Source organism: Grampus griseus, assembly GCF_964374135.1.
Source record: "Grampus griseus genome assembly, chromosome: 4".
Lineage (NCBI taxonomy): Eukaryota > Metazoa > Chordata > Mammalia > Artiodactyla > Delphinidae > Grampus > Grampus griseus.
In genome coordinates this window covers 77846882-78135239 of record NC_138997.1, presented here as the reverse complement: position 1 = coordinate 78135239, position 288358 = coordinate 77846882, and the positions used below count along the sequence as shown (strand labels likewise).

General features: G+C 39.4%; 2 protein-coding genes across 3 annotated transcripts; one reads left to right on the top strand and one right to left on the bottom strand.

Annotated features, from left to right (window-relative positions):
• Positions 1-41281: 41281 nt before the first annotated feature.
• On the top strand, positions 41282-44742 carry SHISA3 (shisa family member 3; the record flags this gene model as incomplete). The annotated part of the gene is made up of 2 exons (XM_082653277.1): positions 41282-41558; positions 44180-44742. The coding sequence occupies 2 exons, from the start codon at positions 41282-41284 to the stop codon at positions 44617-44619; spliced, it is 717 nt and encodes a 238-aa protein (XP_082509403.1). The 3' UTR covers positions 44620-44742.
• A 4846-nt stretch (positions 44743-49588) lies between these two features.
• Positions 49589-287485, bottom strand: ATP8A1 (ATPase phospholipid transporting 8A1). 2 transcript variants are annotated; one of them, XM_082653094.1, is made up of 37 exons: positions 287276-287485; positions 250809-250923; positions 249219-249318; positions 248128-248226; positions 241879-241924; positions 226380-226420; positions 217240-217313; positions 214583-214652; positions 212532-212659; positions 208571-208682; positions 207054-207219; positions 205452-205579; positions 203186-203263; positions 202153-202241; positions 197084-197128; positions 189013-189085; positions 186756-186861; positions 185080-185162; positions 180753-180802; positions 176771-176840; positions 171104-171188; positions 166252-166391; positions 151450-151588; positions 148083-148147; positions 129804-129976; positions 105302-105485; positions 105104-105214; positions 98579-98653; positions 98352-98474; positions 94598-94676; positions 89430-89491; positions 87172-87228; positions 86140-86247; positions 64379-64467; positions 63271-63363; positions 55491-55582; positions 49589-54279 (listed from the first exon to the last, which is right to left on the bottom strand). In XM_082653094.1, the coding sequence occupies exons 1-37, from the start codon at positions 287322-287324 to the stop codon at positions 54182-54184; spliced, it is 3495 nt and encodes a 1164-aa protein (XP_082509220.1). In that variant the 5' UTR covers positions 287325-287485; the 3' UTR covers positions 49589-54181. The 2 variants fall into 2 exon arrangements, with proteins under 2 accessions (XP_082509220.1, XP_082509221.1); XM_082653095.1 differs by lacking the exon at positions 197084-197128.
• Positions 287486-288358: the final 873 nt, after the last annotated feature.

Below are 288358 nucleotides of genomic sequence, written 5' to 3'. Positions count from 1 at the left end.
ACCTGAATGTTCAATAATAGGAGAACAGTTACAAATGCTGGGGTATAGACATCTGCTATGACCTGCATGTTCGTGTCTCTCCATTCTTGTGTTGAAACCCTAACCCCCAGTAGGATGGTATTGGGAGGTGGGGCCTTTGGGAGGTAATTAGGTCATGAGGGTGGAGCCTCCATGATATTAGTGCCCTTACAAGGAGAGGAAGAGGGTTAGCTTTTGCCTTTCTACCATGTGAGGATGCAGGAGAAGACAGCAATCTGTGAACCAGGAGGGACTTCACCAGAACCCAACCATACCAGTATAGGTATCCTCTGCTTCTCAAAAGTTCACTTTAGGTCACTTCACTTTTACAAAAGACCTACATTAGTACCTGTTTTTTGCTAACCAAAAGAAATCCTAACAGGCTTTTCACTTTTATGAAAAATATGAAAAAAGTTGATTGCTTCTTCGCTTTACGCCATTTTGGCTTATGAAAAGTTTTCATAGGAATGGTCTACTTTCTGACAGAGGGGGGACCTATATCCTGACCTTGGACTTCCAGCCTCCAGAACTGTGAGAAATAAGTTTGTTGTTTCAGTCATTCAGTCTGTGGTATTCTATTACAGCAGCCCAAATGAACTAAAATACCATCCATATATCACGTGTTATTTTATTATTTTAAATTTTATTATTTTGAAAATATTTTAAATTTTATTATTTTGAAATTTGCTTAATGATGTGGGGAATATTGTTCTATAATGTTAATTATAATAAAGGAGGATGCAAAACTGCACCCAGTGTCTGGGAAATCTATGTATAGAAAAAAAGTGAAAGACAATATAAGAAAATGTTCACAATAGTTACCCCTGTTAGGTAAGGTTATACAAGGCTTCTATTTTCTTTTTTTCTTTTTTTAGTTTTTTTAGTTTTTATTTTTTCGGCTTCTATTTTCTTTTAAAAATATTTTTGTACTTTCCAAAATATAAGTAAGTATTATATATTAATATTTTAACAATAAATAAAAATGTAGTATTAAAAAGAGTAAATATTTGGTATCCTCTCAAAACTTACAGCTGAGACAGCTTGAGCTGACAGTGGAGCCTCCACCTGCCCAACAAGGAGGGTCAGCCTGACCTCTGCTCTTCCTGAGAAGGATTCCAGGAGCAGGAGATGTGTCATCAAAGGGAACACAAAGACCTTTTAGTTCTGTCAACCATCGAAATCCTATTGAGTAAGTACGACAAGAATTAAAGGGGAAGAGGGTGAAAAAAAATCTCCTGGTAATATTTCTGTTATTTTTCTGGTTTTTTCCTTTCCCTTCAGTATAAATTCTGTGAAGTTTTATTGTTACATTCTGCTCAACAGATAATCTGGAAATGGAAATAAAGGAACTGAGATGTTGGGAATTTTCCTGACAAGGTTAATTAAAGTGGCCTGGGAAAGGTATGACTGAGATTTCATTTAGGTTTGAGATGAGGTGATGTGTTTCTAGGGTATAGTGGCACACTTGTGAGTCTAGTTGTTTCTAGTTTTGCGGATTGAGAAAGAGGCTTTCTCCTTTAGACCGAGAAGAAAATGACTCAAACTTGTCTAGTACATCTGAAAAATAGGCTCCAAATCACAATGCACAATCAAGAAGAAAAAAGCTAGTTGTTGGCTTCTGTGCTGGATGTCTTCCATGTGTCCCTCCAGACATTCTTCGCATCTCTCAGCACACTCCCCGTCTGAGAGGACTACCATGAAGGACTGCATCGATGGTCCGCACCCTCTGAATTCCACCTAGGTTTGGCCAATGGGAGTCAGAGGCAAGAGAAGGACAAAGGTCTTAAAGTCCCCTGGGGCAGCAGCTGCATCCCCCGCCCCCCACGTTCCCCCCACCTTCCCTTTCCCTACCCCTGGGACAGCTTATTCCAACAGCTACAGCTCTCTCTGGGTTCCAGTGGCTGATTCCTTGCTTACTCCTTCAAGAAGTAGGTAGTATCAACTTCCTGCTGGTGCTAGCCCCTGGGTGTGGTACCATCTTTGCTGGTTTCCCTTAAACCTGCCCAAGCCTTTTAAACAGTGCCTTCATCAAACTCTTTTAAATCTCCCTTTTTGAATTTGCCATCTCTTTCCTGCCAGGACCCTGAGCTTTAAAACATCTTAGGGGGGCTTCCCGGGTGGCTCAGTGGTTGAGAGTCCACCTGCCGATGCAAGGGACACAGGTTCGTGCCCCAGTCTGGGAAGATCCCACATGCCGCGGAGCGGCTAGACCCGTGAGCCATGACCACTGAGCCTGCACGTTCGGAGGCTGTGCTCCACAACGGGAGAGGCCACAACAGTGAGAGGCCCGCGTACCGCCAAAACAAAAACAAAAACAAACAAACAAACAAAAAACATCTTAGGGGACAGTGCAACTTCATTCTGTGTCATGACTATACATGAGAATATTCTGATGGTACACTGGACAGAGCCCACTTTTCATAATTACTATGATTTGTAGAAGAGTTTGCAAACATCTCACACTGTGACAGTGGTCAGCCTTAAGCCCTCAGGACCTATAATAATGGCCCTTAGCAACTGGGTTTCACAAAATTCTGGTGCGCCAAAACAGATGTATCCCGGAGTAATGTGTTAGTAATAATGAATAACTGAGTTTTGTGCATTAAAAATTAATGAGTGGATGCATTATTTTCATCATTATGCCATTTTATTCATAACATTCCAGTATGCTTTTTTGAGACACAGGGAAAGGAGATAGAGAGTTCCAGCAAATGTATCTGAAATGGCCTGTAATCTGCATGTATCCTTAACTGCATGCCAGTCCATAGGAATGACCCTGGGAATATGTCCCACATGTGATATCACTCAGCTTATGTGTAGTGGTAGAAAAAAAGGGGAGGCGGACTATTCTTGGGTCACATAGCCATTTTTTATGGGAATTCCTTTGACTTAGCAGCTCTATTCCTTGTCCTATGATTTTTCTCATCAGTCTGCAGTATAAAAATTACTAATATTTTACTTAATAGTTCACTAATAAGTATCGTAGATCTATTATCTTACTTAATCCTCATAACAGTTCACATTTTGCCAACTAAAAATTCACCAGTAGGCTGAAAGTGAGCCAGGCTTTGGAGCCCATTGCATACATTCATCAAAGAGCTCTCTCCTGGGTCTCATGGTACAAATGAGAGCTGTGTTATACTCATAGCACTGTTTCCTGCTGAGACTGTAACTAATAGATCTCAAACAGTGAACAGAAAAAATCAGTTAAAATCTCTTCCTCTGGTCAATTTAATTCAATTCAATTGTTAGATCTTGGGGATACTGAGATGAATGAAACACAGTTCTGTCCTCCAGGAATCTAAAGCTTAGTTGGTAGACAGGAGTATAAATAAATAATGAAAGAATTGTAATAAAATGTGATTAAAATGATAATAGAAGCATGTTTAAAATTTATTGGGGAAACAAATGAGGGAGCAATTACATCTTTGAGAGGTGGAGGGGTGTCATGAAAAATTATGTACCAAAGGTGATGGTTAAACTTGACCTTGAAAGGTGTTAAGGAGTTCAACATTTAAACTGATGGAGAAAGAGGTGTTACAGCAAAGGGCCCAGCAGGGGTCTTTCTTCTCATTCCTGCCAAGGCTTAGATTCTCCAGTTGCTTTTTCAACATTGCACTTCCTATGACCTGTCTAGATTTCTCACTTAGTCCTCTTTGGGTCTAAGGGATTAAAGTACCTTTGGAAGAGAGGCACTAGGAGAGAGGAGAACTGGCTGGCCTAGAGTAAAATTGTAAAATCCAACCACTGATCTCGGTCTCAGCAGGAGCATGTACCAACTACTTGAGAAAACAGCTAGAGACCCCTGAGTCTGAAATCTGACAAAAATGTCCAGTCTGAGATGCGTACCACGATTCATGGGGCCTAACTCTGACCTGCTTTTACAGATAGCCCTGGAGACAACGATCTATCAGAGATTCCTCTGGCCACATGGAGTTTGGATTATGAAAGTATTAGGGAAATATTAAGAAAGGAGAATTTATAGTAGGGATTTATCTACTCAATACTATTACTCATAAGTATACTGTATTATATCAGACCAAGAAGAGGAAAGAGGATTTAGAAGACTGTCTAAGACGTCACAAAGATTGATAGAGTTTACCTGACTGAGTAAAACAGACCAGTTAAATCCAATTTAAGATTTTTAAATATGTCCGAGTCCTGAAACTTCTTATCTTTGCCCCCAGACAGATGTGAATTCTTTCTTGCTAAGACCTGAAGACCTTATTCACCACTGTCTTATGTCGTCTTGTCTTAAACCTTAGACCTACTATTGTTTCTTATTCTCCCAACATGGTCGATAGAGAGACCCTCAAGTCATGAGACTAGGGAAAGGGAAAACAAAATGGGGTGCAAAAGAATATATTATCCTTATTTAGAACCCAAGATCAAGTGCCTGGATAAGCTCGGCTTCAAAAAGTAATGGGATGTAGCAACAAAAAAGATACAACACTTCGGAATAAACTAAAAATAAATGTACAGATTTTATATGGAAAAAACCTTTAAAGCACTCTTGAAAGACATAAAAGTAGACTTGGACAAATGGGAAGAAATCCCTGTTCTTGGATAGGATGGTTCAGTATCACAAGTATCACAGAGGTATAAGCTCTTCTTAAGTTAATGTGATTCCCAACAAAAACACCAATAAGCTTTTTTTCTGGAACTAGGCAAGTTGATACTAAAGTCCATAAAGAAAAACAAAACAAGGTATGCAGGAATAATTGCGAAAAACACAGGGGAAGAGCTCTCTACCAGATATAATCATACACTACAAAGCCTCTGATTAAACCAGTGTGATGTCGGCACTTGGATAGACAGCCATACCAATGGAGTAGGATAGAAAGTCAAGAAATAGACCCAAATATATGTGGAAATTTAGTACTTTATAAAGATGGTACCTTGAACTTTTTAATAACTGTTGGGAGGGCCACTGGATAGCCATATACAAGAATAAACTCCAGATGGATCAAGAATTAATACCACCAGTGTTAGGGGAAAATGTGGGTAACTTTCTCTATAACGTAGGTGTGAGGAGATGCTTTGTAAATACAACTCAAAATCCAGATGTAACAACAAAAAGGACTGATAATTAGAACTCCTTAAAAATAAAATATATTTGCATGGGAAATAAAAACAATCATGACAAAGTCCTAAGACAACTGGGAGAAAACATTTGAAACATATATCACAGTTAAGGAGCCAATCTTCCTAATACATGAAAAGTAACTGGATGTGGGAGGTGAGGATGCTTCTCAGGCTTTTCCCTGGCTTATCCTTCCGTCTTCACCCTGGGTTTTCTACAGAGGCCACAGAACTTAGCTTGCTATGGGGTTGGTCTGATTTAACATTTCATGTCCACTTTGTTGTTATTTTTTGCTAACTTGTACTTTCACTCCCTGGGACCTCTTTGATTTATAAGTGTTTTCCCAGATCACATTCTGTGCTGGACTCTGCACCTGGTGTTTTCCCTGGGCCAGCAGCGATGACTGGTTTGCTGGGCTCTCATTTCGCTGAGGGTTCCTAGTGAGATCTGCTCCTTTGTGGGGTGGGAAGAGGCTCAGGGAAGGGAGTGGATTGAGGGTATTCTTTATCAGAGATTTAATACATCCCAAAATACACTTAGTGTACCATCTTGGGGATTTTCAGGTGTTATAGACACAGAGGGTCCTTTATGCTATCCCAACAGGAATGGATTCATTTTCAAAGGAGGGGGGTAAAATAAATGTTTTAGGTTATGGATATCTAAACTTGGTCTTCATTTTCATCTTTGTTACTTGAGGAATCATAGTTGAATGCGCACAGACTAAATCTCATTGTCATCTAATACATTAAAGTGTCATGAATGGACAAGAAAAAGATAATGATGCTTTGGAATGTGAGAATGTTCTGGAAAATTAAAGGAATGATGCCCAAACTGCCCCACCTCCACCCCCTCGTGATGCTGGGGAGCAGCCTTAACCAGAAATTCATGTTCACATCAGGACAGACGAAATCCTTTCCTAGAAGCATATTTTTGGAGATCATTGGTCTGGGTTTTGAGCTAGATTGACCCACAATTGACGTGCTAATACCACTATAGCAGCACTTTGCTTTCTGCTTTTTGAAAGCATGTATTTCACATCATTGACCTCATTTGCTCTCCACACAGCCCTGTGAAACAGGCAGGGGCAGATATTACTGTCCTCATCTGCAGGTGAGATAACTGGGGCTGAGGAAAGCTGAGAGATGTGGGGAGAGCCAATGGAGGAGGACTCTGGATAAGGAATTAGGGCACCTGGGATAGATTCCCATCTGGCCATTTACCACATGTGGTGTCTTGAGTAAGTCAGTTATACAAAGGTCTCTGAGCCTCCACTCCAGCTTTAATTAAGAGAGGTTTGCACAAGATGGTCCTTGAGGGCCCTCCCAGGGTGAATGTTCCAGGATTTTATCACTTGCCAGACTTCACCAGGAATTAGTCAGTGGATGAGAAACGGTATACGAGCCCCCTGAGATGCAAAATTCTCCTCCTCCTTCTACCCCACACAGTGGAGAACCGAGGACTCACTTGGGATAGGGGGGAGAATTTTTCCTTCTGCAGACTACAGATGGATTTCCTGCCTAAATACAGGAAGTTTTTTAAGTTTAGTTTATTTTCTTGTAATTTTTTCTATTTCTCCTATGTCTTCTTCTATTAACATTTTCCAGCTTTACTGAATTTTACTTTGCATACCATAAAATTCACCCACTGCAAGTGTATAATTCATTGCTTTTTAGTAAATTTATAGAGTTCTGCAACCATCACAATCCAGGTTTAGAACTTCTCCTTCACCTTAAAAAATTCCTTTGTGCCCACCTGCTTCAGTCTCCACTCTCCCCTGCAGCCACAAGCAACCACTGCTTTCTGTCTCTATAAATTTGCCTTTTCTGGACATTTCCTGTAAAGAGAATCATATAGTATGTAGTATTTTCCATATGGCTTGTTTAACTTACCATAATGTTTTCCAGGTTCATCTATGTTGCATTATGTATGAGTACTTCATTCCTTTTTAGGGCCAAATAATATTCCATTGTATGGGCTTACCACATTTTGTTTCTCTGTTCATCTGCTGATGGATATTTGGGTTGTTTCCACATTTTAGCTACTATGAGCAATGTTGCTATGAGCATTCATGTACAAGTCTCCATGTAGACATATATTCTTTATTTCTTTTGGGTAAATTCCTGGGAGTAGAAATGCAGGGTTGTTTTCTTTAGTTTTTATATAGTATTTGAATCTCTACTTTTAACCTTTATATCTGAATAAAAGATTCATAGAAAATGTGTGGGAGAGTTAATGGGTAACTTGTTTTAATAAGCTTTCTTAATACCCGGCAACTTGTCTTGAAGTAATGTAATTATACAGAGTAGTGGTTTTTATGGACTGAATTGTGTCTTCCCAAAATACATGTGTTGAAGTCCTAACCCCCAATACTTCAGAATGTGACTGTATATGGATATAGGGCCTTTAAAGAGGTGATTAATGTTTAATGAGGTCATAAGAGTGTGGCCCTAATCGAATATGATTGGCATCCTTATAAGAAGAGGAAGAGACACCAGGGGTGCCCGCACGCAGAGAAAAGACTACCTGAGGGTACAGCAAGAAGGTGGCCAACTGCAAGGCAAAGAGAGAAGCCTCAGGAGAAACCAAGTCTGCCCACACCTTGATCTTGGACTTCCAGCCTCCAGAATTGTGAGAAAAGGAATTTCTGTTATTTAAGCCACCCAGTCTGTAGTATTTTGTTATGGCAGCAACAAATGAATACATGGGTCTATATTTTAAGAAATTTGCTTTTCAATGACACTGGAGGAGTGTTTCTCTCATATTAATTGCCTTCACACATTGTATTCTCTGTTGCCCTTCATGTACCCTGTCACAGCAGGTCTCTCTTCTGTTTCTCCACGTGGTGGGCTCTTCCTTGCATCACTCCACTTCACGATCACATCTCCAGTCACTCCCCATGGCAGCCCAAAAGCCACCTCCTCCATGAACACTTCCTCCCACTAGGAAGCAATTCTCTAAATTCCCCATCTATTTCTCTGTGCATCTCTTATGGCACAGGCTGTATCTACACTGTATGCTGGCTAGTGGGTGTGTTTTCTCTCTCATGCTAGACTAAGAGCTCCCTGTGGACAGGGAAAGTGGTGTTTGCATTTATTGTCCCTCTAACCTAACCTCTGGCTCAATGTCTGACACAAAGTAGGAACTATTTTAATTAATTAAAACTGACAACTCCAGCTACCAAAATATTTATGAAGTTTCAGAACTTTGTGAAGACTCATAAAACACTGGTTAGTGAAGTGTGAGTAGAAAAAGGATGGCTACATATTTGGGAATAGCTAAGTGCATATGTTGGAAAATCACTGCTGGTGACCTCCAGCCAACTCACTTCCCTGCTTCAAACCTCAGCTTCTTTATCCCCGAAAGTGTTGATCTGGCAAAGGTCTGCTCAATAGTGAACATTTTACCTCCCTAAATCTCTTGGTGAGTTTTGCAGGATTCCTCTTTTTGAAGTGCTTCCTTAGTTACGTGGCTGGCTGAGGAAGTTCAAGGTCTAAATTACACTGCAACTCAATTAAAATGAACTTAACATGAATTTTGAGTTTCTGTTTTCCATGGAGAGCTTTTCCAAATACGTAGAATTTAGAAGTGCTAGTCACTGCCTTCTGGGGGCCTAAATCCCTAAGAAGAGGTGAAGGCATAGGAACCTACATCACCATCCTTTTGACAATGAACAATTTTAAAGAAATGCACACACACACAGCCAGCTTGGAACCATAGAGCATCATGTTCAAATCAGACCTCACTAGGAGAATGGTTTGTGTGGGAATTACACCATAAAATAAAACAAAACACAAAATTCCCCAAATGATAAGAAAAAAGAGCCTGTGTGGTAAACAGCCCCAGAAGGGGCTGTTGTACTTCTGTACAAGTGGCCTCTGACTTTCTTGGCCCAACTTTTCACTTCACCCTTGGGTTTCTTTAACGTTTTCCTCCACTCTTCCTACCAGTCTCCAAGGATTTGTAGATCTTTATTTCTTTAGGCAGAGGCACAGACAAAAATTCTTTTTTCCTTCCTTCACTCAGCAAATTAAGAAAACAAACAGCTAAGAGAAATCAAGAGAGAGAAGGGAGGGCAGAGGAAGGAAGTACCACTGGGCTGAGAATGCAGTGTATGGGTCTCTGATCCCGGGGGGGTTAAATCCCTACCCCAAGCTGGCAGGCACTGCTGGCGAGGCCATAGACCCATGATCCTTTTCTCCCTACTCCCGTCAGCCGCTGTTCTACACTGCCATCTCCCTGCTTAAAATGAATCCACTTAATAAACCTGAACCATCAATAGCAAAGTAAGACCAGTTATATGACCTTTAGGAAGTTCCCTAGGCCTCAGGGACCTCGCACCAAATTATTTTTTAGCTTCTATTTATAGCTCTTGTTTCATTGGCTGAGCATTCATAATTGATGCCATTAAAATCCCATCCCTTTCAGTTTTTCCTCAGTTCCACACAACAGTTTAGATGTTCTGGTTTGCAAAAGGTGGGAAAGAACAGATTTCCAGCCATGATCCTATGGCAAGACTTGACTTCCTTTTCCCCTTACCTATCTCGGATGGGAAGGCTCTCTTTGGTAAAGAGTCTGGGACATTGTTCGTAAAATAATGTCTTGAGGTTAAAATAAATAGATGCTCAATATTTGGAGGAAAAAAAACCGTTTGTCTTGCTTAGAAGAAAATGTTAGTAGTTTTTCAAGTTCCCCAAGTGTGTTCCCCAAACCAGCAGCTTTAGCGTCACCTGGGAGCTTGTTAGAAATGCAAATTCTCAGGATCCTCCTCAGGCCTTCTAAATCAGAAACTCCAGGGATACAATGGTCTGTATTTTAATAAGCCATCCAGATGATTCCGACACTTGCTCTGAGCCACTGGGTTAGACAATATCCATTCTCTTCTTTTTCCCCCCATAATAATAGAACAATCAGGGCAGCAGTGTGTTCAGCTAAAAGGTAACATTCCTTATCATCCTTGCTCATAGGGTCGCTCCATGTAATGTAAGCAGAAGTCCTTAGATGAGGCTTCTTGGAAACCTCATTAAAGGGGGCTGCCTCCATGGGCAGAAATAGCCTCGCTGTTTTTTGCTCCCTTCCTTCTACTTTCTGCCCGGAACTAGAAGTCCAGCAGCTGTCTTGGACGATGTGGTGACTTTGAAGATGGAAGTGACAAACTAAGGGAAGTGGAGAAGAGAGATTGAAGGAGCGCTGGCCCCTGATGACGAGATGCTACCGTATCAGCCTGAACTGCCTTTCTTCAACATCTTTAGAAGAGAGAGAGAGAAATCTCTGTCTTGTTTAAGCCATGTGGTTTTCTGCTGTATGCAGTTGAATCCAATCCTGATACATTTTAGATTACAGTTGACCTTTGAACAATGCAGAGGTTTAGGGGTACAGACACTCAGTAATCCAAAATCCACATTTAATTTTAGTTGGCCCTCCTTCTCTGGGTTTCCTCATCCACATGTTCAAACAACCTCAGACCATGTAGTACTGTAATACCTATTTATTGAAAGACATCCGCATGTACGCGGACTCATGCAATTCAAACCTGTGTTCAAGGATCAGCTGTATTTTGAATTGCTTTGGTAGTACTACCCTGAAAAATATTAAGAGCTAAAAGCCTTCTCCAGCAACACATGGTGAAGATGAGATGTTATTCTCTAGGGTGAGGCACAGACCTGAAGGAAGGGATGAGGAGAAAAGATGGAAAGGACGGTGGGGGGATAAAGGAAGGTAAGACCAGAGAAACGGTCATTCTCAGATGCCCACCCAACAGGGGCTCTTCATGGACTGGAAGTTGACTTCATAAGTAAAAGGATTATTTCTCACCATCCTCTGGACTTTATATATGTCAGCTGTTGCCTTGAAACAAATCAGCTGCCAGAAACTTCTCCAGCAGAGATGGGTTTATTTGGGATAAGCAGATAGATGCAAGTTGGGGTCCTTTAATGATTTTTAATTTAAAAAGAGGAAGATAAAGGATGAACAGAAAATTGGAGGTGAGGAGAGAAGGCGGGAAAGAATAGTTGGAAACAGGAATATAGCTTCTTAGAAGAAATCACAAAGCACAGCCCTTTGAAGGAGACTCAAAGTTACAAATCTTTATCTTATTATTTTATTTTCTTAAAGCTAAGAAAATTAAGCAATTGAAATATTCATATTAAAAATCCAAAGTAAATCACAATCATGAGCTCTTAATCTATTGTTTTGTTTTGTCTTGTTTTTCTTCCCTCCACACGTAGAATTACGTTTCATGTCAACTTCCATTGAAATCCCAGCAACAAAATTGTTTTCCATGGAAGGGAGGCTAGGAGGGGGTCTTTTCATATAATGTCCCCTCAGACAGAGTCCTGAGAAGACCGTGTATGGGGCAGTCTGATTATTCACATGGGCATAAGTGTAGAGAGGAGTTTTCAAATTAAATACAACAATAGAAGAAAAGAAAAGCTATCAGGAAAAGGGTATCTCTTTACTCTGACCCGGGCAAGATGTCAATCATGTGGTATGTTGACTCTGTAAACAAACAGCAGGGTCTTCATTGGAGATTGTAATGAGGTAAGCTCAGATTGCCAGAGCAGATGGGAGGCCCGAGCAGGGGAGGGGAGGATTTCACCAATGGTCAGGAGGAAAGGAGAATAGGGCTTTCTTCTCCGGTAATCCTCTCCCAGCTATTCGTCAACCAGATGCATATATAGGAAAGAAATTGCCACAGTCAGTTTCCACTGTGGTTGCAGACATTAGATGGTGGGGCTCAGGAAGGAGCAGTGTGATCAGGGTGAGAATCAGGGCTTCCCCAAGTCCTGTTTTATGTATCTTTTTCACCAGCAACAAACTGGAGTCTGTCTTGCCATCAGAGTCCAGTCACCCAGTACATTTGAAGACCACCTTGACAATTTCCAAATGCCCTTGAATCAAGCCAAATTCTCAAGAAGCTGCCAACGTAGACTTCATTGTCCTCCACTGTTTTAATTAAAGTGTTCTAATTAAATTTCTCACCACCTTAGAGCATGTGGTGTGGGAGTCAGATTTAATTTGATTTATTAAAGTAATGTGCTGCTGAGTGAAATTTATTTCTGTCTCTAGATTTGTGTGTAGATGGTTCACTCTGAAGCCTGACCAGGAGAGGACTTTTCCCTCCAGTCTTTCCTCAGAAGCACAGGCTATGTAGCTCCCTGCTCCAGCTCCCTCAGGGAAACCAGAATGGAAGCCAAAGTAAGAAATGAAGCACCAGCCATAACAGCAAGGCCAGGGATGCAGGAGGAGAGCCCCCAAATCCCAAGGGACTATGGAGAAGGGAGGCCAGAGGGAAACCAGAGAGGAGACACAAGGTTAGACTCGAGGGGAAGAGTTGAGAACTCTTCCACCATCTTCTGGATTTTGTGTTTAGCCTGAGTATCTCACAGTAAGATCTACTGTCTGCTAATGGACTAGATCTTCCCAGCCTTACAGCCATTAGGGTGACACCAGGTCACATGCCCACCCCTAGAGCCGGGCGAGTGGTCTATTGTCAGGCCAACTCATCGCTTCCTTCTATTGGCCTTCTCTCCTCCTTCATTTGGTCCTTTTAGCTCAGCAACTCCAGTGGGAGGAAACGTTACTCTTTTAATGCCCATTTTACAGTCCCAGGAAAGCATTCTGTTTGGCATTCTTTGGGTAATCCAGCAACAATAGCTACCAAAGTTCACTGACCAGTGAGGAAAACAGCACTGTAGTTAACAAGACTGTATTACATACTTCCAAGTTGCTAAGCGAGTAGATCTTAAATGTTCTCACCCTAAAAAAGAAGTGGGAATTATGTGAGGGGATGGAGGTGCTAGCTAATACTGTGGTGGTAATCATTTCACAATATATAATTGTACCAAATCAACATGTTGTACACCTAAAACTTACACAGTTTATATGTCAGTTATATCTCAATATAGGTGGGGGGAAAAGAGGTTTGGCAAGTTTCCACCCACCGTCCTGAAACGTCCATCCCCTGCCACCAGTAGAGCACGCCCCAGGTACCCGTTACTACTTTAGTCCCGTCAAAGAGTGAACAGCAGACCTCAGCCCAAAGTCCAGCCCAGTCCAGCTAAGCCCAGGGGAGATCAGCTGAGCTGCAACTCATTGGCAGACCTCTAATTATGAAATAAATGCTTGTAAGCTGCTGAAATTTGAGGATGTTTCTTACATCGATTATTACAGAAGAGATCTGACTAATGTTCAAAGGGTAGGGCAGAGAATTACAGCTTGAATGACTGGGAGAATGAGGGGCTGGTTGTAAATAGAGACTTGGAAAAGAGAAACAGAGCAGATCTGGGTGACAAGAAGAGCAGCATGATTTTTGTTGTGTTTTGATTTGATTTATAAGTAATTGATAGTGTCCTTACCTGAAGTTCTACTGAACGATCATGTCTTGGAGAACAGAAGTGGTATTTTGATCGTCCCTGTGCTTCAGGGCCTAGCATCGTACTTGACACATCACAGACACATGACATATATTGGTTAAACAAAGGAATAAGTGAAAAGTGGGATGATAACAGGATATCCAAGAGGAAATTCTCTAAACAGAAACGTGAATCAGAACTCAGCTGAGAGGACTGAATTTAATATAACGAATCAATTAGTGTAGAGGTGATAGTTAAGCTGTAAGAGGCTGCACAATCCCGAGGAAGAAGTGTAGGGACAGAGAAGCAAACAGATAGTGACAGGTTCCTGGGGGTCCAGTATTAGAGGATGGGGGGGCTTAGTGGGGGTCTGTGATGAAGACAGAGAAAGAATGATTAAAGAGGGGGGAGGAGGGTGAGGGCCTTGTGGGGTCACTCACACCAAAGGAGGGAAGGGTTTCAAGGGTCAATCATATCTATCCCAGGAGAGAGGTCAAAAAGAATGAGACTGGGGAAGAAACATAGAATTTCTCTGACCAATGACTGACCAAGGCAGTCATCGGTCAACTTAGAGAGAGATGCTTTCTATCATGTGTGAAATTTCTATTAACGTCCAACAGAAAAGATATAAAGATAGCTGAAATCATATAGATATCAATAAACTGTAGAGGCAGAGGTCTATTGATTTAAGGCACCACACATAACTGAGAGCAACTTTGGCTTCTAGGGTCATTATCAAGAAAATGTCGTATGAAACTAGATGCGCAAAAATCATTTTAAAAATAGAAAATCAGACACCGTCACCTCCCTCAAATACACTGTATTTTTTCTTTTTTCATTCTTTTTCCCTTGGAAACAAAGAAAGCAGCTATAGAGAATTCCTGCAGAGAAAACATATATTTTCATCTAAGCCAAGTATTTGGAAAGCAGAGGACAGCTAGGCTCCGTTAACAATGTATTAATTCACGACAGCAACAGGCTTCATAAATAATAGCTAGATGTCAACGGGCCCCTGCCATGAACTAGAACTGAGACGAAAAGCTGAGAGTGCAGTGTGAAGCTCGTTAGTGAAAATGAACTTGGGGTTCCACTTTAAATGGGGATGACTTACTTGGTTAAATGTAGTAATTAACCAAAGAGTGATTATAGGGTCTAAGGGATCCGTTTATTGGGTAGAGAGTAAGAAGCCAATTTCACTGAGCTTTGTGATAGATGCTAAAGAAGCATAAGGATGTCCAATGCCTGCAGGCAAACTGATACCAAACTTTCTTGTGAGCTGTTAACTTCAGATAGACTGCCAGGAGGCTCTGAAGAAATACTCTGTTGAAACAACAGTAAGAAATCCTACAACCTAATAAATACCGTAGGGAGAAAGGAGTTAGAAATAATGATAGTTTAAAGATCAATTATAATGAAATTATTAGTAAGTTAATAGTAATAGAGAAGGAAAGAAAACAGTAACTCCTTAAAAAGGATTGACCAAAATATCCCAGAAGAGCAATATAACATGCTCATTTGTTTTTTGGTTTCTTATCGTTATAAATGATGGACTATCTCAGCAACAGCAAACCCATTAATCAAGACTGTAAACAATTAAAATCTCTTTCCAGATCCGGGAAAGCATCAGAATGATCAAGACAGTGCCAAAAAAAGGAACATAAATTTCAGCCAGCTCTTTGGATCTGGGAAGTGTTTAGGCTACCCAGCCAAAAAGTCAGAGAGCAAAAAGTCTAAACTAAGCTGATAACAACTGATCATTAATTAGAACTGAAGCCAACTATCTCAGTCTACAGAAATGTCTTGGCTACTCAGCTAAGAGCCAGAAAGCCAAAGGTCCAACTTGGTTCATGATGATTAATCACAGGCAAATCCACTGTCCAGAAAAGCCCCTATTAATGAAGGGCCTTTGAGAAGAAGCAGCCCCAAGAGAAGCTGGCAGGGACCCCGCCCCCAGGGAAAGGGAAGAAAAGATAGGGGATATTGTCCACTCTGCTTAGGAGCTCAAAGTAAGGCTGAAGCCCTGGAATTAATAATCATGTATAGCGAATTCCAGCATTAAAAAGCACCCTGAGCATTTGATAACTCATCTTTACTGCAAGGATTTTTTTAAAAAATGAGACTCTGGTCTTTGAATACCATTGAAATAGGAGGAAGGTACAGGTAGGAGAGCAAGGGAGCAATAATGGTTATTTAAATAAAAAGTGTCCAAAAGGAAATTAACCACTGATGGCACCAAAAGTCAGATACCAAATGGAAATATGTAAAAATGACAGGATGTGATGGTGGGAAGTGACTTTGCAGCGGTAATTTAGAGGGGATTTAAGAATTGGATGTCATTTATCAGCTCATGCATACTGACATTTAAATTCATTTTGGCATCTATAAAAAAGCATTTCTCTATCTAATCAGAGAAGGCACAAGGACCTTCTTATGCACACATCCATTTTCCTTCTAATAGTTTCGTATTTCATGGATTCTAGGCTGCACATTATTTTTACACTTATTATCTCTGAAGTCAGTGCGTATCTTACAATCATGACATGTCATGATTTAATTGGAGGTGTTTTTACTTTCTCATTGGTACCCAAACAGTGGCATTTCTTACAATTGATGCCATTTAGATATGATGTAGTCCAGATGGGTGATACGGCTACACAAACACCATTTGGTGCTGCAAAAGAGAACCCCAACCCTTGTCCCGTGAGGTCTGAAATACGGAAAGCTGGGGGCATATCTGAGGGCCACGGATGCATGCAGAGCTAAGCAGTCCAGAGAAGAGTTTGCCTGAGTGTAATATAGAGAGAACAGGGGTGTTCCAACTGTGCCCTGAGATCTTTGCATGCAGTGAGATCTTTGAGCTTGCCAGGTCGTCCTGTACAGAGCACAGGTTCTTCTTGGAAACACGGGGGAGGTGACGGGCTACAGTTGGATCCTTCCCTCACACTATGTGCTCAGGACTTATTCATGCCTCATAACAACGCAGTACATTTGGCACTAGAGTATCCTCCGCATTTCATAGATGAGGAAACCGAGGCTCAAACAAACACGGTGAATAATCTGCCAAGGGTCACACTGCTAATGAGTGTGGAGGTCAGTAACCAAGCATAGGTCCATGTGACCTCAGAGCCCACGCGCTTAACCATTACATCACCCTGACTCTACCAAGACAGCCTTCGGACAATTCCTACTGTTGGTGATTCACAGGACTTGGTAGGAGAGGAGGAGATGGAAGAGAATGGAGAAAATTAATTTTAAGTAAGAGGAGAAAGTAAAGGTAAGGAAAATACTCACCCTCAAGTTTTTTGTTTTGTTTTGTTTTGCGATACGCGGGCCTCTCACTGTTGCGGCCTCTCCCGTTGCGGAGCACAGGCTCCGGATGCGCAGGCTCAGCGGCCATGGCTCACGGGCCCAGCCGCTCAGCGGCATGTGGGATCTTCCCGGACCGGGGCACGAACCCGTGTCCCCTACATCGGCAGGCGGACTCTCAACCACTGCACCACCAGGGAAGCCCCACCCTCAAGTTTTGATACCATCTATAATTGTGGGGTTTTATTGCATGAAGGTGGCTTTGTGAATGGTAGCGCTGCTGACTCTGAGCACACGGCTTCTATATCCTTGTAGAAGGGTCACAGGAACCCGAAAGAGTAAGCTATTTAGTCCTGGGATTCAAGTGATATGTGATAAAACCTGTACCGCTTTTCTACCACCAAAAGATGCAAGTCTTATGCTTGGAAAAGTTGATTAAAATTCTCAGTGTCTTAATTATCCAAAGAAGGAACCAGAAAAACATTATATTCAAATCTGAACTCTGACCTGTGTGTGTGTGTGTGTGTGTGTGTGTGTGTGTTCGTTCAGAGATATATGCCATTTTAAAAGCTGTAAGACATAATTACTTGGGTAAGCACTGAACATGTGTGCTATTTCAGAAATATCACTCTGATATATCTAGGTTATGTTTACACATTTTAAGACATATTAGGGTAATTTCCATGGGAAAAATGTGTGTTTTGCCCCAAATTCTATGTAAATGGTAATTTTGAATACATAAGTACATTTTTGGTTAAAGAGAACATCAGTGTCACTTAATATATTACTGGAGATATACACAGATGTTTATGTTTGCATTTTATGTAAATTGCCTTTCAGTGGAGAAGAAATGTATACATAAGATTTCAACTTGTTATGTTTTACATATTTAGTGTGTGTAGTTTATATTTCACAGAAAGCAAATATAAGAAAGCAATAGAAACCAGCACATTGCATCAAGCTTTCTGATAGTTTTAGTGCCCTGCATTTGTTAATCTTTACAAATGCCGAGGAATTATGAGACACTACAGGAAGGCTGTGTCTTCACTGTACTCCATGCACAGCAGTTTCAGCTGTCAACTGGTCTTTTCACTGTTCCCTGACAGCAGTCATTCCAACCATTATTTCTTTGCTCATGATATCTCTTCAGAACCTATTTCCATCTCACCATGTGCTTCCTGGGGTCTTGTCAAATCTAACCCATATTAGTGTCCTGAAGCTGCTGTGACAAATTACTACAAACATGGTGGCTCAAAACGACAGAAATGTATTCTCTCGAAGTTCTGGAGGCCAGAAATCTGAAATCAGTTTCTTTAGGTTGAATCAAGATGTCAGCACGGCTATGCTCCCTTGGGAGACTCTAGGGGAGAATTCATTCCTTGCTTTTTCAGCTTCTGGGAGGTGCTGGTCGCTTTTCTAAAAAACTTTTTATTGGAGTATAGTTGATTTACAATGTCGTGTTAATTTCTGCTGTACAGCAAAACGAATCAGTTATACATACACACATAGCCACTCTTTTTTAGATTCTTTTCCCATATAGGTCATTACAGAGTACTGAGAAGAGTTCCCTGTGCTACACAGTAAGTCCTTATTAGTTATCTATAGTTGTGTGTGTATGTCAATCCCAATCTCCCAATTTATCTCTCCCCTGCTGGCCATTCTCAACTTGTGGCCATGTCAGTCCCACCTCTGCCCCATGGTCATATTGCCTCCCTTCTGTGTGTTTCATCTCCTTCTGCCTCTCTCTTATAAGGACGCTTGTGAATGGATTTGGGCCTTTTTCCTCAGGTTGACCTCAAAAATAAAATAGCCAGTTTTATTACCAGTTATTTGACCAGCAAAATGGGTTTATTTGGGACTAGCAGAGAATTGCAGTTCTGGACAAGCATGCTATAGCAAAGACTATAGGCAAGTCTGGAGGAATAAAGGAGAGCAACCATTGGGAGGGGCTGTTATAAACAAAGTCCATTGGAAAAAACTGGGAGTTCAAAGCATAGTGGCTTTCCATTGGCTGAGTTGTGACAGTCTCTCATTGGCTGGGCTGTTGCTGGGTGAGCAAATCATCTTCCTTCCTCCTGCTCAGGTAGTAAAGTAGGAACCTTCCTGCTGGGAATGACAGGTACCTCTCTTCCTGTTGGGGTCTGTAACTGACATTGAGAGGTAGTCTGTGAGAGCTCCCCCTTCTGGCCTCCCAACTCCATTTTATTTTATTTATTTATATTTTTTGCGGTACGCGGGCCTCTCACCGCTGTGGCCTCTCCCGCCGCGGAGCACAGGCTACGGACGCGCAGGCCCAGCGGCCATGGCTCACGGGCCCAGCCGCTCCGCGGCACGTGGAATCCTCCCGGACCGGGGCACGAACCCGCGTCCCCTGCATCGGCAGGCGGACTCCCAACCACTGCGCCACCAGGGAAGTCCCCAACTCCATTTTAAATGAGGTTTCCTTTATTCAGTTTTACGGTTATGACGTTTACAGGTTCCAGGGATTAGGACCTGATATCTTTGGGTGGCCATTATCCTGCCTACTGCACTACCCATTCTTCTAACTCATCTCAAATCCCACCTTTTCCATGAAGTAGGAAAGTGGAAAGAGCTCTGAACTGGGAACCAGAAGAGCTAGACTCTAATTTTGACTTAGAACTAACTTGCTGTGTTACCTTGGACACCTCACTTCTTTGGGCCTCAACATGCTTGATTGTAAAAATAGATGAATTAGATGCAATTTTGTCAATAGGAATGCCTTGGCATTTGGGGTGGGATAATTCTTTGTTCCGAAGGACTTTAATGTCCTGGCCCTAATGCCAATACGGATCCCAGTCAATGTGACAATCCCCACCCACATTTCCCAGAGTCCTAGGGTGGGGTGAGGGAACAATATTGTCCCAGTTGAGAGCCATTGTAATAGGATGTCCCTTTTAAAAAGAATAATATATTTATTGATCATATTTCTCCCTGATTTAGAAATCATGTATGCCATGCCAATTTTTAAAAATACTTAAAAAAGGGTTTTAAGTATCAACAAGAAATAATTGCTATAAGCATTTCGACATTGTCCATCCAGTCTATTGTGCCCCTCCTCCCCAGGGACTGCCGCTTACTGCCCCTCACCGAGTTGGTAGTTGGTAGAGTTCTCTGCATATAGCTGCCAGCAATTCATCAATTGCAGTCCCAGTTTTCCTACCTTGGCCCTGGTTTCCATGGTGGTTTCCACTCCTGAGTCTCTGCTCCACTAAGCTGTGACTCCCTGTATTCACCTGTTGGTCTTTCCAGTCTTGGGGACAGTGTTTTACCCTGGGTGCTCCCCTCTCTTATGGGTCCAAGAGGAGTTGTTGATTTTTAGTCTGTTCAGCTTTTTACTTGTTATGACACAATGGCAACTTCTAAGCTCCTTACATGTGGAACCAGAAATCTCCAGAGCAACGAAGGAAACATTTCAGGCTCTGCCCTCAAGGAGCTTGAGGGAAGCCCAGATAATAACCAAACCTAGGCTAGGCTCTCAGGTAGTGACGGCTATTGGGAAGAAAAATAAAGTGGCAGGAAGAGGACCAAGTGGGTTGGGGGTGAGGGATGCAGGAGGGTGGCTACTTGGGTAGGATGGCCAGGGGACAGGTGAGCAGAGCCTGGAATGACGGAGTAAGCCACACAAACAGCAGAGGCAGAGAGTTCCAGGCTCTTGGAACCTCATATGAGCTTGACGTGATCAGGAAAGCCAGTGGGACTGGAAAGTGATGGGCTAGGGGCAGAGGGGCCAGAGGTGAGATTGGAGACGGATTCAGGAGCTAGATCACGCAGGACCTGAATATATTGTTAAAAGAGTGACAGGGAGACAGTGATGGATTTTGAATCAAGAAGAGATTATTTGATTTTCATTTTATACCTTCATTATAGTGCCATGTGGAGGATGGCTTGTAGGAGGACAAGGGTAGTAGAAGCTGGGAGACATTAGGAACGACTGCACTGGTCTAGGAGAGAGATGACATGGCTTGACTGGGGCCCCATGGAAGGAGTGAAAAATGGTCAGATTCTGAATATAATTTAAAAGTAGAATTGATGAACTGACTGCGGCAGTGTGAGAGAAAAAGAGAAATCAAAGATATCCCCTGTCAGGGGTAGGTACAAGTGGGGAGGGATGCCAAAACAAAATCAAATATTAAATTTGGTTTGCCTGTTAGATATCTAAGTAAAATGTTGCATAAGCATTTGGACAGGGGAGAGTTCCATGCTGGAGATCTAATTTGGGGCACGTAGATGTGATTTAAATCCATAAAACAAACATCGTATCTAGAGCTGTGCTTTCCAGTATGCTAGCTACTAGTAGCCACAGTGGCAATTGAGCACTTAGAATGTAGCTAGGGAACCAAGGAACTGAATTTTCTTTTTTGGCGGTACGCAGGCCTCTCACTGTTGTGGCCTCTCCCGTTGCGGAGCACAGGCTCCCGACGCGCAGGCTCAGCGGCCATGGCTCACGGGCCCAGCCGCTCTGCGGCATGTGGGATCTTCCCGGACCGGGGCACGAACCCATGTCCCCTGCGTCGGTAGGCGGACTCTCAACCACTGCACCACCACGGAAGCCCAAGGAACTGAATTTTATTTAGTATTAATTAATTTAAATGTAAAAATAAACACTTGATTCAGTTATTGGAAAACTTTTAAGTATGTTCAGAAAAACTTAGCAATAATTTTTAACTGTAAATTTTATAAAATCGGGCATTTCCTATGAAGTGGAGACCAGACATTTTTTATGAAAGTGTAGCATCTGAATTAAGATGTACTATAAATGTAAAATACATACCATATTTCAAAGACTTGGTACAAAAATATAAAATAACTGAACAGTTTTAATATTGATTACATGCTGAAATGATAATACTGACATAATAAATGTCACGAAAATTAATTTCACCTGTTTCTTTTTGCTTTTTTAACAATGTGGCTACTAGAAAATTAAAAATTACATATGTGCCTTGCATTTGCTTTCTATTGACTAGGAGAGAGTGTAATAAAAAAGAAATGTCCGGGGATTGAACCCTTGGAAATAGTTTATGACTTAGAGGTTCTGGAGAGAGGGATAATCCTTTGAAAAAGCCTCAAAAAGAAGTAGCCTCAAAGGGAGACCAACCAGGAGAGTGAAGTGTTCTACAAACCAAGTGGAAAAAAATGTGTTAGGAAAGAGAGAGCAAGTGACTGTATGAGAGGCTGCTGAGAGGTTGTTAGGTACAATGTAGACTGAGAATTGGCAGTTGGATTTAGCAACATGGAGACTGTTAGTGAACTTGATGGTTTCTGTGTGTGTGTGTGTGTGTGTGTGGGTGGGTGGGTGGGTGGGTGGGTGTAGGGGGGCACAAAAAGCTGACTGGAGTAGATTATTTAAAAATCAACTATAGACTACTCCTTCAAGAAATTTTGATTTGCAGAGAAGCAAAATAATTGAGATGTTGGGGAATGGGGGCTCAAGGAAGGATTTTTTTAATTTAATGGGAAATATATTTTTATAACAGCTATTTGTTTTTTACTCTCTATTGAGCTTTTGACCTAAATAAATCATCTTGTAAATATCTATTAGCTAGCAGGATAATTCTAATTTTATTTAATCAGAGTTGAAGAATGCTAAAAATTTTAAATGAGTACCCGTGTTTTGCTCGGCCCACAGAATCATTGTGAACAAAAAGGTCTAGGGGTTACCAAAATCTGTGTTTAGGGTTACTAAAATGACTAACATAATGGACTGTACACAGTTCCCTAAAATATAATACGTGACATCATCTGTGTTGCAGTAGAAGTGTGTGGAATTCTCTAACTTTGGAATAGAACACAAATGCCGAACTTGTATTAAATTTTGGTCATCATGTCTTATCTTAATTTCCATAGTACTTAGTGTAGGTTCTGGCTCATAGTAAGTGTTAGTATAACTGAATGAATGAGTAAAGATAATCTCAATATCCTGAAATAGTAAAGGGACCAGCAATACCCGAGAATTCACCAACAGATGGCCCCATGCTGTTTCCTATATGAGTTTATGTAGAGACAGTGTTAATACAACATTCAATTCTTAATCTCAAGTGCTGGTTAAGGGGGAAAAATGAAGTCCCTGGGGAATGTATTTTGCTCTTTCAAATTTTATAATTGAATTATTAAAACATGTTCATATGTATTTATTTATTACAAATGTCTATGTTCCTACTCTAACTTAGACACTTTCCTTAGGTCAGACCTTGAAAGAAAAGCAAATAAGATTGATTTGTAGATAAGAGAAAGAAAACATCCACGGGCTATCACTGTTAAAATGTTTGTGAATGCTAAGAAGTCAAGCTGCTAATTTATTCCCCCTCAGAGATGAATATCCTTCAATGGCAGTGAAACCCAGGATGTTTTGTAGACTTTGGGAGCACTGGCATGATGCTTTAGAGAGCAGATGTTGCATTTTGCAGTCCCAGTGTGTTCAGACTGAAAGTGACAAGGACTAAACACACAGTGTGCTTTAAAAACAAAACAGAATGAAACGACTCCTAACCCCATACGGTCTGCACATCCAAAGTGTAAAATATTCATCTGAGTGCCATATGCAAACAGCGCTCCCGTCATGACCCACAATTATTTTGATTTTCTGTAGAATTGCTTGTAATTTTCATAATTCCCTATGCCTATTACTTCTCCTGCAGATCTGAGAAGTGAATGGATGTGTCCTAAGACAATAGTGTTGTGAAAAGCCAAGCCTGGAAGCTTGGGGTCCTGCTCACACACAAGACAGGTGGGACAGCAGCACAGCATGGATGATCTCACAGTGTTAAGTCACTTGCTTAAAATTTGAGAAGAGTGACTACTTCCACAATTACTTTTTCGTCAAGAAATCTCTATCTCAGATGTGCATACATCCTTTCAGATAAATGCGATGGGTCAAAGGTAAGAAAGTGGGTACTTTCAAAGTGACTGGGTTCTGCTGTAAGTGGAGCAGGACAGCAGATGCCCGCAATGCCCAGCACCGCCAGCCCCCTCTACCCCGGGAGCCTGCTGGCTGAGGTTTCAGGAAGGGCCAAGCAGGGCTAGTCTGGGCCTCCCTGGAATATCAGTAAGAACCACCCAGGTGCTGGTATGTCTAAAATGGCCAATACTTTGCCAGGAGGGTTATCACTGTGTTTCTCGGTAACAGCACCACTATGAACTTAAAAATATATGCACATGAATTACTAACTATTTAAATGACACATCAATTATTCTCCCTGTGTTTTCTTCCATCTGAGCATGCTCCTCAGTTGCCTTTGTGGGTTTCTTCCGTCTTTAAATAGAGGCTCATCCCAGGGCTTTGTAACTCACTCTCTGACTCAATTACCACCCAGAGGATGAGGATTCCAGATCTCTCCCAAGCTCCTGATTCCTCTCTCCACCTGCTGAACCTCTCTTCTTGAATGTTCCCTCAGTATCTCAAAGACAACATGTAGGGAAACAAAAAAACCTCATTATTCTCTTCCTAAACCTACTGCCCTTCTGCATTCACCTCTGTGTATGTCTCAGTTTTTCAGTATAATACTTGATACTTTAAAAAAGAACATGCGTTGGGCTTCCCTGGTGGCGCAGTGGTTGAGAGTCTGCCTGCCGATGCAGGGGACACGGGTTCGTGCCCCGGTCCGGGAAGATCCCACATGCCACGGAGCGGCTGGGCCCGTGAGCCATGGCCGCTGAGCCTGCGCGTCTGGAGCCTGTGCTCCGCAACGGGAGAGGCCACAGCAGTGAGAGGCCCGCTTACTGCAAAAAAAAAAAAAAAAAAGAACATGAGTTATGTAAGTTATGAAGCATAATTATAAAATACATATTCATGAAGCTTAACTTAGGAATTAACACATTAACCAATAGTGTTGCATCTGTGTAGGACTTCACGGTCCCAACTTCTTGACTCCTTCTTATAGTGTATTCATTTCCTATTGCTGCCGTAACAAATTACCACAAATTTAGTAGCTCAAAACAACTTAAAAAAAGTCTTGCAGTTGTGAAGATCAGAAGTGTAAAATGGATCAGCAGGGCTGCATTCCTTCTGGGGGCTCTAGGGGAAAAGCTGTTCCCTTGCCTTTTCCAGCTTCCAGAGGCTGCCTGCATTCCTCATCTCATTGCCCCTTCTTGCATCTGCAAAGCCAGCAGGGTAACATCTTCAAATCTTTCTCTCTCTCCCTTCTATATGGTGTCTGAGATAACACAAAGGATCAGATTCTCAAACAGACTCACATGAATCCGAAATCTCATCCACTGTTAAGCTTTACTGATAACTTAAAGGATACAGGTAACTTTGAAGCATAGGTGAAGCAGCGGGAGGTCTGAGACCATTAACATCGTTCTTCACATCCTTTCTTACCACATTGGATGCACCCTGGGCCCAGATTAATATAAGAAGTCTCTAAGCAGTGTGTGAGATTCACATCACTTATACAGGGGGAGGTCATTTTGAAAATAAAATGCCTCCATCTATGCCCCACCAATCCACAGATCTCAAGTTTCTTTACCATGATCAATTCTAGACAACAGATATATCCTGCTAAAAAGCAGGATAAGGACCTTTCCATTCACAAATTCCATTAATTCGTTTGCCAAGGTGTCTGTCATGAGTATGTTTACAAGGAGATTTAGACCCTGATCCTTTTTTCCTGGAGTCATTTCTCCTCATTCCCCAACTGGAGAGACTGAATTACAGACCTGCTGCATAACCATTTATTTCCTGGTGTCTTTGATTAATACGTATGGTGTGAGGTAAAAAATCCAATGTAATTTTTTTCCTATATGGATAATCAGTTGTCCCAGTAACATTTATTGAATTTCATGAAAAAATTTTTATAGACTATAGTCTATATAATATTCAGTCTTTGAAATATGTAATGTTCGGAGATGAGTTTTGAATTAGTATGTGGTCGAGTTTTGAAATATTTTATATGTATTGAGGAAGATGGTGTAATTTTTTTTAATATTGTGTTTTCTTTAACTGTTAAAGATAGGTTTTTTTTAACTGCTTAGTAAATCAAACTGATTGTATGTTTTTCAAGTTGTCACTTTTCAGATTTTCACAAAGATTTATTATATTTTTGACTTCTGAATAATTGAGATAGATGTGTTGAAATCTAATATGTTATATGTCAATATTCTTCTGTGGTCCTATTGATTTTTTTTCTAGGTACATGAAGGTTTCATTATTGAGTGCATACAAGTTTAGAATTATTCTATATCCTTGGTGAATTTATCAAAATAGAGTGACCATCCCATTCCCTATTAATGCCTTCATCTCTAAGTTTACTTTGTCTGCTATTACTATAACCTTACCAGCTTTATAAAGTTAATATTTGCCTCGCCTTTAAAAAAAAATCTTTTTACTTTCAACATTTGTAAGTTCTTGTTTTAAGTGCGTCTCTTGTAAAGAGACTATAATTAGTTGTCTTTTCTTCCAGTCAAAAAAATCTTCAGTTGTTTTATTTAATTTACATTTATTGTGATTACTGACATATAGGAACTCATTTCTATCATTAATTTTTTTCTCCTTTTCTTTTAAAAGTTGATTGTGTTTATCATTGTTTCTTATTTCCTTTCTTCCACCTACTGGATTGAATGTATGGATGCTATTCCTATTCTTCCATCAGTACATTTGAAACATCATTATTCATATTTTAAAAGTATGAATAAGTAAGTAAGTTCATGTCTTGGACCCACCTCCTGAACAAAAAATTACTTTAGAACATTTTAATTTCAGTCACTCAATTTTTCTTTTTCTGGAGATGTTATTTTCCTCAGTTCTTGAAATATAGTTTGTTGGCTATACAACTTTAGACTGATAGTCATTTCTCTCAGTGTCTTTGAGATTTTATGTTACTGTCTTTTGACTTCTATTATTGCTATGAGATGTTGGCTATATTCTAATTGTCATTTCTTTGTAGGTAATTGTCTTTTCTCACTGCCTGCTTTTAAGCTCATCTCTTTTTCTTTGGTGTTCTGCAGCACTATGACTATGTGAGTAGGTGTGAATTTCTTTTTATTATTCTGCTTGGTACAGGTTGTGCTTTCAATATATGTGGACTTGCGTCTTTCATCATCTTTCTGGAAAATTCTCAGCCTTTATATCTTTAAATATTGCCTCTCCTTCATTATTTCTAGGTTTTTTTTTAATTCCAGAACTCAAAATAGGTGCATGTGAGACCTCTTGTTCTATTTTTAATATCTCTTAATCCTTTGTTCATATTATCATTTCATATCCCTCTTCTGCTGCATTCTGGAAAATGTTTTAAAATATATCTTCCAGTTTACCAGTTCTCTCTCTCTTTACCTGTGTCTAATCTATTGTTTCACCCATCTATTATGTTTTATATTATAATAATTTTTACTTTGAAAAAATTATATTTGGTTATTTAAGTTTACCTGTTAATTTTAATATGCTTGTCTCTTCTTGACTGCTTATTTTTAATTCCACCTTTCTTTTTTAAAATCCAACATATACATTTAAAAAATATTCTGTAACAGATAATTCCAAGTTCTGAAGTATTAGGGGGTCTAAATCTATATTTTGTTGTATCTGCTGACTCTCACTTACGGCATTTTCCCTCCTAAGTGTGTTTTTTGTCTTTATGGTGAGGTCATATTTGCTTGAAGATACATTTTTTTTCTGAGAGGATATTCATTTGCCAGGGGATCTAAAATACCTGTGGCAATTTTAGCCTCCATCTAGTTTTTCCCAACCTAATGTGAGGGCTTGCAGTTCAGCTCTCTAGCCTTGCTACTAGTCCAAGGCTTGGACTCACCAAGACAGGACTTGATGGCAAGATTTGCATGTGTTCCTGCTACAGTTTTCTTTCTTTTTTTCTCTCAAAAATTTTCCCTCATCTTGAGATCCCAGTAATGCTTTGAAAATTATGTTTTATGCATGATCTTCTTGGTTTATAGTGTAGGACCTGGCAGAGCATCTAGCACACCAATTACAGTAGAGACCTGCCAGAGCATCTAGACATGGACTTGTATTTGGTTTTTAGTGGAAATGCCACTAAAATAGACCTGGCTGTTACCCTAAATATACTTTCAAACATATCTCCCTCAGTTTTTCCAGGTCTGGCCTGAGTAATTTCTCTTGGATTACTCAGAACCTCCCACCCAGTCGCTGTTTCTCCAACTCCATACCTTCTACTGTAGCCCCTACAGAATCACTAGATTTAGTGCCTAGAGTGACCTGTTAAAAATGTGAATCTCATAGACGCCTTTTCCCTGATAAACATCATTTAATGGCTTCCCAGCATGTTCTGAATAAAATGAAAATTCCTTATCCTTGTACACCTGTCTCCATCTCTCTCTCCAGCTTCTCAGATGCCCCTTTACCCCTTGCTCCTTCATGACCAAGCTCATGGCCTTTCCACAGAATGTTCTCTGCCCTCTTTTGGGGAAAAATCATCTCTAGCTAGACATAAGTTATCAGATCCTTTTATTTGGAAGTCTATTTCTTCTTCTTCCTACATAACAACTCTCCTCTAGAGGCCAATAATTTTTCAACCCACAACATTTAGTGAGAGTTGAATATTACACAAGTGTGAATGAAAGAAGAAATTCCCAAAGTCAACTTTAATATACTATATAACCAATCTATTACTGAAAAAAAAATTGTTTTTAACTGCAGAAAGAAATATCCAAGGATGAAAACTTAATTCAGTTCTGATCCTTGAAATCTGAGCTTTTTAATTAAAAAATGAAACTATGGAAAGACACTTCCTCCAACACTAATACGTTTTAGACTGTCAGCCAACCTAAGGTATGCATAATGTTCAGTGTGAAGGGGCTGTTTGACAAGTCTAATTTCTTAACTTTCTGCAAATTTGCCCTGTGACTTAAGAACTATGCGGGGGCCTGGGCTCCCCAAGTAGAAGCTAATCAATATATTAACTCTCAAACTATGTTGGGTGGATTGAGTAAAAACAAAAGAGGTATTCTATTTATTGGAAGAAAGGAATCAACTTGAATTTTTGTATCCCATAAATAGAACAGCCAATTAATTAAATTATTCCCTATTCTCATTGCAGCAGACTCATAGTGAGTAGACCACCCAGAGGATGAATTTAGACTCTGGAGTAGGTGAGAACATGGCACATTGGGCACCTTACTTAAATTCTGAATCTTCTCATAGGGTTGATGTGACCATTAAACAAGGTAGCACATGGCAAACAGGTACCACAGTACCTAACACAAAATAGGAACTTAAGCATTATTCAGAAAGACCCTCCACACCAAAGAGTGTATTATAAAATTAACTGTCACTTTGTGACCTTTATATTCAAGGGAATTTTAAAAAATCTACAGCAAAAGCTTAATGCAAATAAGTTAATGTTTCATTGACGAAAAGGTGATCACAAAGTTACCCTGAGTGAATCAAAAACCCCAAATTCACTAGTTATCATCAATTTTATATAATCTCCTAAACAGAGTGTTTCTTGTGTGACTATTTTTCCTTATTTCTTTTCTTATTCCTTTTCTTATTTTTCCTTCTTATAATGAAGCCTCTGAGGTCTAGCTATGCCATCAAGATGGTCGAATATTTTCATTCAATTAAATTATGTAATGTGAAAATTAATGATGGCCAGGAGGCTGATGGCCAGTGTAATTCTGGTGAGGAATTATGTTTCACGCATTGGTTTATTTAGTTAGAATTTTCTTTGGGTAATAAAAATAGTGTTATATAAAACTTAGTTGTATCTAACCTCACACACACTGCCATAAATGACTCTGGCAAATCCTACACTCTGAGAGACAGTGACAAGTCTCCCAGAAGGCAATTTTACAGTAAAGTAGGACTATCCCAGACCTGCTCAGAATGACTTCTTTTGGACAGCTGAATATTCCAGACATCTGATTTAAAATAACAAAACAGTGAACATTTCAACTATTTGGATTGGAACATTTTTTAATTGTGTCATACGCTTACTTTTTTTCTTAAACAGGTTGCATAAGGATTATGATGCAAACTTTTCTTCATGACACATTGTGACGTGGATGTTAAGGAATCAGATCCAGATCTTGGCATTTGAATGATTCCTTCCATGTTACTCCTGGATTCACTTTTCTTCTTATGAATTGGCCAAAAGCACAAGATATAATAATTCCAGGGACTTCCCTAGTGGTGCAGTGGTTAAGAATCTGCCTGCTAAGGCAGGGGACGTGGGTTCAAGCCCAGGTCCGGGAAGATCCCACATGCCGTGGAGCAACTAAGCCCGTGCGCCACAGCTACTGAGCCTGTGCTCTAGAGCCCGCATGACACAACTACTGAGCCTGTGTGCCACAACTACTGAAGCCCGCGTGCCTAGAGCCCCTGCTCCACAACAAGAGAAGCCACTGCTATGAGAAACCCGTGCACCGCAACAGAGAGTAGCCTCCGCTCCTGCAACTAGAGAAAAGCCCATGCAGTAACGAAGACCCAAAGCAGCCAAAAATAAATAAATAAATAAATTAAAAAAAAAAAAATTCCAGTGACCAGCCACAGGGACATTGTTTTTGGCAGGGATACTCTCCAGATCAGCAAAGATGAAGGTCTCAGCAGACTCATCTTGCACCACCTTCGCCTCTTGCATTTTTGCAGAGTCCTCTGTGATCTGGCCTCTGTCATTCAGTGTGCAACCAGGAAAGGAACTCAGGGGACCCGTGAGGAGGCATTGAGAACCATGGCCCTTGTCTTTAGCAGTTTCTGTGGGTCAGTTGACTGTAGTTTGCAAATCCAGAAGGATGTCCCTCCAAATGTCCAGGTCACAAACTCATTGTTAGTGAAGGTGTGTAATAGCATTTCTCCTCTACATGCCAAAAGGTAGGGAGGGGGTGGTAAAGTTAGTAAAACTGGCCTTGGTTGTTGCCATTGCTGCATTAACTTGCATCCTAAATGGGAGGAGAGATGAAATGAACAAATCTAAATTTAAAAAGGGGATCTAAGGCAGGGGCTGGCAAACTATGGCTTGGAGGCCAAATCCAGCCTGCTACCGGTTGTATATAACCCACAATTAAAGAATGATTTTTATGTTTTTCATGGTTGAAAAAAGTCAAAAGAAGCATATTTTATAACAATTGAAAACTGCATGAAATTCAAATTCCAGTGTCCATAAATAAAGTTTTATTGGAACACAGCCATGTCCACTCATTTACGTTCATCTATGGCTGTTTTTGTGCTACAACATCAGAGTTGAATCGTTACGACAGAGACCATATGGCCCACAAAGCCTAAAATATTTACTATCAGGCATTTTTTACAGAAAAAGTTTGCTGACCACTGGTCTAGAAGAATAAATTTTCTTTGTCTTCTGCCTAGAAATTTCTTTTATTGGACAGAGAAGTAGGGCTATTTCCATACTCATAAAAGCCCACCCACTCTTGTAAATAATGATGAAGAATTATCCCAAAATCTCAGGGGGGAAATACCAAGAATGTATATGTGTGTTTATGTGTACAGAAACTAAGTATTTAAAATACCTAAGTGTATTTCAAGCTGACCACCACATGTGATGATAATTATGAACATAAATTGTTCTTGTAAAAGGATAATATTTATTAAATTATGTCAGTAATTTAAACAACATATCTCAATTTTTGTAGCCTTTCCCCTAATCAGCCAAGGGCATCCATTTTCCTCAGGGTATTCAGAGTTTGTTAAAACAGGAAAAAAAGAGAAAGCAAAGGTCAATGTCCTGGTTTAGACTACCAATATGGCATTTTTCTTTTTAAGTCCATAGAGAGACAATGGTCTTGAGAATCCTGAGGATTTTAAAAATTCCTTAAGCTCTCCTTTACTCATTAAGAGCTATGTCTGTGTGACTTCAGGCTTATGGTAAGTCATTGGTAGAAATAACTCAGTAAATCATGTAAGGAAAGACCTTGACCCATGGGAAAAAGGGAAAGCATCCCCCATCGGGCCCCAGTGGAGTATGGGTAGGAGCAGGGTACACATTTAAGAAGCAACTGGTGAGACAGGTGTGTTCTGGTTGCTCCTTTCCAAACCCAAGTCCCAGAGAAAACAGAGAGATGGGAAGGTGTCAGAAAATTCAGAGTAAAGTCAAGAGCAGAGTAGGGTTTGCCCCTTTCTCTGTTTGGGACTCTTGGGAGAGACAGCCATGATGTGTGGTTTTGCTGCAATGGGAGGAAGCCAGTTAAAATGGCAGTGAGGGTGAACAGGCAAAGAGAGAGATTGCGCCAGCATCCCGGAAACTCTCTTGGGTGCCTGTGTATTGTGGAGGGATCTAAAAGGTCCCTCATACTGAATGGAGCAACATGGAAAACGGTTGATGATGCTGGCTGGCGGGCTTTCTGTGTTGAGGGTGATTTACCCTGTAGCCAAGGGCCAGGGGTGCACCACGGCCCAAGACAAGCTAGACCTGAGGCAGGGGGTAGCAGGGGTGGGGGCAGGGTGGGGATATTCATAGCCCCGGTGAGAGCCAAGGCCAGGAAAGGGACAATACCTCATGCGCTTGCCAACTACACACTTCTTCAGTGGACCAGCGCCCCGGCGAAAGGTAACGGTGAAGATCTGGAGAACTATGTGCATTCCAGACTCTCTCTCCTGTCCTGGAGAGCTGAGGCAAGCAGCTTCTCTCCTCCACCCCTTACAGTAAGGGGGAGGACGAGGGGCCAAAACAACCCTGAGAAAGAGATGAACTGCAACTGAATAAATAACTCAGAGGAAGCAGTCTTAAACTGGAAGAGCCTGATACCTTTACTTAACTGCTTTAAATCCATGCATGACTCCTACCCATCCTCCCGCCGCCTGCATACCTAGCAAGGTCAGGACTGAAGGAGCAGTTATGGAAAACGGGCAGCCACCTCTACTTAGAACACAGGAATAATAATGTGCTAAATATTTTGATTCTTCTGTTTTATTCAGCGTTGTGATGCAGTTTTGTTCTAAGTGGTGACTTTCAAATGTTTTGATCATACCCCTCTGTAAAAAAAAAAAAATTATATCCCTGTCTAGAACATATATACTTACACAGATGCCTGAAATAAAATGGTGGGAAATCAAACTTACCTTTACTATGGTGACATACTCTCTATTCTTTTATTTATTTATTTATTTATTTATTTGTGGTACGTGGGCCTCTCACTGTTGTGGCCTCTCCCGTTGCGGAGCACAGGCTCCGGGTGCGCAAGCCCAGCGGCCATGGCTCACGGGCCCAGCCGCTCCGCGGCATGTGGGATCTTCCCGGACCGGGGCATGAACCCGTGTCCCCTGCATCGGCAGACAGACTCTCAACCACTGTGCCACCAGGGAAGCCCTCTATTCTATCTTTTAACAAATGCCATTTATGTCCCTGTAAATTGATTTCATGATCCACTCAATATGTTGTGACCGACAGCTTGGAATGTACAGTCCTAAAGGCCTAATGAGGTAAATAAAATATTTGTCCCTTCACGATATAGCCACAGGTGCTGTGCTTTCATATCATTCTATTTTGATAATTTTACCACCCCCCTAATTGCAGGCAGCAGTAATTTATTAAAGCTGTCTCCATAATATTTATTGTAGTAGTCAAGATGCTTTCAATTATATATGATCAAAACCCAACCCAAACTGGCTTAAGCCCAAAGTGAATGTATTGTCTCGTGTTAACAGAGAAGATCAGGATATGGCAAGCTTCAAGCACAGCTGGATCCGGGACTCAAACATTTTAGGTTTCTCCCTTTGATTCTTCTCTTGCCTCTGTGAGTTGGCCTTATTCTCAGTTAGGCCTTCTCTACAAGATAAGGATCATGTCTTCGACTGCCCCAAGCAAACATCTCCAGTGTTCACACTCTACAAATAAGGGAAGCCCTCTGCAAATCTCATGGAACGATTCTGAGTGGCCATGCTTGAGTCAAGTGCACACCCCTGAACCAATCACAGAGTCCAGGAAGACAGGAATTCTTATTGCTTCACTAAGGTCTCATGCCCAACCCTTAGCCAGGAGTGGAGTGCCATGATTGACAGTTCTTCCAGGCTCACGTGGAATGGGGGAAAGTGGGTTACGTTATTAGACTAGGGGGAGGAATTCTACTCAGGCAAAGTGAAAAATCAAGAGGATAGATAGAGTACATATAGGAAGATAGGCCCTGTGTGAGGGTGTAAACCACTCTCATCAATAAAATAAGCTAAATTTAGTACCAGACTCTGTAAATTTTTCTTTTGCGGTACGCGGGCCTCTCACTGTTGTGGTCTCTCCCATTGCGGAGCACAGGCTCCAGACACGCAGGCTCAGCAGCCATGGCTCACAGGCCCAGCCGCTCCGCAGCATGTAGGATCTTCCCAGACCGGGGCACAAACCCATGTCCCCTGCATCGGCAGGCAGACTCTCAACCACTGCGCCACCAGGGAAGCCCTGTAAATTTTTCTGTCATCTTAGGAAGACAAGACTGCTGTGTTACAGGGTGGGAGCAGTGAAGATTATTTCCTGGATTTCCCCTGTCTTCAAGAGGGCTGAGGTTGCCAAATAGCTAAGTTCTAGATAGAAGACGCAGAATGGCACATAAACTAAAGAAATACTGAACCTTAGTTTTTTAAATACTAAACTGGAATAACCATGCAGACTGCTACAAATGTCGTCTCTACTTCAAGCCCAGTTCATGTGGAGAAGCCAAAAAAAGATGCCAAGGATGAGTTTTCTTCTTGTCCTTGATTACAAAAAATATGTTAAAGAAATATAAAGTGGAGGGATTGTACAGAATGAATGGTTGCATAAAATCAGATGGCGGAACAGACAAAGCAGAAAGAATTCCAAAGCACAGTTCTGAGGATAAGATGAAGGGCACATTACAGAGATGACACTGTTGACCCATTTGCTGTAGGAGTGTGTAACACTGAGTTCATTTCCCCTGCTGCATATGGATTGTGTCTGTTACATCCAATTTCTTTGGCTGGTGCCCTCAAACAACTCACAGCAGGTGTTTGCCAGCCAAGGTCAAGTGTGCATTCTGTATTCCTGAGACAGTGGAAACCTAGTTGACCCACAGGGGTGGAAATTAGGACCTTTGCCTCATTGACCCTTATGTTACCCACAGAGCTAACAAACTACAGGCTATTTAAATAAAGGAGAAAACTTAAAAGATACCTTTGACAGCCATTGTATAGCAGCTCTCAAAAGAATTCTGTATGATTTACAAACTTTAAGGGTGACAAAATTTTTCAAAACATTCTGTGTGGCTGGTAAGGATAAGAAGAGGCATAAGAAAAGAAGACAAGCACCCTCTGTGTTTTCTTTCTCCTCTGTAAACCTTCCCCCCACCAAAAGAGCACATGGCCGCCAAGCAGCAACTCACCATTTTTTCCAGGATCAGTTTGCTTTCCGTGCTGCTCTAAACCCTGCTGAAAGCCAGCTCCTTGGGGAGCCCCAGGAATTGGGGCTAGCCTCTCTTCAGTCTGCAAGCACTGGGAAGGAAACGCCCCTTGCTGAGAAAGGGGTCCCGTTGGTGGGGGGAGGAATCCATTTACTGTCAAGTAAGTTTCGGTTAAATACGGACGCCAATTAATTTAATTTATATTTCTGCATGAAAAATATCATTCTATTATACATGCACTGAAAGGATGCCAGGAGCCCAGGTTAATAAATTACATCTCTACTGACATAATATAGAATCACAGACTAATCGGAGACTTATTAAATGCCCACCTGTGCTTGGGGCTACACCTTGTAGAAATCCAGCTGCAATAAGGTCTGTCCAGCAGGGCCTGTCCCTACCCTGTGATCATCTGACACCACCCTTATTCCCTCTTCTCCTAGCTTTAGTGCGTGTCTCAGGAGAACGACTCCAAAAATGAATAATCAATATTCAATTGCCGGTGGTTATGAATGGGCACATTGAATGAATAAGGGAATGGATGATGGAGAACTGTAAATTACCCACTCAAATTAATCAGGGCAGAGGCCTATACTCGTTAGCAGGAAACGTGCCATGATTATTTCACTATAGATTCAAACCAGCTGGTAGTAGGTAATATCTACTGGTTCTGAAGCCCTTACTCTGAGCCAGACTTGCTATATGTTTTATTTTGAATCCTTACAAAAATCCTGCAAGGTAGGGGTTACTCCCTCCCACTCCCCTCATTTTAGAGACAGGGAAGCTGAGGTTTCAGCAGTGGAAATGACCCTGCTGAAGGTCAGGTGATCAAAAAGAGGCACACGCAAGCCCAGACTTGTCTGACTCAAAACTGGAATGTTCTTTCTACTGTGCTGGCTGATTTTCTCTACATCACAGTTCTAGTCTCTTGGACAAGTGTCACCACTGTCTCCATGAGGGACTGGCTGGCGACTGCCCTATTCTAGGCAGTGCTGATACTCTGGACCGTTCTTGATGAGCTATGTTTACAGTTAAATCACCAGGAGTTCACTCTACGAATATCCCCTGCCCTGGAAATTCACCCTGCTCGCCACTGACCCAGCTCCGAGATATTCAACTTGCTGCAGCTTTATACGGTAGTGAGGCGGGTGTCTCGATTGTCACAAGTCCTCAGCCAGTTGTCTATTGTCTACAGTCAGTTACACTCAACATTTACTGAGCACTCACCATGTATCAGGTGTTCCGCTAGGTCCCAGGATACAAGAATGAAAAAGGAGAAGGAGAAACCAATGGAGAAGAAGATAGATGCCCTATCACAGAATTACCATGAGGTATGGTAAGTGCTTAGAATTATTGAAGGAAATTAGTCATTTCATCATTTATGCAACCATTCACTATTCCCTTTATGACTATTTATTTTCTGAGTCCCTGGGATGTGCCAGGCAACAGGTCCACTCTCTCATGCGTGAGCCAGGGCTCTGGTGGAGGCCACCAGCCTGAATCTGCCCACCCCCTCCTTCATCCCATCCCAGACTCCATCTTGCACTGCAGGGGCCTCTCATGTCCATGTCTGGACATCCTAGCCTGCCTTTACAAGTTTTTAACCATCTCCCCCTAGAACCACTTATGACCTGGAACAAGCTTTTGCGAACCCTAGAAGCCAGCTTGGGTCTGTTTGGGTAGGGAGTGCTGGGGTCTTAAGGCCCAGAGAGTGGTAAAGAAAGGGAGGAAACGGGCTTTGGGTGGGCCAGTCCCGTTGGCTGTATTCATTCATTCCCCTGTGGGTAAGGGCAAGGGCAGAGAAGGCCCAGAGGGGTACAGAGGATGGGCCTCAGACCAGCAGCCTCTGCATCACCTGGAAACATGTTGGAAATGCAGAATCTCAGGCCCCTCCCCAGACGCTGGGAATCAAAATCTGCATCTTAACACGCCAGGTGATCCTTGCGTACTTGTGGTTTGAGAAACACTGCTCTAAGGGCCCTATGTCTAATCCCCTCTTCACAAACGAAGAGTCTGGGGCTAAGGAACAGGGCGGAGGGAGGGGCACAGCTTGGGGCTGGGCTGCTGGGGTCTGAGAGTACACATCTGGGCACCTTGTATTCTCTAGTGGTGAATAAGTGCCAACGCAAATTTGAGAAAAAATACCTTTTCAGTAACTCCGATTGACAGGTTCCTGGATTAAGAGATTTCTAGTGAGTGATCCAAGCAAGAGGATTCTATTACGTCACAGGCGAAGTAATTAAAGGAAGGTTAGTGATAATACTTCACTCCAGGAAGAAACTGGAGGGAGGGCTGAGAAACTTTTGTTTTCTATTTTATTTCTGGATCCAGTGCACTTAAGCTGGAGGAGATTTCCATAGCCAAAGTTAATTGTCCTTTTTTTACTTATTTATTCCCTACTGCATTCCATCGGCCTTTTCTCCCCCTTTCCTTAGGGCATTTGAGTTCCCCACCCTTTCTGATGCAACCATTTGGTCCTGTTTTTCTTCACTTCTCTGCATTTGCTTTTCTTAAGTCTTTCACTCTACTCCAAACAACGTAAAACAAAGAGAAGTGAATGGGACAAGGTTGAGAAGTATGGTCCGGTGCCAGTTTTATCCTGCTACCGATTCCCATCTACTAAAAATGGTTTTAAAAATGTAATTTTTATTCCTGTATAAAAATAGAAAGAATTGCATTTCCATTTTGCCAGTACCCTTCACCCAGTGACAATTATCAGCATATTGTCAGTTGTGCTTCAGATTCTCCATCCTATCTTCACATCTCCATTTCTCCCCTCCCTCCCTCCCTCTCTTTCTTCCTCCCTCCACTCTCCTTCTCTGTCTTTTCTTCTCCATATCCTCCTTCCCCCTCCTTCTTGCTCTCCCCCTCTGCCCTCCCCCCACTCTCTCTCTTTTTCTGGTGTTTATTAAAGCAAATCCCAGACATTCATATCATTTAACTCATTTCCTATAGCATTTCCCGGAGGCCGTGAGGGCCACAAGAGAATGTAAGCTGAGGAAATGATCTCTTATGATTGCGTTCTTCACCAAAATATGGAATTTGTGTTACTGAGATAAGGGAAGATATAGAATTTCTTAAAACCTCGGCATAATACCCCAGATGGTGCAGATTGTATTTTCCATCTCCATGTCCTCTCCCTAGAGTCTTTGAGGAGGGTCTATAAGAACTTTTTAATCTTCCTTTACTATGAAAGTAGTAACACAATAACAGCAACCTTGGATGTTTATAAACCTAAAAAGAAGGGTATGTTCTCTTCCTGTTTGCAAACAGCATTCTGAGAGCATCGCTTTTGCAGTATAAATCTGTCAGTGTAGAACTTGAGATCTTCTATGACAATGAACCAAACACACTCCCCGCCCCAACCCCGTGCAAGCCCCCAGAGCTGATTGTTGTGATGGTATAAAGTTGCTTCAGATCAGGACCTAGATAAGAAAGCATGGCGTACAGTTGCTTTAATGTTCACACACATCAGATCTAAGGAGTATCAAGAACTTTGGAGGTTTGGTTATTTTCCATTAGTAAATATCCAACTAAATTTGAGTAAAATGTCTTCTAAATGAGTCAAACAGACAGGACTTTGAATGAGGGAATTAATTATAGCTCGTATCCTAAGGAAAAGAATCCCACTGTGGCAGAGAGAATGTAATTAATGGGAGGTAAGTGCCAACAAATCATTTCCTAAAATATTAATGCTATCAAAGAACAGCTGGATAATGAGAGAAACTTGACCCTTGGGGGACTAGCAGAGGTTGCTGTAGAACTTTAGGTAGTTGTGATGTCATGGAATTCCTCTAAATTTAACAAGAATAATATTAAGAGGTGTGGTTCTGGGAAAGTTATTAGCAGTAAACATGTTTTTGTAGTTTTATCATCTTATTACGATCACTATATCTCATTGTTTCTGTGGCTCTGCATGACTTTCCTCCTTAATTGCTCAGGGTTTATACAATCCAAACAGCACTCCTTAAAAAAAAACAAGAAAAACACACCAAAAAAACCCCTTTACGGTGCTTTGTGACCACCTAGAGGGGTGGGATGGGGAGGGTGGGAGGGAGACGCAAGAGGGAGGAGATATGGGGATATCTGTATATGTATAGCTGATTCACTTTGTTATAAAGCAGAAACTAACACACCATTGTAAAGCAATTATACTCCAATAAAGATGTTAAAAAAAACCCAACAACCTTTAGGGCTGGCAAGGATTTTTTTTTGTACGTAAAAACAGAGTACCTAAGAAATTTCTGCAAAAACAATTTCCCATATGCTTAAGTTCTTTAAGTCAAGAAAAACTGTCTCCTTGTGGATAAAAGTCTGAACTTAATTTGGTTTTACTTAATAACATATTATTGTCCCAAGAAATATCTAAGGAAGCAATAAAATATTTACACAGTTCTATTTAACATCTGAAATGTTGGGCATTATTTTTACATTCTCATAAATAAATGCTAATCCCAATATTTAAAATCAGAAATCAGAAGTGATTATTTACTTGGAATATCCTTGAGCATACATTTTAAAACAGAAACCGTTTCATTCAGAGTTAAAAAAAAAAAAAGAAATATGCTTCTGTGAACGAACTCGGACCCTCGGGAAGCCGCGGGCTTGGTGAACGCTTTTGACCGCACACTTTTATGGCTGGTGCGCGGCAGACTTTGTCTTCTTTCACTCAACTTGCCAACAGCTAAATCAGTGACACGGGCATTCAACGTGTTTGACAAATAGGTGGAGATACGCGGGACATATTCACACGTACGAATAAACGATGACAGGAAGTTCAGGATGCCGTAAAAATAAATTCTTGAGTTGAGCCCAGGTTTCACATAACGCCAGTTTCATAAGGCACTTACGCCGCCAAAGGAGCAGTGCCCCTGAAAATAGCACACGGGGGACACATCATTTAAATAAATGTGTTTCTTTGCCCGAACAGAAGTTCAGATCTGCTCAATTATCATTAATTTTGTTCTTTTATTTCTTTTGCGGGCGCGAATGGAGAAGTCGTGCTCTTTGAGGTTTTGCGAGCTGCCCTCGGCAGGCGGAGGTGACCGGCGATTCTTCGCCCGGTGGCGTTCGGGTTAGGGGGGCGGGGGAGAGTGCGAGTGTGTGTACATTTGTGAAAATGTGCCGTCCCTTCTGGAAAAAGTGGAAACTTAGGTGGAAAACTCAGCGCAGATGTGGGCGGGCCCTAAAAGTATGCTATCCGCCCAGAACCCTCAGAACAGGTGTCCCAGGAACGAGGCCAGATCTGTGCAACAGACGACAGAAGATTCTACAAACCCCAGTTACCGAGTTCGTTTTTGATTACATCCCTAAAAAGCAAAGCCCTGGTCTCCACCCGCGCGCTAACGCGCGTGGATAGATGCAGAGACCCGGCGGCCCTGGCCCTCTGCGGAGTTTGCTGGGCTGTGCGAGAGCTGGAAGGTGTGCGTGGAGAGGGCCTGATGCCCCAGGTTTAGGGTAGAGTCCTGGGGGAGCGTGCTGGGCGGGGGTGGCCCGGAAAGGCGGAGGGGGGCGCGCGAACCAGAGGGCGCACAGGACCGGCGGTCGCGCCGCGCCCGCTGTGATTAGCCCCGGCGGCGCGCCCCGGAGGCGGACTCTTTCTTAACCCTCGCTCTCTCCCCCCCCTCTTCCTTTTTAAAGGACGCCGTGGAGGCAGAGCTGTCAGCAACCGGGAGGCCGTTTGTACTTGGCCGCGGCCAGGCGGACTCCAGCTCCCGTGACAGACAGGGGCGGGGGGCAGGGGGGGCCGCCTGTCCCGGGGCTCCGCACGAGGGCATCTCCCATCCTCCTGCCTTCGGGCTCCGCTCTGGACCCAGCAACGGACGCAAGTCGGGGTACTGCGCGGCCCGGGAGTTGCCAGACCCGGGCGCGATGGCTCCTTTGAGGAGTGGGGCGGTAGGTGGCCGAGGGCTGGGCGCGCCCCTCGCGCCGGGAGCGTTATGAGCCGGGCAAAGGGCCGCTGCAGCAGCCCCAGCCTCAGCCTCGGCCGGCGCCTTCCGCCGGCCCTTGCCCACTCGCCCCCGCGCACCATGCCGACCCCCGGCCTGTGGAGCCCGCCGTGCAGCCCCTTCCTTCTCTCTGGCCCCCGCTAAACCTCGCGGGAGTGGCCTTGGCCGCCGGGGCAGCTGCCCAGGCCGCGCCCCGGGGGGAGGCGGAACCGCGGGGCGCCCGGAGCCCCGGCTCAGCCCTTCGCTCTCCAGCCGCGTGCCCCTCTCGGCCGCCCAGCGCGTCCGCGGCGATGGGGGCGCTGCTGGCGCTCTGCCTCCTCTTGGGCTGGCTGCGCGGGGGTCCGGCGGACGCCCAGCAGTCCGGAGAGTACTGCCACGGCTGGGTGGACGTGCAGGGCAACTACCACGAGGGCTTCCAGTGCCCGGAGGATTTCGACACGCTGGACGCCACCATCTGCTGCGGATCGTGCGCGCTGCGCTACTGCTGCGCCGCGGCCGACGCCAGGCTGGAGCAGGGCGGCTGCACCAATGACCGCGGCGAGCTGGAGCACCCCGGCATCACGGCGCGTGAGTGCGGGCCCACGGGGGGCAGACCCCGCCCGGCCGCCCGGGCTGCCGTGTGTGCCGGCCGGTGTGCGCGCGGACAGGCGCGCCAGGCTTTCCCGGGTCTGAGCAAAGGGGAGGCTAGAGGTGGGAGGATCAAGGGAGGAGTGGGTGGTCGCGTTTCAGGTCGGGCCCTATTCCTTTGCAGTCCCGATTCCCGCCACAAGCGGTTTCCGCGGGTCTGCCCAAGAGAAAAATTTCAAGGGACAGTGAGGACCGCGGAGCTTGCATCCGGTGACCCCGGGGAAGAGAGCGGGAGCCTCGGGCGCTCGCGACATTGCAGACAAGGGCTGTAGGGGCAGCGCAAGGCTGGACTTGGGTTTTAAAGGACGGTGAGGGTGCCTCAGCGCGCGCCCTGGGCGCTCCGGGAGCTTTGAGAAGTGGCCATGGCGCAGGGAACGCAACTCTTGGGGCGCGCTTATCTGTAGCCTCACGGGCGTAAGGAACTTCAGACACTTTTTTTTTTTGGTGGCCTTTTGGTAGCGTTTCTAAGCCGCTGCCCTATTCTCCCGACTTCCTTTCATTTCTCTGCATCGAATTACCCTCTCCGGCCCACCCCCTATTGTCACGCTTTTCAGAAATGCCCAGGTCCTCCAGCTGGAGATTTAGAAACCGGGGTCGCAGGGGTTTCCCCGCCCCCTATTCTCACATCGGAAAACGCGGGTCAAATTTCCACTAACTTCAGAGCGGAACAAATCACGATCCCAGCAGAGAGATTTTACACCTTAAAAAAAAAAAAAGAAAAAAGTTTTCCACCTGAATCGGAACTTCAGGGCAACCCTTTAGAGCTACAGGCGATGGTTTTATGGCCGGGAAACCGGAGGAGCGGGCGGAGCTAAGGGCCGCGACACCCCAGAACTCCGGAGCGGAGGTCTGAGACCGGCAAAAGACGGTCCCTGGGAAAGACGGGGAGAGGCTGGAGAGGTAATTGATGGCGCTGGAGCCCCGGTCCCCCTGAGACTGACAACCCAGAGGAAAGGGGGGCCTGCCCTTCCTTAGAACCCCATTAGACGTCCAAGAAATTTAACTTTGGAGGGCAAAATACCAATCTGCAGGATTGGGGAAGAGGCTTCTGGGAAAAAGATGTTCAGTGGAAAGGAGAGAACTCTAGGCCGGCCTGGCCTGTTAGGAAAATACAAACTCTTTCCGTGGCTTTACTCCACTCACCCTGGGGGGCCCGGTTGCTCTCTGCAGAGCAATCGTGAGTGCCCGGCCTCCAGCAGGGACTCCATCCCGGCCTCCTCGGGCGAGCTCTGCAGCAGATGAGGCAGTCTCCTCTCTCACCAAGGCTGGGTGGGATCTGAGGAAGTCTCAGGACCCGTGGCTCTCTTGCTCGCCAGCTTGTAACCTTGGGCAAGTTACTTAACTTCTCTGGGCCTCTTCTCAACTCTAAAATGGGCATATAGCTCTCAGAGGAGTTAGGTTGCGCATTAAAGGAGTGCATGAATGCTTAGCAAGGTGCCGAGTAAGTAGTTCGTCCCTTTAGACTTGCCTTCCACAGGGCGCTGGTAAATGGGGCAGAGTGGGTGAGCTAACACCCAGGAGCCCACAGATCTCGGGGTGGCTAGTTACCTGTCGCTCATTGCCTGGGTGTCTTTGGGAAAGTCAACAACTCTCCAATGTGCTTCCACATCTGGAAAACAGAGAGTATCACGCCCACCTCACCGGGTCTCCGTGAATCCGACAATAAATACGAAAGAGCCAGGCACACAGTAGGGCCTGTCAGCGCAGGCTTGCTTTCATCTACCTCTAAGCCAGAGGTTTGCATCCAAGCGTGGCTCTATCAGGCAGGGGACACACCTGGAGCAGTGCCCCGGGGGTGCCTCCGGGGTAGGAAATTTTATGTCTGCCTTATGTAGAGAAGGAAACTGGGGTTAACTCTGATTAACTCCGGGTGCTCTCCCGGAAAGTCTGGGCCACTAACACCAAGAACTGCATCACGATCTATCCAAGGTTCGGCCTGACCTTCCCAGAATTTGGGTGGGAATTGGGAGGCAGAAGCATGGCAGCTGGAGGAGGCATCCCAAATTGTTTCTGGAAAGAAGTATCCAGAGGTGACAACTTGTGATGCAGTAGGAGACACAGTTAATTGGGGCCCACTCTGGATTTCTTTATCCTGTGCTTTCTGTAGTCTTGTACATTCCCGGGGGTTTCATTTCACAGGCCCAGCTCTCTTTGCTTAGATTGGAGATTCTTGGATAGGATTTTCAGCCTTAGAGCCCTTAAGAGCCCCACCGTGATAAAACTACTAAAACCCAGATTGAAAACCAGTGTTATAGTAACCCCCCAAACTCATCCTTTCCCTCTCTCCAGTGCGTGAACAGGAGGATAGAGTCTGTTCCGACTTCCAGATGTGCAGTGTGATGGCTAATTGCTAACAGAGTCTACAGTATCAGTTTGCTTCCTCCCTGCTAGGAACAAGAATATTCCATCATCACAGTTTGCACTTCAGAGGTTGCCAGTCACAGGCTCTGAGAAGCTGGGCTGACAAGGGTGGTGATGTGGACCTCCCACCTCCCACCCCCAAGCAGCCCAGAGTTTGGGAGACTCTAGTCCCAGCATCTGTGCCTGTTTTTGCCTTTTAGAGCCTGTGTACGTTCCCTTCCTGATCGTTGGCTCCATCTTCATCGCCTTCATCGTTCTGGGCTCTTTAGTGGCTGTTTATTGCTGCACCTGCTTGAGACCCAAGGAGCCCTCGCAGCAGCCAATCCGCTTCTCGCTCCGCACCTATCAGACGGAGACCCTTCCCATGATCCTGACCTCCACGAACCTCAGGGCACCTTCCAGGCAGTCCAGCACAGCCACCAGCTCCAGCTCCACAGGGGGCTCCATCCGAAGGTTCTCCTTTGCCAGGGCAGAGCCAGGCTGCCTGGTGCCCTCACCACCCCCGCCTTATACCACAGGCCACCCAATCCACCTGACCCAACCGTCCGGTTTCCTGGTGTCACCCCAGTACTTTGCTTACCCACTCCAGCAGGAACCACCACTGCCTGGGAAGAGCTGTCCAGACTTCAGTTCCAGTTGACAGGCCATGCATGGCTACAGATCCACCGCGTAGTGCAACGGCAGACCCACGGACGCTGCTGCCACGGCCACCAGGATTTCTGAGGAAATTTCCCTTGAACCCAGCAATGTCATGGAGAAAAGCGCAAGGAAAATACAGCACCTTCTAATCTTGAGGTTCCTGGCTCCAGTCGCAGAATGGCTGTTAGAGAATCGCTTTCTGTCTTTGAAAACATGGTGACTATTACATTTCAATTTATGTTACTTTTATTCAAAATAGGCAGCAGTCCGACTTTAAAGTTACAAATTGGCTGAAGATGTTTTATTGGACAACTCAGCTATCCTGCTTAGAAAAGGCCTACGTTGTTCTTTTTTCATTATAAGTTGTGTAGTGAGTGATAATACAAATATATATATAAATAAACCAAGAAATATACCTGATTGTAATTATTGAAGGTTCACTTAAAAATTAATTGCTAAGTAAACTGAGGGGACAGTGAACAACCTATTTATAATTTGGGGAGCAACTTAACTGTGAATAATATTAGCATCATGGGAACAGTTACTTTTTAAATTAATAGCTAAATTTTGTTTAAAATATAAGAGCGTCTTGAGAATACAAGATTTCAATAACCACATGAGAAGTTTAACATTTTACATATTTACTTAGATATTCATTGTAACAGAGATCTTTTGTAAAAGCGTTTCCCCCACCCACCCGAGGGAGTATTTATTGCAGACTTTTTGTTCAGCAACATTTAGTGTTTAAATGAAAGTTGGACAGTTCGTTCTTAAAACATTTATTTGTAAAATGACTTATGTACAAATGTAAAGATTTGTAATTTAATGTATTTACCACATTGACGGTACTAATTAGTAGTCGCACTGTAATTTTTTATGTTAATAATAAGTGTGGAGTTCAAAGTCCAGCTTTGGCTATAATCATCTGATATTATGTATCTTAAGTGCCACTGAATTCCATGTCTGATGACTAAATATTTGGGCATATATATATCCTGCTGGATTAGAATAAATAAAATCTTTTATGTTTTCGTGAAATCTCTTTGAAAGTTTAGATCAAAGTGCTTCATTTTATCGTCTTAATGATACTCTTTGCTATTCAATAAAAGGAAATGTCTTTGCCTAACACTTCATAATTTGAAATGAAAAAAATCCTACACTGATTTTGAATTGCGTTAGAAAGCTATTTTCTGCAGCGGGACTCCTGAAAGCAGCCCAGGAAGTGAATTTTTATGGAGGTATCAGCCTGTGGGCTTCAGCCCTCGGATGTGTTATTTGCATAGATTTAAAACTTGGGACATTTCTCATAAGAATCTGAGTTTTGGCTTCTCGTGGCAGGAAAAGGTGCGGCACCAAGGGTCCTGCTCTGGCAGGGGGTCAGGAGGTCCTTTTCAGAGAGGACAGTTGCCTTTTGCCAGCCTCCTGCCCGGTCTCCCCGACCTGGCTCATCTCCTTCAGTTTTGTTGCCTCCTGTCCCTTACGGATGTCCTTTGAAAACCCAGGTTTATATGAATTCATACTATCATATGACATCCTCAACAGCTCTTGTCAAATACAGCTACTTAGAGGTGGAAGTCTGACCTCGGGAAAGTCATCTGGCCTTGCCCTTTGCTTTCTAGTTGAGGAAACAAGTTGGAAGATACTATGCCTTTGCCCACTCTGATGGCAGAGGAGCTCTGACTTCTAGTCCCCTGCTTTCAATTAACAGTGGCCTGACTTCCAGGTATCCCAGGATAGCCCCAATAATCCAGGAATAAAGGGAAGGCAGGAAGGGAGAGCGGGAAGGAGGGAGGGAGGAAGGAGGGAAGGAGGGAGTAAAGGCTGAATGTGAAAGGATAAACATTTGTGAGAAGTTCTGGAACTCACTCCTGTGTTATTAGGCTGGCTTTATTTATGTTTGTTACATTCTGCTCCTTTGATATTTTAAAGTTAATCTTTACTGGGCTTTTATGACCCAAACACTATTCTAAATATTTACATGTACTAACTCATTTTATCTGTAAGCAATGCAACAGGGAGGTATTATAATTCCTATTTTCATAGATTTGGAAACCGAGGCATGCAGGAGTGTAGTAACTAGCCCAAGGTCCCGCAGCTAGTCAGTCCTGGAGCTGTATGCATAACCATATTCAAACAGCAAGGGAACAGGTTTGCTACACTGGCAACTCACACCCCAGAGGCGCTCTGCTGTTAATGTGATGTTTTTTCCAAATGAAGCAAAGTTTGGTCTTCTTTTGATTTGCACAGTTGTTTCATATCTGGAAAATTCAGTGTATGTTAAGGCAGTGGGGAAAACACTCTTTCAGTACGATGGGATTAGGTTTTTCCACCGAAAGGAATGGAGGGACATTTCAAAGTCATGCCCCTGGACGTCAAATCTTTGTTGGGTGGACTGTCCCATGCATTGTAGGATCTCTGAAAAACAGAAGTTCCATATTTTGAAAAGTAGTTATGCAAATAATGGGTAACATTTATTAAGAACCATGTGTGTGCTGTATGGCGTGTATCACTTAATCTTCACAAACCGTAAGTCGGGACTATTATCACACCTATTTTGCAGCTAAAGAAAGCAAAGCAGAAAGGTTGAACACTGTGCCCAAGGTCAACAATAACAGAGCCAGGATCTGAACCCAGGCAGTCTGCTTTGAAACTCTACATTAACTTTATGGCATGTACCTAGAAGGTCTAATTTTCTCAGGAAAAAATTATCCAACCTACTTTTCAGAAAATCTATTTGGGGAGGAGTGATTGACTGTAATATGGTACATACCCTGCAGATAGAGGGGATTGTAACCATCAATAGGATTGGTGCTACATTATAAGAACATAGACTAATACAGAGCACAAGTAGAAACACTAGAGGACAAACATTTCTCCCTTTATACCTGAGACACTTGAGAGAGCAGAGGGTGATTTAGATGGATTTTGGAGTCAGAGTGTCTGGGTTAGTTTCCTGGGTCTGTTTCCCATAAGCTGAGTGACTTTGGGCAACTGACTTTACATCACTGTGTCTCAGTTTTCTCATTTGTGAAATGAAGATGTTGATGGTACCCTATTGCTGAGGGTTGTCTTGACGAATCAGAAGTCAGAAGCACTCTCAAATCACTTGCAATCTAGAGGGTAGGGAGCTGTGTAGTAAGTCCACGATACACAGTAGAAAGCAGATGAAATATCCCAGCATATAAATGCAGGACTGAGTTCTGTGGGAGGGCAGATCCAACGCTGATTGGAGTGCAGGGGACAGAGAAAATGGCCCGACGGTTTGATAGAGTTAGTCCCTGGTAATCCATGGGCTCCTTCGATACCTGGCCAACTTCTCCTTATTAACTGCGACAGAGCACCCTCCCACCCTGCACTCATGGCCTGTGGATTTATTTTATCATCTGCTTTAGAAAAATGTATTTAATAAATTTGCTTTAAAATGGTTATTCACTCCAAACCCAACACATTGTATTTTTAGTTGTCCAAATGCATAGGTGTTCCCTCTTATTTTCCCACCTGCTTCTTTTTCATTGATGTTATTCTTAGCTATTCCTCATGGTGGAGAATTTGCCAGATTGACTTAAATCTATAGGAAATTTTCTCTCTAAAACCAGATAACCAAAAAGTTTCCTGAAAATATATACAATCACAATTAGGAGTATGATACATTTCACTGGGTCCAGATCAGTTTACCTGTGCATAACCTAAAAAGCTTATTTAGGATATGTTCAGGAAAAATAAGGATTTACTTACTTAACTATTAAGGGAACAAACTGTCCCATATTTTTATGTACAACACTTTCAAAATTGCAATTAAACAGTTATTAATGAAATTATTCGGACAGAGAATTTTTTATTTGAATTGCTGGTTATATAGTTTGTACTTGAAATAAAGACTGAACAGTAAAAAAGATTTCATTTTCCAACAATTTTTATTAGCTTTTTAGTGAAATGATCCAGGTTCGGAAGATCTTTCTTCACTAAAATGAGTGGCTCTGTATTACTGAAATGGAAGGTTTAGGTCTGAGATGCCATAAGCACATAAAAACAAACTTTAAATGGGGATGACGCATTGAATTTATGGGAATGTATTTCAAGTTTGCTGTTTCCTTATGGTGGTATTAGATGACAGTGCTTATTTTAAGGGGGGTGGAGTTGGATGTGAAAATATTTGACATAATTCACAGGTAACTTTTCTGAACACTGTTTTGCTGTGGTTTTGCATGGGCGGGGGGGACCCACACTCAATCGTTGCCCTTGGAAAGGCGGTGGGAAAGGAAGTCGGGCCCCAGACAGCAAAGCACACACTGCCCCTCGCTCTTATGAAACCAGAGGCTGCTCACATTGCTTGCCCAGCGCTTGCCTGTGAACTAATCCTGTTCTAGCAGTTTTCCAAATTGCATTTCAGTTCCTTTTACCGAACAATGGTTATTTTTGATTAAGCTCTTGTCCACGTTTCCAATGTTTCCTGTATTTTTGTCTCACGTGGCAATTTTAGTATCTTCTGGTTTTACTTCCTTCAAATTTTATTAGCTAAATGCGGCCACTTTCTCATATACTTAAAAAATTTCGGTGGGTTTAGAAAACTGAAGACATTCATGCTATGTGAAAAGAAGGAGCTGTGAATTAGCTGTTGACTTAGAGGCCGATTTAAATCTGTAATGAGGACAATCCTGGGAGGCTTTTCTGACTGAAGAATCAAAATATGGTAATTTTATTTTAAAAATTGTTTTTTTGATACTTAATTATCAACACTACCAGCTCATACAAAACTAGAGCTAATATACCCCACTTTATGTTGGGTTGAATGGGATTACAATGCAAGGATATTTTGTATATCACTGGGGTTGTAAACAAAATGTTAATATTGTTATTAAACAGATACACCTTCTCAGACTATAGTTAGAGCAGATTTGAGGGTTTTATAAAGCAATATAGTTTCTAAAACTAGCAATTAAATCTTGAACAATTTTCTTAATGTAATGGTAAAGTTTATTTCATTTTTAACAACAATCAGGAACAAAATGTTTAAAATTTGCCGTTTAAAACATGCACATTCACAAAAGGTCAATGACACATAACACTGCATAGAATTGAATATTACTCGACTTTAATAACTATTTATAAAACAGTGCATTGAACATCGAGATAAACACACCTGAGAAAACTACTATAATCACAGATTCAATACTCTCCACTCATGCAGCTTCACAATTTCTACAGCAGTTTCAGCAGGAATGGTTTTTCATGGAGTTGAAAATACTATTTTATCTTTAATGCAAACTGCAATTTTCCATAGTAGCTGCCTTCCAAGGCTGCTTTTTTTAACCTAATAAACTTGAAAATGTGAAAAATGAAGCTTGAAGTAGTAAGACAAACAACAAACAGTATTTACTGCATTTATGGCTTCTAGTCTAGAACCATGAAACATAAAAATATATACTTTTAAATATTCTGCTCACATCTTTGCAAGAGCAGATTTACCTATGGAAAGTTGCTGTTAATTCAAAGTAAGCAAGTATGAAATCTAGCTTTTTTTTTTTCCTACTTAAGGGAGATTTATGTGCTGAGAAGTTTTGTGAGCTTTATTAAGAAAAGTTCTTAGAGGCAAGCTAAACAAAAGTCTCAATTAAATTAGTTCAAATTTGTTTGTAAAATAATTTACTTATTAAAAAAAAGTTGTGTGGAGGACCAATTAATTTGTCCACTGAATATGAAATTCCAGGTAGGCCATGAGAGACTTTTATAAGGCAGAAATAAACATCAAGATTTACAGCAATAGCCATGCACTGGCCTAAGCCACTTTACATATTAATTCATGCAAACCATAAACCTATCAAAAACACAGCTGCTCTCATATAGAAAATAAATCAAGACGAAAAATGGAAAACATTTATTTCCTTTCCTTCAAAATTTAACTTACATTCCATTTTAATAGCTGTTGAAGGCTAATTAAAATGCAGCAAAGTATAACAGTTTCACAAGTGACTTCAATTATTTTAACGTGAGAAAAATCAGACTATGGTCTCTTTAAGAGGCATTATAGAAATGCTGATCATTAAAAAGCATTTATTAGGCACCGAACTGCATGGTGTTACATTAAATAATTTACAAAAAAGAATTCCATAGGTCTGGTTCATATGATGTGAATAGGGTGGGAATTTTCTCAATGAATTTTGTACATAATTATAGACTTATTTGGTAATATAAGTTTTAGAACCAGGAAACATCAAAGGGCAAACTGCACAAAAATAAACACCAATGATTATTTAGCTTTGTAATAACGATGACATTTTTAGAAATAAAAAATTGTGAATATGCAATCTAGTACTTTCAGAATGGCATTCGTTTCCTGAAAGAATATTTAAATGACAGATTATAAGTGCTGTACCGTGCACAAAATGCAGAACTATCATGTGACTTTCATACTGGATATTTAGAATGCAGAATTGCAAAATTAAAATATAAAATGTTATGACCAGAATAAGTGTTGATTTCTTGAATTCATTTTTTCCCCTGGAAATTAAGAGGAATCGCTGAGTCCATTCAATGATCATACAATTCATGTAAATGGCTAAGACTGAATAGAATACACGATCACCTGACTTCATTAGAAAAAGCTTTCAATTAACTTTGCCACGTTGCTGAAGCAGGCTCACGTCAGACAGAGTGGCGTGTGGGAGGGTAGGCAGCACATATGTCATTTAAAATTTACTACATTCCTGAGAGACACCATTTTCCTGCTAATAATTTCTACCATACAGCATCTTTCTGGGTGGGAGATACCAATATATTTTTATATGAGTATGCAAAACATTTAGAAAGTTCATGCTCAATGTCACTGTGTACTAGTTAACACTAAAGAAGCAACCTCTAGCTTTTCAGGGTGAAATGAATGAGGATTTTCTGCAGTAAGTAGTATTTTCCGAATTGTAAACACTGTAAAGCAACGGTGTTAGCGTTTGCCGGAGTTCCAACAAGGGACTTTTTAATCGAAGAGTGTACCTTATTTCAGAAAATACAGGTTAAAAGTCACCTCAACTGTTTATTTTAATCCTGGTAAAACTCTGTTACTTCCCCCACCCAAGGTTAAAGAATCAGAGGGTTTTCTCTAATGAACACTACAAAGTCACTGCAATTGCAATGTTATCTTTTAAGTTGTACCAAGGTGGTCACTCCGTGCTGCCTACTCCCAACTCCCACCCAAGAAGCTAAGAGACTGACTTAATGTTGATAATTCAAAAATAGATCCATGGGACCAAAAGGCATAAATTAGTCATGTTTCAGATCATGATCTTCCACATGATTAACCATGAGTCTTCCACTCATGTTGAAGGGCTCCACAGAAACGATCCAGTTTCAGGATAAAAATAAAGCGTTTCGTTTAAGTCATAAAATTCAGTTCTATGACACTCATCACATTTTGATATTAAAGTTTTGGGGAAGGATGTCACCTATGAGGTGAGGGGAAATGGAAGCAGCCCTTTTCTGGAACTGCTATGAAGTGTTCCTCCAGGGGGATGTACCTCATTCTGCTTCTTTTTAAAAAATCCTTATTCGTTGTACTTGATTTTTGTTTTTCATTTTTTGTGGTTTGACCTCAACTCTCATCATGGAGGCCCAGAAAAGCTGCTCTGAATAGTGATTCAGTAGACAAAGACTGTGAAATCTGAATTTTGAACATGATCTTAGACCCTTACGCCTGTGGTCTTGTTAGATGTTTGAATTTATGATTTTCTTAATCTGATCCCCAAATGGGAAGGGTCTGGGGAGTGAAGTATGTCAACTCCTTGTCCCCTTTAAGTTCAAATTATGTATGTTATAACCTCTCTTATGTGTAGAAAATGTGGGAGGCATACAGGTAACTAAATAGCTAAAAATACAGAGAAGGAAATAATATATAGCTGAATTTTAAATCTAGATTGAGAAAAAGGACGAAAAAGATGGGAATTATTAAACTCAAGGAGTGATTTGAAAATCTCCTGTCTTCTCACTTGTAGTCGACTTATTTTTTTTTAAGAGGAAGTTGTACCAATTTTGCTGGTAAGTCCACTTAAAGGCAAACAGGCTTTTGAATACAAGGCAAAAAGTTTGCTTCAATCTCTGAGGTGTATCTGAAAGCTAGAATTCTTTTTATTTCCACATGAAAGCATTATGTTAAAAATAGTGTAGAAAACTGGTTGTCGTTTTTAAACAGCCCCTTCACCATTGATTGTTGGTGGCAAAATAGGCCTTTTCAGATGTCTTGGAAATGCTGAAAATAATTAAGCTGAACACACATTTTAAAGCATATTAACAAAAATCTACTTTTCTTTGTAAAGTTATAGGCTTGAGTACAATAGATGTGTTTAAAGTGGGTAAAAGGTACTACTTATTTGTCCCAATTAGCAGTGTGTGACTAATTTTGGGAGCTGCTTGACTAGTGAACTGTGAAGTCATTCTCAGTCTTATGTACGGGGCAGTCACCATAACACTGGGCGTGCCATTGAGGACAGCAGGCATCTCGAGTGGGCAGTAATAGGGAAAACCAAAACACAGGACACAAGCTGAGTCTACGGACATTACAAAGGCCCATGCATTTATCCAACATGGTATTCCAAACACCTGGACAGAAGCATTGGGAATCTCACATAAATATGTAAGCGTATTTTTCTTAAAAGAGAAAACTGGAAGACAAAATGACATCAGTCTACAGCAGAAGCCAGGTTGTTAGAAAAATCTAAATGACAATGAAACCTCATTAGAAAGGATGGAGACATAAATACAGTTTTAAAAATCAGTATCATAAAGACAGTCACATACCACGTGTGCACTGCAACTTGAACAAATAGACAAGACGAACGAGAAAGAAGCATTTGTAAGGCTAAAGGTGCAACATCACAGATTTTAGTAGCAAATGCCTTGAAATACTCGTTTTTGCAAATCACTCTTAGATTTGTAAAGTCAGGCATGCAGATCTTACAGCAGAACTAGAGGTAAACCTTCTCTTAAATTTCTGGGCAAATGACTACTGAATGACAAAGACATTTATTAAACTTCTTTGGCAAACATTTATAGTGACAATTTTTGACACAAACACATTATTATTAATGTCTTGTTTAGAAATTTTGCTCAGTGAGTCGCTTCCTTAAGAAGGCTGGTTTTTCTCAGCATATTCTGAAATCTAAAATGGATATCAAGGAGTCCCTTTAACTTACTACCATTTTAGAGATTTGTAAAGGTCGGTCGCTTTGTGGTATATCCAAGACACTGATAGTTAGTGGCAGCCCCAGAGTAACAGCATAAGAATGCTGACCTATTCTCAGTTTAAGAAAACACTCTGGCAAGATACAAGGTCATTTTCCATTTCTGTTTACAAAGACTTAGTAAATACTTTAGAAAATCTGAAAGAGATGGTGTTACAGTGTAGTTGCACAGTGCTTATGTCTATAATATACATGAATCTGAATGTCAGTCAATGAGATGAGTTCAGATCCATTTCCCCTCCTTGGACCAGGCTGGAATTGGTCAGCAGATTCTGGTGAAGACCTGGGAGCTCCCCTTCGAGATGTGTCAGAGCTGGCCTCTCATCCCTCCCCCCGTCACCACTCATCGGGTCTCTGCTTTGTGGTATCATACGCTCTAATCACTTCAGACTGTGAGACGATTCCATTTTCATCTTGAGAGAAAGCATACCCGTCTGTAAGTTAAAGATAATATAGAAATGGTCATCTTGAAGTCGTTGGAAATCTCTGTTATTCTGAGTGTTGAGCGCTCATTTCCTAACTTGGGGAACTAATGCATCCCTCCCACCTTTAAAAGCATGAAGACACTAGTTTTTAATGTCTGTAAAAGGTATAGACTCAACTGCAAAATGAAGAGTGAGATGATGGTAGCTTAGATTCTAGGAGCTGTGTTCCCTAGACGAACAGATGCTCTCGGCCCCCCTCAATTCTCCCTTCAGCATCTCAAGTCCAGCCCCTCTAATGTCTGCTTCCTGACTAGCAGAGGGGTGGCGAGTGCAGTCAAGTGGGTGCGTGTATTCCATATAGATCAGGCGGATGAGAGGGAAGGAAGAATAAAAGCAAGGGAGAGGAGGAGATAAACACACACAACTTCGAATAGTGGAAGCGTGCTCTCCTTCCCTCAGAAGACATTATTCTGGGCGTTCAGCATCTACAAATAAACTCACTCATGCCCCAGCCTGGTCCAAGGGGGCTTGGGGATAAGAAATGACCTCCAAGGGAATCACATCTTTAGAAAAGGCCTCTTGAAGTATAAAGAGCAAAAGCATTAAACATGAGCATATATAAATGAAAATAAATTACATGTGGAAATAACATGAAACAAATGATATATTACTAACACACATACATTTACCACAGGGCTTTATATATTATATTCTTTTTTAGATCCTTGAAATGTTAAGAGGGTGCGATACCTAATAATTTCTTACAACTCTAAATATTCATAAATATTTTTGAAGGGGAAAATACATGTTTCAATTGTGCGATGTTTCACATACATGTCATTGCGTATGAAAGCTGAAAAGGCTCTTGCAAAGTTATTCAAGTAGGAAAGATAACAATACAGAGTGAGCTTTTAAGAGTTAAGATTTATTTCACTGGTTCTTTTTAAGACTTAAGGAAACAAGGGGCATGCCGGAATATTTTTCTTGAAGTGAAAGCAGCAAGATTTTCAAATGCTCTATCTCTTTTGCTGAAAGTGAGATGGCTGTGGTCAAAGGATTCTTTAAACATTTGCTATTTACATAACATGTTGCAAATGTGCAAAACTTGTTTTAGGTGTTAACTGTAAATAGTTAAATATCTCTAAAGTTAAAATACTGCTCTCAGATCCTATGAGGTAATGGCAGAGGATGTGTTTAAAAAATAGAACTCAAATACTTACGGAGCAGGTTTTGTTGCAATGATTCTGAGGGGTACAAGTTCACGTGGTTCTTCTTAAAGACATTCTTGAGCAGTTGCGCCCTCTCCGTGAGGCTGCAGAACAGGTGCAAACGTGTGAAATGAATTATCAACTCGGTGGAGAACCCAGAGAGCCCACAGGACCACCAGAGAGAGTCAGACTGACACAAAAGATTGCTTGAGAAATCCGGAGTCTAGTGATTATTTCAACCCCATTTTCTCAGACAGCAAATGAGGTTTCAAGTACTGGATACTTTTGAGGCCATTTTTTCCCCCCCTGACAGCTAAGGAGAGTTTTGTCCCCAGTAGTCCAGTCAAAAGATTTCCCCACCCCCAGTTATATTTAAGTCAAATACAGACACAGAACCTGTACAATATAATTAATAAAAAATACAAACTCTACCAGTTGTGTTAGTGGCTTCTAAAATCTTGGAATTTAGACTTACTACATATAGCAAGCATGGCATTTTATTTTATTTTTTTTTATTTTTTTATTTTTTTTAAATTTATTTATTCATTTATTTATTTTTGGCTGTGTTGGGTCTTCGTTTCTGTGCGAGGGCTTTCTCTAGTTGTGGCAAGCGGGGGCTACTCTTCATCGCGGTGTGCGGGCCTCTCACTGTCGCGGCTTCTCTTGCTGCGGAGCACAGGCTCCAGACGCACAGAGCTCAGTATCTGTGGCTCACGGGCCCAGTTGCTCCGTGGCACGTGGGATCTTCCCAGACCAGGGCTCGAACCCGTGTCCCCTGCATTCGCAGGCAGACTCTCAACCACTGCGCCACCAGGGAAGCCCGCATGGCATTTTAGAATTAAAAAAATTAACCATTACTATACCTTTTTCCTACTTTGCACATATTCTGGTGTAAAATAATTTTTTTTAGTTATACAGAAAAATCTGAAAAATTATGCAAAGAAGAAATTTCACAGACTTTTTAATCAGAAAAATTCCATTACCACTCTAATATGGTATGAAATGTGTTCCTTAATTTCATTTTAAAATAAAAAAGCTGTTTTCAGAAAATAATTTACTAGGTAAAGTGACAAGAAAAAACACATTTTCCAATAAACGTTTAGAAGAATCTTCTCTGCAGAAACAAACCCATGTAATTATGTAACTTCTAAAAGCAGAATGTAAGAAATAATGCATCTGTTTTTCTCCCCTGCACACAGAACAGTGTTTCACCCAGTAGGGAGTCAAATACTTGTCGGATAGATGAATTTGAGTAATAATTCCAAAGTGCACTTTTAAACATCATCAATCCTCCCAATCATGCCGTTTCTCCATTGGCTGATTTATAAAACTTTGCTTTGATATCAAACACATAACAAGCATGAAGAGCTAATAAATAATCCACATGTGTTGCAGCAAATGTTTATGCAATTTTGTTTTAATCACTGGAATTGACTCAGTGGACAAATTTCCATCTTTTAGTTTCCCCACTTTAAAGCTTTAGTTAACTGCTGTAAGTTATGTTAGTTCTGTATTTTGCCAATTTTTTTAGACCCCGAAAGGGAACAATGTTTATCATATGCAAAAAAAAGGATCATCTGCAAAATGAACTCACTGTAATTACACAAACATTTAGGCTTTTGCTGAAATAAAATATTTAGAAATGTTGACATCTGTAGTAGTCTTACACACATTTTTAAAAGTCTAGGGGTGTTAACTGCTATTTATTAGACATATTTTATTGTCACTGGGAATTAAGGCAAGAAAGCTAATTAATCTTAAAACTCCAGTGGTTTTGCAACAATTTGTAAAGCTTGTTTTTGCTAGTGAAATAAACAGATATGGGGAATGAGAAGGAGCCATTTTTACAGAGTGACTTTTCTTACTCTGCTCTTAAAATGATCTACCGTTACAGACCCGGGGACTCACAGGGACACTAAAATATGTAACCGCTTGGAGGAAGTCGGCAGCTTTAGCAGCAGGTGGTCTGATGTTGTTAGCAGAGCACCGTGGATGGGGTGCTTGGCAAGTCTCTGGTGTTTAAAACTGAAATGACTACAGAAGACTAGAGGACGGCAATGTATCATGCTAGAGCTTCTTCTTCCCAAAATACGTTTTCCAGGTTTCGGGCTGGCCTTCCTGAATGCATGATACTTTAATACTACGACATGATACTTTAATATTACAATTATGGAAGCGATAAGAAGGCAGATGTGAGAATTGCCCCTTTCATATTATGGCAACCTAAATATATGAGATAATGTAATTTTGTTTTGTAACGGTTCATATAAGGCTAGTTTATCACTCAGCTGTTACATCAAGTTAATGTCTAGTGTTAAAAAAAAAAGCAGAAAAGTCTCTTTCTGGGGAAAGAAGCACACTACTGTGGAAAGAGCCTGGGCTTTGCAGTCTTACTTTGGTTTAATTCTGAGTCTGTTACTTATTAGCTGGGTCACCTTAGGCAACCTTTCTTGGACATCTCATGGAGAACAGGACAATTCCTAACCTCGGGCTGACAGGAGGATTCAGGGAGTTGTATAGCTTCAACCACAGTTACTGGTACTCAGGAACCACTCAACACTTAGAAGCACTAGTTCTTCCCACCCTTACCATCCCCCAGATCCCACGGAATTTATTATTTAAAAAACCCCAACTAGAACAGAGATCATCACGAAACAAAAGATACTCTGTGAGGCTCATTTCTGATGCCTTGGTTTATATTCAACATTACCTCAACAAGAAGTCTATTGCTGAACATGAGTTTTAACTTATAATGCCCCTCACTCCACTTCCTTAGGAAAACTACTAGGTTTTTTTTGTGTGTGTTTTGCTTTTTGCCTTGGCTACGCTGGACCTCTTGATAGAACAAAAACTCCCTCCTCAGAATATAAATGCCGTTCATGGGAGGGTGCTTAATAAATAATAACTGATGATGATTTGTATCTCTCTAGTCCTATCCCACTTTTGGAGAACTACTCATCATTTCAAAGTTATGCAGTTTCTGTACCATCAATGTTTATGGGTACTGATATCACTATCAAGCCACGTTATAAAATACACTGGTAACATGTTAACATTAATAGACATGTTAAAAGTGTAGTTTTTGTTGAACAGTTTAACACAGTGTGAGGAGAAAAAAAGACTCTAGGATGCCTTCTAACTAAAACCACATCTTATTCACAACTCTCGTTCAGTAGTTTTACTCAATTTGTAGGGTCTTTCACGTACATACCAAGCTATGTAAATTTTCGATTTATTTAATGCAATCACACAATTACCACTTACGTTATTTCCAAACCTGTTAAAATGCTGCAACTTAGATATCTCATGAGGTGAGGTAGAAATATACCACGTTTTAAAATAAAATTTCATTTAGAAATACTAAAAAAAAAACCCGTAAAAACTCATTTACTGTCCTGGAACATGTTGTCTTAAGGTATTTTCAGTTATCTTTGAAGAGTGGTCAATTTGCATTTGTTGTTTTATTGGGTTGCCAAGCTGTTTTCATTCATTCATGAAATGTTTTAGTGCATAGCATACGACAGCTGTCCTGTAGTAGGCAGTGGTGGTGGGGAGATGAACGATGAATATAAGAAGCCTAAGTAATCTCTGCTCTGGAGGAGGTATTTCATCGTTCTGTCATGTTTCTTTACAAATGTTGGATGGAACCCTTATCACAGGGATGAGAGTAGGCTGGGGGAAAGCATTTGATATGTCCTCCTATCCTAATCACCTCCCCCCACACCCCGCGCCTCTGCCCCAGCCTCAAAGAAATTTATGTAATCCTGATATAAAACCCAGGTGAAAATTGAAAAATATAGTTTCTTTTCTATTAGTTCTGGGGCAATGTCAAAATTGCTTTTCATTAAGATAAACAATACAGAGAAAAGCTGGGAGAGAACACCATCACCACCCCCATGACCAAATGATCTGACATCCATACTTCCCTACTGTCTTTTTTAAAGCTAAGGCTGTGGGCCACACAGTGGTGATGGACAAATTAGTAAGGACTGACCTGAAGATCCTGGGCTAAAATTCTATTTAGTAACGGCTGATGATGATATGCTGGCTAATGTCTACAGTTAGATATAAAAAATTATGAGACTCATTATTCATACTGCCTTACCATAAGATGCATTGCTTCACACACACGTGAAAGGTATCCAGTAATAACTGCCCTGTCTCTAATGAGCCCATTGTCCACAACCCCTTACTTTAAATCTTTGGGATTTTGAATTCACATTTTGTTTTGTTTTGTTTTAGAGAAAGTAATACGTTACACACAATGTGTAGATGTAATACTCCCAAGTGGCATCTTAGAGGCCCATATTCCAAAAATTAATATTCCTGCTATAAAATACAGGAATATTACATTGTAGAAAAATAAACACGATCAATGTCCTTATATTTATAGTACAAATTGTTTTGGTTTTTCCAGCAAATTTTGCTAGAAACCTATGGAAAAAATTGAATTTCAAAGCTTTTTGGACTTTGGGAATGAAGATGCTTCAGCTCCCTAGTGTTGGAGCATGTCCACATAAAGTAAAAGCAAAGAACAGGATTTCACAGCTTAAAGTCATTTTGTTAACACACAAAAATAAGCCATGGCTATACAGTATTAGGAATAAGGTTTGGCTTTATTCTCCCAATTTTTTAGACTTAAACTGATTTCTACCATAACCCATGGCTCAAAAGCAATATACTTAAATGATGAAACATACCTTTTTCCTCAAAATTTCGATGTAAAATGAAAATATATCTAATCTGCTGGAAATTATGATAAGTGGCATACTATTTCTATAAAAAGGACTAATTCTTTTAACCAAGGTGTTCCAATTTTTGAAAATGAGTAGAGATGAGAAATAAATTCTTATAAATACTAATCTGGATACGGTGCTTACAAGTAAGTTATAGTTTCTCTGACACTCTTTCATTTTACATCTAGGTTGACTTCATAGTAGTGCTTAGTGAAGATTAAAAAAATTGGGATGATCAACCCGCAGGATCTTTCTTAAGAATTGCATCATTCTATGACAAAAAAAGTAAACAATCATTAACGCTAGGCGTTACTAGTTTGGGAAGTGTAACCTATATACTTCTATGTTTTTGTTATCACATTTTAATTTAATTACCCACAGGTCAACCCCACTACTCAACTATCCTTTCACCCACCCTTTCATTCGTTCGTTCATTCATTCCTTAGTTAACTCTCTTGGCCATACATTCATCCACTCAACAAATATTGACTGAGTGCTACTACGTTCCTGGCTCTGTGGCCTGTTCTGGGTTGCAGTTAAGACCAGGACAGAGGCCTCTCCTACAAGGAGCTCCGTCTAGTAGGGGAGACGAACAAGCATAGGGTGAACAAATACACTATATCATAATGCAATAAACGTAAAAACAGAAGAACAAACAAGATACAGAGATGGCAGAATAAGAATTGATTTTATCTGTGAAAAGCTGAGGGAATTGCATTTGGACTGTGTTTTGAAAGCTAGGAATTGGATTACCCAGTCTGTAAGGGGTATCAGCTCTAGACAAGGAACAGCATGTGTGGAGACCGGGAGGCGTAAAATAATGTGGTGTTTTGGCACTCAGGGAAGCCTGGTATCACTAGAATACACAGAAATCACTATTTCTTCCTCTTTGAAAAATGCAGATGAAATTAGCTAGTTTTTTGAAATTTGACATGAGTCTTATTCTCCAAGGTTTCTGAAAGAGTTCTATCAATAAAATCTATCTGACAATTTCTAAACTGCCTTAGAATGTAGTTTGGTGTTAAGACTTTTCCAACCAGTTGCTACTTTTCCCCTTTCACAGATCTTTTTCTCCCCCTTCCTCTAGCTACCGTTTAGCAGGGAGACACCATGCCGCACTGACCATCGCCATCCTTCTCTTCACCGATTGGCAGCAACGGCAACACAGGGTCCCTACTGTACTAGGGGTTTTTGTCTGGGGTATTCAGCTAACATCTAACTTAGTCCTGAGTCCTTAAGAAAAGCTGAACAGCTGTTCTAGGCAAATGAGCTGAGCAGCAGCAGGAAATTTATCAGATGCATTTTCTTGGAGAAGCTGGTTGTCAGTTACGGCGGAATTCACTTCTTTCCTTCTAGGTTCTCTGACTTATTTAATGTAAGGGACTACACACATCACAGACTCAGGTCTTTAGGACCCAGAGGTCAGAGGTCATCACAGGGAACCCTCAGCCTGACTTATGAATTGCTGAAGTCACCGATATACTATAAACGATGGAAAACCAGTATCACATGGAGGGGCTTAACGTAGGTTTTATTAACATACAAATAGGAGAAATTTACTAAGGGTAGTAACAATGCTATCAGTAGACTTTCCCTAATAATTGTGAATAAATATTTTGGTTCACAATTTTGTGAGCTAGAACTCTTACCACATCCTTTTTACAGCTAGAGTGAAAGAGGGAAAAAACATTTACTGAGGAACTAGTTATGAAAGGCAATAGAATAGATGTTGACTTGGAGGTGAAGGGAAGAGATGAGGAGAAGGTGGAGGAAGGAGTAGCTACACCTGTAACCGCAAAGGTAGCAGCCCATCAGGTACACAGGGACACCGACTCGGAGAGGCTACGAACTGTCATGTTAGCGGCAGGCTAGTTTTGCTGCCATCCTACGTTCTTGAAAAGCAGCAGCAGGAGGCAGAATAGTGCATGGTTAGCAACAGGGTTTCTAGAATCAACTGACATGGGCTCAAGGCCCAGCGTGGTCATTTCTGACCTTGAGAACCTGGTCTGTCTAAGCCCCGGTTTCCTCATCTGGAAAAACTGGGGATGATGGATTTGTACAGGGTCGTTGCAGGAGTGTAATGCAATAGTACCTGTGAAGTGAGGAGTGCAGCACCCAGCACGTGGTGCACGCCCCACAGATGCCAGTGCTGTTATTTTTAAGAGAGGCACAGACTGGCGTGTGACGTGCTCCTTCGGCCTAATGAGAGCACGAGAGGGCTGGAAGCCAAGGTCTCAGCCTGAGTTCCCAGTCTGACACTCCACTGTGTCAAATTGACTAACAACAATGAACCACGATGAAGGTGACACAGACCAGGGCAAAACGTTTCCTATGGTTGAGACAAAACTTTAGCTCACTTTAGTGTGATGAAAGACAGAAAGAATAAATTCCTCATATTTTCTTCATAATTGTGGTGTATCACAGAGTGCTTTCATATAAGTTTAAATTCTTTTCTATAACGTTTTGTGAAATTTAGTCAATTCAATTAGCTTTCTAACCTTGCTTTTTTGCGGGGCGGGGGGCGGTAAGGAGGACTTGGAAGACATAACTGACTTCATATATGACAGACATATGCCCAGGTCAGTTCCTAACAATGTACTGAACCACAAAGGTAACTGTGGGAGAGCTGACTTTATGTCAAGCTCTGATTTTGACTATATTCTACTGTGTTATTTTTTTTCTTTTTCAGTTTAATAATAAACACTATTTGTACCTACCATTTATTGAGTGCTCATTAAGCACCAGATGGCAAGCCACCTGCTTTATCCACAGTATTTTATGCAATTCTCACAACTGGCCATGAGGGAGGTATTATCACTCCCATTGTATAGATGAGAAAATTGAGGCTCAGCAGCACTAAGCAACTTGGCTAAGGTCACCTGCAGCTTAGTAAAGAAAGATGTGATCTGAATCTGCATCTCTCTGACTGCAAAATTTGTCAGTGACACTGCTAGCTCCACGTTAACAGATAAACACGTTTAACTGCTTATTTCCAACCACTAGCAAAAGACATTTAAAGTTCACTTGGAAAAGAACATATTCAGGGCATATTTTACCTTTTCCCAAGCACAACTGCTCCTGGGTCTTGAGATTTTGCCTCCAGCTCCTGAACTTCATCCACTAATGTTTTAAAAGCAGTCCTCTTGATACTGCAAAAAAAAAAAGGGTAGAAGTATTCGTGTGAAGATTTAAGACTTTATGAAACTAGTTTTGATCATGCTGCTGCTAAGTACAACAGTAACCAGTGTACAAGCAATTTTTCCATAGAATCTAAAAAACTACAGTAGGGACTTCCCTGGTGGCGCAGTGGTTAAGAATCTGCCTGCCAATGCAGGGGACATGGGTTCGAGCCCTGGTCTGGGAAGATCCCACTTGCCGCGCAGCAACTAAGCCCGTGTGCCACAACTGAGCCTGCACACTAGAGCCCGTGTGCCACAACTACTGAAGCCCGCGAACCTAAAGGCTGTGCTCCACAATAAGAGAAGCCAATGCAATGAGAAGCCTGCGCACTGCAACGAAGAGTAGCCCCCGCTCGCTGCAACTAGAGAAAGCCCGCGACCCCAACACAGCCAAAAATAAATAAATAAATTTATTAAAAAAAAAAAGACTACAGTAATTCTGGGCATTAATATAATTATAGAAACAATAGTCATAAAATAAATCGTTTACGTTTACAATATTAAAACTCTCAGTTATTAAATAAGCATCACATTAACTAACATTAATGATATCTTTTTTGTGGGAAGAGAGGACACTTTAAAACTTATAATCCTTGAGAAAGATTAGTAAAGTTGTAGTTTCTTCTATTCTGTTTTATACATGTTTAGAATCAGGCAAGCAAAAATTCCCTTTCACAACTACTGTTCACTAAAAATTTATATATATATGTATTTGGAGGTAAAAGAATTTTTTCTTCTACCTTGAACGGGTTTTTCAGGCTGATTAACAAAAATGTTAATTGAAGCTACCTGCTTTACTTCTGTTCGCTCTTTTAAACTAACTTAGTTTTCTAATTCTTCAATCACTCTTTTCTTCTTTATGTAGAATTAATATTACTAATTCCTATTCTGTAAGCTCTACACTAGAGTTAATGTTACAACGAGAGAAATCTGAGGATTAATATGCATCTGTGTTGTTAATGACATAACTGAGCATTATACTTACACTTTGTACACCACGTCAAGAAGCAAAGATGCCACAGGGATAAATAACAGGCCTGTCCAAAAGACTCCGGAACTGAACAACATGGCTGCCTGAGTAAAAGCATCAGAAACAGTATTACTTTAAAAACCAAGAAACACATCATTCATGTTTAGTTTTCGTATGATTTCAAGTAAAATAATTTTAAGAATCTCATTCTGCAAGAGAGTACACAATAACTCTGAATTCACACTTGTGAAATATTTGGAATTAAAAGCCAAATGTATTAAAACATGCATTTTCTACATTTCTTTTTTTCCTTCAAGTAGCTAATACAACAAAGTTTTATCATGTGGCAAATCTTTTCATAGTTTTATGTGAAATTTTTATTACTGTGATCAAAACAATGGAGTAATAAACTTTGACCTTCTTTTATAACTTAGAATATAAAAATTTATCTTTTTGAGCAAACTTCAAACATACACTGGATTAAATTCTCTTATAATACAACATGGAAAATCAATCCTAATTAAAAGCTACATTTACTATTGCTGGCACATAAAAATTTGCTTTTCTAAAATATTGCATGATACTAAAAGATCATCCAGATAAATCATGAATACAGTATAAACAAATTAATTAAGGAATCTATGAAAAATAACAATTTGATATTAGATAGGAATAATATTAATTTTTGTTCAAAGATTTACATAACTTGTTTCGGTGCATCCTGTTATTGCTAAAGTCAAGCCAAATGTTTAGTATGTAAAACCCAAATAAAAATGTATTAAAATAACTTTAAGCATTCCTTTGTATTAAATCCCAAATTGCTATATCAGAGCCTTTGGGGTTGCAAAGAAAATGATTCTATAATAAAAATCAACAAATTCTATTAGTTATTTGCGATTATAATAAAAAAAAATCCCTTTATAATGTAATTAGATTACTAGAGCTTAAAAGGGATAGTGTCATATAATAAAACCAAAAGTGATATTTTGCTTCACTTCGAGTCTATTTGTTTATCAAGAATAAATTTGCAGTACCTATTTAAATCCATAGACGTATTGTTATAACTCCACTCTGAAGTAGCCAACCAACGCACACACATTTACATCCCATTAAAACTCACGCAAGAAATTTTTTTTTTTAACCAGGTCAGGAATTAAAAATGATTTAGAGTTTAATTCGTATAGGCAGGTTCACAATTACACATAAACAGTCCTAATCAATCAATCCTTATCAAATACAAAGATTACTAATTTTAAGTTGTGTTTCAGATTACCTATTCATTTTGACTCTCAACTGGAGACCAGGAGCTGCTGTTTAAAATTTTTTCTACATTAACACAAGCTTATTGATACGGACTCTTGGTACAAGGATACTCAGGTTTCCCTCTATCTAGGCTGACACAGCTCTGAACACAACGTTAAAATAAGAACATGCTATTACCCAAAATTTCAGAAAGTAAATGTTGCCACGTGGATTCAACGGAATAGCACCCACATTGTAGATACCACCAAGACGAAAGATATTCACATAAAAGTCATTTTATTTTATAAGCAAAACATGATCTTCGACATGCTTGCTGACATCCTCAATAGTGAAAACCAACAATAACTGTGTAATAGGAAATGTCCATCAAGTCAGTGGGTTTTGTTTAGTTGGAAGGAAGCTTTTGAGTTAGGTAATGACTGCAAAATGGCACATTTCTTTTTCCTTCTACGGGAAAAAGGTAAGATGAGATTCTAAGTCATGTAACTGAAAATGCCTCTTTTACTTGGCTTAATTTTATAATCTCTTTTAATTTGGGGGCAAGAGAAGAAAGATTTATTCTCGCCTTTGCCACCCTGTATTAAATGTCCACTGGTGGTGAAGGAGGCCGCTAATTCTGACCATTGTAATGTTAACTATGACGGGGAGACTGGCGCCCACTATTCAGTCCACCAGCCTTTGGCTTTGCAAATGAACGCCATGCATTGAAGGGAAAGAAGTTTTTCTGCGTCATATCTGAAAGCCTGTCAGATTTTTTTTTCTTTTGCAGAGTTAATCCAAACCTAAAAGATTTAAAGCCGACATTCGCATTAAAGACAGAGAGCCTCTTTGTATTTTTTGGATGAAGAAGGGGGGGGAAATAAAATCCCACAGAGGTATTTCCTTCCTTTCTGTACAAGAAAGCTCCCCCTCACTCTGTAGAGACCATTTTTGTCTCTAACTTTTCACATCTCTCCACTCGCAGGCAGGTCGGCTGGGAAAAGACGCCCGATCCCGCAGACAATGGGGGTGGGGGGTCAGGAGCCGCCTGTTCGGGGCCGGGCTCGCGCTCCCTCCGCCAGCGGCTGGCAAGTCGCTCCTAACATGGGAGATTGGGGGGCCACGCCAAGCAGCCCCGATGCCCCTCCTCGAGGCCCTTTGAAACCAAATGGAATCTGCCACAAAAGTGCCTCCCGGGGGACTTGAGAAAGGATCAGCCCAGGGAGCTGCAAAGCCAGTACACTTGAGGGCACAGGTCCCGCTCCGGGAACAAACAATTGCTTGTCTGCAGAGCGATGCTGTCTCAGCATCGGGCCACGCGGGCTTCAAAAATGAACCATCACTGCCTGAAAACGCAAGCTGCGGCAGAGGAATGAGGAATTGTTTTGAAATTTCCCTGTGAACTTGCAGAGAAAGAACGTTTGAGAAATTCCTAGCTCACGTGCAGTTAGCTAAGCCGAGGGGCTTGAGCAGATAAGAGGGCTTACCTTCTGACCCACAGTGAGGTGACCCCTTGGTACCCACGTTCCCACACAGAGAGGAACACTTACTTTTTCACCTGCAGTGTCTCCCATGTTCAGTCTTGGAGGAGAGAATTTCGATGTGCTACCTGCCTACAAACTTTCAGCAATGCACTTTTTAAGTCTGTCCCTCCTTTTACCCTATAAATGTCCAAGTGGGGAACTAGGATGCTGATTCTTCGCTTAAGGCTTAAGTACAGACACTATCTAAATAAGAAGGCTCCCTGGGGAGTCCTAAAACTATATCCGCGGACCCCAACTAGAGCAGGGCTGGTGATAAACAGCCCTGGAAGTGGTGGTGGCTCTGCCTGTCCCAGCTCTCAGAGATGGAGGGAGTAACTTCGGGGTCTCTGCTTCCTCAGCTGTAAAGTGGATTGTAAGAATTAAACCAATAATGTTTATAAAGTGGCTGCTTTTATTACTACCACTGATTATTAACAAACGTTCCTTTCTTCATTTTAATTTTCAAATTCCTTTAAACACTCGAGTCTTGTGTTCTTTTCAGTAATCTCTCCCATGAGCTTCAAGGAAGGAAATTTTTATCACAACATCAAATTAAGTGTAAGTTTATAAATGTCATGGTTTTCATCACATTAACATCACAGTATATACTCATCTCAAGACTGAAACTGGCCGAGTAACTGAACCCTAATAAATTGCCATTCATCTCAATTTGCTAATGTAGGAAATGGAGATAAAATTGTTTTCATAAAAATTATTAAAGATTGCATGGGCACAATATATTAATTTGGAAGGGAAAATTCAGAAAACAGTGCCGTAAAACTTGGTTAGTTTCTTCTGTCGGGGGGGGGGCAGCAAGATAAATTAATATAAATAATATAAATACCAGAGGAGTTACGAGTTAATGTTAATAACAACAACAAAAAAACAAGCAGTGATTATTAAGTGTCTAGATAAAACTTTATAAAAGGACTTTCTAAGCTTAAAAACAGTGGGAAAAGAGCTATAAAAAGAAATGCTTTAAAGAACTGACCCATGAAAATGGAGAAGTTCCACGTGTTCAAAAAGAACTTAACTAAAAAATAAATGATACATAAGAACTTGGGAAAATGGCTGCCATAAGTATACGAAATTCTGCACTAAAACCTGATTATAAAAATAGACCACTTATCTTCATAAGAATAGCTAAGATTCCAACAGATAGGCAAAAGACCTGAGAAAGTATTCACAAAAGCAGCAGCAAGTAATCAACAACATGGAAAAATGCTGGGCCTCTCTGTAGTCACAGAAACATTACCAAATTAGATCAGATTTAAACAATTCATGATCACACTTGGGGGAGTGCGGAGGTATGGTGAAACAGGTATGTGGAGTAATTTACATTCCCATCAGCAATGTACTTGCCTTTGGGAAAGGTAATTGACATGTGCATCAAGAACACAAACATGCATTCCTGTTAATTTGATAATTCAACTTCTGGGACTATGTGTTGAAATCTGGTACAGCTTTTACATACAGGTTAATATCCTATGAAACTGTTCTGTGGTCACTAGTCCTGAAAGCGCTCCCTCCAAAAGCCTGTCATGGCTCAAGGCTTAGTAAAGGTATAAACAAACCACAGCATACCCCTCCTGGAGAGTCACAGGGCAGAGTAGCGTGTTTAAGGCTTTGAGAAATCACAGTAAAGAACCTACTGAAGAGTTTTTAAAATCAAGGTTTCCAAAATACATTTATCGACCATGGAACACTTTTTCCTATATACTGCTTTCTAACATCCCAAGGAACTAATTTTGCGGAATGCAAATATTCATTGTGCGTTTTTTTAAAAATAGTAAAACATCAGTGAAAACTAACAGGAAAAACTACGTGGCTGGTTAAGTAAATGTACGTCTATATGAGATAATACTGTCCAAGCTACTAAAGATGCTGTTCGAAGAGTGTAATTGTTAGGAAGCTGATTGTTTGGACAAGTCCTGAATAAAGGGAAAGGTAGACTATCCTGGCATTCTCTCAGGAGCCTTCTGTTATCATATACACACACTCCCTGGGAAGGTTGGAAGTTTCTATTATCTACATGGGGATCAGTCACGGTCTCTCCCTGTGGCTTAGATCTCTTGCCTGTGCTTCAAACACAGACCAGCCAGCTCTGAACTTGAATGTCAAAGAGGCACTTCAAACTTAATACATTCCCCAACTGAACACACACTGTCTTCCTCCCAGACCTGCTCTTTCTTCGTGCAATCTCTTCAGGGAATAGCTTCATCACCACCTGCCTGAGACGGAAGCTGGGCTCTATTCTTGAACTGCCTTTTGATACTATATCTGCTTTATCACCAGGTTCTGTTGTGCTTTAGTATCTTGAGACCCACCTACTTCTCGCTCACCCTGCTGCCATTACTCCAGTCCAAAACTTGCCTGTCCTCCTAATAGCCTCATGCGTGGACTTGGTGACTCCCGTCCTGCTCTGCTTCTAGCCAGTCCCCCCACTACAGCCAGAGCCACAGTGCAAATTAGCTTTGAGCAGTTCTTGGATTAAACCCTTTCAGTGGCTTTATACCACCCTCAGGATGGAGTACAAAAATCCGTAATATGATTTCATGACCTTTCCTACCTGACTTCTGATTACGCCCCCTACAACATCTCTCAAGCCAGCCCCCATCTCTAGCTTCACAAAGTGTTTCAGATTTTGGAATCTGCCCAAGCTTACTCTCGTCCTTGGACCCTGTATCTGTGACTCCTGCTTGCTCTTTAGTTTTCACATCAGATGTCACTGCTTTCCTTAGACTTGGGTTAGCTGACCCTACTTTGTGCTTCCACTTTGGTGGTAACTATTACCCATTTTCTAGTTACAGACTATAATCCCTGTAAGAGGAAGAAATATATCTTGATGAATTCTTACAGCCCAAGTGCTTAACCACCAGCCAGGTGTTCAATAAATAATTGTTGAATAAATAAGTTCTTACAACCTAGTGTTTAGAGCGATTAAAGGTCAAAAAACACCAGAGCCTTGGGACTATATTCCTGAGATGTTGTTTGGCTTTCTTGTGCTCTGGCATGGAGTTATTCTGGGAGCAGTTATAACTAGATATTTATGTGATTTGGGGAGAGAGGAGAAGGGCTTGATTCAGCTCCCTAACCATCCTTTTCCAATAGAGGTCATTTTATCTGTTACAAAGGCTGAGTGACATGCATTAAAAGCTAAGTATGTTAAATTACCTTCCCCATCTCCCTTTTGAATCAACAGAAATATTTTGGCAAATCCAGGGAAAGTATGATAACTAAAAGTAACAATTTTTTTGTGGGGGGGGGGGGCAAGGAAGGGATGTAGAATGGGCAGGAAGAGAAGGAAGGTCTCATACCGGCATTAATGAAGACTTTTCTTAACTACACAACTTGACTATTTTGCTACGTTAAATAAAAAGAATATAAAACCCCAGTCTTCCCTGTCTCGGCAAATATAAACTTTATCCTTCCAGCTGCTCTGGCCAAAAAACTTGCTTTTCCTCCTTTTTTCTCTCAGACCACACTTCCAATCCATTGGTAAATCTGATCTGCTCTATTTAAAAAAAAAAATCCACATATCAATGTTTATAGCAGTATTATTCACAATAACCAAAAGGTGGAAACATCAACAGATGAATGGATAAACAAAATGTGGCTTATAAATATCATGTGCTGTCATTCAGCCTTAAAAAGGAATGAGGTTCTGGCGCAGGCTACAAATAGATGAACCCCGAAGACATTTCGCTAAGTGAAATAAGCCAGATACTAAAGGACAAATATTACAGGATTCCACTTACAAGGGGTACCTAGGGTAATCAAGTTCAGAGACAGAAAGTAGAATAGTGGCTGCCAGGGGTTGGGCGGAAGCAGTAACGGGGAGTTATTGTTTGATGGGTCTAGAGTATCAGGTGGGGAAGATGAAAAAGTTCTGGACGTGGATGGTGGTGACAGCTGCACAACACTGTGAATGAGCTTAATACCACTGAACAGTACACTTAAAAATGGTTAAAATGATAAACAGTAAGTCATATATATTGTATCAAATAAATTTAAAAATTAAAGAGATTCTGGGGCTTCCCTGGTGGCGCAGTGGTTGAGAGTCTGCCTGCCGATGCAGGGGACACGGGTTAGTGCCCGGGTTTGGGAAGATCCCACATGCCGCGGAGCGGCTGGGCCCGTGAGCCATGGTCGCTGAGCCTGCGCGTCCGGAGCCTGTGCTCCGCAACGGGAGAGGCCACAACAGTGAGAGGCCCGCGTACCGCAAAAAATGCAAAAAAAAAAAAAAAAAAAAAAAAAAATTAAAGAGATTCTAAGGGCAAAACTCCCTTCTCCTTAAATCCAGAGTCTACCCACTTCACAGCCCCTCCCCCGTGCCTCATGCTCCGCCACCTCTCTCCTCTGGATTACCCCCCCAACGGCCTTTTCATGTGTGCCTTTCCTTCTGTTCCCATAGCAATCTATCCTCAGCACAGCACCCAGAGCAATCATTTAAAAAGCCAGACTGTGACTGCGCTCAACCCTCCAGGGACTCGGGAGTCTAAGCGCATCTTTACAATTGTCTCTTGGCCAGGGATGCTCTGCCCCATCCCTCTAGCTCCTTTACTACTCGCTCCCTCCTGCCCTCGTTCTGCTTCCGCACTCTGGCCTCCTCAGTGTCTCAGCACTTGGCCATCTCTCCTGCCTGCAATTCTTTCTGCTGGCGGCCTCAGGGCTTCCTCACCCCACTTCCGGTCTCTGCTCGAAGGTCATCTTTGCAGTGATCTCCCACGGCCACTGCACCTAAAGCAGCACCACACCGCCACGGCAGTAATTTCTAGCTTTTTTCCTGCACTACAGTGCTCCACAGCACTTACCATCCGCACGCTCTAGAATGTACTTTTGTTTCTCTCTTTATTCTCAAGAATATACGCTCCCGAGGGCAGGCCTTTTCTCTTTTGTTCACTGCTGTATCTCCAGAACCTAGACTAGTCCTTTGATATATATTTGTCAAAAGAATAAATTATCTAATCAAAGATAAGTACACAAATTAAGGATAGAAAAAGACTGGACTCATATGTTTACAGGGATTACCTTTGGGTTGTGAAGCTGTTGTTTTTTTCCTTCTTTTTTCAGAAGTTTATTTAATGACTGTAAGCTAACCATATAATTGAAAACTTTTTATTATGAATTTTATTTAAAAAGCAAAAACATCGGGGCTTCCCTGGTGGTGCAGTGGTTGGGAGTCTGCCTGACGATGCAGGGGACACGGATTTGTGCCCCGGTCCGGGAGGATCCCACATGCCGCGGAGCGGCTAGACCCGTGAGCCATGGCCGCTGAGCCTGCGTGTCCGGAGCCTGTGCTCCGCAGCGGGAGAGGCCACAGCAGTGAGAGGTCTGCGTACCGCAAGAAAAAAAAAAAAAAAAAAAAAAAAAGGCAAAAACATCAATTTTTACTGATTTGGGAGGTATTCAGAGGAAGAGGCCAAGGCTTCAGCTAGCCAGGCGAGGGAGGGTGCATTGTCTATGACCTGTTTCCTACTCCCGGTTCACCAGCTGATCAGAAAGTGAAGAATAAGAATTTAGGGAAATACTGTGTGGACACGTTTGTCACCATGGACATTGCAGAGTCGGGAGGCATCTGAGGGGACATACACTCAATGGTATCTGTCTAAACGGTACAACTAAACAAGTTATAATAAAGCTGCCCTTTTCAGTCACACTCTAACCTTTTTCTGCACTTAGAATTATTTTCCTAGGTTAGATCACAATCACAAGGAGAAGATGTATTTTTTTTTCTTTTCCCCCAAACAGTTCTCTAATGGAAAGAAGTGATGATTTAATAGTGATCCTCTTATTCAGAGACATGGTATGTTTATTTATTCAACTCGTTTAAAAAATATTCTCTCATTTTTGTCAAATTTTCCAGTTTTTTTTCCCATTAACCATACACACATCTGGCTAAAGTCTCTCCTTGCTGTTGTGAATGAGACCTTTCAAATTTTTGGGGTAGGAGGGCTATTTATCTTTGAGATTTAGGGCTTTTCCAAGGGAGTTAGCAAGTTTTGGAGAAAACTCTAAAAGCTTATATTACATATAGCTTGTATATCCTGTTATGTGCTTCTTAGGATTTGGTTGGGTGTGGTGTCCAAGAGTTTAATTGAATCTGAGTTTAATTGTTCTTTCTGGCTCTGGCTTCTTTGAAACATCCTGGTAGAGCAACTCTTCAGAGATGATCTGTACTGTGATGTGGTTTTGTGACCCTCAGAACCCACAACTCCCACTTTTCTTTTGTTTCAGAGCCATCTACCAAGTTATGAGATCATTTAACTTCTCTTGCTTCCTCCTATGTTTCAGTTAACCCTTCTGGTCTCCTCTGGAACCATCTTCTTCATGAAATCATTTTCATCAAAAGAAAAAAAAATCAGTGCTCAACTTCAGGTTATGCAGGTATTGTTTCTTTTCATACAAACTTTCTGGACCTTTCCCACCAAGTTGTGGCTCTTCCCTCCTTACTGCTCCTCAATGCTTCGTCTCTGCTGTATCAGCTGAATGTTTCTTTGGAAAAGGTAGACTCTCTTGCTGTATTTCACTTTCAGTCCCATCTCATCCCACCGCAGTTACCCACATGGTATCTCCTACTCCAGCTCCCTTTCTCAGGGGACTGGGGAGGCTGACTCACTGAGCCTGAGATACAGTGATACTCTTTAGTACCCTGAAAGCTGAAACCCACAAGGTTAACATCTATATTTTAATGGCAAAATATCAATGTTATATACACAGAATGCTTTTTTTTTTTTTTTTTTTTGCGGTATGCGGGCCTCTCACTGCTGTGGCCTCTCCCGTTGCGGAGCACAGGCTCCGGACGCGCAGGCTCAGCGGCCATGGCTCACAGGCCCAGCCGCTCCGCGGCATGTGGGATCTTCCCGGACCGGGGCATGAACCCGTGTCCCCTGCATCGGCAGGCGGACTCTCAACCACTGCACCACCAGGGAAGCCTCACAGAATGCTTTTAACTGCATCGAAATTGTGCCTTCTCCTGGCAACACTGCCACTGATGTATGGAAACGACATCAGATGATCAAAATCAACTCTGCTTTCAGATATTATTGTGTTATTTGAATGTAAACTTGCAAAGGTTTCTTAAAGTGTCTTTGTGACCAAAGCCTGGGAAACACCATGGCGTGACAGAGATTTCCAAGTTGTGGGAGCCTTTCTCAGAAATTTAACCCTTTCTGTCTGAATTCGTTATAGTACCCGGGCATGGAGTTGAACTGAGAGGTACATAAGCATAACTGGGTCAACACTAAGTGGTGAACTCTGCACTTTAACCAGAGAGAAATTTCAAGCTCATGCGAACTTTGGCTTGAAGAGGTGAACTTCCACTGAAAGTCTTCAGTGGCTACACATCTTGGGTAGTGAGGCTCAAAACATCCCTCGGATAAAACCCAAAGACAGAGGAATACCCATGCCAAGTTCTATGGTCTGGAGCTTATCACTGAGAAAGGTCTTTGATGTCTTATTTTAGCTCAACAGAATTCTTGCAAATTTTCAATTATATTATGTGATATATATTCATGCCAAAATATAAAAAATGTTCTTCATCACTCACTAGCTTATTACTAGCATTTATATATCACGTCCTCTGACCTGAATCTGTATTCTATGGCCTCAGGTACCTTCTGGAATACTATGTATTTCATAAGGAATTGCAATCTGCCACGGCTTAATGTAATGATGTAAATACATTCGGGTAACTTTCTGTGATCTGGTCTTGGCTACACTTCTCAGTTCCAGCTCCCTCAGGAACCCCAACTTCCCTCTTTGCTTGGGCTGCTCTCTAGCTGGAAGGCCCTTCTTTCTCTTGGCTTCCTGCACAGTGTGGGGAACAGCAGTACCAAGAAACCTTTCTAAACTCTCCGAACTGTAGCCTGGGGGGTTGAGTGCCCTCTCCTCTGCTAGCCCCTGCGAGTCCTGATCAAAATAACTAGCGTCTTACATTCTAATGATCTGTTGATCTGTTGGTTTACTCATGACTCAAGCTCCTCAGGACTCTCTTTTTTCAACTTTTGATCCACTGACACCCGGTATAGGTCCTGACACAAGGCACTCCATAAATCTCAGTTGAATTGAGCTAAATTGGACTCTTATATGGGATGAATTATTACTTTCTCCATAAAAGTAGATAGAGCAGAACACCCAGAAAATAACTAAGGAGAAGGGTGTTTTGGATAAACCCCAATATGTTTGCAATTATACCAGAAGCTCTTGATTACTCAGAGACAAAGAAAACCCTTGGTTTGGATTATCCCAAACAAACAAACAAAAGTCTTAGAAAATATGCAAATTGTTCCAAACAAAGAAAATCTTAGAAAATATGCAAATCAGACGCCAGTTCACAGCGTTTATGTGCTCTTTTTCCCCTTGGACATTCCTGGGTGGTGGTGAGGAAATGAAGAAGGCGTGATCACCCTGCGGGACTAAGAACCAATATTCAATCTAGTTGAATGATGCAAAAAACAACCTTTGCATCTCCACCCTCCGGAAATAAATGATTAAAAGAGATGTTCAGAGGAAAAGGAGGAAGAGCTAGTTGGGACCTAGATCAATCAGAAGCTAACTTTTTTTTTTAAAGTAAAATTTGACTGTGTATCACTATATACTGAGAATTGAACATGCAAAAATAGTCCTTCTAAAAAGGAATCAAGAGCACTAGAAAATGTATGGCTCTGAAACTTTATTTTCTAGGGATATAGTTCCCAGAATAGTAAAAGTAATTAAGAACAGAATTTGTTTTGCTTTGTTTTATTTTAATCTTCTTTATTGTGCTGTTTAAAAAACTTAAAAGTACCAGAAAAATGAGGACAAAATTAGTAACAAAATATTCTTTTTTATTATGAGAATTATAATTTTAAAATGTTCTGATGTTACTGGAGAAGTTGTATAAGATAGGGCACCTTATCTCAATGCTCAGTATGTTTACTTGTTATATCATTCTTACAAGGTTTTATAATTTTGTGATGGCTCTGTATTTTATCTTCTTAAAAACCATCTCATAAAGCATCAATTCTCTGATTACTAGTAATTCAATCTGTGAAACATAATGGCCTATATTTCAGATTGTAGGAAGATTTTCTTTAAAAAATTTATTTTCCTGCTTTATTGAGATATAATTGACGTATAACATTACATAAGTTTAAGGTGTGCAGTGTGTTGATTTGATATATTTATACATTGCAAAATGATTACCACCGTAATATTAACTAACACCTCCATTCCGTCATCTAATTACCATCTGTTTTAGGAAATTATATTTTAAAAACTCGAAACTTCAAAAACCATTTACCTATGGACATATAAAAGCTAATATATGGCTGAGTAATATTCCATTGTATATATGTGCCACATATAGCTGATTCACTTCGTTGTACGGCAGAAACTAACACAACATTGTAAAGGAATTATACTCCAATAAAGATGTTAAAAAAAAAAATAACATATGGCTTATGTTGAAAATTTATTGACTTTCATGGCAGAGACTTCTAGTTGCCTCCTAGTATATCTCCTCTCCCCTTCTTAGATGCAACCACTTGAATCTTGGGTGAACACCTTCTCCTCTAGCTCAGACTGTGTTCCTCTGGCTCTCTTACTGCAGCTAGGTATGGCCATGTGACTAGCTTTTGGCTAATGAAAGCTAAGAGGAAATGTGGTGGGCAATGTCTAGGAAAGAACTTCAAAGAGAAAGGGTTAATCCTTCTTTCCTTTCTTGTTGGCTGGAATGTTGATAAAATGGCTAGAGCTTAAGCAGCCATTCTGGACTACGAAGAAGGACACGAAAGTTGACAGTGCAGCAAGATAGAAGAAATCTGGTCCTGGATGACTGTGCAGCTGCCATACCAGTCTGGAACTACCTGACACCACTGGACTTTTTTTCACATGAGAGAGAAATGTTTCTATCTTGTTTAATCCACAGTTACTTCTTTATTTAACGTAAAAAAATATGCCATAAAATAACTTGCTTTGCATGATACATGCTAGGGAGCCTTAGTGATAACTTGGAACCAAGCAGCTTTTGACCTCATTGATGATCTCTTTTCCTTACCATCTCATGTAATGCAAGAATTGTGTCCAGTTGTGAGCTTTATTGAAGTAGATGGCACAGTGACATTCATGGTTTCTTTTATGAGCATTTTTGATTGCTCCCTGGCACGCAACTCAAAAACAAGCTGTACGGTCTTGTGAGCCAGAGTGCTGCGCTTATAGGGGTGATATGCTTTCTGCCCATCTCACCGGCTCCATCTCATAGCACTCTTTCCCACTCTCTCTGCTCCAGCTACACTGACATTTTAGTCTTTGAATCTACCAGGCTCATTCCTGCCTCCGAGCTTGGGCACGGGCTGTTCCTTCAGCCCTAAAATGTTCTTCTTCACATGAAGGCATCTCCACATCATTGGAATTTCTGCTTAATCATCTGTTCTCCAAAAACACCTTCCTGGAGCAGCCATTACAGTCCTGTCCCTTACTATATCATCCTGTTTTCTTCCTATCACTTTGTGAAATTATCTTTAGTCGTTCAACATTTAGTCATTTGTTAACAGACTCAGTGACTGTTTCTCCCTCTCCTTGCTTCTCTCAACCTGAACGCTAATGGGTATCTTGTCTAATTAACCCATTACCTTGACATGGTGCCTAGAGCCGATTAAGCACTCGATAAATAATTACGGAATGAACGAACGCGAGAATGCACTGACTCTAGAGAACAGCCAAAGTTCTGCCGTACTAAGAGCAGCTTTGCTCAGCTTTCCACGCCTTGTTCACTGCCATGGCACTTGGGGTGCACCACATCATCCCTCACATTTATCACGTCAACAGCTCATCAATAAAAAAAATGAGACCCTTAAGGGAAGTGACCAATTCTGTTCACCCTCTGCATCCTCCACTGCCTAACAAAGAGCCCGTAACACACATACACTAGAGACTCAATATATATTTGCTCTGTATGGTAGGAAAGGGTGCTGTGTCTACAAAAAGCAATGTCAGCTCTCACAGTGACTCTAAAGAGAGCTTTAACTTTAAAATGTGTGCCAATGTCCTGACTGGCCATTGCATTTGTCACATCCATGTCTCTCTTTGCTTCTCAGTGTTTCTACAAGGCTTCTCTTTACAAAATGGGCTTGGAAGTGGCCACGCAGCCAGCTTCTTTAAGACCCGTGATGGTGTGCCTGTCTCATTCACTGTCAGGGCCCTGACCCATGGCATGTTTTACTGGATGGGATCCCAACTGTTGGCTCATTGAAGAGCATCTGACAGAGTTTAGGGTTCTTGTTCCCTCCAGGCTACTTGGCTAAACCCAGTAATCTTGCATGAAACTCCTTCATATCGTAACACTGCTCCACCCTATCCGCAAGGCCTGGTCTTGTGACCAATAAATTATTACATGCTATCTAGGTAATTAAAAGCTGAGAGATGAATAAGGACTATTTTAAACCAGGAAATTCCTCATATGCAAAGTAATTCATTATGCTGGTAAAATGGGCAACAGCACAACTTAGGAAAATCGTATCACTAACGTGGTTTATTAATACCTTTCCTACAGGGGTGACACTAAAAGGGTTCAACAAAGATTTTTATTGTTTTTCAGAGAGACTTTACTAACCTCAATCAAGAGATCTGAAATTCTGTAAAACACATGCTCGTTCCCTAACTTCAATTTCCTTCAGTAGTTTTATAGATCCCTCAGGCCAGGGAGAGCAGAACCAGATGCGCTTGGGAAGACTTTACAGCGTGTGTCTGCAATGCCGCGATACATTGAAAAGCTCTGCCGATACTAAGCTTCTGGTATAAATCGTGATATGAAACGATCCTTGATGTAGCGTACTTTTTACTTTGTAATCTGGTCTACTAATCATAGTGCCTAAAATATTTTCTTCTGGAAATTCGAAAAATACCCAGTAACATCATCTAGACAAGTTGAAAAAGCAGGCCAGCATATGTTTATATAACATAGCACTTCTCCCCAGGGCCTACCTTGCCCCATAAATTGTGGTACCCGTGTGAAAAAATACAAGTCAGGTCTGAAGAAAAAAAAAAAAGGCCTCCTCTTAAATCACAACCATATTTGTGAGAGGAAAGGAAGACAGAGACAAATTTAAAGTTGCAGTCAAGCTTGCCACACTATTTTCTTTTTATTTTCCTTTCCTAAATAATTTCTTATTGTCGCATTTTCCACCTTTGTAGAATCCACTCTCCCCCTACCCTGATGTCATAATTCTTTTTTAATTGTTAAATAGTTCAGTCATTTGTGGTACTGGGATACTTGTTAATCATTATCATTTGAATCATTATTAGGGGAAGAGATGTAGAATTACTGTAGTGGAAACAACACTGTAGGAAGGAATGTTTCCCAAGTGGCAACACCCTGCCCACCAACTGAGAACAGCCCTCCCTAGCTGCGTCTGGAGAGACTGCAGTCTGCCCTAAACGCTCAGGTATCTGGGGGATGGATTTCTGGTAACTTCAGGCATGCAGAATGTGCTGAAGGAAGGGGGAAAGAAACGATGCCTGATCAGTGATACAGGCAGCTGGGCAGAGCTGAAGATGGAAATATTACATGCAGATAACGGATGGCTTAGTTTACCAACCAGATGGAAGTAAGTACTTAGATTGGGGCACTGACACTAAAAGGAATTTATACCTTCGAAGTTGATAAGGCTGGGAGAAAAATGCAGAGGAATGAAAAGGTGAGAGAAGAAATGTAAAAGCGACAGAGAACAGGGTGTATGGTGGTTAAGGGAAAAGACTGGCTGGGTTCCAACAGCAGCTCAGATACTTACAAGCTGACCTTGGGAAAATTATTTAACCACTCTGTGTCAGTGAAATGTGTAATAGGAACTACCTCACAGTGTTGTGTGAAATGCTCAATGTTAAACGACTGAAGACATGAAAAGTACTTATGACAGTGACTGACTCTCAGTAAATGGGGCCCTGCTACCATCTGAGTGGCAACTGTACATTCTCTGATGATGTGGTTTTCAATTTCATATATATATATATGTATATATATAGTCATCATCGCCAGATTTAAAATGAGATGTTAATTGTTCGATCCAATTTTCCTTCCCGGATAAGTTTTTCTTTCCTATCTCTGTCGGTTTTGAAAACATAATACCAGAAGAGGAGGGGCCCAATTCCAAACAGAGCTCTTAAAAGTGAGGAGCTCTCAGGAGTGGGTCTGAAATTTGGGATAGATATTTTCTCATCCTGCATAGGTCCAATGAGTCAAGGCAGAATCTTCAATGACCCCATGACAGCTGGGGTCATTGTACTGAAGCAGGTACTCCCGTTTAAGCTGGGATCTTACGGCCAGCCACTTGGCTTGTGCCTTCCGGGTTTCCAGATATATATATATACATTTTTTTTTTTCCGGACGCGCAGGCTCAGCGGCCATGGCTCACGGGCCTAGATGCTCCGCGGCATGTGGGATCTTCCCGGACTGGGGCACGAATCCGTGTCCTCTGCATCGGCAGGCGGACTCTCAACCACTGCGCCACCAGGGAAGCCCTATATACACATTTAAAAAAAAAAAAATGAGCTGGGTATTACATATGCTGATTTTGCTATTAAGAGGACATGAGAGGCCAGGATACAAAGTGAGGCAGAATTTCTATACGTGTGTTGAGGGAGTTAGGTGGGTGTTGAGAAGAGAGAATTAAAAATCTTGGCACTTTTAAAAAGAGACAGGAATGCTTTTATATCTGGCTAACTGAGGGAAATTGATCATGGCCCTGGGTATCCTGGGAAACAGCAGATAAATCAGGGAAATCAATGGAATGCAAGGAAAATGGCTGCAAGGAGAAAAGAAAGCATTCCCATCTGAGAGAAAGGAATAGGAATGGGCCCTGAAGAGAAGGTAGTTACTCAAGATCTGAGAGTAACAAATGGGATTTGAGGAGAAAACCTGGGATGAATTCTCTGGGTCACCTGCTATTGCTCTGCTTATCACAAAGGTTTGTGATATGGATTTAAAAGAAACAAAGAATGCCTGGTGCACAATAAATATTGGTTCCCTTCCCTCCCCCTCGTGGTGAGCAAGGATTTTCTTTCAACATATTGAGAGAAATGGCTCTGTCTTCAGATGGGGGCTACAAAGACAAATCAAGGACATAAATTGGAAATGACTGTAAAATCCTGATCTACGTATGAATATGCGTCCAAGCTGAATATAGAAGCATGAGATCCGTACCTGTAAGTTGCCTAACTTGTGTATAATTTGCACTCTGAGTTCCAGTTGACATTAACTAGAGCAGAATAGTCTGTGCCCTTCAACATTTTAGATACTCCTCTGGAGAGAACACAGTGAAGAGAAGTCCACAGAAAATCTGAATCCTAGGAGTTGGAAGCAACTTCGCAGGTGCAGGTGAGCAAGGCTCCGCTGAGTAGCACTACTGTCCGATACTGGGGCTGGTTACATGAGACCAGCATTCTGTTCTGCTGCTGGAAAGTGCCACGTTGGGGAAATCTCTGGATGTTAGCAAGATGTTCTTATCTGAGCTGAACTCTGCCTCTATGTCACCTCTACTCTATCATTTCTCACGTGTTTGTGCAAAACAAGATGCAGACGTAGAGAATGGACTTGAGGACACGGGGAAGGGGAAGGGGAAGCTGGGATGAAGTGAGAGAGTGGCATGGACATATATACACTACCACATGTAAAATCCATAGCTAGTGGGAAGCAGCTGCAGAGCACAGGGAGATCAGCTCGGTGCTTTGTGACCACCTAGAGGGGTGGGATAGGGAGGGTGGGAGGGAGGGAGACGCAAGCGGGAAGAGGTATGGGGATATATGTATAGGTATAGCTGATTCACTTTGCTATACAGCAGAAACTAACACACCATTGTAAAGCAATTATACTCCAATAAAGATGTTAAAAAAAACCCCAATAACAACAAGCAAGGAAAACAAACTTACTTCACGATCCTTTACTTAACATTTATGGGGCACTAGGAGCCTGAGGCCATTATGTCAGAGCAACCAGTAAAGACACGAAGGGGCAGTGGACACGTGAGGAGGAGGGTGATCATTCTGGCACAGCGGCTAGGGTGTAGAGGATGGAGGGAGGAAGACCGGGACGACCGACATGTCCACACATGTGAGGGGGAAGAGGCGTGGGGGAACCAGTGCTGTCAGGAAAAAGAAAACAGAGATTCCCTCGTCCACGCAAATCCTTGAAATACCTGCCACGAGGGGCAGTCCCTTTAGACTTCTAATTTCCAGATTATACACCGCAGAATCCTTTGAATAACTATGATCAGAGAAGCAGCACCGGGCAGTGTATAAGGTAGCTGACCCTGGGACCACACAGCTAAGTCAAAGCGTACCTCTGTCACTTAGTACCAGTGGGGTATCAGATGAGGTACTTAACTTCTCTATGCCTCTGTTTTCTCACCTGTAAAACAGGTATGGTAACAAGTTTGCTGGGAGGATCCAGTGAGCTGAGGACAAGCACGTCCTGAAGGTCACGGCCAACACGACGGCATCCACCTTGACTTCTTTTCCTCTCACTCCTCACGTCCAATCTGTCAGCAAATCCTATTAACGCTACCTTCAAACTAGATTCAAACTCTGACCACTTTCACCACTGCCACCCTCCTGGCCCAAGCCACCATTACCTCTGGCCTGGGTTACTGCAATGATCTCCTAAGTAGTTCATAACACAGCAGTCATAGTCCTGCTCTGAGAACATAAGTCAGATCATGACACGCCTCTCTCAAGCCCCTCCAATGGCTCTTTATTTGACCGTGAGTAAAAGCCACAAGGCGCTATGGGAAGCAATGGAAATCATGGTTCTCGGTTTCTCTTGCCTGCTGTGTTCTCTACAGCACCTACATCGGTCTACATATTTCACTTAATTATTTTATTTGCCTGTCTCCTTTCAGTAGAAAGTTGAGGAGGTCATGGATTTTTGTTTATTTATCCACTAATGAATCCACAGCGCCTGACCCACAGAAGAATCTCAACAAATAATTGTTAAATCGATTGAATGAGTGCACATCAAGTACTTAAAGTGTTCAATATACCTTAGGTATTTTTGGTGTTACTTTTTCCCAGATCTTGGTTGTCTTTTTGAAGAACTTCTCTATTGTGCGAATGCTTTTTAAAACCACACAGTACCTCATCCTCCAAAATATCACCTGAACCAGGATGGGGGGAATGGGGCTGCTATTTTCGGTCTTGCCTACCCATCTCTATTAACGCTGTACTAAGCTGGGCGCCCTTATTACGCCTTTAGACAATCCAAACATACGGACATATTTAATTATTTAGTTTTGGAAGGAACTCATGCCAAACCAATACAGGGAAAAACTGGAGTCCTTGGGGTATGGTCCTTGGATTAGACACTCAGGGCCCTGGTGGTGGTGACAGAAAGTTGCCTTCCCCACACCAGGAATGCTTTGCAATAGCGTTATGTTCTGGGGGATACCTTGTGCTGTGTTTCATTACACGGATTACATAAAGCATGTCAGGTCCGGAAATGCTAATATTTGTACTTATCCTGGTGTTATTTACAACACTATATTACTACATGTAATATATAATAATATATATGTAAAATGTATTATAATAGTATATTGCTATGAAAGTTAACAGATGAATAGGTAAGTTTTATTCAGGATGGTTGGCCAATTATATACATACATATATATATACACACATACAGATATAACTATTGGCACATAAATGAATGTTTCACATATATGTATTTGGCTATATTCTTGACTGAAACATAGAATTTTAAGATTAAAATATGTAAATCTAAGGGTAGTTACTTCTTTCTGAAATTAACTGGATTGTAATAGAACTAGTGACTATGCACAATAAAAATGTTCAAAAGTTGAGTACTGACACAACATTTTTGGGTCCTAAAACCCTGGTGCCTAGGAAACAGTAAACGTAGGCTATCACTCCTTGGGAATGTGAGTGGCGTTCTTGTTATCTTCCTTTTTTGCAGTTGTTGTGAGGCTCATTTACACACACATGCATACCAAGATGCTTTGCAAACAGTAAGTACTAAATAAATTTAAATTATTATTCTTTTCTTTAAATACATTAAACAGATTTACATTTTGGACAACCAGCCAAGCCTACAGCTGAATTAATCCATTCTCCCTACTTTCGATGGAGCACCAGCTATTTAAACATTATATTCAAAGTATCAGTAGCAATAAAACAACAAGAAAAAGCAGCCCTGTTAGCACTTTGCACTGTATATGAAGTGAACAGAAATGTGATGGGGTACTGACATCCATTTCACTTTGAATTAAACACAGCATCACCGCAAATCTCAAGAGATGATATTAAGTTTTGTGTTTGGGTAATACCAGGAATTCTACAGGCAAGGGTAGAATTATATTTGGTTGGCTAAAAGCCAGTCAAACTTCACACTTGTCCTAGAAGTAGGTGGTCAAAAACTCTGTTCTTGTCTTCAAAGCGATTGGCTACAGCTGCTCAAACTATCTCGATTTCAAAATCTTTTGTGTCACTCATTTTGAAAATAAAATATTCGGACATGAGGTAAAATGAGGTCTATTGAAAAAGATATTAAGTTAGAATTGACCTTGGGGGAAAAGCAGGTCGAATCGGACAGTGCACATCAAATAAAAACAAAGAATAGAATTGGAATTTCCAAGTGGCATCAGCAGACATACACAGTCTTTGATTTTATTTCTTCAGGAAAAAAGGACTCAAACCAAGGGAAGGAGGTGATGCATTCACAGCTTTCTCTCTGTTCTCCTCAAAATACATGCTGTAAATTTTCTCAAGTTCACAGTACATGTTTCAGAAGAAGCCTTCCCTTTGGGTGGAAGGAAGTACATGCTCCTTGATATGTCTGGTTTTGCTGTAATGCCTCTCTCTAATAAATTTAACCACAAAATTGTTTTTTTAATGTGCCTGCATTCTGCTAATTTATAAAAAGCAGGATGCTGTCAGATAAAATTTCATGAACATGATCTATAAACCAGACTGTCAAAAGTGAAAGGTACTCAGGCAGTACTTAGGGAAACAAATAATGGAAACCCCTGGAAAGGTTTCCTGTGACTGCAGGAAAACAATGTACTGTAACGGAGCTCACATTACCTTGATTTGCAAGTTACTGTGAGGTCACAGGAAATCCTGAAATGTTTTCCACATTTTCTTTTATACATTTTATGTCAAATTTCCTGCAATTGAAATCATACACCCTCCTACTGCTGGAATCTCTTCTGAACGAAAGGAGATCTTGTGACACTCCCCCACGAACACCTAATAACTCAGTTCCTACCAGTGTAACAAGAAAGTGACAGATGGAATTGAGAGTGGACCATGATAAGGCTGAAATGTCAGATATCCTAACTCTTTCAAAATGAAAACCGAACTGATGTCATTAAGACAACTCTAAAAGTGCATTTAATCTAGTGACAGTAGCCTTTTCTTTAGAATTAGAGATAACAAAAAAAAAAAGACAGACTGTCCCAAGACATAAGCTCACCATTTCTCCAAATCTCTTGTTCAAAAAGTATGCATGGATTGATGGTCTAATTTTAAAATGGCATCCTCTATATGGATATTCTTTTTTTTGCGGTACGCGGGCCTCTCACTGCTGTGGCCTCTCCCGTTGAGGAGCACAGGCTCCGGACGCGCAGGCTCAGCGGCCATGGCTCACAGGCCCAGCCGCTCTGCGGCATGTGGGATCTTCCCGGACCGGGGCACGAATCCATATCCCCTACATCGGCAGTGGACTCCCAACCACTGTGCCACCAGGGAAGCCCTATATGGATATTCTTAACATGATTCAAGCTCCCGACAACCACATTTTATTAACCCAGCTATGCTTAGGAAACGGTAAGTCAGATTTAAGTAAAACATCCAAGTTTAAAATATTCTCTCAATTTTTATACTCACAGCTGTGGAGTTTAAAAATAGCTTTTAAAATGGACGAATACTATTTTAATATAAACCCAAGCCAAGTAATTATAACTCATTAATGAATACCAATTTTTAGGGTTTGTTAGATCATGAGTGATTAGGATACATTACCTCTCCTGACATATCAGGGGCCATGGGGACAGCAGGCCACAGAGATGAGTAGATTCCAAAAAACACCACCCAGAGTGCGATGCTGCCCCAGATCGCTATGTGGCTGAACTGTGAAGGAAGAGAATCTGAGTTAAAGGACTATCAGGTAGTTGGAGGACTCCCACACTGATGACGCTTTCACAAATTTCCTTATTAATTTTTTTACTACATCCATAAGATATTACCCACGGCCATTATTAACTAAATAATTGCATGTTTTAATTGGATCTTTCATTAAACACTCATCTCTTCCACATTGGTTATAACGCTGGTGGTACTGGCATGTAGAACCGTTCCTTCTCTACCCCTTTGGCGGGTCTCACCTTTCACCCTTACCTTTTTTATCCGCTACCATCTTTAAGCCTCCTTAGTTTTTGCTCCAAATGCTCTTACTGAAAGATGCTAAGACACTTGTATGAATATTAATCTCTGTGTTGATGACTGTCAAATCCAAATTTCTTGTGCCCATCTTTCCCTTGAGCATCTAACTTTCTTTTTATTTATTGGGTCTCTCTACCTGGATGTGAATATACTTCAGTACGAACATATCTAAAATGGAACTTGTTTTATTCAGACTGGATATCTACAAATGTCTGAGGACAAATCTTTCTCTGATATTTTTGGTCTTCAGAATCATTTTCCAATGAGTTTTCTGCCAGTCTTGGGATACACTCTACTAAGAAAAGATTCCTAGTCAATAAGTTTGAAGGCTTCCTCCCGTCCAGGGATATTTACAATGTACAACAATATATTAAGGGCTCTTGAGAAGTCTTGTGGTAAATAAACTTATTTAAGTTTTACTCAGTGTTTCCACACTAGAGTCTCCAGTTCCCCCTAGTCCATTCCTGACTGCTCTCTCCCCCACTATAATGATCAACCTGTGGAACTAGGGTAAAGGGACACATGCAGTTAGAACGAAAAACAACAGCAAAAATTAGTGATGACACATAAGTAAATGGGATATTCCTTGGTTGTGACTACAGAGTCTCTTACCCAGGTCCAATACGATGTCTCCAATCCAGCTTTCAAACACACAGTTATCACCACAAACTAAAGCAGAAGGGAAATGTTATTTTATTTCATAAATATGATAGTTCATCAAATTGGACTGGTAGATTACTCACAGCTTGACTTGTACGTCCAACAAGCAAAGAAACAAGTGAGTTAGCTGGGTGGCTGAACATCATGACCACAACCGGCTGGAACTGCCATTTACAGCATCACGTTCCCGACTCCCTTCCCTGCCTTCCCCTCACCCTCACTGGCTGACAGTCCAGCCGTGAGCTTCTGAGCATGGGCCTGGCTACTTCGTGTACAATTCAGGAACAGTGATGGAGAATCATCTATAGTAATCTTGGGTTTCCAAGCCTGCTTTAATTTTATTTTTTATCAACTGTAGTACTTAAAGCCTCCATTTTCTAAATTTTAAAGATAAATTATAAAAGTAATATAACTGGATATTTAGAAATCTGAACACTTACTCTGTAACTTTACTTACCTGAAACCCTGCAGAGTAGAATGTAAGAGCCTGTTACATCTCCATGCTGTACACACCCGCTGTCACTGGTGCCCATGCTACTAATTCTAAAGCAGGGGGACCCGGGTTTAACGAACTGCGCTGTGTCTTCCATAGGATAGCATAATGGCTAAATGGAGTCAGACTGTATTGCCCTGGAGTCAGACTATTTGTGCTCAAGGCTCCATCATTTATTAACTGTTCTGATAAGGCACAAGGCAAATTACTTGACCTCTCTGTGTCTCAGCTCCTTCATCTGTAAACTGGGACTGATAAAGCTCACCTACTCTATAGGTAAAACACCAAGAACAGTGCTTAGCACTGCAGCATTATCTATTATTATCTATTTATAATCAAAAACATTAAATACTGTTGGTAGCCAAAGGAATTTGGGGCACTTTCAGTAGTTTGCCGGGATGGAAGTGTGACGCTTGCCTAGCACTGGTGCTCAGTGGTGAGAGCTTCAAGGGCGCAGTCCTACTTTTGGGCACTGTTAAGGGTTTGTACACAGTATTAGATGCTTTCCAGTGGCGTCATAAAGTCAGGACAAAGTGAAGCATTTGAGCTTTCTCAGCGGATATCTAATAGCAATTTAGGATAAATATCTGTAGAAATAAAACTCTTGTTAAAATTTAAGTGTTTAATTTAAGCTATATAAAAAATTCTAAAACAAGAGAGAGGTTTTGACACAAAGTTAAAGAAACACTCTCTCTTAAGCCTTGGATACTTTAAAGTCCCTCAGAGACATCTATGACATCTACTTTATTTCTAAACTTAGTCCATCAAGTATTATTTCTGTTTTGCACTCGTGTTGTATGAGAACAAACCACTAGCCCCCAAAATGTGTTTTCCCTTTTTTTTTTTTTTACTACTTCATTGAGGTCAATGCAAAGGAGAGCCTCGATTTGCCAAAACCTTAATCCCTCTGTTACTTAATGGTCTTAACTTCCTATTATTCAGTTATTTAAACATTGTATTATAGTTTTTCCACCGAGTCAGCCGTACCAATGGCCACTTAGTATTTAGGACAGCGCACTGCCCCCACTTGGGGGCCATGGAGAGGAAAGGACACTGGCTGGAGAATTCAGAGTTCAAGGTTGGAGTAAACTTTTATTAGAGACTAATTGTGTGACCTTGAGCATTTGCATCCAAGTGGAGCTTTTGACCTTAGAGGGAAAAATGGTTTTAAAACCTTTTTTGGTTCTTTAATGGCAGGGTGCAGCTCACACTCAACTGTGCATCCTCCTTAAGTGTTTGACATAGTGACTTAACACAGCGAGGTCCATGCCTCGTGTGGGTTAAATGTCCCAAAAGAGTGGAGATTTCTCTCCCAACTTTATTTTCATTAAGTTCTAGAATAATTATTGGTTAAACACCCAAGTAGAATGGTACTATTTGCCATAAATTTAAGAAAGCAAAAGAAATACGAACAAGGGCAGTAAAATAAAACTGAGGAAGAAGGGACAAGGAAGAGAAAAAGCGAAAGTGAGGCAGTAAGTGTAAAGAAGGAATATTGAAAATAGGAGCAACCAAAGGCCTATAAAGTCAGTGAACCTAAATGACATTTTTATACCCTAATATAAAATAATCTCTTACTAGTCGACACATCTCATTTCATTTTTAAGAGGAAGTGTAAACAACCCCTAAATCCAGAAATGCACACATTTAAATTTGAAAATGAGCTCATATGAAAATTCAATTTTATATGCAAACGAGGCAAACGTTCCACACTCACAGTGTAAACGAAGTTTCCCAACAGCAGGTAATCAGAGGTCTTCCCATTTCCAAATACAGTACCTGCATGAAAAGAAGAGAGACTTGTTAGAACTGAAAATAACTGAGGTCCTTTCAGAATCCTTTCAAAGACAAGTCAATTTAGGAGTGCTGAACAAAAGAAGGGGAACCAAGAGCCATACAATGGAGCCAGAAATGAGGCTAATTTAACAAAACACTGTATGAAGTCTCATAAGGTTGCTTAACATGGGTCACAAATGAAAATCAAATTTCCAACAGTCAACATGAAGAAGGCAACTGGACTTGTTAACCAATTCTCAGGGTTCGTGAGATTAAAAAAAAAAAACATCATTCAAGTGGAGCTTAATGCTATGGGCAGTAAGACAGAAGGCATTCTGAACGCTTAGAAAAGAACTCTGTTAACAGTATAGATGAGGGCTTTAGGGAGCCTTCTTACTATCTCTCATAGTTGTTGGCATTGGACCGAAAGAGCAACTTACAGAGGGCTGGGGAGCACCAATATAACTCCAGGCACATGGCTCTTTGAGGATCTGGCTGAATTCAGGGGTACATCTAAAGGTATTCTGTTTTTCTAGCAATGACTAATAAACATGCCTTTAGATGAAGGGAGTGGTACTGACAAACCAAAATCACTATTACTGATTAAAAAAATCAAATAAATTTAAAAAATAACAATAATTTAATCATTGGTACCATTGAAAAATGTAAAACCCATGGTATGTGTCATACAGTAGTTTACTTCTGCACATATTTGACAATAGCTATTCAAAGCCTAATATGGAAGTACAAAATATGTTAGAGTAAACTGAGAGGAGACACGGAGCATGGTGCTGGTATGAAGAAACAAGGAGAGCCAGGTGAGCTTTGGACATACAGATCAGGCGAGGTTCTGTTACAAGTTGTGTCATCTTGGTTTATTTATAATCAATCTCCACTGAATTCAGTTTCTTCACTTAAAAGATTGAGTGAAACTCCCTACTTTGGAGGAGCTTTGAGATTACAATAAGTTAAATATATAAAGCACCCAGCCATGCTCCACAGTGTGACCCTGCCTCCCCTCTAAGGTTTTCAGATAAAAGTAGCCACGAAGCGCTGCTTAAGGGGCAGCCCCGAAACCTAGGAGACTACCTTTCTCTATGGAGTATCCCACGATGAAGGACACAGGATCTGACATGCTAACATGTCTTGTGGTATGTGGTGGACAGACATAAATGCCTGCAATTAATCTGTGAACTTTCATAGAACCAAATTAACAAACTCAAATCTACAAAATAACTGAAAGCATCTTGTGATTACTTCTGGACTTCCATACTTCTGCTATGTGGCACGTTGGTTAGGTCCCTTAATCAATATAAGCAAGTTATCAAAAATAATCATAGTTGGGTCCAACTAAACCTTCTAGTCATCACTGGTTTGTTATAAGCTGGAGATTCATTTCAAAATCGAATCGAGGAAAAAAGTTAAAAGCCTGTTGTTGTGTTTATCAGTTTTGGCATTTGGATGATTTACGTAAATTATTCGTGCTAAAACTTTCCGGTCTCTGGACCCCTTTACACTCTTAAAAATTATTAAGAATCCCTCAAAGCTTTTGTTTATGTGGTTTATATCTACCAATATTTACCCAATTAGAAATTAAGACAGAAATTAAAAAAATTTGTATTGATTTACCTAACAGTAATATACCCTATATATGTAACATAAAAACAGAGTTTATGAAACGTATCTATTCTCCCAAACAAAAAAATTAGTGAGAAAATTGGCACTGTTTTACATTTTTACAATCTCTTTAATGTCTGGGTTAATAGAGCTGGATTCTCATATTGTTTTAGTTGCCATATATGAGGGAAATCCAAATTCACAGAGAGATGGAGTTATAAAGGAGAGAAGTATTTTAGGAATCTTTTCTAATAATTGTGGTTATTCCTTGATACTACTTTAAAACTCAAGAAGTTTCTTACAGTGGCGGAGATGGTTTCCTAAAGGTTAGTAGCAGTGTAGAATCTGAAACTGTTTTGGTGGGAAGCATGCTGTCGTGCATGCTGAAGTAGAGATATACTGTTGTACACACAAAACTTACATAATGCTATAAACCCATGTTACAATAAAAAAAAATACACCTAACCTTAAAAAAAATCCATTGGTCCATTTTGCATTTTGAATGGATCTTTTACTTATGCACGATTCTGTAACCTCATGGAAGTAGCTGGCTCAGCTCACAACTCAAACAAGCCCCAAGACACTCTACCTTGATAAAGCTGCTGCATGGTTGGTATGCAGCCGCTTCACGCATACTTCCCATTTTGTCACACAGAATATTCCTAAGACGTGTATCGAGTTTCAGGATTTAATAAAAGTATTAGGTTTACAGCTTCTTCAAGGGCATTCTTAAGTGAAATAGCTTTTCGGGGTTGTTTTTTTAACGTGGGTGCATGGCAGTGAAGAATGACTCCTAATACAATTGTACCCCTGTTTGTGTCAAGGTACCAGCAATTGTACCCACTATTCCTCTTGCATCAGCAATGAAAAAGACAAATAATGTCTTGATAATATAAAAAGTCTGAAACTATTTTCAATTTTGAAATTGAACTAATTTCAATTTCAAATTTTGACCTCATTCATGGACCTGAAAAGGTCTTGAGTCTTCTCAGGTGACCAGATTTTGAGAAACGCTGAAGCAAGTCGATGAATGAATACTTAGCCATACATTACACAGTTATTTCTATTTCTTCTGTACCCCATCCTTTCAAACGCTAAAGAAAACAAAAACTCCTTATGTAAAAATAAAAACAAGACAAAAAAAGCAAAATGTTAAAACACAATTTATGCTATATGTTATTATCTCTTAAGAAGAGGAAGCACATGTTCTCTGGACTTGGCTGGGTTTGGGTTCCTCAGACAGCACCCCTTGTGAACTGGTTCTGCTGAGGCTGGCTGGCTTTGGCAGTTCCCCAGACAAATGCAAAAGGAGACTCTTCTGGGGCTGGAATTACTTAGGAATTCCTTTCAAACCCTGTCATTGCTAAAGTGTTTTGGATTGGTAAGGTGATGTGGAGGCGGCTTGGTTTGAGCTACTTTTGATATGAAGTTTCTTTTTTTTCTGATTTAGAACCCTAAAATAGCAGTTTCATAGATGGACATGCCTAATTTTTCATACCTACATTGATTCTGTGTTATGAAAATAAACTACCTGGAGAACTTGTCTAAAGTCCTTTATCGTTTCCTAGATTTCAACACCCTATGTCTCCCCTAAGTGAAAGCAATCCAAGTGTCCATCAACTGAGGAACGGATAAACAAAATGTGGTCTATACGTACAATGAAATATTATTCACCCATAAAAAGGAATGAAGTACTGATTCATGCTGCAACAATGATGAACTAAGGTCACATATTATGATTCCATTTATATGTCCAGAATAGGCAGACCACAGAGATAAAACTCAGTGGTTGCCAGGGGCTGGGGGAGGGGGAGGGGAAATGAGGAGTGACTGCTCATGGGAATGGGGTGATGAAAATGTTCTGGCATCAGAAAGTGGTGACATTGGCACAATTCTGTGAATATACTAGAAACCACTGAATTGTACAATTTAAAAGGGTGAATTTTATGGTATGTAAATTTTATCTAAAAAAAAAAATGCCACTGTGATTCTCCTGGCCCACTGGGTTAATATTTTATATTTAATTAGATTTTCTTACCACACTTATTTCTATGGCCTAGAACATGAGAAGTATTCACCGTTGGACTGTCAGAGTAGTTAATAAAGGAATGAGATGAAAATCTCCGACTAGGACATGAAAGTACTGCCTTCTCTGTGATACTCACACCCTCCCACTCATGCTCTCATGAACTTCTCCACAATGGACTGGGTGCCGACGGTGAGCCTGGCACTGTTCTAGGCACTACGAAAACAACAGTGAACTAAATGGACAGTTCCCTGCCCTTCTGGAGCTTTGATTCTAACAGAGGAGAATGATAGTTATAAAAAAAAAAAAAAAAGAAAAGCAAATATATCACACCCGATAGGCAAGCACTATGAAGAGGATACAGGAGGATGGGGAGAGGGGGGCAGCAGGGGTGGGGTTGGTGGGTCTCTGAGGCAGGGCGATCCGGGAGGGCCTCTCTGAGCACAGACCCGAGGGCGGGAGGAAGAGAGCAGCTGGAACATCTGGTGAAGATGAGGAAGAACACAACGGCCTGCGGTCTGGAGCACAGGGACGGGGAGAGCGGGCTGGGGAAGAAGGAAAGTCGGGTGTGGTTAGCCAAGGCTGGGGCTGTGGATTTCTTTCTAAATGTGATAGAGCCTGTGGGGTTTTGCGGAGGGAGGCACCTGGGCTGATTTACGTTTTACAAGGATCCCTCTGTAGGTGGGATAGAACATCTGGCACTGCATTTCATGGGCCAGCGTTAACTCACAGGCTGAGAGGACGGCCAGCACCTCTAAAGGACGCACAGATCCTTGGGTAGAGGTGTCATGTTTGAAGTACTGTAGGTTGAGAGCTGAATGGTCAGCCATCTTCCTCAGGATCTCAGGGCAAGTTCTGCTCCGGACACAGTAGCACCAGCTTAAGCATCCCAGAGACCTCTTTTCTAAAGTGTCTACTTAATCATTTTTATGTGCAGAGGAAATTCACCATAAGCCTATCTCTCAAAACTGACAAAATAACATCACCCCCTCAAAGCAAGCAGAGAAAAGTTTACACTCCAAGATGAACTTAGAAACATATTAAAAATCTCATTTAAAGCTCCGGCTCAAGTACTTGAAAGTACTAGCATGTCTGATTAGGTTCAGTATAAAGAGTTGATACAAGCCTCACAGGTATAATAAATAGATCACATAAAATATTAGCACTATTGTCTTCAAACTGTACATCAACAGAGGAAAAGAAAGAGCCCTAAAATTTAACTCTCTGCAAGATTGGAAAACATGAGAAGTAGAGAAGAAAGGCTTTGCATATATTAAATCACTTTGCTCCCAAAGGAACAGTAAAAATCTTTAAAGTGTGTACAACGTTTAGATGCATGTATTTTAGGTTAAGGAAAAATACCATAACACGAAACACTGCTATAATTTTTAATGTATATTGACAATGAATTATTTTTCTAAACAAGTAAAAAGTCATCTCTTAGCATGCATGTCCTTTCTACTTACCATACTGAAGGGCTTTTAGTGGAAACCAAAACAGAATAACTGAGTGGAAGAGGCCATTTAAACAATGAACCCAGAAAACCTGAGGGAAAACAAAAATCCATGAGAACCATTTGCGATAAACTAGCTCTGTGAACTCTGACCTTTCTTTTTATCTGTGAGCTAGATTCACAAAACGTGTTTCTCTCGGGCCACCACTGTGAATTAATAGAACTGACAGACACTTTCTGCCTCTTAGACCTTCATGGGTCATTTATTTATTTTTATGTTTCTCAAAATGTTTTTTCAGCTTCACTGAAATTTTTTCTACTTCTTAAAAACCAAGTATTAAAAGTTTAAATTTCTGCCTGAAAAAGAAAATAAAATTTCAAATAACTGCAGACCTTGAAATTCTTTAAGTGGGACTATTTTCATAATTCCACTAGAATAGACTTTTGAAAAGATTGTAATTTAGTGAAATCCCTACTTTCTCTTTTCCATGTGCAATAAAAGTGTAAACTTTTTAATGGTAAGGATATAGTGCATTCTCTCTCTCTCCCCCTCCACACACACACACACACACACACACACACACACACTAAATATAGCAAGTATAACACTTAAATTGTATAATTCCTTAAAGCAAAGCATTTTCACTAGGACCTAAGTAATAAAAGACTTTCATAATTTTTAAACACCTGTCAACATTAAACTTCATACAATTATAACGTAGTTTAACTGTTATTGCTTTCTCATCTATTGTATTTTAAGAACAAGAAAGCAAGTATCACTGATCTTTTCTTTGTAACATGGATGTGAAAGATTAAGTTATAGAAAAACTGTTTAGAACTCTTATGGCCCTTTGAATGGTTGCAGTTTTGTCATTCAAAATTGCTTCTTGCAAACAAAACTTATGCTAAATAAAATTGGCATGCATTAACAGTTTTAAGCTGTTCAAACAACAGAAATTAAGTTGCCTGCCTCCCAAAATTTTCCACTGTGATCTCAACCTCCTTTGTTAGTTCACCCAGCCACACCGCGTTGTATGATCCAATTTACGCTCCAATACATTACACATTTGAACTTGTGTTACTCATTAACCTTTGTCTCTTCTCCTCACTATGTCATTACTGCAAGTTTTTATTTGACAGAAAGCACAGGTGGGTGCAAGAAAAATTAGTTCTACTTTTCCATTTTCCTGACTGATACTTATTGTCACATGTTAATCCTTTAACCCCTGTCATGACCTCAGAACCTCCGACCCTTTTTACCATAACAAACGTAATCATCATCATTCAGGGCAACAATGCTTCTACATTGGGGACCCGCAGCACTAGCTGTGTATACACATATGCATTTTGTAACCATGTGTCCCTGAATTTTAAAATGTTCATATGGGATTTATTCAAATAATTTTCACTGAAATCATTAGAAAAAACCATAAACCCTATAAAAATTGTTGGCATCTTGTGTATCTATAAATATTTAAATGGATACTGGAGCTGTAGAATCTATTTGGGTTGATCTGGTGACTTTTCTAAACGCGTGGGCTTTGCAGACAGTGAAGTACTTTGTACACAACAAAAGAATAGCAAAAAGTACAAGGAAGGATGCTCACACATTAAAACTATATATGACCTGCTACACTTTTTCACTGGCCGCAAGGCTGTTTCCAAGTTGCCACATGCAAAGGGCATGAAAGGATGTGACTTTCTAGCAGAGTTTTTTTTTTTTTTTTTTTTTTTACTGAATTTATTTATTTATTTTTGGCTGCATTGGGTCTTCATTGCTGCAGGCGGGCTTTCTCTAGTTGTGGTGAGCAGGGGCTACTCTTTGTTGCAGTGTGTGGGCTTCTCATTGTGGTGGCTTCTCTTGTTGCAGAGCACGGGCTCTAGGCACACAGGCTTCAGCAGTTGCAGCATGTGGACTCAGTAGATGTGGTTCGCAGGCTCTAGAGCACAGGCTCAGTAGTTGTGGTGCACAGGGCTTAGTTGCTCCGTGGCATGTGGGATCTTCCCAGACCAGGGCTCGAACCCGCGTCCCCTGCATTGGCAGGTGGATTCTTAACCACTGTGCTACCAGGGAAGTCCCTCTAGGGGTGGTTTTGGGTAATCCTGTGAGGATCAGTTTATGTTTATAAGCAACAGTACCATGGCCAAGGTAGTGGCTGGGAAGTTAACTCTCGAGAGAGCACCGTGAAGCCTGAGCTACGGGAGATGTGGAAGTGTGACTGAGGTTGATGTAACTGCCTGGGTCGGTGAGGATTACTGTTAGCATGCCAGTAGGCCTGGAACCTTCCTAGCTCTCAGATTACATTTTCAAGGAAACAAGAGCTCATGGTCCATTGTATCTGCCCTGATATGGCTTTCCGTCACTTGAAAATACTCACCGTAAGTAATGAAAAACATTACAGCAAGGCAGTGGAATTTAATACAAACTGGACATGAAAATTAAATTTTAAAGAATCAAAAAATAAAACATTTAAAAATAAAAGCATAGACCTTGCATATTATAAATAGTAAAGGTTTTAAAAGACCATTAAAAATACTTTTTAGAACCAATGGTGTAAGTCAAAGAATGCTTTAGTTTTTTTCTTTTTTTTAATTTAACCAAATTCAGTTGTTTAAAACCATGCCCTCAAATTGTATGCATCTGCACACCTGGACACACTGTGCACAGTGCATTCTTGAAGACCTCATCTCAGAAGACGAATAACATCCTGGTGGTAAACTTAACATTATCATTTACTGTATGAGGTTAGAGGCACTGACACACCTGTTTCACTCTATTCCCTTGATATACTGAGAACAAATGTCATTTGAGAATTTTATGAAATAATAAATATTTTAAAAATCCTACATTAATTTCCTAAATTCAAAACACTGAATTTAGCTTACAGGTAATTATTAGTAACATAACATGCATAACATAATAAACATGCACTATACTGACTGGGAAAAAATTCTGTGAAGGTGTATTTGATACTTTTATTATCGTTTCAAAACGGCATCCACCTTGACTGTTATAAAATTGAAAAAATTTTTTCCTCCCTCACACTGGATAGAAACATGAATTACTAACATACTACTGGAAACATTTTAGAATAAATAATTGCAGGAAAAGTAAACTCTTCAGGAAATTAGATATTTTTGTTGCTGAGATGAAGAAATACCATGGATCACAAAGATGACAGGAGCCCATGGCTTGTTATGTAGGACATAAACCCGGAATATGATATTAGATAAAGTGTTGGTTATTTAATCTTGTATTAAATTTTATGTCTTGGAAATACTGAGTATTATGGCTGAGTTATCTACCAGAGACTATATTTTCAATGCCCAATACAAACAACCTAATATTCCAATAAGGACAAGGTTATTCCACAAAACAGAAAATTAGAAAAGAATGATATATTACCTCTCACCACTTTATATGTGTAAGGACAGTCCTTGTCAGTCCTGCAGTACTGACCCCTGTGAGGAGTGACCATTGCCCCAGAACACTGCAAAGACAGAAAGTCAGAGGGCCAAAGGGGCACCTCTTCTGCCTGCTAGACCCAGTTTACTGCTGCCTGGCAAACCCCAGTGAATTGTGGCTACAGTTTAAATTTATAGCAAAACAAAACAAAACAAAACAACTTCTCAGTCCATATCAGAACCCTAAGCAAATCTGACCTGCCATGGTCAGGACCCGGGAGTTGTTTCCTTGGCTTTAGAAGATCCAATGCCCCAAGCAATTGGAGCAGTAAAGCAAGTCCCACCAGGGCACTGGTTCCTACCTTGGTGTTGAAGTCCAGGGCATTCTGAGATGTTTTGTACAATTCAGGATACTTCAACATATTCTCTTTTCTGCATGATCTCTCAAATATTCCCAGAGTTAAGGGCGGCATTGCTGTAAACATCTAAAGTGCACAAACTCGTCATTACACCAGGCAGCCAAACTCAGGGTGAATGTCTATCTCAAAGTATTCAATAGAACAGGAATAATAAAAAGTCCTAAACTTACCACGTTATAAAGACCTATGCACCATCTCTCAAAGAGGATCTGTCCAGAAAAGCCATTAACAAAGGCAAACCAGATCTAGGAAGAAAACAATCCCAAACCCCCCAAATTAGAACACAAAAACCATAAATTCGTTGCTTAGAATCTGCTGTATACTCAACCACTGCATAAAAGCCTCACTGACATAGTATTTTCACGACTCTCTTGAAAATGGCATTTGTTTGGTTTGCTTTTTAATTCGAAGGGATTCTTTCGTAAGGTCTTTGCTATTTAAGTCAGAACTGGTTCCACTTGTTGAATCAAAAAAGAACTATATCAATGGACAGTCACAGACTATAAAAAAAATTAGATATAACCTTGTTTCCTAAAAGGCACTTACGAGAATATATTTTATGCAATTAAAATTTTAGAGCTTTAATTCCCTTTTAAAATATCTACCTTCTGATAGCTATTTAAAGATTATTGTTGTTTTCATTATCATTAAAAATTTGTTTATTTAGAAAATAAAATAGTTTCCTATAATAATATCATCACCATTTATTTTCTTCCACTTTGGTTGTATTCATGTAGTAGCTCATTTATATATATTCATAGATTTATCTTACTGGGAAGCTGTATGTAGTGTCATGTCCTGCTCCTCTCCTTAACATTATATAATACACATTTTTCTTAAGTTGTTACATGTCCTTTTTTTTTAATTCTTTAATTTTTTTTAACGTCTTTATTGGAGTATAATTGCTTTACAATGGTGTGTTAGTTTCTGCTTTATAACAAAGTGAATCAGTTATACATATACATATGTTCCCGTATCTCTTCCCTCTTGCGTCTCCCTCCCTCCCACCCTTACATGTCCTTTAAAATGATGTTAATGGACATATATCCCCTACAGTGTGGCTATAACTATTTCTGGATATTTAGCTTGCTTCCGGTTTTTGCTATTATACATAATTCTGAACTGAATATTCTTGTACAGAAATCCTAAACATCTCTATTTCTTAGGATGAATTATTTTTTAATAAAAATAGCTTTACTGAGGCATAATTGACATACAAAAATGACACACATTTAATGTATACAATTTGGTGAGTTTGGACATATGCATGCATGCATGAAACCATCACCTAATCAAGGTAACAGACATATCTATTACCTCTAAAATTTCCTCATGTCCTTTTTTCTTTTTCCTTTTAGGATGAATTCTTAGAAGTAGAATTAATGGGTCAAAGAACATAACTTTTTCTTTTTTCTGGTTCTTGATAATTATAGCCATCAGAATGCAAAATTTGAATACATTAAAATATATTTTTTAATATAATAAATGTGCTTCTTTATATAAAAATATTTTGTAGCTTAAATTTATGCTTTGATTAAAAACAAATCTTTAATAGAGCAACACGTTCTTATACATTTTGCAGTTCTCTTAAAAACTGAAAGCTTAACTTTGGCTACAAAATTAAGGGGCAATATAGGGAAACTTTCTCCAGCATGTTTAAGACAAATGGAAAATTAAAGTGAGTATCAGTAAATCAATAATCCCTGAATTATTTTTTTTAAAAGCAGACATAAAATGTAATTAAAAATCACATTAATCTGGAAGAGTAAAATGTCTGGTCCAACAATGAGATTATATAAACACAAACACAAAGCCAAAACATAACAACCACCACCGAAAACCAGTTAGGGGACAGCAGTCTGGACATGCCGGTCAAGTGAATTTTTGAATTGGAGTTGCAGGGACTTTGCTACACTTCACGTTTCAGTTAACCTCATTATGGAAGCATGAATTGCTACAAATTCACCATTTATCAATATGTACCCAGGCTGGCCTCCCTATGAACAGTTTCTGTACCCACATTGATCTTTTTCCTTTTTATAGCGGAAAGGAATGACTGAGCGTATATAAAAACCAATGTGGGCTTCATGAGATGGAAAAGAGAACAAAGTAGCAATAGCACGTGAAAAATAAGTCCAAATTGTGTTAGGCTTGTAACACACATTAACAACAAAAAGAACAAAAGCACAGAAATCAGAGGTAAATCTGAAATTCTTACTTGCTTTGCTACATATATTTACAGAAAACATTTGAACATGTGCCCTCTGCTAGGAGCCAGATCATTCACTGCTACATGCAAACTTTAAAAGAACCTAGCATCCTCACATAAGTTAAATTTATTCCTTGGGGTGCTGCTGAGTTTTAAACTTTTTTTTTTTTTTTTAAAGCATTAAGTAGACACCAATGGACAAGACAGACTTCAACGCTATCTATTGTGTTTTCACACTTGGCCTTTTTGAGATGTGGATTATGTAAATACATATTTGTGATGCTCTGGGTGATGGTAATGTTCTCCCTGAAGGCGACTGTGATCTATTGTGGTATTCAGATTTCTTAGGGTATGATGGTAATATAAAGAATTTTTAAACACAAACTTTCAGTTATGGCCTTAGTAGTCTAAGAAGATACAGTCTAATCTTCATTGGTCTGAAGAAAGCCAAAGCTGCATGCATACCAAATTCCTCTAATGGGCATGATTTGGCTCAAAGCTTATAGTTATAAATGCATTGGTAATCATCAATACTGCATAATAGGAGAAATTTATGTTCATAAATGTGTGTGTTAATAAACATTTGTAAATGTGAATGGTCTCCTGGCCTCTTTGTACGTAACTTTTGGTGTTGATTAAAACACCACTATGAGCTTGAAATTCAGGAATCTCCCTCAAATCAATGGATATTTACATAACATTTCCAGTTCAAAATAACTTGCAAATAAACCAGCATGCTCGCAGTCCAAGTTTATTTTAAAATGCACCACTTGAAGGTTTTATGAGAGAAATGCACACATTGTTAAGTGGAAAGCTATCAACACGTTTTTACCATTTCATTTTTCCTACTGAAAGGTATGTGAACATGTTTCTAGAAATACTCTTCCTGCGCTTTAGAAAATTAATATTCTAATTTCTTTTTTTGAAAAAGGAGAAATGACTAGATAGGAATTGATCCTTCTGATATAGTACACATCTTCATACAAATATTTTGGCATTGAAGTTTACATATCTTAAAGGAAAAGAGGTTTTTTTTAACAGTGAAGAAGTCTACCAGAAGGCTGATTTCAAGTTAGTCTGAGATTTGTAGTTAAAAGATATATTAGAAATGCATCCCATACTTAATAAAACAACACCTAAATTACTATAAACACATAAAAGTCCCTCCTTTGACTCAACAAAATCATGGATGCAGAAAGAAAACATCAGCCCCTCTGGGGAGGTATCTAAATTATTTAAAGTCACAGGAAATCCCTATCCCAGCACAACTTGCTGGGAAAGTATCACCTCATTGACTTTAATCAAAGCTTCTGGAAATTAGAAACGCTACACTGCTTTGGGATCTTCCTGGAAAACCTGGATGTGACTGATTATTTGAAAGAAAAGGTCTTATTTTGCTAGGAAGGAGTCAGATGTTTCAGAGAAATTGAAAAAAAAATCTCTTTAGAAAATGTCAGTAACTTCAATGAACACCTAGGGTTGCTGCTGGGCAGCCACCATAAGCAAGTGCTTTATACTGCCACCTGCCAAATCCGTATTTATTTGTTTGACTGTAATTTATGGCAATGGAGTAGCTAGATAGTGACATTCCCGGCAGTATGGCAATGGCAAAAGCAGTTTTTGCAGATAATCTATAAAACCCATAGCATTCCATACCATTCCTTTATTAGCAAGGAAACTTCAGACCTTCCTGTCTTGGTATTATTTTCTAACTTCCATGTCCTAGTAGAGGCGTGGCAGTTAAAACTTCACAGACATTTCCCCGATTCCCCGATGGAGCATTTCTGCATATTAAACAGCAGCTTACAAATAGTCAGTGAGTATTCTGCTCCCACGCCTGAACAGCACAAAAAACTGAAAGGGGAGATTCGAGACTGGCAGTTGTCCTCACTAGAGACATTCAATGATGTGTTTTCTGTCTATTCATTCACAGTATTGACGTGAGCCATTAACATCTGCAGAACTTGTTTTAGCTGGCAAAAGTTGGGTATCTGGGAATTGATTTAAGAGGTCAATTCATTTCCAAGATAGTTGAATTATATTCAAAATACATTTCCATAAACTGTTAAAAGAAAAATAACTTAAGAATGAGATTTCCAGTAAAGTTTAGGACTTGCTTCCCTTTCAACATGTATAGAAACTGATCAGTGTTAAATATCTCTCAAAGAGGCTTTAAATTCAAAGCCTAGTAAAATTTAGGGCCAATCAACCACAAATCACATAACTCTGGATTTGAAACAGAGCATGCAGATTTAGTTTTTCATTTGAGTTTAATATATTTTATTTCTCCCATTAGACATAATTTTGACCACTTCATTGTTGATTGTCAAATAGATTTAAGAAGTGGCAAGTTGAGTACTCTTATTTCTTTTCACAAAATTAATACTTTGTAAGCAGATTTGTTGCTGCCAGTGGCTTTAAACTCCTCGTACCTTCAAGAGTATACGTAAATAAACTATAAATGGATATTCTTTTGAAGGTCAATGTCTTGGGATGAGAAGAAAATATAACTAGAAAAGTTAGGACTGGGAATTACAAATAATTATATTAGAAAACAATCACAAATTTATATAAACAAAAAGAATATTTTGTATGATCTCATAAGCTATTTTGGAAGTGCAGTTTGCTTCAAAACACAGACTATTCCAGACCAAATTCAGCAGTAATGAACAATAAGTAAATTCATAGATTATCTTATTTATGTTTCCAAGTATTTAAAGTGTCTATTTTATCTAATGGGTTGCAACCTAATTATAGATTTTTAGTGACCAATAAATAAAACTGCCTGTCCACTTCACAACTAAGTTTTATTTTTATTAGTCTGACTCATAATAAGAACTAAGCTCAATCAACATTTTGCTAAGGAGATAAACATTCAGACAGAGGCATAAAGAACAGCTGAAGCAAATAGGCAGCAGTTCCCAACTAATGTATCAATAAGGGAAATGTGGAGTCTACTGATTGTTTTGTTTATGGTGTTACTTCTGTGGTGTGAAGTATGGGATATTATTTCCACACGGCATATGGTTAGGTTGTGTCTCTTCTGATAGATGTGCAGAAACAGTCAACAGAGTAGAGGGCAAGGTGGCATAAACAAACATCTGTAAGGGACCCCAGGGCAGATTTATGAGGGTGTAGGCAGTTCCTCTGACAGGACTGGAAGATGGAGGGTTTTCTTAACAAGCTATGGAGAGCTCATTGTCATGCTTTGTGAAGCTGCAAGAGGAGAAAGAAACTGGTAACACCTAGAGTTTAAGTATTACAAATACAGCTTCTGATGATAAAATGGTCATATGTTAAAAAAAAAAAAGATAAATAACTGATTTATCACATCCTGAGTGTTCAGTTTCCTTATTCATCTACTGGTGCTGTGCTATCCAGGGGGGTAGCCACTGGCCATGCGGCTCTTGAACACTGGAAATGTGATTAGTCCAAACTGAGATATACTGCATGTGTAAAATACACAACAGACTGTGAACACTTAGTATGAAGAAAAGAATGTGAGATATTGCATTAATAATTTTTATAGTGATTCCATGTTGAAATAATACTATGGAGTATATCGAGTTAAATGAAATATAATTTAAAATTAATTTGGGCTTTAATTTTTACTTGGGGTTAATGTGGTTCCCAGAACATGTAAAATTACACATGTGGCTTGTTCTACATTTCTATTGGCAAGCTTCTGGAGGATAGGGACCTTGCTTGACTTACTTCGTACTTGGTGAACTAAGCCTGGTGCCTGGCATCCAGTAGGTACTGCAAACATGTTTGCAGAACAAAATGCATCCTTTTAAAAGTGATATTCCTGACCCAGGTTAACTTTTCATGTTAAAAAATGATGTTATGTGTGTACATGAAAAGGGATATAGAAATTCCTTTGACACAGGAACTGAATTATTCTGATAATTTTTAGACAAATTCCTCATTATCTAGACTCTTGTTACCTACCAAACTCAGAAACCAAAACAGGCCCGAACAGCAAGAATACTTGTATATAATTATGTAAGTCTGAGACATAATAAGAACTACAAGATGACCAATATTAGCAAAACTACTTGTGTATTTTTCCTGATTAGACCCCTTAGTAGAACTGATAGCCTCAGTTTTATGTCCACTATTCCCTTCCTTTTCTTTTTAAACACAGTTTTGCTTGTGTACATCCCTAAACAGTGTACTGTCTTCTCTTGTATGTTTTTGAACTTTATAAAAAAAAAATGCTACATAGTTTGTAGTCTTTTAAAAGCCGAACACATTACTTCATTAGCAATTATAATTCATCATTTCTTACCAAAGCAGTATGTTTTTAGCCACAATTTCAACATTATTCTCCATTTTTGACGAACTTTTTGTTTTAACATATTTAGAAGTTATAAAAAGTGGGCAAATGAAGGATTAATTAAAATGATAAGGAAATGTCTTCACACAAAAAAGTTTCAAATATATATGCAAATGACAAGGATCTTTAAACTGAACTTGGGATTACCTCAATAATATAGAGGACTATATTCTTGTAGAAGCAGTACAAAATGCACTTGGAGACTCTGTTATAGTTCCAGGCACCATGAACCATCAACAAATTCTTCAAATATTTGAACTAAAATAAGAATGGAAAAAAAATTAGTATTTTCCTCTTCATAGTGTCAGTTGACAAACAGTGTGTTTTACAGAAATGATGCTTTACTTGAGCTATGGAGTAGTCAGAAGAATTAGCTGCCTGAAGGCCTTCATTGCCACTTATTCCAACTCCAACATGTGCCGTCTGTATCATGCTGACGTCATTTGCTCCATCACCAATGGCAAGTGTTATGACTTTAACTTGTTTCTTAACCATCTCAACAACTTCAGATTTTTGAAGAGGAGAAACCCTTAAATTAGAACAAATTATTAATCAATTTTGTTTTTTGAAAAAAGGGATTTTAAGGTGTCATTGTCTTGAAGCATAAAAGCAGCAGAAGAGACAAATGAATAGGTCTCTAAAAAATCATCACGGGGGCCTCCCTGGTGGCACAGTGGTGGAGAGTCCGCCTGCCGATGCAGGGGACACAGGTTCGTGCCCCGGTCCGGGAGGATCCCACATGCCGCGGAGCGGCTGGGCCCGTGAGCCATGGCCGCTGAGCCTGCGCGTCCGGAGCCTGTGCTCCGCGGCGGGAGAGGCCACAACAGTGAGAGGCCCGCGTACCGCAAAAAAAAAAAAAAAAAAAAAAAAAATCACGGAAAAGTCTTAGGTTTACAAATGTTTAGTTCTCTGTTAGCCTGGTTTGCCACTTTAAAGGAAAAATAAAGGCTTGGAAGCAAAACTCTAGGTGACAGATAGACGCTACAATGCCTTGTTAAGTACTAGTTTACCAGAATGTGTGAATAAATTTGTTTTAAAAAATGACATTTGAGTTCAGAAATTCCATTACTTCCTAACAAATAATATCAGAACTTCTACTTCTTCACTTTTGAATGAAAAAGAAAGCCAGAAAGGCTGTTGAATGGTAGTCCAAACACTAACTGTTCTCCTATACCTTGAAAATAAAAGTTTTGCGCCTCCATAAGCTGATCTTAGATGATATACTATACATTTAAAACAACTTAAATTAACAGTAGGGAATTAGCTAACTTCTCAACTTGTTCTCAGCCACCCTGGTGAATCAACCGAAGTAAATACCAAGCGCTTGATTACACAGCTCACGTGCCTCAATTTTCTTCCGAAGCTACTAACCATGGCCAAGTAGAATCAAGTAACCTTTTATACAAAGGTGGACCAGGAACAGAGAACACCAGCATCCATACCAAAATCCTATTTGGTATTAACTTTGGAGCAACTTATCACAGACTTTTAAACGCAATTTGAGAAACAGTCACCATGACACTCACAGAGGAGTTCAATGACAGAATATGCATTGGCCTGATTAACTTAATCTAGTATCCATGCTACCTTGGCGATTAGAGAGAAAGAAAGAAAAACTGAACAGTGATCTGGCTCAGTAAACTATTAAGATAGTAATGAACTACTGAGAAACAACTAATATACACAATGTTAGTGGACAAGAGCAATAACCCAGAGCTAAATTCTTTATCAAGGTTAAGTACAGTAAGTATCTGCTGGAACATCTGGTAAATCATTTATTATTCAACTTAGAAATGAAGATCATGACTCTGAAAGACTCAATCCATCTTTGCACATTTCCCTGATTATCTCCTTAGGGAAAAATTCCTAGCAGTGGATGTTCTGCACAAATATGTGCCTTCAGGAGGTCCAGCTGCCCTTCTCAAAGCCTTCATCCAAGAACAGATCTGGTCTGAGTTTGAGAATCATTGTGTTAGACTGTGAGTTGCTTGCAGGCTGAACCAGGCTCCTCATCTTGGTATTCTTAGCGCTGATCCAGAGTAGGTACTCAATAAATGGCTGCTATATGAAAGAATCATTTTTAATTCTTCCCTTGGAAGAACAGCAACAGCACAAAATGACAACAGCACAAAAATGACACAACTGTGAATACAGCAAAAGAATGGATGAGTATCAGGCCATTAATGGGCTTTTCCACTGTCAGCCCTCATTTTTCTTCAAAGCAATTTTCATTTCATTTTCACATTTTATTTAATTTTTCTTAACAGGCTAATATAAATTGGTTAGCCCACTGGCTCTAGGCCAATGTTTTAAACATGGACTATAGCTGACATTTAGTAAATGTCAAAAAAGAATTCTCACCAAGAAATGATCTAAAAAGCAAATGGGAAATGGGCATGAAAAGAGAGAAGCATTTGAAAACATTTATCCAATTCCCTTTACAACTTAACAGGCTCACAATGTAAGTACACTGTGAAGTCAAACCGTGGGATCATGGGAAACACTGGTATTTATTTTGGTTTTTTTTCATAAGCTGAATGTGTAATAAAGGATAAAATCTCTGCACGGTGAGCTAATATTAATGATTTAAAGAAGCATCAGAAAAAAGCTGGATTAAATTTTGTTTTCTTTTTTCATGGCTATTACAACCAACTACTGCTTTCTCTGCTTGACACTGCAATTTTCAATGCCCCCAAATTAAAATTGGCTGAGGGTTTTTACCAACTCTATGGATGTGGCTAACTCAGGTGTTAAAAGCAGAGCATGAATTCTCTAGGCAAGAACAATGCTTGCTTTTTTTTTTTTTTAAAGACGATGACGTAGTGAGAAACTTCCCAAAATTACATTGCAACTGCCACGAGCAAGGGTATCTGCTTCCATTATCAAGATACAAGTAGACAACTGGGTTGGAAGAAGATTCAAGAAACAGTAGAAGCCTTGGTATCTGATGGGTTTGAAATAGTAGTTGGTTGCTAAACAAAGATGTCAGATTTAAGTGAGAATTCATAAAATATACGTACTTAAAACATTTAACTCAAAATATAAATGTATAAGCTTGTGATGTAGGGCAAAGAACCATAAGTTGCAAAGGGGTTTGTGTTTGAAACTCTGCATATTTTTCTTACAGAAACCTCACTCATGAGGCACAATCCATGGTTTGTTTCAGTTAGTGGAAACTACAATATAATGATGCCCTCCACCCAGTTTACTGTTATCTTATCCCTAGATTCAACAGCAATTTTTTTCAGCAACTCAAGAAGTCTTTCTATAGCATTATATCTGGTTCTCCTAGCAACAATTTTGGTTAGATTATTTTTTGGTGGCTTATGAAACATTTAATTCAGTGATGACTACTTTAAGAAGTACAACAGGAATAAACAGATTAAGGAACAAACACCCCCAGATTCCCAGTAAGCACCAAGTCGACTCATTGAAGCAAAAGTGCAGGCATGCACTCAAGAATGTCCTTCCAGCCCAGTTTACTTTCTTGACTTTTGTAAACTTGCTTCTATATTTGTACAATTTCCAGAATAGTCTAGAACAACCTTACCACACAAGTTAATTCTTTCAAATGCCTATCAAGAACCACACATCCATGGTTGAGAGTATCTAAAACCTAAATTTTTACAAATATCAATAGTGATCCAACGCATAACTCAGGGACATCATAACAGTGCTCTGTTTTCTACCCTAGATTATTATTTTTTTTTAACCACCCATGGGTCTGCATCAGGACTTAAATTATTCATGGTTCTCTTCTCTTCCACTGTTGCTCTTTCTTCTTTGGAAGAAGTCAGAGCCTCTGCGGAGAAGGACTAAACATGCAGCATTTGCTATAAAGTCGTTTTCTTTCCTGTGGCTCCACAAACAGAGGGTGGTCCTTTGTGATACAACCTAAGCAGCACACTGAGTGCAATATGCTTTTCAGATATTATCTTGGCTGCAGTTTCTGCACGTGTTATTCATTATTTTTCTTATTTGCTATGTAGTAACTCTCACTGCCCTGTGAACATTAGGTTGGAGTACTGGAAATTTTTACCATTTAAACTGGAAAGTATATAGGGTGGCCCATCTTATATGAGCCTCATTTTGCACCCTTTTAATGGGATTAGCTAAATGAATCACCTTTTTGAATGGAATATGGATAAGGATTATATGTGCGTGTATATACACAGTCACATAATAAAGAATATTTTAAGGGACTTTTTATAGGTAGCTAAAAGAAGTACAATAATTTATCTTACTGTATTGTGTTTTTAGGTTAATAACCTAGAAAAATCTCACACATATATTAAAAATTAGGCTGATAGTATGTTAACTTAAAAACATATTGCAAACTTAAAAGTTACTATAAAGTTGCTTTTGGAAAGTAAATCTAGAAAAAAAATTAAGAACATAGAAGAACACAGTATTTCTTAATTATCCTGAAGTGCTTTGTATAATGACCCTGTATTTACAGAGCCCCTGTATTTACGAAGCTTGAGGACTGCTCCTGCTAACTCTCTAGAGGTCAGGATCATTAGTGGGGCATCTGCTTTACTTCCTTTGCAACAAACTTCCCAAGTTTTCTCTTTGTGAATATCAGTCTATTCCCCATTGAGTCATATTCTGCTGACTAATAAAGAAATTACAAAAAGAGAGAAAAACCTAAGAGAAAAATTTATGAGATCTTACTTAACTCTTTGAACTAAAATTTGTAGGCTCATTTATAAAGTTTTGAATTGAGGAGGAGTTAAATATGGCAAAAAAATCTGTGTTACATGCACCAAAATTTATGCAAATATTGTAACACTTCCAGAAACTCACCATCAATTTACTACTGGAATGAAAACAGCCGCTTAAATAGCAAATCCTAAAAATGATTCTTAGCATAGGGTACATAATGAAACATTCACCCGCTTCTAGGTAAGAGAGTTGTGTTATTCAAATGACTGATGAGTGAGTGCTTTCCTAGTCTCCAAAAGCAACATCTGTTGACACACTGTGAAGTCAGAGGCATCAAGGGGAATTTATAATACAGGGAAATTGAGTCTACAGAAACAAAATACAGATAGCCTTGCCACAGGGCAAAAAAAAGAAAGTATCTTTAAAAAAGATTTCCTTTTGCAATGCATTTTAGATGCAAAACTTCTCTTTTGTGGAATTTATGTTGTTATAGGTAAACTTCCGTTTCAATGGTATAGATAATATTTTAAATAATGACTGATCACATTGACAGTGTATGTTGGAATATGCATGTGTGTGTGTGTGCACAGGCATCCTGAACTATTAATTGGCAAACAGACCTTTAGTGCGTTTAAGGCACTAAAAAGAAAACTCCTAGAAGAAATCTTTATTATAGTATTCACACCATAGAAGAGTTTGCCACAGTGGTACTGTTCATTAAAAAAAAAAAAAATCCATCTACCCATCTATCCATCCATCTAATTATCTGGGACCTAGCACTGTACTCAACACATAGCAGACTACTCTAAGCAATAGGAACTAAAAAAGAATATAGTAGCAGTGCCTTAAAAATATTAATTTGGACTGTTCAAAAGATATATACATACCTCAATTAAAAATACTTTATTGCTAAAAAATGCTAACCATCATTTGACAACACAGGGTTGTCACAAACCTTCAATTTGAGAAAGCCTGAAGAATCCAATAATCCTTTACATAGTTCCTCTATACTGTAGGTACACAGCAGACTGCCTTCTAACAGTGAACTGTCAAACATGAATAAGAGTTGTAATCTTAGCATCATGGATAATTAGATGAATTTCTCTTTCTTGCAAAATTTCCATTTATTCAATTCCTTTACTATGTGATGAAATTTCTATGGAAGAATATAAGGAGAAGAAAGGAAAAGAGAGTAGAAGATCTCAGAACCCTCCTTCTGCCCCTAAGAGTTATTACTTAAGGACTTTTATTGAGCTACTGTCTCAGAAGTTAAATATTAAGAGCCTATATAACAGGGGTTTCTCTATGGACTCTCGCTTTAAGAAGACAGGAGTGGTAGAGAGAGACAGAAGTTTCTCCAACATGGGACAAGGCCCAGCCACCTCTTTTTGTCTAGGGAGCCTCACTTGATAGGACTGGTGGGCTTCCAACTAGGAAGTACATCCACTCAAGAAGGCTGAGTGCTTCTCCCTTTAAGCTCTGCCCTATGGTGACATGGCTCTCAGAGTGGTAAGACCTATGGCCACCATCTCTTCCCATTCACCATATCTGTTCGGGGACCATATGGGCACTGATTTTCTTCCCCTTTCCCATGACTCTGGGTAGGTAATGAAAGGCTGGAGCTTCTTTAGGCTTAAATAAAATCAACTTGCCCTTCTTTCCTTCCATCCTCCATCCCCCACTTGCCTTTTTTTTTTGAATTCTCTCCTACGTGGATAGGTTTCTCCAAGGAACCTTCTCTCAGAAATACCTAGTAGAAGATGGAAAAAGTGGCAGCACAGACTATTGACAGAAATTGGAATAAAACCCTGACGATGTCATGAGTTGAAAAAGGAGTTCACTAGATTTCAGGGTCACAATTATCAGTTAACACAAAATCTGTGATAAACCTTTGGGGAAACAGGAAATGATGGATGACTATTAGAAGGTAAATGGCATAGAGAGAAAGAGTGGTGTGCCAGAGCCCATAGATGAACAATCAGGTGGGAGAAGCTTTCCAGCTGTACTTTTTGCTCTCCATGGTACCCTGTGCAAGCCCAGGCTGACCAGTGTGAGGGGGTTGAGACCAGGCTGGATGGAGCTAAGGGGCTCCTCTCTCATTGCAACTGCGAACTTTGGCTTAGGCCTGGAACCTGTCGAAACTCAAAGTCCACAAAATAATGTGCTTGAAAAACAAAACACACCAATTCCAGGATTATCCTCAATGTTCTAAAGCTTAAAACCTCAGGAAAATTCTCACCTCATGCCTTGGAAGAGGAAAGTCAGAGCTTTCTGGTACACCTCAGGGCATGAAGCCAGGCAGGGACAGGTGCCAATAATATGGGTGTGCTGGGAACCCTTGAATGTTACCTCACTCAGGCAATTCCATCACAATGTGGCTGCCTCTAGCAAGAGCAGTGCTTGGGTAAAGGAACTGGGGGAAAACAGGGATTCATTAAGCTCAGACTGAACCCTGTCTCCAAATTTGCCTCAAGTTAGGACCCAGCTTTCACCTTTCCCCTAAAAGGAACATTACTGCCCACTAGAGCAAATGGGGAAAAATAGTCTCACAGGGAATATTTATAAGACAGAAGATCATGAGCACAAAAGAAATACAGTAACTTATAAGAAAGAAGAACTTGTAAAACCAGATATAACAAGAATTTAAAACAAGTATGGGAAAAAAAACCCTGGAAAGATATGGAAAGATACTGGAAACATGAAACCGGAACAAGCAGTTATAATGAAGAACCAATCAAAAATAAGTTTTATAAAAAAATAACTACTAAAATAAAGAAGCCAATAGTAAACTGAGTAGTAAAAATGATAGAACCTGATAGTGCAAACAAAAAATTTTCCCAAAAGAAATCAGGAGATTAAAGGACAGATTATGAGAAAAATGAAATGAAGGAATAAAGTTGACTACACATATATATAATGGGAGTCCAAGAAGAGAATAAAAAAGAATAAAATGAAAAAGAATAGTTAATAATTTTCTAGAATTAAAGAAATATATCCTTAGATTGAAAGGGCTGTATTAATACAGCACCAAAAAGAAATGTAAGAAAGAGGTATCTACCACTAGAAATATTATGGTTAAACTAAGATTAAGAAACATTTCTGAAAGCTTCTAGAGAGAAAAAGTAGATCACTTACAAAGAAAGTAACCTGACTGCTCCTGAATGCATGCACAAAATTACTTTAATACATTCAGTACCTGTCTCTTTATGGGGGAGGGGGAGGGAAGGGAAGACATACTAATACATATAGACAATAAGCACAAATATGGTTATCAAAAATTAGAAATAATCAGACACAGCATAGTTATAGATTGTAAAGCTTTCAAATCAGATGAAGAAAATCTGATTCAGACAATGGAAGGAGGGGGAGAAAAAAGAAACAAAAAGCATAATAAATGGAAAACACAAAATAAGATTGAAGACATGAGGCCAAACATGGCAATAATAATAAATATAAATGGGTTAAATTCATTGATTAAAAGACACAGATTCTCACATTACTAAAACAAAAAGATCCAGCAATATGGTGTCTAAAAGAGACACACGGGCTTCCCTGGTGGCGCAGTGGTTGAGAGTCCGCCTGCCGATGCAGGGGACACTGGCTTGTGCCCCAGTCCAGGAGGATCCCACATGCCGTGGAGCAGCTGGGCCCGTGAGCCATGGCCACTGAGCCTGCGTGTCCGGAGCCTGTGCTCCGCAACGGGACAGGCCACAACAGTGAGAGGCCCGTGTACAGCAAAAAAAAAAAAAAAAAAAAAATTAAAAGAGACACACTTCATAATAACAGCTAATATAACACTTATTTGTTCACTATGTTCTGAGCACTTTACTTGTTTTAATTCGTTCAATTCTCAGAAGAGCCCTATATGAGATAGATTACTAGTATTGCCATTTTATAAATGAGGACACTGAGGCACAGAAAAATTACATAACTTAAAGTAAAACAGCAAGTAAGTGGTGAAGACAGAATTCAACACTAAGCAGTGTGGATTTAGAGACAGGACAGCATTCTTAGAGGCTACGTTATACAGAAGGATTGAACGAAAGGGTTTAGTGGGGAAAAAAAAGACAAGGCCCATACGAAACAAAGGAAAGCCAGGTTAGCAATTTTAATACCAGACAAAATAGAATTTAGGTCACAGAAAAGGCCACAGTGGTCAAAGAGAAATCTTTATAGTATTCCTCTCATCAGAAATGTTCAATTAGCTATATAAAAGAAAATTTGATAGCATTTCTAAGAGAAGCATAATTTAAATAATGCACTGAGTATGTATATTAATCCATTTATTCCTCACAATTCCAGGAGGACAATTATTTTTATCTCTATTTCAAAGATGAAGAAAACTGAAGCTGGAGAAGTTAAGCAATGTGCTACTCAGCTAATAAGAGGTGGAGCCTGGACTTAGACTCTGGAAAGTCTGGCTCCGGAGCTTGAGTTCTGGATCATCTGGCATTACAAACAGAAGAAAAGGGTGGACTGTTTAGTAAGCAGTGTTGGGAGAATTTGCTCACTATGTAAAAACGAATAACACTGGATCCCTTCTCATTCACAACACAGATATAAAAAAATAAGCTTAAAGACCTATCCAAAAAACAAAAAGCCGTAAAGTTAACAGAAGGAAATGTTGGAGAATACCTTTGTGAGTGAGAAGTTCTTACTATCTCCAAAGCACAAACCATAAAGGGAAAAATTAACGGAATTTGACTATCTCAAGGTCAATGACTTCTGTTCAAGGAAGAATACCACAGGCAGAATTAAGAAGGGAATCAGATGAGAAGATATCTACCATGTCTATACTCAACAAAGAACTGATATACAAAACACACAAAGAATTCTAGTACACAGGCAGAAAGAAATACAGGAAACACAAGAGAAAGCTCTGTATCCCTATCCTTTTTCAATGTGCTACTTTTCTTCATAGCAAGTGTTACCACTGACTTTATATGTCTGTCTGATATATAATAAATTGTTACTATCCACAGACACCAGCACTTATTGCCTTTTGAATATGCATATGTGTATTTATTTTATTGAATAATAGCTACAATGTGAAGGCAGGGAGTATTTTTTTCTATTGTTCACTGCTCTATTTATAGCACATATAAAGGTGCCTGGCACATGACGGGTTCTTGAAAAACACTGGAAGGAAGGAAGGGAGGGAGGGAGGGAGGGGGGAGGGAGGGGGAGGGAGGGAGGGAGGGAGGGGGAGGGGGGAGGGAGGGAGGGGGAGGGGGGAGGGAGGGAGGGAGGGGAGGGAGGGGGGAGGGAGGGAGGGAGGGAGGGAGGAAGGGAGGGAGGGAGGGAGGGAGGGAGGAAGGGAGGGAGGGAGGAAGGAAGGAAGAAAGAAACAAAGAAAGAAACAAAGAAAGAAAAGACTTCAAAAGCAGAAATCCAGAGAGGTAAATTGTTAAATAAAGAACTACTCAATCTCCCTAGTAATCACAGAAACAAAAATCAAAACAAGGTGCTACTTTTCAAACATCAAACTGGCAAAGTTATAAAATAAGGAATAAGGTGTTTGGGGAAACAGCGACCTTCCTACATGGATATGGGAGTACACACTAGTGCAGCTGTTTTGGAGCAATGAGACAATTCTGGTTGAACTGAAATACATATATATATTTCCCACAGCCAAGCATTCCCATTCCTAAGTATATATCCTAGAAGAACACTTGTGTGGGTGCATACATTGGATATTCATTTCAGCACTTTCTGTGGTAGTAAAGATTTAGGGTCAACCCATGTGGCTATCACTATAAGAGATAAATAAAATGGTGTATATTCATCAGGAAAATAGTAAGTGGTGGTGAGAAGAAATGAACTTGTCCTACATATGGTAACATGAAAAGGTCTCAGAAACATGTAGAAAAATAAAAAAGGCAAAAAATTTATGACGGAATGTCATTATAAATACGTGTTTATTCCTCAAATCGAATCACATATAACAATATTATATATTTTTCATAGCTACACAGATATACAAATAAAGTATTGCAGATGGATGGGAACATATTAAATACTTGAGACTGTTTGTCTAAAGAGGAGTGAAAAGTGACTGGTGATGAAGGGCAAACACTAAAATAATATATAAAAATCCAAGAAGAATTTCCTTTAGTTCAAGATTCCACGATGCTTCCAGCTTAGGGAGAAGGTGAGCTGGCATATCTTCCACCTTGATTCCTTGGCTGCCCTTGTCTTCTAGCACCTTGCTGGCACCTCCCCCTAGAGGGAAGGCACTGGGGTGACAGAGCAGGATCCATGTTTGTGGTCCTGGGTTCCTCATATATCTCTTGCTATTGACACTTCATTTTAAAACAAATTGACTTCAGGAAATATCCACATTTTAAGGAATTTTCTTGAATCCAAGGGCACAGAAAGATTGAATGGAGATGCCAGACTGTGCAGCTGTCACCACAGAAAGAATATCAGTCATTTTTGAGGAATCATGAGGAATCATGGAGGAAGGGAAACATGCCAGGTGAGGAGAGATGGGAAAATGTCTCAGTTTTCAAGAAAATAAAAGAGCGAGCCTATAAATGTTACAGACTAGGGAGTCTGGGGTGAACTCCATCAATATTACAGAAAAGATGTGTCAAAATCAACTCCCTTTACTGTTCATTCATGAGCAATCGACATTCCATAATGGGTTGGCTAACTATGGCCTGAGGGTCAAATCCAGGCAGCATCCTATTTTTACATAAAGTCTTATGTGATCATAGCCACACCCATTCACTTACATATCGTCTAGAGCTGCTTTCAAACCACACTGTCAGAGTTAAGTAGTTGTGACAGAGACTGTATGGCTTGCAAAGCCTGAAATACTTACTATCTGGCTCTTTACAGAAAAAGTTTGCCCACCCTTGCTCCATTTTAATGTTCCCTCTTGGAAAATGCTACGTGGAATCATCTCTTCTTTCGTGCCTCAATATAAAGCCCATCAGGAGGAGCTTCAAGATGGTGGAAGAGTAAGGCGCGGAGATTGTCTTCCTCCCCACAAATACATCAGAAATACATCTACATGTGGAACAACTCCTACAGAACACCTACTGAACGCTGGCGGAAGACCTCAGCCCTCCCAAAAGGCAAGAAAATCCCCACGTACCTGGTAGGGCAAAAGAAAAAAGAACAAACAGAGACAAAAGAATAGGGATGGGACCTGCACCAGTGGGAGGGAGCTGTGAAGGAGGCAAGGTTTCCCCACACTAGGAAGCCCCTTCGCGGGCGGAGACTGTGGGTTGCGGAGGGGGGAAGCTTCGGAGCCGCGGCGGAGAGCGCAGCAACAGGGGTGCGGAGGGCAAAGCGGAGAGATTCCCGCACAGAGGATCGGTGCCGACCGGCACTCACCAGCCCGAGAGGCTTGTCTGCTCGGCTGGGAGCTGAGGCTCGGGCTTTGGTCGGATCCCAGGGAGAGGACTGGGGTTGGCGGCGTGAACATAGCCTGAAGGGGTTAGTGCGCCACAGCTAGCCGGGAGGGAGTCCGGGAAAAAATCTGGTGCTGCCGAAGAGACAAGGGACTTTTTCTTGCCTCTGTTTCCTGGTGCGCGAGGAGAGGGGATGAAGAGCGCTGCTTAAAGGAGCTCCAGAAACGGGCGCAAGCCGCGGCTATCAGCGCGGACCCCAGAGACGGGTATGAGACGCTAAGGCTGCTGCTGCCGCCACCAAGAAGCCTGTGTGCGAGCACAGGTCACTCTCCACACCTCCCTTCCTTCCAGGGAGCCTGTGCAGCCCACCACTGCCAGGGTCCCAGTATCCAGGGACAACCTCCCCGGGAGAACGCATGGCGCGCCTCTCAGGCTGGTGCAATGTCACGCCGGCCTGTGCCGCCGCAGGCTCGCCCCGCATCCGGACCCTTCCCTCCCCCTGGCCTGAGTGAGCCAGAGCCCCCAAATCAGCTGCTCCTTTAACCCCATCCTGTCTGAGCGAAGAACAGACACCCTCTGGCAACCTACACGCAGAGGCGGGGCCAAATCCAAAGCTGAGCCCCGGGAGCTGTGAGAACAAAGAAGAGAAAGGGAAATCTCTCCCAGCAGCCTCAGAAGCAGTGGATTAAATCTCCTCAATCAACTTGATGTACCCTGCATCTGTGGAATACCTGAAGAGACAAAGAATCATCCCAAATTGAGGAGATGGACTTTGGGAGCAATTATATATATATATTTTTTCCCTTTTTCTCTTTTTGTGAGTATGTATGTGTATGCTTCTGTGCGTGATTTTCTCTGTATAGCTTTGCTTTCACCATTTGTCCTAGGGTTCTGTCTGTACATTTTTATTTTTTTTATTACATAAAATTTTTTTTAATACTTATTTTTTATTTTAATAAATTGATTTTTATTTTACTTTATTTTATGTCCTTTCTTTCTTTCTTTCTTTCTTTCTTTCTTTCTTTCTTTCTTTCTTTCTTTCTGTCTGTCTTTTTTTTCTCCCTTTTATTCTAAGCCATATGGAGGACAGGCTCCTGGTGCTCCAGACAGGTGTCACGGCTGTGCCACTGATGTGGGAGAGCCAACTTCAGGACACTGGTCCACAAGAGACCTCCCAGCTCCACGTAACATCAAACGGTGAAAATCTCCCAAAGATCTCCATCTCAACACCAACACCCAGCTCCACTCAACGACCAGCAAGCTACAGTGCTGGACACCCTATGCCAAACAACTAGCAAGACAGGAACACAACCCCATCCATTAGCACAGAGGCTGCCTAAAATCATAATAAGGCCACAGACACCTCAAAACAAACCACCAGACATGGACCTGCCCACCAGAAAGACAAGATCCAGCCTCATACACCAGAACACAGCCACTAGTCCCCTCAACCAGGAAGCCTATACAACCCACTGAACCAACCTTAGCCACTGGGGACAGACACCAAAAACAACGGAAACTATGAACCTGCAGCCTGCGAAAACGGGACCCCAAACAGCAAGTTAAGCAAAATGAGAAGACAGAGAAACACACAACAGATGAAGGAGCAAGTTAAAAACCCACCAGACCTAACAAATGAAGAGGAAATAGGCAGTCTACCTGAAAAAGAATTCAGAATAACGATAGTAAAGATGATCCAAAATCTTGGAAACAGAATGGAGAAAATACAAGAAACGTTTAACAAGGACCTAGAAGAACTAAAGAGCAAACAAACGGAGATGAACAACACAATAAATGAAATTAAAAATTCTCTAGAAGGGATCAATAGCAGAATGACGGAGGCAGAAGAACAGATAAGTGACCTGGAAGATAAAATAGTGGAAATAAGTACTGCAGAGCAGAATAAAGAAAAAAGAATGAAAAGAATTGAGGACAGTCTCAGAGACCTCTGTGACAACATTAAATGCACCAATATTCGAATTATAGGAATCCCAGAAGGAGAGAAAAAGAAAGGAACTGGGAAAAAATTTGAAGAGATCATAGTTGAAAACTTCCCTAATATGGGAAAGGAAATAGTTAATCAAGTCCAGGAAGCACAGAGAGTCCCATACAGGAAAAATCCAAGGAGAAACACGCCAAGACACACATTAATCAAACTATCAAAAATGAAGTACAAAGAACAAATATTAAAAGCAGCAAGGGAAAAACAAGTAACACATAAGGGAATCCCCATAAGGTTAACAGCTGATCTTTCAGCAGAAACTCTGCAAGCCAGAAGGGAGTGGCAGGACATATTTAAAGTGATGAAAGACAAAAACCTACAACCAAGATTACTCTACCCAGCAAGGATCTCATTCAGATTTGACAGAGAAATTAAAAGCTTTACAGACAAGCAAAAGTAAGAGAATTCAGCACCACCAAGCCAGCTCTACAACAAATGCTAAAGGAACTTCTCTAGGCAGGAAACACAAGAGAACGAAAAGACCTACAATAATAAACCCAAAACAATTAAGAAAATGGCAATAGGAACACACAATTTGATAATTACCTTAAAAGTAAATGGATTAAATGCTCCAACCAAAAGAGATAGACTGGCTGAATGGATACAAAAACAAGACCCATATATATGCTGTCTACAAAAGACCCATTTCAGACTTAGGGACACATACAGACTGAAAGTGAGGGGATGGAAAAAGATATTCCATGCAAATGGAAATCAAAAGAAAGCTGGAGTAGCAATTCTCATAACAGACGAAATAGACTTTAAAACAAAGACTATTACAAGAGACCAAGAAGGATACTACATAATGATCAAGGGATCAATCCAAGAAGAAGATATAACAATTGCAAATATTTATGCAAACGACATAGGAGCACCTCAATAAATAAGGCAAATACTAATAGCCATAAAAGGGGAAATCGACAGTAACACAATCATAGTAGGGGACTTTAACACCACACTTTCACCAATAGACAGATCATCAAAAATAAAAATAAATAAGGAAACACAAGCTTTAAATGTTACATTAAACAAGATGGACTTAATTGATATTTATAGGACATTCCATCCAAAAACAACAGAATACACATTTTTCTCAAGTGCTCATGGAACATTCTCCAGGATAGATCATATCTTGGGTCACAAATCAAGCCTTGGTAAATTTAAGAAAGTTGAAATCGTATCAAGTATCTTTTCTGACCAAAACGCTATAAGACTAGATATCAATTATAGGAGAAATTTGTAAGAAATACAAACACATGGAGGCTAAACAATACACTACTTAATAGTAAAGAGATCACTGAAGAAATCAAAAAATACCTATAAACAAATGACAATGAAAACACGACGACCCAAAACCTATGGTATGCAGCAAAAGCAGTTCTAAAAGGGAAATTCATAGCTATACAAGCCTACCTTCATAGCTATACAAGCTATACAAGAAACATCTCAAATAAACAACCTAACCTAACACCTAAAGCAATGAGAGAAAGAAGAACAAAAAACCCCAAAGTTAGCAGAAGGAAAGAAATCATAGAGAACAGGTCAGAAATTAAACGAAGGAAACGATAGCAAAGATCAATAAAACTAAAAGCTGGTTCTTTGAGAAGATAAAATTGATAAACCATTAGCCAGACTCCTCAAGAAAAAAAAGGGAGAAGACTCAAATCAATAGAATTAGAAATGAAAAAGGAGAAGTAACAACTGACACTGCAGACATACAAAGGATCATGACAGATTACTACAAGCAACTATATGCCAATAAAATGGGCAACCAGGAAAAAAGGGACAAATTCTTAGAAATGCATAACCTTCCGAGACTGAACCAGAAAGAAATAGAAAATATGAACAGATTAATCACAAGCACTGAAATTGAAACTGTGATTAAAAATCTTCCAACAAAAGCCCAGGACCAGATGGCTTCACAGGCGAATTCTATCAAACGTTTAGAGAAGAGCTAACACCTATCCTCAAACTCTTCCAAAATATAGCAGAGGGAGGAACACTCCCAAACTCATTCTGCGAGGCCACCATCACTCTGACACCGAAATAAAGATGTCACAAAGAGAGAAAACTACAGGCCAATATCACTGATGAACAGAGATGCAAAAATCCTCAACAAAATACTGGCAAACAGAATCCAACAGCACATTAAAAGGATCATACACTATGATCAAGTGGGGTTTATCCCAGGAATGCAAGGATTCTTCAGTATACGAAAATCAGTCAATGTGATAAACCATATTAACAAATTGAAGGAGAAAAACCATAGGATCATCTCAATAGATGCAGAGAAAGCTTTCGACAAAATTCAACACCCATTTATGATAAAAACCCTGCAGAAAGTAGGCATAGAGGGAACTTACCTCAACATAATAAAGGCCATATATGACAAACCCACAGCCAACATCATCCTCAATGGTGAAAAACTGAAACCATTTCCACTAAGATCAGGAACAAGACAAGGTTGCCCACTCTCACCACTAGTATTCAACATAGTTTTGGAAGTTTTAGCCACAGCAATCAGACAAGAAAAAGAAATAAAAGGAATCCAAATCGGAAAAGAAGAAGTAAAGCTGTCACTGTTTGCAGATGACATGATACTATACATAGAGAATCCTAAAGATTGCTACCAGAAAACTACTAGAGCTAATCAATGAATTTGGTAAAGTAGTAGGATGCAAAATTAATGCACAGAAATCTCTTGCATTCCTATACACTAATGATGAAAAATCTGAAAGTGAAATTAAGAAAACACTCCCATTTACCATTGCAACAGAAAGAATAAAATATCTAGGAATAAACCTACCTAAGGAGACAAAAGACCTGTATGCAGAAAATTATAAGACACTGATGAAAGAAATTAAAGATGATACAAATAGATGGAGAGATATACCATGTTCTTGGATTGGAAGAATCAACATTGTGAAAATGACTCTACTACCCAAGGCAATCTACAGATTCAATGCAATCCCTATCAAATGACCACTGGCATTTTTCACAGAACTAGAACAAAAAATTTCACAATTTGTATGGAAACACAAAAGACCCCGAATAGCCAAAGCAATATTGAGAAAGAAAAACGGAGCTGGAGGAATCAGGTTCCCTGACTTCAGACTGTACTACAAAGCTACAGTAATCAAGACAGTATGGTACTGGCACAAAAACAGAAATGTAGATCAATGGAACAGGACAGAAAGCCCAGAGATAAACCCACACACATATGGTCACCTTATCTTTGATAAAGGAGGCAAGAATATACAGTGGAGAAAAGACATCCTCTTCAATAAGTGGTTCTGGGAACACTGGACAGCTATATGTAAAAGAATGAAATTAGAACACTCCCTAACACCATACACAAAAATAAACTCAAAATGGATTAAAGACCTAAATGTAAGGCCAGACACCATCAAACTCTTAGAGGAAAACATAGGCAGAACACTCTATGACATAAATCACAGCAAGATCCTTTTTGACCACGTCCTAGACAAATGGAAATAAAAACAAAAATAAACAAGTGGGACCTAATGAAACTTAAAAGCTTTTGCACAGCAAAGGAGACCATAAACAAGATGAAAAGATAACCCTCAGAATGGGAGAAAATATTTGCAAATGAAGCAACTGACAAAGGATTAATCTCCAAAACATACAAGCAACTCATGCAGCTCAATATCAAAAAAACAAACAACCCAATCCAAAAATGTGCAGAAGACCTAAATAGACATTTCTCATAAGAAGATATACAGATTCCCAACAAACACATGAAAGAATGCTCAACATCATTAATCATTAGAGTAATGCAAATCAAAACTACAATGAGATACCATCTCACACCAGTCAGAATGGCCATCATCAAAAAATCTAGAAACAATAAATGCTGAAGAGGGTGTGGAGAAAAGGGAACTCTCTTGCACTGTTGGTGGGAATGTAAATTGATACAGCCATTATGGAGAACAGTATGGAGGTTCCTTAAAAAACTAAAAATAGAATTACCATAGGACACAGCAATCCCACTACTGGGCATATACCCTGAGAAAACCTGGACATATATACACTACCAATAATTCAAAAAGAGTCATGTACCAAAATGTTCATTGCAGCTCTGTTTACAATAGCCAGGACATGGAAGCAAACTAAGTGTCTATCTACAGATGAATGGATAAAGATGATGTGGCACATATATACAATGGAATATTACTCAGTCATAAAAAGGAATGAAACTGAGTTATTTGTAGTGAGGTGGATGGACCTAGAGACTGTCATACAGTGAAGTAAGTCAGAAAGAGAAAAACAAATACCATATGCTACCACATATATATGGAATGTAAAAAAAAAAAAAAAAAAAGAGAAAATGGTCAGAAGAACCTAGGGGCAAGACAGGAATAAAGATGCAGACCTACTAGAGAATGGACTTGAGGATACAGGGAGAAGGAAGGGTAAGCTGGGACAAAGTGCGAGAGTGGCATGGACATATATACACTACCAAACGTAAAATAGATAGCTAGTGGGAAGCAGCCGCATAGCACAGGGAGATCAGTTCAGTGCTTTGTGACCACCAGAGGGGTGGGATAGGGAGGGTGGGAGGGAGAGAGATGCAAGAGGGAAGAGATATGTATATGTATAACTGATTCACCTTGTTATAAAGCAGAAACTGACACACCATTGTAAAGCAATTATACTCTAATAAAGATGTTAAAAAAATTACATTAAAAAAATAAAGCCCATCATATTACATGCATTTGTTGTTTCTCTCACTGCTCTCTTGGCAATATGCCTTTTGTTTTCCAAGGATCATTTCTGCTAGGATTTTGTCTCTCTTTTCTCCACTCCATGTCGCACAGCTTCTAGACAGCCATGACTTACTATTCTACATGATCTCAACTCCTGGAACTCTAGTCTGGATCAAGACACTAAGCCTTTAATTTTCCCTAAGTGGGGATCGCTCAGATAGGTTTATTAACAAGAAGATAATCACTAGAAACTATGAAGGGTTCAAGGAGAACCAGTTATACCAAACTAACTCTGCTTCCCTTTCCCACATGGTGCGGTCACTAGTTTGACAGATCAGATAATGCCGTGGATTCTATATACCATGTCTTTAGCAAATTGGAAAATTAAGTCCTTTCATTCTATCACTGTAGAACTGAAGGAGAAGTGTAAGTTATCTCTTAGGTGGATCTGTATTTGACTGAAGAACATATTAGAGTAGTACCGATTTACTGATTGATGTAAAGCTTTAGGGAGGCCTTTAGTGTGAGGCTGCAGAGCTCTGTACTTAAAACTGCTGAACAGAAAAGAATCATAAAGAATTTGAATGTAGCTGCGGAAGACACGTTTACTCCAAATGAGCAAGATACAAAACAGAAAAAGACTGAAATGAACAAGATATAACTTAAGAAAGATGGTGATGGAAATCAAGTTAGCAGTTATCCTTGGGAAGATAATAAAATACAGGAAGCATGAGGGGGCATCTGGGGTGCCGGTCATGTTTGGGTGATTGATACGGGAGTGTGTTCACTTTGTAAAAATTCACTGAGCTTTACACTTATGCTTGATGTACTTTCCAGTACAGTCTAACTCTGTTTTATCAGAATTATACAATCTGTGGTTCTAATTAGTGTGTGTTTGTGTGTTAGTGATGGTGGTTTATGTAAATTGAGTCACATCTAAAACTATATAACGAATTACAGTGGGATTCTATAGCATTTAGATTTCTTGTAAGTTTTTAGATATTTTACTGTCCAATACGGACTTCCCTGATGATGTACATCATCATAATTGGCTACCAGCCTATAATATGGCCACTTATTTCCTTTAACATTACTCAGTGGAGGTAGAAAAGCAAATGAGATGAACAGGGCTGAGCAACTTATTATTATGTTAACACAAAATATGGGCATTTTATGAAGTTATAAGATTTATTCAGTGTGTCCTCTTTTAGCCATACATGTATGAAAGAAATATTCTCTCAACATTGCCAACATTTATTCATATTTTCTTGGAAGCAAATATACGGTTGACATTCATTAAGCGTTTGTAAGTCTTCTCAAAGCCAAACATCTGCTTGGCATCCAACGTGTTCACAAACTTCTTTCTTTAAAGGAATGTCTGTTGAGCATTTATTAGCTTCATTTGTGCTTTATGACTATCCTTTAAGTAGAACATTTATTTAGACAAATCCTTAAAGTTTAAGACAATCCCAAAAGATTCAAGAAGCGGATCTGTCTTGACCCTTTACTTAACATTCTCAGGCTATGACAGAAAGTATTCAAGGTGTCCCTTTAGACGCCTTCTTGGAGGGCCCCTCGATCGGACTCAGGTGAAAGGTTTTGCCTGGAATGCCACTCCCGAGTGAGGACACTCACTGAAGTCAAGTGTTTTCTTATGCACTATGGGGAAAAGGGCCTAAAAGGGGGTTAAACTTTGATTAGAGATGTTGCAAGTAGGGAAAAATGCTTACTTCAGTTTCACTTCTGCTTTTCAGAAGACATGAGTACATAAATTATGTGGAAGAACGGTGATGACTAGACAGTCTAAAAGCTTGGAGGCTCTAGGCCAATTTTCAACCAACTGTCACAGAACATAAGTTTCAAAATATGTTTAAGCTGAACTGACAACTACAGAAAAAATGTAAGATTCTTTGAAAGGCTGGCTTATGTGAACTGACGAGGATCTCTGAAACCACATGCTATTTAACACACAGCGATACTCCACTGCAACGTTCCCACTCTCTTCTGGAGGGAATATTAAAAGAGGTAGAACAGATGCTTCCCTGAATTAAGCAGATCCAAGCAGTAGACAGACTCTTCCCACAGAGTGGCCAAAAGAAGTAGGGTTCATCCAAAAACTGAAAGGGCTAGGAGAGGTCCCCTGGCCTAGTAGCTCTCAAGCTGGAAGAAGCTAACCCAGGAAGGGTGCCTGTGTGCATGGGTTTCCCACCTTTCTATGCCAGAGAAGCTCCAATCTTAACTGCTGTAGACATCCATTCTCCCTGGAATATTTGAATCACTGCTACATGCTAAGCTCTTCATTTTACAGGTCACAAAACCAAGGCCAGAGTGATTCCATTAGGTATCCAAAGTGCCAGGGCAGCAAAGCTAGAACAAGCATTCCATAAATCCCCGGCTAAGGTGCCCTTCTATCAATTATACAACCTGTAAGACCTTAGGGCATAAAATATTGGCAGCTGAGATGAGAAAGTATTTATCTGGTACAGTTAGTTTGTAGAATAGCTCTTGATCTTAGCTGTGTGATCAAATCTCCATGAGTCCTGGAGCAAGCCTTTTCCCCCTCTACCTGTCCAAGGAGTTCCAGGGAGTCTGTGAAATCCCTGAAGCGGTACATTCAATTTAACATGTCTGTGTAAAATTCGTCCATAGCTTTCATTTGTTCTTCAAAAGTATCTGTGATCACACCAAATGGTAAAAATCAGTGTACCTGAAGAAGGGACTAGGAAAACTTGCCAGAAAGTCCTTTAACATAACATGCATGTTTACTATTAAACTACTCAGGTTATACAGGTAAATTCACACAGTGGTGAAAACAAAACCTGCACAGTACCTATGAAAATACAGTACTTGGTAGACTGATAAAAACAGATTTTATTTTACTTCTTGGATTTTACATAATTGAAAAAATTATTTGATGTATAACATGCAACCTTCACTCTGTAAACCAAAACCAGCACTCCAAAGCCCTGAATAATTTGGGGGCTAGGGGATTATTGCTGTCTCTGAGTATTCCCTTTAGAAACTGATGGTGAGTAAGAGATGTCATGACAACTGACAGAGAACAACTGTTTCTTTCAATTCAACTGTAGACTCTTCAGGGAAAACGCTCATCTTTATAACTCTGTCAATTAGGCAAACACTAAAAACTGCCTCCTGCCCTTCATGCTGATAATGTCAGGGAAGACAAGTGGCTGATGTAATCCTGAAGATGGAGCTAATGTCCAGAGCCTCATTATCCATTAAGGGAGGCTTTCCCCCTACTTCCACTCTAGCAAAGGAAGAGCAAGATGCTGAATTATCTTCATGTGTGGACTGACAAGAAATAAACTGTAAAGTCGTTTTGAGGGAAAAACCTAGAAAACCAGCATGAACATAAACTAATTTGAGAAACAGTGCCCTACTGTATTTTGAAATAATATTCAGTATTTATCCAGAGGGTTTCTTATAATGGAGTAAAATAGAGAATTTCCTGAGGCTAGGAGATTACAATCATCTGAGAAACCAGGAGTAAGAATGCGTGCATTTAACTGCAAAGAAGGATATGCAGAACTGCCCACCTATTCCTCACAGTGAGGACTCATCATGGAAATTATGCTTCAAGGTCAGTAAGCTAAATGACAAGAAGATGGTCTGTGCCAATAATTTAAATGTCAAGCGGCACCGGGCCAAGAAGGTGCACAGATATAAATCGGGCAGTGGCACTGATGTAATTATGGGCTTAGACGAATTCTCAAAGCCAGACCGGAAGCTGAACCACAGTCTTTGGGGAAAAGAGAGAATATGAGGGTAATTAGAGGAAAAAAGCAGAGGAAAGTTTTTTACTTTTTAAAAAAACCCCTAAAACTCTAAATAAAACTCAATGTCTGCAGAGGGACCTTCATGGTCCTCAAACATGCATAAAACAGGATGGAGGGAGGAAGGGGCCACCCACATCTTTATAAGCTCAGTGTCAGAGCAGAGCTGCACGTGCACGGCAGTGTGTGTCCCTCCCAGGGGCCTGGGACCTGGAGGGGTGCTCAGGTCCATGTGACTTGTGAGCATCCAGAACGAGGATCTCAGGAGGGAATTTCACAAGCACAGAACGTATTTTTTTCTCCCTGGACTCTGCTTTCTAGTTTTTCTCTCCCTCTGCTATTGTTTAATTTTGTGGTTCGACTTTTTGAAGAATGGTGGGAGGTACCGTGTTAAGCAATGCTCTAGGAATGAGGCTCAGCGGCGATGAAATCGGCCTCCCACGTCTTTCAAACCAACTGTGAGTCTGCTTAAAACACAAGGCAGACACAAATACGAAGAAGAGCAGGCAGGACGTCCTGTTCATCCTTGTATGTGCAGCATCTCTCCCCAGCACACAGTCGGCACAGAACGGATGCAGGCTCAAGGAAACCCGTCATTTTATCTAAACAGCTCTGTGGTCCGTTCTGTTTCTGAATAGGAGCCAACAGCCATATCACTTAATGTGCTTTTGAGCAATCTTTTGTTGATCCTTGTGCCTCCGTTAATGAAAGTGATTAAACAACCAAGTCTGGCTCAAAATTATCCTGATGGCAGAGCATCAGAGTTGAACATGGTCAAGAGATTTACAAAGGAGCCAAGAAACATCACTGGAAAAGCAGATATTAAAAAATCATGAGTATCCTCATGCTTTTAATTTTTATTTATTTATTTTTAACATCTTTGTTGGAGTATAATTGCTTTACAATGTTGTGTTAGTTTCTGCTGTATAACAAAGTGAATCAGCTATATGCGTACGTATATCCCCATATCCCCTCCCTCTTCTCATGCTTTTTAAAGAAGACAGTCAAAATAATTTCCAATTTTTTCTTCATGGTTAAGCAGAGTCTGATTATTACTAATACTAAATATCTGTACACTGTATTGCCTAAAAGCTTTATAGTAATAGTATTTATTAATACATGCCACAGAGAAGAAAAATTAAATGAAATAATTAGATTCCTAGGAATAATAAGCAACTCTTAATGCTCTGAGTATAATATAATTTTATAGGCTGAAATGACACTTATCAAGGATATTTATTAAGTATGGTTTAAACTATATTTCACAAAAACAACCCACTGAAATTTAGGAAATACCTATAAGGCATGGCTTATAAGTTTGGAGACAATATCATGTACAGGATATTTAAGTAAATAAAGCCTGGACCAAAAAAAGTTTTAAAAAGCAGAAGATTCTTTTATTCATAAATATATTTTAAGAGAAAAATAAAGTTTTACAAATAAAGTTTGTAAAACAAATAAAGTTTGCCAATAGTACAGTTTTAAAGATAATGTTAAAAGCACAGATTCTGAGAAATTCTCCAGAAGCCCTGCTAGTATTTCATCTCGCATGAAGAGAAAGCAGTTTGAGAACTGCTACCCAACGCCTAGTCTGACCAGCTGGTAAGATTCAGTAAGTGGGTGGCAAAGAGGAAAATCCTTGCATTTCATGGTGACCAGAGGGGAAGAGACTGGGCATAGTCATAAATATACTTTAAATTTTAGGAAGACTTTGTTAAAACAATTTAGTCAAAGACATGAGGAAGATTCTTTGACAAGAAGTTCAGGAAGGATTGGAGCTAAATAGTTCACAAAAATACAATTCTACGGAGTAGGCCTTGATACCTCAAAACAGATTTTAATTTAGGATATAGGCAATATTATAAATTAGAGGGCAGAAGATTATATGGTCAATAAACAGTCTTCAGAAAAATGCTCAGCTATTTGGAAAATGATTCAGTTAGTGTCTCCTATCATGCATTCCCCCAAATAAGTCCAAGCAACAGAATCAAAGATTTAAGTGTAGAAAACAGAACCTTTAGAGAAGCAACCCTGGATGGAAATGCAGGTAAATAAACACAGAATGGCAAGAAACCTGCCAATTCAAATTATGAACAATAATCATTAATGATTGTCAGGACTCACTTTTAAAACTCTGCTAATAAATGCTATCCCAGTTTGTGAACCCTGAGTGAATGAATTAATAAATAACCTGACATTTATGATTCTGGATAAAATAACTTCAAGGAACTTTAAAAATCAAGAACTTAGGATCCAGTTGCTCATTACTGAAATCTGACAATACCATGGAGAACTTACCTGCAGCAAATAACAGCTTTGCACGACAAAGCTAAGTCCAGAAAATACTGCCGTACTCCAAAAGTTAAGGCATACTTGAGAGTTTTCCCATCAATTATAAGAGCAAAGTCATTCTCCTTCCGAAGAGCATCACCAAGGGTAGTGCAGTGACGGCTGAGAGTTTCCCTTGTTCCCTGTAAAATTAAACAAAAGATGCCCTCAACATTTACTCCCATTTGTTCTACCAAGGTTGTTCAGCAACTACTTTTAGTTATTTTTAGTGCTTTTTATGTTTCAAATTCCTTTCACATACCTCTACTCATCTGATTCTCACGAAAGCCCCTCAGAGAAGACTGGACAAACATTGTCAGAAAAAGTGAGCGACTCCCTTAAAGCCATACCCTGTTCCTAGCACGGTTGGAACTTGACTACACATCACCCATTCCCCTGCCATCTTTGCTCATTATTCCAACCACACGGTCGCAATCTTCTTAAAATATTTTCAGTACATTATCTTGTTAAAGCATAACAACGCTGAACTAGTCAAAATTGCTTAGCTATGAATCAAGGGGAAAAGTTGGGGAACGTAATTTAAATAATTTATGGGTATTCTTTCAGAAGTTGTCAATGCGACTGAAACTTAATTCTCAAGAGGAGGAAATGTAGTATCTGTAATCTCTTCCCACTTCATGAATTGGCGTCTATAACTTTAATCGCGATTTCATGATGCGGTATTTCAGCTGGGGATGGTGACATGTGGCCTAGTAATCTTGACGGATTGAATAAAAGAACCCCTTCCATCAATGAAGAGTTCATTTTCAGGCACAATAAAAACCTTTAGTGTCAAGAAAGGCTTTGTTCACCTCAGCTATATAGAGAGGTTGTATTTGTTTCCCTCTGTTAAGAACTATTGCTTTCCCAGCTCTTCAAAGGGAAAAAATTTCAAGATACTTAATTTTTCTCCCTAGATCCTGTAGACTTTTCCTATAACCTGATAGGGACAGCTTCTTATTTCAACGGAGCCCTAACATTATGAAGACACAGAACACGGGCTCTGCACAAGGAAATGTAAGGAACAATTACTTTCCTATTAGAGTTTTGTTCTGAGTGCTAGTATCTGAGCCCGCAGTTATTTATATAATAAATTTAACAAATCTATGTTTATATAATAAAATATACCTATAGTAAAAAATAATACATAATAATTTTTGTTATATTCAAAGGAGATATAATTATCGTTCCAATTTAAGACTGTGGTACAGTTATTTGAGTTATCTTCACAAAGAGGGAAGCAAAGACAGAGGTAATTAAAATTTTATATTGGGGATTTTTGAAGGTGTTTCTACATTCATATTTCAAATGTGGTTCACACTACGTTCTGGAATTTCAGGATCTGTTTATCGAAATAACAGAACAGTGTTGTACCGTAAAGTAAGCATGCCCAACCCTCCGAACGCTGGAACTTCATTTAACACTTCCCCTGTTCCCTGTTACACACAGTGACATGAAGGGCCGCCATATAGCAGCATTCTTTGCAAAATTTTCTGTTCACACTTTACATCGGGGAGAAAGAGCTGTTTTAATTTACAGGCCTTACGCTCCTATTTCCTACTGGAAATTTTTGGCCCAAGAGAATTTTAAGAAAAGGAGGTAAAAAGTGTCAGCAAGACTCTGCAAGCAAATTTATCAATGACTATCCATAGCAGATTACCCTGGATTGTCTTAAAAGCAAATTCCCATAGATGAAATGAACAAACAAGCAGATTAATACACAGATAAAAAATGAAAATAAAATAAAACAATATTTAGCATGTACCACACACCAGTCATGGTTCTAAGGGCTACACACACAGATACAGTACTTCAGTTAACACTTACTACAACCCTGTGCAGGAGGCACAACTATTGTCCCCATTCTGCAGATGATAAGCATGAGACTTAGAGTTTAATTTCCTTGCCCCAAAACACATGGCTACTAAGTAGAGAAACCAAACTCAGAATTAAATTTCTGTACTAGCTAGTCATTCTCTACATTATCCAGCAAAAACAAAACCAACAGTACCAGGCATAGCAAATCATAAGTGAAATCCCCATACCATTTCCCCTGTTGTTTCCCTAGAGCCCTCATCATCTGTCTCTCATCTTGTCTTTACCACCAACAGAGCCTTCTCTTTACAAAACAAACTTGAAACACAAATGAGTCTCTTCTTGCTCTAAAATTTTTCAATGGCTTCTACTGCTTACATGATAAAACCTAAAATCCAAGTCCAGCTAACTTTCGTTCGCTTTTCTCTTCACAACCTTGACTCCTTTATTCCCTCTCTCTGGACCACCCTTTCCTCCTGAGATATTCCACTATCTTTGAAACCAAGCTGTCCTCCCAAGCCCTCCCAGACTCACTCCATGCTATCATGTGTAATTCACTCTATGCTAGCAAGACCCTCAGTTCCTTGAGGGGAGAGACAATGTTTAATGTGGTTCCCAGCCACAAACAGTGCCTGTAATTACAGACGCTCGGGAAAGACATATTTATGGAATGAGAGCACTGATAAATTTTGATTTCACCCCACTGGAAGCACTCCATTTCCCCTCTATTATCACTTCTGATTTGAGAGAGAGACAGACAGGCAGTCAGTCTTCTCCTTCGTGCTCTTTAATTTTCTAGAGAATAATAGGGATTATTACTTCAACAGTCTTTCAAACCAAGGCACTGTCCACTGAAATGCATGTGTGTGTACCTGTGTATTTATTTGCTTGCCTGCCTATCTACCTATCTACTTACCTACCCATCCATCCATCCATCCACCCATCCATCCATCCATCCATCCATCCGCTACTCTGTTTTTTTAAGTTTTGCCCAAGTCACTCCTGATCTGAAAACCTAAATGAAACCTGAGATGTACCTCAAGAGGACTTCAAATTTCTTTATAGATCAGCTGCAAAGCAAGACTCAAAGTCAAGTAAACCCCTGGCTGTGCAAGCCCCTCATGATCCTGTCTGTTCGACACAGTCCTGTGCACCCCACTCTCCCTTCTTCTGAGGGCGTTCTCTAACATCTTAAAATGTACTGAGAACTTATTTGTGGCGTCAGCATCCCTGGGTTTCCTGGGTGATTATCACAGATCTGCAGCAAATCAAACAGTGTCAGGAGATGTAATAGAGATCACATTTCAGAAGGTGAGTCAAAATCTTCGCACAGTGAATTCTCCAGTCAGCCTACCTAGGGCGCAAGGTAACAGCAACAGAAAAGCTGCAAACACTTTCTTATTTTCGTTTACAGTTTTATTTTGTAAGCAGCTCTGTTGTTGGCTGTGTGCTGCCAGTTACATGTTATATTTCACCCTTATTTATACTGCCAGGAGTATTTTAAAATTCTTTTATTTATGAAAGTTTATTGCTTCTCCTGTAAGCCTGGGAGCCATACTTTACGGCCATATTGCATTGAAGCTTATCTCCTGTAGCTAGAAATAAATTTATTACTACATTAGCTGTTGCTTTGTTTTCTTTTTGGTTACCGAAGGGGGAAATGTTTAAACATTTAAACTTAGTGACATGTGAAAGTGTAAATATATAAATGAGAAGCTAACTCAGAAAAAGGATAAAAGACCATAGAGTACAACAACATAAAAGTTCTGTATCTCCTTATGCTACAAAGTCTTATTTGTGGGCTGAAAGAAAAGGAGCATTTGTTGCTATAATCAGGGAGAGTCAGAAGTAAAGGCAGTTTGGGGAGACAGACAGGCATTCAGGCGTCTCACCAGGCGGGGACCCAGGTATGGGAAGGAGCCGCAGGGAAAGCGGGATTTGCCTGCACCTCTCACAGCCTGCATCCCATGTGGACACGACAGTTGAGCATTCAGCTCTCCTCTCCCTGTCCCTGGGCTGCACCTAGCCAAGTGCTCATCAGGGGCCCTTATGAGCTCCTCCAAGCTTTCCTGCTTTGCCAAGTCACAATTCAGTCTACAGCCAACACTTCTCTGTTCTTAGTCCTGACACAACAGGGACTAGAAAGGGAATAAAATCACCTCCCCCTGAGGACAGGCTCTACTCCAGCTCTCCTCTCTTATATGGGTGCTCATTACTGCTGATCTATACTTTCACCCAGGCCTAGCCAATTCCAATGTTCCCAGAGGTTACTCCAGACCTTTTCTTCCCTTCTTCAGACTCCAAATTTGGCTCCTGTTAGTGCAGCAAACATCTCCCTGCTTTACTGAGAACATTCGTAAATTATTCTCTCAACTTTCCTCTCTTAATCTCAAAACTTCCCTTTACCTAATCCTCCCTAATTCCTGAGCTGGGAGGAAGACCTGCCTTCTTTTCTCACCTCTGTTCCTCCCTCTTCTCCCCTGCATCTTTATTCTCCCCCACTGTCACTCTTTCTTTCCCTTAAGACTACATACGGAAAGCAATGAACAATAAATAAACCAAGAAACGTCCCCAACTCTATTTTTCCTGAGTCCTCCAGGTGACATGAATACCTCCACCTTCTGGATTCTCCAAATATGTGTTTATACTTACACAATGTAGCGTGATGTATAATTGCTTATCTGTTTATATCTCTACTTCCCTGCAGGACTGAGGTCCTTGATAAAGAGATGAAATAAAATCAATACAAGCTTGGTAATAAAAGAATAACCAAATTATTAATGATTGGAGAATACCTTGTGGGAAGTTACAATGATTTTGTTGTGTGACCATTGTTTTTTACTGCCTGTAAAACTCCTGTGTAATCTTGGACACTTTCAATTAGAGCAATAAATAAAATGTTAGTGTGCTTATTTTATTGCAGAGGAAATGGAGAACAAAGTGGTGGTTATGATCTAACATCTCCTTCTATCTCATATAACAGAAATTGTCTAATGAATAATGGAATCAACACCTAGACTAGCTACTTAGTGATCAAGCAGGTTATATAATAGTGGATTTATGAGAAGAAAACAATGTGTATTTGGTTTATAAGAAACACGCTTGGAAAAGAAAAAAGAAAGAAAGATGCTTGGCAGATAATGAGGTCAAGTACAATTCCTCACAAAGATTAACTCAGACCAAAGGGCCTTAATAAAGTTCTATTTGCATCTTTGTATTGCCTGGCAAAATAGATAACATGTTCATACAATACCTGTCGGGGAGGGGGAAATTTCCCACCCTCTGCTTCTTGAGTTTTTTTGGCTGGCCTAATAATTAAATTGGCACAAGACAGATTAACAGGAGGGAAAAACCCCCAAATTTAATTAGTACACATGGAGGTCTCATAGAAATGGGACCTAAGAAGTGACCAAAGCAGGCAGTTTTTATAATTTTTAGACAAAGAAACAACAAATTTGTAAAGAATTGACAAGACAGAGACGTTTAAGCTTGGGGTAGTAAATTAGTGAGGCAGTAACAAATTTTGTTTAAACAGCCTTCTTGGCCTGGAATTTCCTATCTCTAGTGATAAGGATGTCTATCTACCTCCTGGTGCAGGGCGGGTACTTTTCAAATGGGAGATTTATTTCTTGCTTTCTAAAGACAAAGGAGGGTCAGAATGTTCTTCTTGGATTGGCTGTTTCTTAAGTAACTTTAATTCAAAATATTCAATATGCCAGTCTGGCATATTTTAGGGTGGCCTGCCCTGACCCCCACCATACCCTCCAATAAAATAAAATAACAACAATTTTTAAGAAATCAAAGACTGGCAGCTTTATGATAATCTTTTTTTTTTTTTTTTTTTTGCGGTACGCGGGCCTCTCACTGTTGTGGCCTCTCCTGTTGCGGAGCACAGGCTCCGGACGCGCAGGCTCAGAGGCCATGGCTCACGGGCCCAGCCGCTCTGCGGCATGTGGGATCTTCCCGGACCGGGGCACGAACCCGTGTCCCCTGTATTGGCAGGCGGACTCTCAACCACTGCGCCACCAGGGAAGCCCTATGATAATCTTTTAAAATTACTTTTACATGACGTTTGCCGAGGAAATCTTTGATAAAAATCACAGAGGGCACCCTAGACAATGAACACACTTTTATAGTGAAATAAATTGAAAGCCCTGACTTGTTTGGAAAGTATCATAGCGTGCAAGATGTCGTTTGCATTTTGGCAAAAACTCTGCTTGGAACACTCTAAAGAATCCAGAGGCCAGATGTGCAAAGAACATGTTAGGCCACCTAAGAACTATGATTTTGATGGCCCCAAATGTAATGTTGCAGAAAGCACTTGCATAAAAATGGCCCTTTTCAGCCTCTGGCCTTTGGTTTTTCTTCTTGATTCCTTTCAGGGGTTTACAGAACAGAGAGTCTTACTTAGGAACATATCCAGGAAACACCCCAGTAGAGAATGTGGAAATATCCCTAAGGAGAGGTAAATAAAAGCCTCTTGCCTTTGACTAGAAGACTAGTCTATTCCAGTCTAACCAGCAGAAATGATGTGAAGGTTACAGACAGTGTAAAATGTTAACACCTAAATGTCGTGGTGTGGGTGTCGTATGGGTGTCGTAACACCCACATCCTGCTCCAGGGCCACAGTTACTTATAGTGACAGAAGAAAATGTGTGATAACTCATCTTATCCCAGAAGGAGTCATCAGCAAGGCTAAGCCCAAGAGCAAAAGTTAAAGGAAAAAAGTATACATATAATACTTATTTAGTTCAAACTATATGTTGGTATTTGGGTCAGAATACAAATAAGCCTTCAGCACCTGGATTTATTCCTGGGAATCTCTTAAATGTGTGCAGGTCAAATGATAAATTTATGTTTATCGTAAGTTTATCATGAGTTCACCACCAGTTAAGTGAAATAAGCATAGAATTTTGGCTAATGCTGAATCACTTTTGGAAGACACACAACTTTCACCCTTGTCAGAATGGACTTAAGTTTATGAAGCCTGTGCTTCTCACTTCAGTAGCAGCACAGCGGGTTTCTGTTTTCACTTACTTTCCACCAAAAGGACAAAATGCAACATAATGTTACAGGAGAACATCTTGTGGAACAAAGACGGTGACTGATGAAATAAGACAACTTGCTGGAGGTTGGGTCACTGTAAAATAACTCTTCAGAACTCATCAGCTGATGTGCACAAGTTACCAATCAGTGTAGAGAAGGCAGCCATCAACATATAACAAATATGTAACCATAAAAAAGTGGGGCTTTTTTAGTTAGAAAGCCAAGGATGGCCATGAGGGTTCACATGATGCTTCTGGGCACCAATAACATCTGAAGCAAAACGATGACGCCACATGGTAAAGGACTTAAGTTCCAGAAGCTGTAACATACCCCATGGCTCAGAACACAAGGCTTTCCTCACCTTTAGGTGGTTGTAGAATATAAGGTGAAAACAAGCTAATCAAGCATTTTTCACCTTTCTTGGAAAGGAAATATTAGGTGTTTTATTTTGAAAAAAAGTTCCTTATGAAAAAACTAAATGAGAAATAAGGAATGGCTTCCACCACTAACTTAAGACACCAAGAACCCCAAAATACTTTTGGATCAGGTGGCTACCTAGGCTCAGCGTTCTACAAAGGATTATATCCCACATCATAGGTGTCACAGGTAAGTTTATTTCATGGCCTATCGATAAACTTCTTCACCAGGAGTACATATGTATTCCAATCTACCTCGTCCTTATTTATTTTTTCACTTGACTAACTAGCAGTAATATGGTATCAGAATGACTTGGTTTGAATCGTTGTTCTCCCACTTCATGGCTGTCTTTCTTCAGGCAGGTTACTTAATTTCTCTCAATCAAATTTTTCTCATTCATAAGATTGGGTTAATATCTCTTTTGTAGGGTTATTGTGGTGACAAGATGTGCTAACTCAGGTGTCCTGCCCAGTGCTTGGCTCAGAGGTGATTTCCAGGAAAGACTAATTCTTTTCCTTCCTCTGACATCAGGTCTAAGAGAGATGTCAACACCCGAAGAAGAATGAATGTTCTGCAACCTGTCAATCACTGCACAACATCAGTGCAATCCAAGTGGTATATTACTGAGATGATTTTCAGTTTCCTTTTGAAATCTCCTAATGGCAATTTTATTTCAATCTACTTTTTCATTGCTAACACCCAACTCTACTAGCTACTACTTCTTCTACATAAAAACTATCTGGAAACCTGTCTTCCCTCAATTACAGAAAAGATGGCATTATCTCTTCTCATATGGCATGTAGCTCTTGCTAGATGGTAGGAGGACAAATATTTATAAAGTTAACCTAGACTGCTTTTCTTTATCTCTTAATTTCTGTCTCTAACCTGATACAACTCTTCTTTAAACAACTAAATTTATTTATTTATTTATTTTCAGCTGCACTGGGTGTTCGTTGCTGCTCTAGTTGCGGTGAGCGGGGGCTACCCTTCATTGCGGTGCGCGGGCTTCTCATTGCGGTGACTCCTCTTGTTGTGGAGCACGGGCTCTAGGCGCGTGGGCTTCAGTAGTAGTGGCTCGCGGGCTCTAGAGCGCAGGCTCACGCAGTTGTGGCGCACGGGCTTAGTTGCTCCGCGGCATGTGGGATCTTCCTGGACCAGGGCTTGAACCCATGTCCCCTGCATTGGCAGGTGGATTCTTAACCACTGCACCACCAGGGAGGCCCTGATACAACTCTTGAGCAGAAAATAACTTGAAAGTTACAAAGTGATTTGGCATTTCTCTCATACTATGTTTTTTTGCAGATGACCACATCAATATATGTTAGACTTTAAGCTCTCATAAAGAGATATATATATATATATATGCAGTTACATAAAATAGCATTATATGCAAATGAGAGCTTCACAAATAGTAGGTTGAAAATAACTAATGATAAACAAAACATAGAGGACTTATTTCGCTGGCATGTTCTTCAGCTCTAACACCATCAACTTAACTTCTTAGGTATTGATGATTTTTAAAAGCAGATAAATAAATACTTACTCTGTGTGTGTGTGTGTGTGTGTGTGTGTGTGTGTGAAAAAACCTTAGCTTACCTACTTGGTTTTAAAACCTACTATCAGTTAAGTTAAAATGTCAAATAAGAGAATATATATAAAAATCTTAAACTAACACCTATTTTATTAGCTGTTTTGGTGGTTTGTGGCCCCATCTCATCATCATTTAAGACATGAGGTATTTACAAATTTATGGCCAAATAATGTTTCATTCTTTCTCTATTTTTGCACTCTCCAAATGTTCATACCCTAAAATTACAAATCAATGGAACATTCCAATGACATTCTTAATAATACATTCTGACCATATCAAGTATGGACAATGTTAGCACGTTCTTAAAGAGTGAGTTATGATTTCCCTGACAGCAACGTCGGTAAACCATTGGGTATTATCTTTTGACACTGTATTATTGATTCAGTGGAACACTGGTCATTCCATATAACCCTATGCAACACATATATCAACTACTTCTTTAGCTACTGCAGGCGGTAGTAAGTGGTAAAGAACATATACCTGAGAATAAAGAGAAATTACATTTATATACAATTGGTCCATTTAGTATTCATCCCCGTCAGGATCACTCTCTCTCTTGGACAGTTTCTGACCAGAAAAACTGGTGTTTCTAAACTCCTAGGCTATATTAGAACATAACCTTTAAAAACATACTTGTATAGAACCAAACCAACATAAAGTCATTTTTCTAAAATGGGTAAAGGCAGACAGAAGGTGAAATCATTAAAAACATATGGCCAAAGAGGTCTTCTAAAACAGCTTAGTGGAAGGCAGCCAAGCAAATGCACTTAATCAATACATATTGCTAAATATAATGAAGAGGGAAACAGAGAAAAAAAATTTTTTTCATGCTTTGCTGATACACAGATATGAGCTTTCCAGGGCAGGCGTAGATATAAAACACTGTAATTGAGGAAATGGCCCAATCTCCCAGTAGGGTCATGCCATCTGAAATGGGTCAAAGAATGGAAGAAGCTAAGAAAAGGAAGTTGCAGCGCTGGGTAAATTGCTCTTGGCTCTTGGGCAGAGGTTTGGGATTTGGGGTTATGATAGGTTCCATCAGGCAAATAATTCGTTGTGAGGCATCTATTCTCGTTTTGGGTACCCTAGAGAGAAAGGCAGAAAGTGTCCAATCTGGGTCTAAGTCTATCTTTCAGTGTTGGGATGGCGGCACAGAGCAAAGACAGACAAATCCCGGGAAAGGAAGGAAGAGTGAGGTAGGGGATATAATTATATAATTTAAATAGTTTTGTGGATAAAGGCTTTTACCAAAGCTCTCACAGTAATTATTTGAAACCACCACTGAAAGTCTCCTAAACACTTATTTTGAGCTTGGCATTAAATATTCTCCAGCGGCGGCGGTGACTCAAGGGCAGGAGGAAGTGTCCTGGAGGAACTGGATGGGCAGACATCCAGTCTCTCGTATGGCCTTCAATTCAGCCAGAAGAGGCTGCGCAGAATATACAACCGGTTTTTTGAAAATAAGCAAATTACCAAATCAACGGTTTGGAGACAGTAACAACTGGGGTCTGTGAGAAATTCTTACCCAGAACCACAAAGAAAGCTGATGTTGGGCCCATTTCCCTAATGATTTGAATTAATTAATGTAGGAATACCGAAGAATCATTATCTGCTGTGTTTTCTCACTGCACATTCCAAATGCACACCATTTCCATTATTTCCCACATCCATTCAAATAAATCTATGTACAACTGTCACAGTAAAACGAAATATAGGGTCGTTCCTGAATTTCGTAAATACAAGATGCCCAAACGCCACCATCTCCCAGAAGAGCATTCCTCTTTCAGCTGCTCTGCAGTCCTGGTGGTGAGCGGGAGAGGAGGTAGGGGCAAGCTGGCAAACGTGGGGCGTGCCTTCCAGAATGCTTTTTTCTGAGACTGAGTCCCCTTTACCTCTGGAGAAGGAAGGGTTATTTAAGAACAAAAAGAAAAACAGTTTTGGACTTAGAGCAATCTAGGTCAAGACTCAGGATCCCACAGGCGTTAGCTTTGTGAACTCAAAGTCTCCATCTGTATTTGAGACAGACACCGTCATCCGTATAGGAGCAGAGGCTAACGCGTGCAGATTTACCTGACACATAGGTTTCCTGTAAACCGTCAATTTTATGGCTATGCTGATTCATCAAAAGATACAAAAAAAAAGAGATGCAAAAAAAGTCACAAGGCATGGTCTGCTCACCTCAAAAATGCCATCAAGCTGTTGGGAGATGGCAAGAGGGCAGACTGATTAGAAGGCATTTAACGGTAATTCTAGGTCTCAGAGAGTCTTAGAAGAGCTCAGATGTTTAGCCAAAAAAAAAAAAGATAAAGAATATTCAGGCTTAGGGGGAGGAAGAATTTCTCAGAACAGCAACACTATGAATCTGTGAACAACTTCACTTAGGGATCTGAACACAACCCAAGATTACAGAATTTTGTTTGAGCAAAGGGGACACATTTTGTTTTTATGAGACCAAACAATGGGTTTGATGGAACTTTTTCAACCACAGTCTTTGGCTTGTGGCAGACATCATCTTAAATCAGAGGAACAGAGAACAGATTATTTGTTCGTATGTTATTTTCTTTTTTTGTAATGTTTATATATAGTTTTTACTAACCCGTTTCTCTCAAACGGAACAAAGTTGGCTTTCTTCACTGAGAGCTACTTGAAGTAAGCCGTGTGCCAGACAGCATTTGAACAATCATCCTGCAATGGGACATTATAAAAACACATCTTTGCTTTTGATAGGGATACATTAACACCTTAAAAGTTAAACTGAGATCTTACACATTTTCAGGCCAAAAAAGCTGAAACAGCTTTGCTAATGGCAAAAGAGAATTCACAATACTAAAGTTCCCGAGCTGGCAGTGGAGGAAAACTCAGTGTGGTTTAAAACCTGCCTGAACTATTTTTCAAAGCAATACAAAACATACTGCATTAGACTCATGGGACATATCAAGACAAAACTTGAAGTAGCCTCAATTCTCTTTTTTCCCCTCCTTTTCCGGAGTCAAGTCAATAACTTGCTTATTCTGGACTTCTTTCAGAAGCCGTTCAACAGTGACTGGTTCCCCAAGCAGTAAGGTTTGTCTGCATAATACATATAAGTCGAGCTTAAAAGGGTGCAGATGACAACTTCACCATTTATGTCATGAATGCCTGTAAGTTACATTTGAAGCTTACATGGTGTTAGAAAATCAAATTCGGCTAGGAAAAAAAATGTGCAATCCCATAATGGGCTTTCTTTTCCCGTGGTGTTGAAAAATATATATTCTTATCCTTGTTAATATGAAATGTGGTTAACAATTCATTTTCTGTAAAATATATGAGGGAGGGAAAAGACTGGTATCCATAATCAAACCTAGGCTGGCTTAAGTTCATATTTGCAAATTAAGTAGAGAAATTTAAGTAGTGAGGAGGGCAGCTGTTTAAAATCACCTCTTACAGCAGCTGGCAAAACGAAAACTCCCCCTACCCCCAGGAGTAATGATGCTAAAAGAAATGATCATGATCATGGTAATGGTCCATACTTCTTATGTGCTTACTAAATGCCAGACCTTGTACTTAAAAGGTACTGTTTTGTTTAATCTTCACAACAACATCCTAGAGATGGATATTATTATTATTATTTTATAAGAGTCACTGGCAGCTGAGGCCCAGAGAACTCTTATTTTCTTAGACTCTGGAATCCAGTGACTTAGATACAGCCTCCAGGGCTGCTTAGCACTAGAGGGCAAGTTAACCTTTCAAGATGGGGCATAATAGTATCTGCCTACTAATGTTTTCAGGTGTAAATGTGATTGTCCTTGTAAAATCCTTAGTCCGGTACTTAGTACAAAATATAAGCACTTATAAACATAAGCTAGTGTTTTTCTTATGACTATAATAGCCACGCATAGAACCCTGCAGGGGTAAGCAGTTCCCTTTTCACACAGTCAAAAAGCTGCATATTCCTTTGGGATCCATACTCTGCTTCCTTATATTGGGTGCTGACTCCTAATCAGGCTAACTGTAAATGTCAACAGAAGCAGAAACTGAAAAAACTGTGCCCAGATGATCAGCAGGAGAGGTGGGCAGGGCTTCTCAGGAGTTCAACTTGGGAAAACTGGAAGCCTTTTGACTCTGAGTGGAAGAAATTTATTTCTCCAAGTTCCTCACATACATATTTAATCATCATTTCTGTTGATTCAATAAATATATAGTAAGTAATTTTCCTCTCTGCCCCTTTTTGATTCCTAGGGAAGCCAGACAGTAGAAAAGAGGAGAAAAAACAACAAGAACAAATTTAAGATCCAGCCCTACCTCTCAGGACAGATCCCACAACTCTCCACATAAAAAAGATGCTAAAAGGAGGAGAGGCCAAGGTTACAGGTATATCATGTGAGACTCAAGAAAGATGATTTGGGTACCTACAGAGTTAATGGCTTAAGAAATTATGGTTCCTCCCACTTACCCAGACTTGACAAATGAGGGTAGTGAAATCCTGAGCTATCTCCATGAATCAGTCTTCAATTTCTTTCTACCTTTTAGAAAAAGTTAGATCATGTCCATCAAAAAAGATATTCTGGGTCACCTGAAAGTATTTCCAGAGATTCACAGAGTTGGTATGCTATGGGGGATGTGAATACTATAATAATCACACTCCTTAATATAACATCAACTCAGTCCTTCCAGAATTGTTTTACTACATTTTGAAAGATGCTGTAATCAGACACTGGGAGCTAAAGATAGGTCACATAGGAGGTTCCCTAGCTCTTAGCTCACATTTTCAGATGTTTCCAGTTTTAACAGACAGGATCTAGGTCATTAAGTGGAAGGGGTTTCTGTGAATTTAATGGGATACTTCCTGGGCATTTCTGTAGAGTTAGGGAAGAAGTACAAAATATCCTTCAAGCCAGTAATTTAAAATTTGTGCTTTTGCAGACCCTTAAGAAAATGTCTCATACCAAGATCATAATCAGAACCCAAAACAAAGTGGTTCAAAGTCACATGATAGAAAATTCTGTTACCTAACAAATATCTAATAGATTCTGATCTACTTTAGATTATTAAAGGTACTCCTCCACGAAATTCTTACTTTCTAAATTAAAACAAGTATGATCAAGCTTTTTAAGAAACTCTTTTGCTGGCACTGTCAGGTAACTGGGTGAGAACACCTAGCTTTGCTCTCAGGCGTCATACTAGCAGGGCGTGCTGCTTTTGCTGTGAAAGGAACCGGGGATGTGCAGAGGCAGAAAAGCCCATCAGATTTCCATATTAGGTCTGTAGAGCAAGCCTTCAACATAGACTACTTTTCTACACAATTTTGTAACATATCCTTTTTATACGTGCCATGCCTTGTGCTAACCATACCAATCCAAGGGTAACATTATCCTCACCTGACAGGCAGCACAAGTGGCTCAGAGAAGTTATCTAATTTCACTTTGCCCAGGGTGCCCCACTCAGGTGGGGCAGAACTGTACCTTAACCACTGTGCTACTGCACAGAATGATCTGAGTACGTTAAAATTGTCACTTGACAAAACTCTGAACACCCACAATTTATTTCCTATTATATTAATATTATTTCCTAAGATGGCATATTCCTAAGTTTATCACCTAAATGTTAATTATTCTTTGTGCTGATGGAGTGGTAACCCTATCTCTTACTATTATCAGTACAATTTGAACACATAGGATGCTTTTCTTTTCCATGGCAATGAAAAATAAATAATGATTTACCTAGACTCATTCTAATGACCTGCCTGAAATCTCAGCCGTGGGTTGTATGACACAAGATCTGAAGGAGCTATGGTGCAAAGTGCTGTTTCCTTTCCTGCTGAGAAGCGAATGAGTTTGCCACAGCAGGTCTCACCCCAGACAGCCAGATTTGTAAAGTCACCACTTAACTCCCTGGGAGAAAAACCTTCTCCAGACAGCAGTGCGAGAACCCAAGGTAGCCTGGAGCTGGATGCGTCTGTCAGTTCATTCAGCCATAGTGTTTGCCTGTGATCTTCCACACCTAACTGGCATTTGCATTGCTAAGGACATTTCTAAACACTTGCTCTTTAAGTATCAGATATGATCGATTACTACCAAACTTAAAACTGATACACAACCTTTTTCTGTTTTTAAAGGAAGCCCTTAATTAAACCTTATTCAGTGACTCACTTCTCAAATATTTATGGAGTACGAACTATGGGCTAGGCAACTTGCTGGGGAGTGAGAGAGAATGGCAAACCAAAACAGACAGAGGGGTGTCCCTGCTCTCACTGAAATTGAGTATTCCCCTGAGGCTCTACGTTTGGTCCTGCAGCAATAGGTAGTGCAAGTACCTTTGAGGTGTTTATTACTTTTCTTTAAAAAAAAATTATTTATTTATTTGGCCCCATCAGGTCTTCGTTGAGGCATCCGGGCTCAGTAGCTGCAGCACTCAGGCTCTCTAGTTGTGGCACATGGGCTCCAGAGTGCGCAGGCTCAATAGTTGTGGCGCATGGGCTTAGTTGCCCCATGGCACGTGGGATCTTAGTTCCCTGACCAGGGATTGAACCTGCATCTCCTGCATTGGAAGGCGGATTGTTAGCCACTGGACCACCAGAGACGTCCCAATGAGGTGTTTATTACTTTTGAGTTGCCATCTTGGAAACTTCAAAATGGAAATAAATAAACCTGTCTTAACAATACATGATTCAGTACATTGAATATTTTTGGTATTTCAGTTTTCTCTTTTTTTTCTTGAGATTGCTATTTACATCACTTGATACTTAAAACACTTCAAGACTGTGTTTGTCTAAGAGTTGGAGAAAAATGATGAAACAGATGAAAACAAAAGAAGCAATGCTTAGCACACTCTACATAAAGTGAAAGCCTAAATCCAGAGAAGAAGGATGTCAAATCAAGCATGGTCATGCTTCTGCTTTGACCTCACAGGTCCCACTTCTGACTTCCTTCAAGTGTCAGAAAACCTGGGTACCACGTGTAACCCATGATGCTGACAAAGGCCTAATGGTCTACAGGGATTATGGGGATGTTTACACTGAGGGTCTTGTAATGTTGTGAACAACTGCAACCCAGTTCTGGAACCACCTTCGATGGCTCCTTCTCAGGGACCCCATGGGATAAGTTTCCCTGAATTTCACACCACATTGCTGGCTTTGGTGCCCCTATTTCCTCCTCCCTAACTCTTATCCTGGTCCCTTACCTGCACCCCATGCCTCCCACCCTTCCAACTTGCCTACGTAGAACTGCTTCTAACCATCACACCTCTTTTAAGAGGCTGATGTAATTGCTTCCCTCGCCTATGAAGGCAAATTCTCAGACCTGGCCCAGCTTTCCACAGCTGACCCGAGACTAGCTCTCCAGTTTTAACCCCCCTCTGGCATTTCTTTATGGCTGTCTTATAAATACTGTGCCACCATTAAAATGAATTAGGTAGCTTCACACAGACCATTATAAAATAATTGTTCAGATATATTAAGTGAGAAAAGCAAAGTGCAGTATCAAGCAGTGTGGACAGCATGCTGCAATTTGTGTTTAACAACAAAGGATGCATCCACAGACATGCACATCTGGGACATGCATATCCCTTAGGTAAGTCAGAACATCTCTGGACAAACACACAAGACTGGAACTAGTGACCGTCCCTAGGGAGGTAAACGAGTAGGCTGGGTGTAAAGGTGGGCGATTCATTTTTTGCCACCTAGACTTTCCCTTTTTGTAACTTTTAAATTTTACATTCTGTGCCTACATTTATTCAAACAAAACATACTTAAAAAATTATAACCTTGTGCTCAAGTTTAATGTTCCTCTTTCATGCCCCAAATATGCCTTGAACTTACTTCCAGTAACTTTCAGCTTTTTCTGCTTTTGTCCCCCTTACTCAGGTACTCACTTCTATGTAACTAAATGCCACTTACTTTGTAAATAGTTCCTTAAACATCGTGATATTTTCACAGCAAGCTATCTACCTTATTTACATATCTGTTACTTGAATGCACTTTACCTCCCTTATTATTTATAAGCTTCTGGAGGGCTGGCTTTTTTTTTTGCGTGTGTGTGTGTGTGTGTGTGTGTGTGTGTGTGTTTAGGATTAAAACTTCATTCACAAAAAGCACTTCCCCAATAATGAAAGGCATAAACAACTCTCATAATTGCAAAATCTTATATTATTCTTCAGGCTACAAGGTGCTTAAAGATTTCACAAGAAAGGGAAGAGTATCACAAGGATTGTTTTAAGGACAAATAATAAAGAGGTCATCATTTCAGTTTAAAAATCAGAAGCTAAAAACTTCTTACATGTAATTTGTTTTATATCCAACTTCAAAACATCTGCCTCTTCATCATCCCTTCTACAGAGCTGGTCTCGGCTTCTCCAACATCCCTAATTATCAGGTTTGCTCTGCTCTGCTCTTTGCATCACAATGACTGTTTCAAGCGGTTGTATAATCACCTCTCCTGTTCTGTCTTCCACCTTAAATTGCACTCACCTTTCCTTTAAAATATTTACAGGTCATTTGACCTACTTTCTTTTTTTTTTTTTGTTAACTTTTATTTTACACTATATTCCTAAAATATCTTTCCCTCTTTTCCAAATATAACTTCATGTGAACACAGCCATGAAAAAAGACATCCTAGGAATTCATATTTCAGCCCAGAAGTTAGGACATTAAAAAAAAAACTTGAGGGGCTTCCCTGGTGGCACAGTGGTTAAGAATCCGTCTGCCAATGCAGGGGACACGGGTTCCAGCTGTGGTCTGGGAAGATCCCACATGCCACAGAGCAACTAAGCCCGAGCACCACAACTACTGAAATCCGTGCGCCACAACTATTGAAACCCGTGCCTAGAGCCCGTGCTCTGCGACAAGTGAAGCCACCGCAATGAGAAACCTGTACACTGCAATGAAGAGTAGCCCCCGCTCGCCGCAACTAGAGAAAGCCCTCGTGCAGCAACGAAGACCCAACGCAGCCAAAAAAATAAATGATAAAAAACAAAAAACAACTTGACTATTGGTTATTTGGTGTTGTTCAATAGCTTTCACATTTTTTTAAAAGAAGCAAAATATCAACACTGGAAGCTAAAGCAGACATTAAATGCTTAATATACAAAATACCCAGGCAGATACAAATAAGTTGCAGTCACTCAGCAACCTCCTGACATAATGCTTTTGTAAAGCATCTTTCTTGTCTCACAACATTAAGCAAATCATTTAGCAATTTCTTTTAGCTGTCATAGATACAAAGCTAGCATCTTTTTACATCAATGGTTCAAAACAGTGTACGTTTGTTCTAGCAGAACAATAGTAGTAAGGTATCTTTTAACCTCAGGAAAATAAAATATTTCCACAGCTAGCTGAATATAAAATAAAATGCTACAAGATAATTAAGTTATTAAAGGTTTTTTTTAAAAAAGATAATCTTACTTACATCAAGAGAGCCTTCATTTATAACAATCATTCCCATGTTCTTCCTCAAAAGTTTGCAGGAGTGTCCTATGTCCAAACAGAGTAAATAGATTGATATAATTAATTTCTCTAGAGAGAAGAAGTGAAGACGTTAACACGATAATACTACAAAATTCTAAATTTTATCTATTTTATTTGATAAAATTAAAATTTTGTCTATTTTAATAGAAGTGATGGCTGTTTTCTAGGTTTGCAGGAAGTTTAAAAAAGAAATGCTCTTGCTTGCTGTAAGAGGGATAAGATACAAGGACATTACCTGGAGTGTTAAGGCTGTCTTGATAAACAAATATGGAAGAGATTACAGTAAGGATTCTCAACGTCCTGAAAACTGATAAACGTGTATGAAATAGCCTTCACGATGACCAACACGAAGAGCAGAAGATGGGCCAGTGGTTGTTTTGGGAGAAGGGTTCAGGAGGGTTGTCTGGCTCTCTCTTGGACCATTGATCCCATCACAATCTTCCTGCCCTTGGATTGCATCACATCCTCTCCTCTCCTGCCCTCTCTTGCTTTGCTATACTTGCTGCAGGGCAAAATCACCTGCTGATTAAACCAACTCGGCTCACTCTGCACCTGTCTGCCTACAGCTGAACGTGGCTGGAGAAAAACAGGCAACCTTGTTGGCGGGCCTCACATTTAAAACAATACCATCTACGCTCACTCCCTTTGTGATCTCATTCCTTCCCAAGGTTTTAAACACCATCTAAATGTTGACCACTCTAGAACTCATAAATCCCCTTCAGACCTCTTTCCTGAACTCTAGACTCTCACATGCCAGTGCCTACTTAATAGCAGACATTTAGGTGTAAAATAGGCATCTCAAACTGAACGTATCCAAAAACCAGGCTCTTAACCTCCCCCCAGAAAACCCGTTTCTCCTTGAGTCCTCCTCATTTGATTAATGGCAACTCCATCCTTCAGTTGCTGCGGCTAAAAGACCTTGAATTTACCCGATTCCTTTCTTTCTTCCATACCCTACATCTAATCTATCAATCAATCCTGTTGGCTCTACCTTCAAAATCCATCCAGAACCCAACCATTTCTCACCACCTCTACTGTTATTACCTGGGTCCAAGCCACCACCATATCTCATCTGGATTAATTCAATACCCTCTGGCCTTCCTGCTTCAACACTTGCTTTCCTTTGAGTCTACTCTGTCTAGCAGCCAGACAGAGATTTTATATATATATATATATATATAGTTTTGTTTTTTTTTTTTTACAGGCAAGTCAGATCAAGTGTTTCCTCTGCTCAGTTCAGTACCATCCAATGGTTTCCCATCTCACTCAGTATAAAAGCCAAGTCTGGACAACGGTCTGGGAGGCCCATCCAACCTGGGCTCTGCTACACTGCTCACCTCTTCTCCTCCTCTCACACTTTGCATTTCTGTTCTTTCTCTAGAACAGAAGACAGCTCTCCCGAATCATCCAAGTGACATCTTTTCCCCTCTTAGGTCATTCCTGAGATGTCGCCTTCTCAAGAATTCTTCTTGACTTCCTCATTTAAAACTGAATCCCTCTGTGCAATGCCCTATTCTCCCTTCCTTGTTTTATTTTTCCTTAGAGCAATTATTGCCATCGAATATACTACGTGTCCTCATTTACTTTATTGTCTGTTTCCCTGACTAGGATTTGAGCTCTGAGGGCAGAGACTCTGATACGTTTTGTTCCCTGTTCTTAACGGATGCCTGGCACCATAGGCACTATCATCATTTGCTGAATGAATGAATCTTACCTTCCCTTTTCTAGGAACAAGTCTGGCCTAAGATTCTAAAGGTTAAATGTTGCTAGAAACCACCACCATACTCTCCTTTCCAGAGGAGCTTTCATAATGGCTACAAATCTGGAACCATCTTGAGGATTGCTTATTTTGCCCACATATTACTCTTTACCCACCATGCATTTTTCCTCTATCTGTAGTCATGTTGCTTTATCATATCTGTGTGTTCCAGGTCTCCTGATTCTAAAGCATTCTGTATTCTCACACATCTTCTTTCCGTTTTGTCTCTAACACCAGTGATAATTTTTATAATCAAAATTAACAACTTGTTTGGCCTGTAGGTTTAAACTTCTACTGCTCAGTTTTCTTTTAAAAGTTAAGTTTCCTCTATTAACAACATCAATTTACTATAAATTTATAGCATTTATACTATTTAATATAAATACTACATTTATAAATACAGTATTTATCACAGAATACTGTCATTACTCACACTTCTAAAAGGAGTATTAGTTATATGTTTTTAGATACATGATACTTGATGACTTTCTAAAAATGGTTTCATCTTGTGAATACCGCTGAAATGCTTTCTTTAGTTTTGGGAGAGTTTTACACGTAATTCATAAAATCAATATCATCCAGAGGTTACTGTCAGGGTTCACAGTGTTCAGGCAACAAACTATTACTGAATTGGGGGAAAAAAGCAATATTTTTCTTGCATATTATTGGTACTATAGGCCTCTAACAGCGAATATTAGCTTTCTCCTCTGTTACAGACTGAATTGTGTCCCCACCTCCCCATTCATATGTTGAAGCCCTAACTGCCATTGTGAATGCATTTGGAGGTAGGGTCTTTAAGGAGCTACCTACAGTTAACTAAGGTCATAAGGGTGATCCCTAATCCAACAGGACTAGTGTCCTTATAAGAAGAGGAAGAAACACCAGATGCTCTGTGAGAATCCAGAGAGGAAAGGCCAGGCGAGGACACAGAGAGAAGGCGGCCATCTGCAAGCCAGGAGGAGAGGTCTCAGGAGATACCGACCTGCTGACATTTTGATTTGGACTTCTAGCCTCCATGACTGTGAGAAGATAACCTTCTGTTGCTTAAATCATCTAACCTGTGGTATTCTGTTATGGCAGCCTGAGCTGCCTAATACAACCTCCTTCTGCAGAATTGGAATTAACTGTAGGATGAGTGAAAACTAGCAAGAACCTTACTTCCTATCTCAGAAATAACCTTTGGTCACAGAAACAAGTGTCGGTATACAAGCCTGCCATAATCCCCACCTCCAGACTTCGGCAGACAGCAGCAGAACGGTTACCTACATGTGTCAATTATGGATGGGAGGTGGGGCTAGGCAGGGATACAAAGTTGAGAGAGGGCGTTACATAGTTGCAAGAGCTGAAGTTTGGCTGTACATACAATCATTGCAAATTTAAAGGGGCACTGGGGCCATAAGTAAATAGACAAGCCCAATGATATTATCAAATATGGAAATCTGAAAATACCAAATCTTTCAAATCTTGAAATATCTCAAATCTATCTTCTAAAATATTTCAAAACATGTTAAAAAGCACCATGACTTAAAGTTTAAATTAGGTGAATTACCAATGTTAATGGCAGTCTCCTGCTTGTCTCCTGTAAGGATCCAGATTTTGATGTCTGCTTTCATTAGCGTTTCTATGGTTTCAGGCACTTGATCTTGTAATTTATCCTCGATGGCTGTGGCTCCAAGTAGCTGAAGATTCTGGAGAAAGAGAGTGGCAACATTTTTTAAGATTAAAAAAAAAAAAAAGTTTAGGTTCTTTAAGAATGAAACATTGAAGTGTATATATGTTTTAAAATCAGAGACTAAATGATAATTCATGAATTTGTTGTAAATTCCAAATACCCCATTGAGTTTTCTCTCTCAAGGATCCCTAACTTTCATCCAGTACTTTAGGCAGGGGACTTAGGCTCCCTGAAGCTACCTGTCTTACCTTACTCCTCCCTAAGGTAAGGAACTGATTCTAAACACACACAGATGTAGAAGGACGGAATCAAACACAGTTAAAAAGGAGCAGGCAGCTATTAAGAAAAAATAAAAACAAAAACTATGGAAGATCACCAGTGAAGAAGTAATCCAAGTGATCTGTTTGAAAAAGAGTAAGGTTACAGGCGAACACTATTAAATTGTAATTTGATGCAGTGTCAGGAAATGTAGACACAAAATACAATGAGAAAGGATGAAGAAAGGAGCAATAAACAAAGTGATAGCATTAGTCTCTTAAAGAAAGAACAGGGCTGAGTGTTTTTCACATGGTTCCATGTTTGCATAGTGGAAGGTCAGAGACCATTAAAGATCTCTTGCTCCTTAGACGGTATCTTTCATACAAGACTGAACACAACCAAAACACTGTGGAAAGCTGTTCTCATCTCTGACAAAGAAGAAGAATGGTTGCTTCTCTCATCTTCCTAAATGGAGGGAAAAGTGAGAACAATCTCCTGGCTGTTAGGGAAAACTGGCCTGCCAAATGGAAACAGATAATGGTGTTCTCGGTCCTAAATACATAGGAATGGGCAATAATGGATTAAGATTTAAATCTTTCTTTCCATCATGTGACCAGGCATTGTCACTAGTTGGGTACCCTTCCCAACGGTGTTCTGCAAGCCACAACCGATTCTCAGTCTTACCCATTTTCCCCATTACCTAACCTCCAGAATGAACTACTTCAGCATTTATCTTTCTTCTCAACTATTTTCTCCCTTCTTGACTTCACTTTTTAATTTACAGTATCAGAGAAGGACAGACTAGATACAAGGGAGATTACTGCAAAGGATAGTGTCTGGGTTGATAATAATAAAGAAAGCATTCCACTTTCTATTTTTCCCTTTAACATTAAGTCCTATTTACTTTGCATCACAATTCAAGTCTAAAAATAACCCCAAGTCTTGGTAGGCATGGAAAATAAAGTTAAATATATATACAAACACATAAGAGTGAGTGTGTGTAGTTGATGAGTATATTGCTTAGGAATGTTTTTGGCTATAAATAATAGAAAAAAATCTGACTGAAAGTGGCTTAAATAAAGACTTCTAACATCACTAGTACTGAAGTGGGTAGCTATGGGTATAAGTCGTTGGCTTGACTATATTTCCACGCATTCTCCAGATCTCTCTCAGTGTCTCAAGGTGGCTGTCGCAGCTATAATTATAACAGCCACACTGAAGACAAGAAAAAGGTGGTAAAACCAACTGTATCCAGCTCTTATTTGAAAAGCAAAAGGGTTTCTAAAAGTCCTCAGTGTATTTCCAAATACAGCAACTGGCCCGATGGTGCTCCATGGCCATCCTGAACTGTTAGTATTTAGCTCTTCCAGCCTCAGTGGAGGGGCAAGGCAGAAGGGCAGTAGGAATAGCTGTTAAATTAGCTGGCCTGCAGTCTCTGCCACAGGGCTTAAATATAGATGGGCGAGCCTATGCATCAGTGTTAGCATATACACACATGCACGTGTTTACGTGCGTAGGTATGTGTACAGACACACACACATCCACCACGGCCCTGCGTGGTGAAACGTGGCTCATCCTGGAAGTCCAAAAGAAGTTTTCCTTTACTTCTTAAAACAAGTTTTCCCCTCTGCTGTGCTCTGATAGAACTTTGCTCATCTTTACATACTTAATTTATCATATTAAGATTACCTGTTTAAACATACGACTCTGGTAGTTTTGTTCAAAATTAGGGGTCATGCCTCCAAGCTCCTTGTTTCTTCACAAATGAGGAGACGGGAGCCCAGAGGGGGGCAATGATTTGTCACAGTGACATAACTTGATAGATTACGGAAGGGCAGGGCTTGAACCAAGATCCTCTGTATTGCCCATCGCGTTCTTGTCCCTTTGTGTCTAGGATGGTGCCCAAGATAGTGGTCAACTCCCAGTCTCTGCCCCATAAATGTTGGCTGAAGTAAATTAAGTAGGCATCAGTCTGTGAGGGGCTAGCGTTGATTTCTTTAAGTTCTTTTCTACTTAAGTAATATTAGGTAGAGGAACAAATGCAGCTCCTCCTCTGGTTGTAGGCTGATGTCCCTATTCGGCATGAGGGAGTGAAGGGCCCTTAACCTGGGCATATTCCTCATAAGAATGCTGGCCTGAGCACTAAGTGCTGACTCAAAGAAGGCCCTGTGAGCCCAGACATACCACATCAGGTTCCGAGGAGATGCTGGAGAAGAGCTCTGGGGAGTCTTTGGTCCCTGGCTACCTATAAAAAGTGCAATTTTAAGTTGAAAAAAGGAAAAGTAGGGACCAGGTTCTGTTCACCTTTATACTGTATCTCCAGAACACTGATAGTCAGCATTTGGTATATTTGCAGAGTGAGTGAATGACAAAACAAACAAACAAAAAACAAAAACAAAAAAAACCTCAATCCAAATGTTCTAAAGTATTGTTGCAATCTAGACTATTTTCTCTTCAATATATTCCAAATAACTTATGCAGCTATTAGATTCACTTGATGCATGACTTCCTAGTATATAATATATAAGACAGGAAGGCAAATTTCCTTCTTTAAAAAGGTATCATTATTTTATTATCTTTAATGGGAAGCAGATTTGAAATCTATCAAAACCTGATGAATAATCATCATCAAGAAGTTCAAGAATGAAAAGGAAGACCAGTTCAGCATCAACTATGGCAACATCACAACTGCTGTAATTTCAACATTGAGACAATGATTCCATCAGTTCTTTCAGCTACTCTTAGGAAATCAGTAGCTAAATCATTCTGGCCCACATGCCAGGGAAGATCAGGATATAGTTGTGTTCAAATGTTAGATATTCCACAGAAAGCATGATAAGATTTTAAACGATCATGAAGATAGTTCAGTAATATAAGCTCTCAAAAATTTTAAACCAAAAAAGTATTTTTTTTTGTAGTATGTTTCACAAAACCCGGGGGTAACTAGATAATGTGAGAGCCAAGATGTGAATACACTAATTAGAAATATATCAACAAGTTTATTTGCCTATTTTCTAGTTCTACTTTAAGGGGATATATGAGCTCAGGAAGTACATGGGTATACACTACTCTGCACAAACCTAATAAAAAGAAAATGACTGCATGGGGGAGATCACACTGAAAGCATATTTGAAAGAAGGAAAGCAGCTGGTTTTGCACAGGTAAAAAGGAAACATTTTCCAAACCAGGCAAAGATAATATAAAGTACCAAAAAGGTAGGGCCAGCAATAAATACGCTGAGAAGTGTTACAAGTAGGTTAACTTGGAGCATGTTGGTGGCTATGATAACAGGAATTTCTAATGAAACATTTCTGAATATTTAGCAAAATTGCAGTGGGTCTACTTTGATGCCTACGAAAGAAAAACTACATTTGAAAGCCTGTTAATTTTCCCTTTATCCTCAGGTACAGCATTTACTAATTTTAGTGGAAGGCTCTGCAGGCTCCTTTCCTTTGGCCCTGGTGTCATTTATTGTGAGATTAGATCTTGAGTGATAGGCTGTTCAGCCTCTGGAAATGAATATCTTTAGCTACACAATGATCATTAGGAAAAAAGATTTGAACTTTGCGTGCTTTTCCTGATCATAACACAAGAGCGTTTAGGCCATAATCAATTTCATCCCAAACATGTATTACCTTACACAGATGGCCACTAATGGTCACAATGGGAATTACATATTCAGCAAGTGTTGAAATGTGATAAAATTCCCATGGCATTTATGGAATTAAAAAAAAAAACCTCCAAAGACTAATTTTACTTTCAAAATGTCACTGTGCCAAAAGTTATAAAGGTTTCAGTTGATGCCTCTTTGATATAATATAGATTTAGTTATCACTGAAAAATCATGAAATAATACTTATTTACCTAGAAAAGTCATCGATAATCTTATCTTCTCTTTTAGATGTTCATAATGTAATGCTTTTAAAAAGGGATATAAGTATAAAATTTCTACCCTAGTGAAGATACAAACGTCATGTAGAGTATTTTAAAACTATGGTAAAATGCATTATGACAGATTTGGAAACTGTGTTTTTTCCCCAATACATTTATATTACATATATTGGGAAATAACGGAACCTTAAAATGACCTATTTCCATATAAGCAAATATTGTGTCAGGGCTTAGATTATTTCATATTTTTTAAAAGTTTAAGATATGTTCCTAAATGAGGAAAAGCATAGTTATCAAACTCATATCAACTTGGGCTTCAGACGATAACATGGACTATCGGGCAGAAGTTTCTTTGAAGACAAATAAAAGGAATAATACTGGTAAATAAAGTTTTATCACTGGAGTAAATATGAATAAATAGTAGTAACATTTGGGAACCTTTGTTACAACATAAAATAAGATTGTGACTAGGCAGATGAAGAAACATTTCCTTAGCACAGAAATACCAGATACTGCTACGTGCTTTACACTGATTCATTCAGTTAATAGCTTCAGGGAGGTTGAATAAATGATGTCAGGTCAAACTGGGGTACAGCTGAGCTAGGATGGTAGAAACAAGACACCAAGAATCAATACACACCCCAAGGCAGCGAATGGAAAGTAAAACTGAGATTAAATGCAAGTTAGAATTTTATGTAAATCATCAGGTTTTTAAACATTTGTCTCTGTTGTTCAGTTTTTGGTAATACTCTGTTTCTGTGAATGGGTTTCAGCCTCAGTCCTGAGGCATTCCTGCCAGGGGTACCTGTTTCCTGTTTCCACCTGCAGGCCCCAGACTCGCATTTTGGGACTGGTTTCCTTCCACACACACACGTGTGTCTGCATTCATTCCCTCACACACACACCGAGCAGGTAGTTCTGGGCAAGATGGTGGGACACAACCATAGTCCCTTCCTTCCTCGAATCTGTACTTCAGAATCCATTCTTTGGATTCTCCCTTCCTTGTTTTCTGACTGTACCCCCTTGCCTTGCGTTGGTACCTGTTTCTCCTAGACCCTGCTGCCTGGCCATCATCAAGCCCCAAGTAATTAGCCACAAGAGCAGAAATGGAGAGCAGCGGTCTTCAGATTTACCTGAGGGCCTTATTAAACACAGATCAGTGGGCCCTACCCGCAGAATTTCTCACTGAGTAGGTCTGAGATGAGGCCTGGAAATGTACATTGGTGACAATGCTGCTGGTTTGAGGACCTAATTGCTTGTCTCCAGCAAGATTGACAAACTTTTTCTGTAAAGAGACAGATGGTAAATATTTTAGGGTTTGAGGGTCGTACATTCTGTGCTGCAATGACTCAATGCTGTCACTGTAGTGTGAAAATGGCCAAAGACAATTTGTAAACAAATGGATGGAGCTGTGTTCCAATAAAACTTTATTTACAAAAATAGGCAGTGGGTGAATGTGGTTCTTGCGCTGGAGTTTGCAGACCCTTGATGCATAATACTGGTGAGCAGCGCATCTCTGCACCGGCCTCCATCCTGACTGATTGCTCTTGATACTTCCTGGGTCAGCTCTGACCCTTCTTTCTTAGCCTGGCCTTAGGTCCTCTGGTCCCAGTTCTCTCTCCTCTCCTTGCAATCCCAAACTATAGACAGAGCCTCTCAACTGTAATATACGATTACCATCAGAGAAAAACAGTACTCTCCCTAAATAATCAATTTACTATATGCTATATACTATCTTAGAAGTAAACACAAAATGTTCTGTGAGTACAAAAGATAAAAACAGGAAATAAGCATTTTCTTAGTTTGAGTGACTCAAAAAAACCATCCAACACGAGTTAACATTTGACCCAAAATCCTAAACGAAGAAGTAAGAATTAGCCAGGCACTTGGGAGAGGTGGGGAGGGATGCGGGAAGAAATCCCAAACAGAAGAAATCACATGTTGCAAAGACAGAGTTATGCAAATACACATTGTGTTTGAGAAGCTGCCATTTAGTCAATATGGAACCGATAAATGAAGCGAGGTGTGTGATTTAAATAATGCTAATTTAATAGGGTTGTTCTGAGGATGAAATTGGATCAGTCATCTCAAACTCTGAGTAGTAAGTTAGGAAAACGATAAGCCTGAAAAACTGGCAGGGAATGGAAATCAAAGGGGCTATTTTTTATGTTTGGGATTCCAAAGGCAAAGGGCATCTGGGGAAGAACTGTAGAAGGGGAGGGACAGGATCAGATTTACACTCAGAGAGTTCACCGGTGGCCAACTGGGGATGGATGGGGAAGAATGGAGGTTGCCAGACCAGCTGGAAGACTGTGGCAGTCACCATACTCTTTAGCTTTAAGATACGGTACCTCTGGAATACAGAGGCCCTGGTGGCCATGGGATTCTCAGAACCATTCTACAACGCTGGCTCTCAAAGATCACCGGCTTCTCTCTGGTCTGCATTCCACTGGGCATCATTCACTCTTGTGCTTCTCTTCTCAACATCTCTTTGCACACAACAAAGGGGTTTTATTTAACAGAAGAGACTCTCATACCTCTGTCCTTTCAGTTTAAGCTGAGCTAGAGTACACGAAGACTAACAGCGTTAAATCACTGGCATGGCTCATTAGCCTGCTTCTGGAGAAATCAGGCAACCAAGGCCAAGAAGGAGGTTTTAACTTGGTGCTTTTTGAACCACAGAAATCATATTTGAATTGTCACTGAGCCAAGGGCTTGCCAAATAAGGTCAGAATTCACACACCCAGCTGAAAAGAATCAGGATTTGAGAGGCGACTGGGTATAGCCTGCAAAAACAACACATCCATCTTATCGGAGTGAGAAGAGAGCAAAATCCAGTGTGGAAAGTCTACCTCAAAGCGTTCATAATTAGGGATCGATCAGCCAGAAAGGAGAAGCGTGAGATCAGAGATCTAAGGGAACATTAAGTACTTTCACTAAGAAGACTCTAAAGACGAGTTGAGGGAAAATCATGAAAAACATATTCCCACCTTCTTTTTTTTTTTTTTTTTTGCGGTACGCGGGCCTCTCACTGTTGTGGCCTCTCCCGTTGCGGAGCACAGGCTCCAGACGTGCAGGCTCAGCGGCCGTGGCTCACGGGCCCAGCCGCTCCGCAGCATGGGGGATCTTCCCGGACCAGGGCACGAACCCGCATCCCCTGCATCGGCAGGCGGACTCCCAACCACTGCGCCACCAGGGAAGCCCCCCACCTTCATTTTTAAGGAGGATAGAGTACATTACATTACACAGAGTGCACACAGCCTGCCTCATTTCCTACGCAGACGGGTCCTGAATACCATGCCTCCCCACCCCAAGGGCTGATCTCATGATGACTCAACTACACACGTGGTTACATTTTACTTTTCAAGTCACCAACATTTTACATACATTCTTGCTTTCTTTTAAACCGTGCTGGCAGAATAACATACGGATTAGGAACGTGAGATCTGGAATTAAGACAGAACTGGGATTTGAATCCCTGCTCTGCCAACTACTGGCTATGTGTCCTTCAGCAAATAACTTAAGAATTTCTACATCAGCAAGATAAGGCTAATAATATGGCTGTACTAGAGTTGTTTTGAGGATGAAAACAGATTGTTTATCTTAACCTTTTTTTGCTTTTTGAGTACAGGTAGGAAAAGATGTTGAGTACTTACCTAAGACTAGGTGTGTCTATATCTTTTGTATAACCGATTTGCTTTGTTAATGTTAATAAATTATATACATTGCAAAATGCAACAACAAATTGTAAAAAAAAGAGATGAGTAAAACATAAATAGAAACAGAAGTTATAACATTTTCTTGCTTACCCCAATGGTTCATTTTGTGTACCCCACGTTAGAGGCCCCTGGAACTAACTAATCAAGTTAAGGAGCAGAGGACTTGAAGCTTAGTAGAGGCTCAAAAACTGGCAGGTCTTCTTAGTAGATAAGCTGACAGACTGCAAATGTTCTTAAGCAAACAGTAAAACAGGAAACTACTGGAATTTGAAACCACAAAATCACCAGTACATCATGTAAATTTTCATCTAGTACATTTCAGTTTTTAGTACAAATGAAAGTGATATTGGCAGCTACTAAGAATAGAAACGGGTGGTTTTATCTGAAAAAGTATTCAGTTCGAATACAGAAATGACTGTGAATTTGGCAGTCATAAATGTTCAGGAAAAGTTCTGTTTTTCATTAACTTTTCTATTTCTCTAGGAATCCTCTACACCACTCCCCACCATATGTTGGGAAGGGTGCTGGACTGCTGTTAGTTACCCCCGAGTGTAGTGGTCAATCTGTATTATGCCACATCAAGGCAGTCTTCTAAAAAAATCCCAGAAATGTCAACCATATTTTGGGAAGGAACCAAGGAGATAATATAAAAAAAAAGACCACTAACTACCTCACTGTCCTATCTCGGTGCCTATCGCGGAGCCCAGGGTGCTAAGCCCTGTCTGCAATGACATTTTCCAGTGTTTAAGTTTACTGCCTATCTCCCTGCACTGAAATGAAGACAGGGATTTTTCCATCCTTTCCCCCTCCTGTGCCCCCAGAGTCCACAACAGAGCCTGACAAGTGCTGAGGCATTTGTTGTTGAATCTTTGCGACCAAGTGTGTCCCACATTCATGTGTTAAATAAGTAGGAAGACAGGTTTTTAAAAAAATGACTGAGTCTAAATTTCTAACGAATGCATCCTTTAAAATCCTTAGCTACCTTTTCTAACACATCCCTAAAGTATCCTTAGTGACAATGCATTTGAAACCAACATCCTCAAATGTGCAGAAAGCATGAACTATGTGGGTAACAGAAGGCAGGCTTTCGTTAAGCAAGCTCTTACTAAGTAAATTTAGCCTTTGAATTAATTAGTTAATTGACTCATTCATTTATTCATAAAATACTTATTCAGTGATTAATACAGGCCAGACAGGCAGTTCTTGGAGACACAGAGATGAGTTCGATAAAAACGATCCCTGCTCTCATGAAGCTTCAGTCTAGTGGAAGATATATATTAACTATGAATTATAAAAATTTGTGCATATAAGACACAACACAGCTATCTGATTCAAAGGGGTGCTAAATGCTGCCAAAATTGTAGCTTTTTGATTACTCTTAAGCTCAAAAATGATCCTCTCTGACCCATAATTAATCTAAAAAACATTAACAGATAAAAGTATGGGGTAAGTTTTGATTTTTCAAAAAGCATATTTTGTAATTTATGCCTCATAATAAGAGAAGAAGACAAGAACAATTTTATCACCAGGGAAATACTATACAAGTATTATATCTCACTGTTTTCTGTAATGCTCAAGATAAATAATTTGCTTTCTCAAACATCAGAAGTGATTAGAAGGTAATTCATGCAATTGCATTTCCCTATTGAAGCAAATAAATATAAAAATTTTTCAAAAACTCTATTTACCATGAAGGAATACCTTCATATTTCGACCAATGGTTTAATTATAAAATATTCCCCAATAAGTAAGATCAAAGCCCTCTGTACCACTAATTTTCAAAGGAATCCAGCAGCATACTATAAGTATGAGGCAAATAAATTTGTGTCTTAGAAATAAATATAAAGTAGCAGATCAAAGAGGAAGGTGAGAAATTACAGAGAAACCACTGCTAATGAAGTATAAGACTTGATAATTATTCTGTTATTTATTTGCAATTCTTTCCCGACCAAATAACAAATAAATTCTTAATTTAAAAAATAATCTAGGGCTTCCCTGGTGGCGCAGTGGTTGAGAGTCCGCCTGCCGATGCAGGGGACACGGGTTCGTGCCCCGGTCCGTGAAGATCCCACATGCCGTGGAGCGGCTGGGCCCGTGAGCCACGGCCGCTGAGCCTGCGCGTCCGGAGCCTGTGCTCCGCAACGGGAGAGGCCACAACAGTGAGAGGCCCGCGTACTGCAAAAAAAAAAAAAATCTAATACTTAAAAACATAGACCAATACTATAAGTGGTTTCATAATCTAAATTACAAGTCCAAATACATTGTCTTTCAAAAGAAATAGGCTAAGGAAGGTAAAACAGGTCAAGTGTGCTGTCTGAAAGAATGAGACAATTGTAAATTCTTTCAAGTGGTGATGAACAGAGACGAAAAGGTGTTTTCTGTCCACAAAACCCAAGTGATGCTACAATTCTCCTCAAACTGGGTAAAGACACCTCAATATCTGATGTGATTCTCATAATCCCTTTGGCATTTTAACTATGTGAGCCTTCTTGCTCCTGAATGTCTTGGGTTTCCTAGTAATAAATGTCACCTTCCTGACCTTTATTTAGTAAAAGAAAAAAGATGTTTCAGGAACATCCTGAAACAACTCATAGCATCAGAGAAATGATTTCTTTTTAATCCTGAAAAGTCTACCATCTGAATGCAAGTGTTGGAGACCAAACTGTACAACTGTGTAGCAGAGATGTTGATGATATTTTATAGATGGATGTAAAAGTCCTAAATCCTCTAAAAATGACTGTTACTAGGGAAAACCCTATCCAGAGAACTTTTTCAAACCTTTCACATCCTCTCTCCCTTACTGTGCCCTGAAGGTGAAGGGGGGCATTCTAGTGCTCAGATGAGCTGGGTAGAAAAGTAACAAAGCATTGCACCAGGGGACACATGGCATTATCTTCCTGGATGTTCTTGGCTTATTTTGATACATGTTTTTGGAATTATGCTAGGTGTTATAGCCCCCAAGGGAATAAGGCTTTTAACTAAATTTTGAAAACTGAATTACTTGTTTGAACAAACACTGGAGGGATAAGACAGACAGCAGGGTTTAAAAGTACAACCTTAACCATATTATAACATTTCCACTTATTTTGTAACTTATTAAAAATACATTCTTGATTTCAGGAAAAGCTCTACAAATCTTCCACATTTTAAATGCCTTTAATGTAATGCTACCATTAATGTGTCAATGGCATTTTGCATCATTAATTCAAATATGGCCAGAAACGTCTTGTGTATGACCACAAGGATGTTCTGATCTTTTGTTGAAAAGCGAGGGAAAATATCTATAGAAATTTTGAGAAGCACATTTCCTAAAAATTTCACACACATACGGAATATTATCTGGTTTCCAAACTGTGCTCCGTGGAGCCCCAGAGTCCTGAAAAGCCACTCGTGGACCATGATGAGGGCAAGGGTCTGAAGGGAGAGACAGTTAGGGGCTTCTCCCCACCTCTCCACTTGTTAACCAGAGAAGCTCTGCTTCTGTATATTACATATACACTGAAAATATATAAATATATTCAGGCAATATTTAGTTTGGAAAATGGGTCCTGCTCTTAGAAAAAAAGAGATTTGAAAACCACTCTCACAGTTTAAAAGTCATTATCTTACAAGTCCAATATTATGGTCTATATAAAAAACAGATCCCAAGCATATGAAAAATAGATTACAATAAATGAGTCTCATTTAAAGTAGCCAAGGAAGAAGCCAAAACGGATGAGCCTAGGACTATGACAGCTAAATTTAAGTTAGAGTGACACACCAGCAGAACCTGTGCTGACACACTGAAACCTGCCTCACTACGATGTGTGGTAACAGTCCCCCACAACACCTCCTGAATACCAATCCCAGCTGATTTTAACAAAGAATGGAAGCTCAGACCAAGAGAGACCCGCTCTCACCCCACAGTCCCCAAACGATCAGGGGGGAGAATCATTTTTCAGAAAAGCAGCTTTTAGTTGCAGGGACCCCTCTGTGTCATTGTGCCTATTCTTTTTCTTTTAAGAGGACCTCTGCTCTCCTTTAACTGGTAAAATAATCTTTTGAGGCTCATTTCAAAAGTTACCACCTCTCTGAAAGCTTGCTATGGCCCAAGTTTGTGGGTCACTCCTCTGGCTTTCCTGGAGGAACTGGTTCAGACCATGACACTCAGAGGGCCACACTGAGTGTTCCTTAATTGGTTGTGCATCCCTGATACCTAGCAACCATTAACCGCTTAATGAAAGTTACCTAAGTTAATTACTGAAAGAAACGATGGTTTCAGGGGATTTAGAAAATCAGTCCTTATATGGAACAAGCTGGCTGACCATGGGAACCCATCTCTTCACCTTTCTGATTTTTCAATAACAGAGAGCATGGCTTATCATGAAGTAAAGAGGGATTAGCTATAAATTCTCTTTTTCATTTATTTTAGGTAAGAGACAGTCATAAGGGAGGCTTCTGTATCTGTAAACTAAAAATATATAAATACATGTAATGGAGTTCCCCAGGCAACTTAAATTTCAATGTGACTCGCGATCGCCATCTGCTGGAAGAAAGGTTGAACATCTGTTTTAGTTAAAAGAGCGAAGTCAAAATTTAATGACATATTAAACACACACACACACACACACACACACACACACACACAACTGTTAAACCTATAAAATCGAATCTATAAACTCTAGGACATTCACAGGAAAAATGTTAGGCACATTAAACATTGAACTCCAGAATCTGCTACAGTGCACTTCAAGTTGAAACAAAATTTAATGGTTAGAATCCACTTAAAATATTTTTATTCACTTATTATATATTAATTCTACCATTGCCACAGGGGAAAAGGCTACATTATATTCAGGCTGTGTAGGAAAGGAGACAGGAGAAAAAGAATCATTTCCAAACAGTTTTTTTTTTTTTAACTTCTCAAAAGAGCAAGAAAAGCCAAAGATTAAGAATCAATACCATTAGTACTTTAAGACAATATGGGACTTTGGTTGGAGATATTGAAAGAGATTATAGTCATGGTCTCATAAATAAAAAATTACTTTATTTCACTAATATTCCAAAGACATAACCATATATAAGGATATTAGAAAAAAAAGGGAGAGAGAAATTCAATAAATTAATAACAAGTCTCCTGCTGTGTGTGCACATCTAAAATTGGTGGCGGTGGTGGGATTTATCGAGTTGGAGGGTTCCATACATGCTATCACAAGTCTTCTGAGAAATAAGGAGGATACAAAATAGGTTCAAATATAAGGGAGAGATGAGACACAAACTAGCTTCTAAAGTGATCTCAATCCACTGAGAAGACAGGGGAGCAGTAGAGTCACAAGTGGCAACTGCATACCAGAGAAAACCACCTCCAGCTGTACCATGCCACTGCCGGTATTACACAGAGTGGGCGGCATGCGGGGACAGGAAGGAGGGAAGGGTCCAGGGAGACAGGCATGGTGCTGGCTACCATCCAAGACAGGAAGTACATTGAGAGAGACGAAGAAAAAACATGTCAGTCGTCACTCATCTGAAGGCAAGATCAACTTGAAGCAAGTTTGAGTCTATGCCTTATAAACGTGAGTATAGTTGAAGGAATTATGTAATGAGGAAGTCAGAATGAAGATACTCGAGTGGCTAAGAGTATGAACTCTGGAGCCAGAGTGAGAATTCTGGTTCACCCTCTATGAGCCGAGTAATCTGTAAAATTACTTAACCTCTCTGGTACCCTGATTTCTTCATCTGCACAGCTGGGATAATTAACACTACCTACCTCAAAGGGATGCTATGAAGATTAAATAATTTAATACAGGGGTCCCCAACCCCCGGGCCATGGACCACTATAGGTCCGTGGCCTGTTAGGAACCTGGCCCACAGCAAGAGGTGAGCAGCGGGAGAGCGAGCGAAGCTTCATCTGTTTACAGCCGCTCCCCATCAATCGCGTTACCGCCTGACCTCCGCCTCCTGGCAGCATTATGGTGAGTCGTATAATTATTTCATTATATATCACAATGTAATAATAATAGAAATAAAGTGTACAATAAATGTAATGTGCTTGAATCATCCCGCAACCATCCTCCCTCCCTGGTCTGTAGAAAAATTGTCTTCCATGAAACTGGTCCCCGGTGCCAAAAAGGTTGGGGACCGCTGGGTTAATAGATTCAAGTGCTACAAACAGCACGTGGCACACGGTAAGTACAACATAAAAATGTCTGCTAGTTTTAATTTAGGAAGCGAGATTTCTTGCTATTTATGCAGCATCAATCATAGTGTATCCATCACTTTTTTGGCTGAATAGCCTTGGTTTCTTTGTCGGTAAAATGAGGATATTTATAGTTGTGGCAGAAATGATGGATGTATCTAAGTGAACAATGACAGGCCAGGTATAAGCACTGGGTTGTTCACTTACACATTCTATATGATTGGCTATGGAGTCACACAAGCTGTATATTTATTATATTACTTTGTATTACACATTATATGCCTTCATTAACTATATACACACATGTATGTGTGTGCAGTTTGTGTGCATGTCTGCGTGTGAGCAGGAGGCATGCACACCTTCAGCAATGCTGATGCAATGGAAGATTTTGGCAAAGGTACTGCTAGATGAGACTAAATTTGATCCAAAATTGTGAAAAGAGCCCAGATCTATATAAAGCAATTCCAGAGACTTTTCAGCAAAAACTTTAAGAGCTGTCAGTGCTTAGACCGGAGGAGATTCAACAGTTTAGTGGTGTGTCAAGATATTTTGATTTTAATTTTATTGGCCCCTTGAATTAAGACAAGTTTTCTGGAAACCAAACTTTCCTTACGGGCAAAACAGTCTTCCACGTACCTTTTCAATTAACTCGTAGCTCTCTTCCAGTTTGAGCAGCCTGTTCTGCACGGACGTGGACGCCCGGTGATAGACCGTTCGCCACTCCTGAAAGTCGCTCTCTGAAATCTCAGCCACGGCAAAACACAAAGTTCTCAACCCTGAAAAAAGGGAGCATACACCCCCAACCACAACATCAAATAAGATTTTGTTCAAAAGTCTGACACTTCCTTATTTTTTTTCCCCCATAGCACAGTGATATTTATCTGGTGCTCAGGAAATTTATAGTTAGGTAGAATGATGCTGCAGCCACTCTGCAAAGCAGTTTGGTACTTTCTAGAAATGTTAAACATAAATATATGACCCAGCAATTTCACTCCCAGCTATCTACCTAAGAGAAATGAAATCATACATCCACACAAGGACTTGTAGGTAAATGTTCATTAGCAGCACCATTCACACCAGCCCCCAAAAGGAAACAGTCCAAATGTCCATCAACTGGTGAACAGATAAACAAAAACTGGTGTATCCATACAACAGAATACTCTTGAACAATGAAAAGGAATGGAGTAGTGATGCACACTGCAGCATAGATGACCTCCAAAACCATTATGTTAAGTGGAAGAAGCCAGACACAGAAGATCACATGCTGTAGAATTTCATTAAAAGTCCAGAAAAGGTAAATTTATAGTGACAAATAGTAGGTTAATTTTCCTGGGGGGTTGGAGTGTGGGTAAGGGGTGTCTGCAAACAGCATGAAGTTTCATTTTGGTGTGAAAGAAGTGGTTTAAATTTGGATTGACACTTCCATTTTTATTTAACGAAGTCTCATTTCGAAAACACTGACTCAGTTCAAACAATATGTTGAAATCTGATTCAAGTTCAGTGGAACCTTAGTGTCCAATTCCCCAGCTCTTTCAATCCACCCTCCATGCCTCGAGTAACTTTTCTAAAATCTGAATGAATCTCATCAGGTTATTCCTTTGCTTGAAGTCTTTTAATCGTTCCCCAGGATGAAGTCCAAACCTCAGAGTCTGGCTCAGTCACCACATATCAATTGCCTTCCACCTCATTCTCTGCCATTCACTTCCCATGGTAGGGTCTTTGCACAAACTGGTCATTTTTTTCTCCATTCCACCCTTTCTCAATCCCCCTCTGCTGCCTGCCTTGCATCTACTTTAAGACTCAGTTCTTAAAACCATCTCTTTGAAGCATCCTCCTCTCACCCAGACCCCAAAGGCAGAAATCTCGAACACTCCTGTGGTATGAATGACAATGTTTCATATTATTTTCCTTGTGATCTCCTACATTAGCTTGAAGCTCCTGAAGGGCAGGGTCCCGGAGTTCTTCATACCTGTAACTCCAGTGCTGAACACAGTGGCTTCACAGACGCTTATGAAGTAAGGAAGAGAGGGACCCCAATGGGGTCTACTGGGAGAGCCACCTTCCTCTAACTGGGATATATGGTTGTATTTACTACTGCTCTTTTACCACTGTGAATCTGTAGTATAAAGAGTCTAAAAAACTGAGGGACAGTGACTCTCTCCCATTGCGGAGCACAGGCTCCAGATGCGCAGGCTCAGCGGCCATGGCTCACGGGCCCAGCCACTCCGCGGCATGTGGGATCTTCCCGGACCGGGGCACGAACCTGTGTCGCCTGCATCGGCAGGCGGACTCTCAACCACTGCGCCACCAGGGAAGCCCCCCAGCTGATGTTTGAAGTGACCTGTTTCTAGTGTTCAATGCCTGTCAATTTTATAACTCACTTGGAGGCTACCCTCAGCCAGAAAAAAGTTGATGAGCTGGAACAAGGAAGAGGCAGAAGCATTTACCAGCCATGATAAATGCAGTTAACTAGGTTCCCAAGAAGACAATGTCCTCGCTCAAGGTCATTTAGCTCTCAGATAATTAGGTGCTAGTGATCTCAAGTCAAATAAAATATGGCTGGGACCATGTCAGAAAAAGAAGCAAAGAAGAGGGGCTTCGCTGGTGGCACAGTGGTTAAGAATCTGCCTGCCATCAAAAAGAGTCATGTACCACAATGTTCATTGCAGCTCTATTTACAATAGCCAGGACATGGAAGCAACCTAAGTGTCCATCGACAGATGAATGGATAAAGAAGATGGGGCATATATATACAATGGAATATTACTCACCCATAAAAAGAAATGAAATTGAGTTATTTGTAGTGAGGTGGATGGACCTAGACTCTGTCATACAGAGTGAAGTCAGTCAGAAAGAGAAAAACAAATACCGTATGCTAGCACATATATATGGAATCTAAAAAAAAAAATTGTTCTGAAGAACCTAGGGGCAGGACAGGAATAAAGACGCAGACAAAGAAAATGGACTTGAGGACACAGGGAGGGGGAAGGGTAAGCTTGGACGAAGTGACAGAGTGGCATGGACATATATACACTACCAAATGTAAAATAGATAGCTAGTGGGAAGCAGCTGCATAGCACAGGGAGATCAGCTCGGTGCTTTGTGACCACCTAGAGGGGTGGGATAGGGAGGGTGGGAGGGAGATGCAAGAGGGAGGAGATATGGGGATATATGTATATGTATAGCTGATTCACTTTGTTATAAAACAGAAACTAACACACCATTGTAAAGCAGTTATACTCCAATAAAAGATGTTAAAAAAAAAAAATCCACCTGCCAATGCAGGGGACACGGGTTCGAGCCCTGGTCTGGGAGGATCCCACATGCCATGGAGCAGCTGGGCCCATGTGCCACAACTATTGAGCTTGTGCTCTAGAGCCCGTGTGCCACAACTACTGAAGCCCGCATGCCTAGAGCCCGTGCTTGGCAACAAGAGAACCCACCACAATGAGAAGCCTGCTCACCGCAGTGAAGGGTGGCCCCCACTCACCACAACTAGAGAGGGCCACGCATAGCAGTGAAGGCCCAACACAGCCAAAAAAAAAAAAAAAGCAGCAAAGAAGATAGGACACAAAGTGGCCAGAGGACACCATCTTCCAAGAAAGGAGTAGGGTTGTCCAATACCAGATCATTTCGAGTAGAACTTAAATCTTTGGGCCATATTAGGACATGTTTTTCTCTTCCGGAAGCCTGGCTGGAAACTTACTCTGGGGTAGCCATGGTGCACAAGTGCTGCTCACCTAGGGCCAGAGAGAAAGGGGTGGAGGTGGAGGCCAAGCCAACTGGAATGTGTCTAGGAGCTGGACTATCTTTAACACCACAACCAGAGAGGAGAAAGATGCTCCCCTAACCCTCCTCAAAAAAGGAACCTGTGCTGTGTGCTGGGTAGGTTGTACCTGCCAAGCCCCTCTGAAGTTGTGCCTCATGGAATCTGAACTACAGACGTGTGGGTCTTCATGCTCTTCCATTTTTGGAGGAGAAATGGGAGAAGGTTCGTCATGTTCCTGCTTTTCAAAGCTTAGTGCTTTTAAAAACATTCCTATCTTTCTGTAGCTTGGATTAAGAGGAAAAGGATTGGATCAGAGGTCAGGCTCAGTGCCACTGGCAACAGTTCCAGCAGATGCAGACAAAAGTGAAAACTTGGATGGGAGATTCAGATACGGCGCTGGCCACTTTTGTTAAGTTTAGAGATAAGATTCTATAAATTCCTGTAGGAACTGACCCTAATGTGTACCAACTCTCACTTCCTTTCATCTCATCTAGATCATCTCCCTAGACTACATTTCAGTAGAACAGAGACAGAACTAAGCATGTTTGCCATGGATTCTCAGGTCTCACACAGAGCCTGGCAGGTGGTAGGAGCTTAATAAAAAGTTCTGAGTTGACATTAAGTTGAATAACTATTTTAAGAGTTACAGAGATTTATTTATTTCTTCTCCTCTTTCTTAGATTAGAATACCCAGTTCTTCGACTCTTGTTTCTTTCCTTCTGCATTGCTTGAGCTATAAAGCATTTAAACTGTAAACAGAGAGAGGTCTGGTCATTGGCTTTGGGGTATCACATGACCAGTGACCCACACTCTCTAGCTGCCCAGGGCTGCCATGTTGGGAGTGTCTCCTTGCTTCCTTCTCTGCCCAGGTCCAAGGCTGTGGGTGACGCAGGCCAGACCAGGGAGCAGCCTGGCATCTCCTGAGTGGTGACCCAGTAGCCTGCTTCCATCTTTTCCTCAGAACCTGCTCCTCTTTCTTGCCAGCGAGGCAGGGCCCAACTTCCTCTACAGTAACTTAGTTTCTGTGCACTTTTTTTTTTTTTTGCGGTACGCGGGCCTCTCACTGTTGTGGCCTCTCTCGTTGCGGAGCACAGGTTCCGGACGCGCAGGCTCAGCGGCCATGGCTCACGGGCTCAGCCGCTCCGCAGCATGTGGGATCTTCCCAGACCGGGGCACGAACCCGTGTCCCCGCATCGGCAGGCGGACTCTCAACCACTGTGCCACCAGGGAAGCCCTCTGCGCACTTTTAACTGATCTCAGAGGTGCCTGTGAGGTGTAGAGTAGGAAGGGACAGAGCTGCTGAGGGAGTAGGGCTGAGAAGTCCCTCACACCCTCCAGCATGGCCTTTGAGCCAGGCCTTAGGGACCATGCCTGTCACTTGTGGGTGCCCTTTGTTACCATTTGTGTGTTTGAATAAAGTCTGAAATGCTGGAAAAAAAAACACCTGTAAACAGTATTTATTCTAAAAAGCAAACAGATTTATAGGCCCTACATCCCCTAAAACGTGGGGGCAAAGTCTCTCAGAATTTTAATAAATACAGGAGAGCAAAATAAAATAAATGGGTGGGAACAGCATAGAGTATAATCTAAATTATCAACATTTATTTTCATCTTACTTTAGGAATCTCTAAGTAAAATAATAAGAATGATACTGTAATATATTGGTAGTACATGATTTCATTTTATTTTAATCATGCTTTATTGCCATATTACACTCACCTTCTGTAGCAAACTGCTCTAAATGTTTTAGGGTAATTTCTTTGTATTTTGAAGTCTCTGCTAGTCGGTCATAAATTACAGTGTCCTGGAAAACGAACAGAAGGTATACACACTTAAACTAAGAATTCTGAGTTTAATAAAGTTGATGTTGGCAACATTATTAGCAGCAAATGAGTATTAAAAAAATCACTTTTAGCATTAGTGTTGAAGTACAAAATATTTTTCCCTAATAACACTGTTTCCCTTATGACACTAAGAAATAAGGTTCTGGTCCTATATTTTCATCTTTCTCCTTTCTGAATAAATCCATAATTACTGCAATGTTCAAAACCTCATATTCTATCAATACTTTGCCTACCTGTGATGTGCTGCAGTATCTCCCCCAACCCCTGAAGATTTTGCAGAACAATGCAGTGTTCACAGGTGCTATAAGGAAGAATGGTCCAGGACTCAAAGAGTTTGGAAAATGCTGGAGTAAACAAAGCGAAAGAGCTTGCCCTGCTGCAATACTTCTTAGAGCCTTTAAAACGCTAATGCGCATGGTGGTTCCAAGGGGGCGGTATGGTATATGCCCCAAACTTACTACTGAACCTCTTAGAGGTTAGGGCATCTTCATGGGATTGGTGCTCACAAAAGAACAAACTCTGAGAAACACAGGTCTAAATTCACGGAGTGGGCTGGTGGGTAGAGCAGGGAGGATCTTGGACAAGCCTAGCATTGCCTTACAGATGAATATTTCTCATTGTGTTACTTTAGCTTTAAGGCTCAATTTATTTAGTCTGTAAAATTAAATTACCGGATTATCTTTAAAGTCCCTTTCAGCTTTAACTTTAAGCATCAGTACGCTTCTCTAATTCTTGTCCCTTTATAAATTGCCTATTGTTCCTTTAGTTGTTCTTCAGCTTGGGTTTAATGTTTTAGGAATTTTAGTATTTGGCCTTCATGGTTTTATTAGACCAGGAAAAAATAAATCATTTACCTGCAATTACTTTCTCAGTGGCATTACTCATTTTGGGGTCTCCAGTCTCAGGGCTGAGATTTGGAAGCAGACTAATGGAGTATGATTTAGAACCCTTGAGAGAAACAGAACTTAGTGACCTCAGAACAGATGGAATATTCCAGGCTCCGATTATGAATTTCTCTTCATTTTTCAGTGGTGGAATGGGAAGAGGGGCAAAGCAAAAGGAAATGATAATTTCCCCTCATGGCTCCTTTCTGAGAACGAAAGGTATAACTTACAAACTAGTTTTTTGAGAGGCTAATGAAATTTTCCATGAAATTAAAATAGGCCATTTTAAAATTAAGAAAATCTTTAAAAAAATTAAGGTCATGAAAACAAAAGTGATACGTAATAAAGCTAGGGAGATTAAATTCTGCAATGTAGTTAAGCATTCTAGTGGAAGAAACTGATGATCACCCTAAATGGATTTACGTATCTGGTGTCTTAGCCCTTGGCAAGGTAAAAGTGGAAAATCATGGTGGGGTGATGCTGCTGGAGTGGCATGCACTGTCAGATTACAGTCACTTATGTGAAGAGCCTAGGCTTCATGGCTAAGAAATTGTCTTCGGTAAATTTTCACACAAAGCATTGTTTTCCTGTTCATCTTTTAGTCTGAAGTTCCAGTGCTGCTCTGTCCCTCACCTACAGTGCCTTGCACATGGCAAGAATTCAAAAAATATGTGTGAAATGAATAAAGCACTGATGTAATTCTCAGTTGTCCCCAAATTTCACTTATATGGAATACCACATTATACAGTAAAGCCAAATAAAGAAGAGCTACACAATGAAATTTAAGAATCAATAATAATAAAATATCAAGTAGGAAAAAAAAAGGTCTTATATAATTACTTAGCTAAGCACTGTAATTTATACTGATGTCATGCAGATAATCTTGCTATAAATTAGCCAGTTACTAATCATCAAGGAATCTGCCCTTGTTGTCCAGCTAAACACCAAGTTGAGATTGATCTGCTGCATGAAGCTGGGGCTGGAATATTTGCTAAAGACATTATACACATCTATATTTAAATACAGACAAACATTTACTGTGTTTATGTGTGCCATTCAGAATTATCTGCACTTTGCCTCTGCCGTGGTGGTGAATGGCTAGAAATAACTAATTTTAGATGTGGTCTTTTTTGCATATGACACAGAATTTTATTTAGGGGGCACTTAATTTGAAAATTTGCACTCACTTTAAGGTCCCTAAAGCATTAAGTGTATTACTCAAGTTTCTAATTTCTCTCTTGAATATAAATATTGGAGTAGGATTATTTTCTTGAATAAATTAAATTTTTATTTGTGTAAATGTAACTTTCCCTAAATTGGCTACTACTGCAGACACAACTTGTGTATTGTGTACTTTTCCTTCTTTTTCACTTAAAAATTAACAAAGCAAGACAACCCAATTACTGAAAATCTGGAAAAAAGCAAGAAAAATAAGTCATACACACACACACACACACACACACACACACACACACACACACACACACCCCATTTCTTTGTGTGATATTTTAAATGAACTCTTCAAATACTATCTTCCAATTCACTAACTCCATCCTCACCCCTCCAACTCTATCTAGAGCTTATTTCATTTGTTGATGTTTTTTTCTTAAATTTATTTATGATTTCTAATTTATCTTACATGTAACCTATTCTCCCCTCTCCCCCAAATTTCTTTTTGATTAAAAATAACTGTAATTTCTTTATCATGTTGAGCTCTAAACATCCTCTGTCAGAACAGTTTACACAAATGATTTCATCTGGGGTGAGTTTATGCTCCAGTTGTTTACATGTTTGTTCTCTCTTCGACATGAGATTTCCTCATGTGTCTCCAAGTTTTGTTCTTGCTCTTTCCTTCTTCACATGCATTTCAATCTAGTGGTTTTCTGTACTCTCCAGTAGGGGCTTGAATGAGCTTTCCTCAGCTCTTCTCCTGGTTAGGAAGTTTACCACTATCTTAGGTTTTAAAGAGGGGAGGCTGGCTCCTATCTGCATTTTACAGAAAGTACTATTTGTGCCCATTGTCCCACAGAAACCAAACTCTAGACATTGCTCCCTGATTACCAACCCAGGGCCTGGGACTCCTACCCATCTCAGCTCAAGACTTCAGTTCAGTGTACCACCTTGATTTTCTATACCTATTTTGGTCTACCTCTGTTTTCTCTTTATACTATATCCATCACTGCTATGATTTTGGAATAAAGGAGGTGCATCAAACTATGAACAGATAATACCATGTTGACTGGAAAATTTTCTTGAAGACTTCTTTTTTTAAATTTTTATTTATTTATATTTATTTTTGGCTGTGTTGGGTCTTCATTTCTGTGCAAGGGCTTTCTCTAGTTGCGGTGAGCGGGGGCCACTCTTCATCGTGGTGCGCGGGCCTCTCGCTGTCGCGGCCTCTCCTATTGTGGAGCACAAGCTCCAGACGCGCAGGCTCAGTAGTTGTGGCTTGCGGGCCTAGTTGCTCCGCGGCATGTGGGATCTTCCCAGACCAGGGCTCGAACCCGTGTCCCCTGCATTGGCAGGCAGATTCTCAACCACTGCGCCACCAGCGAAGCCCCTGAAGACTTCTTAATTGGCTTTCATTACTAAGGTATTCTGTTGCACTTGTCCCTGTTGATTATTCACTCTGCCAAGGAATCAACGGGCTCCTCAGGCTTTCCTCCAAATTTCAATGTCCTTCCTGAATCCTCTACTTTTCACATTTAGCCCTCCTCTCTTTTCATGCATTATTTTCTCCATATGAGATCTCATCAATCCCCTGCTTTTAGTTTCCAGCTACACTTTTAACTCCTATATCAGCACCCCATATATCTTCCCCTGTGAAATGCAGGTATCTTTGCTCTTATGGCCCAGATGTAGCTCCCAACTCTTTATCTTAGTAAGTGGTATCACTTAGTCTATTTAGTTAGCTAAACAGAAATCTGATAATCCTAGATCATCTTTTCCCTCATCACCCACATGTAATCAATTACTAAGTCCTAAATCTCTGTCCTCTTAATCCTCTCTGCAATTGTCTGTTATAAGGTTTTGATCCTTATCAACTCTTTCTTGGACTGTAGTCAACAGCTTCAACTGCTAACTCTCTATACATCTCTTTTCTGCTTTAAATCACCTTCTAAATGGCATCAGAATGATCCAGAAAGAAAGAACAAGTTCTCGAGCATGAAAAACCCATGACTTAACCCATGCTCACCTTTCTAACCTCACATTCTGCTATTCCCTGCCAAACTGCACATAGTTCTCAAATACACCTTGCTGTTTTACATGTTTATGCTTTTTTAGTATTCAACCACATATCATAGCTAATTTGGGAGCGGCAATAAGCAAGTTAATGTATGCAAACTATCTTCATGATTATTCAAAAAAGAAGTCCAATGTTTTTATTTTTTATTCAGTGCTTTAATGCCCCAAACAAAGTTTCTAGCTGGATTACTCAAAACTAAGAAAAGAGGATGTGGACTGGGTGTAGTTAAACTGGACACATACAAACTGTTTAAAGTGGGAGGTCTTAAGGGCTCTCTTTATTACTTTATCACTTAATGTATTACCACTGGGAGGTGGAAGATCTTTACAATATATTTTAATATTGTATCCTAATCTTCTCTTTATATATATTTCCCTGAGTAGTCTTAAGCTCCTGACAAGTTTTGAGTCTTATCTTCCTAACCCCCAAATCCAGCTGAAAGTCTAGTAGATAAAATGTACGCAGCAAACAAATGTTAGATGTTTGAATCAACAACCAAAGGAATTCTAAAACTACATTCACGAGACACCATGAAATAATTCTACCAAAATTCTTTAAAACCAAGCATTCAAAAATTACATTTCAATGCTTTAAAACCAAGGCACTGAAAAACATTCTCAACAGGAATTCAAATAATAAGCTTGGGTTTCTTGGTAAGTTCAGTTTCCAAGTTCTATGTAATAAAGCAAGATTGGTGATTATAGTTGAAATTGGAAAGTTCCAAGTTGGTAAGTTACCTGACTACTCCAACTATACTAGGTACCTGGAAAGGATAATTCAAAAGGGAAATATTAACTAATTTTAAGAATTAGAAAGAAAAGGCCCTGGGCAGTAGATTTCTTATATTTCCATGAGTGTAGACATATTTCAACTAGAAAAATTCAGTTAGAATGACTATTTTATCAATATAACCTACCAATATACCATAGCCAACCAATAGTTAGAAATTCTGTTATAATTAAACCAATGCAAATACAATACAAATAGTAATCTCCACATGAAGAAATTATAGCAGTAATTGTGATCTATTTTTTCCCCCATTTCTACGGCCTTTAAAAAATTAAATTCAAACTGGTATAGGTCACTACATCTCTAATTCAATTTTAAAATATTTTCCGTATTTAACTGGCTTCTAACATATTTCTAAACAACAAACCTCAAATATTATGTACCAAACATTGAATTATATAAATAACCCAGGCCAAACTTTTTCAAAGCACCAAATTTACCCAGAAGGAATTCCATATTTCACCAGAAGAGGCTGAACACTATTACTATAAAACACTACCCAAAGTGGACGTCAGCAGCTTCAGGCTAAACATCTGTGTTACATTTCCGTAGCAGAATGCTTAACGTATCCATTATAAACCATCGTAAATCAAAACTGTAAAAGACAAAAATAAAAACTTACGGCTCCTTTGCAGTAAAGTCGTAACTTCCCGGATGGAGTGCGAACAATCACTGACATTCTTTTTCTAGCACTGAAAGAAAGAGGTTTTCCACAATGTGTCAGCGTAGCGAGAAGATACACCTATTTGTTTGTCACGTCTCACATATTTTAATACTCCCAGTGAAAAAATAAATTTGACCAAATTATGAGGCCGATCCTTCCACATACACAAACCATCCCCTGGGTGTATAGCTGAGTCCTTTGAAAGTTACATTATGTTTTTTAAGGCACCAGGGTACCATCTGCTTCCCTAGAGGAATAATTTACAAAATAGCTCCCTAGAAACCTGCAAGAGTTAGTATCCACCAGGATAAAGGAGAGTTCTAGTTCAATGTTTTCAGATTTAAAAAATATTTAAGCCAGTATCTTTTTCTATGAATTATTAAAAAGAGAAATGATAATCAATTTTTTTGATATTCAAACATGGCTGATTTACCGTACTTCAAAGAAATGATCTTTTTTTGTCTATATGAACTTTTTTTTTCACACACACACTGTATTTTATTTTTACAAGAGAGAAATAAACTGACACCAAGCATTATAAGTGGATGACCACAACAAAAGCAACAATGATTGCAATTACCAAACACGAAACACTCTCATACTATGTCATAATATTGACATTCAGTCCAGGAATCCTCCACTGTAACAGCTCCTTTACTTTGCAATGAAAATTGATTTGTGTATTTTTTGCCTCTGAGTCCTTGTGGGATTTTTTTTTTTTATTCAAACAGAAAGTCAATTTTAAGTACACATCCAATCACACATAAAGGCAAACACTAGAACTTTAAAAACCCACTTAAGCCTTCATGACTATCATTTTTCAATGATTACTAGCAAACCACTGGCATCATGTAAAAAACCTAATTTATCTTGCAAATTCTAGTTAATGAGCACAAACAATTTAACATTATGTTGGCAGTACAGACAGATAAAAATTGTTAGTCAAACATACAACATCTTTTAATGCATTAGCAAAGAGATTGCAAGTAACAGTGAACAGAGTAAACAGGTATGGCATTGCACAGGATAAGCCTCACTTGGAACTAATTGTGTATAAGCATATTCTCTCCAGAAACCAGGGGTAAAAAAGACTTCTCAAGTGTCTGTGTCTATTTGTGTTACCTTATAACGTTCTGTGGCTAAAAAACTGAGATGAGTGCAATATAGCAGTTAGATTTGATGTCATAGCATACAGCTGGAGTTTCCTTCAGAAATGTCTAGGAGTATTTAGTTCTCTCTTTCTCCATCTCTAATCCCCACTGTATTAATATCTCTGATCTTCATTCCTGTGCTTTAGGACTACATTTAATTGGGCCCCTTTTTGTAATCACATCCAGGTATTCTATCTCAGCCCTTCATGATTCATGTCTCTCTTAATGCAGCTTTGATGGCATGGTCCCAAACTCATCAACTTTCTTGCTCTTTTCTTCTCCTGGCAAAACTCCCAAATCTTGGGTGAATAGGAACCCTTTCTGTGGTCCATCAGGGTAAGTGGACATTGCTGGAGAAAAGTCACCCAGCCAGAGATTAGTAAACACATGGTCCCAACGTCACTGGGTGCTCCATGCTGCCTCGTCATCTACATTTCTCTAATAAGCTTGCTTGCTCTCTGTCTCCCCACAGGACTATAAGTACCTCTCCATTCCTCAAGTCTCCAATGTGCCCTTGTCGTTCCTGACTCTCAGAATTTTTGCAGTCACCTTGATGGAAGCCTCCAACAAGAAATCCCTATTCTTTCTGCCATTAAAACCTGCACATTTATCCACTGTGGACCATCCTCTGTCTCGTTTCTTGTTACCATGGAAGGAACACTTCCTTTCGTATCAGAGACCTTCCTTTCACATGCGCTGTGAATCTTCTCTCACCCTGCGTTCCTGGTCATCTCACTCCTAAAGCTGTGCTGCTCTCCCCTGAACTTGCATCTTCTCCTCCTGGAATGGATCCTTCTCATCAGTACTGAAACAGTTCTAGTCTCTCTCCTGAGAAACTCATCCCAAACAACCCTCCCCGCTGAGCCACACGCATCCCTTTTCAACGCTCTACTCCCCTTCACAGCTCAACTTCTCAAAACAGTTGCCATCCACAGTTCCCACTCATTCCCCAGTCACTCCCATCTTGTTTCTTTCCACCAGCTGTTGAATCTCTAAGTCCAACAACTACTTTCAGCTTTGTCTTACCTAACCTTGCAGCAGTCTCTGACACAGATGACCACTCCCTCCTGGAAATTATCCTCTTCCCTTGGCTTTATGCTCTTACACTCTCTTTCTCTAATCACAGAGCAGTCTCTTTTGCTAATTCCTCTTTGCTAATCAACCCTTAGAGTTACTCGTAGTTCAATCTTCAGCCTTTTTTGTTTCTCTTACTCTATTATTATTTTATATCCAGGAGATCCAACTCATGTTCATGGCTTTTAAATACCATTTACAGGCCAATGACTACCAAATTTATATTTCAGCCATAGGCTTCTATGTGTCAGGCCTCTATAACCAGTTGCCTACCTGACATCTCTACGTATATATATCTCACTGGCATCTAAAACTTAACGATTCAAACATCTCAGCCTCAGCATCTATCCTGTATCCACCATTTGTGTAAACAGTACCTCCATCTACCCAGTCACTCATGCCAGGAACCCTAGCCCCTCCTCCTCTTTTCTCCTGCCGCATCCAATTCATACCAATGGCCCCCTGACATCCCTGCAAAGGGTATCTGCATTCTATCAACTTCACTTTATTTTCTCTACCATCATCCTAGTGTAAACCACTCATGTCTTTCAGAGATTATTTTAATACCCTTAAGCCTCCCCCATCACAGCATCCTGAAAGAGCTGCTAACTTTGCTTTATTTTTCTTCACACACTTACCACTTACATAGTGTTTCTAAGTGTGTGTTCGTAAACAAACATATCCAAATGCTAATTGATACACTATTTATAATATATTACAGACATAATACAAGTAGGCTTAGGAAAAACAGCCACTTTGATGTGGAAAAAAAAAGATGGGGGATACACTTTGAGAATATTCTATGACAGTTAATCATCCAACTTCTTCTTATGCATTTTCCTTTGAGCCTTTCAGTACATACAAGTGAAAAAAAAACCACAATGTTTAAATAATAAATTAGATCCCATTACTTTTGATATTAACCACTGGCATGTGGTCACTCCTAACCAAGACAGCAACAAATGTTGGCACAGAAAAGAAAATGCCTCTTAGTGTACAGACTTGCCTTATGTAGGAAAAAGTTCAAGAAAAAAAGTAGACACTTATTTCCTTGAACAGCAGCATTACGTCCTGAAGATATTTTTAAGTGTCCCCTGAATGGTGACACAATCTTTATAAAGACCCTCTTGTCTGTAGCTGAGGTCATTTTGCCCCAAGAATGTAGGTTAGTTGGGAAACTACATAGTCACGTGGGAATAAAGAGCCCAAAACTCATAGAGATATCACTGCCCATAATGGAAGGCCTCTCTTATTTGACCTTAGGAAATAAAGTAAGTAAAATAATCCTTTTGCTTTCTGCCCTTGCCTACTACATGGGACCTGGTTTTATACCTAACAGAGAGATGGGTATCCCAAGACAATTAGATGTTATAATGAACACTTAATTAGAATGGTGGGTTCCTGACTCTGATTCATTTTCATACTAAATAAATCTTGGCACCTCTAAGTATAACGATATTTCCAGATCACTGTCTTGGTCCTATACCCCCTACAGTTGTAATGCAGACAGTTATGTTCAAAAATATTTTTATATTGCCTCTAGGAGTAATGCCTTACAAGACTCTGAAGAGTGCTGTTTATGATTTACTTACAGATATGACAATTAAAAATTGCACTGAAGATTTTAATTTAATATTTGGTATAAATAAATTTAGTTAAATAAAAATGGAAGGAAATTTATGTCATACATACAAACCACAGAGCAGATGTTTTACCTGGTGAACTCCAAGACATTGAGCAATTCGTATCTTTCTTCCTGCCCCAGCTATGAAGAAAAGGAAAACTTGATTACATAGAGCTGGCATCTTTGGCTTCTTGGAAATAAACCCTAGGCATGAAATTTTAATGTAAAAAATGTCAACACAAACAAATTGTCCCTTCTGAAATACATCATCTTTAATTGAACTTACTAACTTTTCAAGTTAAGATGGAAGATTGAACATACACATTTAATTTTCATCCTTCCCAAAGCCCCATCAAAACTACAGAAAAAAAAAAAAAAAACACTTCAGAAAGAAACTTGCAATGGCAGGAAAATAAGAGAAGAGAAAATTGCACAAAAAACATGGAAACCAGAAAAGAGATCAGTGAGAAACGCATCCTTAGCAGATACAAGAAGTTTCAAAGCCTGCAGTAGCCATGGGAAAAGCTGAGAACCAACCCGATTTGTACCACATAATCCCTAAGAGGCTGAAGGAAGTGGAATAGCAGGCAGCTCTAGAACTGGGAGGAAAGAGAGGGGCCTAAAATGGGAGGACTGGGAAAGAGCTACTAGAAAAGCAGCTCTGGGCACTGGCTCTTCCTGCATACTGGCAGAAGACCGAGGCTTTGCTCTATAGAGGGTAAAACAGCGGCTCTTTCATCTAGAAGTCGACTGGCACACTTGAAGATACAGCACTGTTATCACATTTGTACTAGAGGCTAGGCCCCAATGACCCCAACCCACTTGGCCCCCACCTTCTGGCAGTCAGACCTTTCCAGGTGGAAATCAGAACATGAAGCTCTGGGGAATTCACAAGACCAAGAGAAGCCCTAAAGGTACAGACAACCACGACTTCCCAAAGGAATCCCACCAGGACCACCCCACAGTGAAGCCCAATGTTGACAAATACCCTCATGCTCAGAACGGCCACACCAGCTTTCACGTTCTTCACTCTTAACCATGAGAAAACCAAAGATTAATAGATATTCAAGGACAGCTATTAACATGGATCACAGATACCCAAAACAAACAGATAAGAGCAATTTGGAGGAAAGAGAATTCAAAAAGAAAACATCCATGTCGGCCTGTGGAGTGTCAGGCTCTGGGTTTCTTGATGGACGTGAGGGGCTGGTGGACAGGTCCTGGATGCCTCTTCCCTCCATTTCAACACCAGAATGAAGTGGTTTGTCATATGCTTTCTATGGGCATTTTCTGTTGTCTCACTGGAACTGGATTACTGTGGCTTCCTGGTGGCATAAAACTTTTTGCAGTGTTTTATACCTTTGCCAATATTGCTGTACTCTCCAGTATATGCTTTTTAATGGCATTCATGAAGCAAATGAAGAAAATGTTTGAAACAAAAAGATGGCTTGTACAATTGTTATGTTTTTGTGATTATTATTTAGGTCCTGTATACTGCTCTTTGGTGGCATAGGAGGAGACTGGCCTTATGATTCTGCATTTTGAAGCTCTTGTCAAAGAACTGGCATAGTCTAGTATACATCCCATATGCAAGTGTTGCAGTAATTAAATGCTGTTCTTTTCTCCTTAGTGGAGAATGGGAAACTCTGGAAAAGAACATGGAAAGTTGATATTTAATTTTTGGTGAAGTATCACTTTCCCATTGCAATAATCAAAACAACTATAATGACAGCTTAAGACCACTTTATATTCCAGTAAAAACCATATGCTTATTTAAACTGTTAAATGCTTGTAATTGTTGAAAAAAGAAAACGTCAAAAAACTATCATTATTCCTCCCAGAGAAGAAACATAAGTACAACACCTGTGAAACAAGAACAGGGTACTATTAAAAAAAAAAGAAATACTGAAAAAACAATAAAAGCTTCTAGAAACTCAAAACATGATAGCAGAAATGAAAAGAAAATCAACAGAAGTCTGAGAAGATAACACGGAGGAAAACTTCCAAAAAGTAGAACAAAAAGGCAAAGACATGAAGAGCAGGACAGAAAAGTTAAAAGATGCGTTCAAGAATTCTAAAAAGAGAGAGCAGAGGAAAAAGAGGGAAGGAAAATGAATAGACTCATTCAAGAAAATTTTCCATAATGGAAGGATATTGATTTCCAAATGGAAAAGTGTCCACTCAGTGCCCAGTACAATGGGTTAAAATATTCTCACTAAGGACACTGTCATGAAATTTCAGAACTTTTGGGACAAGGAACATCCCACAACCTTCCAGAGAGAGAGGGGTGGGCAAGTCACAAATACTGGAGCCACAGTGGCTTATGACTTCTCAATTAGGTGTACTGGAAGCCAGGAGACAGAGGAACAGTAAAAATTCTTCAGGAAACTGATTTCCACCCTGGAGTTCTACATTCAGCCAGACTACCAATTAAGTAGAAATATAGGATAAAAAATGTTTAGACTTGAAAGAACTAAACAAAACAAAACAAAAAACCAAATAACTTTCCATGCACCTTTTCTCAAGAAGCCAATAAAGAATGTGTTCCACAATAACAAGAGTAAGCCAAGAACAAAGAAAATATGGGATCCAGGAAACAGAAAATCTAACACAGAAGAGAGGTGAAGAAAGTCCCCAGGGAGACAGGAGAACGATTCCTCCTGACAACCACGAGTAAGACTGAACTGTCCACCAGGGCAGCTTGGAGCCCTGAGTCAGGAGCTAAGTTTACTGAAGGCTGTCACTACTGTGACTTCCGCTTCTCTAATAACACCTTTTCAATAGGATGAAATTGACAGAAAATGTGTTCTATCAACACCAGCGAGTTTACTAAGAAAGAAGTTTTGACTTACGGGAAATAGAAAGTCCAAAACAGGAGACAATCAAAAGGAATTCCAAGTGCCAGAGAAGCAGGCAAAACTGGCCCAGACCAAGGAGAATGGAGGACTTCTGGAGGGATGTCTCAGGGAAACAACTACCCACTGGCAGATTATCTGGTGTAATTGTACCAATAAAAGTGCACTAAGAAGGTATGGAACAATTAGTAGTAGGTAGAAAGTCAAGCAATTGGAAAAAAGACAAGAGATTCATGTTTAGAAAATAAAGAAAAAATATTTATTTTCAGGAGATAATTTTGTATCTGGACAGACAATATTAAAGAAAAGAAAATAGGGACTTCCCTGGTGGTGCAGTGGTTAAGAATCCGCCTGCCAACGCAGGGGACACGGGTTTGAGCCCTGGTTCAGGAAGATCCCACAGGCCATGGAGCAACTAAGTCCGTGCACCACAACTACTGAGCCTGCGCTCTAGAGCCCGCGAGCCACAACTACTGAAGCCCAGGCGCCTAGAGCCCGTGCTCCACAAGAGAAGTCACCGCAATGGGAAGCCCGTGCACCACAACAAAGAGTAGCCCCTGCTCGCCACAACTAGAGAAAGCCTGCACGCAGCAACGAAGACCCAACGCAGCCAAAAGTTAAAAAAAAAAAAAAAAAAAGAGTATGCATTCCTCTGTGTCTGATTTTTTTTTTCCCCAGTATGATGTTTCTGAGACTTATTAAGGCTCTTGATGAATCGATATTTTACTCTTTTCTATCGTTTAGCTATTCCATTGTATATTACAATTTGTTCATCCATTCGCCTAGTAATGGATATTTGATTTGTTTCTAGTTTTTGGCTACTCTGAATACAGCTGCTATGAACATTCCATGACACATCTCTCTGTGGACATATGCTTTCACTTCTCCTGGTTAAGTATGAGTAAAACCGCTGGGCTGGGTACATGTTTACCTGTGTTGGAAAACTCTAAAAGGATTTCCAAAGGGATTGTACCATCTTACACGTCTACTAGCAAAAACAGGTGATCTACTTGCTCTGCGTTTTCCTTCACATTCGGTGCTGCCAATGTTTTTAATTTTACCTTTTGTGTGGGTATGCAGTAGTATCTCATTGAGACTTTAATTTGCATTTCCCTGATGACTGATGATGTGTTCTCACGTGCTCACTGGCCATCTGTATATCTTCTTTCGTGAGATGTTTGTTCAAGTCTTTTGCCCATTTAAAAATCTGGGTCCAAATACTTGTTTAACCAAATACTGTAATATAATTATAATACTATTGGGAAGGGATGGTGAGTCAAGAGAAATAACTCCTCATTTAATATAACTGAATAGAAAGTCAGTAGATATGTCTAAAATTGAAGAATCAATACATATATCATTCATCAAACATTAAAAAATATATATAAGATGTGTAAATGTCCGAAGAAATAGGTAAAAGAATAGAAAGTTTTTGCTTCTGGGGAGGAGAACTAGAGTTGGGAACCTCTATTCTATTTTGAGCTTCTTTGGTATTGTTTTATCTTTGAAGCTAAGCATATGTATTACTTTGATAAAAAACAGACTTAAAAATAAATAACTTACTGAATCTATAATCACTGAGTCAGGTGTTCTTCCAGTGAAAACAAAATTCAGTTGCTTGGCTGCTCTGACCAAGGCTCCTTCATCTGTTTTAGGAAAACAGGACAAAGCAAATATACAGTGAAAAAAAAATTACCCCAAATACGACAGAAAGACACTATTGCAATCCAATTTTCTGCTTAATTTTAAAAAGAATTACAATTCTTTTTATTCTGGCTCCTTTTACTGAAATCCACTTCTTTTAAAATTATACGACAATGCCAAAGGAATGAGTAGAATGATCTTAAGAATCTGAGACACATATAGACCCCAGAGTCATATTTCTGAAGATTAAGTTTCACTGTTAGCCAAACATACCTAAGAAGGATAATTAAATATACCCCTTGGTCCAGCATATTCTCTGGAAAACTTTTCTCAAAATGAATGATGCATAAAAAAATGAGGAAATCCTACATTTGCCAACAACATGGATAGACATGAAGGCATCATGCTAAGTGAAGCAAGCCAGACAGAGAGAGAAAAATACTGTATGATCTCACTTATATGTAAGATCTAAAGGGAAAAAAAAGAAAACAAACCCCAAACTCATAGAAAAAGAGATCAGATGTGGTTAGCAGAGGTGGAGGGTGGGAGAAGGGGCAACTGGAGAAAGGTGATCGAAATGTACAAATTTCCAGTTATAAGATAAATAAGTACTAGAGATACAGTGATATATGTAAATTATTTCTTAATAAAACTGGAAAAAATGAATGGCATGAAATTGCCTTAAGTTTTATCCTTTTCTTCCTAAAATGTTTAATGTAGAAAAACTAATACTATTAATGTTGAGGGGTCAATTTAAATGGATATAAATGAACTGATGCTTTGTTGTATTATATATTATTTACTTACATCACCCTGTTACATCAGACCTTCTTGTTTCTTAGGGAAGGGTGTGGGATAAAACATTCACATAGCTTCTATCTTAATGATATGAGATCTTTTGGTTTTTAGGAATTTGGTACATTCTACAAGGGAGCAGGTGCTGGTTGATAATACAGTTTAAAACACTTATTAAAAAAGTTCCCCAAAGTGTGTTCATTCTTTCCTGAAATCTTACAATCATCAAATTGACTATTTACCCAATTTTTCATTGAAAATAAGCCTAAGTATTAAATAATGATAACTGTGCTAATACATATTTTATGGAATCCCTTCAAATGTGTAAAACTTTTCTCATCCAAATAAATACACAACGAACTCCCTGATTATCATCTCCAAGAGAAGACAGCAAAATTGGTATTCTAAAATGCGCTCTATTTAAGCAAACAGATCTTCCTTTTCCTGTCTGCTTATGTGCAAAAACAGTTTATGACTAACAGTTTATTCTTAGTTATTTATAAAGAAGGGAGAATTTACTATGTGTATATATAAAGTACCATTTTTTTTACTTGTGTGAATTTTGTTATTCAAATTTACATGTAATTTATGCCATATAACAAATGTTACACAAAGTTATATATTTTAAAATATATATATTTAATTTTGAAAGCCAAGGTTTATCTAATTAGTAAATAAAATTTGTAATCTGAAAAACATAACTTGTTTATTTTACTTCCTCAAATTAAATTTTTCTGAACAATCTCAAATTTCAGAACAATTTTCCAGCAAGAAATACCTCACAATTGCTTCATTTGTACCTGGAGATGCTGCCTGGTAAATAATCTTATCACCTTCCCGCTCTGGTACTGCTGTGTGACAAACTGCCATCATTGTAAGAAATTCACATATTATAGGTGCAGTTGGCTGTAAGAAATAAACACATAATTTAGCCACTTTCATTTAAACATTTGACACTAATGATAGTAATACTACTTCATGCATATTTACTAAGAGTGCAGCTGTTAAATATTGAAGGTGTGGAAGTCAAGAAGCCAACAACTATTATGAAGAAAAAATATTTTTAACTAAAATCATTCATTCGTGCACCCTCTCATTCCTTTTCTAAACATTTATATAAGACCACTTTTTCTTGTTAAATAGAAACCGTACAGCGAAAAAGGCAGATATGGTTGAATCTTGTTATTAAGGACGGGAGAGAAATTCTAAAATGTTCGTTTACCTGGTTCTAATTCCTGATCAGATCTATATTTTAGGCATCTACTCTTACTGTGGTTCCACTACTTTGGGCTGAGATGACGGTGGCAGGGGATTCCTCTGTAAGGTTTGTCTTCTCTTTTTGCAAAAATGGCAACCTTAACCTGATACACGTTTTACTAAATAAAAAAGGATTGATTGAGAAGTCCTTTATACAATGGACTCTCATGGCCTGAGGAAGACAAGATCCTTTCTGCAAGAAAGCAGTCAGATTTTTAAAATTAAACATCTTCTTGTCTGGTACCTGATGAAGAAAAATGTCATTCGAATTAATAAAGGAAAAATATTCCTCTATGCTCTTGGACCAAAAAAGTGAAATGACTGGAAAGGTAAATCCGAACATTATTTGAAAAAAAACTGTGTTAAGCCTCGAAGAGCAGACAAAACAGACAAGGTCCCTGATATGTGAAGCTTTGACTAGTGGGGAAAACAGAACATAAATAGTATGCAAGCATTATTTATTTATAGTGTGAAAAGAGCTTCAAAGGATAAATGTGCAAATATCATATAATATGATATAGGCCAGTCTGTGGTTGTTCTCATGACAATGTGATTTTTAAGCTGCTGAAGTTTTAGCCTCATGAAGAACTAAGCACAGTTTTCCAACAAGCAGGAATCACACATGACTGAAAAGGTTCTAAAGGAAGAAAGAATGAAGTGTGTTTGAGAAAATAAAAGAAACCAGTGTAGCCTGAGGAGAAAGAAAGGAAGGGTAGCTCCACGTGAGGCCGAAGACTTAGGCAGGGGCCGGACCATGTAACTTTGTAAGTTGAGAGGGAAGCCCTCTGGCATGGTTTTAAACAGGAGAGTGATGGGACTTGATTTACATTCGCATCATTCCAGCTGCCACGTGCAACAAGAACTGGAGGGGGTAAAAACGGAAACAAGGAGAATGGTTAGGAGGCTGCTGTAATCCACCTGGAGGATACCAGTAGTCTGGACTGGGGTAGAGAAAGTGAGAATGAAGTGAAGAAGACATTTAGGATATATTACAGAAAGTCATATTGACAAGGGCTTAGTGACTCATTACAGATCTGGAGATGGAGGGGAAGGAGGTATCAAAAGCAACCCTAAGTTCCTAGAATGAGTAATAAGACAGTTAGTTGATGGTGCAATTTACTGAACCTGAGAACACAAGAGGGAAGAGGTGGGCCTAGGTCTAGATTTTGTGCATCTGGAAGCTCATGCTTTGTTGAAGGCAAAAATAACCACATGAACACATTACTAGGGCCCTGCCCAGGTGGTAAGTCCATCAGTGCTAGGAAGGGACTAGGTTTTGGGGTGATGAGCATGAGTTCAAGTTCTGACACATTGAGCTTGAAGCGATTGTGAGAAAAAATTGGGGGTTTAAACTTAGGAGACCATATCATTTGATCGGATGGAATTTTAGTTAAGTATCAGTAACTTGCATAAGTGGAATGTTCACATTGGGTGGCAGATGTCTGAAGTTCTTATTGTATAGATTTAGCACTGGCCAGTAATTCTGAGCAGGAAATTCATTTCTATAGATGTTCTGAAATTGTTAACAATGAGCTGTTTCATACAAATAGAGTTCTAGAATTAATATATAATATTTTTAAAAACAGAATGTTGATTAATGACAATTGTTAAAACTAAATTTCTAACAACCATGAATTCATGTTGGCCAAGTAAAAAGAATTTAGAGATAATAGATTTTGCTAATTATCAGAAATGATCATGAAACTAAAAAAAGGAATATTTAAACATGGAAGATAATTCAGAGAAACACTCATTAGTTTTCATTTATTAATGAAAAGATAATAGTATTATGTTGCTTACATGATTATTTTGGAGGTTTTCCAGCAATGATGAATCACTAAATGTTTTTTCATCTCCAAACTGTGAGCTCTGCCTAAAGGGGAAAAAAATTGGAGCAAACTTGGTTCATTTATACAAGCCCACTGATCTGTTTGTAAGTTACTTTTTTAAAAAAATTTTGAATTTTATTTATTTTTTTATACAGCAGGTTCTTATTAGTCATCCATTTTATACACATCAGTGTATACATGTCAATCCCAATCTCCCAATTCATTCCACCCCCACCCCCACCAGCCGCTTTCCCCGCTTGGTGTCCATGTAAGTTACTTTTAAAATAAATCATTATGCCTGCAAACTCTTAATAGATTAAATATAATTTAGTCTGCACTTCTAAATAAGACATCACAGATTTCATGACTGAATCATAAAATATTTTCCAACATTCTAAAATGTGAAAGTCTTTTGCAGTGTAATGAGTCTTTTACAGTTCATTTTCCTGGGGTAAAATTATGTTGTAGTCACATGAAATTTAAAAAAAGTAACAAAACTGCTGAAATACCTGGGACTGAAATTTTCTACTTCCAAAATTTTTCCAAGTTTAAAAATTTTTGAGAATTAATGGAGGTATTATAAAAAATAATATCCTTTTACTTTAGCCATGAGAAATTATTTGAAGTGACTAATACCACATGATTATCATATGAAACTAAAATATGAATAAACTGTTTACATATTTCATCAACATCTATCTATCACTAACAAATACCTGATATATTTATGTACATATCACATTTACTCTGTATATAAGGAGAACAAACCATAAAAGTGCATGGGGTTTTGTGTTGTGGTTGTCTTCAGATCAGCAAACATGAACTCCATATGAAACAAATCAAATCAGAATTGCTTCTATAACCTAGCTATTGCTAGTCTCATAGCCATGCGATTTAATATCAAAATGCTGAGATTCGAAGGAAGGACAAGAAACATTTACGTGGAAGTACCAAACCCCAAGGGTATACTTTTCAATGTTCAGTGAAAATATATAGATCTAAAGCTTTTGTGCACAGATGGAAATATCAGAAATCGCTGAGGAAAAAATAACATGTTCAATACTAAATAATTGTAATCCAGAAAGCTTTTAATCACAGTTTTTACAGGTTACAAAGAGTATTATCAGTGTCAGTGTCCCAAATATCAAGAGTTTCATATTTTAAAGCCAGCTGCTTGAAAGGAAGGAGAAATCATTAAAAAAAAAAAGAGTGTGAAATCATTGAACATAAACCATATTGTCAATATATGTATTTTACCCATAAACCAAAGAAGGAAGTTAGAGTGTTTATAGTAAAATATGTCTTTATTTACATGTAATAGTCTGGTCTATTAATTCTCAAAATTGTAATATAATTCAGCTTTATTAGCATGTAGTAGATCAGAATTTTCAAAAACATCAGTGGGAGACAGAATAAACACATTATGTTTTATTATTATTACTACTACTATTATTTCTCCTCCTCCTCTAGTTTTAAAGATGAAAGGAAAAAAATCCAAGAACTTTTAAACAACTTATCAATGGGTGGACAGAAAAAAATTAACATACATTTCTCCTCCAAGTAATTCTCATTTCTTAAAAATAGTTAATTATTCAAGTCTCTATAAAATTTCCCTATTATTTATAAAATGTATTATTAATAGTTCTTAGCTATACTTCCCCACTTTTTATTAGATAATAATTATTGAAATGTCAAGGAATATTCACAGTAACATCTTTCATGTGGAGATCTATTTTCCCTCTAAAGAATTCCAGGCTAAAAGCCTTTATAAATCTGAAGATATGTCTTATTAATCTCACCAGTAATTCTTTCATTTCATAAATCACAGTTAACACAATTGATAAAACTTTCAAATGTTTTATAACAAATAACACTAGATATGCAATTGAAATATTTATTAATACATGGACACATCCTGCCCTCTATTCATCAGTGAAGCCTTCTGACAAGGATAATGCTAAATAACTCTTCTCCCAGGAAGCAGCTTCCTTTCCAGGATCATAAAAACCACCAGCAATTCATCTGCTAATCACATAGCCTGGGTTGGATACCTCAGGCATGGAGCTCTCACTACCCCTCTCCAAAATCTCACAAAATGTTCACTTTTAGTAAAAGTAAACAGATAAAATTAGGAAGCTCAAGTCATTGCAAAATAAGGACCAACTGCATTAAATGTAAAATACTTTTAACTGTTAGTTGACAAAGCTATATGAATCTGGAAACTGCTCAAAAATAAAAGTGCAAGGCAACATCTACATTTTGTTAAAATTTTCCATAGAAGTTTTCAGGTGACACTTTGCCTCAAAAGGAGACAAAGAAATTATGGTGTTTTGCAAAAAGTAATAAGGCAGGGGTTGTAACGTTAAGGTAAAGAGAAAACTGAGCAGTTAACCCACAATGTCATATAATTTGCAGCTTCTTGTAGGCTGATTTAAAAGCTGTGATACATTGTAAATAATTATTTCCTGATCATCCTAATATGAAGAATCTATTTTTTATAGCAATAAAAATTGAGAAGATTCAGAATTTTATGAATAAATATAAATTAGAATAAATATGGCCTAATCAGCATTAGTTAATTTCTTTTTTTTTTTTTCCTTTGGCTGTGCTGAGGGGAATGTGGGATCTTAGTTGCCTGACCAGGGACTGAACCCTTGCCCACTGCATTGAAGTGCGGAGTCTTAACCACTGGACCGCCAGGGAAGTCCAGTATTAGTTAATTTCATACACGACAGTGTGGACTATGAAATCATGTCAACAAGAGAGTCATCAGAAAAAAAGGAAAAAAGTTCAAGCCATACTTTTTACCTTAAACCAATGGGTGAATGACTTAATAAAAGTACTAAAGTGAAAAATAATTATTTTTAACTAAGTTAAAAAATAACTTAGGAGTAGAAAAGGCCTAAGTATTATACATGATTCAGAAAACAAAACAAATAAAAAAATCTGACTGTATAAAGCTAAAACATTTCTGCATAGCAAAAACTATTGCAAGCAAAGTCAAAAGTCAAATGACAAACTGGGAAAAAAAAATATTTCCAACACATATAATGAAGGTTATTTCACTTAAAATAAAAAGGATTTGTAGAAACCAATAATAAAACAATCAACAATGCAGTAGAACAATGAGCAGAGGATATAAACACACAGTTCACAAAGAAGGAAATCCAAGTGGCTTTAAATGTACATGTAATTTTACCTCATAATGAGAGAAATGAGATTTAAATTTATGAATTTGGCAGAAATAAAGTTTGACAGCTCTACTGCTATGATTATGGGAAAACAGTTAAACCATCTATCATTGGTGAGAATGAAAATTGGTGCAATTTCTAAAAAGGGATATTGGCAATTTCTATCAAAATTTAAAATGCATGTAATCCTTTGATCCAGAAATTCCAGTTCTAAGAATTTACACTACCTGGTGCAAAATGCTGTACGACGAAATTCATTCTTTGCAGCGCATTTTTAATAGCAAAAGATTAGAACTAACCCAAAGTTTATTAGGATTGTTGCTTAAAAACACTGTGGTACATCCACATAACAGAACGCTATACAAAAAATGGGAAGCTCTCCATGGACTATGGACAAATCTCGAAGATGCACTATCAAAGGAAAAGCTGGTACAAAACAGTATGTATAGTATGCTTCACTTTCTATAAAAATGTGAGAGAAAAAAATACATGCATGTATATGAGTAGAGTAGATGTGGAAGGATACACCTGAAATTGGTTACATTGGCTGCCTTCAGGAGGGGAAATGGAGGTTAGAAGACAGGTAAGGGAGGGAAACCTTTCCCTCTTTACATCCTTTGAACTTGTAACATGTTAATGCATTATGAACTTAAAAAAAAATCAAATTTAAATTAAAAATAAAAAAACACAACAAAATCCATGTCAGAACAAAATCCAATCCTGTCAGCTGAAATATATACACATCCTACATACAAACTAAATGTATACCTTATATACATATACACGCTACACACATGCACACATGGGAAGACAAAGGCAGTCTGACTGCAAAGCACTGTTTTTTGAAAGGATCTACACCTTCTGCTTTTGAATGGTGCTACTGTTCCAAGTCAAAATTCCTTAGAGGGAGATTTTCAGAAATGAATTTGTTATTCAGTATCAGGTCCAGTCAAGTCCAAGAATATGAACAAGCGATTGAATTCAATTATAATATTTTTGTTAGACACCGGTTTTGACCAAAGTAATGAGATCTGCTTTTCTGTGTGGTTCAAAGTATTTCTGAAGGCAATTATAAAAGAGGAGTTCCAAAAACGTTTTGTGAAATGGTTGCTTCATTGGAATAAATAAATTACCTGTCAAAGTGACTACTTTGAAGACCAACACTAATTTGGATGTGTTAGATCTCATTATTATACAGTCACACCTGGAAGAATGTTTTAGTGAGTCTAACGATTGCAGCAGAATAAATAAATACCACTCATTCCATACATAATTACAGACCAAAACGAAATGAGAAAATAAGACCAGAAAATGGTACTATCCACTGGTACCGTGATAATTCTAAAAACCACAGTGAAATGACTAAGCACAGAACACTTTAAGGTAATCCTCCTGGAGAATCACCCTCGCTAGCACTTACTTAAGGAAAAACAACAACTATCAGAAAGAATAATGAGAAACCATACCAAATAGTTAAGAGAAAGTGAAATAATATGTTATTTGGGATTTGCCTCAAAGTAATAGCGAGGGGAAATATAGACGAATTGAAATTGGATTTGAGTACGTATTATTGAAGCGAGTGAATGAGTACATCTGTCTCCTTCTGTTTATGCTTGATATTTTCCACCAAAAAATTAGAAAAAGAAAAAAAATGTAATGAAATATACAGTTTTGGAAAATAAGCGCATCAGGGCTGCATGGATGTTGATAATAAGCAGATGTTTTTGTGCATTCCTCTAAATATTGATACTATCTGTCTAGAGAATGGTAGTTTTTTAATAGAAATGAACTAATCTATAAGGTCATATGTTAGCTGATGGTACTTGGCAATAATAAGAAACCCATACCAATTCTGGAGTAAGTGGCTACTGGCTGGGAAATGATTTCATCTCTGTAAACTATTTATACTAATAGATTTAAGTGAGTAGAGCTACAGCCATCATCCAATTATTTTTAATGTCAAGAAAGTGTTCTTGAAACATTATAGATTTGCCTTCAAATTTGACTAAATGTAAACATGTTAAATAATCTACACACACTTAAGTGTTAACTGTTATGTGTTTTTTTTTTTTTTTTTTTTCCGGTACGCGGGCCTCTCACTGTTGTGGCCTCTCCCATTGCGGAGCACAGGCTCTGGACGCGCAGGCTCAGCGGCCATGGCTCACGGGCCCAGCCGCTCCGCGGCACGTGGGATCTTCCCGGACCGGGGCACGAACCCGTGTCCCCTGCATCGGCAGGCGGACTCTCAACCACTGCGCCACCAGGGAAGCCCTGTTATGTGTTTTTTAACTTGGTATTTTTGTGGCAAATATGGTTCACGTAGGGTAGTAAAATACATAGTACAGGCCTCAGGTTTTATATGTGGAATCAATGAACTTCACATTGAAAGGGGAAGCTGCTGACTGTCAGACAAGAATAAACTTTCAAATTTTGGATTAATATAGTCAGCTACACTCTCCAGTTTATCCCTGAAGACGAGCAGCATGAAGATATGGCCAGGTACCTGGAGCGTAGGATTCAACCAGGATAACACTTTCAATCTTGGTTTCACTGGCAACACGAGACCAAGTGTATCAGATTAGGCAGATGCCAGATTTAGGATTGTGCAAAGTTGTGTCCCCCCATGCTAACTTTTCTCAAGTCGGTCAGTTAAACTTTACTTGCTCTTGCTACCTTAACAAAACAAGAAAGAAAGAAAAAATAAAATAACAAATAGTAAGGATACCTTTTGCTCTAAAAGCAGATATTTTTGAAGCCTGTCGGATGTAATATAACCAGCACGTACTTCATAACCAGGCTGAGAGAGGTTTTAATTCTTTCTCCCATGTTTACTGGTTGTATACTTTGGGGCAAGTTACTTATTAGCTTCTCTGCCTAAATTTCACCAACTTTAGAATGGTCATGTCAATTTTAACTCCTCAAATATGTCTTGAAGATTGAGCGAGAGACACCAGAGCTAACACTTTCTGTGAGCTTACTATGTCCAGACACTATTCTAAGCACTTTAAAAACGTAATTCTCTTAATCTTCACAGCCTCCGTATGATGTCCACATTCTACCAGATGAGGAATCACAGGCATAGAGGTTTGGTAATTGGTTCAAGGGCACCAGTAGGATCAGGATGTGAACTTCGGTAGTCAAAATCCTAAGTCTGTATCCTTGACAACTGTATAGGACCAAGGACACAACTAAAGTTCAAGTAGTATCTATTCCTTCATCTTTGCTGCCTACAGGTAACTACTGGATAGATCAGGAATCCAAGTATATATTTAAAATAAAGCTTACTTTATTAGAAAGTTGGCAAAAGCCTTCCCTTTTATTTTAAAAAAGTATCATTAATATCTAAGTTTATATGTAACTGCAAGTGGAATGGTACAAAAATTTATGAAAAAGCTGGCATTTTTTAATTTGGAGTTACCTAGTTTAGAATATCAAATTTCCCAAAAGGGTGTTTTACAAAAAGAACTTGTTAAACAGATAAAATAACATCTTCTCCTTCCAATAGTGATAAAATCATGAAACAACCTCTATTGAAAGTAGGATATTTTCAATGACCTGAATAAACAACAATTTTTAACATTTCCATCCAATCTTAAGAAAAATATGATGAAGGTAATTTCCTTCTCTTAATATGTGAGTTACCTTAGAAAAACATATATTAATCCTACACTCATGAACAGTGTTTAAAATTAATAGAATTATGTTAATTCTACAGAAAAGCAACAAGATATAGTCAAAATTTTAACTACGTTCTCAAAAGATTAAATAAAAGGGAATATCTACATCATTAAACTTGAGTTACCCACCAACAGTAAGATGCTTTGGCACATTTAAAAAAATACTAAAAATTATTTGGTTGTGGGTAGGTGTCCAAATGTATGATACTCCAAGCCGTGAGCTTAAATATAATGATTCATCAGTTATCACATGAACCAAACAGCTGCCTCTGTCATTAACCCTAGGTAGTATGAGGTTTACTGCAAATTGTTACTAAATTTCCACTTCACTGAAATAAAATCCAAGTTGAAAAATATGGCTTAATCATAAAATACATGTGTAATCTGAAAACAGAAATGTAACCACATATAAAGCCATGCTTTCTGGAGTTACCAGCATTAAAGGAACCTGTTTTCTAAAATTTCACTTGCCACCAAATCATGATGAATCATCAAAATAAACTTATACCATTCTAAGTAAAAATGTAAATCCATGGGGGGATTTTAAGGTAAGACAAAAAAACCCAATACATACTGAAATTAACCCTATAAAATGCTGTATTTAACAATTCTAAAAGTAATTCTGTTCCAGTTAACTCTAGTCCTTGGCAGCATGGTTTTCCAACATTTGTTCCAGACATTTAATTTTTAAAATGTTTATTTTCCAGCCTCTAAACAGCTTTAGGAAATTAACAAATATAAAGGTAAAGGAAATTTTCCACTCTGTGGGTGTGTTTCAGTAGCAGCTTTTTGTACCTCTGTAGAGTATGTAAATAGTGGCAGAAGGTGGCAGTGCTGAGCTAAAAAGAAAAAGAAAATTTCTCGAGCTGTAGCTGAACCTTAGGTAGTAGTCCACAGCCCAGGGATTCTGAGTTGATCATCACATATTTTATTACAGATACATAGCTCTATAAAACTCTAGCAAGCCTAAACTTTGAAAGAAATGTTTATAAAATGATTAAAGGTTATTTGATAGGAAATCAGGGATATTCAACAGATTTTAAGGAATACTTTACAACGTTGTCACCCTGCCTGGTCAGTAATTTTTTCAAAAGTAGTGAAATGTGTCTAACAAAACAATAAAATGCAAACCTTTTAAGGGGATCTATGAGACAGAAAGGTCCATGCAGCTTACCATTCATCAGGAGAGCAGCCATAATCCTCAGGTTCAGGGACATGGCTTCAGAAAGCAAGAGGAGGGACAGAAAGAAAGGACAAAACAATCACAGAAAGGCTGGAAACATAAAAGCATGAATAAGGGAAGTACTGAGAGACAGATCTTGAAAAACTTAAGAAAATAAACTTTTAGTTAATTTTGAAAGAATGGCAGTTAGTACAGTAAGTATGATTTATGGTAACTAAGCAGATTTACAAAGTTATTCTTTAACTGGATAGTCAACTTGCTCCTTCACCATGAAATTTCTTGATTTTATGCAGAGAATTCAGTATTCAGTAGGAAATATTGAACTTAATAGTTTAAATATATGCTAAAGCCAATGGAAAATTAATCACATATTGCATAATCAGAATAAATGGTTTAATGAAACAAACATGTTAATACCTAAGAACACAAACTATCACACTGATAAAATCTGCCAAGTATTGAAAACATTTCAGAAGTAAATCTGACTACCATGAGGGGATGGTTCTTTTTTTTTTTTTTTTTTTTTTTTTTTGCGGTACGTGGGCCTCTCACTGTTGTGGCCTCTCCCGCTGTGGAGCACAGGCTCCGGACGCGCAGGCCCAGCGGCCATGGCTCACGGGCCCAGCCGCTCCGCGGCATGTGGGATCTTCCCAGACTGGGGCACGAACCCACGTCCCCTGCATCGGCAGGCGAACTCTCAACCACTGTGCCACCAGGGAAGCCCGAGGGGATGGTTCTTTAAAGAGTTATATTAAAGTAAAAATCAACTGCATTGCTATAACTAAAGGGGACCAAGCAAAAACACTGTGTCAAGTTCTGCCAAGTCGCACTGCTGTTGTACAGCAGCCCTGGATCTCATACCTGGAGAGGGGCTTGTACTTCTCAACTCAGGCAGCTTTTGAAAAGCCTCAGAGCTCAAGGCTTAGGGTCGCTCTCCCTGGGTGTGGTCCAGCCCTGGCAGATGCCGAGAGCTATTCAGAATGTGATGAGGTGAGCAGCAGGCGACCCACATACCTGTTACTTATTCTGTCTGCATGAGTTTCCCCAAGATCATTGCTCCAGTGGCTCTGGTGTGTATGTTCTGTCTGGTTATTTGCCTTTGTGGGTCAGTGCTGTTATATCTGCTTGGTAAGTTCTTTACTTAAGCCAACTCATTCTTGATCGCAGCCTTAAGCATCACAGTCCCTGATCTCCCTGATTAGATCACCCTCCTCCTTCACTCCCAATCACAGGCTTACACAGACCTTTGTACTGTGCTATGATTTTATATTTGTCTGTATGATTTCTTAACTACATCCATTAACCTCCAATTAGACTATAAACTTTAGGAGGGCAGAAGCCATGTCAACTTTTGCTGATCATTCAATCTCCATCAGCTAACAAAGTGCTACATACATCTAAAGCACTTTGTTGAGGCATGTGAATGAACAAACGGTGTTTACCCAACTTTACCCACCAGTCATGGTGAGCAGTAAGATACATTTATTGGTTATAATATAGACCTTGGGACTATTTTGATAATTGTGAGGTTTCTCATGGTGAACCTCCTCTCAGTGTTAAAGAAGTTGCTGATTCTTTCAGTAAACATTGCTAAACAAAATATTGTGAAATGAAACTACTCACATACTATTTTCATACATAAATAAAGATTGCTTTTAGGAACATTTGGTTTTTACTTAAAGGGAAAATGTCAATGAAATGTTTTTAATACTGATTAAAATGACTTGCCCATACAAAAAATATTGTTTAGTTTGCTTCACAGAATCTTTTTTTTTTAACCTTAGAGATTGTACTCAGTTCATCAGCTCATTCTAATAGTAAGATCTAAATCATCAACAAAGATAGTACTTAGGATTGTAGTCTAGAACAGTCACTGTATTGCAAATTCTAGCCACTAAACATAAAAGCCTCCTTACCTTTTCTGGCATTCAAGTAACTGTGATAAAACGGAATTATTCCCTATAGGAGGCAATTTGCTGAAATGATGCCTTAATAAATGTTTAACAGCAGAATTTCTAGTTTGTAATAAGTTAAATTACAAATATGACATCACTATTTACATTTAACTAAAAAAAATCTAATGAAACATTCTAATAAGTTTAAGCATGGTGGCATTTCTGACAAAGTTGATCTCTACAAAATAATCATCATTGCTAAATATGTACAAATCTAATGTTATTGCCCATCATGAATCCAATTTAGGGCCAAGGTTATATGAAATGAGAGAAAACTTACTAAGACTAAATTTTGGAGCATTGTTTTACGTGTTAAATATTTTCTTCCTACAAGCCTATGGAATACACTGAACTAGGCAAAGACTGTACTGTCAAGAGGCTTCAAGTCTTGCCCTTCAGACTGCTAAAAGCCAACAGAAATCATCTTTGACTCTATCGGGTAAAAGGAGGCTTTATTTTCTTAAAAAATGCTTAAGAAGCATCAGCTCTGAAATCATTACCCCAAAGGCATTTGTTAATACATGAAAGTTTCTGTTATTTTCCTTTGTTTTGCTGTACTCTGAGGAGATAACCACCATACTTTCTTCTGCTGGAGCTGGAAGTGTACGCATGTAATATTTCCCCATGTTAAACAAGTGTTAAACACTCCTACAGGGCAGGCTGCACAGTATAACCATGTTCCTATAACCAAAGAGTGCCCAGAGGAAATGCCAACAGAAAGGTAAGTTTTCAGTCATCACTTTTTCCTGTGGAGTTTGGCGGAATTAAGTAACAGCCACACGTCTCTCCTACTGTAACCACCTGAGTAGTCTGATGTCTCACCGTTTCTCCAAAGCTTTCATATATCAACAACTCTCTACAATGCTGACATTCCAGTTGTCCATTGGGAATGTTTAGGGGAGGGGATGTTGATAAAAACTCGGTCGGGGTTAAGGATCCTAAGAGCACATACACAACTTACTGGAAGTAGTTTAACAACTGGCTTCACTCACAACAAGGCTCTTGGTATTCTTGAAAACATGACACATTATCCAAAGAAGAAACGTATTTCTGTTTTCACAGTTAAAAATTGCAAATAAAGGAATTCCTATTTTTAAATTTCTAAACATGTTAGAATTTTATACCTGAAAAAGAATCTTGGAGACCATCTGGTCTCACCACCCTCATTTTAAAGTGTTTGGAATATTTGAAAAGAATTGTCTAGGGTCACATGGTGAATTAATGACAAAGCTAGGACTATGACTCATGTCTTACAACTGCACATCAGTGTTAAGAGATGTGATTTTCCCAGGAGAGGAAATTTGTTTCGGTGCAAACTTAATCTAAATGATGACAATATTCAACTCTGAATACTACTTTAACATTTGCCAGTCTCAAACTCACCCTATCATAATACATAATACATAATTGTTAATGACCATATCACCAACAGATACAGGAAGAACAATATTCTTTTACGGTAGTTATTCTTTACAACTACCGCTTGAAAGTGTTTAAGGACTTGTTCCAAGAGTAAGAAAAAATCTTATAAAATGCAAAAGAAAAGAACACCTAGATATCATCCTAGTTTTCTGTTCTGATAAGTTCACAATCAATAATTACTAATTTGAAGAACTTGCTTATTCAACTGGACATTTGACAAATGAAAAAAGGATGTCAATTACCAAACAGAACCCTCTAAAAGTAATATTTATGAATGAATGCAGAATTTGTGTAAAAACAAACATCACCATAAATCTGTTAGCAAGTATAATACAACAAACTCTAGAATCACAGTAGGCCTTTCCTTCTCTCAGCTGGGATAACTGTGGGTCGAACATATAAATGCAAAATGTCAAAGATTATGGTTGAACCTCTCCTGCCCCGGCAGCAAAACGAAGAGGCCTGTAGCAACTGGGGGGAGGAGAGAAGAAGGCCTCTTTTGTCTAAGGGAACTGGGAGATCTTCAGATAAAAAAGGGAAGATGCAAAATGGCATTCAGCCCTGGAAATAGTAAATAGGCTTCTTAAGTTAGCGGCCTGCCCTTACAGCGTAAAAAAGCCATTACATCAATGCCTTTTTAGCTTCATTTATCCACATAGTTTGAAGTCAATTTTAGTCATACTCTCTACTGACCCAAAGAACATCTGTCTCCATCTATTTCTCTTTGTAGACCCTGCATATGGGAGTAATCACATGCTTTTAGAATTTTTTACCAAGTGGTCATTTATTTGGTTTTAAATAAAGGCATTTTCATAATTCAATACCCTATTTTTATACTGGCTTACTGCTTAGAGACAGAGTATGAGTGGGGAAGGGGTGGGCACAAGCCAGAAAACCCAAAAGTAAGTGCCCTTGCTTGCATGGTTAAGATACCAACATTTACCAGTCTTACTTGTAGATAAAGATAGATGGAAAACCTGATAGTAGGCCAAGGTCAGTCAGCCAGGATGATATTTCATCTTTTGAGCATGTCTTTTTAGGAAATGTAGAAATTAATTTTCTCACATTACCCTATAAAGTGTTTCAAAAAGAAGGCTTTTGAGCAGTTTAGGCAAGAATACCTGGAAGTAAGAAAAAAATGGGTGCTCAACAAGCACATTCTAAAGGAGCCTGATAAGAGTATTTGATGATATTTATTATCTCCCGGATTTAAGAGTTTTGTATCCCTACCTCCTTACCGTCATGAGAAATTTAGATTGCTCTGTGACTGCAAAGAGGAGAGATGATAAAAGAAATCAAAGGGCTAACTATCAGAGAAACAACAATATTTTAACTTGAAAACTTCCCAAGGACAGAATGAATGTTTTAACACATGCAGACTGTACTCTGACTTCACGACATTGGAGAGGGAAGTGTATTTGTACCTTATTACCAGAGCCAGATAGAGACCTTCAGCAGCTCTAAACACTGAAATATTATTGGGCAGAGCCCCTGCCTCATAGGTAATTCCAAATGAAAAACAATACCAAACTATAAAACACAAAACGTACATGCATGCTAAAATTAAAATAGCTGCCTTCTAGATTAAAAAAACTCCCCTAATAAGAACTCCCCAAATTATACCAAAATGTTAGCATTAATTAAATCTGTATATCATACTCTAATTAAAGGGAAAAAACTCACCCATAAGCAACTCCAGCTATGGTGCACTTCTTAAACTGCATTACATTGCACGTCAAAGTACCAGTTTTGTCAGAAAATATGTATTTTACCTAAAAAAAGTTTAAAAGTTCTCATTAAAATTTCAGAGGTCTTTTTAAGCCAGTTTTTAATGAAGGGAAAAAGCCTTACATTATTCTTTCTATCAATTTTGTTACATTGTAGGGACACAATGAATGCTATTAACTGACTACTTTCTGCACATCATTAAGGAATATTTTCAACTATTTCTTTTCGTATTTTAGCAATGAATCATATATGAAAGCTAGTCTCTCAAGCTAGCAGAAAAACTACAGTCATATAGAAATCTGTCTTAGTATGCTTAATATGGTCTGAATTTCCACTAGTAAGTGCCTCTATAGCTACTTAACTGTATAGAGCACTAAAACATCGGCATTTCTCAACATAACAAACAATTATGGGATTGGCGATGGGTTGCAATTAAAATGAACTTCATACAACATCTGAATTGGTAAGAAAAAGGATAATTCTGGCTTAAATGCTATTTGAAGAGTAGGAGTTAGCAAATGGCAATGGTACAAAAAAAGAAGAATCCTTTCTTAACTAATACGTATAAATGAATTACAAATATACACATATATGTGAATATAGTATGAACTATAAATCTCAAATTCCTGCTTGACTTATACAACTTCATTGATAAACTAACTTTTCCTTCCTTTCTGGTCAAAAACTATACACAATTTTAATACTGGGAGTTTATAACTCAAAAGCACTCAATACTTTACATACTAATCAGATTATATACTGAAGGACATCTTTCTGTGTAATATCTTATCCTGAGAACAGAATATGCATTAAATAATCTTCTTTCACTAAAAATGAAAATTGAAAGTTAGGTACTAACATGTATTTATGCCAATCATTCAAAAAATGGAAAATTAGGAGCTGTCAATTCATCTGAAGTTGCCGCATATGGCAGAAATTACACCAAATCTGACTCCAATTCAAAATATCAATAAGAAATTTAGTTTACCTGGCCAAGTTCCTCATTCAGATTAGATGTTCGAGCCATAGCAGCAGTGTCTGTGGGTTCATAGTGCATGTCAAGATCCTTTTTTAAAAAGAAAAAAGAAATCCTTGAATACAACTCATAATAAGAGGTCTAGTACAATTTTATTTAACTGGTGAGCAATGTATGTAACACTCTCATCTCTTGTCATCACTAACCATTTCAGTTGATTTCCTAAAAAATACTCAATACAGAATACCATATTTCACAGTAAGGGCAGAACAGTATGGTAGGTAGAGCATGTCTCTGGAAGCAGGCAATCCCGGTTTACTATCATTCCACCATTTCCTAGGTATGTGACCTACTACAATATAAGGATTAAATAAGATAATGCATGTGAAGTGCTTCCTACTGTGTCTGGCACAATGCTTTACGTGAGCTAGAATAACAGCAACGAAACATTGCTCAAATAATTTAGACTTTAAATCCCTGGAAAAATTACTTAAGGGATTCCATCTTGTACTTCTTGGTCAAGTTTCTTACACTGTATATACTTGAAAGTAAAGAACATTTTACGGACAAGCCAGGGTTTACTGATTTTCACATGTCAAATGAAAAGGCCAGATCTGATCTCTCCTACATCTGTATTTCAGACTGATCAATATCGGTTCTGGAACAGGTACCTTGTTTTAAGAGGGATAGTAAACAAATGGGCAATGTTTAGGCAGTAGCAATTGCAATAGGGATTAAGTTGGAAATCATGTCAAATGAAGAACGGAAGGAGATGGAGGATACTTAGTCAGGGGGCGGGGATGACAGAAGAATAGGCATGATAGCCAAGTTCAAATATTTTGCAAGGCTGTCATTTGGAAACAAGATTAGACATGTTCATAAAAGATCTATTGGGAAGAACTAGAAGAAAAGGAAGGCAGTTACTAATCTCATTTCCACACAAGGAAGAAACTGCCTGGTAAGGGAAGACCTGTCAGGAATGTTGGAAAATCTCTGCATATTAGAAAGGCAGTTGAAAAGCATAAGCCTGCTGGGTTCATCCAATACTAAAATTATATAATTATTTGAAGCAAATATTACTTTTGAAAATCCAAATAAAAAATAAAGTGATTGACTAGTTATTTGATTTTCATAATGAGCTACCTTATTATTTCTGTAAGTGGAAAACCTTCAATAAGTTTTAATTGTACTTATACAAATTTTATTACACCATTTTTTAAGCAACAAATCTCCTGCATGAAATTATCTATGCCTGCAACTCATTTCAGATTTCTAAATTATACTGATCTTTCAGCAATGAATTTAGAGATTAAGGGTTGAAGTGGATCCCTTACTATGGAAAGATAATGAACAGTTGCGAAAGTAGCATATTTTTAAAAACCCTAATATTGTTCATATTGAAAGACTTTCAAGTGATTTTAAAAAATCAAAAGATAATATAAAAATCAAAATTAAAGAGAAAATTAAACTTTCTGGCAGATTAGGTTTAAAGACTTAATTTACATAAATTCATTACTTTGAACTTTGGTAAAAATTACTGAAATTTAATTGACGAAGAGTAAAATTTTATAAACAAAACATTTAGGAAACAGATGTCTAGTACACTTTTCTAAGATTAAAAAAAATTGAGAAAATTAAAAATAAAAATTCAAGCCCAGCTAAAATTGTTTACAGTGTGGAAAAATAAACTACAAAGATTTATAAAACATGATAGAAAGCCTGGTTGCTACAAGTAGCAAATACGGTATTATTTCTATAGTGTTCAACTGTTTATGAAGTTGTTTGCTATGTCGCAAGTGTCCTTTGATCTATATAACCGCTGTGAGATGCAGGTAAAGCATGTTTTATTTATGCCCGTGTGATTGGCCAAGAAGATAAGTCTCAAAAAAGTCAAGTGGCTGGCAAAGTTCACACAGCTAGTAATTAGAACTAAAATCCATTATTTTAACTCTAAACCCTATGATTCTCGTTTTCCCCAAGACCACTATGTAACCAAAAAATAGGTTTCCTCAACTACAGACCTATTTTCCCCAGCGTGTCTGGTCTGTAAACTTGTGTGATTCTGAGATGAGAGACTTTGGTACGATTTTCACATGTCAAATGAATTTATTATTATTATATTATATTAGCCTCAAAAATATTTTGAAATGTTGTCTTATAGTCAAAAAAAAGTAAGGCATAATTAAGATTTTTTTCCTGAAAGATCAAAAGACGCTATCAGGAAAAAGGACAAAATGTACATTTCATGTAATAAAAAACAATAATAATTCATATTTACCCAATTTATGAAGTATGCCTGGGTAAATTTCACCACTTCTAATGTAACCAACAAGCTGATAGGAATGAGATTATTGAAAAGGATGATGAAGGTCAAGAAATTCAGTCCAAAATTATTAGCACCACCATCTGTTGGGGGAGGTAGGAAAAAAGTCATTTACAGTTTTATATTTTATTTGCATTAACCAGAATTTTAGCATAACAAGAATTTTCTGTATTATATAGTATATCTAAAAGTGTGGGAGGAACACTGTGCTGATAACATGTTCTTATTCTCAAACACAGTCTTCAAGATAGAATGGCATTATTTGTGTTCAAGATGTTGTGAACCCTTTTAAGGACTGCATAATGGTACTAAAAAGAGAAAGTACTACCACGTATTTCAAACCCATTCCAAACATGAAGTTTAGAGATATTAGGGATAGGACTGAGGTAGAATCTCAACCAGGTAGAATCACTTTCACATGAATTGTTTTGTTGTTTTTTTTTTTTTTTGCGGTACGCGGGCCTCTCACTGCCGTGGCCTCTCCCGTTGCAGAGCACAGGCTCCGGACGCGCAGGCCCAGTGGCCATGGCTCACGGGCCCAGCCACTCCGTGGCATGTGGGATCTTCCCGGACCGGGGCACGAACCCGTGTCCCCTGCATCGGCAGGCGGACTCTCAACCACTGCGCCACCAGGGAAGCCCTCACATGAATTTTTGAAAAGCATTTCCAGTTTGAAGGATGTCTTAAAAGCAAACAAACAACTGCAGCAAAACCAACCCAGGTAGATAAAACAATGTAGGGCTGAACCCTAGGTAAGTTCAGATCTAGGTAAATTATATTCTTCCTCTTCAATAATGTAAGTAGAACAGTTATTCCAGATAATCTGTAAAGTATATGAAGAAACAAAATGATGGTAGTCTTAACAATTCTAATGTTGAAATAGCAAACCAACAACTGTTAAAAAATAAGAACCTTGGAATAGCTACAAAGCTAAATCAATATAATAAGAAACAACTGAGAAAATCAGTTGTGATACAAAATTTTACTAGAACTTGTTTTCACACACTTGGAAATTAAGTATTTATTGGTTAAGTGCTCATCAAAAGGAAATGTAAACTTACTTCCCAGAAATACTCAGTAAAAAGATAAATGATCCCAAAAGGAAATTACTTAATAGTACTTTCCCTCAGAAAAGATGACTATTGAAACAGAATTCACTGCAATCATGAGTTGAAATGAAAGTACATTCAATTTAAACACTTTAAAAACATGTAAAATATTTTTTGGTGCTTTAAATATACTCAATCTGCTTTCTTTACCAGATAGCTATGTAACCACTTGTGTTAAAATATTTAACAGAATAAATTAATAAAATTAAAATAACATTTTATACTATTTTAGAGTACTCACTATATTTTTAAGGATTCTGAAATTTTAGAGATTGTAACATTTTACTTACTTTTACTGGAAATTGCATTGAAAAATAAAGATTAAATGCCCAGTTATCTTGGCAACAAGGTTTTCTTTTTAGAAATTGGAAATTCCAAGATCAGTTGTGAAACAAATACATGTTTTAATGAAAGGAAGAATAAGTACAATAAGTACTTTAATGCTCACAGTTTAGATTGAGATACCAGTCCTTTCCAGAATGCCTTCGATTCCAAATGGCTGAGCCCACAGAACAGACAAGAGACATGGCAATCAAGATACAAAATAAAATCAAAATCTGTACATTTGTAATCCGTTCTACATTTGAGAGTTTAAGTGGTGGACTTGTTGAATTCTGTAAAAAGAAACAAAAGATGAGTAATAAGAAATGTGTACAAATGATCTAGTAATGTGTATCTAGTATTTTGGTGAGGATGATAACGTCAGTCACAATTCAAAATCTACACATGGTTCAACACATGAGAATTATATGGAAAACGATCAGATGTAATAAGCTGTCAAAGGTTAACCACCTCTTTTCCTTCACTGTATTCTTTTCATCCAATCCTTTTTCTACAATGTAAAGCAGTAAGAAAGAAGGAAATAACATTCCTTTTGTAGACATGGCTTTTGCATTGTGGCAGGTGAGATGAACAATGCATTACCTGACTACCTAAGCAAACAGGGTCGACTAAGGCATCTAGCATCTCAGCTCCTGAAGAGAGGCAGAGAAGGTGACCTATGTACCCATATAGCCAGAGACCTGGAAATTCCAGACTATGAAGACAACATTTAAAGGATCTCTGGTTTCCAGATTTTTGGGTGGCATTTAGTAATTGTTTTACTAAACACAGCAGCAATCTAAGTAGTGCTATCAAGAATAACAGAGGCAAGTTTCCTGAGCTGTATTTAATGATAAAAAATGATCTGTGCTAACCACGGCATCCACGTGACAGAAACTTAAATGTCAAAAATCAACATAAAATGATGATTTATATAATTTATAGAATAGTTAGAGGTGGAATCATTAATAGCAGTCCTGCTTGCCTGATGATAACACCTTTGTGCCTTTACAATGTACAAAGTTATCAGCCCTCAAAGCAGATTTTCATTTAGTACCTTAAAACTGAGTTTTCCACACCTACCTCACCACTGAACACTCGTGATATTATAATGTAGAGAAGGAGCAGCCAAAGGCATGTGTAAATGTTGCAAGTGCTAGGATTAAAGCTGATTAAAAATGGCTTAACATAAAAATGCTGTGAAAAACAGTCAACATAAGAGTTGACTATTAACAAACAGTTACAAGTTTTTCTTTCAATTTTATAAAAAATAAAAACAAGTTCTAGAATGTGATCCTTGTAATAAAATAAAATTATAAGATAAATAATGCAGAGCACTCATCGTTACACAGACAACTTTTGTCAATCATTGCAATAGTCAGTAAATGCTGCCAATGGACTGGTATGCAAAATCACTGGGTGTTCACGCTTTGGTGATCTCTGGTGGAACGTTCTAGTGTTCTTGCATGGAGTGAGCCATGTCACAGCCCCACGCACTGAAGAATGAGATCTGGATACAGAGTGTGGGGCTCAGGTATCTATGACAGATGATCTGCTAGGTTTAGGACTACAGCACCGAGACCTACAAATAGCATATTTTCAAAAGACTTGGATCCAAAAGGTTTTCATAGATAAAAATCCCACCTGCATCAGCTTGGTGTCATGTCCAGTGTAGACAACTATTCCATGAACCCACTGTGTATTTCTCAATTGAGCGCCTCGAAGAAGAATCTGATCTGCTCCCAGGGGAACAGTGCTATGACAGATTATGTTGACATTAGAAACGACATTTTCCAAAATGCTTAAGAATTCTACAGCCACTATATAGTTCCAAGAAAGGTCCTGTTATGAAAATAACCCTTCTTACATTTTACTTTATTTCTAGAAAAGAAGTAATTTTCCTACCAATAAGAATAATCTTCTTACACAAGGACAGCTGGAGGGAAGCATTTCAGTTGCTTCTTCTTACCACCAAAGCAGCCATTTCCTACAACTTCATTATCCAAGACAGTAGGCAACAGTATGGAATTCAGAGGCTCATTCTCAAACCTGTTGAAGACTTTTCCTGATTTAGCAAGTCCACTTAGGTTTCTGAGATATTTAAAAGTAGTGAGATTAGGGGATCTGTTCCCCCTCCTCCACCTTCCTTTAAATTAAAAATAGCTTTGTGCACAATGAAGGTTCAAAAAAACACACAAGGTAAGATAAATACACAGATCTCATCATATACTTGCACTGCCATCCCTGCCCTCCAGAGATTAAGTCTCTGTATTAAAATCTCTAGGACATTCATTTACTGTATTTGAAGATCAGTCTTCCAAGAACTGTGAATAAAATCGTAAGCGTCTAAAAGTCTTAAACACTCCTCTGAAATGATAGCAAATTGAGGCTCTCCATTCCATATGATTTAAACTACATCTTTCATGAATAAGTGTCAAGCGGGGCCTTTTGTGGGTTTTTTGCAAGGCTACCCACTATGGTAGGCTGTGGGTTGATACAACCTCTCATAGAGCTATCAGAAGGCTACAAGCTATCGCAAATATAGTGGGATTCTTAATGGAAACGTACTACATAAAATCTAATGGCTCAAAGATTCCTATCACTACTGCTTCGTTTTACTGATTAAAAAAAGCAAAAAAAAAAAGTCAAATATAAATAAAAATTCATAAAATAAAAATTCCAGAAAAAGGAAGAGGCAATTCCCCCAAGAAAACTCTCCAGAAACACAGAATTTATTTGTCAGAGGACACAAATAGAGACTGAAGCTTTCATTTCTGGTGGATTTTTATAATCCAGTAAGTGTCTAAGGCTAGTAGTAGCTTGGGCCTGGGACCTTCTTTTAGGAACTACACAAATGTCACTGGCTCAGATGAAATCAATCGAGATAGATGGGTAATGACAGCACCTGAAGCCTTCTACTTAAGTAAGTAAATTCTTAGGAATTAGTGTATTCCAATTTAGTCAAAGAACACAGCAACTGTATCTCTCATTCTTCATGTACAACAACATGCCTTTCAGACCCATCTTAAGATCTGGGGTGCACTTCAGGGATGGGAGGAGTCCTCAGGCCTAAAGCAGGTTTCCAAGAAGTTCTTGGGAAGCTGCTGGATTATGCTCTGGGGCACATATGTGCGAACTGTTTCTCACATATCCGATGGGGTATAACATGGCAACTGGCACCTCGGCACTTGTGGTGTGCATTGATCGGAATTAGCTACAAACTCTTCAAAAGAAAAAAAATGCTTTTCAATTACAAGGACTCAACAAGAATGAGTTATTAATTTTTCATCAGAGCTGGAATGCCAAAGTCTCTGGCATTAGACAATGACCCTCATCCTTAATGGCATCAAACTACATTAATTCTAAACTAAGCGGCTCTAAGAGCACTGGGTAATCACTGTAGAAGTCAAATGTGCTACAGGCACAAAGATACTGAAAATCTGTTTCCACCTTTCATGTAAATTGAAGCATATTATATAAATGCTATCTGTACCCCAAATCTTGGCACCATCATACAAAGTTTCTCCTTCACTGTGTGGATTTGCTTGGCATCGATCTGCTGGGGAACTGATAAGAAATGGAAGCTGGCCAGTTAGGAACGTCAGGCTACAGAAACACATTACTTGTATAAAAGTCCAAATCTATCATTAGTCTATGTTCATGGAAAGATCACTCTGTGAAAAATTTAGAACAATATATAATTACTTCAAAAATTACAGGAAAACTTTTGGTGGATCTGAATGAGGATGACAGTTCAGGGTACTCAAGTGTCCTTTAGAATTCAAATACTGTAATAATGGAATTACAAAATACTGAAAGCACCGATAATCTCTCAAGCTGGTGGCGTGAGCTAGTGCGCTTAGCTGCATTTAGTTGGCCACTACAAATGCCTAGTAGGAAAGGAGAAGGGAAGCAGAGGAGACCCCACCCTTCCTGCCAAGTTCTGCCCCATTTCTCTGCTCCCCTTTGTAACAGAACTCCTTGAAAAAGTTGTCTATTTTTCAACTCTTCTTCTGTTATCTCAAACCCACTCTCATGAGGCTCTGCCTGTCCTAATAGAGTTCAAGGATCTCCACTTGCTAGATCCAACTGTTAATTCTCAGACTCACTGTATTTGACTTCATGGTACTTGACCATAAGCAACATGTGACCCACTTTAGTCACTCCCTCTGCCTTGGTACGGTTTCTTCACTCTCTCGGTTTCCATGCTACCAACTTGATCTCAGTCTGTTTTGCTGGTAACTCCTCTCTTCCCAACCTTAATGCTGGCGAGTCTTAGGACAGCCCTTTCCACTTTTCTAACTATACCCTTTCACCCTTGGTGATGGCTTTAAATATCTATACCAACTACTTCCAAATTTATCTCATGAACCCGGACCTCTAGCACAAATTCCAGGCTTATATGTTTAACTGCCTCCTGACGTCTCTGTTTGGACATCACAAACTTATTAAGTCCCAAACTGAACCGCTGACATTGCCCCTTGAAACACTTCAGTGGATCCCCATTTCACTCAGAATAACACCCTTACAATGGCCTACAAAGCCTTGCATGGTCTGGCCCACTATTCTCTCTTAGCCCTTCTTCTACTACCCTCTTCCTTGGTCATTCCACTCCACACACACTGGCAACTCTGCTGTTCCATAAATACTCCAGGCACTTCCCCACTTTCAGATGATGTAACCATACAGCTAATAATTTGCACTGTCTATTCCTTCTGTCTAGAATCTTCTCCCTCCAGATATTCAAATGGCTGACTTCCTCATCTCCTACTCACCTTTGCTCAAATATTACCTTCTCAATGAAGCAACATTTTACCTTCTGCAACCTCACTAACTAAAAGTGATTCCCTCCCAAGAACTCCCAATCTATTTTATCCTGGGCCATTTTTTCCAAAGCATTTATCACTTTCTAACATGGTATAAAATTTTTTATTTGTCATTTTATTGTTTGTCTGTTTGCCCTTCCCTTACTGCAAGAAAGTTAGCTCTCAAGGTCAGGCAGATTTGTCTGCTTTGTCCATTGCTGTCTCCTTAACATCTGCAACTGGCCTGGCCTGCTGGGTACAGGTTGAATGGATGACGGAAGAGGCAGGAAACAGGAGGGGAGGGGAGGGGAGGGAAGGGAGAGGGGTAGGAAGCAGGTATAAAAGATGACTACAGATAACATGGCCTAGAAAAGAGCATATGCAATTACACAGAGAAGACAAGAAATTATCCAGCAAATTAACCCCTGTGGGTAGAGTCTGAACTCCTTGAGGCATCTAGAGATTACAAGAGAGCACCTGGGCCATGGAGACTGACAGTTAAGCCTATAAGGTAAGTATTCTGGCCAAAGAGAAAACCACTAAACAATGCGCCAGAAGCTTGGCATATCCGTGAAAATATCCAGCTCCTAGGCTGGCAGGAACCCTGGGGAAGTCTTCAGCTATACCATGTGTACAGGGTTAAGAGCATTTTCACAAAAGAACTCTGGGTAGAATACAGAAATGCTTAAGAAAAAGGGTTTGGATTATCAAACTCAGAGTACAAGAAAATGTGTACCTAGGTCAACAATACCCTGCAACACAGTGACTTCTGTGTTTTTATGAAAACCGATTTTACATACCTGTGTCCATCAAGCCTTATGTTTCCAACAAAATCGTAGAGATGTCTGTTTGGACTTTCACACTCAATTCTGCCAGAAATTCTCATCAAACTGTCAATGTCTTTTATATCTGATGTTGCTGGTAAGCCCTGTTTAGAAATTTTTAAATAAGCAAAGAAAATATTAAATAAGTTGTATGTGGGAGGGAGCAAGGAATTCTGAATTCATCCACACCTTAAGATCTAAGAGATCCCACGGTTTTATAAGCAATTATCCCCCCACCCCTTTGTCAAACCGAAATTAGGGGATAACTTCCTCTCTACTTGAACATATATGTTTTTAGCAGAACAGGGCAGCTTTTGTGAAAACTCTAAAATATCTTAAAGAGATTATAAACTAGCCTCCGAAGATATTTTGAAATAAGTCCTCAAAGAACTGTTTGCTTCCAAAAATAAAACTACTATTTAGCATTATACAGTCTAAATCTGTCTGCTGAAGCTCCAAAAGGGAATGCAAAATAACTAGAATCTATACCCAAAGACAGTAGTTATGTTTTTGTTCTTTTAGTTCACTGAGAAGGAAAACTCCAAAACAGTTCCTCCCTCTGGCCACCTACAACTGGCTGGAATTGAGCAGCCCTCACTTCCTGTGGCAGGTTGAGTTCAGGTGCTGTGAGGACGACCTGCTTCTACCACAACCCAACCTTCCCACATGTCATTTTCACTATTTGTCTAGAACCCAAGAGAATACATTTTTTTAGTGTCCCTTTTAAAACTTTAAAAACCGTACAGTGACTTTCTATTAGGAGTAGTATGAGAAATAAATAGAGAAATCTAACCGATTCCCTGAGATTAGTGAGAATTTTAGAACAGCAATGGAAACTGTGTCTTTTCCATATGTCAAAGCAAAATAATATGGGCCAGGAGAACAGAAAAATAAATAAGTTAACACACATGAAAGCACTTAGAGCTACTGATGCTATCATCAGAGTGTTGGCTATAACAGAAAGTGTTAAAAATATTACAGAATAGTATCTATATGATGGACCACATTTAATTAGGCAAGTAAAACTGAATTTTCCATAATATTTAACTATTTCAGTTTATAAAACCACTTCATTGTGGCTCAATGAGGAAATATTTGCAAGTAGACAGAACTGTCTCAACTCAAGACAATAATACTAAGAAATAAAGCTATAGGGGTTCAGAAGGAGCCTCCTCAAAATGTGTCACTTTTGGAGCTTCCCTGGTGGCGCAGTGGTTGAGAATCTGCCTTCTAATGCAGGGGACACGGGTTCGAGCCCTGGTCTGGGAGGATCCCACATGCCGCGGAGCAACTAGGCCCGTGAGCCACAACTACTGAGCCTGCGCGCCTAGAGCCTGTGCTCTGCAACAAGAGAGGCCGCGATAGTGAGAGGCCCGCGCACCGCGATGAAGAGTGGCCCCCGCTTGCCACAACTGGAGAAAGGCCTCGCACAGAAACGAAGACCCAACATAGCGAAAAATAAATTAATAAATTAATAAACTCCTACCCCCAACATCTTAAAAAAAAAAAAAAGTGTCACTTTTGCATGAGGATTATTTTGAGCTACAGGCAATGGAGATCCTGAGGGTTCAAGAGAAACTACTGTCCTTCCCTTAACTACCTAGAAGAATTTAAATTGGGGATTTTTCCCAGAGAAAAGTTATTACCAGAGATAAATTTTATTTAAGTGGACCCATCCATCTGGTAGGGCAAACACCTAATTACCAAACATCTGCTCTTCTTATCATCCTATGAATGACCCTCCTGTCCTTGGAAGCCCCAGGACGCTTATCCCATTCCTTACCTCAGAATGGCATGTATATACCTCATTCTACCTTTCTGTTTCTCAGCCTCTCATGCATGTGGGGTTCCTATACGTATGAAATTAAATTTGATTTTCTCCTGTTAATATGTCTCATGTCCATTTAATCCTTAGACCAGCCAGAAGAATGTAGAAGGGTAGAGGGAAGTTTTCTTCCTCCCCAGCAAAGCTCTCAATTCCATGTAAGAGAACAGCAATAATTATATAAACCTATATTAGATCTTACCTGTCTAATTTTCAAGTTTGTTTCACCATCTAAGTTGGATGTTTCAATGTAGCACATGGCCTGCGGCTCACTGTTTTTTAAAATTGAAAAGCACAAAGATTTAGTGGGGGAAAGAAAGCATACTAATAACTTATTTAAATGCTCAGACTCACTGAAGCCTTTCATTCTAAACAAAGGTTTAGTCGCCTAGTTTCTTGATGTCTTTCATTCTAACCACAAAATGCTGTGAGGCAGACCCCATGCATGAAAACTCATGGATCAGATGTGCAGCCAGCAGGACCCCAAAGCAACTTCCTGACAATTAGTACTGATCTTTAAGATAATGTAAATAATTAGATTTGTCACATTTTACTTAAATTGTTCATCATATAGACACAACACAGACTGTATCTGAAATGTAGAGCAGTTTTGTGTCCATATATATCTTTAGCTCAAAAATATCAAGTGAGATTTCATGCTCATAGCCCACATGTAAATTGATTAAGCGGTGGATTAGAAAATTCCAGATTATTGCTTCTATAAACTTGCATTTACATGTTCAGATTGTATTGTACTGCATCTTTAGAAACGATGAATAGGATCATATGAACCATAATATTTACATTTCAAGGCTACTTTAAAAAAACTGTATGAACAGATTTTACAATGAAAGTGGATATACACTTTCTTCTCCCTATTTTTTCTGTTTTATTTCTTAAAGTTGCTTCAGAGATTTGCATGGCAGCTAAAAGCTAAAACTAAAATTAGCCAACTTGGCTATGTTGTTCCTTGACCTGAAACTAGGAGATACATTCTATGGGTCCCCACCAGAGTGTTTCAGTCAAGTTTGGTACACAATGACTGGTATAAGGGGCCCATGCTCTCCAGTTTTATCACAGGTACACACCCGTGACTGTCGTATAACCTGACCCTTCACGTGCTGACTTTGCTTGCTCAGCAATTACAGACAGGTGAGTTTGCAGCCCAACTGTATAACTGATCCTCAGCTATAAGGAAAAGCATTTTGAAGTTAAATTAATCTTATTAGCACTTGCTTATATAAAAAGCCCAATTAATTAACATCCTATAAGTAATTATGAATGTAATTTCTGATAAGCATGGGTACTCACAGTTAGAGATTTCTAAGTCACTAACACCTGGAATTTTCTAATCAACTTCCAATTTGTACATGTGTAAAGCAGACGATTCTGAGTTTCAGAAATGAGCACACAGCTTAGTTTTATGGCTTGAAGACTTGTGAAAAGTACTGAAACACATGGTCATTAATCAAATATTTTACAGATTCATTTTAAAGTAACTTTGCAAGTTCTTTAATTTTTCTCTATGGGCTTTTTTTTTTTTCCTTCCATAAAGGCTGATACTTTTTCCCAACCAAGTTTTGGGAAAACACGTTTTTCAGTATTTATATCTTCACTCTATCAATTAAATAAGGTTTAATTTTTTATTACTGTCATGATAGTAATTTGGTTTTGGCAATTGCTCCCAATTTGTAATTTACTTACATATACATTTGAAATAAAAATGGTTTATAAAACCATTATAAAACACATCTGATAATACAGAAGCATGATGACAAACAAATGTTAAATGAACAATGCCAATTCCATATTTTGACAGTGAAATGCATTAAATTTCTACTGCTCAATATAACCAAGGCCATTCTCATATCAAAATAAGACTAACGTTCTAATTCTATCTTTTTTTCCCCCACAAAATAAGGTCCTTTTCTAGGACCTTAAATGGCTAGGAAGTTAGAAGGTTAAATAGCTGGCTTCTATTTGAAGTGGTGCAAATAAAATATACATCCAAATTCAGAACTTTCTTAATCTCTTAAGACAACTGTTACTGAATAAGTTCTTGACAATACTATGAAAAGGCAGCAAGAAGTCTCAGACAAGGAATCATGCTAGATAATAATTATTTCAGCAAATTATGATGACATTCAAAACACAAACTAGAGAAGGGCAAAGCAGGCTTTTTGATTAGTACGTGGAAAAATGAAACAAGATGCATATCACAATACAGACACTAGTAGACAGCTGAAATATATCAGAGTAACGTGCATTTTGTCACTAGTTACAAGTGGGATAAAAACTGATCCCAAAGCATGCGGTACCAAATGTACAACATCCAGCTTTGTGCAGGGGGTCCTCTGTAAACCCTATACAAGCCCAAATTATAGCATAACTGCTGAAGGGATTCTATTGAACTTAGAGAAAATTTCAAATTTAAGACATGTTTAAAATTGTAAAAAATTCTCGATAACTGTCTTTCATGTAAATCTTAACATTGTGCAAAACAATATCCTGGAGAGGTAATAAATTAAGCCTTGGCATTTAGCCAAGTTGTTAAATATGAATATAGCGTAATGATGCACAGGCGATTACAATCTACCTTTACTGGCGCGCCTCAAGGACTCTGACTCCTATTGATAACAACAGGAGCTGCATTTGCCCACTTGAGGGAGGAACGTCAATCAACAGTGTATTCAAAAAAGGCCTTTGAAACATCTGTGAAACATCCATCACCAAGAAGTGTAAAATGTTTGTGTTTTAACGGAAGAGATACAGAGCTCAACCACCTCTGGGTGCAAACTGTTTTCTGGTGTAGGGTGAGGATCCACATACACACATCCTGTACAACTCAGTATTTCTAACCTTGAGGACAAGCTGATGAGATCTGCTGGGAGGTGTTCCCCATTGGTCACTTTCACTATTTCCCCTACTGCCACCTACAGGTCCCAGTTCAAAATAATTAAAACGGAAAGAAATGAATAACAGAGAAAAACAAACAAACAAATGGACAAAAGAGACAGAAGGTTTGAAATTATTATAGAAAATAATACATGTTAATAACAATGTCTAATGCCAATTTTTTCAAAACTCATTTTGATCAGGTCTAAAGGCACAAGAAAACAGAATATTTAAGGATCATTTATTTGCTTTTAAGCCCAATTTTCAATTTTTAATGCAGAAGCTTTTGAGTTCTAAAGTTTTACTCACAAGCATATCTTAGCAAATTAAATAAAAACATATTTTTTTACAGAGAGCTACTTTATCTTATAGATTTTCCTTTCTCCAATTCCTCACTCTCTTGCCATCTCTTACATGTCCACTCCTACCCAAGAAGAAAAGAAATAATGGTGGAAACTATTCTTAGGCTTTTGAGAAACAAAGTATACTATATTATTTCTCCCCCTACACCCACTCTAAAAAAAAACTTTGTTAAAGTTTCCTGATTCCAAAACATTTTCAAAGTTAACTGCATAAATATCTTAATAAATTTAATGTAAAGCTGCATGGGCATGGATCTTGGGAAGTTAGAAGTCATAATTGCAGCCTTTTGAATTATTTAATAATAAAGTCTTGGTAATGAATTGTCTTGGGAGGGTAAGTCTTTGAATTCAGTAGAAAATTTTCAGAGAAGGTATGAAACAGACATGCCAGGAACCTGTTTGGAATTGAATTAGTAGCTTGAGTTATTTTACTGTATTTTATACTTTCTAAACCCATATATGTATTTTTTGTTATATGGTAAAATTTCAGTTTCTTCATTTCAAAATGAAAATCAATGAAACACAGTAACTTTCAACCATGTTCATGCTTTAATTTCAAACTACTTCAAAGAACAAGCAATATTAGCAATTAATAATTTTTTAAAAATCAGAAATTAAAATATCATAAATTGTTGTTTATGCTTTTTGCATTTAGCATGGTGCTCACTTGCCGGTGAAAATCACCATGTCATTATTTTGATAGTGGACAGTGTAGTATACTGAAGATACTAGATTAGTATCTAGTTGGAATTAGTATCTAGTTGGAATTCCAATTAGTTGGAAGTTAGGTATTCCAACCCTGACCTAGTCACTGGCTAAAGTGAAATGACCGAAAATAAGAAAAGTCAAAATTCCTCTTTCTGTTAAATGATGGCAAAAGCTTCTACCTACTTCTTAAGGCTAATGTAAGTTCAAAAGGGCCAAGTAATGCAAAAGCCTTTTGAGAAAAAAAAAATTTTTTAAAAACCAACAAAAAACCCCCTGAAAGGTGGTATTTTTGCCACTTGGATAGAACTATTTAACAGCACAAGCTTCATACTTTACTTTGATTCTATTATAACAAAAAACAATGAATCAGATAATATTTTTAATTTTTAAATGATTATTTGAATCATCTTTGAAGAAGTTAATCATGGTGGACGCTATATTAAGATACAGAAACTATTCTCATCTACCATTATTGATAGTCACCACTAAATGTTTTTAATGCTGAGAAAATAAATCCTGTAAAAATGTTTTAGAGTTTAAGAAATACAAGCACAAGAGCTTATTGGGAGTCTGGATTGGATAGAGGCAGACAAAAAATATTTTGAAAACTTTCAACTTAGAATTAAATATCAAGTCAAGGCAGTATAGTCAATGATCTTCATATTTTTGAGCATAAAAAATGAAAATTATAATTAATGTTTCAGCATATGATGGTCTTTATGGTAAGTTATGTCTCTATGAAAAGTTTAATCAGAAAAATATCAATAGTTTCTGAAATTGCTGGAATGCTTTACTATCCTTTTGAACTTTGTTATATGACATTCAGATGGTCCATCATCCATTAAATTTATCAAACTTTTACTTAGTATCACCAAGTGTACATCGTTCTGTTGGTTAGCCATTCTTAAAACTTAAATGAAAGATTATCAATTTAAACAGAAAGGAGAATCAGGGAGTTACTTCAACTACCTGTAGACTTACTTCTATAAACATCTGGCGAACTCTTACTTGCTCAATTAAGTTTCACTAACTTGTCATAAACTCAATCAGTTTAAATAATGACCTGATTAAACAGATTTTGAAAAAAGGACACGTTCATATTTATATGTGGATTTTACAAATAAAACTGTCCAAGGAAATGGTGATAAACAACCTCTAAAATAGTAAAAACATTTTTCTTAATTTATATTAGGACTAGTTTTACAGTTTTTAAACCTAAAACCATTTGAAAGTCACATTCTTTAAAGTGTAACAGTGCCATATGTTCTGAATACTAATTCATGACTATCTTAAATATCAGCAAAACAAAAATTATCTAAATTCAGTAATGGAAAGAACTTAAAAGAAAGAGCAAAGTGCTTTAATTTTTTGGTTGGAAGAGTATAATATTTCAAAAGATATGATGATAAAAAAGAAATCATTTATCCATTTTCTTGTACCAATGCACCATAAAGATTGAGAAACGTGGAGGGATACACGAATGCATCATAAAGGAATTTATCATGAACAAGCATTACAAGATAAAATCAACAGAACCCAATCCATGTATTATATAAAATAAATGATAGGAAATCTTACAAGAGTTAGTAGTCTACACAAACAGATATGGATACATCCATAGGGAGAGTAGACTATTAACTGTAATTATAATTTCTGAATTATAAAGTATAGTACCTATCACTTATTCTATATGGCAAACATGAAAGAGTCCTTTAAATCCAATCAATTTTTAACATTTAATTCAAAATCATTAGAGAGGTTTAAAATTCTTCGTTTATTCCTTATTTCCTTGGATAAATCACAAGGTCAATGCAGGGTAGAGAAACCATCCTCTACACTGTTTGAGCATCAGTAGGTATCTCTACCTTGATGAGAGAAGTACAGTGTCAGCAGGTATATACTCTTTGCCTTTTATTATAACTATATCTCCAACATTTACCTGAAAGAAAACTGGGAATCGGTTAATTATCTGCATTGAAAATAGTTACAAATATACAACCCATTGTATTTAAGCATAGAATACAGTAAAAATGGTTATTGGTAAACAAGAACCACTTATCTTCACAAAATGGCATAAAATTATTTAGGAGTGAGGCCAAGGATGGGGCAATCCTTTAAAAAACAAACATTGTATCTTTATTGTACCGGCTATATAACCTAGCTTAATAGAAATAAATTTTATCCATTCTGTCCACTTAATTGGCATCTCATCTTCCCATTATTCTCTCCCTATGACATAAAAATAAAAAGGAGGAATTTACCAAATGAAACCTTCACTCTGTTTAAGGAAATCTCAAAACCACTGGAAAGACTGTCATATGTATATATATGATACTACTCCTCAGATGACCTTAGTTATAATTCATAATTTAGAGAGGAAGAAAATGACTCTTCGATTCTAAGTTATTTCCCAAGATCACAGAGGAAGAGCTTAGACTCAAACCCACATCTGACTGTCTGCAAAGCCTGATTTTGCATAAGCAAATATAATGAAACAATCACTGTATTTTAAATTAAAAAAAAAAAACAGCTTAGTCTCTTTCTCATTTTACTACCTGTTAGTATTTTTGTGAGCATGGTCTGAAGACAAATTAAAGATAAACTATGTCCAGAAACTCAGAAGTAATTTAAGGGATAGGTTTGTCACAGAGCTTTTGGCAAACTAATTAACAAGTTGGCTTGCTGACCAAATTCAGCAAGTTACACTGATGGCCACACTCCCATTATATTATGAAAGCTGCCCTCACTTTTAGTAGCCAAATGATCCTAAAAGCACGTTTTAATAATTAATCAGGAAAAGAAAAAGCCCCTTTTTTTGGGGGGGGAGCTTAAAGCCTTTTTGTTCTCTCCCCTCCCTAATTTTCCTTGAACCCCCAAATAACACTTTACTTGGAGGGGAGGGGTGGGAGAGAATGATGTCTTCAGTGGGAATCACAATATGAGACAGCCCCCTGTGGTTTACTTATATACTGGGGGAGGAACAGGTTAGGCAAGGTTGGAGGGGACTGTCTCATCTACGGTATGTATGCTGGTTATCCAGGTAGGGAAACTCTGAATGCCTTGATTTGAAAGAGGTTTATTTCAGATGAAATCTGGATTATCTCAAATTGACAAATTGTCAGGGATCTTGGAATCGAACACCCCCTTCCTCAAAAAAGGGCAAACTGGGAAAATAAAAAAACAGCGAGTATAGGTATAAACTAGCCCCTAAAATAATGTGTTGTGATAGTATTCTGATAGCACCCACTGAAAGCAAGATAAAAAGAACAAAGTTCTCTGCAGCCAGAGCACTTAGAGAGAATGCTACACAGGTTACCATTTAATTGCTCCTTAATCACCTTCTGTGTATTAAGGTTTGCTCTCCCATCAGACTGTATGCTTTATAAAATCAGGATATTTGTCTATATTACAGTGTTAGGGATTTTCATAAGTCAGTTAGAGTCTAATTGTACAGTTTTCCAACACTTTATTCACTGTAAGACAAAAGAAAGCCTTACGGTTATTAAACTGAAGACTAAAAGAAAATATTAGCCTCTTATATGGTCTAACGGGTTCCCCCAGTGGCTTCGGAAAACCAAGGGCTCACTGAATGCTAAAGTCGTTCTCACGGCACTGTGAGGAGAGCAGGGAACTTACCGCCTCCTTCTGATGCCTATGTTTTAGCTCACTTTCTCAAACACCTCTTTCTTTTTGGGTTCTAAGCTCCTAATGTGGCATTCATTCCCATTTCCAGCCCGGTGTGTGCATGGGAACAGACAAGAGAAAGTCAAGACGGCAAAAATTCTTTGACCACGTGTTCTAGTTGGAGGAACATCATATGACAAAGCAGTTTTAGTCCCCAAAATACTGAAGTTAAAAAAACATTTAGGGCTTCAGGTCACTACCTTGAGCCTTCTGAAGTCATTGACATTAGTAATTACAATTGAGGATTATGAAAAAGGGTAAGCTTATTGAACTGTAACAGACTGACTGAAAATCTGAGTTGTCCAATTGCAGGCCCCAGCATATTTATTTCTATTTTTACTGAGGAATTTTTGTAGATGTGAATTCTTAATCCAGAGAAATATATTTCATGGTGGAAACTTCATGCATTAAAGCAGCTATATAGAGTGACTTTTACACATGCAGGAAGCCCACCACTACATGTTTTTCTACAGAACCAGAAAAATGTGTCAATTCTAAGATTCTTCACCTAAATTCTATCCTAAGCAACTATCTCAAAAACATATGAACAGTCTCAGCTGCATCTCAAGCTTAAGAACTGATCTTTGTGGTAATGAAGACAGCTGTTTACTTTCAAGAGTGGAGATGCAATGCCTTGTATAGGGCCTTTTTTTTCATTTTTATTGGAGTAGAGTTGATTTACAATGTTGTGTTAGTTTCAGGTGTACAGCAAAGTGAATCAGTTATCCATATACATATATCCACTATTTCTTAGATTCTTTTTCCATATAGGCCATTACAGAGTATTAAGTAGTTTCCTGTGCTATACAGTAGGTCCTTCTTAGTTATCTATTTTCTATATAGGGCTTTGTAATTGCAACACTTTCTCAGAAAACCAGATACTGGCAACTTAATCTCGTGCAACAGATCAGTAACTGGAGGGATGAACTGTTAGTGTCTGGGAGCTGAAGTCTGCCCATCTGTGAATGGCTGGATGGACACTGCAAATTTGTAGGTCTTCTGAGAAACATTAAAAAGCAACCTCAGTAGCCACACACTCAGAAAGACCAAGAAAGAAAGAACCCTGAACTAAAGCCCATTTGCACTAAGGTTTACCATATTACATTGGCATGTGAATTAGACTGTTGGTTTTGGTTTATTGATTTTATTTTTAAATGCACAAAATATTACATAAGCTAAAGAAAAGACTTGCCTTATAATCTGGCTAACACAACAAGCCAGCCTGCCTTCACACCTGTCCACATAGTGTTCAATAAACCATTTCTACATAGCCAGCATCTTAGGGTACACCGTCCCGTTCTTTTCACCTCTGATTATTCTATGACACAGGAATCCTCATATGTCCTGCTTGCTATTGTGAGCTCACTGCTTGGCACATACACTCAATAAGTATTTGTTGAATGATGGCATAAAATTTTTCTGTGTTGCTACAGTATTTGAAGTGACAGCTTTTACTTGTCACAATGTAGAATGTCATTATTTATAAATGCTCTTTCTATTGTTGGATATCCTCATATTCTAACTTTTCACTGTTACAAATAATGTTAATTGATAATTATTATACATGTACAGGTATCTCCCTACTTTATGATTATTTTCTTGGGATAAATTCCCAGAATCTTCTTCTTTTTTTTTGGTGGTTGTCAATATGAAGACCTAAATTGCTAATCCACAATAGTATGTGAATAAAATACTTCATAAAAATTCTGAAATACAAGTTTTTTTCCTTGACTAGATAGCAAATGAGGCCTCAATAACGTTTAAATTTGCAACTTTTATTATTAGGTTGAATATTATACTGAGTCTGGTTGCTTATTATATTTCTTCTTACTTTTTGCCAGCTTATATTTCCTATCTAGATAACGATTTCAATCTTTTGTCATATTTGGTGCAAATATTTCTATATTCTCTCTGCTTATTTGCGTGATGTGTACTAGTTTTAAATTTTATATAATCAAATTCCATAGATTCTTGAGATTTTGATCTTGTTCTCCTCCAAATATTTATTAAGGTCTTTATTCTATTTGTATGTTTTTCAAAAACAATGTTTCAACATTTTCTTCTAGCCAGTTGAAATTTATTTTAGCACAGGCTGTGTCTTAGATATGAAACTGTATTATTCCTGAAACTGCTAATCTGTGGTCCCAACATGATTTACTAAATAATCCTTTAATCCGTGATTTTTGCCTCCTTTATCAAATATTAAATAGGCTTTATTTCAGGGCATCCTATTCTATTTTATGCTTTTCATCAATGTATATTTTTGCAACAGATTCACGCATTTTAATAAATTTTGCTTACCATTTTACTTATATTTAATCCTCACACTGTTAATTTTCCAAAACATTCTTCTATTTTCTCAACTGTTTATTTTTGAAATGACAATGAATAATTTAGTCAACTCTTGAGGAAAAAAAAAGATAATTTCCCTGATTATACTACATCATTACTTTTGAACAAGTGGTACTGTTTTTCTAGGAATTTGTCTTTTTGTGAAACTTTACACATTTGTCTTTTTGTGAAACTTTAACACCTAAATATTTTATGTTTTCCTTGCAATGGTCATATATATATTTCAAGTTTACCTGTAAGCATCCCACATGCCACCAGGAATGAGATCTCTTTTTCACTGTGTTTTTCTAAATTGCTATTGCTGAAAAGAGTGAAGTCAATTTCTGAATATTTATCTTGAATTCATCACTGAACCAACTTTTATTAATTCTAATTAATTAAGTATCTACCTCTAGTTATTAAGTAACATCAGCTCATTTTGGCTGGATGATTTTTGGCAACACCTTAAATTCTACCCCTCTGTATTTCGAAGTGGGATGCTCAGCGAAAATGTGGCACTCATCTCCAAGACAACTGAGAATGCTACCTCTATGGAAAATCATGGGCTGGTAATTTAATTTTTTTCTCTGTGGAAAATTGAAAAAGTAAGTTAAAATAATCCAATCAATCTTGGAATAATGACTATCTATTAGGAAAATAAAACATCTTAACAGGTTAATTTTAGGGGGAACTAGTAGATGGTTATCTCCTGACTTTACAACTGTTTATTTTCTAAGCAAGCACTCTAGGTAAGAAGAAACTGATATCAATTTATTAGGATATGCACTTATGTTAATTACCCTGACAAACCTAGTAAATGAAACACATTTATAATAAAATTCAATTTATCATACTTGATTATATCCTACTTGTCTTGGCTCTAAAGTGTTTAAATCCACAAGTACTATACAAGAGCATAAAAGAAACTTTTTTTGAAACAGTCAATTGAGCTTTTTTGTTATTTTTATCTTGCTCTGAAAAAGAGGTGACTATCACAGAAATAAGGAAAGCACAAAGTATTTTCCTCTATGTTACTTTCATGTCAAAGACCAGAGGGAGAGACTAGTGAGTTTTCAAATATCCAGAAAACGAGATGTCAATCTCTATTCTGGCTACTGATTTAAAATAAACAAAGATGTAATTAATTCAGGATGAATCCTGTTCCCTGTGGGAATACAAGGTGACTATGAACATCACAAGGTAGAATCAGGGCATGGCCTTTACCTGGGAAATACTGGAGTGCAAATAAACTGAGTGTGGGTTACACCTCCATTGTACTAGCAATCTCAGAAAACAAAGTCCCCTGGGTAGAATGGCCTCGCCTCCGAAAGTCTCTCACCAAGTTACTAAGGTTATTCACTTGTGGATGACTGGCGATTAAATGGTCTTCCAGAACTAAGGGAGAACTAACAATCATTGCTTACCTTTTGAAATTGAGGTCTGAAAAGCGTACGAATGCTTGGATAACACTTGCTAAATTATGACTCAACTCACTAACTACCATGTTAGAGCTCCTATGAGCAAATTAACTTCTCGATGGGACTGATTTCCAGCTCATTAGAAGATGATATTTAGTTAGTAAGACATTAAAAAAAATGAATTAGTAGTGTGTAAATGCGATTAGTCATGATATATGAATGTGAAGTAAAGTATACAAATGTGAACTATCAGAATCTAATTTTTGTTTTACTTGGACAGTAGATGATTAAAGCAAAAAATTACAACACAAAACAATCCATGGATAAGTGAAATCTAAGAAGACAGTACTCAAAATATACTATGAAAGGAACAAAAAGTTCTAAATATTACTTTAAGGTAATAGTCTTTCTAATATATTGCAAATTATTAAATGGAAGTGACTAACTGAAGATTCCATGTATGTTTACAACATTAATTACTAAATAGCTTTCGTATCAGTGGAATCCTTGACATTTGCTTATATTATATACAAAAATTACATCTACTAGAGTTACCTCTATGCATTTCTTCTCCTGTAACAAAATAAAAATCAATGCATACCTTTTCCCAGTGCACAATTTCCCAAGCACCACTTCTCAAAACTGGAAAGAGAAAAGGTGACAGTTTTAAGAATATTTTTACTACTTATCAAAAGCCAACCTCTGATGAAATGATCATTTTAAATGAATAGCTTCAAATAAATTAACTGGTAACAATTTTTATAGGTTTAAAAACCAATTATGACAGCAAAGATACATAAAATTACACAAAGAAACAACGAATGAACATTTTAGATCTCAAAATAAAATACCATTCTACCTCACTGGCATTGCCAAGGGCTTTCATCAGCACACAAAGGAATTACAGGGGTTGGCTGGAAGTGAAAGCCATAAAAATGCTTGGCAAAGGGAGTGACAAGCTTAAAATTTCAGAAGCCATAACAGTAGCAATGTTAAAAAAGAAAAAAAAAAAAAGATTTACAAGCATAGCAGGAATGGATTTCAAACTCGGTAGTAAAAATTTAATACATAAACCAGTAGATTAAAAAAATCTGTACCTTTAGCTTTAAAATAATGCAAAATAGCAAATGTTTCTATATTTGGTTTACTGACAAGAAATAAAAGAAGAGCTACAATTAAATTATGATTGAGGGGTTGATATTTCTCAGTGTTTTATTACTGCTTTGCAACAGTAAAGTTACTCAGTATACCTTTCTTTTATTCCTGCAGTGTGTCTGTGGCATAATACTGAATATGCCAATAGACACTAGCAGATAAAACAAAACAAAAAAGAATAATGTGAAGTAGATAGCACAGCACGTAGTACTTAAAAGGATTAAGTCAAGGTCAGTCAACAAATTATCCTCACAGTAAATTCCATGAGGGCAAGCTAATATTTACTTTGTTTAACACAATATTCTCTGGAAACAGTACAGTACCTGGCACAAAGCAGCTATTGGGTAATATTTGCAAGATGAATAATTTACAGGCACAAAAACATTAGATTCAGTTTCTTTTGATGTTAGAAGAGATGAAGGCTGAACCCTCTTAAGTAAATCACGATGATGATAATCCCCAAAATGTGCAATAGCAAATCTAACACTAATTACATACCAACAGGTCTGGAAACCAGTGTTACAATATAAATTATTTTAATCTAAATATAATCTCTTTGTGTTCCAAAATTCCCTGAAGCCAGGGGCTGTGTCTTATTCATTTCTTTATCTTTAGCACTTCACAGCACTCCTGGCCCATAAGACACTCCAGCACTAGTTAAACAGATGAATAAATGCAATAAGGAATATCTTGCAGTGAATTTTGGTGAATCAACCTCATTAATTTAAATAATAATTCCAAGACGAAGAGCTAACACTAAAGTATTTCCAGTAACTATATGACTAAGTTAAAATTCCAATTTTGACAGTATTCATACAGTTAGGGGTGAAGGATCTGAGCACCAGGCATCTAAAACTGATCCCTATATTCTAATACACAAAACTCTAATGCCTGTAGAGTTCACCCAAACTGATGCCAGGAGTAAAACTGCTTGTGGATGTTGCTCCGGGAGTACAAGGGGTTCAGAGCGTCACACTTAAGAGTAAAAAAGCCCTTGGGGAAGTGACTTCCCTGGTGGCGCAATGGTTAAGAATACACTTGCCGGGGCTTCCCTGGTGGCGCAGAGGTTGAGAGTCTGCCTGCCGATGCAGGGGACACAGGTTCGAGCCCTGGTCTGGGAGGATCCCACATGCCGCAGAGCAACTGGGCCCGTGAGCCACAACTACTGAGCCTGTGCGCCTGGAACCTGTGCTCCACAACGAGAGGCCGTGATAGTGAGAGGCCCGCACACAGCGATGAAGAGTGGACCCCGCTTGCCGCAACTGGAGAAAGCCCTCACACAGAAACGAAGACCCAACACAGCCAAAAATAAATAAATCAATCAATAAATTTAAAGAATATGCTTGCCGATGCTGGGGACACAGGTTTGAGCCTTGGTGCAGGAAGATCTCACATGCCCCAGGGCAATTAAGCCCGTGCGCCACAACTACTGAGCCCGTGTGCCACAACTACTGAAGCCCGCATGCCACAACTATGGAAGCCTGTGTGCCACAACTACTGAAGCCCGCGTGCCTAGAGCCCATGCTCCTCAACAAGAAAAGCCACTGCAATGAGAAACCCGTGCACCGCAACGAAGAGTAGCCCCCGCTCGCCGCAACTAGAGAAAGCCCGCGTGCAGCAACGAAGACCCAACTCGGCCAAAAATTAAAAAAAAAGAACAAATGAGAGCACTTTGCCCTTTAATCACTTAACCCAGTGACTGCGATATTAAGTACTCAGCAAGGAGTGTTGGCAAAGTGCTGTTCAAATCTGTATAACTGACTGACTGGGGCTAAAATCTGCATAAATTTAAATTAGAAAAAAAATCCTGTTTAATAGTATCTGGAGCTCTTCATTGCCGTTTATTTTCTTCTAATTCCACCTCATACAAGTAAACATTCCCACATTGCAATACTTGGGTTTTTAAAAATCAGTTTCCAATATTTGTAAAATCAAGAGGTTTGACATGAAAATGAAGACTTCAGGCTTATCAGCGGAGCTCAGTCAGTTACCACACTGTGACGTGCGGCATGGACAGCAGTGGCCACCTCTTTCGATGGTGCTCACCACTCCATCGCCATGCTTGTTTGTGGTTTCCTGCTGCTTTATAGGCAGCCTACTTCCCTGTCCTGTATGTAGGACACCTGCCTGGCTCACACTCATGAGGTTTTCCTTTATTAATTGAAGTATAATTTACAACAAAGTGTGTAGACCTTACGTATTCCGTTCAATGAGTTTTTTAAAAACTGTAAACACCTGTGAATTCACCACTCAGGACAAGATGCAGAACTCCAAAAAGACTCCTCATACCACTTTACAGTCCATTATCCCATCCCCAGATATAAATTATTTACCGTAAGTTAGTTTTTCATGTCATATGCACTGAATCATACAGTATTTTTGTATTTAAGGTTTCAATCAACATATCTGAGATTCTGTTTAAAAAAATCTTTCTTTCCCCGGTTAAACTGACATGGTACTATGGTGGATCAATTTCTGGACTCTGTATTTATTCCACTGATCAATTTACACATTTTCACACCAATACATACCACCTTGATCATTTTAACTTTATGTTAAGTCTTGAACTTAGGTAGTCTTCCCACATTGTTCTCTTTCAGTACTGTTCGGGCTATTTTGAATTCTTTGCATTTCCATATAAATTTTAGAATTGAACTGTCAATTCTAAAAAAACTCCAAACCCTCCTGGGACTTTGATTTGGGGCTCAAGTGTTTCAATTTATGGACAAGCTACACTTTTCCATTTATTTATGTCTTCATAAATTTTCTCCAATAGGTTTTGGAGTTTACGATGTATGGGTCTTTCATTAGATTTATTTCTTGACATTTGATGACTTTTTTCTTACATTATAAATTGTATTTTTTACTCCATTTTCCAATTAGTCACCGGTAGTATATAGAAATGCGTTAAACTTTCGTACACTGACCTTGTCATCATGTAATTTTGTAAAATTCACTTAGTTCCAGTAGGTTTTTTCTTTGGGGTGGGGGTAGCAATACTTTCTAAGAAACAATTTTGGCTTGTTAACAATGCTGTATTACGGTTTTTGGCAGTTTTATTATGCTCATATGCCTCACTGTTCATCTATTTTTAAGCTCTTCTGCAAAAAAAAAAAAGAAATCTTTGGAAATCATGAATAATTTTTACTACTAAAAATATCCTGTTGATTTTGTGCTCTAAACATATCCAATTACACCTTGTTTTATCTCTTCCACCATGACCAACACTGGCATCCCTACTTCAAGCAACCGTCATCTCCCAACTGGAGGTCTGAATTAGCCTCACCACTAGCTTCCTACATTCACTCTTGATCTCTTTCAAATTTAGTTTCTACAGTATAGCTATAATGACAAAGTACAATGATTTTACATACAATTATGGATTACTATGTATCAATTCATATATCCTTATACACATACATACATATACAACATTAAGTGACTCCTTGCTTAAAACTCTTCGACTGGCTCCCCTTGGCTCACAAAATAAGTCCAAACACCTCGAAGCCCTCTGATGAAGCAGCACCTGCCTAATCTCCATCACCACTTCTGACCACTCCCTCTGCCCCTTCCCCAGGCCCATCGTGCTGAAAGCAACACGCTTTTTCCTGCCTCAAACCCTTTGCACATGTTTCCATGACTGCAACACACTTTCCCTCCGTCCTCACCTAGATCTCAGCTTTAACACTACTTTCTCAGGGGACATTTTTTTGACACCTACACCTTTACCACTACCCTCAAGTCTAAATCAGCTTCCTGCACTTCTCCTTCAGAGCACTTATGACAGTTTTACTATATACTTAGTTGAGAGAGGATTTATGTAAGGCTTTCTCCTTCCCCAGACTCCAAAATCTTTGACCACAGGAATATTCTCTATTCTGTTCTCCGCTGTATTTCCAGTGTTTCTGTGCAGCAACACGAAGATGCTCAGTCAATACTTGCTGGATGGAAAGTGGATCCACTGATGTTCCTATGTGTTTGGGCCCATATGAAGCCATAGTAGTAGTTACACAGATTTACTAAAGATACAACCCTGTTCCTTAATAGATCTCATGCGAAAAACAATATATACGCAATGTTTAAAAAATAGCTATACAGGAAAACACTCTGGCATTTCCTCAAAAAGTTAAGCACAGAACTATCATGATACAGAAATTCCACACCTAAGTATATTTCCAAGGGAACTGAAAACATAATGTTCACACAAAAACCTGTGCACAAATGTTCACTGTATCATTGTTCATAATAGGCAGAAAGTGGAAACAACCCAAATGTCCATCCACCAATGAATGGTTAAACAATAGGGGTAAAGCCATACAAAGAAATATTACTCAGTCACAAAAAAGGAATGAAATGCTGATACATGTGACAACATGGATGACTCTTGAAGATAAGCCAGTCACAAAAGGCTACATGTTGTATGATCTCCTTTATATAAAATGCCCAGAACAGACAAATCCATAGAAATAGAATGTAGATTAGTGGTCATCAGGGGCTCATGAAAGAGGGCAATGGGGATTGACTGCTTATACGTCTGGGGTTTCTTGTGGGGGTGATGAAAGGATTCTAGAATCAGATAGTTGTGTTGGGTGCATAACGCTGTGAATATCCTAAAAAACACTGAACTGTATACTTGAAAATAATGAGTTTTATGGTTTATGAATTATAACTCCAAAAAAAAAAAACCAGCTACATAAAATGATGCCAATGAACTATTTAAACATTTGCTTAAAATAGCCTTCTCAGTTTCATAAGTTCCTGAAATGTTTCCAATGTGAGCAGCTGGAAATGGTTACACAACCATTAGATACACTAATGTTCCTGTGTGTTTGGGACATGAATGTCCTCCGATGTCAGCTCTGGGCCACCCCTTCCAGCTCTGTAATCCAAACTAGCCCTCCTTGAAATGCTGCCACTTGGAAGAGACTGGTCAGTTCACATCTGAAAATAGCCCTGAACCACTCTACTGGGTTCCCCTTACAGGATGGAAGTGTCACAGCAGGCTTCCCAAACTCAGCTGACCAGACCATACCGGGGAGTCTGCTCCACCAGGGAGGTTGGAAGCCTGGCCACTTTCACTGAAACCTGGAAAACCATCTGAATCTGCTTCACTTGTCCATCCTCCCCACCTGCTCATCCCCCTCGCTCGGATGGTTTCTCCATGCACATTTGAACCTACCTACGTCCCTCCCCTACCTGACCCTTCTGCACCACCCTCCCTCTGTAAACTAGCCTGTCCTCCTACCATCTCTTAGGGGATGCCTGCCTCCACCCAAACAGTACATCCTCCTACTCTCTTCTCCCCTACGCTCCATCCAAAGGTTTCCTCCATTCATCCCTGAAGACACATACTGGAAACTACGGCTTACTGCAAAAACTGATATGTCTAAGAAACTTCTAAATACATTTTCAGCCAACAATGTTTTCTAACAAGCTGCAGAATCAATGTATTATTGGCCAAGTCAACTGGAGTTATATAAAGGAAGAGCTGAGATTCTTTCCTCCTCTCATGCCACTTTCTCAAGGTAAGGAATGCTGATGCATCCTCACATACTTTTCTCTAGACAAGCATGCACATATGCATGTTTGTTCTCTTTCTTTTTAAAAATTTATTTCTCTGCAACTTGGTTTTCCACTTAACATGTACTTTCAGGACAAAGCACAGAGACAACCCATTTTTTGAGAAATAATCCCTTGTATGGATGTATCCATTACAAATGGGTCAGATAACTGAACAGACTCACAAGACTCCACAGGGTGTATTCAAGAAAAGTTTTAATCAAGCTAGAGGATATGGTACAGAGGGAAAATGAAAGCCCAGGCAAGCATCAGGGGCCTGAGAAACTCCTAGGCACAGCCCTCCAGGGTCCCTTCTCGTTCACCTCGGACATGGATTTTGAACCTCCATGATATGTATGATAAATATTAATTTCAGGAAAGCCTGGGAAAATGTTTCCAGGGGCTCTTTTATACCCCCCAGTCAATTAGACAAGCCAGATTATGCTACAAATTAAACCAGGTAAGCCATCAATCTATATACATCCTTAAACTAAGCAGAGGAAATTTTGGGTGCTTCAGGGGAGTTTCAAACCCTGCAGAGAGCATTAATTCAACAGCTAGTCCATCTCGTCCTTCTTTTTTTTTTTTTTTTGCGGTACACAGGCCTCTCACTGCCGTGGCCTCTCCCATTGCGGAGCACAGGCTCCGGATGTGCAGGCTCAGCGGCCATGGCTCACGGGCCCAGCCGCTCCGCGGCATGCGGGATCTTCCCGGACCAGGGCACGAACCCGTGTCCCCTGCATCGGCAGGCGGACTCTCAACCACTGCGCCACCAGGGAAGCCCTCGTCCTTCTCTTGGCCAAGGTTCAGCATCACAGTTCCAGGTGTCTCTGGGATCAGCACAGAGGTATTCCAGTCCAGCTGTGAAACAACTCTGATTTACACAACAGTTGTATCATAATGTATTCAACTATCCTCTTCTCAATGGAAATTGTGACTTCTACCTTTTTCTACCACCTCAAATAACACTGAAATATATTTATGTAATTGTACTCTATAGGAGAGGAGTCCCAAAGGAGCATTGCTGGCTCTAGGGTATTTGTGTTTGTACTTTTATCAGATACAACCAGATTACTTCCATATGGCAATCTACACTGTCACTAGCAATATATAAAGTTCCACTGACTATAAACTTAGACAAGCACAAACTGTTACCAGTCGCTTGAATTTTGTCAATCTGATGGGTACTTGGTAATTATTCTGAAAGCTACAGTGGCCTAGATTAATCCAAGTGTAAATTACCTTTATGTCCTACACTGAATTAGAATTCTAACTAAGAGTAACATACTTTTGGATGTAGTACAGAACCTTGCCACTCAACAGGTGGTCCAGAGACCTGCAGCATCAGCATCACCTGGAGGCTTCTTAGAACTGAGGATGTTTCTATCCCTTCTACCTTCCACCCCCAATTTCGTTTGTTTTTGATCTACAAAACCGTAACACAGAAATAAAAGCTAGAGGTGCATAGCTTCTTCAAACTTGAGGCTAGACCCATCTTAGGATATAGAGAACAATACAGAATTCTGGTGAAGTTAAAAATCAGCTCACGACATATAAAAGGTTTCTGGGGACTTCCCTCTTGGTGCAGTGGTTAAGAATCCGTCTGCCATTGCAGGTGACACGGGTTCGATTCCTGGTCCGGGAAGATCCCACATGCTGCAGAGCAACTAAGCCTGTGAGCCACAACGACTGAGCCTGTGCTCTAGAGCCCAGGAGCCACAACGACTGAAGCCCATGTGCCACAACTATTGAGGCCCACGTGCCTAGAGCCCGTGCGCCGCAACAAGAGAAGCCACTGCAGTGACAAGCCCATGCACCGCAACGAAGAGTAGCCCCCGCTCGCTGCAACAGGAGAAAGCCTGCGCGCAGCAATAAAGACCCAACGCAAAAAAAAAAAAAAGGTTTCTGCACAAATCAAGGCTTGGATAAAAGTCAGTCACAATTCATTGTTGTCTTTACTTCTGAACTGGTTCCTAAACATCCAACCATAGAACAGTTACAATAAACCATATCACATGTATTATGCTGGTGACTGAAATAGAAACCTAGTTATTTTTAATCACTGACCTCCTCTAACCCAGCTCTAACCAGGTTTAGAGGAAACAAGAAATGATGCTGGGTCCTTTGCTGAGCTTTTACCTTTCTTAGGCCCAAAGTACACTTACTTCACAACTTTAGAGAAGGTGAGCCATGGAGGAGATGATCAGTGATGCCTGGTGAAGGGAACTGAGAACAAGCTAGGAAAGAATTATGTCAATGGCTTGTCTTATGATGCTTTAACAGCTCTTCCTTTTAAATGCAAATCTCCTCCACCTCTCAGCAGTTCCCCAAACACACCTGCTATAGTTTCCACACTGGCTAATTAGTATGCATGGGAGAGCTCAGATTTTAAACAAATACCTCAAATGTCACCTGTTCTTACTGAGCAGGATGCTACTTAACAGCTTTTTGGTAATGGATTTTCTGTTGAAATAAAAACATTCTGTTAGAGTCCCTTGGGAATTCCCTAATCAAAGCCTCTGGAGAAACTGTCAGTCTTTCAGGACTCAATCAAATGTCGCACACGTACAGGTGCTGGCTGAGGGTCTCGCACTGGCTTCTCTGAGAGAAGCCATCACCACGGTAATCTAACTGGTCTACCATTAAGGACGTTACAGAGAGTCACTGGAGTGTGTGGGGTGTCGTTCCTGGGCAATCAAGCCACTTCTTTTTTTTTGTGGTACGCGGGCCTCTCACTGTTGTAGCCTCTCCTGTTGCGGAGCACAGGCTCCGGATGCGCAGGCTCAGTGGCCACGGCTCATGGACGCAGCCGCTCCGCGGCATGTGGGATCCTCCCGGACCGGGGCGCGAACCCGTGTCCCCTGCATCGGCAGGCGGACTCTCAACCACTGCGCCACCAGGGAAGCCCCAAGCCACTTCCTGAAATAGGTTAACAAAAGGCAAATTATCCAAAAGGATAACGGGCACTACCCTTGTCACAGGACACAGAGAAACCACAGCAAAGGCAGCGTGCTGCAATCCCTAAGTGGCAGGAAGCACTGCAGAGACGCTTTAGTGCATTGAGAAGGCTAAGAGAACCGCTGAGACTACAGTTTTGAACCGGGCAGAGAAGGAAAACCAGCATACCCATATTAAAGCATCAATTCATTCACCATGGAGACCCTTACAGAGACAACTTGAAGGCAAAAAACCTCTTGTGGTACAAACTGACACTGCACAAAAGTCTCCTTCGTGAACTTGCCTATAAAGGTCAAATTAAGCAACAATCTGCTTGGGATCGGACACAAAAGACAAAGGGAACATCCTGAGTTCCACTCTCATCCGTATTCTCTATAGAGATTTGTCAATGAATTGATACCACTTCTTCCAGCTTTAAAACTTTGAACAAGGGTCCTCACTAGCAGCATCAGCATCACTGAGAATTTCTTTAGAATGAAATTCTGGGGTCCCCTGTGAGGCCTACAGAAACTCTAGGGGTGAGTTTCAGCAAGCTGTTTGAGAACCAGTGACTTATCTTAAAAAAATATGGGTGAGATGATGGGATCAGTGCACAAGGGGCAGGAACCTCCTTCGCTCAGAATGTTCCCCCCCGCCCAATGCTGCACAGAGTCATGAATCATTTGCTTTTTCCTTTATGTAACTGAGAAATTCCTTGAAAGAAAAATCTCCTTGCATCGCCTCACCAGTCATTCCACCCTTCCTTGCAGCTAGGCTTCAGTTCTTCCAGCCCCACATCCGCTCTCCAGTTTAGAACTGGAACTCCAGTTAAGAACTGTGACTTTTTTTTTTTAATTGAAGATGTGATTTACAATATTGCATTAGTTTCAGGTGTACAGCATAGTGATTCAGATTTTTTGCAGATTTTATTCCATTACAGATTATTACAAGATACTGACTATAATTCCCTGTGCTATACGCTAAATTCTTGTTGTTTATCTGTTTTATGACTTCTTAAATGCTGGATTTAGTGGGTGTCACAGCCTCGGTCCTCTATTAATTCAGCATTTGGTGTTTGGTGGGTTTTCCCCTCCTTTGCCAAGTCCAGTTGGATCTGTCCACTGTGTATTCTCCTTTGCCTTCTCATTGCTACCACCCTATTCCCCTTCCCTAATTAATCAAAAGTCAGTCTCCCTTTGTGCCTCACCCCACCCCTCCCCATACAGCTGTCACATTCCTTGTTAAAAAGTATGACTGGGAACCTAGCCACACCCTTCAGTAATTCTCTCCAAGTTCTTCACCTTGGTTTTCAAAGCCTCCAAATTATGACCCTAACTTGCCTTCCCGTCCCTGTCCCCACTGCTCTCTGCCACGTACCCTGTGCTGTAGCCAAAACGGACTGCATTCAGCCCTCTGTATCCACGGGTTCTGCATCCACCACTCATATGCCATTTTGTATAAAGGAATCAGATTTTGGTATCGGTGGGGGTCCTGGAACCAATTCCCCATGGATACCAAGGGACACCTGTATTTGCTCTTCCCAGAATATACCTCACGCCTTCCCATTTCCTCCTGGATCATCCCTGCACCCACCCCGACAGCTCTGCTTACTCAAAGTCCACTCGTTTTTGTGATCCTCGCATGTGACATCTCTGAATCCCCACCCCTCTCATTTGGTCTTTATTAGTCTTTCTATCTTGTATCATAGTATCTGTGAGCATCTTATTTTCCCTACCAGATTCTAATTTCCTACAGGGCAAGCATGAAGCCTGGTTTCTTTCTGTATTTTCTGCATTTTCTGCATTGGGTCTTACACAAGGCAGATGTTCAGCAAGACTTACTGAAGTGAAACAATAAATGTTCTAACTTGGAGTCACACCTGTTTTTCTCCTTTCACTTTATCTATGGCCCTCAATTTCCTCAGTGGATTTTGTTTCTTGGTGTGCTTTTATTTATGGGACAAATGAAAGATCATATGCAGTTGTACTTCCCCACAAATAAATACTTTCTCTTCATCCAGAGCTGTTGCTAAAAATATCTAACCAGTTCAGTTCATAAAATTGTACGATTTTAAAATTTTAATTTGAAGATATTAACAATCTTAGAGGTGTCTGAAAACATTCTTTAGCACATATGTGCTCAATTTTCAATTGCTCATGGAAACAATACTTTCTAAGAACTATTTATAGGTAACTGATGTACACGTGGCAGAGTACAGGTCCAGGCTTATGGATGGATCAGATGTGCCACATACCTCCAGGGAAACAAAAAAGCTGCACACTGGCTTTTTCAGTAAGCCACGAAAGTGGTGCTATTTTAAGTCCCTTAGCATGAAATGAACTCAACCAGATGGATTCAGCCTTGTTAGTAGGTCATTTCAGGCTTAACAACCTAAAACAAATTCAACCCACACCAACTCAACATCTTTTTCATAAAGGACTTTAAAGGTGAAATGGCTTGCAGTCAGAGATAAGCAACTATGTGCCCTGCAGGGAAGTAGCCTTGTTAGGGGTTATCAGTGGCCACCAACTCAACTCCACTTCTGAAATGGCTGATGTAGCTCTGGGAAAAGACGAATCAGGTGGAGATGAGATCTATTATTTTCAGCTATGTGCCTAGTTAAAAAGAAGTTCATGTTATCTTTTTCTAAATTAAATTAAAACAGAGCAAAACTGCTTTATTAAAGACTTATTCTACTGCTTTATTAAAGACTTATTCTACTGCTTTATTAAAGACTTATTCTAATCTAATACCTACGAACAAAACAAGGTATGAAACAATCTAATGTCAGGTGACTGATGGGCTGCCAGATGTCACAGGTGTCTCCCAGACATTCTCACCTGCAGAATGTATGGACACCATCCTTCAGGGAATATATCCAAACCTGGGATTTTAAAACAGCAAATCTACTTCATTAAGAGGCATCTTTAATTTTAATTTTTTAGATCCGAAATATCTTTCTTAGTCTGCACCTGAACCCCATCCTTCCCCAGGCCTCCATATTGTGACTTTATCTGAAACTATCATTCCACTTGAAATACTAGCCATAGCAGTTTTCCACAAAAAGCAAAAGCATAAGTTGACAATTTAAAAAGAGAACTAGCTCAATCACAACAAATTCTTATGGGGACTGGCTTCAATATACATATTATAATGATAATTACAAATGCATAATTAACAAATTTCTGCAGAGCTAAGTTTGGCCAAGAAAACCCAATTTAGGACACAGAGTGAGAGACTGCCTCCTGTGTGTATGTAGACACGTGGAGGGAGGGTATGTCAGATATTGTGAGCTCAAATATTGAGGAAGAAATCAGAGAAAATAAGGTAAATTTCGATGCCAGGAAAACCTGGGGGTCCTGAATACGGCAGTGCTCTGGGCTTTTGGGCAGTGGAAGTGATAAGTGGACACAGTGCTGTGTTCACAGGATGCAGAGCAGAGTAAAATGATATGATGACTTCAACAGAGACAGTAAAGAGGAGGCAAGAACTTCTACCATGTTAGTTTTTTTTTTTTTTTTTTTTTTTATCTTATCAGCGCCTGTGAAACAGTCTGGGACACAGTGTTTTGGAAATACTGCTTTTCATCTTGCTCACACCCTAGATAATGAATTTTCAAGGAGGCTCCTTTCATTTCTAGTCTCTTCCTGCTTCCTATCTGTACTGAAGTATCTATACAGAGAGTGGTTCCTTCACTCACATAGAGCACCTGCTGAGGACGGTCCCCTGGGCTAGAGCTGTGAGGACACAAAGATGAGGAAGACTTGCCCTCTGCAGAATGCAGAATTTAACCCCTGATCAAGTTCATTAATTGGTGAAAATGAGGCATCAGACAGGTACCAGTCCACTGAAAATGTTGTAAGTGAAATCATGAATTTGTATTTCTGAAGTCACTAGGGAATGACAGAGAAGAAAGTCACTCTTTAGTGCCTCAATGCAAAATAAGGAGAGAAAATATTCATTTTTCTAAGAATATAGAAGGATTAATATTTGAATCTGAGGGAAAGACATCCTCATATATTACATGGTCTTGATAAACATTTAGAAAATGAAATTTAAGTAAAATACTAAAAATATCTGTCATGATTAATTGCCTGTCAAAAATAACAACCCCCTTCCCACTCCTACACCACTTCCTCCCTCAACTCAGGAAAGCAAATTCAATTTCAGTCTGGCCTACGGACAGATGGCTTTCATTTAAAGTATCAGTAATTTGAGTTATCTGACAGCAAATAGTATCCTACTCAAACATTTGTTATCACCTATCAACTGGAAAATCAAAAAGATGACCAGATACTCAAACTAGGCAAAGAAGAAAAAAAGAACGATTCGATTCTCTTAGAAAACAATCAAGTAGCAAACTAAAGACCATAATTTCTTGAACATGGGCTTTCCAACTATTCTGACTTAAAATGATTTTTATATGTAAGCCTTAATATTTTATTTTTGACATGAGTTTTCTATACTATAGAAGACTTTCCTCTCACTTTTTAACCACAGAGCTAATCCTGTTAATCCAGAATGAATTGGTGAACCAAGAATGATAACCAAGAAAGAACCTTTTCTCTGAATAGTGGGCAAAAAGGGAGTATTTTTGGAAGTAGGCAAGTACCTGGAAAATCAGAGAACCCACCCATACAGGGTGTGGTAGCTTAAATCAACATGGCTATGACGGCTACTCTTCAACTGTACAATGTTGACTTCTTGTGCCAAGGCTTGAAAATAAGTAACTGCTAGTCCCTGAGGATAGGAGCCCTCTGCCAGAAGACACATTATGTACTGGAAAAAACAGTTACATATTTTTGGTTCAAAAGCTCTTACTGAACATTCTGAGCAACATGGCAACAAATGCAAAAACTGCACCACTTGCCAAAAATGCCAGTACCTGAAACATTTTTGCTTTTTTTTTCCCCCCCTTTCAATACCTATGGCTGTCCCTTCCTACCTAAACCCCTAGAGTAGCTTAGTCCTCAAGCTTCTATGAGCCCCCTATTCCGTGTCACTCTGCTCTCCGACTTTAATCTGCATATTTACCTTATCTCTTTTTGGCTTGTAAACCTTCAACAGCTACTCAGCATACGTAAGAAAAGTTGGAATCTCCTGGCTTGGCATTCAAGGCCCTGTAAAATTTGACCCCGGCCTACCGTTCTGATCATGTCTTTGCTTCCCTTTGCCAGGAATCTCCTTTCCCCATCTGGCACTCTAGTGGTTCCACAAAGCAATCCAACAGCCGTCTTCATCTCTGCTCAGGAAAAGCTCTCTTCACCCTTCCTCACTTGGCACACAGGCAATGTCTTGCCCAGGTGCCTCTGCTCATCCGAACTTTTCCCGAAATTCAAGATCTAGCTCAAGTTACGCCACAATTCTCTCTCCTGCTTTTGAATCCGTAAAGCATTTGACACAGGAACCAGCATTTGCCACAAAAATCTAGAGACACTGAGATCACGTAATCCAAATCCTTCATTTTCCACACAAGATCATTTTTCACCTTTAGAGAGTTCCCATCTTATACTTTTTCATATGTCCCGTAATAAGTATAATCTCAGTAAATATTTAATTTATTAGGTGATACTTTAATAAATGTAACTTTTTCAAATGCATCAAAGATCAGCAGATAATCCCTTTGGTAGAAGGTGGTAAGAAGAGAAGCCCTAGGGCATTCTGACAGAGTCCCATAAAAGTCAGAGCCTTTAATTAAAAAATACTGTTTTTAATTACCAGCTAATTTTGGCAGACATGGCTGAGCCTCGTCACATCAGGGAACTTCAGAGAGATGAGATTCTCAGAGTGGGAAAGCTCACGGATGGGGTAAGATGTCTGTTTCACGTGTTCCTGGGTACTTTTTTTTTAAATTGAGAGCACAACAGTCTAATTGCTTGTGTTGAAGGTCATTTGGGTTTCAACTCCATCAAAATGAGACCCACAACAAAAGAGCCACATCAACATGCCATGTGCTTTCCAGAAGCTGGCCTGGTTTTAACTGTTTTATTTACTTATGGAGTATATAGCTTCTGCAAGTACAGGATAATTCAAAGTGCTTCCAATATGCCTTTTACTCAAGTAACATCACATCTGATTATTTTCTATAAATCATACCTAGAGTACATCTATAGATCATATACACACACACCCAAAGACATTTTGTAGCACTTAACACTGTCAAAACAACTGCAGATTTTATGGACAGTACTTGTGAGTACATTGCTATGAGGCACTTAAAATGTATTAAAAATGTTACTTTTCAAAACTATCAATATTACCCCTGTAAATCACTCTAACGTGAATTTAAGTGTCATGTTAATAAATGCTACAAAGGAAGAATCTATCCTGGAACAAAATCTTAAGAGATACACAGTGTTCTCAGTTGAATTATATTTAATTGAAGTGATTTGTATATATTACTATGAGTGTATTTGACAGATACGAGAAACAAAATGTATAATTCTTACCTTGGGTCTGTTTCTTGTTCACTGCATTATCAGCTTTATGTCGTTTCTAAAATTTAAAAGCAAAAACAAAAACTGTGAAAAAGTGGATGAGATTAACAAAACAAGATAGCACCTATTACAAAAGAGAGATTTTTAAAACTTATGTTTCTCAAAGCTTCTGTCCTTTCACACCCATATCAATTATTTTTGTGTGTGTGGCATGCGGGCCTCTCACCACTGTGGCCTCTCCCGTCGCAGAGCACAGGCTCCAGACGGGCCGCTCTGCGGCATGTGGGACCCTCCTGGACCAGGGCATGAACCCGCGTCCCCTGCATCGGCAGGCGGACCCTCAACCACTGTGCCACCAGGGAAGCCCCTACCCATATCAATTTTATAAGTACGCCCAGGGTGTGGTAATGGGAATAATCAGGGTATGCAGGAATTTTAAAATTGAAAGTGCAATCCATAGCATCTTTATATGCTACTCCTGTTCTGGGAGTACAGGGGCGTGGTCCTCAGAGGGATCTTACATTATTATACAGGTACGATTAAAATTTTAATGTACTAGAAAAGATGGAGCTGAAAGGCTGATTTAGACTTTTGTTTAAATAACTTACTTAAAAAAGAAGATCGCCCATGAGAATTACCTATAATAACTACCATTTAAATAATGGTACTGAAATATTTTCAGTTTCTTATGAAATTCATTATCTAATTAGCTGAGTACATCCTCTATAATTTAATGACGCGCCGATGTCTGTCAATGACGGGAACCAAATATGTCTACCGTTTGCACAAAGCTGCTTCTCCCCACTGTTCCCCTACAGCCCCCTCTCCCACTACCACAAGTCACTGAGTCTCATTTTCCCTCCTCCCAAAGCAAAATTAAACGGTAAACAAATGAGTTAGTCTAAGTCTAGGTGGGTGAGTTTGAAAAGCTACAGAAGCCAAGATTTTATAGCAGTAAGAAAGAGAAAGGGAACGTCAGAGGAAAGGTGAGAATTTGAGTGGCCAGGGGAGGCTATCTTCTCTACGGTTCAACTAGAGGTTTTCCACGTCTTCTGTCTAATCTTACAGCATCGAGCATAACACATCAGCCTCTGCTGACGCTGAAGAAACGTGTTGAGTGCAACTGACTCTGAGCTCAAAGATTCTATCATATAAAGCCCAGGGTCAGGTTTAGCTGCGCATACCTGACCACAAGGTGGGTTGGCATGAGTGTAGTAAAATGAGTTCCTAAGTTCCCCGTTTGAGAAGAAACATGGTTTTTAGAATCACAGGCACAAATGAAAACACTTTTCCAGAGAAAAGCCTGGGCTTGTAGATGAGCACTCCAAGACACAGCAGCACTGACGAGCAGTGGCATAATAGCTGGCACTGGGAGCTCAGTTCATCCAAACAATCAGTCACTGAACTGCACAAAATGCAAATAAGGCATTCAGAAAGCCTCTGTGGAAGGCTTGTTGAAAATGATTCCTGCCACGCCCATAGGCAGGAACACACCACAATTCTTTCTCAATAAAACACTCACTAATAAAAATGTAACAATGCAGACTTTTAATAGTCAAATTATTGCTTCCAAAAGTAAGCACACGATTTGCCAGCAAATGTTCTTAAATAAATTTTTAAAGTTCTGTTAAATTTGTAGCATCAGTGGAGAATATTTTATGATGGATAAAACTCTAAAATACTTACTCTTTCTTTGTTGTGAATAAAGATCTTAAGAAAATTAGGAAGTAACCCAAAATAAATTTTGGTCCAAAATAAACTTGGTCCAAGGCAAATTTAGATATCTGAAGGCAGTGCAAATATTTCCAAAACAACGCACATCTATGACAGACAATGGTTGGACTTCCAACTGAAGGAGACAAATAAAAGCTAATTAATGAAACCCTCCACTTAAACTGGAAATTTAATCTTAGTGAAACTTAAGGAGATCCTGAACATTTCTTTCCATCTGCAGAAAATTCTTATATAGGAGTCTCTCCTTCCTCAACCTTCCCACCACAGAATAAATTAGGTTACTTGTCAAGAAACAATTTTCTGAATATACATGAGGATCCAACCCAGATAGGTACATTCTAATCTTATCATTACATTGTATCTGAAAGAGATCCTATTTCTTCTAAAACTAATAGTTCAGAAGAAATTAATATAGCTATTCTCTGAGTTCAAACACTTCTACTGTCCTGTAATCAGAGTTCACTTAATATCACTGAGAGCTAGTGAATTATTTAATATTATCAATAGTTGATTGACAGTGGTCCAATAAGCTCTACTGTATAAATAGTGCCATGAACTTTATGGTTCTTAAGCATGTGGTACTGACCACCCCTTCCTTCTGGAAACCCTTCCCTCCCTAGACATATCTTAAGACTTCATTACCCAGGTGTTCTACCTGCACCATGGCCCCTTCTTTAGCTCTCTGAGATGGATTTCCTCAAGGCTTACTCCCTGCCCTCTCCACTTCTTACTCTCCACTCTCTTAGTTCATTCATAACTGTAATTTCAATGATAACTATTATCTTAATATATACCAGCCAAGACTCTCATCTGAGCTCCAGACTATTATATCCAGTTGCCTCCCTGACAGCTCCCTCTGGCAGTCTCAAAGGCATCTTACACTATGTCCAAAAGGCAATCTCTGACTTTAACCCCCAAGACTAAGTACTTGTCTCAGAATGGAACCATATACCATCCACTTGCACAAACCAGCAACTTGAGAGTCGTAAGTACCTTCTTTCCCTTTCACTCCCACCCAGTGTATTTCTTCATTCAATAAATGTTAACAAAATACTGTGTCAGGCCCTGTTACTACTGCTGATACAGCAATGAACAAGAGACAAAAACTCTTCCTCTCATGGAACTTACATTCTAGTTGTTAGAGATAAAACATTAATAAAATGAGTAGGATATACAGCATTTCAGATGGTGATAAGTCTTGTCAATTTTACTCCTAAATATATATCGAATTCATTTTTCCATATTTCTTTATCTTTACAATACCACTTAGTTTAAGACATCTTTATGTTTTCATACCAACTATTACCAAAATCCTCTCTTCTTTCCTTGCAATCCATTTTCTATATTTTAGTCAAAAAAGATCTTTGAATGATGACCACACAGTTAACATTTATTCAGCACTAATTATATACTAAGCACCACTCTAAGGACTTTAGTGCATCATTTAATTCTCATAATAGCTGGTGTGGTTACCCGAGTAACGTCTGTCCCCTGTACTAGACTGCAAGCTAGATCATAACTACTTTCACTCACTGGCGTATTCCCAGGATTTGGTCTCTGAACACTGTAGACTTTAAATAAGTATTTGTTTTATAATGAATAAAGTTTATCAGTGTTTAACTGAACAAGTGTATAGCAAAGAAGGCATGTTTTTAAAGATGAATATTATCAATTTAACAAACAACCTTGACTCTTACCATAAGAATTAACATTTGACATTATGCAGCTTTTTTTAAAACTAAGAGTTCTCCAATGATTCTATATTTTCAAGTAAGTGTATATGTAATTTGTTACTTACACACAAAAATAGGAAATCATATTATGTTAAGGTGTCCAAAGCATTGAGAGTTAAAATGTAAACTCGGTAGTTGAGTCTTAGGTAATTCTTACTGTTTATTGTAAAAATTTTTTTAAAAAGGTTGTTTAACAGAACATAAAGGAAAGCTTACTAGAATGTAAGCTTTGTTTCATTCACTGATGTAAGAGTGGTAGATTCACCAATATCTAATTCTCCTCTACTGCTATGGACACTGAGATTATAGCTCCCTGTTGTCATGTCACTAGTTCTAATATTGTGCTGTAAGCAGATGTGATATGCACCATTTCTATGTACCTCCATTCTCTCCCTTCCTCTGTTCTGGTGACCACTGACATCCCACACAGCAGAGCCCTGATTCAGCTGTATCCCTGAATGACTACATGAACAATGGTGCCTCCTGCCCTCCCTTCCTCCTGGACAAAAACCTGCAGTGTCTCTGAGTACGTGAAAAATCAACTTATGTTTAAGCCCCTGACATTTGGGACTTGATTACTGCAGCAAAAGTTTAACACATCCTAAAACATACCCTAATGAATGCTGGGTACCTAAGTACTGCTTCACATATCTTTGTTGAATGAATGAAAAGTTATATGTACTAATTATAATTACTGATAAAGATACTCTCTGTCCAACTATCTAAACGATTATCTGATTGTTTTTCCTTTTCTAGGGAGTAACATTTCAAACTTTCTATCACCTTACACATTGACATAAACTTCTTATTAAACCATTCTTACAGAACATTTTTAGTCAACTTCTTAACAGTGTTTTTCTTTATTGGAAAACTACTTCACATGATATCTTATTACCCACAATACTATTATTACATCCTTCAGGAACTGCCTGATTAGCTGCTTTCCAATAGTATCCAGTTATTACATATGCCAATAAGAGTTCTGTTAAAAACAAGCAAACTTCTTGGATACTATTTTATTTACCATGTATTTTCATAGAGAGAGATACTAGAAACCATAGCTAGAGAGTTTATAGTTTTGCTAGGGAAAAGGGAAAAAAAAAGAAAGGCAGTTTAGAGCAGTGATTATAAGGCAGGGGCTCTGGAACCAAACAGCCTTATTTGAATTCTGACAGTCCCAGTTATTAGCTCTGTGACCTTGGGCAAGTTAACTTACCCCTCTATGCCTCCTCTCCCTCATCTTTAAAATGGGGATAATATCAATAATCTTTAAAGTTGTTATAAGATTTAATAAATTAAAAGGACATAGAGCAAGTACATGGAACCCAGAAGCTCTATAAATGTTATTAATATTATCATTGGTGACTCGCTACAATAATACAGAGGAAGAACACTGGATGGGATGGAATTCTGATTCCACTGATTTCTTGCACAAGTTACACAATCTCTCTAAGCCTCAGCTTTCTTACCTTTAAAATGAGGCTAAAAATCTAACTTGCAAAGTCACTGAATGAATTAAATTTTTAAAAATTTGCAAAAATGACAGCACAATGTCTAGCAAATAAGAGATGTTCAATGAAAATTAGGTTAAACAAAGAAAGAAAGGGGAATATACATAAGGCAAAGAAAGAGACAAAACTGTAGTAAAGACCAGTCCTTAAGGACTGCCAAGTGCAAGTACAATTTAAAGGATGGTAACTCTGTGTGGAGTGATACAGGTGAGAAGAGAGTCCCTTAAATTTTCAGCTAGCGGTCCCCGGCAAGTATGCCATTTCCAGCTAGAGGCGCACACACACACACACACACACACCCTCTGTTTGTACCCCTAGACACCTGGATGTTTTTGAGGCTGATGATCTAAATGGTCAGTTGACCCATTTCTAATATGCCTAGTGATGTTACAGCTCATGTGTTCTTCATGAGATCCCAATTTGATTCTTTACAAAAATAATATCAATGTTTGTACAATTTTAATTGGAGCTTTCTAAAGAATGTCTCAGCCTTTCCTTGTCTTACCATCTGACTTGCCTAAGGCTTGACAGATGATCATTTCAGACAGGCAATGTATTTAAAGGGCACAGAAAAAAAAATATTAGCTTCCTCAACTAAAGTTGTGGTTTCTCAACCACTGCGCCACCAGGGAAGCCCGGGAGCATATTTTATGTTTAAATTTTTATTGAAGTATAGTTAGTTTACAATGTGTTAGTCTCAAGTGTACAGCAAAGTGATTCAGTTATACATATATATCTATTTTTTTTTTATTTAACATCTTTATTGGAGTATAATTGCTTTACAGTGGCGTGTTCTAATACATATATATGGAATCTAAGGAAAAAAAAAAGGTCATGAAGAACCTAGGGGTAAGACGGGAATAAAGACACAGACCTACTAGAGAAGGGACTTGAGGATACGGGGGGGGGAAGGGTAAGCTGTGACAAAGTGAGAGAGTGGCATGGACATATATACACTACCAAACGTAGAATAGATAGCTAGTGGGAAGCAGCCACATAGCACAGGGAAATCAGCTAGGTGGTTTGTGACCACCTAGAGGGGTGGGATAGGGAGGGTGGGAGGGAAGAGATATGCGAACATATGTATATGTATAACTGATTCACTTTGTTATAAAGCAGAAACTAACACGCCATTGGGAGCATATTTTAAATACTTTTAAGTTGAATGGGGATTTTAAACAGTCTGTGTCCAGAATTAAACAACTTAGGAAGAAACTAATTTTTTAAAATATGTATATAAAAATAACAGAGTTACATTTATTTATGAAAAAACAAATACTTACAATATCTTCTATTATCTCTTTGACAGCTGCCACAGCTAAAATAAATAAGAGAGGAACCAGTGTTGTGTAGCGACCTGTTGGTGATACATCAGGTATTTGCTATCGGAAGAGAAAAAAAGGATGAGAAATTCAGTAAGAACTAGAAGGTTTATAATAGATTTAAAAACAACAAAGGCTTGGAGCTTCTTAAAATATGCTTCATTGATTTTACCATCTTGATAGACTAAACACTACATGAGGTAATTTGCTTGTACCTAGTATGTAGCTGGGAGAGAGGGTTAATTAGCTTCACAGTAAGCAGTTGTGTGTAGGACTAACACCTACAAAGGGGGATTGGTTAACTAAATGACAGCATGTCCATACACTAAAATTTCACCCAACCATTAAGGACGTTATTTTAGAAACACAATGAATCACACGGGAAAATATCCACACATTATTATATGGATAAAGCAGATGATAAGACATATATACTCTAAGATCCCCTTTTTGTAAAGTAAGTCAATTAACAATGCTTGGGATGAAAAAAAAAAAAAAAAAGACCAGAAGGATAAACACCCAAATTTTAAGACAGTAATTTCCTCTTGGTGGTGGTAGAATAGTAAGAGTTATAAAATTTTTTCTTTGTTGTGTTTTCTTATTCTTTTTGCATGAACATAGACTACTTTTTAATAAAATGAAACTTTTTTCCTAATTACATATAACCCAAATACAAAATGAAAGAATTTTTAAATGGTAACTTACATTCTAAGGTTCAGAATTGACAAGGTTACTGTTACTAAAATCACTTACTAGTTTAAGAAAAAGTCCCATCCCCCTTTACCACCCAAAATGAATAGTCCCCGCCACATTAAATTTACAGAATGTTTAAAAGAAGTTGATAAAAATGAATCAAAAAAAATGAATCAAAAGGCTTGATAAGGTAGCAGCAGTATTCTAACTCGGCTTGCAGCAGGAGCTGGAAATGCCCACCAAACCAGCTTATCTCTGTGCTTAGATAAGCTTCAGAAGATTGGTCATGGGCTTAAGAAAAACATTTATTAATATCTGAACACATGATTTTGAGTTAAGGTTTTACAACATGACTTTACCTGAAGCAGTGCAATAAAGAGAAAAAATGAATTAGCGGCTCTTCTGAACTGAGAGTAGAGAAATCTTGGAAGGAATGTGATTACGTTATATTTTGCAGTGCTAGAAAACAAAAATGAAAAGCAGCATAAAAGTCAATTACTCCACAATTAGCACCCATGTTTACAAAATTCTATTATCACCATATAAAAAATTAAATGAACAAATGTCCTCTGTTTTAAATTGGGTGAATACTGCAAATGGTCATTAACCTCAAAGAAAAGGAGTGAAAGGAACTGTCTAAATAGTAAGAGTTTAATTTTCTGCACAATATCTTTTGTTATCTTTGGCCGATCATCCTGTTATCATTACTAGCAACGGCTTACAAAGAAGAGCACCTTTAGTTAAGATAGTGTATAATATGTTAATAGAAAATAAAATCTTGCAAAAAGAAAAATCAGCAATTTGAGCAAGACCAGAAACATCAAATAGAGGGACTTCCCTGGATAACGTCAGAGAAATGGGGAGTTTTGGGGGGTTCTGTCTGAATTTTCTTCATGGCTCCTCTAGAAACTTGGCTAGGACTCCACACCAAACATCAGATATGTCCACAATCAGGAAGATATCACCATTTAGGTCTCAGAAATATCCAACCTTCCTCTTGTTAATTAAATAGAAAGGAGATTAAAGGGACACATGCCACACTCCTTAAGCTCAGAAAAGTTACTGTATAATTTGAAGGTGTAAATATTAATTTTAAACGGTCATTTCACAAATCTAGGAGTTTTGTCACCAGAAAACTACTGGGCTGACGTGTGGCGGGAAGGGGGCTGGTGTTCACTTGGTTCCGGAGGCCACTTAGTGAATAGTGCTTATAACAGCAATAGTTTTACATTATTGTTGGAATGAAAATAGAACAGTGAAGTAATTCTCACACCTTCCATTCCTCGACACCATATGAAATTTTGCAAGTATCGAAAGCCAATATTTAAAGACTATTTAACAAAAAGGAGTTCTAAGTGAAGAACTGCAAAGACTTCTTTTAAAAGGTGAAAACTTGTTAATCAAAAACAACGGTTCATGCATCTATTAACAGGTTTAAGACAAAGGCACATACCCATGAACAGTTTTCATTATTCAGATACTGAAACTAGAACTGGTAGCATACATATGGCTGCTTAGCCCTTCTCCTTCCTGCTTCTAGATTCTTTTGTTTGTTTTTTTGGGTTCGCGGGCCTCTCACTGTTGTGGCCTCTCCCGTTGCGGAGCACAGGCTCTGGACGCGCAGGCTCAGCGGCCATGGCTCACGGGCCCAGCCGCTCCGTGGTATGTGGGATCTTCCCGGACCGGGGCACAAACCCATGTCCCCTGCATCGGCAGGCAGTCCCTCAACCAGTGCGCCACCAGGGAAGCCCTCTAGATTCTTATTAACATCTCCTTCTTGGCTAGAAGATGGAGAAACGGCTGATACACACTGCCTCCAGTAAGCTCTTAAATATTAAACTGATTTCACTGAAAACTCCTTGCAAGCATTTTCATTTTGGTCCGGCAGGGGAGATGTCCTCCCAAGTTCTGCTGTAATAGCTAGTCCCAAGCATTCTTTGGTTTCTTACCTGACATGGTTATTGCAGAATTTTGTCAGCTGGGGCTGGTTGATGAATATAGTCCTTACTTCCTCCTGGTCAGCCAGTGAAGTCTTCTCCGAAACATCATCAGTCTTCTCATAACCTTAAAGAGAGAGAGTCTTATTTGATAAGAAATGTTTCATTTTATTATCCAGACCAAAAACACATTTCATAACTATCCTAGAGCCTAAAATCCGTTAAAAGCTATCTACTTCCCTGTTACTGGTGTTGCTTCTATTCTAATAAAAGGAAAAATCCCCACATTTAACGTTTCTACTAAATTTGAAAGGCAGCACTTAACAGTCATGTGAAAGCTGACCCATTTCAAAAAGAGTAACATCAATTTTTAATTTGTACCCATCTTTTCCCCAGAAATGTTCAACTTATTTCCTTTCATTACACAAAGATATGTCCAAAAGTAACACAAAATTGTAAAATGGTTTACACTTTTAGATAAGACTAACAAGACAGAGGTAATGACAATACATTCTGAAATTTTAAGCATACACATTTAATGCTTTTCTGGTTTTGCTCTTTCTTTGTGAATAAACACAGAGAAAAAGATCAACATTAAGGTTTAAATAGGCAACCACCACAATGATCTAACTCACTATGATCATCTTAATCTTTCCAGTAATTAGAATTTATGTTTATGAATGATCTTAAGTTTCTTAAGATCAAGTCACCTCACCATCACTGAAACAACGTAAACAGATACGGGCTATTTCTGCTGGGTAACACCTTGCTGCAATGTTGACAACACTTTAAAAAATACATGCAGCTTCTAGAAGAACAGAAAAAATTTTAAACTGCTTATTTTACTTTCCAGTGAGAATTAAATGAGACTGAATTAAATCAGTCCCTTACCCCTTTCCTCGAGTCACCAACAGTACTTTATCTCAAATACCCACTTTTCTTCTCTTTTCTGCCTAGTCAGTGCCAACTCCTCCCAAAAGACCTGCCGACAGCGGTCTCTTCTGAAGTATTCTCTGGTGCTAAAGTCAGTGCATCTTCACTATGTTCCCACAGGCCTCTGTACCTCCCCTGTCCCTTGAGTCTGTCCCCTACCAGAATGGAATTCCCTGGGGCCATAGCTGGGGTGCTACTTATCTTCCAATACCAGTACTAACAAACAGCAGGTACTCAATAAATGTTTGCCAAATAAATAAAAACTAAATGACAAAGGACTTGTTACGTGCCCATTTCTTTGAGAGCAAGCAAATGATTCTCCACCCACTGATAAAGAAACTGATGACAGCCATGTGCTGGTAACAAACTGTACAATAAAAGCTTGCCTGTGGGGTTCCGTTACCCTATGAAACCAGAAAATCATAGGAGCTTCCTACAAAGGGGCAGAACATGAGCATAGGGACCCGGCAGGTGAGAAACAGTGTAACTGTGTGCAGGGCAGTGCACACAGGACAACACTGTTGAATAATACACAAAAGGCAAGGTAAAGACAGGTGAGATACAGTGCTGAAAAAGCACACAGGCCAGGTTTAAAAGGACCTCTCACGCTTGTGAAGAAGTCTGGATCACATCCTCTCGTTGGTAGTGAGCCAACGAAAGCTTGCCAAGGAGAGAGGCACAGGGTGAGAGCCACACTTTATACTCATCACGTTGGAGGTCACAGGGATCCAAACTAGGTACTGTCACACTCATTTTGCAGTCTTAGACACATCAGCAGCTTTGCCCATGGTCACATGGTTAATAATTATCTGTCACTACACCATGTTTTAGACGCAACACAAACTTTCCTCCCTACTGTATACAATCAAAATTCCATATAGGGATTGCTAAAGACTGAATGTTTATGTCTCCTCCAAAATCCATGTGTTGAAATCCTAACCCTGGATGTGATGGTATTAGGAGGAGAAATTTTTTCGAGGTGATTAGGTCATGATGGTGGAATCCTCATAAGAGGGATTAGTGCCCCTTTTAAAAGAGGTCCCGGAGAGATCCCTCCCCCCGCCCCCACCATGTGAGGACACAGCAAGAAGACGGTCCTCTATGAACCAGAAGGCAGGCCCTCACCAGACACCTAATCTGCCAGGGCCTTGATCTTGGACTTCCCAGGCTCCAGAACTGTGAGAAGTAAATTTGTTATTCATAAACCAGCCAGTCTATAGTATTTTATTAAAGCAGCCTGAACAGACTAAGTCATGGATTATCAGAGGCACAGCAATATTAAAATTCTTAGAAATCTTTTATTAGATTTTCCTTGATGACAGCACAAAGACCGTAGTGTACTGTTTACAGTACCTTAACTGGACAAAGTGCCTCAAGAAAACCAGCTCTCCACTCGGCTTTGAACTGATATCCTCAAGTTGTACTTACTTTACGTAACGTTCTCAGTTGAGGTGTTAGGTATCACTCCTTACCTGACACATCCATTTATACTGGGGTTTCAAATGCTGCCAGGTAAACTTGGACATCACCTCTCCCCATCACGTATGAATCTGTATTCAAAAATTTCTTGGGGCAAAGGACCCTCCTAGGAAAAAGGGATTGGAATCGCCTCTTTCCTTAAATTTTGGTCTCATACTTCTGGGTTACAGGTGAACACATCCCCTATAACCGATCAATATGCACCAGACAACTCTGTTTTTATGTTTTTTTTCTTTTAAAAATGTTCTCTGCAGGAGATTGGTTCAAGGTGGCGGAGTAGAAGGACGTGCTCTCGCTCCCCCTTGCAAGAGCACCAGAATCACAACTAACTGCTGAACAATGATTGACAAGAAGATGCTGGAACTCACCAAAAAAGATACCCCACATGCAAAGACAAAGGAGAAGCCACAATGAGATGGGAGGAGGGGCGCAATCACAATAAAATCAAATCGCATAACTGCTGGGTGGGTGACTCACAAACTGGAGAACACTTAATACCACACAAGTCCACCCACTGGAGTGAAGGTTCTGAGCCCCACGTCAGGCTTCCCAACCTGGGGTTCCGGCAATGGGAAGAGGAATTCCTAGAGAATCAGACTTTGAAGGCTAGCGGGATTTGATTACAAGACTTCGACAGGACTGGGGGAAACAGAGACTCCACTCTGGGAGGGCACATACAAAGTAGTGTGTGCACGGGGACCCAGGGTAAGGAGCAGTGACCCCACAGGAGACTGATCCAGACCTACCTGCTAGTGTTGGAGGGTCTCCTGCAGAGGTGGGGGGTGGCTGTGTCTCACCTTGGGACAAGAACACTGGCAGCAGAAGTTCTGGGAAGTACTCCTTGGCGTGAGCCCTCCCAGAGTCCGCCATGAGCCCCACCAAAGGGCCCAGGTAGGCTACAGTGTTGGGTCACCTCAGGCCAAATAACCAACAGGGAGGGAACCCAGCCCCACCCATCAGCAGACAAGCAGATTAAAGTTCTACTGAACTCTGCCGACCAGAGCAACAGCCAGCTCTACCCACCACCAGTCCCTCCCATCAGGAAACTTGCACGAGCCTCTTAGATAGCCTCATCCACCAGAGGGCAGACAGCAGAAGCAAGGAGAACTACAATCCTGCAGCCTGTGGAGCAAAAACCACATTCACAGAAAGATAGACAAGATGAAAAGACAGAGGGCTATGTACCAGATGAAGAACAAGATAAAACCCCAGAAAAACAACTAAATGAAGTGGAGATAGGCAACCTTCCAGAAAAGGAAATCAGAATAACAATAGTGAGGATTATCCAGGACCTCAGAAAAAGCATGGAGGCAAAGATGGAGAAGATGCAAGAAAAGTTTATAAAGACCTAGAAAAATTAAAGAACAAACGAACAGAGATGAACAATACAATAGCTGAAATGAAAAATACACTACAAGGAATCAATAGCAGAATAACTGAGGCATAAGTGACCTGGAAAACAGAATGGTGGAGTTCACTGTTGTGGAACAGAATAAAGAAAAAGAATGAAAAGAAATGAAGACAGACTAAGAGACCTCTGGGACAACATTAAACGCAACAACATTCGCATTATAGGGGTCCCAGAAGGAGAAGAGAGAGAGAAAGGACCAGAGAAAATATTTCAAGAGATTATAGTCGAAAACTTCCCTAACATGGAAAAGGAAATAGCTACCCAAGTCCAGGAAGCACAGAGAGTCCCATATAGGATAAACCCAAGGAGAAACATGCTGAGACACATAGTAATCAAATTGGCGAAAAATAAAGACAAAGAAAAATTATTGAAAGCAACAAGGGAAAAAAGACAAATAACATACAAAGGAACTCCCATAAGGTTAACAGCTGATTTCTCAGCAGAAATTCTACAAGCCAGAAAGGAGTGGCATGACATATTTAAAGTGATGAAAGGGAAGAACCTACAACCGAGATTACTCTACCCGGCAAGGATCTCATTCAGATTCGAAGGAGAAATGAAAAGGTTTACAGACAAGCAAAAGCTAAGAGAATTCAGCACCACCAAACCAGCTCTACAACAAATGCTAAAGGAACTTCTCTAAGTGGGACACACAAGAGAAGTAAAGGACCTACAAAAACAAACCTAAAACAATCAAGAAAATAGTAATAGGAACATACATATCGATAATTACCTTAGACGTGAATGGACTAAATGCTCCAACCAAAAGACACAGGCTCGCTGAATGGATTAAAAACAAGACCCATATATATGCTGTCTACAAGAGACCCACTTCAGACCTAGGGACACATACAGACTGAAAGTGAGGGTATGGAAAAAGATATTCCATGCAAATGGAAATCAAAAGAAAGCCGGAGTAGCAATACTCATATCAGATAAAATAGACTTTAAAATAAAGAATGTTACAAGAGACAAGGAAGGACACTACATAATGATCAAGGGATCAATCCAAGAAGAAGATATAACAATTATAAATATATGTGCACCCAACATAGGAGCACCTCAATACAAAAGGCAACTGCTAACAGCTATAAAAGAGGAAACTGACAGGAACACAATAATAGTGGGGGACTTTAACACCTCACTTACACCAATGGACAGATCATCCAAAACAAAAATACATAAGGAAACAGAAGCTTTAAACGAAACAATAGACCAGATAGATTTAATTGATATTTATAGGACATTCCATCCAAAAACAGCAGATTACACTTTCTTCTCAAGTGTGCATGGAACATTCTCCAGGATTGATCACACCTTGGGTCACAAATCAAGCCTCAGCAAATTTAAATCATATCAAGCATCTTTTCTGACCACAACGCTATGAGATTAGAAAACAGTTACAGGGAAAAAAATGTAAAAACACAAACACATGGAGGCTAAAGAATACATTACTAAATAACCAAGAGATCACTTTAGAAATCAAAGAGGAAATCAAAAAATACCTAGAGACAAATGATAATGAAAACATGATGATGCAAAACCTAAGGGATGCAGCAAAAGCAGTTCTAAGGGGGAAGTTCGTAGCAATACAATCCTACCTCAAGAAACAACATCTCAAATAAACAACCTAATCTTACACGTAAAAGAACTAGAGAAAGAAGAGCAAACAAAACCCAAAGTTAGTAGAAGAAAAGAAATCATAAGGATCAGAGCAGAAATAAGTGAAACAGAAACAAAGAAAACAATAGCAAAGATCAATAAAACTAAAAGATGGTTCTTTGAGAAGATAAACAAAATTGATAAACCATTAATGAGACTCATCAGGAAAAAGAGAGGACTCAAATCATTAAAATTAGAAATGAAAAAGGGGAAGTTACAACAGACACCGCAGCAATACAAAGCATCCTAAGAAACTACTACAAGCAACTCTATGGCAATAAAATGGACAACCAGGAAAAAATGGACGAATTCTTAGAAAGGTATAACCTTCCAAGACTGAACCAGGAAGAAACAGAAAATATGAACAGACCAATCACAAGTAATGAAATTGAAATTGGGATTAAAAATCTTCCAACAAACAAAAGTCCAGCACCAGATGGCTTCACAGGTGAATTTTATCAAACATTTAGAGAAGAGCAAAAACCCATCCTTCTCAAATTCTTCCAAAAATTGCAGAGGAAGGAACACTCCCAAACTCATTCTATGAGGCCACCATCACCCTGATACCAAAACCAGACAAAGATACGACAAAAAAAATTACAGACCAATATCACTCATGAATATAGATGCAAAAATCCTCAACAAAATACTACTAAACAGAATCCAACAACACATTAAAAGGATCATACACCATGATCGAGTGGGATTTATCCCAGGAATGCAAGGATTCTTCAATATATGCAAATCAATCAATGTGATTCACCATATTAAAAAACTGAAGAAGAAAAACCATATGATCATCTCAATAGATGCAGAAAAAGCTTTTGACAAAATTCAACACCCATTTATGATAAAAACTCTCCAGAAAGTGGGCATAGAGGGAACCTACCTCAAAATAATAAAGGCCATATATGACAAACCCACAGCAAACATCATTCTCAATGGTGAAAAACTGAAAGCATTTCCTCTAAGATTAGAAACAAGACAAGGATGTCCATTCTCACCACTATTATTCAACACAGTTTTGGAATCCCAGTCATGGCAATCAGAGAACAAAACGAAATAAAAGGAATACAAATTGGAAAAGAAGAAGTAAAACTGTCACTGTTAGCAGATGATGTGATACTACACCTACAGAATCCTAAAGATGCCACCAGAAAACTACTAGAGCTAATCAATGAATTTGGTAAAGTTGCAGTATACAAAATTAATGCAGAGAAATCTCTTTCATTCCTATACACTAATGATGAAAAATCTGAAAGTGAAATTAAGGAAACACTCCCATTTACCATTGCAACAAAAAGAATAAAATACCTAGGAATAAACCTACCTAGGGAGACAAAAGACCTGTATGCCAAAAACTATACGACACTGATGAAAGAAATTAAAGATGATACAAATAGATGGAGAGATGTACCATGTTCTTGGATTGGAAGAATCAAGATTGTGAAAATGACTATACTACCCAAGGCAATCTACAGATTCAATGCAATCCCTAACAAATTACCAATGGTATTTTTTACAGATCTACAACAAAAAATCTTGACATTTGTATGGAGATACAAAAGACCCCAAAGATCCAAAGCAGTCTTGAGGGAAAAAAACGGAGCTGGAGGAATCAGACTCCCTGACTTCAGACTATACTACAGAGCTACAGTAATCGAGACAATATGGTACTGGCACAAAAACAGAGATATAGATCAATGGAACAGGATAGAAAGCCCAGAAATAAACCCACGCACCTAGGGTCAACTAATCTATGACAAAGGAGGCAAGGATATACAATGGAGAAAAGACAGCCTCTTCAGTAAGTGGTGCTGGGAGAACTGGACAGCAACATGTAGAAGAATGAAATTAGAACACTCCCTAACACCATACACAAAAATAAACTCAAAATGGATTAGAGACCTAAATATAAGACTGGACACTATAAAGCTCTTAGAGGAAAACATAGGAAGAACACTGTTTGACATAAATCACAGCAAGATATTTTTTGACCCACCTCCTAGAGTAATGGAAATGAAAACAAAAATAAGCAAATGGGACCTAATGAAACTTAAAAGCTTTTAGAAAGCAAAGAAAACTACAACAAGAGGAACAGACAACCCTCAGGATTGGAGAAAATATTTGCAAACGAATCAACGGACAAAGGATTAATCTCCAAAATATATAAACAGCTCATGCAGCTCAATATTAAAAAAACAAACAACCCAATTCAAAAATGGGCAGAAGACCTAAATAGACATTTCTCCAAAGAAGACATACAGATGGCCAAGAAGCACATGAAATCTGCTCAACATCACTAATTATTAGAGAAATGCAAATCAAAACTATCACCTCACACCAGTTAGAATGGACATCATCAGAAAATCTACAAATAACAAATGCTGGAGAGGGTGTGGAGAAAAGGGAACCCTCTTGCACTGTTGGTGGGAATGTAAATTGATACAGCCACTATGAAGATCAGTATGGAGGTTCCTTAAAAAACTAACAATAGAATTACCATATGACCCAGCAATCCCACTACCGGGCATATACCCAGAGAAAACCAGAATTCAAAAAGACACATGCACCCCAATGTTCATTGCAGCACTATTTACAATAGCCAGGTCATGGAAGCAACCCAAATGCCCATCGACAGACGAATGGAATAAGAAGATGTGGTACATATATACAATGGAATATTACTCAGCCATAAAAAGGAACGAAATTGGGTCATTTGTAGAGACGTGGATGTATCTAGAGACTGTCATACAGAGTGAAGTAAGTCAGAAAGAGAAAAACAAATATTGTATATTAACGCATATATGTGGAACCTAGAAAAATGGTACGGCTGAACTGGTTTGCAGTGCAGAAATTGAGACACAGATGTAGAGAACAAATGTATGGACACCAAGGGGGGAAAGTGGCAGGGGGAGGGGTGGTGGTGTGATGAACTGGGAGATTGGGATTGACATATATACACCAATATGTATAAAATGGATAACTAATAAGAACCTGCTGTATAAAAAAATAAAATAAAATTCAAAAATAAATAAATAAAATCCCCCCCCCCAAAAAAAATGTTCTCTGCAAACTGCCCCCTTCGACAGTTATGATGACCAGATGAAGACCTCTGTGTTCACACCTGGGCAATGCCTTCAGTGAGAGATTGATGTACAGTGGTGGCGAAGGTAACCGAAGGAAGGATCCCCCCGACCGACTCTGCCCCAAAGCGGGTAAAACTTAGATGGTACCCTTGTTATTCCTTCCCATACGTGGTCTGCCTTTTGTTTTAAGGAGGGAGGCTGTGTCCCTCGGGATTTGTTTAGTAATTTAGAGGCCTTGGTTACGTAAGTCATTAAAATTCACTAGTAGCTTTTAATCCACTTGTCCTGCCTTCTAAGGTCTACTGAGAACCAAGCCAGCTCATGTGTCATCCCCTCACGGAACGCAGTGGAGGAGAGTGAGGCCATGTATCCATTAACAGTTCTCATGGAGTATTCCCTGAAGGTCAGGTGAGCCTTCTTTGTCCTGAAGTCATGCAAAAGGTGAAGAGTGCCAACAGAAAGAAACAGACCTTAATCAGGCTCTGGAACCATCTCTCGCAGCTTTTCTTAGCACAAGAGTTGCACAAAGAAGGCACAGGATACTCCCACATTTAATGGAAATGGACTTCAAGGGGTCTGGGTGACTGCTTCTGGGATCCCCTCAGGCACCCATCCTCCCTGGGTTAGTACTGAGATGGTCCAGAGTGAACTCTGATGCCCATCTTGGAACACGTTCAAACCCCTTATCAAGTATAGTCAAACGGACAGCATCTGGCAAACAGCAAAGCCAAGAATAAAACGTGACTTTAAGTAGTTACTTACTCTCATTAGGCTTCAGTTTCCCAGTCTACAAAATTTTATAGAAATTTTATATGGAATAGTTGCTATTAAATGGAAGAATTTATGCAAAGTACTTAACAAAATGACTAATATTTGTTAGGTACATAACAATCTATTATACTTAAATAGTTAATAGAAGTAAATAATGATAAATTGGTAGGTGGAAGCTTACAGAAATGGGAGGCTGGCACGCTGCCTCCAAAGTAATGTCCAGAGTGGTCATTCCCTACCTTGTAATTGTTAATTCATCTGCTTCCCCTGTTACCCTGAGAGTTATCTGAATAGTACACCTCTGGCTCACAGTAAGCACTCAGTGTCTAATGAATTAACAAATGAGCGAAAATATATTTAACAATATATCAAGAACAGATCCTTCTCTTAGAAGTAGACACAGGTTATCCAAGCCTGTAAGACTGATGCATAAATCCAAAATGACAGTTAGTAAGTTTATTGCTAGAGAAATAATTGCCACAGGAACTAGAGTAACTGAGGTCCCATAATTAATTGAATTCTCCCCTGGTGGCCTATGTAGAAAGTCCAGAGACCAAGTGATGGTGTCTGGTGAGCACTGAGGTAACCCACTGGTCGTTAGATGATATGAGTCTAACGGCATCGGGCCAGCACAGCCTGATGCACCCAATTCCACAACAGGGGTTGAGGCACTGTCAGACCAAAAAATCCAAAGTCTGTTGGAATACCCTGGCAATGGGGCCATGATACCAGATCTGTCCACCAACACTTCTCTTCCCCTCCACAGAGCTGAGAAGAGTGCTGCCAATGTTGACCTCCCGGACTCACCCTTTTCCAGAACATTTCCATCTCGAAATTCAAACTGACATTTTATCTGCCAGTGGGATTACAATCAAAACCTGCAGGCCTAGGAACAAATTTGCCCCTCATGCAGGTGGCTCTGGTCCTATCATGTGTTGACCTTACACAGAAGTAAAAAGGTAAACTCATTTTCCCCCTTTCCAAGTTCTTGGGGGCATCTCAACATTGCCGCCAAGTACAGACACACAAGCTCATGATGATCATGCTACCAGGTACACAGTCCTTCCCCACGTTTTGGATTCTCCAGGAGAATCACTCAGGCATTCACCCCAGTGTCCTCAGTGCTCAGTCAGGTATTTGACATCCACTAAAGAATCATTACTCTTCTGACACTAACAGTTCTACAGAGGAAACCTCTGCAGCCACCTTCACACAGCCATTCCTTTAAGGATTAGAAATGAGCAAGGGCTCAACAGTGCCTTCTGAAATACCTTAGCTTCTTTTGATGTTATACTCTCCAAGTTCTATAATGTCTTTTTTTAAAATAAATTTATTTATTTATTTTTGGCTGCGTTGGGTCTTTGTTGCTGTGCACGGGCTTTCTCTAGTTGTGGTGAGCGGGGGCTACTCTTTGTTGCGGTACGCGGGCTTCTCATTGCGGTGGCTTCTCGTTGCGGAGCATGGGCTTCAGTAGTTGTGGCGTGTGAACTTCAGTAGTTGTGGTTTGTAGGCTCTAGAGCGCAGGCCGGTAGTTGTGGCGCATGGGCTTAGTTGCTCCGCGGCATGTGGGATCTTCCTGGACCAGGAATCGAACCTATGTCCCCTGCATTGGCAGGCAGACTCTCAACCACTGCACCACCAGGGAAGTCCCTATAAGGTCTTTTTTTTTTTTTTTAGTTTTACCTGTTTCCTTTTACCATTTAAAAAATTTTTTATTTTATATTGGAGCATAGTTGATGAAGAATGTTGTGTTAGTTTCAGCTGTACAGCAAAATGATTCAGTTATACATATACATGTATCTATTCTTTTTCAAATTCTTTTCCCATTTAAGACCAGCCAGAATCAAACCAGTCTCCCAAAATAAACTACTCTGGACTAGTTTTTATTGAAATAAATAAGGAAAAGGCCAAATAGTATAGACAATGATTCTGTAATTCAGAATTCCAGGTATACTGAAAATTCTGTATTTTGTGTTTGTAATATCCCACTTGATTATTATTTCCCCCAGCAGAAAAGCAGTTGTTTTCTGAATTGTGGTTTGTTTTAATTAATGATGAAATTACTTAGTATTTCCTAAGCACACACCAACCTGGGGATTTTACCAGACCAAATTCTGCATTCTTGGTTATAAAATGACCAAATGCTACTTCTAGACTTCTGAAGCATCAGTGATTTCAGTATAGGGAAATAAAGAGTCACACGTCGCTTTTAGCTACTGAATGTACTACAAGATATTACTTTGTATTACTAAATAAGGATATAGAAGCACCATCCTCCTGCTGTCCATTTCAACTTCCAACAATAATTTTCACTATCAAGAAAGCATAAGATGCTGATGGGACAGCACCTCGATCATGGCCCTGAAGTGAACACTTGGTTCATCCTCCCCTAACAGCATCTGATTATTAAACCCACTTAGTGGTTGTGAGGCGACCTCTGGTTCTTCCACTAATTACTTATGTGATCCTGTGCACATAATCCCTGGGAGTTATTCCCTTCCCTTGTAAAATGGGAAAGGTAGGCGAATACGTAATCTGAAATTCTCTTTCAGCTTTAAAATCCTGTGAAATTAGTATCCACTGGGCACCTGGATGAAAACAGTCAATACCTTATTTGTTCAGAAGAACAGGGAAATTAAAAAAGAAATTTCCTTACTTGAGCCAGATGTTTCAGAGTAACAGCTGCTTTACCTAATCAGCAGCCAGACACAGGCACAAAGTCAAACGGTGCTTTGTGCTCATGGCTGAATCTCCATATGTGAAAAGATAAGTAGTGACTATAATCTGTTGCCAGCAACCACCTGGCACCCACCCACTGACCAGTGTCTACTGGGTTACCGAGTATGTTGACACCTAGTTTTCCTTTCTTCCTCTGTCCAGATTCAGTCACGTGCTCAAATGCACACAGTATAATGCAGTAGAGAAGAAAAATGCTCAATAGCTAAGGCGAAAGGCTTTGTGCCCTCTCCTACAATTATAGCAGAAGCATCATCTCAGAAATTTTCCATTTCTTGTCATAATTTATCACGACCCAATCAGTAAGACCTGTTGTTCATTAGCTCATTCATTTGTTCATTCATTCATTCAACATATTTAAGTGCCTACTATGTGCCAGGCTTTTTTTTTTTTAAAGCTGCAGAAACAGCTTAAAATAAGATAAGGTTCCCTTCTCTCGGGAACTTATTTTCCAGAAGAAAGCAAGATAATTACAGATCATGGTGAGTATGATGACGTAAAACAGGTGATTGATAAAATGATTGGCAGAATTCTCTGTGCCTCAGTTTCAGCATCTATATAATGGAGTCGATAATAATACCTACCTCAAAGGGGGCTTGTGAAGGACCTGGTAGTTAATCCATGTAGAGAGCAATGGCTGGCATTCAGTAAGAGCTCAGTAAATGTCAGCTGTTCTCACTGTTGTTGCTGTTATCATTACTGCTATTGCAGCTTTCTATTGAGTGGTAAGAGAGGTACTGAGAAGCTGAGCTGAGCTCTCAATGAGAAAAGATAAAGGACAGTGTAAACACAACCGGGGAACAGCAGGAGCAAAGCCAAGGTGGCAGGAATGAGCTTGGCATTTCCAGGAACATGAAGACCCGTGACAGTGAACAGGGGACGCCATCAAACAAGAAGGGGCACGGCCAGATTGGGAGAGACAAAAAGAAACCCGAATTTATATCCTTCATGTGGTAGGAATCCACAGAAAACTTTTAGGTAGGAAGATCATTTTTGAGGCTACTGTGACAATTCAGGTAAAAGACAATGAACGGGGCCTGGGTGAGAGAGTGGTGACAGAGATGAAGTAGATGATACAGGATATTTTTTTGGAGGTGGAGCTGGTCTGACCCTCATAGCCTCTCCATGTCTCTCATCATTTCATCCTGTATGATGCCACATATACCCACTGTCTGATGCTACTCCAACCAAAGCCCAAGACTTGAAAGAAATCTAGGACTTTAAATATAACAAATGATTAATGACTTCACAGAATTCTCTTTACAACCAAACAACCCTAGCCTTAGATATCACACAGCTTTTTCTCATTATAACATGGTAATCAATAATATTGAAAACACAGGGTCTGATCAAGGAAGGCACTACAGAATCGTGACTGGTGGTACAGACCATGGAGTGAGAGAGAGATAGTTTAGGTCCCTTATTTGTGAGGTATGGTTATCTTAGATTACTTAACTCTAGCTGCTTACCTTCTTTCACAGGATTGTGTGTACAGACTAAATGAGATAGTGCATGTGTAAAAAGTACCCAGGACACTGCCTGGCTCTTCATGCACACACAAACATTCTAGCTCCTATTTTTATTGCTGAAATCAAAAAGGTAGACTGTGGGGAGAAGGAACATGTTTTGTAGTCAGATCTGTGTTCAAATTCAGATTATGACACTTCTACATAACACTGGGCAAACTGTTTTATGTCTGAGCCTCAGCTTCCTCACGTAAAATAGGGTTCATAGGAGGATTAAATGATTATGTTAGCAATGTAGCACAATACTATCACTCAAACGGTTCCTGTCAGTGTATCCTCTATCCAGAGATTATATAAAGTTAATCTTTCCTTCAAAACACTTGAGATGGGTAAAACAAGTCTTAGGGACACACTGAGGTAGGTACTAACATGTAAAAAACTTTTTGCATAATATTTAAAGTCGTGACCAGTGAATAAATCTAGAGTAAAATAAATTTTACCCTACAATTTTATAAATTAATATTTAGCAAGTACATGTTTTCCTAAAATTGTCATCTGTATGGGGTTATGTAACAGAAGCAGGGGTGGGTAGGTAGGAGGGAGAAGAGAACAAGACACGAAATCATTCTGTTGCATGGTAATATGGTTTTGAACCATTATGCTTTTGCAGACTCGACTTTATCACGATTATAAGTAAGGCTGTAATTGGAATCATAATATCTACATTATATCCTAAACATATTCAGGAGAATCCAACTATATATCCTTTTACTCAACGGCTTCTAATATTAGACACTAAAGAGACCATATTAATTGCTCGCATTTCTTGAGCTAGAATGAAGTCTTTAGACAACAGTGTAATGAAAGAATATTAACTGGAAAACTAGCCAGAGACTTCAGGGGTACAACTGCAGAACTTAGGTGTGATTAAAGTTAGGTGCTAGTTAGTAGGAAATTATGAGCATTACCCATGATCTTTTCCAAGGTTTAACAGGTTTTAATTTTGTTCCCTGCAAAAAATAATAATAAATTAAAAGTCCTCAACTTACATATATATTTTTTTGGTTCAAGTTTCTGGAGCAAAGCAATCTTTGGCTGAATAATTTAGACATTTGTATTTTATTTATTTTGCTTTTAGTGGTTACCATATATATTGTTTATTTAATTAGAAATACAGAAGCAGTTACTAGAGCTACAAAAGAGATTTGAAATCCCATGTTCTGCATTGTTGAAGCAGAACGGTCATTTCAAACGTTCAGTTGTGAGACTGACAGCAGCTGTTCAGACAGAGAGGGAACAAAAGGAAGGAACCACCACTCTGGAAACAATGAACTCGGTCCTTTAAAGGTTAAGACTTACATACCACAGTTTCAAATATGGCACTGAAGAAACAAACACCTTTAAAAGCACGGAAATTAAATAGAAACTATTCAGCAATGCATCTCAAATTTCTAGACCATGACTGCAATAGCCAGAGGGGAAATGAAATTTTCAATTGCATCAATACACCTTCCCTGTACCGAATATTGATTCAAGCTCTACGCAGTGAACATCTGTTGTTCATTCCAGCTCAGCGTCTGCCTCTCCTGAAAAGAGTCTTTGGTTTTCCTTGGAGAACTCCCCTCCCCCAACCGTAGGCAGTCTTGAGGGACTGGTCCATAAAAATACCATTCCCCCTTTTTTTTTTTTTTTTTTGCAGTATGCGGGCCCCTCACTGCTGCGGCCTCTCTCATTGCGGAGCATAGGCCCCGGATGCGCAGGCTCAGCGGCCATGGTTCACGGGCCCAGCCGCTCCGCGGCACGTGGGATCTTCCCGGACCGGGGCACGAACCCATGTCCCCTGCATCAGCAGGCGGACTCTCAACCACCGCACCACCAGGGAAGCCCCCATTCCCCTTTTTGACTTAAAGGTGCGCACATGAGCCATGCTAAGCTAATCACAGACAACTTCCAGTCTAGACATATGAAAAGGCTAATAAGCATAGATAAGACAGATTCTGTGGCATCCGAAAGTAACTGTCCATTAGTCCAGCTGCCGTGCATGCTCCTTGACCTTCCTGTAAAAGCTTTTCATTTGATTCTGGGAACTACTCTACCTACTTATAAAGATTATGCTCAGCTTCCATAGTGTGGAATTTAAGCAGAGGCATTTCAGTCCTCTGCTGAAAGCCAAGTCCTGTCCCACCACGCATCTAACGTAGGTAGGCATTGACACTGGACCCGGACTGGGCCTTTCTTCTTCTTCAAGGAGCCGAATCCTGTTCTCTGTCCCCCAGTCACTAGCTGGCTTTTCTGCTCTGCATGGAACAATGACCTGGAACCACCTGGAATGCAATTACCCTGCCCCCCAAAAATATCATGAGGCTGCCTGGAACCCTCCCCAACAGGCCCTACTTGCTAAGATCTCCTCTGATGTTAACAGCTGCCTTATCCAAGCCCTGAGTCCAGCATGTTCTGGGATATCTAGGGGTTTCCATCCTAAGGAACTTGTACAACAGCCAAAAAGCTTCCCACATTCCCAGCTTCTTCTCCTTTACCTTCTTGTTTATGCAACTGTGATGCCAGCTCATTACCCTCAAGCCCATTTAAGTTATAACAAAAAATATCCACTTACCCTGATGATGTAAAACACGGTTATCTGCTTCAAAAAAAATTGTTCTTCATCTTACAAAAGAGTTCACTCCACCCCACCCCCAGGAATTCTTCTCAAAATGATGAAGATGAGGAAACTTGCTTCTTGTGTGGAGAACTGCTGATGGTCAAAGGGCCAGTGAGTACCAGCGCCAGGATAATATTTGGAAATCGATGAAGTCCAACTCAGTTCTAAAGCTTTAACACTACTGGATGCATTTATTCATTCAACAGCTAAGCTTGACCTGGCCTCTCCCTCTGACCCCATTTCTCCTCTACTGGCCCTATTCCACCTCAACACAGTTTTTCCAGCCACGACTTTCCCCTACTTCATGGCAGTGTAGATGCTATTACATGTCTAAGCAGTCTCCCTGACCATTCATTCTTGAGGTGTCACCTACAAAAGTTTTGAATATACAGTGGTCTTTTGAACACTCCAATATTAATCTTTTGATCTGTATACTTAGGTATATAGCAACTGACTTATGCACAGAGAACAGGACAGGCATAAGGGCACATGTGTGTATCTATCAGGTACTACTCTAATATGGAGAAGTAACATAAATAACACTTCAGGGAAGTCCCTTGAATGCAATAAATGTTTACTAAATTTTCTACTTTAATATAAGGTATCCAAAAATTCCTAGAACTTTACAATCTTGTCCCGATCCTGATACCCACTAATATATCTTCCTATTAGGACCTGTCTAATATTACCATACATGGTAAGTGATATTTTTCTGCGTCTTTGTGGGAACCGATCTAAAAATAAACAAGTGTAAAAACATATCACCATTATTCCTTGTCTAAAAGAGGAAAAAAAATAATGGCTTAACACTTCCTGCACTCATGCTGAACTGCAACAAGCTCCAAAAGTACCACTACAAATTCTAAGTGGTAGAAACTGAAAAAAGTATTCCTGACATTCAGAGGAAAGGCTAGCCTTAAGCAGTATTACATGGAAACCTATGCATGCCTAGTGTTGGGCCTCACACACAGTAAGCACTCAATTTCTTCTGCTGCCAGCTTTGGATACTAACCTAGAAAAATAATCATCTCGGGCATGCTGAGTTACTGCAAATAATAAAGAAAACACTTATGAATGCCAAATCATGCTTAACAGGAAAAGGAAGCAGAACAATGAAAGATAAAAGGAATCTAATGATATCCCCTTGGGGATAACCCATAGATTCTTTGGTCAGTCAGCAGAAGTAAGTGGTATGTTCCCAATATAGATAAAACATTGGCATAGAAACAGACTGCACTAGCAGCGAGGGGTTTCGACCACCAGACATCCATCAGGCATCTCCTAGAAGGCTCAATTAGCTAAAAGCATCATTTACTTGTCTTGGCAGCAAATTCATCTCTTGAGAAGGTATAGGAAACAAGATGAGGAATTGCTAACTATGAACTGGATTCTAATCAACGCAGAAGTGATAAAGCTAGTAGAAAACATAACTGTACCAAAGAGCTTTTGGCAGTCAAAGAGGGAAATACCAGGCTAAGCCAGACATGTGTTCTAGATTTCAAGAGGATGTATTTCAAGTTAGCATCAAGACCCAAAAGGGGCAGAAAGAAGTCCAGAAGGCTGTCTGAAGTAACATGGTGACTAATTGTGAAAGGTCCTGTCTAGGGGGAAAACGGAAGTGTGGTCAAAGAGACCATTGTTGCAGCACAAGAAGTCCTTGAACAAGGAAAAGCAGATAAAAAGATCATGGGAAGGAAAGGTTGGAAATAGGCTTACATGTTTAATAGCCAATAATAACAGATGTACAGACATCTGAAAATGGAGGAAAGGTGTTTTAAAAAATGTTAGAGATTACAGAGGTGTTTTCTTCCTTCCATTTGGAATACAAGGAATTGATGGGGTAAGTCTGCTGCCTGCAATAGATGGTGTAATGTTAACGGACAATAAAAAGCAGAACTCCTCAACCCCTACTTCTCCGGCTTCACTTCATTCTCCATCAAGGATAATCATCCTAAAACTAGGAAGGTTGGAACAAATAGCTGGAGGAACTAAAGCAAAAGAGAAGGTAGGGAATTATTTTAAAAAGAAAAAAGACAAGGTAGCACCTAGATGTTCTAAATAGATTGATATCTTGTAGCATGTGTGTATACACACATGTATAGCATTTAAAAATCTATAGAACCATGAGAACTTGCAGAAGAATTAAGTGAACTGTCATTAACCACAGAAGAACCATGGTGAATGAGAAAGGTCCCAATGTTCTAAAAAGGAAAGTAGATGGATCCTGTACATTATAAACTACTGTTCATGAAAAGGGCAGTCTAGAGACATGCTTTCAGAGTTCACATATTTATATAATGAGATCTACAGCTTCTAAAGGATTTAAGGTTAATTTCTGAAAATAATTCAAAAGTTAAAAGGAACATTTCCCTTTTGTGTTGAGAATTCAGTTAACATTGAGTAGGGGTTCGTTGTTTTTAAAGTGGTGTTTCTCATACCCAAGGGAGTAAAAGGAATTTTTCCCCTATAAAAAAGATCCTTTACATTAACCTAAACCTGAACAATAAATGTTACTGGCCAAATCCTTAGCATTCTGAACTTCAACAAGGTTAGACTCACCCTGTTCTTAAAAACCTGAGACACTGGATCCCATGATTAGGTAACAATGTGGATTCACAACTGGTTGACAAACATCCACAAGGGGACGCATACTGGAGCCTTCCTTTGGTTCCCCCTTCCCACAAGCCCTTCTGAAGCAGTCTAGTCTGGGTCACCCCTGGCTCCTGCCCCTCCTCCCCTCTCCTGGCCTAGTCCCCTGGCCCTGGGAGTCATGATCAACAGGTGCACCTGACCAGCAGGGCCAACTGGACTTCCTTCTGAGAAAGTGGACTTGTGGTCCAGAGACGCAAGCAGGCAGACTCGGCACTGAGCAGGGACCAGACTGAGCCTGGAGAGTTCGGCTGGAGGCAGGTCGCGGCACCCCCCAATGAAGCCACGTGTATGGTGAAGGTATGAAGAGAATGGAGTAGATAGACAGAGAACAAACCAGGGTAATACCAGGCAGAGTGAGAGACCCCAAAGACTGAGTCTCATGAGGCTCTGTTATGATCCAAGGGACCCCTGGAGAGTTAAAGTAGGCGCATAACTTCCTGAGCGATCTGGAGCCAGACGGCCTGGGTCCCAATGACAGAATAAGATAAGGACATACATGGCACGATTGATAAATGTGCAGATGACATAAACGAATCAATTCAGGAAGGTTTTGAGAGGTTCAATAAATTGAAGATCCTATACTAAGGCCTATATAAATCAACTGTGCAAATATAATATGGGGACATTTGGCACAGCAAGATGTGTAGAAGACAAATGATTTTATCACCTTTATTGCTTTCTTTCTTTCTTTTTTTTTTTTGCGGTACGCGGGCCTCTCACTGTTGTGGCCTCTCCCGTTGCGGAGCACGGCTCCGGATGCGCAGGCTCAGCGGCCATGGCTCACGGGTCCAGCCGCTCCATGGCATGTGGCATCCTCCCGGACGGGGGCACGAACCCGTGTCCCCTGCATTGGCAGGCGGACTCTCAACCACTGCGCCACCAGGGAAGCCCCCACCTTTACTGCTTTCTTAGCAAGAAAGAACTTGCTAAGAACTAGATCCATGTGAGAATGGAAAGGGCTGTTTTACAAGGGGGCGGGATTCCCGTCACAGAGTTCGATCAGGAGCTGGATAACCAATTGGAGAGGGCTGTACCGGGGACTGCGTACACAGTTCCCTCCAAGTCTAGAGTTCCATGATGCCATCTTCCTAAAAAGACTTTTTTTTAAAGACAGTTATGAGGTCATCAGAGAACCACTAATATAGTGCCAAGGCACAAGCAAGCTTTAGTCACTTTGTATATGGAAAAAAAAGAATTATTGAATTAGTGGATAAAAATGCGTGCAGGGTAGGTAACTCCACTAAGTTTACTAGCAACGCATTCATAGGAAGATACAACTGAATTATAGTTCTGAATAAGCCACCTCTTGAAACATACTGGAAAAAAAATAATAACTGTGCAGTTACCTGAATTGTTACAACTTTTATTTTTAGAGCTATTGATGCATTTTATAATAACATAAAAATGACTGGTTCCAAGACTAGTCCTCCTTTTCTCAAAAGAAGCAGAAGCATCCAAGTAAAATCATTTTGCTGCTGTATTGTTCTCAGAATGAGTCAGTGGAGTTTGATGGGCCACCTGCTTATCTCCATGGTGATTTTGCGAGAGAGAAAAAAAAAATTCACGTTTTTAAAACCGTTGTCTCAAGTGTCAAAAACACTCAGTGAAGAAACTAAAGCCTACCTGCTAGCTTGTGGTTTTGGAGAAGCCAGTGCAGCACACACAGCAACATGAATCACTCAGGAGCCAGCAAGAACAGCTTTTTACTCTATAGAACCAGACACTACCCAGGATCAGGAAAGAGGTGACACCTTCCTCTGCCTACTGATGACAAGCAGTGTCACAATCTGGCATGTGAAGTAGCCAACAAGTCCAGGAACCTGGCTAGAAAAATAGGACACCCCTAAAGGAGCACTGGAGAACTCCACCATGCCCCAACATGACCCTGAGAGCAGGCATGGCTCTGGGATGGCTCGTGTGTCATAAGCACCGTGGGGCAGTATTAAAGAATCCACCAAGACGGGTTAGGCAAGACAGGCTCAGAGAAACAGGAGTCACCGGCACAAAAGCAAGGAAGGCACAGCTACCTTCAGTTTGTCAGGATGTGGCTCAAAAAGGAGACCGAAGCCTCCACTCAGCAGATTCTACCAGGATGTGTGAATGACAGCGGGTGGGCTGCAAAGACTTCAAAGACCCAGCACAGCGCCGGCTGACATTAAAGCAATGACACCTACACATGCGTGCAACTGCCATCAGCCCTACCCAATTCACAGGTAGAACAAGAACGCTGAGAGGACGGATTGCACAGCTGCTTCAAGAACCTTCTGACACCATAAATAAAAACCACCCAGTGCAGAAAGAGCCTCGTAATGCAGTGCTTGTGCCACCACATGCTACCACCACTAACCACAAACATGAAATCAGACGCTTAGATCTGCTGGGGTATCTGTGGCCACTGCTGAGCAACGTGCAATGGGCCTGGACGTGATAATAAGAAAACTCCAGAGATTTCAAGACCACGCCAGCATGTTAAAAGCTCAGCTTCCAAAATCTGAACAGCTTGATGTTATTCCCAGTCACACACCAGATGCAAATTCAAGTAACATTTTCTTAACATCTACTTTAGAGCAAGTGCTTTAATTTTCCCCTCTGAAAGATGTCCCTGCAGTGTGGAGCACCTCAAGAGTCAAAAGAACACAATGATGACATAAAGACTGTTATCATCAACCCTGATTATGGAGTGAAAAGTCCCAGCAATAGAATGATCAATCCCAAACTTTAATCCATACAGTTCTTAGCTGTCTAAAACCCATAGAAATGAGGAACAGGTTAAGACACTAATAGTTATGTTTACTGAATTTCTAAAGAATACTAAGAGAAAAGAAGATGGAAGAAGTAGATGGAATTTAGGATAAACTCCTAATACTCTTTCCAAAAGAATAAAAAAAGTGTACGCAAACCTACATATTTTGGCACATACGGATCTGCTCACTCTTTTCTAAGATGCAAGGAGGTTTTCAGTCCTTTGTCCCAGTGTTTCCTATCTTAGTAAATGGTGCCATTGTTTTGGGCTCAGGGCCCAAAACTTTAGTCATTCTCCACTTCTTTAACACTCCACATCCTATCCATCAGTAAATCTATTAGATCTACCTTCAAACTACTGATATATCCTGAATCTGACCACATCTAATCACCTCCATTGATACCCAGTAGTCCAAGTCACTATCATCTTTCTTTGTTTCAACTTCTACCCCCAAGATGAAATCAGAATCTCTAGGGGCGGAACCCAAGGATCAGCTAGTTTAAAGCCCCTCAGAAGATTCCAGGCTTGGTCTACTCTCTAGCCAACAGGCAGATGATTTATGGGTAGATATTATTACTATTTTGGAAAAGAAAAACAGGAGTCTTAGAGAGGTTATGTGACTTGCCGAAGGCCACACAGCTCAGAAGACCCAAAAGTCAGGTATCACTCCAGGCCTATTGGTAGTCCCAAGTGCCTTATTTCATTTTCTCTCTGGTCAATTATTTACAGGGCAGTAGCTTAAGATACTGAGGAAAGTGGGACAGCATTAAGTGAGTTATAGTCTCAAGTTTTGTTACTGTGTCACACAACAAATGGACTCTACTCTTTAAGTGGCTACTATATCATGTAGTCTGGTACCAAATAGACGAAAGACACATGAAGTATAAACAGTAAAGATGGTGATTCTATTAGCTTGTGTCACTAGAATTTAAAAAGAAAGACAATTCCAGCTGAGTATATGGAAGAATGTCTGAAATCTTACAAAGAAAACTATTAATTCAGACTGAAGACCTTGGTACATATTCAGACTTAGTTAAAATTAAACCATAGAAAAATAGTTCACTCACCAACCATAAGGATAAATTCCACAGAGAAAGTCACTTAATAAGATCAAGGGGGATTCAGCTGGGTACCTGGGGCCTTCTTCCTTCTTTGCTAATTATATTCACTTGGAAGTCAACAAAAGGCCAACTCATGTAATGATTCTTTCACTGAACTTTAAACAAAAACACACGAATAAGCCGCCATCTGGGGCTAAACTAAGCCAGTGATTCAGAACTCCAACGCCCTCCCCCAATCAAATCCTGGCTTTCTAAAACAGATGTCCATCTGTAGAGTACAAGTAACATTATCACCTAAAACAGTAAAGTGTAAATGCAGAAATGATAAAGATAGAAAAGAATATAAAATAAAGAAACAATCCCACAAAGTTTGGACACAATACACTTGATCTAAAGGACCGTGGAGCTTGTTTTCTACTCCTCAAAGTTTGAAATAATCATCACAACCTGAAGCAGACCCAGCACCTATCCATGAGGACACAGAGAAATCACACTGGCTGATTTGGGGCTCATGGTAAGTTTTTGTTTTCTGTACATTAACCTGTAAAAGACCTATCAACATCATGATGAGATAAATTAATAATTGTAAACTAAAGAAAATAAACCCCTTGAAAATAACATAGCCACTTTTTTTTTTTCAGAGACTTTTACCAAGTTGTTAAGGTATTTCTTCCAGGTGCAAATAACTATACATATGTAGATTACAAATATAGGATGTGTAAAGAGATTAATTACAAAAGTAAGTAGGTTAGCAAAAACTAGAAAAGACACTGCAGAGAGGCTCATATTCATCAAACTCCCAGAGTAGATATAGCAACAGCTAAAAATAAACTGAATGTGTTTACTCTTCATTTGGTTGTACTGAACTGATGTTTAATTCAGAATTTTAAAGTCTTCAAAACTGAATAACTGAGTATCAACGTATGAACTTTATCATTTCTGAGGGGAAATTTAGAGAAGTGTAATTAGACCCATTAAGTAACTGGGCAATAGACAAAAAATCTACCAAAAAAATATCCATACGCTCTTGGTTTCTTGGTTGGCAATCTACATGACTTTATACAATCTATTCCTCCTCCTCTCTGCAAACAAGGAAATTCAAGGATCTACACCAGTGTTTTTCCATACTACTGCACATCAGAATTACCTGGAAGATACAATATCAGTGCTTGGTCCATATGCCCAATGGACCAGACTGACTGATTCCATTGTTCTGGGATGGGTCCAGGCATCAGTACTGTTTAGACAATTCTCATTTGATTCACTGTGTAGCCAGGGTTGAACACCACTGATGTACACATGACTATAAAACTATCCACATCACACAAGCCTTCCACTGCCCTGACCACAGTGGACACACTCTGTATTAAAGATGGCAGAGTCATTCTTCCTCACGTCATTTCTCTAACCCTGACTCACAAAGGTAGGGGAAAAAAGTTATGAAAGTCGAGTGAGTCCACTTGAGAACATTCATCACACCATTCTGGCATTAATGGTGCACTGAATCCCACTTAAGCTTAAGGTATAAAACGGCACATCAAATTTGGGTAAAATCTATAGAGAGAGATGTTTCATTTCTTTGGTCAGGGATAGGAGGACATGGTCTGATTTTAAAAGTAGAGTGAGACAGACGAGAAGGGGCTGGAAAGGGTCAACTAGTCACAGCCATCAGGATGACAATATGGCAGCAGAGCAAGGGATCCAGGAAAATGGTCATGGACTCAGAACCAAAGAACTCCAACATGGGGCAACGAGCGTGTCCAGAGGAGCTGGCCAAGGGCAACAACGGGGAAAGTGAAAGCAAATGATATTCAAGAGCCCTCGGCAGCCTGGTTTGGTAGTGAAACTCCTCACAAGTGCAGAGCCCTGGAGTCCAAGCTAGCATCAGGGACCCGGGTCTCTTCTCTCAGAGCAAGGCAGGGCCCCCAGTTCTGGAGCTCTAAGTTGCTATAACAAGCATTCAGAGTCACGGAAATGGTGACAGGGTGGTTCAAGTCACAATCCTTAAACTGCTAAGTCATAGTTCCTTAAGGGTCTCCTACTGCTAAGGTTTTCAGGGCTGGGGCAGGGCTACCTCTACATGGGGGTGAGGGAGGGAAAAGGGGAAAAGATGGGCTGCAGATGCTAGAAGGAGATTTCCTCTAAACCAAGTTAGCTTTACTTTAAGACCAGAGTTAGCCACAGTGACCTACACCAATTACAGAAGCTCAACTATTCTAAACTGGTATCAGAACAAACGATCTTTCTGATTCACCCCTGCAAACCAGTTTGCTTGCTTTACTCATGAAGGCCAATATTGTATTATAATTAGGTCTGGCCCACTGAACTGCTTTCCTGGTCCAGAGCCTAGATTGCCTTTGGCTTTCTTAGCAACAGTCTCCGCCTAAATTGTCACCTGACTAACCCAGTCCCATGAAGTACAACCTCAAATGGATCAAGATAAGTCATTTTCAAAGATGGCTTAAGCAAAACAACAGAGGCTCAATTCAAAACAACTACTTCCCTTTGCTCATTCAACGTGTCAATGACCCATGAAGCCAAGTTCTTCAGTCCTCTTAGATTAACAAGATTGATGGCAATGATGTATATAAAAGCATAGTACCCGAAGTTACTATCCTATGTACACACATCTTATGTTAACATTTAAATGAAAACTAATAGGAAGGTAGGGCAGAATGGTTTTTATCAAATCTATTTAAAAAGAATTGGACCAAAACAACAGGCTTCAAAAGATGCCACAATGAACTTACATCAAACCTCTAAATTGCCATGAGGGCTGGGTCAAAAGCAGTATTATCTAAACACTAACACATTTTGTGCGGTTTTATGAGGACACTGGAGAAGGTCTTCTGTTGGAAAGAAGTAAGTTAAAGGCTTAAATCTCTACTTAAGAGAGAAGTATATCTACACATGTACTTTTAATAAGGTTACTTTGAGCCTCACTTCCATTATAAAATGTTATATTCTAAAAAACTCTAGTAAATCCTTACATGTAAGCCCAAGCTAGAAGTATAACCTACAGCTGTGCTGTCCAGTAAGCAGCCGCTAGCCACATGTGTCAAGTGAGCATGTGAAATGGGACTAGTGTAAAGGGAGATGTATTGTAAATATAAAATATACAGCAGGTTTAGAAAACAGTACAAGAAGAGAAGAATGCAAACTATTTCATTATTAATTTTTATATCAGTAACATGATGAAACTGTATTCTGGATATATGAAGTTAAAGAAAATATATTATTAAAATTAATTTCACCTATTTATTTTTACAATGTAGCTAGAGAATATTTAAAAGTACACATGTGTCTAGTGCTTATGGCTCACATTTTATTTCTCTCAGTGCTGATCTAAGACATGAATGCCAATTTGATAATAAGTAGATTTTACAGAACAATTCATTAATCCCAGCTGGTCTAAATTCTGACCCCTAACCCTAGCGAAAAGGATAAAAAAGAGCAATATCTTGACTATTATGTAAGGGCTACGTGAAACCTTAGAAGTAGTAAGTTGGAACCCGAGTCCACAAAACTTCAGCACATAAAAATAAACAAACCTCGCTGAAAAAAGTAGTGTAACCAAAATATACCTGGTAAGTCTAATTAATTGAAAATCTTGTTTAAAAATACTTTGCTTTATGATATATAATTTTAAAACCTACAGAGGTGAAAATTAACTGAAAAACTATTTAAAATAAAAGAATTCAGACTGATGGTCAGTTTCAAAATCAACAGCTTCCACCTTACATGTGCTAACAGTCACAAGTAAGAACATATAATTTTAGAAAGGACCCCATTCACAATATCTTCATAAAATATAAATCATCTAGGAATAAATCATTAAAATGCACAGGATTTATTTAAAAAAACTCTCCCCAGCACATAAAAGAAAAACCAATAAATAGAGAAAAAAACTAAGTTTAAACAAGTTAGTATACGAAAGATGTCAATTCTCTCAATATAAATTTATAAAATTAATGTGATACCAATAAATATCCCAACACATTTACTTTATTCAATGATGCACTCATTGGTTTAAATGGAAAAATAAGCATGAAAATAGCCCTCCAAAATTAGAGGAAAGAGCAATGATAGGACAGTTATGAGGACAATTTTTATTAATTGCAATAAAGGAATTTGATACTAGGGGCCAAAACAGACCAAAATAGAGAGGAAAGGTAAAGAAAAGGGGAGGGAGTTACTGACTCCAGTCCAGAGACTGACTCAACTATATATGTAAATTTAGCACATAAAAGAAACACCTCAAACCAGTGAGGGGCGAATAGATTATAAAATATATGGTTATCATGTCAGATAATTGAGAAAAAATAAAATTAGACCCCTACCTTACATCCATAACAAGATAAATCCCACAGGAATTACACATGTAACTGTTTAAAGTGAAACCTAAAAGTACTAAGAAGAAAATATAAGTGAAAAATTATCATTATCTTGACATGAGAAATATGACACTAAACCAGAAATTTTAAGAAAGAAACTGAAAGACTATACTTTATAAAAAGTAACTATGGGGCTTCCCTGGTGTGCAGTGGTTGAGAGTCCGCCTGCCGATGCAGGGGACACGGGTTCGTGCCCCGGTCCGGGAAGATCCCATATGCCGCGGAGCGGCTGGGCCCATGAGCCATGGCCGCTGAGCCTGCGCGTCCGGAGCCTGTGCTCCGCAACGGGAGAGGCCACAACAGTGAGAGGCCCGCGTACCGCAAAAAAAAAAAAAAAAAGTAACTATATACATGAGAAAATACCAAAAAAAAGTTAAAAGATAAACTATGAACAGTGAAAAGAGTTAATGTCTTTAACATATGATAAGCTCTTAAAATTCAATACAAGATAATCTTCATAAAGGAATGTACAATGAATAAACATTCAGAAAAAAATAGAAATAATTATTAAACTAATCAAAATGCATTCAACCTTATAAGTACAGCAATGTAAACTTAAAGAGTTTTTTTTTTTCTTTTTTTTTGCATTGCATATTCATAAGGATAAAGAAGACTATCTGGTGGTGGAGAAGGGGTAAAGGAATAGGCACTCTTGTTCATTTTTAGTGAGGCTGTAAACTTGAATAATCTTTCTTGCATTTTTTTTGCCCTCATTATAAAAAAAAAAGGTACATACTTTTGCCCCAGAAATCCCTTTTCTCAAAGATTTTCACAAAGAAATAATCAGAAAAGTGTACAACGACGTATAAAGGTGCTTATTCAAGAGTGGTTTTTTTTTTAAACAACTTTAAAGGACCTAAATACCCACCCACAGAGGATTCCTTAGTAAATTATTATACAATAACATGTATAATGCTAAGCTGCCATAAAATTCATGATCCATGCATTCAACAAATAACTACTGAGGCCCTACTAAGTGCCAGGCAGTGCTCTAGGCACTGAGGATAATGAGTAGTGACGGTAGACAAAAAAATTCCTTCCCATGGAGAAGGTGGTCAAAAGTACAATACAAACTTCCAGTTATAAGATAAATAAGTTCTGAAGATGTAATGCACAGCATGGTGACTACAGTTAACAAGACTGTATTATATATTTGAAGTTGCTAAGAGAGTAGATTTTAAAAGTTCTTATCACTAGGAAAGACAGCTGTAACTATGTGAGGTGATGAATATTAACTAATCTTATTGTGGTAATCATTTTGAAATACTATATATACAAATATCAAATCATGTTGTACACCTTAAACTAATATGATTATGTATCAATTATATCTCAATAAAATTAGAAAAAATAAAATTAAAAATCCCATCCTTTGTAGAGTTTACATAAACTATATTTGACAGGCAAGGATGTGGGAAAAAAAGTTTAAAAGTAATGTGGAGTCTGATCTGATTTTTCTTAACAAATAAATATACTTCTCCTCTCCTGGAAAATAGTTGGAATGGATTAAATGTTAACATATATATTAAATGATTGTATTTGGATGGCATAGTTTGGGGTGATTTTTACTGTCCTCTTGACACCTTTTTGCCACGTGAGTTTTCTTCAATGAGCAGGTGTTACTTCTACAATCAAGAGAACAAATTTAAGCTCTTCTATTAAAAACAAAGAGTTACCTGTTCATCTGACAAACATGGAGGGCGACTATATGGCAGGCAAAGCTTTAAGTGCAGAGAATACAGCAGTGAACAGATCACAAAAAAATCGCTCCCTTTGTGGTACTCAGGTTCCGGTAGGAAGATATCAAGCAGGTCTGATTATAACGCATCTGTAGGACATCTCATCTCTAGGTCATAAAATTCATTTAAGTCAACCAATATCTGAGCTCCTACTATGCCCCAGGCAATGTCCTCAGTATATCAGTAAACAAAACAGACAAAAATCTCTGCCTTTAGGGAGCTTACTACCCAGAGGACAAGAGAACTGAAAGATGTGGGTTCCAGTGAGGAGTAAAGAATGAAACTGTTGGGCTTCCGTGGTGGCGCAGTGGTTTAGAGTCCGCCTGCCGATGCAGGGGATGCTGGTTCGTGCCCCGGTCCGGGAAGATCCCACATGCCGCAGAGCGGCTGGGCCCGTGAGCCATGGTCGTTGAGCCTGCGCGCCTGGAGCCTGTGCTCCACAACGGGAGAAGCCACAACAGTGAAAGGCCCGCGTACCGCAAAGAAAAAAAAAAAGGAAAAATGAAACTCTTGCCTTTACTCACATTCTAGTGAAACTATGTGAATAGAGACCCAGGTGGCAAATATTTCATGAACTTCAAAAGTACGCTCTGATCTCTGCAAACTTTCCTATGGCTGTAAGGTACGCAAATGATTCAGTTCTCATTGTTTTTGAAATGATATAATGAAAAAAAAAAGAATGATGCACTATAGACTAGAAAAGCTAAAATAATTTAGTTCTGCCACACTTATTATCTCCAGGATTACACTAAGCAAAATTACATGTATTGGGAATTCTCAAATATTGATCACATGAAGCACCGCTATGTTCACACACCCTCTCTGTGAAAGAGTGTCATGTCAGTTGTAAATCTTTTAACTCATTTCCATGGTTACTTTGGGGCATCCTTCATTCACCACACCTTTTTGTCCCACCATTCAATTAGCTGGCACACAGCAGATGCATAATACATGCTTGCTAAAGGAACAAAGGATCTTAGTCATCTTTTACTTGGACAAATGAAACAGCCTTCTAAAGGTTTCCTTTTAACAATTCTTGCAGAAATCATCTCCATGCTCCTTTTGTTATCTTTTAATTAAAGGAAATGTAGTATTCTTTATAATTACAAACATTTTAAAGGTGCCGTTTACACAGACCAGGCTAGGAAAACAGTCCCTAGGATGATTCCTAGATTTATCACTTAGCACATGTTTTACATAATCAAATGAATGTCTTACATTTTAGCATAATATTCAACAGAAGAAAATGCAAACCACTGGATAGGTATGTGGTTTTTTTGTGTGCATTTCCTTAGTTTCAAATAATGGTCCTAATTTTGTAAATTATGAGCTCTAGAACACCTCTTTTATTCAAGCAAGAGCCTTTGACAATCTGATGGTGACAGTACCTGTCAGTTGCCAACCCAATAACCATTTTCCCTTTTTCTTTTAGGAATAAAACACTGAGTAATGTGCCAGATAGAAAACTCCATTTCCCAGCTTCCCTTGCAGAAGGGAGCCAATGCAAAATAAGCATTAGCCTTTGTGCGGTACTTTGAAGAAAACCCTTTGGTCTCACACCCTTCCTTTCTCTTCCTACCTGGGACTCCTACACAATGGCTGGAACCCAGTAACCAGGTTATGACTTTATGGAAGTTATATACTCAGGATGATGAGGCAGAAAGACGTAAGGAGCCCATGTCCCTTATGACTTTATGTAGTAGACATAGCTCACCTGGACTGCCTTCATGTTAGTTTTACAAGACTGAGAAAAATTCTATTTTGTGTAAACTGTTATTTCAGTCCCTGTTTCTAGGATTCCTAATGCTGAATTCAGAGACTTATTTGATTTAGCTGGAGTAGAAAGTGAAGAGACCTGTAATTCTTAGCCTTCTGCTTTATCTAGTCTTGCGTTCTGGCAAATTTATCTACTATCAGGGTTTCAACTCTTATCTCTGAACTTGAGATTCCCATTTGATTTTACCCATATCTAATCTCCAAATTTCAAAGTATCCTCAAAACATGTCCATTTGGATGTCCCCCAATCACTTCAAAATTTGAATGTATATCTTCTCCTACTGTACTGACCCTCTTTCTCAATTTCCTTATCTTTTAATAGATCTTCCCAATCAATCAGGTTCAAGACTATAAACCACAGTTCCTGAAAATGTTTCACCTGCACCAGAATATTCTGGGCAGCTCATTAAGAATGCAGTCCCATGGCAGATCTACTCAACAGAATCGTCATGAGGCAGCCCAAGAAACCACAGTTTTAATGGGATACCTGGGATCTTGTAAACATTAAAATTTGAAATTACTGTTTCAGAATCTCCTGCGGTATATTCACTATATCACTATGTCCTATGACGTGACCTTTGTCACCTCATTTCCTACTCTTCTCCCCCTCCCTGTTCCTTTAACACTCCTCTCTCCTGTCTTGGGGCCTGTCTGGAACATTCTTTCCCCAGATTCCCACCAGGCTTCTTTCACCTCCTCTACCTCAACTTTTCAATGAAGGCTAGCCTAACCAACCTATTTAAACTTGCAATTCATCCACCAACCTTATGTATCTTACCTTTTCTTTATTTTTCCCACAGCACTTACCACATAACAAAATCTATAATTTGCTAATTTTTTGTGTTTTCTTTGTCTCTTGCCTCACTAGAATGATAGCACTTCCAGGGCAGGGCTTTTTCTATTGTTCGTTCACTGATGTATCTCAAGTACCTGGAACGGTACTTGCAGGAGTTCAACAGATATCTGTTGGACACGTTAATGATTTACTGAGAAATATCTCTAATTCCTCCCTTCCCAGTGTCACTGCTCCACTCCAATACTAATCCTGGCCTTTGTCATTTTTAGACTTTTTTTTAAAAAACAACAGAGTGTATTTACAGTGTCATTTCCTCCAAACCATCCAACATACTTCCAGGCTTATCTCTCTAAGACACTGTTTGGGGATGTCACTCCCCTATAATGATTTGGCTCCTAACTGGCCCTGTTAGAAGTATTATACATTGGCCTCATGCTTGCATGAGAATTGAATTAGATGAACTTTAAGATCCTTTTCAGATATTTGATTCAAAATCCGAATGACTCATCTTGGCATTTAAAATGCTCTGTAATCTAGAAGTATTTACTTATCCAAATTTACATCCTATTCCTTCCAAGTTTCCCTTTGTTCCTGGCCAGTTTCTTTAAGAACTCTCAAATAAGCCACGGTCATGTTCACTGCTTTTTCAATTGGTTACTCTCTACCCTCAATGCCCTCCTGACTACTGAAATAGATGGCATTATCTTGGAAGCTTGGTACTCAGACTGTGACCTGCAGGCCAGCATCACCCAGCGTTACCCGTGAGCTTGTCAGAAATGCAACTCCAGCCCTACCCATTTAGAAGCTGCATCTAACAAGATCCCCAGGTGATTTGTGGGCATCTTAAAGTTTGAAAAGCACTGCGTGAGCACTCATTTCAAATCATTTCTCAATGGAATGTTTGCTCGGCAGACCTCGTGTTCTTATGTCTGATCTGCCACAGCTCTTTGTTACCCATAGCAGGCACGCTGTTTAATTAATAACATCCCCTGTTAGACTATTTATTTCTTTTTTTAAAAAAAATTAATGTATTTATTTATTTATTTTTGGCTGCATTGGGTCTTTGTTGCTGTGCACAGGCTTTCTCTGGTTGTGGTGAGTGGGGGCTACTCTTCATTGTGGTGCGCGGGCTTCTCATTGCGGTGGCTTCTCTCATTGTGGAGCACGGGCTCTACAGTGCAGGTTCAGTAGTTGTGGCGCACAGGCTCAGTAGTTGTGGCGCACGGGCTTAGTTGCTCCACAGCATGTGGGATCTTCCCAGACCAGGGCTCAAACCCATGTCCCCTGCATTGGCAGGCGGATTCTTAATCACTGCACCACCAGGGAAGTCCCAGACTGTTTATTTCTTATTTCATGGAAGTTCTTTCCCCTCAATTTGGTTATAAATAGCTTGCACACAGAACAGCCATGCATCTGGCCAATCTGAATGCAGGGAACAGAAGCCCATTCAAGTCACTTCAAGGAAAAAAAAGAGCCTGTTCTAAGGCTACTTGGGAACTGGGACTAAAAGAGTCAGGAGGGAGGTGCTCCAGGGACTGGCCACCCTCTCTCAGCGTGTGTCTCTCCCCCTCATTCTCTCCATCCAGTTCACTTTCTCTCCTATCTTCCTCTCTTCACGCAGTTTCTGTTTCCTCATACTAGCAGCATTCACACAACCTATTACAGCCAGCCATTCTCTCCTCTACCAGCCTATTCTCCTCTGCCCCTTTCTGCTTCAAACTTCACTCTAAGCCTCTAAGCTTAACTCTTCCCATGGGAGAGGTGATCACCACAAAGCATCTTTCTGAGCCAAAACACAAGCTTACAAGTGTTTGAGCCACCTATGGATTCTCTGCTCTTGGGTCAGGAGCCTGCCATGGTCCAACCAACTGAAGCCAAGGACGCTGCTGTTCAGAACAAGGCCTTTAGGCAGCAGGAGCTGTCAAAAGAGACTATTCCTTAGGAAAGAAAAGTGTGGGCAAGGCAGGCAATGAGCCACATCGCCAGCCCACAGGGTCATTATTGATTCTGTCCTCACCACAGTCCAGAGCAAAATGCTGGGCACATAATAAACTGAACCAACCAACACGGGGGGTAAGGGTCATTCACTAAGTGCCACTATGCCCCTGACACTGTCCTGGATGCACAGGGAATACAAGGATTAAATAAGAACCAGTCACTGTTTTCCAAAGCTGTTAATTCAGTGTGTCACTGAACTAGCTACTTGACCTTTGACACGTACCTCAACCACTTGGGCCACAGTTTCCTCAACTATCAGATGGGATCATCTTCACCAATCTCCAGGAGCACTTTAAGGTCCTATAAGGTAGTCTTTGTAAAAATGCTTTGAAAAATATACATGCCAATCAAAAACAATACTGTAGCCTCTCGGTACTTAATGAAATCCTCTCATATGGCATAGGTTTTACATTATTTTCTGGTCCTTTCTCTTTTCCCATTTCCCATGATATAGAATCCATCGACTGCTATTATTTGAAAGAACAATCCCAGTATTACCACTATATTTTCATTACCCGAATGGCTCACTCAAATGATGATTAAGAAAATTCATTCACGATTGTCAAAAAGACAACAAACAACAAGTGCTAGTGAGGATGCAGAGAAAAGGGAACCCTCATGAATTGCTGGTGGAAATGTAAATTGGTGCAGCCACTATGGTAGTGTGGAGGTTCCTCAAAAAATTAAATATAGAGCTATCGTATGATCCAGCAATTTCACTCCTGGGTATTTATCCAAAGAAAACAAAAACACTAATTAGAAAAATATACGTATCACTATGTTCATTGCAGCATTATTTATAATAGCCAAGATTAGGAAGCAACCTAAATGCCATCAGTAGATGAATGAATAAAGAAGATGCAGTGTGCGTGTGTATGTATACATATAATGGAATATTACTCAGCCATAAAAAAGAATGAAATCTTGCCATTTGCGACAACATGGATGGACCTAGACGGTATTATGCCAAGTGAAATAAGTCAGAAAAAGACAAATGCTGAATGATTTCATTTCTATGTGGAATCTATAAAACAAGTGAACAAACATAACAGAAACAGCATCATAAATACACAGAACAAACAGGTGGTTGCCACTGGGAATTGGAGTAGGGGGTAGAGACACAGGTGAGGAAGATTAAAAGGTACAAACTTTCAGGTGCAAAATATGAGTCATGCGTATGAAATGCACAGTGTGGGGAATATAGTCAATAATTATTCAATATCTTTGCATGGTGACAGATGGTAACTAGACATTGTGGTGATCATTTTGAAATGCATAGAAATATCGAATCACTATGTTGTGTAACATAAATTAACATACTATTGTAGGTTAATTATACTTCAAAAACAAGCCAACCAACCAACTCATAGAAAAAGAGATCAGATTGGGGGTTATCAGAGGTGGGGTATGGGGGGAGGGGAAATCAGATGAAGGCAGTCAAAAGGTACAAACTTCCAGTTATAAGATAAATAAGTACTAGGGATGTAATGTACAACATGATAAATATAATTCTTTATACATGAAAGTTGTATGTTATATATAAAATTTGTTAAGAAAGTAAATCCCAAGAGTTCTCATCACAAGGAAATTTTTTTCTGTTTCTTTAATTTTATATCTATATGAGTTGATGAATGTTCACTAAATTCATTGTGGTAATCATTTCATGATGTATGTAAGTCAAATCATTATGCTGTACACCTTAAACTTATACAGTGCCATATGTCAAATATAGCTCCATAAAACTGGAAGAAATAAATAAGAAAAAAAAGAAAATGCACTTCACTCAGAAGTGTAAAAAAACGAATGTACACATTTTTACTGTGTACATTTAAAGACAGCACTATCATTTATTCAATGTGCATCTATGAGGTGCCCTGTATATTTTTTCATTATATTACAAATGACAATAAGAATGTACTAAATCCCTAAGTAGGACACAGGTTAGTTTTGACTCTTGTGTGGCCTTCTCCCCAGAGCAGTTTCACTGAGTACTTCCTAAGTGCTGTAATCCGAAAATCATAGCTACTAGAGCTCAGAGCCCCCATTTTTAACATGGGGGCTCTGAAGAGGAAAAATAATAAAATGGCCTGTTTCAAACCCCTATAATCCAATTCTCCTAAAATCTGTATCTTTTTTCCTAACATCACTTTACCACTTGCCAAACATTAAAGGGGGGAGGGGGCGGGGGTGAAGGATGGACACCAGTGAGTGATGTTGTGAGAACATGAGCCACCCTTTACAGGATTCAAGTATGGGTTTATGTGACACAAAAATAAAACAAAGCTCCAGATATGCACTATTTTGGCTTCGCTATGAACAAAATGAAAACATATTTACCAACTGACTGCCACATGCTAGGCCGGATGCTGAGGGCTCATCAGAGGATGAAGACAGCGTAGGCCCTCCAAAAGCTTACTGGCCTTTACCCTCGGGCATCTGTTGCTCATTGCTCACAAGTGTAGCCATTCAACATCTGGCCCCGGGTGGAGCAAAGAAAACAGCTTCCACCTTGCTAAAAAGTCCGCTCAGCTGGCCAAAAGGCAGGTATCAGGTAAAGGGAAAAACAAAACCTCAGACGGGAGCTGGGTGAGACTCCGCTGCAGGAGGCGGAACTGCAGAGACTGTAATGCACAGCACCGGCTGAGCGCCCAAGCCCAATTAAGGCTCCTCCCGCTCGGAGAGGCGAGGGGCTGTGGATCAAAGGATCCTGCAACCTGGGAAAGGCAGATTCAGTTCCCGGGGAGCCGTGATATGGGGGCTGCAAAAAGGTGGGCGGCTGGCTGGCGCTGTGCTCCCTAGAATGGAGAAGCAGACTGGAGACAGAGTGGTTTGTGCACTAGTGGGGAGGGAGGTGGGCAGGGCGAGAGCGCAGAGACCCAACAGTCACGCTGCAGTGTAAAGCGAGCCTTGGGGATCCCTCCGAGGACACCAATTTCGGGGCTCTGCAGCTGGAAAGGGGTCTGCACTGATGGCGGCGCAGGGAGAAGGGTTCGCAAACACACACACACACTCACACTCTCTCTCTCTCTCTCTCACACCGCCTGACCCTCGGCTGGCCCCGAGCCGCCCCCGCGCGCGCTCCGCACCCAGCTTCGTGCTGCGGCAGCTACTCACCCTCCGCGCGGGAGCGGATCTCCGACACGGTCCTCCGCATGGTGGACATCGCGGCGGCCGCCGCAGGTGGCTCTTCAGACCAGACTCTGCACCTGTCACTGCGCCGCGCAGGCGGAGGATCTGGCTTCCCCGCGCCGAGCGCTCAGCAGCCGCGCGGGCCCAGCCGCCCACCCAGGGCAGTGCCGCTGCCGGGCGAGGCCCTCGCACACCGGCGGGAGAGGGAGGAGGTAATGAAGGCGCCGGCGTCCGCAGAGCTGAGCGAGCTCTGCCTGCAGCCACCGAGGGAGCGGCGAGGCAAGGGGCGGAGGTTCGGCGTCTGCGTCCGGGCAGGGATTCTCAGGACGCCCACTCACTCGCACAACTGCAGCGCTGCGGGGAAGGCGGGAGAGGGGCGGGGAGAACGGGAGAGGGGCGGGGAGAGACTCCGGAGAGCCTCCTGCGGCCCGCCCTGCTTTGGACCGTACCATCCCTGAGTGGGGAGAGGCAGATGCCGGCCTCTTCCACCACAGGCGCCCTCGTCCCTCCCCGTGGCTTCGGCTCTTCCTGTCTTTTCTCAATGCTTTTCTGCTTCTTCCAAGGCTTGGCCAGAGAGGAAGGGGTACTGTGGCTCCTGCATCCTTGCAAATCCTCTCCCGCCACCCTCTAGTTTTAATAACAATGGAGTCGCCCGTGGTGCGGAAGTGGGGTTGGGTCTGAGTGGGCTGGAAAGCGGCGAAAAGGCCTGGGGCGTCAAGGGCTAGGAGCTGTGGCAGGGCACTGCGTGTTGGCCACCCCCGGATGCAATTCTAGCCTCCGTGCGCCGCCAACAGCCCTCGCGACCTGAGTCGCACCTGCTCACTCGCCTGGTCCACGAGCAACAGGTTCTGAGGCCGGGGTCCTCGGGCGCTGGTGGCTCCTCCTGCCCATGGTGCTCATGTGCGTCTGGGGCCGGCCTGCGAGTGGCCGTGTGCATCCAGCTAGTGCGTGTTCTGCAGACTGACAAACCTCTGGACTTGCAGTAAAGTCAACTGTTGGGCCAGGTGCTTCAAATTTTGCTTTTAGTCAAACATGCAGGAAGTTGGGAGGCGTAGTTTTACCTGAAAA

Coding starts and splice junctions, on each gene's coding strand:
- ATP8A1 (XM_082653094.1), bottom strand. CDS start 287,324: ATGTCCACCATGCGGAGGACCGTGTCGGAGATCCGCTCCCGCGCGGAG. Junction 185,163..186,755: donor TTACCAGGCAGCATCTCCAG/GTACAAATGAAG, acceptor TTCCTAAAACAG/ATGAAGGAGCCTTGGTCAGA. Junction 55,583..63,270: donor GCAGTTGTGCTTGGGAAAAG/GTAAAATATGCC, acceptor CCTGTTCTGCAG/CCTCACGGAGAGGGCGCAAC.